This window comes from Phocoena phocoena, chromosome 4 (genome assembly GCF_963924675.1).
Source record: "Phocoena phocoena chromosome 4, mPhoPho1.1, whole genome shotgun sequence".
In the NCBI taxonomy this organism is placed as follows: domain Eukaryota; kingdom Metazoa; phylum Chordata; class Mammalia; order Artiodactyla; family Phocoenidae; genus Phocoena; species Phocoena phocoena.
Genome location: NC_089222.1, coordinates 79,627,299 through 79,890,306, shown reverse-complemented (window position 1 = coordinate 79,890,306; position 263,008 = coordinate 79,627,299). Strand labels below are relative to the sequence as shown.

The following is a 263,008-nucleotide window of genomic DNA, read 5'->3' as shown; positions in this document are numbered from 1 at the left end:
AAACAGAATTTATTCACCTAGTAGCTGAGAGATCCAGGGGTAAGTCTGGCTTCAGGAAAGCCTTCATCCGGACTGCAAATAAGGTCAGCAAGGATCCTGTTTCTTGCCGTCTCTCCTCTTTACCTTCAGTAATCTTTATTCATCCCTGGGTTCCATATGGTGGCTTCTGAGAGTTCCAGTTTATGCTCTCAGGGTGGTAAACTGGTTTCAGTGCCAGCCTCATCACGCCCTTGGACTACCCCATCTGGGTGAGGGAGAGAGCCTCTTTTGGGAGCTGCTACAAAATCTTAGGGTTCACTTTTTAAAAAAGAAAGCATAAATTGAATTTCTTGACATCTCCATACCAGTCACTTTGATTGGAGGCTGGGCTGGGCTAATTTGAGCCAATGAAGACCCACCCAAAAGAAAATAAGGGTAATGTTGACAGGAAAAGCAGGAATGAATGCTGGGACCAAGCCAAGAATGTCCGCTGCAGCAACGAATCACCAACCTACACTGTGAAACCAGTACTCTCCAAAGTTGGGGTGCAGGGTCCCCCGAGGACATGGGAAAAAATATTAGAATGTCTATTTTTACTTATTTCCAATCTAAAAATAGAAATTAACTTTGCAAATATGTAGACAGACTCTGTTGCCCATATTTAGTCCCGATGTCAGACAGTCACGAGTTATGTCCTGTTGCCAAACACCATGAGGAAAGAGTGGGCCTTCTCCCCACAAAGGGATGACGGCATCGTTTCCTTTAACATATTGTGTTATACTGCAGTGTGCCCACTTAAATGGATTTACATATTATATGATCTAGTTTTAACTGAGCTAGATTAAAAACATTTTAGGGGGCTTCCCTGGTGGCACAGTGGTTGAGAGTCTGCCTGCCGATGCAGGGGACACGGGTTCGTGCCCCGGTCCGGGAAGATCCCACATGCCGCAGAGCGGCTGGGCCGGTGAGCCATGGCCGCTGAGCCTGCGCGTACGGGAGAGGCCACAACAGTGAGAGGCCCGCGTACCGCAAAACAAAATAACATTTTAGGAACAGAACCATAAATTGAGGATAAACCTTCTTCCTATTAATAAGAAAAGGTCAGAGCTGACATGTTTCCTACTTCTGAAAAGAGCTCACTGACTGACACATTAACAAGATAAAAACAAACGACTTAATTAGATCTGACAATGAGTCAAACACAAAAGTAACAATAAGACTATGTGAAATATGGATTCACTTTCATTATTATTAGTGATATCCTCATGCCTAGTATGCTTTGAGTTATTTGTTAGGAATGTTGTACTTAGGATTACCAAGAACTTTAGAAACCAGGTATCTGGAACATAAAGACATTGAGACAGATACCTATCATTTTTGGGGGGTGGGGTGGGGTGATGTTCGAAGATATGCAGTACTCAATTCAGTACTTTAGAAAATTTCACTCAATTTGATATTAAATATTTACAGACACTCTTTTGGGTTTCTTACATAATAGCAAAAGACATACCTTGAGGGGGAACAATTACTGATCTAATCAGGAATAGTAGAAATAGTACATGGAAAACAATACAATAACAAGTTAAAATGCATTTTTTGGTCAGCACACACCACTGGAATTGGCAAAAAAAATTCAAAAAGCCACGCACACACACACTCCTGAAGATCAGCAGGAAAAACAATTATTAGAGCAAATTACACCATCCATAGTTGCTATATAGTGATGAAAATATGGATGCCTCAAATGTTTCATTGCTTATTAAAGATTGGCTAGATTCTGTTTCAATAATGAAATCAACAAAGAACTGCTTTTTGTGTGTGAGCAACTACAGAAAGCTATAGTGCTGGAAAAGATACATTCTTAATATTAAATGACTTCTTTAATGAAAGCAACATCTTCTGGAAGAACTGTGTATGTGAAGCCACAGAAGAGCGGCTGCTTTGAACAGAGTGGAAGAAGGATTCAGGGTAAGGTTCCGCGGCTCCCCTCACAGGGGGAGTCTGCAGTGCACAATTCACAGATGAGCTCCTGCAGCAAAGAGACTGAGGCCAGCGCTGCACAGCATATGCTGTAGAAAGTCACGGACGCGGTTTCTTTTATAAATTAACAGAGCAGAATATTTTAATATTTAGTAATGATATGGGAAATGACTATGAAAGCATTTTATACTACATTGAGGCTCACAGATTACCTTGGGGCAGAGGCCATAAATGTTGTCGAACTTGAAAACTCAAACCTTTGTCTGATACAAAGACAGCTGTTCTAGGATAGAAAGCCCAGAGATAAACCCACACACATATGGTCACCTTATCTTTGATAAAGGAGGCAGGAATGTACAGTGGAGAAAGGACAGCCTCTTCAATAAGTGGTGCTGGGAAAACTGGACAGGTACATGTAAAAGTATGAGATTAGATCACTCCCTAACACCATACACAAAAATAAGCTCAAAATGGATTAAAGGCCTAAATGTAAGGCCAGAAACTATCAAACTCTTAGAGGAAAACACAGGCAGAACACTCTATGACATAAATCACAGCAAGATCCTTTTTGACCCACCTCCTAGAGAAATGGAAATAAAAACAAAAATAAACAAATGGGACCTAATGAAACTTCAAAGCTTTTGCACAGCAAAGGAAACCATAAACAAGACCAAAAGACAACCCTCAGAATGGGAGAAAATATTTGCAAATGAAGCAACTGACAAAGGATTCATCTCCAAAATTTACAAGCAGCTCATGCAGCTCAATAACAAAAAAACAAACAACCCAATCCAAAAATGGGCAGAAGACCTAAATAGACATTTCTCCAAAGAAGATATACAGACTGCCAACAAACACATGAAAGAATGCTCAACATCACTAATCATTAGAGAAATGCAAATCAAAATTACAATGAGATATCATCTCACACCAGTCAGAATGGCCATGATCAAAAAATCTAGAAACAATAAATGCTGGAGAGGGTGTGGAGAAAAGGGAACACTCTTGCACTGCTGGTGGGAATGTGAATTGGTTCAGCCACTATGGAGAACAGTATGGAGGTTCCTTAAAAAACTACAAATAGAACTACCATATGACCCAGCAATCCCACTACTGGGCATATACCCTGAGAAAACCATAATTCAAAAAGAGTCATGTACCAAACTGTTCATTGCAGCTCTATTTACAATAGCCCGGAGATGGAAACAACCTAAGTGTCCATCATCAGATGAATGGATAAAGAAAATGTGGCACATATGTACAATGGAATATTACTCAGCCATAAAAAGAAACGAAATTGAGCTATTTGTAATGAGGTGGATAGACCTAGAGTCTGTCATACAGAGTGAAGTAAGTCAGAAAGAGAAAGACAAATACCGTATGCTAACACATATATATGGAATTTAAGAAAAAAAAAATGCCATGAAGAACCTAGGGGTAAGAGAGGAATAAAGACACAGACCTACTAGAGAACGAACTTGAGGATACGGGGAGGGGGAAGGGTGAGCTGTGACAAAGCGAGAGAGAGGCATGGACATATATACACTACCAAACGTAAGGTAGATAGCTAGTGGGAAGCAGCCGCATAGCACAGGGAGATCAGCTCGGTGCTTTGTGACTGCCTGGAGGGGTGGGATAAGGAGGGTGGGAGGGAGGGAGACGCAAGAGGGAAGAGATATGGGAACATATGTATATGTATAACTGATTCACTTTGTTATAAAGCAGAAACTAACACACCATTGTAAAGCAATTATACCCCAATAAAGATGTTAAAAAAAAGACAGCTGTTCTAAATTTGTTGTCTTATTATGTGATAACAAGGTTACCTATCATGTTAATCATGTTAAAAAAAAGAATCCACACACAATCTACCATTTCGTGGAAAATTTGTGATGCTAATAATGAGTGAGAAAGTAATTGCTCTTAAAAACAAACTTGTGGGCTTCCCTGGTGGCGCAGTGGTTGAGAGTCCGCCTGCCGATGCAGTGGACACTGGTTCGTGCCCCGGTCCGGGAAGATCCCACATGCCGCAGGGCAGCTGGGCCCGTTAGCCATGGCCGCTGAGCCTGCGCGTCCGGAGCCTGTGCTCCGCAACGGGAGAGGCCACCACAGTGAGAGGCCCGCGTACCACAAAAAAACAAAAACAAAAACAAACTTGTGCTATGGAGAAAATACTTTGAAATCGGATATTTGGAAATGTTTCATTGTTAGGTGATTTTGTTGTCCCAAACAAAAAAGGTGTGGCACCATAAAAAACTCTCATGTATGCACATTTAAAAAACTTTAAGCATTGACATACATACACCACCAAATGTAAAACAGATAGATAGTGGGAAGCAGCTACATAGCACAGGGAGATCAGCTCAGTGCTTTGTGACCACCTAGAAGGGTGGGTTAGGGAGGGTGGGAGGGAGACGCAAAAGGGAAAGGATATGGGAATATATGTATACATATAGCTGATTCACTTTGTTATACAGCAGAAACTAACACAACATTGTAAAGCAATTATACTCCAATAAAGATGTTTAAAAATAAATAAATAAATTCAACAAAATTTTCTAACCTGTTTAAAAAATCTCCCAGCAAAGAGTTTTGATAGTTTATCTACTCACTTGTGAAAAGTTTAAATATGTAACAACTTTCAATTAATTTGAAGAACAACTGATTTCTGGAGCAGATGGAAATTTACTAGCCAAATTTAGACAAAACTTTTGCATGACTGATTTATAACACTGTCATAATTTTGCCAGTGGGCCACTGATGCACATCTCCCATTTGATCTATGAACATTTGGAGTGCATGAGTCTGCTAGGGCTGCTGTAACAGAATACCACAAAGTGGGTGGCTTACCGAACAAAAATTTATTTTCTCACAGTTCTGGAGGCTAGAAGTGCAAGATCAAGGCACTGACAGGATTGGTTTCCGGTGAGGTGTCTCTCCTTGGCTTGCAGATGGGCACCTCCTTGATGTGTCCTCACATGACACATCTTATTGGGACACCAGTCCTATTGGATTTGGACTCCACCCTTCTTACTTCTTTTAACCTTAATTACCTCCTTAAAGGCTCTATTTCCAAATACAGCCACATTGGGGGTTCAACATATAAATTCTGGGTAAACACAATTTTGTCTATAAAAATGAGTTATCTTTTTCATCTTTCACGGTCATCAAACCAAGTATCAAAATAAACTGGACTTAGGATTAGACCTTCAATTGTCTCTGTCACAAAACGTTAAGCAAATATTTTCTAAATAAAATAAAAACACCACTCTCACTAAATTTATTATTATTATTTTTCCAATGAGAGCATAAAAGTTTTTCAACCATTAATAAGTAAAATGATGTGTTTTTTAAATGTTGATTATTTTGTCTTTAACTCATCTCCTTATTTTATATTTTGTGTATGTTTTATAATGTATATATTTAGTCCATTGTTATTGCTGGAGGTATGTCACCATAAAGTTTGAAGACCACTGCTACAGAAAACTAAATCTCACACTCAAGCCAAAAGAACATTTCTAGAATTGAATGCAATATTTATTATTGTTAATCACGTTCATTGTGACATTAATCAAATCATTGTGACATTTTGTTTAATCATTGAGAGCACCCGTGACAAGACGCTTTCATCACCAACTTAGGGAAATATTACATATTTATGTGTTTATTTACATACACAGAACAATGTGTAATTTATATGTATGCCTATTCTACCCTGTCTAGAGGTGCTAGATTCACACAATCTTCTCCAAGTTAATTTCTGAAAATTCTGTGAATTGGTAGTATAAATTATCATATTGTTTTCACAAAACTATGATTTATGATATTTATCATGAGCTTGACAGGCCTATTCATTTGAAAAAATAAAGGAATTTATATCATAAAATCTCTGATATTAAGTACACATCTATTCCTTTTGCAGCCAGCATGCTTTCACCCCACTTCAGGTAACCATATTGCATATCCCTCTAGAATACCATTCCTCTTCCACTCTTCATCCTTGTGTTCTAGTCCACTCTAGAGCTAAAGCAATGATCTCTAGGGTAAGGTAATGCCTTTCATTCCCTTGGCCACAGTTCAGCAGTAGACATCTGACAGAAGTCAAACCAATAGGGCCAATGAGATCCAATTTCAAGATTTCTGTTCTACCCATCAGGGAAGGCTACTTTCTCTTCCACTGGCCAGGGTACAAGATGATGTGAGTTTGAAGCTGCAAGGGGCCGCTTCCTGGGACCTGAGATACTGCCAATTGTAAAGGGACAGAGCTAAGAGATGGAGCACAATAATATCATCAGAGCCTCAAACTGAGCTGTACCTGATTAGCCCCAGATTTTTTAGCTTTGTTGTCTGCTTGGTTTTGCTCAAGCCTCTTAGGTTGAGTTTTTTGATCATAATTGAAAAAAGTCCCTGATCATCAAAAAACTGATCATCAGGCCATAAATATAAGTACAGAGTGTTTAAAACAAAATAGTTAGCATATGCAAATGCAACAGTCCTTTAAACCTAATCTTTGTAAGAGGTGTGAAGTATCAAAGTTGGGAAAAGGAAATGGTTTTCGCAAACACTTGCAGAAGAGCAGATGTTCTGTCCACTGCACTAGGCTGCTTCCTCCGTGTTTTTCCCAGCTTGCTGCAGACATGGGGATGTGTATCACTTAAGATACCTTTAACACAAGTGATTAAACTCAACTTATACTAGCCTAAGACAAGAAGGAACTTATTGGCAAGAAATAAGGTCTCAGAGACTTGAATGGGACTTGTGGTAGGCTAAAAAAATGCTCCCCCCCCCCAACTCCCACAAAGATTTATTTACTTCCTAATCTCTGGAACCTGCAAATGTTACCTTTTAGGCAAAAAAGTGAATATTACTTATATGGCAAAGATGTGATTAAGTTGAATATCTCGGGAGGAGGATCTTATCCTTGATTTTCCAGGTGGGCCCTAAATGCAATCGCATGCATTCTTATAAGAGATAGGCAGAGGGATAGTCAACACAGACAAAGGAGAAGAGACACACAGAGAAGGCCATGGGAAGTGGAGATGGGAGATGGTACAGTCACAGGCCAAGGAACACCAGGGAATGCTGGCAGCTACCAGAAGCTGGAAGAGGCAAGGAACAGATTCTCCCCCCAGAGCCTGCAGAGGGAGCACTGCCCTGCCCACACCTTGATTTCAGTCTTCTGGTCTCCAGAACTGGGAGAGAAGAAATTTCTGTTCTTTTGAGCCACCAAGGTTGTGGTAATTTTTTATGGTAGCCCCAGGAAATGAATACAGTATTCAATGCTATAAGTACTTGCTCGCTCTCTCTCTTTCTCTCATCAGACTCTCAGCTTATTCTGCAGTTTTAGTTTCTCCATATGGCTGACAAGATGGCTAGTGCAAGTCCCCAAATTGCATCCTCCTCCCAGCTTTGGTACCACAGCAAGAAGAGAGTGTGTATTTTCCCAAGGTCGTGTGCATCCAACCCAGGGAAGGATTCTCATTGGTCCTGTTTGTGTCATGTTCCCCCCACCGCTACCATGTGCTTGGACAAAGCATATTGTCAAGGGGTTGGTCCTGTGCTAGGCTGTATTTGGGTCATGATACCATCCCTATAGCAGGCAGCACATTCTGATTAACAGCTTCCCAAAACACATGGTATGGGGCAGGGGTTTCTTCCCAAGAAAGGACACTGGGCGGACTAAAACAACAAATATCCACCACAAGGTAGTCGGCCAGATTCCTGGGCTCTTTCCCAGCTTGGGACACCATGAGGACGTGTAGGGTTATGGGCAGAGGAACAACAGACTTGTCTCTGGGACATGGGACATTGGATATTCCCTCCCCTAATCCAGATGAAGGAGTAAACAACTGCCTTTGGAATTTATGTGGAGACTGGAAAAGCTGCGTGTTTGATCAGAATGATGGGCCCACCCTCCTACATGTTCCAGTCAGAGTGGGCCTGGTCTAGGCTGGATGAGAGGGTAGCCTCGGTGGTGCCACGAAGTTAATTGGCAGTCGCCGGTTATGGATAGGTTGGGACTCTCCTGAGAGGACCCCTAGGGACAGGACATTTTCATGGCCAGAGCTCAAGGCTGAAGAGAGCCCTTCCTCATTCTCTGGCAATTTCATTTCCCTCTCTTTTCCCCCTTTTAACCTCCCTCCCTCTACTACCCTCCCTCCCTCTTTTTTCTCTCTTCTTCTCTCCTAACTCCCACCCTTGGGGTAAGAAGCAGGATGCTAACGCACCAGCCATGGGCTTTGTAGAAAGCAGTTTATGATATTTTTTTCCCCACTGAAAAGCAATGCCTTCCCCTGCCTAGTGTTGGTGGAACAGTCTATAATCAGCATAACCACTGACATTTATCATAAAACCTCACAGACTGAGATTCTTCCAGGGTCTGGGCTACTCCCCGGGAGTAAATCAGGTATTTTGAGCAATGACAGGGCTTCTTTCAGATCCTTAGGTATTATTTTTAATGCACCAGCAAAACCTAAAAATGGAAGTGAATAAATGCAGCTGGTTAAAGGAACTGACCTGCACATGAAGGTCATGCAGTAGAAGAACTTGGTTCATTTAGGATGTGTGAACGTGGCAGAAAATGTTCATTTTTACTGGCTTTTCATGGTAAATAGAAATGCTGCCAGTAGCCTCCTGAATACGACTCAGAGTGAACCTACCAGAGATGCTGCCTGGAAGCCCCCTCCAGCTGGGTCTGCCCCCTTGATGTTTCTTCTTTGCCCTCATTAAATTTTTAGGCACTTATGGCTTCTTCCAAAGAAAGCTGACTCTTTCAAGTTACTGACTTAAATAGCTGTAATGGGTGTATGGGGGAGGGGAAGGAGGAGAATGTAATATCTCTTCCTTGCAGATAGACGTACAGTTTATTTTTTAATGTGAGGAAATGGTGCTACTTCAGTATGAATGGAAATCTGTGGACCAGATTGACTGTGCGTTGGGGGATCCCCAAGATTACTCCCAGTTCCATGATTTGCTAGGAGGACTAACAGGACTGGCCACATAGTTGTGTTCACAGCTATGATTTATTATAGTGAAAGGATGCAAAGCAAAATCAGCAAAGGGGGAAAAAGCACATGGGACAAAGACCAGAAGAAACCAGGTGCAGCCTTCTAAGAGTCTATTGCCAGTGGAGTCACTCAGAATGCATGGAATTCTTCCAGCCCCAAATTGGCACAAGTGTGAAATATTGTCTACCAGGGAAGCTTATTAAGACTCGCAACCAGGGCTTTTATTGGGAGCTGGTCATATAGGCACACGCTGCTTGGTCCTACCAGAATTCCAGAGTTTTAAAAGGAAAGCAAGTGTTCAGCATAAGCCATACTGTTTGCACAGATTAGGCACAATGAACCACTCTCATCGTTTCTGGGAATGGTGGGAACCCTCCTGAAATCCAAGTTTCCTGATGCCAGCCATGGACCAAACTTGCAATCAGGACTTTCTAAGGATAGCAGTCTCAGGCCTGCTATGTTAACTCTTTAATCTCCACAATTTGCCAGTGTCTGTAGTTTTTCCTGCTTTAAGGAAAACTTGAGGTTATAAAACAGAACTTATTAAATATAAATTGGGAGATACACCATGAAGCCTCAAATGTCTGTCATGCTCCCACCTTTCTTTCAAATTGGATTTATTTATCATGTGTTTATCCTGCTATCCTGGCCATAAATGATGAAACAAGAGATTTCTCCTTGAGCCAAAAGCTGCGAAGCGCAGTTGGACAGGATCTAGACCAAGAGTCACAGAGTGTGACCAATAAGGGGAGCACTAGGGTGGGGCATGACAAAATGATCCCATCCATGGTCTTTGGAAGAATAAATGCTAGATGGAGAAAGGGAAAGTGGGTGACTAGAGCTCAGACTGAATGTGAGCAATGTTGAGTTGTTGTTCCAGGTCTTTGTGAAGCCTGTGTGCTCCTCAGTTTTGGAAGTCTACGGTCAAGATGGAGAGGATGCCTCCTGGCTCACATTCTCATGTATCCTTGCAATGAATTCCTTTACCAGTAAGGGTGTGTTTTTCCCAAGCAGCCTGAAAGAGCCTAGCAGACAAGGGGGTAAATTTTCCCTTTACAAAGAGATTTGGCAACTAAAATTAAAAGAGTTGTACTAGAGAGCATCCAAGGAAAACCTGAAAGAGTACAATTTAGGTCAATAACAGGAAGTAGTAACTTACACTGCAAAAAGGAAGTTTCAGAACACATTCCACTCCCTCAAAATTAGAAAACATAAGTAGGCTTAAGAAAATTTTAAAACTTATCTGTGTGGTTGAGTCATAAGGACTTATTGGGAAAAGCTCAATATGTTGGGACTATTTCCTCTTCTATGAGATGGATGTCAGGAAAGAGAGTGATGATCTCCTATGGCATAACTGTGGCGTCCCGGGCAGGACCAACCCAGGACGGCCTGAAGCAAGGGTTCCTCTTGATAAGGCTGCCAGCAGGGGCTGTGAAGTTGAGAATGGCCTCTGAGGACATGAGCCCCAGAAGCCCTAAACCAGACCTGAGCAGTGAGCTGAACCATTGTGATGGGCTCAGTGGGAGGCAACATTCAACCCCTGCATTCAAAGCAGGCCCAGAGGCAGGAATATAGTGTAGTTATCAATTTGTCTGTGGACTAAATATATCGAGTCAACATTTTGGGTCTCTGCAAGGATGAGGGTAATTAGAAGTATACTCCATGGACACACTGCCTAGCCCAGAATGTTCTTGTGAAAGGCCCTCACAGCAGATAGTGTGGGAGACACAGTGCCTGCCACCTGGCTAAGCACTTCAGAGACTCCCATTGACATGTGGGCTGAGGCAGGACTGTGATTACAAAGGATGGTTTCATTCCAACACCACGGCGTTCTTAAGAAAAGGATAACCTCTCTTTAACTGGCATGTGACCTTTTAGTTGAACTTGGAGTATTTGGGGCTGTTCAGAGATAGTGCTAAATGGCACAAGAATACTTACTCTGTGATGATTGTTCCCTGGTGAGCTTCCTGCAGTAAAAATGATAAGGGTTGTCTGAGACTACCCAGTTTTAGTATTGGGGCCATTTCCATCCTTTGTTATGAAAAAATGGGCTCAAGTTTTCTTTCTCTATAGGGGGAGGGGAAAATTAATAGTTTCCTTAGGCATTCAGGGCACAGTTATGCTTTTGAATACAGAGCAGTGGTTAAGACTACAGATTCCAGTGTATGAGAGACCTGCAGCTTACTAGCTGATTGGGCCAGTTACCTAAGCTCTTTGCTCTTCAGTTTCATCTGTAAAACGTGACGAATAATAATATCACACAGCGTTTTTATGAGGATGGAACTGGATAATGTATGTAAAACACTTAGTGCCTAGCACAGAGTGAGTTCTTAATTACTACTTAGCTATTTATTTAACTATTTTATTTTTTCATAGGTACTGAACCTGCATACAAGTACTTTATTCCAGAACCTTCCAATATCAGAATTCCATCGCTGGAAATGGTCTAGAGCAGAATGTTTTACAGACATTTAGCAGGGACAGATTTGAGCCATTTGTAAAATGATGTAGACCTTTGTCATTCGTGGATTTCAGTTTTGTGGTTTCAGCTATTCATAGACAATCTCAAGGGTTCGTGACGTGGTATATATATTTTATATATATATATAAAATATATATCACCTTAATCTAAAAGGGATAAGAATTAGTGAGGATGCAGTAGAATCATTTTGAGTACCCACCCAGTCATGCTCTCCTCTGAGAACTTCCCCCCCAACAAAAGAGATGGACCCCCAGAGCTGGCTTGTGACCCCTCACCACAACTGATGGGACACCTGACCCAGGGAGAGCTGATTTGGTGCTTGAGTCAACCTAATTTTCTCTCCCGGATTGTTCTTATTTTCTGGAGATACATGAAGAAGAAATTGGGAATCACATCTCATGATAGACATAATTTATTTTCAAATGGTTCAGGAAAAAAGTGTATATATGTGTATATATTATACAGAGAGAGAAAGCAAACATCACAGAGTTATAGCAATTAATAAATCTAACTGAAGGGTATACAAATGTTCATTGTACTATTATTTCAGTTTTTCTTTGGTTTAAAATTTTAAACACTGGAAAAGATTGTAGTGGAAAATGAAAAGCCCCTTTAAAAAGATTAAAACAAAACTCCTTGAGTTACAATGAGCTCCTGAGCCTCCAGGCATCTCTCCTAGGCTCTGAGATGAGAAACTGCACGTTAATCTTGGGTGGAGGGGCCAAGCATACACAGAAGAGAAAGCTGTACTTCAGAGAGAGATAAGAGAAGCAAAGGTACAGAAACATGCAGAGGGGAGAGAGTCTGAGATCCCTGGGAAATGGGGAGCATGGGGTGCGTTCCTGATCTCTTGGTTCTGGGTCCAGAGGCCTGGTTCTAGTGTAAGGTCTACCTCTTCTTTCTGTCTCTGAGGTTCATGGAATACCCTGGTAGCCTTCCAATAAATTCTTCTTCTTCTTATTATTATTTTGCTTAAGCTATCTTGAGTTGTTCTGGCCCTTTTGAAAAAATGGGCTCCAATGAAGCCCCCTGGCCAGTCTGTGGTAACCGGTGCAGTGGGGGCATGTACGAGCCTCCTCCTATGAGCTGAGATCGGGAAGAGTGGCTTAACTGGAGAACGTGCCTTGCAGACTGCTAGCTTCTGCATCTCAATGGAGTCGAGGCGGAATAAAAGTATTAACTGGAAGCATAATTTTCAATTTTACTTTACAGCTTTTGGAAGGGTAAACCACATGTGCAGTGGGAACATATTCTTCAGGCCACAAACTCAGGTGTGGGCTAGGGCCTAGGGGAGTAACATTTGTGCTTTTTCGATGCTGAATTTAATTCCTATCTTCAGCCTTCCTCTTACCTGGTAGCAGAGTCTGAGTTTGCTCCCCGGGTTCAGTGTTTTTCCTCTTCCCCGCTGGGGGAATGCACTGGATGGGCTATAACCCTGGGTCATCACCACTGATGCATGCCTGGCATCTCCAATAATCTCCCTCACCCTCTGGTCCTCCTAGCCCTCCTGCTCTTGGGGTCCAGACCTGCTGCCTCCGTGCATAGGGACTCTCTGAGGTAGATTCTGGCCTCTCAGCCCACACCTTCTCTAGGGCCAGACCCTGCAATTGCTCCACTGCCCACAGGGGTAGAGTCTTGCCCCTCCCTGGGCTCAGATTTCCCCAGCAGGATTCTGAGTGGTCTGTTCATTTTCCTTCCTGGCTTAGCTTGTGGAAGGGCACAAGGGCCTTTCTCAAGTTACTAGCTGACATTCTTTCTCTTTCCTCTTGTGCAACCCTGGGATGGTGGACTGGATCATAGACCCTCCCCTGGAAGTCTTCTTAGCCTCTTGTTTATGGCACATTTTCTTTTAAAACATAGTGTTTTATTCTTACTAGAGTACCTATACAGAAATAGCTTATTTGGTTGTTTTCTTTAATTACAAAATAACCAGAACTAACAAAGAGAGTCTTTCTATATTGCTCTCCTAGAAACATGGGATTCACAATTTAATAATATATAATTTGATATGATTTTATGCCCTGAATTTTTTTTGTTATTAGCTTTTGATATCTAAAGGCCAAGCTTTGGGATCTCAAACCCCTTTTTTCTTGCAAAGCCTATTTGAAACCCCAAAGCTAAGAACTGACTTGTTATTTGCATTTTGTTGTAACAAATCTACCCTGAGACAATGACAACTTCAGGTCTAGGTCAAATGCAGATTGGACAAAGGATAGCAGAAAGTGTGTGGGTGGGTAGGAGGAGAAGACATTGGGTCACAGTATCCACTCTGTATGCCAGTGAAGTATTCATGAATTGGGGGGTTTAAATAGAGCCCTGTGTTCCCCTTGCCAAGCTCAAGGTTTTCCTCTGTGGAAAGAGGAAAAGATTTTCCCTTGCAAAGGTTCTACTATATGGTGACATCTCTTCTACCTGAAACTTGGATTGGACTTAATCAAAACACAGCTAGGGATAGGAAGTAGCAAAGTCTCAGAGTCACGAAAACAGGTTTCACAGAAGACATACACCAAAGAGTCCGTTCATAGGCAAGCCCCTTAAAGCCTTCAATAAAGCTTATCTGTTCTTGTTACATATCCAAACACACCCAAGTTATCAAGTTTCTAGGCTAGATTGGGGTTGGTAAGTGACAGGAGGATCTAGCTGTATATTGCAAACAGTAAGAAAAAGTGCTGTTAGCATGATAGCAACAGAAGAGTCAGAAATACAACAAAAATCAGATATAAACATTTAAAACATCAGTGCTGTCTAGGGACATCAGTGTAAAGACAGCATGTCTTAAATTTCTCTTTTGTTTCTGTAACCAGAGCTGTAATTGATCAGTGTCTTAGAGCTCAGTGGAAATTCAGAGGAATCTAATCCAAGTATGAAATATGGGATTCATAATTTAATAATATGACATAATAATAACAGTGTGACATGATTTTATGCCCTAAATCTTTTGGTGCATTAGCATTTGATAACTAAAAGGCAAGATTTTAGATCTCAAAACTTTTTTTTTCTTTTTTGCAAAGATTATTATGGGCTGAATTGTGTCTCCCCCAAACTCATATGTTGAAGTCTCAACCTCCAGTACCTTAGAATGTAACTGTCTTCTGAGAAAGGGCCTTTAAAGAGGTGATTAAGCTAAAATTAGGCTATTAGGGTGCGCCCTAGTCCAATCTGACTGGTGTCCTTATAAGGGGAGATGAGGACACACAGAGACACCCAGTGATGCACACACACAGAGAAAAGGTCACATGAGGCCATGGAGAGAAGGCAGCTATCTGCAAGCAAAGGAGAGAGACCTCAGATGAAACCAAACCTGCCAACACTTTGATCTTGGATTTCCAGGCTCCAAAACGGTGAGAAAATAACTTTCTGTTGTTTAAGCCACCCAGTCTGTAGTATTCTGCTATGGCAGCCCTAGCAAAATAATATGAAGACTATTTTGAAACACAGAAGCCAAGAACTGACTTCTCTGTTATCTGCTTTCTACTGAAAAAAGTCTACCTAAGGTTTTGTAGTTTAGTCACAGAGCAGACCACGGGCTTTTCCAAATCTCCAGGAAGGTACAGAATTGAACCCAGCGCTCCCCAACCCAACCTCCTGCCCACCAGGCAGCAGCTTGGTGTAGCAGAAAGAACCTAAGGCTTTAGGTTCAAATACAGGGCCCTGCCACTTAGAAGGTGGGCTGCAGTTTACAATCTCCTTCACTTCTCTGAGCCTCAGTTTGCCCATTTACAAAACACAGATGAGGTGTGCAAATTATATGAGATTACATTCAGGTTATATGGGCAAAACACCTAGCACAGACCTGGCACATAATAGGCAGAAAACAAATATAGTTCTATTATTATTTCTACTCACCATATGATGACCTTAAGTCATCAATAAAAGATTAAACTCTGTATGTTATTTTCTGTTGAAGAAGGGGGGGTATGTTATTTTTAAAACAGATTTTTAGCCTTATGTGATAAGATTCAAATGTCTTGATGGTTAAAGGGATGAGCATTAGGTATTCAGAATGCTGGATTATCCAGAACTATTCTCCAAAGATGTCAATAGTTGAGACTTCAGTGTAAATATTTTGTGACCTCTGAACAGTTTTTAATTCCTATTCTCCTTTTTAATTTTTTACTCCAAGAATCCCAGTTGTCTCATAAATGCCCCATGGCTTCTCAGAACCCCCTCAGAACTTTTTTTTTATTACTATATTTTATTCTTTTCTGTATTCCCCCAAATGTCTATAATGACTGTGTATTAATTTTAAACCAAGACAAAAAACCATCATAAAACCTTCCAAGAGATCAGGTAAGAGAGTACAAAATAAATTTGATTATTTGGTCATTGCTGACCTTAGTGGAAGGTGTTAGGTGAGTGACAGTGACAGATGCCAGTATGCACAGGTGGAGGAGTGACTGAAAAGTGATGAAGTGAAGATATGTGTGGATGAGAGCATGAAAAGGGAGCTGGATTTGGGGAACCCTTTTTTCAGATGGGAGAAGACTTGGATATATTTTTGGTGGATAGGAAGTAGCTCTTGGAGAGGGTGAGATTATAAAAATATAGACAAAAGAGCAAGGCCTGGGGAGAGGCAGGAGGGATTGGGTTGAGGCTCAGGGAGGTGAGGACCTTAGCCTGAGATAGGAGGACTGAAATCTCTTCCTCTGGGCCAGGCAGGAAGGAGGAAAGTTGTGGCCACGATAGGTGAGTTTAGAGGAAGAGGAAAGAGAAATCGAGGGGTTCCGATCTGATGGCCCATTTTCTTTGTGACAAATTATCTCAACTGCTGAGATTGAGGGGGATAGGCTGGAGAAAGAGCTGTGGAAGGTGTGTGGAGTCGCCAACACAGAGAATGAGAAAGGGCATTTAGTAAAGACAAGTGAAATCACTGCTGGTCAGGGCTGAGGGCCTGGTCAAAGTTGAGAGAAAATAGGGTTATAGAGACAACAGTGAGTTACTAAAAGTTTTTGAGGAGAGGAGCAATGTGATGACAAATGTGTTTCAGGGATTTTATAAAGTGCTGGTATACCAGATGGTGCAGGTAAGCTTTGTCAAGTTCTAGGCTGACTAGTAATGGGACTGAAGGAGGGACGGTGAGCAGGGTCCTCTTGAAGGAAAACCATCTAGACCTTTATAATAAGACAGATGTCTTCAAGCCACACTTCTCCTTGACTGGCTGGCTCCCTGTGACCCTGACAGTAGGGGATACTAAAGGGAGACTGGAAGGCTGGAGGAGATTCTTGGAACTGTTCTGCTTTCTGTTCCTGTCAGTGTCACCCCAGGAAGTGGTGTTCACCATGTCGATGACAATGGGTTCTGGTTTCCATATTTTTCACACTTTTGAACCATCCCCCTGGAGATGCCAGCCCCAGCCACTGGCCCCATCTCCTCAGAGATGAGTTCCAGCTTGGCGGGTCCTTCCTCTGAGCTCCAGAGGCACCAGCACTAACAGGCAGCCCCCATGTCTGAACCCCAGCTCAGCAGGGCCACTCTTCTAAGCTTCTAGATTCTGATAACCCATTTCCCCTTGCCCTAGGATGGTAGCTGCTTCCTGAATTCTCTTTTACCTTTCAGTCTGCAATACCTGCTTAATCAGTTTCTTCAGTTAAATTCTTTCTGTAAAAATAACTGATGTGGATTTTGTTTTCTTGATTAAATCCTTACTATAGATTCACCATATTAGTTTGCTAGGGTTGCTGTTATAAACTACCAAAACCTGGGTGGCTTCAGCAACAGACATTTATTATCTTGCAGATCTGGAAGCTGGAAGTCTGCAAGCAAGGTGTTGGCAGGGTTGGTTCCTTCTGAGGGTCATGAGGGAAGGATCTGTTCCGTGCCTCTATCCTTACTTCAAATGGCCATCTTCTCCCTATGTCTCTTCACACCATCTTCCCTCTATGTGCATCTGTTTCCAAATTTCCCCTTTTTAGAAGAACATCAGTCATACTGGATTAGAACTCATCCTAATGACCTCACTTTAACTTGATTACCTCTATAAAGACCCTATCTCCAAATAAGGTTACATTCTGAGGTACCAGGGGTTAGGACTTCAACATATGGAGGGCCACAGAATTCAACCCATAACTGTTGCCTTCAGCATAATGAACAGCAATTAGAGAAAACTGTGTGTTTAAGCTTTGCTTAGCCCACTTTCAGCTCTATATCCTTGCACAGGTAGCTTAATCTCTCAAAGCCTCAATTTTTGTCTTCTATAAAATGGATATAGTAATTCCTACTTCAAAGATTCAATTAGATAATATAAAGATATCCCAATTCTCCTTTCCTTTTTACATTTTGTAGAAGATAAATGTGTTTCCCCCACCCCTACCCCGCTCACTCCATTATTCTCATCCTGTTTAGATGGAAAGATGAATTTTTTTAAAAAATTAATTAATTAAGTTTTGGCTGCATTGGGTCTTTGATACTGTGTGCGGGCTTTCTCTAGTTGGCGACGAGCAGGGGCTACTCTTTGTTGTGGTGCGTGGGCTTCTTATTACGGTGGCTTCTCTTGTTGTGGAGCACAGGCTCTAGTTGTGCGGGCTTCAGTAGTTGTCGCATGCTGGCTCAGTAGTTGTGGCTTGTGGGCTCTACAGAGCAGGCTCAGTAGTTGTGGTGCACAGGCTTAGTTGCTCTGTGGCATGTGGGATCTTCCCAGACCAGGGCTCGAACCTGTGTCCCCTGCATTGGCAGGTAAATTCTTAACCACTGCGCCACCAAGGAAGTCCAAAAAGATAAAGTTTTGCTGCTCACAACCGACTTTGAGACTTGACTGACAGACTATACTGACCACTGGAAATTCAGACCTCCACCAACAGCTCTCTGAAGTCCTTCATTCTAATTCAAGTAGAGTCGCCAGGGCTGCCTCCCAGCCTTTCTTTGCTCTGTAACTCATTTCTCTGCTCCCTTTGGCACCATCTGGGTGTGTCTCTGTTACAGACCCCACTTTCCCAAACAAGTTTTGGCCAAGTTTCTGGCAGCTAACCACACCCCTGCCTCTCAGGGGAAAGTGCTTTTCCACACACTACTTTGTTTAGAAATCCTTGTCCTTGGAAGCTAACAAGCTGTGAGTTGCTTAAAATGAAATGGTTACCTATGAGCAGCACAGCTAAATATAGTCACAAAAAATGCAGTATTTTGAAAAAGAAGAGCATTGTTTAAACAGGATTTTTGAATAGTTTCTTCCATGTAGGGATACAGTTAGAGGGCTTAGTGAAGCCTGAATTATATACTTTGAAAGCAAATGGAATTTTTTTTTTTTTTTTTGCGGTACGCGGGCCTCTCATTGCTGTGGCCTCTCCCGTTGCGGAGCACAGGCTCCGGACGTGCAGGCCCAGCGGCCATGGCTCACGGGCCTAGCCGCTCTGCGGCATGTGGGATCTTCCTGGACTGGGGCATGAACCCGTGTCCCCTGCATCGGCAGGTGGACTCCCAACCACTGCACCACCAGGGAAGCCCTGGAATTTTTAATGTGGTATGAAAGTTAATTCTGTCTATCAACTTGACTGGGCCAGGGGTGCCCAAACATTTGGTCAAGCATTATTCTGGGTGTTTCTGTGAGGGTGTTTTTGGATGCGATTAGCATTTGAATCTGTAGATAGAGTAAAGAAGAGCGCTCTCCCTAACGTGGGCTGGCCTCATCCAAATCAGTTGAAGGCTTGAATAGACCAAAAATGCTGACTTTCTCCTGAGTGCGAGAATTCCTCCTGCCTGACAGGCTTTGAACTGGGACATCAGCTTTTTCCTGCTTTTGGACTAGAACTAAAACATCGGTTCTTCCTGGGTCTTGGGCCTGCTAGCCTGCAGACTGGAACTACACCATCGGCTCTGCAGGTCTCCAGCTTGTGGACTCACCCCACAGATCTTGGGACTTGTCAGCCTCCATAATCATGTGAACCAATTCCTTATAATAAATCTCTTTCTATAAATACATTGTACTTCCTATTGGTTCTGTTTTTCTGGAGAACATTGACAAATTCAGGCTGGAAGGAATTTTAGCAGTGCATCTTAAACTTTAATATGAATACGAATCACCTCGGATCTTGTTTAAATGCAGATTCTGATTCGAGAGGTCTGGGATGGGGCCTAAGATTCTGCAGTTCTGAGAAGTTCATCCGTGATGCTAATACTGTTTGTCTACCAGCCACACTTTGAATAACAAAGCTTTAGTGATCATAAAACAGAGGTTCTCAATCGTGGTTGCACATTACAATTATTTGGAGTGCTTTTAACAAACACTAGTTCCTGGTTCACCACCGCCCCCGCCCCGCCCCCACCCAGAGTTTCTGATTTAACTGGTATGTGTTTGGACTCAGGCATCAGTGTCTTTTTTCAAAACATCCCAGGTGACGCTAATGTGCAGCCAGGGTTGGGAATCACTGCTCTAGTCAGGGCTGCTCAAAATAGGTACAGGAATCACCTGGGAATCTTGTTAAGATGCATTTTCTCAGCCTGGTGCCTGAGATTCTGCATTTCTAAAGAGCTTCTAGGTCACATCAAGGTTGCTGGTCCACTGAATACACTCTGAGTAGGGATGGTCTAGTTCAGTGTTCCTCAACTTTGGCACTACTGACATTTTGGGCAAAGATAATTCTTTGTTTTAGGAGACTATGCTGGGCATTGTAAGATGTTTAGCAGCATTCTCGGCCTCTGCCTACTAGATGCCAGTAGCACTCCCATACATACTTGTGACTACTAAAAATGTCTTCAGACATTGTCAAGTATCCCCTGGGGGGCAAAACCACCACTGCTACCACCACTGCCCACCATGTTAGCGTAATCCAACCTTCTCATTTTATTGCAAACTGAAGTCCTGTTACAATGCCCACATCTTCTAGGCTCTCAGAACCTCTAGATAATTGAAAGCTGACAGATTACAAAAAGATGACTGCCTCAAACATAGAATGGTAGGTAAATAATGGCCTTGCGGAGATGTTCAAGTTCTCATTCTTGAAATCTGTGAATGTGTTACTTTACATGGTAGGAGAGGCTTTGCAGTTATGATTAAGGACCTTGAGATAAAGGATTATTCTGGGTTATCCAAGTTGGCTCAATGTAATCACTAGGGAATAGGAGATGTGATGATGAAAGCAAGGTCAGATAGAGAGAGAGATTAGAAGATGCTATGCTGTTGGCTTTTAAGATGAAGGAAGAGGCCACAAGCTAAGGAATGTGGGTAGCTTCTTGAAGCTGGAAAAGGCCAGGGAATGAATTCTCCCCTAGAGCCTCCAGAAGGCATGCACCCTTGCCTACACCTTGATGATAGCCCAGTGAAACCCATTTCAGATTCTGAACTTCAGAACTGTAAGAGAATAAATGTGTGTTGTTTTAGGCCAGTAAGTTTGTGGTAAATTGCTACAGCAGTCATGAACTAATACACAGGGGAACACAATAAGCAGATAAACAGTCCTTTGCTGTGGGGGAAGCAGAAGTAAGTTTGCACTTGGGTAGAATGGTTGCGGAGGAAACTGAAGAGACTCTGTTTTGGGGGGGAAATCAATAACACTGTTCCAAGTCGAGCATTATGAATGGACAATTCTGTGTTAGCCCAGGCAGGACTACTGGAAACAGATGGAAAAGGCACACACCTGGCAGATTTGGGCAGCGTGCAGGTGTGGGGTCATAGAAATCAGATCACTGCTTCTGTGCTGTGGGCCCAGCAGGTGTGGATTGGCTTTGTGGTCCTCAGAATTTGCTGCATATTAGAATCACCTGGAAAGATTTAACAACTCCTGCTGCTCAGGCTGTATCCTATACTAATTAAGTAAGAATCTCTGGGGACATTAGTAGTTTTTTAAAACTTCATGTTATTCAAATATGAAGGCACACTTGAGAACTACTTTAGAAGGGGAAACAGGTGAGAGACAGACCAATAAATGCAATGAACTCTATCAACTTGTTTCTGGAACAATAGACCTTTGGTAATTTGAGGTGCTACATTCTTGAGGGGAATGATGCAGGTGAGAAACCTGGTACCACCTGATGTCCCACAGCTGGTAAGTTGGGGAGTAAAGATGTGGTCTCAGGACTTCCCTTGTGGCTCAGTGGCTAAGAATCCACCTGCCAATGCAGAGGACCTGGGTTTCAGCCCTGGTCTGGGAAGATCCCACATGCCGCGGAGCAACTAAGCCCGTGCACCACAACTACTGAGCCTGTGCTCTAGAGCTCGTGAGCCACAATTACTGAGCCTGCGTCTCACAACTACTGAAGCCTGCGTGCCTAGAGTCCATGCTCCGCAACAAGAGAAGCCACTGCATTGAGAAGCCTGTGTACTGCAATAAAAGATAGGCCCTGCTCACTGCAACTAGAGAAAGCCTGCACGCAGCAACAGACTCAATGCAGCCAAAAAAAATAAAAAAGAATATAGAGCCCAGAAATAAACCCACACACTTAAAAAACAAAAATGTGGTTTCAACCAGGTTGTATGTAGGCAGGTCCAACTGTAAGGCAGTGGGGACCTCAGCAGCAGGGCAGGGCGTTGGGGAAGAGAAGAAAGCTGGGACTACAGAGGGCCAGGGCCGAGAGTGAGGGTAGGTATCTAAATCATGGCATCCACAGAAATTGGGGGAATCCACACACTCACCTACACTGAGAAAAGTGAAAGTCTCCAGGAACACACAAACCACCATAACCTTCATCTGTATAACTTTTCCTGGTATTTCAGGTCATATCTTAGAGATACTTCTCCCAGGAGTCCTTCCCTAACCTCCAAGCATGAGTTAGATTCTCCCTTTTAAAGCACCATTTAATAGTCTGCCACATTGAATCCTTCTAAGCCTATGTTATAGTAGTTAAATGATCCTCCATGTCCTCAAGCTAAATGTGATTTATGTAAAAACAGTGCCATGTCCCATGTGTAGAGTCTATTTATTATTATATAGCCTCTGGATAAGGCAAAAACATGGCACTTGTGGCAGAGTAAGAAATTATATCTTGAACCTTGACGTGCAGAGGAAAAAATAAAACAGAAATTATAACCAATGCAGGTTATTAAGCACATTCAGGGTAACGTGCCCTGAGTTCATAGCTTTCTATTCCCTGACAGGACTCCATCTCCCAACACCCATCCCACATTGGCCACTGTTGGTCACCAACAGAAAGTGTGTGTCAGGAGGGTCCAGAGGAGATCCAAGAATTTATACTTATCAAGCATCTCTAGTTGATATCTCTTATCCTTTTGCTGACAGCTGTATCCTTTAAACCTACAACAGTAGAGTTGAATTTGCATACCATCTATATATTTGAGTGTTAGTTCCCACCAATTCTAAAGCCTAGTCTTCTGTTGAATTAATGATCACTTTTCACTCACTATTATAATTGCCTATTTGACTGCTTAGACATTCCACCAAACCAGAATTTTGAAGGTGGCAGAGAGCCTATCTTCTTTACTGCTATATTTCCACCATGAGTATAGTGCCTATCATGTAGCAAGTGCTTCTTTATGTTTGTTGAACGAGAATAAAGATGAGTTTTCGGTCTGTTGTGTTTGAGGAGCCTTTGAGACCTCCAGGTAAAGATACCCGCCAAGCAGTCAGTTGTGTAAGGCAGAAGCTCGGGAGGCTGTTCTGGGCTGGAGTTCGGAAAAATGGTTGCTGCCGTGGACAGGAATAAGATCACTAAGTCAAAGTGCCTAGAGCAGGGCATTATCGACATTTGGGGCTGGATAATTCTTTGTTGTAGGGGGCTGTCCTGTGCACTATAGGATTTTAGCAGCATCCCTAAACTCTACTCACTAGACTCCAGTAACACCTCCCAAGTTGTGACAAACAAAAATGTCCACTGACTTTGTCAGATGTTGCCTGGAGAGCAAAGTTGCTCCCAGTTGAGAACCACTGGTCTAGAGTGACAAGAAGCATTGGAAGGGCAGCATGTCAACGTGTGCACATCGGCAAAGGCCTGGCTCTGTAGAGTCGAGCGAGGGGTTCTTCCTCATTGCCTCACGACCTCGCCTACGCTTCCATCCTCTTCCTCCAACCCAGACACTCATTTTGGTATTGGAAGTAGCAGTGCAGCCTTGACAGAAGCAGTAGTTATGTCTATGCTGCTTAGTATTTAAAAAAAAAGGAAGTCATACTCCCAGTTGTGTAAAACGGAGTCTCTTTCCTTCGCCTAGTTTCACGGGAAAAGAATGCCTTCTTCCTGAGTGGGAGCCCCTCCCTGGGGTGCTTCATGGCTCCTTTAAACTCCTGAGGCTCTGGATAGGAACTGAGACCTCTGAGAGAAGGTAGGTTGCCTGGGGGTGGAGTGGTCCTGAGGAAGTAGTTGGAGCAGGTGCCAAGTAAGATACTTCTTCTGAGGCTCCACACATCAACCCTTTCCTTTCATGCTCAGAAAATATGTGCTAACCACACAACAATAACCTCAGTCGGGCAACGAGCGATGTTTCTCTAGATGGATTTAATCATTAGAATGTTGCACATTAAGCTGAAGTCTCAAAATGAATGCACTCTGCTTTCCAATCTATAGGAACGTGAGACAGAAAGCCACAAGGGGAACTCGGAGTGGGTCAGTGCATGTCATCCTGTAACAATACTGGGAGGATGCTTAGAAGGCTTCCCTTCAGGGTCTAAGTTGAGAGCAGGAAGGGCTGGTTTTCCTCCCTATATCCCTTCCTATGTTTCCCTGAACACTTGCCATGTTAAAAAAAAAAAAAAAAAACTTCATTTAGATATTTGTGGACAAAAAATCAGGCTAATCTAAGAAAACATCGACTTCTCCCTGTTTAGGGTAGTAAGCATCTCATTTTTCACTATATCTCATGATTAAATGTTCATTATAATATAAAAGGGGTCACAATTTGAAAGCAGGAAACATGGAAGGGGCCAGTGGTTTCTATCAGAAGACCAACATAATTAAGGTGGGTAAATGGACACCTGACCTTCTCATCATTCAACATTTGTGGGGTCTCTACCATGTTCCGTGCTCTGTGCTAGGCACAGGAGATGTACGTGGAAAAGGCACAGTTTGGAACCACAGGGTGGTAAAGTAAATAGCTGACTGCCAGCCAGGGTGATAAGCTTAATAACAAGTAAGGGGGGCTCTGGGTACATATAAGGGGTGCTCCTAATAAGACAGAGTCAGTGAAAGGGTCCCAGAGGAGGTGTCACGTGAGCAGGTGTGATTATCTAGGTGAAGGGCATGGGCAAAGACGTGTCTAGTTGTCACACTGTGGTTCCAAGGCCAGACTGAACTTTCCTCCAAAGCCATAGGAAGTGCTCTGAGGGAAAACACATATAGACTGGGGCAGTATGACCCATTTCTATTAAAAAATGAAAGTGTCCTCCTATAAAATGAGGGGAAGGAATTCATAAATAATCGATGCTAATTAGAGGTAAGCAACGACCTAGCTAGAGTTTCTGTCATCCATTAGGTATGAGTGGATAGTGCCTGCTTAAAACTATGGTGTCAGAGTGAACACCCTCCTCAAGCCGCCTGTCAGAATCTCTCCTCCAGTTGCCCAAGCCCGTGAGCTCATGGGGCCCTAAGAGATTCCAACTCCGTACTCTAAGCCTCACCCTGTAGCTACCTTCTCTGTGGCACTTCTGCTTCCTCACACCCACCGTCGTTGACTTTCCATTCCTTCCATCACTTACCACACAGGACTCAATAGAATTCCATCAAATTTTAGAGCCAGAGGGAGCTTGCAGAGCATATTATCTGACTTTTTCATTTATGGTGCAAGAGAGACAGCGAAGCAGAGAGATGCTCAGAAAGGAGCGGAGAGGAGAGGCTGTGAAAGAACTCCCAGGTTGCCTAGTTCTATCTGTTCTTGAGGTCCAGCTGCACTCTCGCCTCCAGGCTTCAGGAGACTCCCCCAGACCCTTATTACAAATTGCCTTTTCTGCTTATGGTCACTAAGGTCAGTTTCTTTTACTTCACACACATAATGAATCAGAATTCAGTCATGTAAAGTCATCTGTAAGAGAAAGGCTGCCTCTCAAGCTGAAACCATTAATTATTGGTGTATTAGATTCTTGTGGCTACTGTAAAAAATTACCACAAACTTGGTGGCTTAAAAAGATAAGAAATTTACTTTCTTACAGTCCTAGAGACCAGAAGTCCAAAATCAGTATCACTGGGATAAAATCAAGGTGTCAGCAGGGCCATGCTGGGCCGTGCTCCTTCCAGAAACTCTAGGAGAGAATCCAGCTCCTAGTGGCTGTCACAGTTTCTTGACTTGTGCCCACATCAGTCACTTCCATCTCTGCCTCTGGGGTCATGTTGCCTTCCCATCTTCTGTCTGTGCATCAAATCTCCCTACTCTTAAAAGGACACTGTGATTGCATTTAGGCCCACCTAGATAATCCAGATATTTCATGTAATCACATCTGCAAAGACCTCTTTTGCCATATAAGGTAATATTCACAGATTCGAGGGATTAGGATGTGGATATCTTTTCGGGAACTATTATATAGCCTCCCACATTTGGCATATTTAAAAAACAAAATGCCAATTTAAAATGGTGTTAGCTGGCAATGGTATGACAAAGTATTTTCAGCATGGGGTGGAATAAAAGGCCCCCAGATACAAAGAACACAGGATGTGACCCCCCCCCCCCGCCCCCGCCAAGGTTGCATATCCCCCTGGAGGAGATGGGATGGATGCATCATGTTATTGTGGTCCAGACACCAGCCACTATGCTCACTGAGTTAGCATCCCTTGTTCTGATTTCAAAGAACTTTCCAATAACTTGGCTACTTATGTAGATTAAGCAGTGACAGGATATGCTGATCTGTATGCCAAAGTATCTAGTTTGTTGGATCATTATATTTCTCATTATAAATGTAAAAATCAGAGTTCTGGTTTTTTTCACTCATTAGTTTTCACAAGTTTGGGTAACACATATCATCAGGCTCTGAGATGAGGGCTGTCCATTTCACAAGTTCAGAAATACAATTTGCCAGCACACTAATGGTTAATCCATTCCTGCAGGATAGTTAAACTGAGTTGTAATCTGTTGGTCCTAATTCCAAATTCCTAAGGAAGGAGTATAATTAGCCAAACTCCAGTCAATTTCCTGCCCTGGAACAATCAACTGTGGCTAAGGACTGAGGTCCCTTTGAATGTACTGCTTTTATTTTATATGCATTTGGGAGGGACAGAGCAGTTTCCTCAAAAGTCAGAGAATATGGCAAACAAAGGACATAATCGTACCCTGCAGCCCGTGTTATACCTTAACTCTCAGAAGGCATTCTATACCCAAATGTTCCCTGTGCTATCTATTGTCTTCTTCATGATTGTGTATTTGTATTTTGGGGACTTATGGGATTTATGGGAAAAAATCCCATTTTCTCCTTCCTCCAATGTATTCTTCTCACTTCTACTGAATTAATCTCTATAAAATACCTTAGATTTATAATCTATGATGACTATTACTGATATACTGTCTCTGTGTTTTAGCCTTATCTATATTACCTCCTGTATTTTATCACTTAATAGTTAAAAATATCAACTCACGCTATAAATACATTAATTTAAAAAATAAACCCTATCATAAATGAAAACTGGTATCACTTTCCTTAAATAGAAAGTAATCATACAAATAAATATAGGAGGATGTTAGAATGTGGTTTCCAACCATGGTTTTTGACTGAGGCTCCAATGTAACATGCAGCATATATTGCCAAAGTTAGTGTAAGATGGACTCCTCATATGCAAGTTTACATAGGAAATTGTGGAGAACTGGTTCCATGATTTTTGTACCCCTTAGCCAGATCAATGATATTTAAAATGAGTCAAAGTGTGGAGGGAGAGGAGGATTTGCGGAGGATCTTTCAGGGCGGGTCTGGTGCTATAGCAGAGACCCAAGAAAGGGGGTACTGCCTCTTCTTCAGACTTAGAGTGACAAGTTTCCTTGGGACCACACAGAGAGCTACGGATTATGTTCCCCGCTGTTAGGGGAGATGGAGTAATTGCAACCAACTCCTGCCTAAGGAAGGGTAGAAGTGGCTGTGTTAGGAGTGGGCTGCATTCCCAGTGTTTTGGGGACAAGGAAGGTGTTACTGTTTCCCATGGACCAGAGGTGGGCCACTTGGGATAAAGAGAAGTTGCGTCAGATCATCTAGGGTCCTGGAGGAACTCCAGCAAAAAGAAGCTAGAGGGGAATGCTGTCATTTTAGGGGCTGTGAAAGGACTAGCAATACTTAAGTGCCCCGCCATGGGGAGAGATAGAAATCTACATGAAAGTGCCCAGGCAAGAAGAACTCAGGTGTGACCTACTTGGCCAAGAGAGCCCTCAGCCACCAGCCAGAAAATACTGTCCTAGAGCCTCTACCTCTCTTCTCTCTGACCTCCCCTTTTCTAACCTGGGAAGAAGTAGAATAGCAGCTAACAAATGTAGGAGGAAGCGAGTGGAAAGAGCAGAAACCAACCACACTGCCTTCCTGGAAGGCAGGCAGCTGTCGAGTAGAGGCCTTGCCCAGGGGACGGGGAGGAGGTTGAAGAGTTGGCTAATATCTAGGACTTGACATTCAAGTCAGCAGATTAAAACTGAGTTAGAACAGAAAAGACTGTAAGACTGCCTTTTACCTAAGAGCGAGCTAGTGGAAAAAAAGACAGTGGGCCTGCTGGGATATTATCCAGTGGTAGTTAAAAAAAAAAAAAAAGCTTTCCCACTGGATCAAGTTTAAAGGAGACCTGGGAAACAAAACGTTAAGTTGAATTTTGATCGTGTCTCAGTCATACTTGTTCAATATACTGCTGAGACACACACTGCAAAAACAAAAGTTATATTTTAAAAAATTAAAATAAAAAAATGACAATCAAGTAGTAAATATAATTTTGTTTTCAAATGCATACAAGAAAAGAGTTTATTTTAAACATGTGAAAAACTCCTTGGTCTAGGTTCAAGTTTGGCCAGTTGGTGACTGATGTTACCACTAAGCTTAGATGCTTCCTTGGTTAAGAGCGGGTGGTGCCCCTGCTTGGTGGTATGACACAGTTGGGACACCTTGACAGCCCATGCCAATTTGGATGCAATCTCAATGTGGGAATGATAACCTACCAAGACCACTATGGGAAAGACGATAGGAGCAGTTATTCTTACTATCCCTACTTCCAAAAAGTCATGGTGAAATGTTTAGTACATGAAGGTCTGAAAAATTCATGGCAAAGTGTTAATCTAGGTGGCCTGTGTAAACATGTTTCTACCTTCTGTGCCCAGGTATTTTTTTCCCTAATAACATTAAAATACTTAGGTATAAAGTAAAAAAAAAAACCTTCAGTGATATGCCTCCTGAAATCATCATGCATACCACACTCTACCAGAATCCTCAGGTGCCATCCTATGTAGCTGACTCTGTCTCTCACGGGGCCCAGCCTAGCCCATCTGTACAAAGTCCATCTTTACTGATATCTGGTCCTGTCATGTTTTCTGGTTTCTAAATCTCTAGTGATTCAAATCTGCTCTTCCTTCAGAATTCCTCTATTTCTCCTTTCAGTTCTATTGGTTTTTGCAGCACTGTTGCTTGGTGCAAACATATTTAAAATTACTCTATCTTCCTGATGGATTGACTCATTATACAGTGTCCCATTCTGTCTCTAGTAAGTTTCTTTGCTTGATGTCTACTTTATTTGTTACTTTCTTCTTTCCTTTAATTAATGTTTGCATAGTATATCTTTTTCCATACTTTTACTTTCAACCTGCCAATATCATCATAATTGAAGTGAGTCTTTTACAGACAGCATATAAGCTGGGTCATGTTTTTAAATCTGGTCTGCCAATCTCTGTCTTCTAATTGGTGTATTTAGACCATTTGTGTTTAGTAATTATTAATATGTTAGGGGCCTTAATCTTCCATTTAATTTTATTTATTTTAATTTTTTGTTAATGAAAATAAGTTTTTTATGTCAAATAATAAATACACACGAAGATGAAAGCAGTTTTAGTCTTTTTTTCCAGATGTTTTGATCAGCTTACAGTAAAGACAGTACTGAAATCTACAGACAGTCTTGGTACAAAAATTGCTGTTGGGTTGATTGCTCTTTTTTCTGTATTTATAAATTGTGACTTTTTAAACTGACTTCAAAGCATTGATAGCCATGCAAGTGCTTAAGCAAAAAAGTTCTATTATGTAGAATCTATACTGTACAGCTGTCAGTAAAATAAAAATTAAAAAAAATAAAGTGAGCTGTCAGTATTCATTAAAAACAAAATCCTTAGAGTGGTATTGGCTTATGAAAAGGAACAAGGAAGAATTTGGGCTACATAAATGAATTCAACAGAGAAGATTAAAGTGACATACTGCCATCTTGGAGGCAAGCTACAGTTTGCCAGAAGAGTAGATAACAACTTTTATGTGCATCTTTTTAATCGATGCTTTAAAAAAACCCGAATAGTTCCAAACTACTTAAAATGCAAATTCTAATTAACTGCAAAATCTCTTCTATGGGTTCAGAGCCTAATGAACCATGAGAGGGAAAAGGGGAGAAAAATTCAAACTGTTACTATTTTGAAAACATGTTTCTTCTGGACAGAAGAGACAACTGTAACCTCCCATCTTGTAAAAAAAAAAAAAAAATGGAAAACCTTTCAAAACTAACACGGTGACTAGGGTCTGGCATTGTATTCTGTTTCAACCAAGCACTCCCTAACCAGTCCTCGAGGGTGGATGATGCCTCAGTGTAGGTGGGTCTGATCACTTTACCCAACCCTTTGATGGTCAGCTGCTCTGCATATTTGCTCTGAGGTACTTGGCTGTTCCCAGTTCCCTGGGTGTAGCCTAGGGGTGGTGGCCTGTAGTCACTCAGCAGCTGATAGTACTGTAAGGATATTACCATGAAGGTAAAAGGTGAGTGGACGTTTCCAACCTTGATGAGTGAGACCATGGGCCTGTGCAGTCAACTTTAGTTTGGAAAACATGCCTCCCCTCCCCACATCAGTGGCGGATGGCACTTGGTTGCAGCCAGGCGCAGGCCTGTGAGTGTGGTAGTGGTGAAGCTGGGCCTACTGGCAGGTAGTAGTGGTGGCTTAGCAAGCCCAGCATTTTGTGTGCTGGTTTGTATACCTGTGTGCCCACTGAGCTCCTGAACACTTTTTATTATTTCTATTTTATTTTTGTTTTCTCTCTGTTTTTGTTTCTCTGGTTTGTTTCTTGCCTTCCTGTAGGTTACTTAAACATTTCTTAGAATTCCATTTTGATTTATCTGTGGTGTTTTTGAGTGTCTCTCTTTGCATAGCTTTTTAAATAGTTGCTCTAAGTATTGTATCTACCTAACTTACTGGTCTTTTGGTGTCATTGTTTTACCAGTTTGAGTAATGTTAGAGAAGTGTTACCTCCCTCTGTGTACTTTACCCTCCCCCATTTATAATTGTCTTAAATATCTTACATTTAGAACCAAATCAGACAGTGTTATAATTTTTTTGCTTTGATTGTCAAAGATAATTTTGAAAACTCAAGAGAAGAAGAAAATTCCATTGTATTTACCATAATTTCGCTTATTATGTTCTTCTTTGCTGATATTTCAAGTTTCCTTCTTTGTTTCCTTTCTGTTTAGGGAACCTCAGTTAGCCACTCTTTTAACATGGGTCTGGTGACAAATTCTCTTAGTTTTCCTTCACTTGAGATGTCTTGACTTCCCCTTCACTCCTGAAGGATATTTTCACTGGGTGCAGGATTCTGGGTTGAAGGTTCTTTTCTTTCAGCACCTGAAAAACATTATGCCACTTCCCCTTGGCCTTCATGATTTCTAACGAGAAATCTGCTGTTATACAAGTCATTTTTCTACAATAGATAAGGTGTCATTTTTCTCTGGCTTCTTTCAAGTTTTCCTTGTCTTTAGTTTTCAGAAGGTTAATTATAATGTGTTTTTGGCATGGGTTTCTTAGGTTTATCCTGTTTGGAGTTTGCTCAGCTTCTTGAACCTGGAAATATATGTCTCTTGTCAAATTTGGGAAGTTTTCAGTTATTATTTCTCTCAATAATTGTTCAGCCCCATCCTCTTTCTCCTCTTCTGTGACGCTGATGACACAAATGTTAGATCTTTTGTTATGATCCCACAGTCTGAGATGCTGTTCACTTTTTTTTCAAAGGAAAGAAACAGAGAAATAAAAGAACCATAAAAATTATCCAATCTGAACAATAGAGAAAAAAATAGACTTAAAAAAAAAAAAGAACAGAACCTCAGACCGTGGGATCATAACAGTCTGTGCGAGGCAAAGAGAAAACCCAGGGAATTTGCCACCATGCCATTCCTTGGGTCCAGAAGTCTTGTCCTCTCTCCACCTTTTTGAGGTTTCTTATATTTGTTTTATATTTTATGTCCAGGGTTTTCAGTTGTGCTTAGTGGGAGCAATAGGGAAAATTACATTTCTTCCATCTTCTTGGAAGCAGAAGTCACTGGGTCTCTTTGAAGTCTTAATAAACACTTGGTGATCTGACTCAGGCACACCATTTCCCCCCTGCTCACTCCTACCCTTTACACAAATACAAAAGAGTAAAAGCACTAAGTTGGTAAAATATTTTAGATTAATAATATAAATATAATTAATTAATCAAGAGGTGAGTTTATTTAAATAAAAAGTTAAGTAAATAAAATAAAGATATAATTTGATACATATGTTTATCTACCCATGTAGATATTTTTATAGACATAGGATCATGAAAGTTAACATATTCAAAAATATATATGTTTAGACTGATGCTGTGAATTGGAAAATGTTGGGTATCTTCTAGAGGCGCTGAATTTCAGACCTTGGGGATAGAAGATGATAGTTACCCTGGACACAGAACCCTGTGCAAAGTCGAGGATGATATGTTCCCAGTTCTGCACACAAGCAGTGGATCAGGACCCTTTGGCTTGTGGCTTCCTAATACACATATTCTCATCTAGCTGTCCCCAGGACAGATAGAGCAGGATAGTCAACAGACAGACAGACAGACAGATACACATACACACTGTGAGACACTGAACTAGGCTGATAGAAAAGTGACTGAAATGACTTGAATATAGGAAAGAGAGTTTATGAATAATTAATTAGAAGACCTGTTGCTCATCCTCTATGTATCAGATACTCTAGAAACATTACTCATTTAATTTCTAAAAGTTGGTATTACTACTCAATTTTAACCAATAAGTAAATAACTGAGGCCAGGAGAGGTTAAATAACTTGCCTTACCTCACATCTATTAATTGCAGAGCCAAAATTCAAACCCCAGTTTGTCATATTTGGACATCGTCTGCTTTGCTGCCTATTTCTCATAGAGGAAGGTGGGGTCTGGGGAAAGCAGCATCAGGAGATAAGGTATTAGAGACCTCAGTAAACTCCGTGAGGTGGTCACAGAGGATTGATAGATGTGGTTGGACTTCACTGCCTTCCTCAATCCCTTCTATTCTCACAGTCGTGATGTGCATTGTCCCAGAGTCTGCAGACTTCTTTTCCCAAGATGAACTTTCATTTCAAGGGAAAGTCTGTGCTGGGTTCTACTCTCCTCCCAGTACTGAAGGGAGTTGGCCAGGTCTCCTCTTCTGAGTGTACATGACTAAGAGAGATGGGAGGGGGCCCACAGCACAGAGACCCATTGCCAAGAACATCTCGGGGTGGAGAGACCTCTGGAACATTTTTTCCATCCTGCATCAGACAGGGTAAAATTGATTAGCATTTAATTGGTTTCAGCTGTTCTTAACATGTTGCGTAGAAAACTTCGATGTATTTTGCTAAATTCAATATTCCTTATGGTTAACAGATTGAAAGCCAAAAACACCCTTGAAGAAACACCAGAAATCAGTGCTTTGGATCACACTGAGTTCTTTGCTATGGTTCACCCATTAGGAATGCTCTGGGAATGCTAAATACTTGGGATTGGGTATAAAAAAAGAAACAAATCTGTGTCTGGTAAGACTCTTGGGTAGATAGCTTCCTAGAAGTCAAGATATCTACATTGCAGTTCCAGCTTTCCGTGCGCAGCCAGGTGATTCTGGTGAACCTCTTCACCTCTCTGGACTGCATTCAGGCTCCTAATCTAGAAAGTGAGGAGACTGAGCACAATGATCTCAAGAGTTGCTTCTGTCTCTCAGATTCTGTCATTTATTTTCATTATTCTGATGCTTTGGTACAATTCTGGAAAAACAATGCTACAATCCTCTCTAATTAAGAAGTGCACAGAACAGCTATGGCAGATTATGTCTTGGAACCCACTGAAGGGAGAGGTTTCACAGGACATAAAGTGGTTAAGGGTAATCAATAGGCATTTTAGTCTCCAGAGGCCAGCGGACAAACGAGGAGCTGGGAAAATCTCTTGACACTGTGTGTTCTTGAGGAAGGACACTCCAGTCCTCACCCTTCCTGTCTCCATCTATGAAACACAAATAAGGACACCTACCTGTTAATGCAAAAATCTTTGTTAAGAGGTTTGGTCAAAATGTGGGATGTAGGGGCTTCCCTGGTGGCGTGGTGGTTGAGAGTCCGCCTGCCGATGCAGGGAACATAGGTTCGTGCCCCGGTCCAGGACGATCCCACATGCCGCGGAACGGCTGGGCCCATGAGCCATGGCTGCTGGGCCTGCGCGTCCGGAGCCTGTGCTCCGCAACTGGAGAGGCCACAACAGTGAGAGGCCCACGTACCGCAAAATAAATAAATTAATTAAAAATGTGGGATGTAAATAGTACCGGATGCTGAGGGCCACAGAGGGGGTACAGCTACGGTAACTACTCTTTCTCAGTCCTCCCTCCATTCTTTCCTGCATCCCCTTAAACTGCTCATTCTCCAACTTTCTCTTTGCCTTTTTTTCCTCTCTGTCATTGCTTCTCTCTTGCTGAAGCACCCTCACTGGGTCTTCTTTTTGCGAATGCTCACGGAAGACTGAGGTGGCAGCTAGAACAGTGAAAGGCCCAGAGAAATTCCATCCTGTAACCCAAGCTGCTCAGGAGGACCTCAGAGGGAGCCTTCCGAGCGCTGCTTGCCACCCATTTGGCTTCATAGGGTCCCCAAGGGTTGTTGCTCCCTTACCACCAAACCTCAGGTTAGCATTCTACTGACTCACAGGCCTAACCCCAAGGCCTGGAGAACTCCAGAGCCATCTCCAGCAGTCCCAGGGGCTTCACCACTTACCTCCAGGGCTTTAGGGCTGAATGAGCTTGAGCAGGGAGAGATACAAGATACCTCCACTGAATGCTTCCCTCATTCTCTAAAACTAAGAACTCCTCTCCATGAATGAGTTAATGCTTGAAAGAGCTCAGACTGCTGGACCCACACTTGGTGCTGCTGCATGCCTGGTCCAGGGCCCTTTAGGGTCATAGGCTTTCACAATGGGGCAAGGCCAAACCTGGCTGTAAAATTCTAGAGCCTTGTCATGAATATAACGTTGAAGAGCTGTTGGCTTCGGCTCAGATGGTTCTCCAGGATTTAATGTCCCCTATAGATGGTGTGGATTTGTGTTAGTAAAACACAGAGCTATGATATTGAAGGCAAAACTAGATATTGCTTGTAACCCTACTTCATGAGGGTTATTGTATCAATGCAGGACCCTCTTTCCCAGGGCTAAACCATGCACTGGGAATCTGAAGTATGGGAGAGAGTTCAGTCTTGGTCACTGACTTACCCACTTGATTGGAAAGTGGATGAATAGTGGAAATAGTGTCAGATGGAAATATCTGATATATTTCCTCTGGAAATATCATGTGGTCACCTAGGAGGAGAGTGAAGGCTTGTAGGCAGCAAGGTCTTCCCAGCCCCGTCTGGTATCTCTTTACCACAGTCTGGGTAGGACTGGCCCGTACGGGTTCTTCTTCACAAACAGTGGAACATTCTCTCTCTCTGAATACCCTGGGAGAGCAGAACAAAACTGAGCCTGTTAAGTGAGCTCAAGAGTGCAGCAAGTCCAGAGTGCTACACTCTGTTGTGTGCTAACTACTCCCTCAGAACCTGGCTCTCTCATGAGTTTATTTGGAACCCTTTACTGAATCTTTCTCTGGTAACGTGGGAATTACACACTATTTCCGGTATCATTTCTCTTAAGAGTTTACCATTGTTGGAAATGTGAGGAGTCCATGGAGTAGATATGAGAAAAAGAAGTTGAAAGTGCTCTGTAAACTCTAGAGTGCTGGTGTTGTTTATTCTTATTGGTATATAACACCCCTTGAAACCTTCCCCAGTGGTTCCTATTTTCTACATACTGAGTCAGGGAATGGGGCCCTGTCATCTGGTGACTTGTATGCTCATATTCCTCAGGGAGAAGTCCAATCCCATCCTTGTAGCCTGGCCAGCTTGGCAATAAGCCCAGACTCATCTTATTACATCCTGATTCTGCTCTTTCTCCCAAGAGTCGTAGCACATTGACCCTAGGCATTTTTGTTAATTTCCCAACTCTAATTCACCTTGAGTTACAAATGGATGATGGAAGATCACATGGTTTCCTTCATTTCCATTATAAAAAGGGAACATGAAGGAGCTTTTATTCTTGCGCTCACTCTGTGCTCCCCACAGGTTCCTCTGGCCCAGTTGTGTGGGTGGAGGGTATGGTTGAAATCATGCCCCACATGCCCCCAGGCTCTCAGCATAGGCTCTGTTTCTTCTCTGGGTTCCTCTCCCAACCCTTCTGAAGGCTTGTCTTTCTTTCTCTGGCATCCTTTTAGTCTGAACGCACATAAACTATTAATGAGCCAGGCAGCGTTATCCGATTTTTACAACTTGAAGGATAGAGGTTTATAAGAAAACAAGCCATGATTATGGAAGGTGCCATGAACATCACGTTCTACACTGATGCTATTGAACTGGCCTTTATTAAAAACCAATTATAATTCTTCTGGGGTCAGGACTGCTAAAAATATTAGGAATTAACTTGGAAATTCTATGCTTTCATTATCCCCACTTTCCCTAGTTATTTGTTTTCAGTGAGAAAATCTGACATATCTTAAGATACGTTGCTTTTGCCAAAGGCCATAAACTTAATTTTCAGCTGCTGTACCTTGGAAACCCAAGATATTCAGAATATTATTTATATTCAGAAAAAAAGATTTTATTTTAATCTATCAAGGTTACTTTATAGTAATTAGGTCAGCTTGAATAAACCTACATTTTCTTCCTCTTTTTTTTATTGATGATGAAATTATGAGAACTATAGTATTCCATGATTATGTATTTAGATATTGTACTATCAAAAAGCACCAATAAAGGAGAAATAATCAAATGAAACAGATAAATAGAAAATTCTATCCCCCTTCCTCCCTCCCCTACTTTTTTTGCTATTTGTAATAGTCCTCCTAACTAGAAGTAGAATTTAAACTCCCTGGACATTAGTGAAACTGTTTATGTTCAAACTCCTCCCTAGATGAAGATTTTGTGTTCTGAGTCATTGTGTTCTTAGGCTTTGGTCCAAAGTGACTTCATTTTCTGCCTGCTGGGATTTGAGTGACTGCTAATGTAAGGGCGGCAGATTCGTGAGCCAAAGATGCCTTTTTTCTGACTCATGTTAAATAGGACTGAACTATGTGTTAAGATGCTCATCAAGCGTCTCCAAAATTTCAATCACATTTTGCAGATTTCTATTTGGCTCAACCACGGAGTTAATTAAAATGTACATTACAGATCTGGTACACTTAACAATGAATTGGCATTGGGAAGGCATAGGAACAGCTACAAAAACCCTAAAAACAACAATTCTCAGAGAACAGTTCCCAACCTCATATTAAACACATCAAAATTAATTTCAGCTGCTTCAAAAATCTGGCCTGTGAGTTAGTTCAGGACTTGTTTTTGATTTTTTAAATTGGTTTGAATAGAATGGCAAAAACAAATCTAGGGTTTCAAGATGGAAATGAAGAGTTTACTAACCATGAGCCTGTCCATTAAGAATGATGCACCATCTTACTACTAACATCAAGCCTTCCGGTAATTGATACCACTGTGACCCAGAAGGTCAACATTCCTGGGAGAGCCTGAGCTTGAAGAAAATTGGCACTTGAAAGTTCTCTCTCAAGTCATTTACTCCAGCCTTCAGGAAGGAAAAAAGATAATCCAAGATGTGCAAAATAAAAAAAACTTTGTAGAAGGTTATTTGTTGCAACAGTATTTATCATTGTGAGAAACTGGAAACAGTCAAATAGCCAAAAAGAGAATCCTCCTTTAAACAAATTAAGATATGGTCACACAGTGGAATATTATACAATTATAAAATAATGTTATGTTGTAGTAATATTGAATTTCATAAGAAAATTTTATGATATATTAAACTAATTATTATATGTATTGAGAAAAAAAGCAGGTTAAAAAATAAGACTCCAAAAGTTAATCATGGCCATCTCTAAGGCAATGCCAGAAAAACCTGAATTTTTTTCCCTCTGCCTCTCTATAATCAAAGAAAAGAGAAATAAATGCCTCAAAAAGACATTTCATTTGCAAAATCTGCTGCAAAATGGTGCACATGTTAATCTCTTATTTTTAAATTAGAACTCTCAAATTACTTGGCTTTTTAGAGTGAATCTACTTCTTATATTTCTCATCAATAAAAAATAATACCTGTCAGTTCCTGTCATATTTGGAAGTTTTCTGCTCTTTACTTATACGATGCTTTGGGGAAATTAAATTTCAGTGTGCCAAAGTCAACAGAAATGGTCTTAATTTTATTTCTGTGAAGCCTCTTTAAAAGTTGTTAGGTGGCTTTAATAGGCCATTAAATTGGTCAAGAGGCCTGAAATAAAACAGTCCTTTATTACTGCAAAAACCTCCATAGACAAACACCACCCTCAAAACAATATGCAAACCCTAGAAACTGAAAAGAAGGCATACATGCTAAGCCAGGGTGCTCCTGCATGCAGAGCACGGATCAAGCTGCCTGACTGTAGATGGAGAATTGAGGCCTTGACCAGTAAGACTGTGCACTGGGGAAAGATCAGGCCTTAGGTCAATGCACTCTTTTGTGGAAGGATCCCTGTCTGTGGCAATTTCACAGCACAAATGAGAATGACTCATGTTTAGATGGGAAATTCCATTAAACCCTATCCAAGATGGTCAGGAAACTAAAGTGTTATTGTATTAGCTACTCCCGAATTGAGACACATGTATTTAAAAACTGCAAAATCTCAATCTCATTTCTCTTTCTATCTGTCTCTCTCTCTCACACACACATATACATCCCCCAGTGGAAAGAGAGAGAGATTTTAGGAGCATGACTTATAGCAATAGTTGGAATTCTCAGTGTTCCTTCCTGTTATATCTTTCTTCTTATGACCTGGCCCTCTTCCTTTTCTCCCTGGCACTCTTATTTCTACATATTTCATCTACCTCCTGCACTAACCCAATTGCATAAAGGATAACGGGGAAGCCTTTCTTATGCTTCCAGGCTTAGGTTGCCTGGGTTGCATGCTCTAGGGAAGAAGATAGCAGAAAATCCAGCAACAGATATGTGGCTGGTTGGCTTAGAGGGTGAGATGCAGGAGACGGCAGTTGCTTGGTACCATGGAGATAATGAGAACCAGGTCAAAGGAGGGGGACAGTAAAGTGAGGAAGAGTAGAGAGAGACCAGAGGGAAAGGGTTAATGGTGTGTACACTATCAGGGCACCAAGCATGGCAAAAGCAGGGAGGAAAGTGAGGTAGGAGTGGTCTGGGGTGGAGAACTGCTGAAGAAGAGATGGGCAGGAAGCCTGGTTGGCAAAGCAAAAGTTCTTTCAATGGAGGTCTGTGGATTATAAATAGTTTTAGTTTTGTGTGTCTGAAAATATCTTTATTTTTCTTCATCACTCAAATTGTGGTTTGGCTGAATATAATAGTCTACGTTGAAAGTTTTGTTCATTCAGCATTTTGAAGACTGCTTTCTCTATTGTTTTGTAGTATTTAATGTTGCTGCTGAGAAGTTTGATAATCTGTGGGTTTTTTTTTTTTTATAATAATCTGTGGCGTTTTGGGGCACATTTAAGATTTCCTTTTATTCTTTATGTTCTAAGTCTCGTGACAACATTCCTAGGTGGGGATTTATTTTTATTTATCCTTTCCTTACTAAGAGTGAACTTTCAATCTGAAGATTTATGTCTTTCTTTTGCTCTGGAGAATTCTCAGCCATTACTTTTATGTGAAGCAACTTACGCTGTCGTTCTTTTCATTCTCTTTTTCTGAGACTCATAGTATATGCCTGTAACCACTCTTTTGTATATTTAAACTCTTTGTCTCTCCGTGTTAAATTTAGGGTGAATTCCTCAATGTGAGCTTTCCAGTAACCAGTACTTTCTTCACTGAGTCTAGAGTTCATTCTGTCTATTAAGTAATTTAAAAATTTCGAGGGGCTACTTGAAGAGTAGTTCTATTTGGTCATTTTGCATATCCAACTGTTTTTGATTCATTTATGCCTGTTTTTGTTCCATAATAGCTGCTTCTTTTTATAACTGTTATTCTCTTATTTATCTCTTTGAGCTTCCTTGTTTTAACCATTTTGTTATACTCATTATATATTCATTACAATTAATTTCCTTCTGGAGTGAATTCATGTTCTGATTTCATATTTTATTGACTTTATTTTTTTAGGATTAGATTTCATGGCTATTGGAATTTTGATTTGCAAGCTAATTTTGGGTTGAAATGTTTTTATTATTGTTTGTTTTCAGTCTCTTTTTTTTTCTCTCCTCCTTTCCTGTGTCTACTTCTCCAAATTCATTGGTTTTGTGATTGTCTCTTCACTTGGCCCCCTGGAATTCTGTTTCAGAACCAGATTCTATAAAGGCCGTTCAGGGCTCTTGGCCATGGTGATGTCAGAGATACCTCAGGTCCAGTCACCAGGCCAACATGTGGCTTGGTTCTTTTCCTGCTTTCAAGGTTGGATCTGTGTCCTCTCACCTTCCTAGCTACCTAGACTCTCCTAACTCATAGCTCAGGCAGTTTCTGGCTAAGGTGATGATCCTAATTGAGGTCCCTTGTCCCAAGTGGAGTAGACTTCCAGTCACACAGCCTTCACCACCTAATTCTGGACTTGGAGACTGGAAGGTCCATGGCTTTAGCCTTACTCACTCTTCGGTATTGTTGTTTTTTTTCTCATCCTTGGAGACAGCAATCTTTTTTTTCCCCCCTTGAACTCTGCAATGTTATTTTTATTTTCTTTTTCATAGTTTATCTTTACCATGTATTTGAGGGAAGAATAGCAATGCCAAAGTGTGAACTCCCTGTCCCATCTTATTAGAAGTCCAGCAATTGTTTTTAAAAATCTCCCATGCTAAGCTTTCAATTTTCTGTGACAAAGTGACCATTAATTAAAACATAGGCCATGGGTTGTAATGTTTAAGGTATGAATGGGAATTTTTGTAATTAGCAAAGTTAGAATGACTTGCTGATTCTAAAAATAGAGTAAGATTTTCTTTGTCAAGGGTTAAACTATTCTTACAGAATCTAGAGCTCAGTACCTGAATTGATTTGAAAATTCTGTGGTCCCTCAGGACCTAAAATCCAGAAAAAGCTAAGCATATTCTCTTAAGATCTTGAGGAAGATATATAATCATGGGATTTTAGAGTTCAAAGGAACATCAAAGATCACATATCGTGGACCTCTCACTTCTGGACCTGGAAAAGGAGACGCATAGAGAAAGCTTTTGCTCGAGGTTACACGGTATTCTGGTAGCAAATCTAGAGCCTGAGTAATTGGGTTCTCCGAGGTTTGTATTTCTCCAACAAAGTTGTCTGTAGCATATATCAGAAGTGATAGAACTAGGATACTTGATAAATGAGTTCTACTGCGATGCTTAATTATTTACAAAGTAGAAGCATTTCACAGAACAAATCACATCCAGGTTATAAGGTCTCAATTTCAATCTACTGTGCTTTTTTCAAATACAAATATGTGCATACCAGCATTTCTTGCTTCAGACAGAAAGCAGTTAGCCAGGATGCTCCTTATTCTATCGCTCACATGGTCATATTGTATCCAATTTAGATAAATACAGGAGAATAAAAACTAAGAATAGAAATGAAAATAGAAGTATTGTGGGGACTTCCCTGGTGGCGCAGTGGTTAAGAATCTGCCTGCCAATGCAGGGGACACGGGTTCGAGCCCTGGTCCAGGAAGATCCCACATGCCACGGAGCGACTAAGCCTGTGCGCCACAACTACTGAGCCTATTCTCTACAGCCTGCGAGCCACAACTACTGAGACCGTGTGCCACAACTACTGAAGCCCGTGCGCCTAGAGCCCGTGCTCCACAACAACTGAAGCCACCGCAGTGAGAAGCCCGCGTACTGCAAGGAAGAGTAGCCCCCGCTCACCGCAACTAGAGAAAGCCCGCGCACAGCAACAAAGACCCAACACAAAAATAAATAATAAAATAAATTTATATAAAAAAAAGAAGTAGCGTGTATTTCAAGGTCCACAGTTACAAGCATCAGAACGTGACTCTAGCTGATTAAACAGAAAAATAACTTATTACTAGGGTTTTGTGTAGCTCACAAAATCGTTGGGAAGGCTAGAATCAGGCCTGAGAATAAGCTTCCAGAAACAGGGCCCCAAACTTTAGAAGTAGCCTGCTGAGAAAACCACTACTGTTTCAAGCACTGAGCAATGGATGCTACAGTGAACTAGTTGCTTAGAGGAACTTGGCTTTACTGAAACTACAACTGCCACTAGCATCAGTGCTATTTCTGTGTAGAATACACCATGCTTTAAATGACACCTGCTGGAATTGTGCAGTGTGTTGGTACTCCTCCAGTCATGGGAGATCAGTTGTAACCCTACCAATTCTGAAAGCCAGTCACCTCTCCTGCCATCCTGAGTAGCAAAATATGCAAAGCTTCTTTCTTCAAGCAGGAATCTGCTGTGCTTTGTTATGTCTAATTGATGTACTACAGCTCACACCTCAAGCTAGCTGCAAATGAGGGGCTGGGGAAGCTAGTTTTCTGTTTTCTATCTTGTAGAGCCAGGGATCTGAACATGGAAGCTTCCCCAAATATCTCAACAATGATCAGGTACCAAGCAACTAGAAAGTTTGCCAATGTTTTCTACATTTAATAAATTAAAATTGGTAAACAAACAAAGAAGCGGAAGTGTTCATCGGGGTGCATGGGGACAATCCATTGTGCTAGATATTCTCCATTTACTCCTCTAAATCCATTTTCCATCCTTCTCCACCCTGCACTGTGCCACGAGAGGCTGACTTATGTGTACTTCATCAACCAGCTTCCTTGCCTTCTGCCTCCAGTTAGGTTTGGCCAGTGGGAGGGGCTGGCAGAAGATGGGAAGGTAGCAGAAGGGCAAGGTTTGGGCGTTTATTACCCCAGTTCCCTTCTGGCTGAGTTGCAGGTTGTTTCTATCCTGAAGGCCCCTGTTGGGTGATCTTCTCCTACAGCTGGAGTTCTGGCCATCACTCCTTTCTCCTGCCCCTCCAGGTTCAGTGGTTCCCACCATTGCTAGCTGGGGCACTTACCCACCCCTTGTGACTTCCCTATCCTCTCCACACCTTGTAAATAGCTTCTTTAAACTCTCCCCAATTATCCTATTTGCATGTTTTATCAGTTCCCTGCCATGATCCCAAATAACAAATATATCCATCCCCACTGTGGCACATGCCTGACCTTATTTTCTCATCTCACCAGTAAAATTCCAGAATATATTTCCTTTTGTTTTCTTCTCAAACCCAAATCACTGATTAATTGAATTAGATGAAGACAATATTTAAAACAGGACAGTAGGAGAAACATATCATTAAGGTTTCAAAATTTATTTTCTATAGCGATAGCCAAGTTCTTTTCATTCCTGGCCATGCATCATAAAAACACGTAAAAATTCATGAACTTGGGGCTCCATTTCAGACCAGAAGGAGGGAGACCAAGTCATATATATCTTTTTAAGAAGTATATCAGCTGATTCTGAGACAAATCACAGATAGATGCTAGGAAAGAAGGATTCACTGAAACAACACAAAGTGATAAAAACTGCTCCCACCTTTCTACATATCCCAATGGACATATTTCCTCCTTTGAGAGTATCACAACTCTGAGAAAGCTAAAATTAGTACCCTGAGTGGATTTTTTTAACAGAGAGAAAAATTGTACCTGTCTGAATTCTCATAAAACTCTATAAAGGGCTTCCTTGCTTAAATAGCTGTTTCCCCAGTTGTTTCTGATTGATGGATAACTTATTCTCACATTCTTACAGGTGGCTTAGCTATTTCTGTCACCTGTAACATAAAATCCTCTGCACATAAAACCTTTAGTAATATGATACAGTAATGAATCCACTGAAATTTCCACTGTACTCTGCTTAAAAAAAAAGAACACCCCAAGAAATCAAGGTCATATAAAAGTAACAAGAGAGTCAACTAGCAGTAGAGGTACAACCACTGCCTTACATCTACTCTTAGAATCATGTATGGGATCACTGATCTCGGAATGACAGATGCAGGGCCTGCATTCTCTTCAGTCTTTAAAATCTGTTTTATTATGTTCAATATTTACTAAATGTCTTTTATATGCTCAGTTCTCCTCCAAGTTTTACAAGGAATGAAAAAGTATGATCTGTGGTGTGTGCCCTTAAGGAGCTTAGAATATAATGGGAACAACAGTGAAAATTATTGAAATATTAAATGCTAAATTGTATGGCATTCAATGAAGAGAAGTTCAGAGAAACCTGTTATGGTCCCGTATGATACATACTTCAGTGTTTCAAACTGGTCAACAAGCTTAGACCAGTCAATCTCAGTGGATGACCCAAGTGGCAACTGTGGCCACATCTCTCTTCCCAAGGCTTCTCCTAATATGGCTTGAAATTATGTTATATTTTTAGCATCTACACCGTAGAACTGCTTCTACAATGATGATTCTAACACTAGGTTTCTTATATCCTGCACTTATGCAATTCATGTTCTGAACCTTTAAATAAAAGTTTATACTCTTCCCTAGTCCATTATTCTGGTTGTGTGAGGCCAATTGTTCCAATTCATTAAGATAATTTCAACCCTATTTCGATCAATTTATTTGCTTCCCCTCCTAACCCTGGTCCACTGAAACTTCAACTTGGATATACCTTAATTATAAGAAACTTCATTGCACTGTGAAGTTTGTGAAACCTTGTTGTTTTTATCTCGTTTTATCATCAATGTCTCAGGGAAGTGCTCATTCTCTTTCTCACAGGGGCCCTGAAGCTCAGAGCAGCAAGGTGACTTACTAGCAAGCGCAGAGGATACATGTCTTCAGAGTAGTGCCTTGGTGCCTTTTTTCTTTAAAATATTATATATTTTTAAAATTATCTAATTTTTTAATTTAAAATTTTAAATGTATTTTTAATTTTACGGTACCATGCTAAATCACATTAACGTTGCACAAAACCAAACACCATAGATTAAGTGAACATCCCCTTTGGCCTGTCTTCCTCTAACCCCATGTTCCTCTCCAGAGGCATTCACCCAATGTGGCTTGGAATGTATTCTTCAAGACTTTTCCCATGCACTTCTTTACTCCTAGAAATAGTTCATTTTGTGGGATATCATACTGTACTTGTTTTTCTGAAATTTGCCATTTCATTTCATAATATATTTTAGAGTCCTCTCCATTTCAGCATTTACATATACTAGTCATTTTTTTATCTGATGCAGTGTTCCATTGTCGGGATGTGTATTACTTATTTAACTTTCCTCTTGTTGATAGACATTAAACTTGCCTTTCCGTTTTGCTATTAAAAAAATACTGTAACAAATACCTTGTACCTGATTCTTTGGGTACACTTGTGGGAATTTCTCTAGGCTATGTACCTGGAAATGGAATTGAAAAGGTATATGCTTTTCAAATGTTGATAACAAATGCGAAAATTGTCCTGCAAGAAGGCCTTCCAATGTATCTTCCTGCCAATGTGTACAAGGGGAGCATTCTCCCACACTTTCAGTAACATTGATTAGTACAAATTCCTTTAATTTTTACTAACCTGAATTGCTCCAATTCCTAATGCAGCTGAGGAGCTATTTCCTTTTCTATGAATTTCTTATTCTTTTCACAATATTCTCTTTACTCTGTTTTATAGTGTCCTCATATTCACCCTCCCAAAAAAGTGTTGAATAGGAAAAGAACATGTACAGAGCTACACATTACAGCCTTAGAGGCCTTCCTCTATGATGGACATGGATCAATTAACAGACATTTGAATGCAATTGTCTGGTCAGCAGTGGATCCCTCTAACCAGTGTACAAACTGGGCAACATCCCTCCATCTTGTTCAAATGAATTATTATGAGCATCTTTGCAAAATATCATGCTGAAAAAAGATTAATTATGCCTGGTATTCTTACATTCTATCTATCTTTTAGCTCTATCGGAAAATAACATGAAGTTAATTCAGTACTTAGTTCACAAATGTTTATGTAATATGCATTCTAGAATACTGCAGAAAGTAATGCTAAGCTCACTCTATAGATTCCATAATCCATTTTTTCTTTTAGAAAATCTGTGTTTTTGCCTGGCTTAGATTTCTGGCACCTGTCCTATTTTCTATTTCCCTGAGACCTGCAAAGCCTGCATACCAGTTCTCTCTGACTCTCTCCTCATTGAGATTGGGCTTCAATTTATTCTCTGTGATATCTATTATACCCTTCTCAGTTTGAAGATCATGTTCCTTATTGGAGAAGAAAGAAGCAATTGAGTAGTTTTGCCTTTTCTCCGTTATCGTTTAACAGAATCTTCTCTAAGCAGTCAACTTATCCGTTCCTTCATCTTGCTTCAAACTGTGTGTGTGTTTTTAAAGCCCTTTCTGTGGTCCTTACCATTTAGCACTCCTCACCTCATTCTGGATTTTTACCTTCTGTCACTTTCTTACAATGTTTTTATAACTTTTTTATTCATCTTGGTTTGTGACCTTTCTTTCATATTTTGTATGTGTCATTTCAAAACATAGACTCATTGGAGAACTCCATGTTGGATCATATTAGCTTCTGCAGGTAATCAGTATAGTACAATGTTTAATTTTTCTCAGTTTCACAATTAAGAAAAACCAACGTCCTTTTTACTGCCTCTGGCCTTGGGGTTATATTTATATTTCTATGAACTTGTTGAAGTTTGTTTTCCTAAAGCCTCAATTACATGTCTATTATGATGAAAGGTTCTTTTTTTTTTTTTTTTTTCTATTACAGATTCTAGAATGACATGATTCCTTTCTTTCTTCTTCAGGAAGGCAAGGACTGCATTTTATTTCATGTTTGTTAAAAGATTTCTATCATATAAACATCACCAACAAATACTTCCTTGCTGGTCAGATGGAGTCTAGCATAGCCGTTCCCTTCATTCCTTCTTGTACTTTTTGAAAGATGAAATTATTAGGAAGGCAAGTCAAGGATGTATTAAATTCTAAGACTGTTGTAGAGATTTTGAACAGCCATCCAAGTAGTTGAAGTAAATAACAATATTACTCCCTGCCTCTGTGACATTTTTATCATTTGATTTCGGGAAGCATCCCCCTGTTGAGCCTGGCATTCTTAGCGTGTTCCCACAAACGACAGTACTCTATCACTCTCATTTAATCCTCTCCATGTGCTGTACACTGTACCTGCGGATTCCATACCTTTGCAGTTTTGACACTATATATATATGGTGGTACTATACATCCATTTTTATCAGATATGTTTACATTGAAAAACATACCATTTCATTGCTTAAACCAGTTTCATTTCCCCAAGTCTCAGTAAGATCTACGAAATTATACTTATCTGTGAGGTGGATGCTATGATATGCCACCCATTCCCCTTCAGGAATAAAGGAATTATTACTCAAGCTACTGGGAATGACACTGAAGCTGGTCTTCACCTGTTAGTCTCTTCGGGGACTGTCTCAGCTAGGGAGAGCTGCCTCATCTCCCAAGGCCATGCCCCTTCCAGGGTGGCCTGCATCCCATGACTGACTGATGTGGGGATAAAGGCCAGGCCTTCTTGCCTCAGTTCAGGATAGCTCTGAGGGTCATCCTCAACAAGGTTGGCTGAGACATTCCATTGAGACGGCACAGAAACTCCACTTCTCCCTCTGATCAGTTCTGCTTCTTTCCTTTCAGTTCACAGGTATTAATCCCAAGAGCACTCCTTAATAAACTTCCTGCAAGCTAATCTCTGTCTCAGTGCTTGCTTCCTGAGAAATCCAACCTGGGACAATTTGCTTATCTTAAACTGTCAGTTATACTGTATTTCCTTATACATTGAAACATGAATAATTGAGCCTTAAATATTATTCCCAGTCTGGTTCTCTGTTATTTTCTTAGAATAACTGGGCTTCTCTTTCTCCCACTATGAATCTTTTTTCTATGTCATTCATAATAACTTCTATTCATGTGATTTAGAAGTTTCTTTTGAGCCTTTTTCTCCCTTCCCTTCAAACTTCATGTGGAGCCCTTTGGCTAGTAAGCTTTGTCCCTAAAACATTTTTTTTTTAAATCTTCCTAACCTGCGTCCCTTGCTTCACCAGGAATCTGTCATTTTGGTATTATAAATCAGAGTTGAGAAGAGAAATATTGACACCATCTTCTGAGATACCTATTCACTTCCAGTAGTCTTCTTAATCCTCCAAAGGCACAACTTCCAAGTGGAAGAGCTAAGATAGTGCTGGTACATTCAGTCCTCTGCCTGTAACCCTCCCCATCCAGCAGCTCAGTGTCCACTATCTGAGGGTTCATTGCTGAGGATTCAGTGTGAGATACTGCCTCTCACGAGAGGGCCCAGGGGGCTCTGTCCTCGGAGGTGTTCTTGGGGGCCAATGAGCCCAGTGTGTCAGTTTGGGTCCTCCGGGAAGCATAATGGGACAGAGTCAAGAGTTCAAGAGTCAAGATAAAGGGGGTGGAAGCAGTCTAGGGCAGGGAAAGGTTTCAGACTGGGAGGTAGGTCTGACACCTGTGAAAGGAGAGTAGGGAAGAAGCATAACTGGGCAGGGAAAGCTGCAGCTATGCTGCAGACCTGACCACCTTGTTTATATACAACAAATATATGGTAGCAATTCAGGCAAAAAGAGGAACAGCACCCATACTCCAAGTCCTACAACATCTGCCTCAGAATGTATGCTTTCTTGGTCTTAAATCCTTCCTCATAAATAAAGAATGTTATTATTAGTAGTGGCTAACATGTAAGTACTGATTACTATCCACGGACTATTCTGCATATCTTATAATTATACATGAACCCATTTGCTAATTACAATAAAAAACTCTATGAGGTAGGTACTATTGTTTCATCCATTGTGCAGATAGTAAAACTGAGGGAAAGAGAAGTGCAACGACTTTTCCAAGGTCATATAACCAACAAAAGGTGAAGCCAGGGTGTAGATGTAGGCATCCTGGTCCAAGCCCACATAGGAACCCCTAGACTACACTGCCCGGTGAAAGATTCATCAAGCCTCCCTATGGTGCCTCAAGAAGACTTAAAGGAAGAGTCAAGAATAGGTGGTTACTTGATAAAATTAAGACCAAGAAGTGTCCTGTGCTGGGTGGTGGGATCTCCTGTTTGCTTCTCCCAATGGGAACCAATATTGCCATATGCCAGACCTTTTCACAAGGGCTACTGATTCTGGGGCTTCTGAGAAGGCTCTTTTAAGACTGAAGGTTGGTTTTCCTCTAAATTGTTACTTTCCCCTCCCCCTTTCTAAGCAGCTTTGGCCTATTAGCAAAGCAATTAATACCTGGAAAGGAGTTCACTTCCCCAGTGGCATTCTACAATAATGTATTTCTTCCCACCTGTTTGCCAGGACTATTCAGTGAGTCTCTCGGTCTAGGGACCTGTGAGAAGCCTCTTAAATTCACTTTGGTTTTTGTAAATTGTTATTTCCTACCCTTAGGAAATAAGCAAAGCAGTGAATGCTTAGTAATAAATTAACATGGAAAGTACACTACTTCATTTTAGAAAGATTTTTCTACTGGAAGGTTTTTTCAGTTAACCTTCCATCTCCCATTACCCAGAAAATTAAATTAACAAGAATGTCCAATTCCCTGGGCAAGTTGGTCTATTCGTATTTCAATGTACAACAAAGGTAACATTTACGGTCATTAATCTAATTTTTCTCTAGAGAATCTATTCATTTGATTAATGCTTCTCCTTGCAACTCTCTCACTTACCTTGTGAATCCCTCCAATCCAGTTTTTCCTTGTCTGAGAATGGTTTAAGAATTCTGCCCTGAGTATAAGAAAATGTTCATGGAAGTGGTCCATGGAATACCTACCACAGAGGAGCTACTCACAGGATAAGGAAATCCACATCATTTTTCTCATCATCTAAAGCAGGGTAGTTAGACATCTGCGAGGTTCTGGTTTGTGTTCCAGCACTGGTTGGACAATACTGACTGGCCACAATATTGTATAACGTATAGTAACAGCTGTTAGGTTTACCTGTGAACCCAATGCTGTGTCCTTTCACCAAGTTTGTGGATTATTTATAAGATTCCTCAAAGCTTGTGGAGCATTTCCTAGGTTCCAGGGAAGCTAGGACATAATCATAGTCCATGACCACCTACATTAGCTCACCTTAGGGACAGTGTTAAAAAAGGCAGAACTAAAAAAAAAAAAAAAAAAAAAAAAAAAGGCAGAACTACTGAATGAGAATATTCAGAGTTGGGCCCAGGCATGTGCGTTTTATAATTACTAAGCACACTGGAGTTTGAGAACCATAGGCTAGCCACTGTAAATGGTATAAGTTAAGAATCAACTGAGGGTAGAATTTTTTGCGTATATTCACAACCTGATTCTAAAATTTATATGGAAAGGCAAAGAAATTAAAATAGTAAAAAGGTCACCAGCAAAGCCTGTTAACAATTCCTGGGAAATAAAAATAAAATCTGGGTAATAAAATAAAGTCTAACCTTTTCCTTTTCCTTTGTGGTTAGTCTAGTTTCACTTGCTCAGGGGGTGCCGCGTGCAGAGGCCTCGCACCTGGCACTCCAGACCAGAGTTCCTAGTGCGAAATGGTTGCGCCAACACCTCAGTTGTGGGTGTGCGTGTGCAAAGATGCTGAACCCGCACTGCAGTCTGGAGCATGGGCAACACAGCTGTGCCTGGACCCTCGAGAACTCCACCCCTATCCCTGCTGATGAGATCCCTATAAAGCAGCCCCTCCCACGGCCTTTCAGGGAGAGCAAGTGCTCTAGAGCATAAGCTCGTTACCTCTCCATTCTCTGATGAAAGAATAAAGCTTCCCTTTGCTTCTGGCCCGAACTCAGTCTCCTTCTATTGGCTCAAATGACACCATCCAGGAGGACCCTTGTTGGGAACCGACTCAAAAGGATCAGGAAAAAATTTTGACACCACAGGTGGGATGGACTGTGGCCTTTTTGCCTGCACCTATCCACTAGGCTCCAGGCTTACCCTGGCTCCAGCGGGAGGATGGTGAAGGCTTTGGGAGGTTCGCAAAGGTGAGACTGGGAAGAGGCCCAGGTAATAAGGACCGCCTGACAAAATGGAATGAGTTGTTCAGGGAAAGCCACGAGGGATGCCTGAGTGAGAAAGGGTCCCAGTGTAGGTGTACGACTGGTGACTTGACCAATTCCAGCACGAGTTTCTCTGAAATGGGCTGGGGAGCCTGGGCTGGGGAGCCCTGTGAGCCACTCATAAGACCAGGAACTCCTTTATCGGGAAGCCCTGTGAGCTGCTGACAAGAACAGGAAACACCCACCACCTGACCTCTGCCCTCTTCTGCCTATGAGGCGAACCTTGGGTGATTCTTTATTGACCGAGGTTCCAGGGGCTCCCCTCCCCAGTGATCCAGTGAGTACCCTGTGGGAACCCCTCATGTTTTTAGCTCTCACCTGATGAGAAGTCAGAAAACTTTTTGGCCAAAAGGAGGAAAGAGAAGACCGCTGCCTCAGATAGCTGTGCCACTCCCTAACGGACCAGGTGGGTCAGGAACTAATGTGGCTAAGCTGCTCTGGCCCAGAGGTGGTCCTGTCTAACTTCCTCTGGGATGTGCTGACTGAGGGGGGACTAACTATCTCAAGCACAGGCCGTTACAAATTCAAGGGAGACCCCCAGTTATATTGAGGCCATGCCATTTGGACATCTCGTATTTTGGTCTTTCGAGGAATCCATTAACAGTTTGGTGCTGGTTCCAAATTTCCTGAACTGGAAATCTTATTCGGGTCAAATCATGTGCCAAATGTGTGCCAGTAAATCACTCCAACCGCCCCCTCAGTAGTGGGAGACAAATCCAAAACAGAGCTTCTAAGGTATGGGGAACCAAACGTCCACTATACCGAAGGACAGCCTGTTAGGGTGCATCGTGCAGAAACATTCAGTCTTCTATGTAATACAGCCTGGCCCCAATACCAGCTGGGAGATGGGGAAAGTTGGCCCATCAATAGGTCACAAACTAGTGTGACCCACCTAGGCTTCATTCTCACAGAAGGTCAGAGAAGCCTACCCCAGGAAAGAAAATAAGCCATTTTCAGTTCTGCCTCTCCTAAAACTAGAAGACAGCTTAGAGGTTTCCTGGGGATGGTCAGTTTTTGCCCTATCTGGGCCCCTAACTATGGTCTAATGGCTAGACCTCTATATGAAATGTTCAAAGGAAAAGATGATGATCCTTTTGAATGTAATTCAGAATGCCAAGGGGCCTTTCAAGAATTAAAAAAGCAATTATTTCAGGCCTCTGCCCTGGTCCTCCCAGATTTAGCTAAACCCTTTGACCTTTTCATTCCCGAGAGAAGAGGAATCACCCTTGGGATATTAGCTCAAAAACTGGGACCCCTTACTGGGGTGGTTGCTTATTTCTCTAAACAACTGGATCAGATTGCTAAGGGATGGCCTCCTTGCCTCTGGGCAGTAGCAGCTACTACGACCCTGCTAAAGGAGGCTGAAAGTTAACGTTTGGTCAGCCAATCATTATATGGACTCCACACCAGGTTCACACTTTAGTAACTTCTAAGGGAACAGAACGGTTATTCCCCAGAAGGTCGATTCAAGTCCAGGCTATGCTTTTAGACAACCCACTTGTTACCACGAAAACCTGACACATGCTAAATCCTGCTACCCTCGAGGGTGACTGTACAGAAATGGGGCCCCTGGAGCATGACTGTGTAGAAACCATACACATTATCTATTTGCCCTGACCTAGGAAGTGATCCTTTCCCAAATTGCGAAGAGGAATGGTTCACAGAGCAGTTTTATGGGAGAGGGTAAAAGACTAGCAGGATACGCATTAACCTCCCAGACCAAAGTCATAGAGGCACTACCCCCAGGGACTTCAGCCCAAAAGGCTGAGCTGACAGCCCTCACTTGAGCGTTGGAGCTCAGGTCAGGGAAGATCTTAAATGTTTACACAGATTCTCAGTATGCATAGACCATCCTACAAACACCCACACACAGGGCTATTTGGAAGGAAAGAGGTATGCTTACTGTGGAGAATAAACAGGTGAAACATGGCATAAGCATACTGACAATCTTAGAAGCAGTACAGCTTCCAAAAAGTGGCAGTGATTCATTGCAGGGGGTCACCAAAAGGCGGATGCAGAGGTTATAAAGGGAAACAAGGAAGACGCAACTGCCAAAAGGGTGGCCCTAGAAACAGTAACTTGGCAACTACCCCATATACCTTGAAGGCCAGATCCATCCAATTATTCCCCAATCTACACAAAGGAAGAATTAGAGCCTGAAAATGGAGCTTCAATAGAGATCCAGGAGGCCATGTGTGCCTACCTGATGAACATGGGCAATACTTCTTTCCCTAAACTGCAGCTTGTCAAGCCGTCAGGGAGGCTCATCAAGGAACTCACTATGGGAGAGAAGCCCTATATAATTGGTCATTTGAGGTCATGGTAACTCCTGGCGTGAAAAGTATAATCAGTCGGATAGTTGAGACCTGCCCCATCTGCACAGTGAACAACCCCACCACCAGAGCCCCTAGAGGTCCCCACATAGGTCCATCAGACCAGAGAAACATATCCTGGACAAGATGCAGGTTAATTTCACTGTCATGCTGAGAGCATCAGGCAACTTCAGGTATCTCTTGGTGCTAGCGCATAGTTTTCAGGGTGGGTAGAAGTGTTCTCTGCTGGCAGCCAAAGTGGCTAAATTATTATTAAAAGAGATAATCCCCAGGTTTGGGCTCCCAGGATCCCTACAAAGTGATAATGGTCCAGCATTTGTCTCTCAAGTGACAAAGGGGATAACGAGTGCCCTGGGCATAAAATGGACCTTGCACTCAGCCTGGAGACCCCAATCACCAGGGGTAGTAGAGAGATCCAATCAGACCTTGAAACAGGCCTTAGCCAAGCTATGTCAGGAAACTCAAGAAAATTGGATTAAGTTGCTTCTAATTGCCCTGCTCGGTATTCGGTTAACTCCAAGAGATAGGTTAAAGTTTAGTGTATTTGAACTCATGTATGGTAGACCCATTCCCAAGCCTGAGACAAGGGACACTTTAACCCCCTTGAAATGGAACAACTCAAGTATACCCTCCAGATAGGAGAAACCATGAAAGCCCTCATGAAATATGGTAAAACCAGGTGCTGCCTCCACCCACTGACCTTGCCCTGCACCCCTTCTGGCCAGGAGCCTGGGTGAACCTAAAAACCTAGAAAGCTGGAAGTCTGCAAGACCAACTCACTCCTAAGGAGAACAGACTCCACTTGGTAATCTTAACCACCCTTTCCAACCTGAAGTTGCCGGGATCACTCCATGGGTACATCACACTCTAGCAAAGAGGCCCCTGAGCCCCAACCTCTGGAGAAACAACCTGGGGCAATGAATCCCCTTGACTACTCATGTGAACCTCTCTCTGACCCAAAGCTTCTCTTCCAAAAAACAACAAAAGTGTGACCAGGGATATTCAGGCCATGGCAGTGACCCTCAACATCAGGGCACACTTTTGCCTACAGGCAAAAGACCTAGATACCTGCATTTTTAGGAAAGAAAATTGACATGTGACCATTATTCTCTTGCTAGTATTTGGGCCATGTATTATTTATTTATTTATTTTTATTGAAGTATAGTTGATATCCAGTATTATATGTCACAGGTGTACAATATAGTGATTCACAATTTTTAAAGGTTATACTCCATTTACAGTTATTATAAAATATTGGCTATATTCCCCGTATTGTACAATATATCCTTGTACCTTATTTTATACCTAATAGTTCGTACCTCTTACTCCTGTACCCCTATATTGCCCCTCCCCCTTCCCTCTCCCCACTGGTAACCACTACTTTTTCAAACTGTCTGGTGCCCTTTGTCTCCAAAAGGTTAGACAAAAGGTGGTCACTCAGGGATACCAACAGCCAGGGCTGACGTCTGGTGACCATCAAATGTATCTAAAAGCAGCTGAGGAGAAGTTCCGCTCCTTGCCCTCAGCAGAAAGCAGTTACAGAAGATGGACCTGCACCCCTCAGTGCCCCTAAAGAATGAGGAGCAGGACAAAAGACAGAGGAGAGATTTGCCACTGGCAAAGCCCATTAACAATTCCCAGGCAATAAAAATAGAATCTGGGTAGTAAGATAAAGTCTTACCTTTTCCTTTTCCTTTGTGCTTTGTCTAGTTTCACTTGCTCATGGGGGGTGGGGGGGGGCAGCGTGCAGAGGCTTTGCACCCAGCACTTAAGACCAGAGTTCCTAGTGTGAAATGGCTGCGCCAATACCTCAGCTCAGCAGGCCGAGTGCAGGGAAGCTGCACCTGACTCAATTCAAGATGGCGGCGGCGGCGGCGCGGCGGCGGCGGCGCGGCAGCGGCCCTGGCAGCGGCAGCGCCGGTGGACCGTGTGCAGAGACGCTGTGCCCGTACTGTGGTCTGGGGTGATCTGGCGCGTGAGCTGCACAGCAGCACCTGCCAAGTAAGAGCTCCGCCCCCTTCCCCCACGGAGGCGATCCATATAAAGCAGCCCCGCCCACTGCTGGCCTTTTTTGGGGAGAGCATGTGCTCTAGAGCGTGAGCTCACATCTCCTATCTTTGATCGAAGAATAAAGATTTCCTTTGCTTCTGAACCGAACTGGGTCTCATTCTATTGGCATGAGTGACACCAGGCAGAAAGACCCTTGTTGGGGACCGACTAGGGAGGGTTGGTAATAAAAACAATTTTGGAAAAAATCAAGGTTGAAGGATTCTTAGTACCTGGTTACAAGACTTCCTAAAAAGTCTTTTTATGTTTTTTTTTTCTTTTTGTTTTTTTGCGGTACGCTGGCCTCTCGCTGTTGTGGCCTCTCCTGTTGCAGAGCACAGGCTCCGGACGCGCAGGCTCAGCGACCATGGCTCACGGGCCCAGGCGATTTGCGGCATGTGGGATCTTCCCCGACCGGGGCATGAACCCGTGTCCCCTGCATCGGCAGGCAGACTCTCAACCACTGCGCCACCAGGGAAGCCCTAAAAAGTCTTTTTAAATAAAAACTGTGTGGTATTGGTAAAAAGATACGTATACAGATCAGTAAAACAGAATAGAGAACCCAGAAATAGACCCACACAAATATGGTCTATTGGGTTTTGACAAAAGGGCAAATGCAATTCAATGCAAGGACAGTTGTTTCAACAAAAGGTGCAGGAACAATTGGATGCCCAAATACATAAAGGTGAACCTCAAACCATGCTCCAAACTTATACAAAAATTAACTCAAAATGGATCATGAGCCTAAATAAGAAGGTACAACTATAAAACTTTGAGAAGAAAACATAGGAGAAAATCTTTGTGAGTTTAAGTTAGCCACAGAGTTCTTAGAGTAGCAAAAGCATGATTCCCAAAAGAAAAAAATTAATAAATGGAACTTGATCAAAATTTAATGCTTTGTAAAGTTATAGACTGGGGAAAATAGTTCCATATCACATATCTGACAAAGGATTTTTATCCAAAATATATAAGGAACTCTCAAAACTCAACAGTAAGAAAGCAAACAACTCAATTAAAAAGTAGGCAGAAGATTTGAACAGATATTTCATTAAAGAAGATAATTCATGGATGGCAAATAAGCACATGAAAAGGTGCTCAGTATCATTACTTGTTAGGGAAATGCAGATTAGTACCACAATGACAAAATACCGCACATCTATTAGAATGTCTAAAGCAAAACAAACTGACAAAGTTACAGGAACTCATATATTGCTGATAAGTGGTACAGCTACCTTATAAGAAACTCTGGCAGTTTCTTAAAAAGTTAAACATAGATTTATCATATTACCCCACAATCCCACTCTTAGTTATTTATCCAAGAGAAATGAAAACTTATGTTCGCCCAAAACCTGTATGCAAATATTTACAACTGGAAACAACCCAAAGGTCCTTCAGCTAGTGAATGGATGAACAAACTGTGGAGCATCCATACAGTGGAACACTACTCAGCAACAAAGAATTAACTACTGATACAGTCACTGAATGGAGGACTCTCAAAAACACTTTTCTAAGTGAACTAAGCCATATCCAAAGTCTACACACTGCACCATTCCCTTTATATAACAATCAGGAAGGGCAAAACTACAGGGACAAAGAACGGACCAGTGGGCTCCAGGGACTAAGGGAAAGCGGGGTTTTTGACTACAAAGAGGCAGCATGTATGATGGAGGTTTTTAGGGTTATGGAACTGTTCTGTATTTTAATTGTGGTGGTGGTTACAGGGCTTTTTTTTTTTTTTTTTTTTTTTTTTTTGCAGTATGTGGGCCTCTCACTGTTGTGGCCTCTCCCGTTGCAGAGCACCGGCTCGGACGCGCAGGCTCAGTGGCCATGGCTCACGGGCACAGCCGCTCCGCGGCACGTGGGATCCTCCTGGACCGGGTCAAGAACCCGTGTCCCCTGCATCGGCAGGCGGACTCTCAACCACTGCGCCACCAGGGAAGCCCCTACAGGGCTTTTTATGTTTGTCATGACACAGAACTGTATGCCCAAAAGTGTGAATTTTACTTATATGAATTAAAAAAGAAGAATCAGCTAAGGCATATTCTCATTAAGACCTGCCAACAAATTGAAACCAGTATTTATTAAGCACCTATTATGAGTAGGGCCTGGACTAGTGGTATGAGGAAAACAAAGCCTTCTAATAAGCTCCTTCTCTCCGTAGACACCAGTCCACTGGAAGACACAAACAGGTACACAAATAACTACTATTTACTTAGGATATGTGCCTAACAAAGGAACAGTGAAGGTGTAAATGGAGAACACTGGATTCTTACAAGGAGAATTGTAAGCTTGGAGAAGTGTAAAGCTGAATCACAGCAGAAATAAATCAGATTGTACACTCATCAAAAATCAGATGGGAAAAGGTTATGAGGATGGAAAAATGTGACTACTGATCAGGGAGGGTAAGGTAATAAAAGCAAACTAAATGTAATGAGATTGAATCAATGCATGTAATGCTATTTTTTAAAAAGGCAAGTCAAATAATTCACTACTGATTCCCCACCAGGAAGGGAAATGAATAGATAAAGTTTGTGGTATGAAGGTGTGTTGAATTTAGATTTTTTTTTTTTTTTTTTTTTTAACATCTTTATTGGGGTATAATTGCTTTACAATGGTGTGTTAGTTTCTGATTTATAACAAAGTGAATCAGCTATACATATACATGTGCTCCCATGTGTCTTCCGAATTTAGATTTTATGAGCAATTTCTTTATCCCCTCCTCCCCCATAAAAATAGTTCCTCTGAAAACTATGGATGGAAGAAAAGGCAGGTCTTCTGTAAGTTGAACATGAAGGTTATTATCAGAAGAGACCTCCGTCCCTCCTGGGTGCAAAGGAGTCATCTGGTAGTTAGATCCCAAAGAGGACGTTGATATCAAAGAGGTATAAAATGAAAACTCCCCCTTTATAGCATCATGTGTCTGGGATAGTAGTTCTCAAATCATGGACCCTGGACAGCCACAAAACTTCATTTGGGAACCTGTTAGAAATACAGGCTTTATGCCAAACCTACTGAATCAGAAACTCTGGGGTTAGCCCCAGCAATCTGTTTCAGCAAGCCCTCTGAGTAATTCCGATAAATATTTGAGAATTTTGAGAGTTTGAGAAGGTGTCAAAACTGAATGCCGTCTTTAACTATTGTAACCAGCTGAAGCTGAAAAAGGAACATCAACTTCTAGTGAGCCCTCAACCAGACCCTCACTGGGCCTAACTAAAGATTCTCCATATCAATGGACAGTGGGGCTTGTTTTAATGGATCATGTTAAGACCTAGGGTCTGGCTCCATTCTATCCAAAGAATTAGTTTTCAACACTTACTTAGCATAACCACCTTGAATCCCCTCTACCTTTCTAAAGCACTTACAAATTCTGACTTTTTCCCCTCAGCAAACTAGTCGCTGATTTTTTTTTTTTTTTTAACTGATGAGTGTTTTCTTGTCAGGCAAAGAAATAAACTTTACTCTGCTTTCTTTTTTTACTGTTAAAGCTCTTGTGGCCTTTGTTTCATTCTTTTACAGAGACCAGGCAGTTAGCAAGTGACTCTGGGATGTACGTTTAGCTTTTTCATCCCTAGACAAGTTCTTTAGACCTATATTCTAATCCTTGTGTCAACCCAAATTGTTGGAAGGCCTTGGGCAAGCTACTTAACCTCCCTGAAAGTCAGTTTTCTCATCTGAAAAGAGCAAGCAGGTAATTATCCTACCCACCTCAACTGGCATAATGGCTGTGAAATTGCTAAGTGGGAAGTGGATACACATGTAAGCATTATTATCATTTTGTGGGTCTTTCTCAACACTGCACTCAGTACCCTCAGTTTCCCGACCCACCTCATCAGAGCACCCCACAGGGAAAGCCTGTAGTCTGGGCATGCTCCAGACTCCTCTGGAGGCAACCATCATTGTTTTAGAATTACTCTGGGTGAATGGAATAGCAGAAAACATTCCAGCCTGCGGGATCATGGATAAAGACATTAGATGACTATAAGAATACATTATAGACTTTCCATCAGAACTTGGAAATGACCTGGCAAATCTGTGTGTAGTTTACAATAAGAAATGTTCTTCTAATCCTTGGAATGAGCAATTGGCTTATAGAAAATCTTCTGAGCTTCCCCCAAAGGCTATCCAATGAAGTATTCTGCATGCAGAGTATCACATTACCTGACACAAACAAATAGGGTACAGCTGATGTCAGTGTCTAGCGGTCTTAGGAAATAAACTGCTGCTTCTGGTAAATAGGTGGTAATTTATGTTGAATTATTTGCTAAGGGCCAAATTAGTCCCTTGTAGTATGCACAGCATTTCTGAGGAATTAAAAATAAATGTTTTTCTGCTTAAATAATACCATGATCCAAAGCAATTATAACCGTAATGTATCTGACATAGGAATGATCCTAACTCTTCCCCAGGGCCTTTACGAATAAGAGGATCTTTCTAAAGCATGCTAATGTTAAAAAGAAAGTAGATCTCTAGGCTTGGCTTAAAAGAGTCAAGCAGAGTATAAGTTCAACGAAGAAGGGAAAGTAACTTATTTATCTAGCACTTACTGTGTGCCAGGCACTGCACTAAATGACACACGTTAACCTTATCCTCACAATAATCTGTGAGGTAAGGATATTCCTCTCATTTTAACAGAATAGGACACTGCGGCTCAGAGCAGTTAAGCATCTTCCACAAATTCAAACAGCACAGTTTATGGCAGAGCTGAGATTCAAATTCAGTAAGTGGTCTCATCTAGACAGTTGCGACAGCCCCCGTGCCAGATAGTTTCCCTGTGCTCCTCCTCTATACACTTCTCTATCTTACTCTGTTCCCACAAAGGCTGCACCAACTTGCTTGCTGGTTTCCCATTGTGTTTGGCCAGTAGAGATTATTGGCAGGAGGTGTGAAAAAGGAAGGAGAGTAAGGCAAAGGTTTTTCTGCTCCCCTCCCCAGCTCTCTCCTGCTCCACCAACCAAAAGTCTTAGCTCCTCTCTAAACAGGATGCTTCCTCTGCGTTTTGATAACCACTCCCTCCTCTGAGGGCCCTACACCGTGGCCACACCTTCTCAGATCTCCCGGTTTCAGTGTGCCTACAGTTACAGTAAATTTTAGCTCCACCAGCTTAGAAGACATCAAAGCTTGGAAATGACGGCCCCTCCATTTTGTTGTTGTTTTGTTACTGGTTCTGATTCAAATGAAGTTGTTGAACGATGGACACATTCTGTGTGTCCTCTACAGTGTTCTACCTGAACAGCTCCTGGTTCAATATTTAGAGAATGTCTCTTCCTCTGGCTACAGCTCCCTGAGAGAAACTAAATGGTTTTTATGAGCAAAAGCACCTCACTGAATCATATGTGGTTTCTGAATGATGGCGTTCTGAGTTTGGTGAAAAATAATCACAGAACCTGACATTTATACAAAGTTCTATAGCTTTACATTTATTACCTTCTGTTTAAGGGTATATTAGAAGCTAGATGCATGTCCAGAAAAAAATAGCTGAACGCGAAGCTACAGCAGTTATTTTTTTTAAAGACAGGTAATGTCCGAACTGTCATCAAGACACATAATAGCTGATGAGTGCTAACTCACTCCTGTTTTCTGAGTGAATTCATTACCCGTGACTTCAGAAGAATAAAGAGGGAAGGGAAGCAGACTATTAAACAGGACAGATGCAATAAGTAGTTTTGCACATTAATGCTATATAGGAACAAATAAAATCTATGGTGATCAGCAAATGTAATAGTCCTAACATTTTCAAAGGTGTCACTCTTAAAAGTCTAATGGCATGCATAGATGGGCAATAATTTTTTAAAAATTAGTTTCATCATATTTTTGTGCTTGAAATGACACAGCATTTGGGAGTCATCATCTTACCTGAATATAGTTATTCTATTATTAGAAAATTATAGCACTTAACAAAAGAAAGGAAGATAGAAACGGGTAATATTTTAAAATATGTTTAATTATGAAATGTCCCCTTTAACCTCTAGCAATACTGCTTACCTCAACATCTACTTTGTCTGATATTAATTTCACAACATCAGATTTACTTTGATTAGTATTTGGGTAGGACATCTTTTCTCATCCTTTTATTTTTCAATCTTTCTCATCTTTCTCTCTAATGTGTGGCTCTGGTTAATAGCATTCAGCTGGTTTCTGTGTTTTTATTTGCTCTGACAAACTTTGTCTTTTAATTGGATCATAGACCATTGACAGTTAAAATAATTAATAGTTAATGATACAGTTTAAGTCTAACACTTGCTATTTCTCTCCTATCTGTCCTCTTGTGCTTTGTTCTTTTATTTCTCATTTCTTGCCTTTTTTTTTTAACATCTTTATTGGAGTATAATTGCTTTATAGTTTTGTGTTAGTTTCTGCTGTATAACAAAGTGAATCAGCTATATGCATATGTATACCCCATATCCCCTCCCTCTTGCATCTCCCTCCCACCCTCCTTATCCCACCCTTCTAGGTGGTTGCAAAGCACCGAGCTAATCTCCCTGTGCCATGCATCTGCTTCCCACTAGCTATCTATTTTACTTGGTAGTGTATGTATGTCAGTGCTACTCTCTCACTTCGTCCCAGCTGACCCTTCTCCCTTCCCGTGTCCTCAAGCCTATTCTCTACATTTGTGTCTTTATTCCTGTCCTGCCCATAGGTTCTTCAGAACCAGTTTTTTTTAGGTTCCATATATATGTATTAGCATATGGTATTTGTTTTGCTCTTTCTGACTTACTTCGCTCTGTACGAGAGACTCTAGGTCCATCCACCTCACTGCAAATAACTCAATTTCATTTCCTTTTATGGCCGAGTAATATTCCATTGTATATACGTGCCACATCTTCTTTATCCATTCATCTGTTGATGGACACTTAGGTTGCTTCCCTGTCTGGCTATTGTAAATAGTGCTGCAATGAATATTATGGTGCATGTCTTTTTTTAAAGTAAATTTATTATTTATTTATTTAATTTATTTTTGGCTGCATTGGGTCTTCATTGCTGCCCGCGGGCTTTCTCTAGTTGCTGCAAGCGGGGGTTACTCTTCATTGTGGATGGGCTTCTCATTGCGGTGGCTTCTCTTGTTGCGGAGCATGGGCTCTAGGCACGCGGGCTTCAGTAGTTGTGGCTCATGGGCTCAGTAGTTGTGACGCACGGGCTTAGTTGCTCCGCGGCATGTGGGATCTTCCCGGGCCAGGGCTGGAACCCGTGTCCCTTTGTATCTGTCTTTAAGGTGGAAGCCGATAGCACTCTGAGTAAACAGATGGGGCAAAGGTCGAGGGGACGCTGGTCACCTTCTTCCAAGTGGTTGGAGCCTTGCGTCAGGCATGCGAGCCACTGGCAGTGCCGAAGTCCATAGATATGTCCAATCTCATGGGTTAAAGTCTTACAGGACCAAAGCAGCAAAACACTAGTCACTTCAGGATTGTAATAATTATCAAAAACTGAGTAGTCACTTGAAGATTTCTTCTGCAGCTTCTTCAGTTTGCCTTTGTAGTGTGAGCTGTAAAAATCACTGCTGCACCTGGCAAAGCTGAATATCTCCACACCATCTGTCAAAGAGGCCTGTCCGAAGACAAAATTCCAGGAGTCTCTTGGGTAAAGATCGATCATTGTTATTCCCACAACACAAAAAGCATCTTCAGGTTTCTTCTTTTTTAAGAACTTCAGGATCTGCCCTGCATGAATCCGTAGGTTCTGCGTGTTATCATTGATTCTAAAGGAACATCTGGTTGCAGAGACAGGAACTGGTTCTAGGAGTTTTACCGTCAAGCCATAGAAAAATGCTTCACAGTAGCCCTTGAGCCATTTCACATATTCTTCACTGATACTTCTGGTGTTTCCTAGCAATCCAATGCACTGTATATAAATACTGTGCTTCTGTGGAGAAGGTGTCTTTCTGTAAGGATCACTGAAAAACTCTTCAAAGTCTTGGGGAGCCTCAGGATGGAAGGTTATCCAGTCTGACTGCGAATGCAAAGTAATGGGTCCAAAGAAATCACTGTTTGGCCGGAAGGCTTCGTCCATCAGACGCTTTTCCCCAACATCTAACTTCTCATACTGTGACACAAGCGCTGGGTTCTTTGAGATGAGAGCTGTCTTTAGTCTGTGTTCAGAGTGCCGTACTGTTCGCATAGTGACAGGCCTCTTCCATTCACATCGTGTGCCTGTGAAGAGATTTCATCCTTCCCTTTCAACGGGTCAGACAGCTGTTCCACCACGAGGCTTCAGGGAGAGGACGGCTCCTCTCAAGTTTCTGCCTCACCAGAACCGGCATGTCTGGGTCCGGGCAGGAGCGCGTGGTGCGGGTGCCTTCACCCCCGTCACTCTCACGCCATCACCGTCTTCCCGCCGGGCGTCGACGTCACCCGCCCTGCGCCTTGCCCTGCGCTGTGCCCTGTGCCCGACGCCGTGCCCCGCCCCTTCGCGCTGCATGTCTCTTTTTGAATTATGGTTTTTTCAGGGTATATGCCCAGTAGTGGGATTGCTGGGTCGTATGGTAGTTCTATTTTTAGTTAAGGAACCTCCATACTGTTCTCCATAGTGGCTGTATCAATTTAATTTAAATTAAAATTTAAATTAAAATTTAAATTCCCACCAACAGTGCAGGAGGTTTCCCTTTTCACTAAACCCTCTCCAGCATTTAATGTTTGTAGATTTTTTGATGATGGCCTTTCTGACCAGTGTGCGGGTGATACCTTATTGTGGTTTTGATTTGCATTTCTCTAATGATTAATGATGTTGAGCATCCTTTCATGTATTTGTTGGCAATGTGTATATCTTCTTTGGAGAAATGTCTGTTTACGTCTTCTGCCTCTATTTAGATTGGATTGTTTGTTTTTTTGATATTGAGCTTCAGAAGCTGCTTGTATATTTTGGAGATTAATCCTTTGTCAGTTGCTTCATTTGCAAATATTCTCTCTCATTCTGAAGGTTGTCTTATCGTCTTCTTTATGGTTTCCTTTGCTGTGCAAAAGCTTTGAAGTTTCATTAGGTCCCATTTGTTTATTTTTGTTTTTATTTCCATTTCTCTAGGAGGTGGGTCAAAAAGGATCTTGCTGTGATTTATGTCATAGAGTGTTCTGCCTATGTTTCTCTCTAAGAGTTTTATAGTGTCTGGCCTTATATTTAGGTCTTTAATCCATTTTGAGTTTATTTTTGTGTATGGTGTTAGGAAGTGTTCTAATTTCATTCTTTTACATGTAGCTGTCCAGTTTTCCCAGCACCACTTATTGAAAAGGCTGTCTTTTCTCCACTGTATACTCTTGCCTCCCTTATCAAAGATAAGGTGACCATACATGTGTGGGTTTATTGCTGGGCTTTCTATCCTATTCCATTGAGCTATATTTGTGTTTTTGTGCCAGTACCATACTGTCTTGATTACTGTAGCTTTGTAGTATAGTCTGAAGTCCAGGACTGATTCCTCCAGCTCCGTTTTTCTTTCTCAAGATTGTTTTGGCTATTTGGGGTCTTTTGTGTTTCCATACAAATTGTGAAATTTTTTGTTCTAGTTCTGTGGAAAATGCCATTGGTAGTTTGATAGGGATTGCGTTGAACCTGTAGATTGCTTAGGGTAGTATAGTCACTTTCACAATGTTGATTCTTCCAATCCAAGAGCATAGTATATCTCTCCATCTGTTTGTGTCATCTTTAATTTCTTTCATCAGTGTCTTATAGTTTTCTGCATACAGGTCTTTTGTCTCCTTAGGTAGATTTATTCCTAGGTATTTTATTCTTTTTGTTGCAGTGGTAAATGGGAGTGTTTCCTTAATTTCTCTTTCAGATTTTTCATCATTAGTGTATAGGAATGCCAGAGATTTCTGTGCATTAATTTTGTATCCTACAACTTTACCAAATTCATTGATTAGCTCTAGTCATTTTCTGGTAGCATCTTTAGGATTCTCTCTATATAGCATCATGTCATCTGCAAACAGTGACAGCTTTACTTCTTCTTTCCGATTTGGATTCCTTTTATTTCTTTTTCTTCTCTGATTGCTGTGGCTAAAACTTGCAAAACTATGTTGAATAATAGTGGTGAGAGTGGGCAACCTTGTCTTGTTCCTGATCTTAGAGGAAATGGTTTCAGTTTTTCACCACTGAGAATGATGTTGGCTGTGGGTCTGTCATATATGGTGTTTATTATGTTGAGGTAGGTTCCCTCTATGACTACTTTCTGGAGAGTTTTTATATAAATCGGTGTTGAATTTTTTCAAAAGATTTTTCTGCATCTATGGAGATTATCATATGGTGTTTATCCTTCAGTTTGTTAATATAGTGTATCACATTGATTGATTTGCATATATTGAAGAATCCTTGCATTCCTGGGATAAACCCCACTTGATCATGGTGTATGATCCTTTTAATGTGATGTTGGATTCTGTTTGCTAGTATTTTGTTGAGGATTTTTGCATCTATGTTCATCAGAGATATTGGCCTGTAGGCTTATTTTTTGTGACATCTTTGTCTTGTTTTGGAATCAGGATGATGGTGGCCTCGTAGAATGAGTTTGGGAGTGTTCCTCCCTCTGCTATATTTTGGGAGAGTTTGAGAAGGATAGGTGTTAGCTCTTCTCTATATGTTTCATAGAATTTGCCTGTGAATCCATCTGGTCCTGGGCTTTTGTTTGTTGAAGATTTTAAATCACAGTTTCAATTTCAGTGCTTGTGATTGGTTTGTTTATATTTTCTATTTCTTCCTGGTTCAGTCTTGGAAGGTTGTGCTTTTCTAAGAATTTGTCCATTTTTTCCAGGTTGTCCATTTTATTGGCATATAGGTGCTTGTAGCAATCTCTCATGAAACTTTGTATTTCTGCAGGGTCAGTTGTTACTTCTTTTTCATTTCTAATTCTGTTGATCTGAGTCTTCTCCCCTTTTTTCTTGATGAGTCTGGCTAATGGTTTATCAATTTTGGTTATCTTCTCAAAGAACCAGCTTTTAGTTTTACTGATATTTGCCATTGTTTCCTTCATTTCTTTTTCATTTATTTCTGATCTGATACTTATGATTTCTTTCCTTCTGATAACTTTGGGGTTTTTATTTGTTTGTTTTTCTTTCTCTAATTGCTTTAGGTGTAGGGTTAGGTTGGTTGAGATTTTTCTTGTTTCTTGAGGTAGGACTGTATTGCTATTAACTTCCATCTTATAACTGCTTTGCTGCATCCCATAGGTTTTGGGTCATCGTGTTTTCCTTGTCATTTGTTTCTAGGTATTTTTTGATTTCTTCAGTGATGTCTTGGTTATTTAGTAGTGTATTGTTTAGCCTCCATGTGTTTGTACTTTTTTTATAGATTTTTTCCCTGTAATTTATATCTAGTCTCATAGTGTTGTGGTCAGAAAAGATACTTGATATGATTTCAATTTTCTTAAATTTATCAAGGCTTGATTTGTGACCCAATATATGATCTATCCCGGAGAATGTTCCATGAGCACTTGAGAAGAAAGTGTATTCTGTTGTTTTTAGAGGGAATGTCCTATAAATATCAATTAAGTCCATCTTGTTTAATGTGTCATTTAAACTTGTGTTCCCGTATTTATTTTCATTTTGGATGATCTGTCCATTGGTGAAAGTGGGGTGTTAAAGTCCCCTATATTATTGTGTTACTGTCGATTTCCCCTTTTATGGCTGTTAGCATTTGCCTTACGTATTAAGGTGCTCCTATGTTGGGTGCATAAATATTTACAACTGTTATATCTTCTTAGATTGATCTCTTGATCATTATGTAATGTCCTTCCTTGTCTCTTGTAATAGGCTTTATTTTAAAGTCTGTTTTGTCTGATATGAGAATTGCTACACCAGCTTTCTTTTGATTTCCATTTGTATGGACTATCTTTTTCCATCCCTTCACTTTCAGGCTGTATGTGTCCCTATGTCTGAAGTGGGTCTCTTGTAGATAGCATATGTACGGGTCTTGTTTTTGTATCCATTCAGCCAGTCTATGTCTTTTGGTGGGAGCATTTATTCCATTTACATTTAAGGTAATTATTGATATGTATGTTCCTATTACCATTTTCTTAATTGTTTTGGGTTTGTTTTTGTAGGTTTTTTCCTTCTCTTGTGTTTCCTGCCTAGAGAAGGTCCTGAGCTTTTCTTGTAAAGCTGGTTTGGTGGTGCTAAGTTCTCTTAACTTTTGCTTATCTGTAAAGGTTTTAATTTCTCCATCGAATCTGAATGAGATCCTTGCTGGGTAGAGTAATCTTGGTTGTAGGTTTTTCCCTTTCATCACTTTAAATATGTCCTGCACTCCCTTCTGGCTTGCAGAGTTTCTGCTGAAAAATCAGCTGTCAACCTTATGGGGATTCCCTTGTATGTTATTTATTGCTTTTTCCTTGCTGTTTTTAATATTTTTTCTTTGTATTTAATATTTGATAGTTTGATTAATATGTGTCTTGGTGTGTTTCTCTTTGGGTTTTTCCTGTATGGTACTCTCTGTGCTCCCTGGACTTGATTGACTATTACCTTTCCCATGTTAGGGAAGTTTTCGACTATAATCTCTTCAAATATTTTGTCAGACCCTTTCTTTTGTCTTCTTCTTCTGGGACCACTATAATTCGAATGGTGGTGTGTTTAATGTTGTCCCAGAGGTCTCTGAGACTGTCCTCAATTCTTTTCATTCTTTTTTCTTTATTCTGCTCCCTGGCACCAGTTTATCTTCCAGCTCACTTATCTGTGCTTCTGCCTCAGTTATTCTGTTATTGAATCCTTCTAGAGTATTTTTAATTTCAGTAATTGTGTTGTTCATCACTGTTTGTTTGCTCTTTAGTTCTTCTAGATCCTTGTTAAATGTTTCTTGAATTTTCTCCATTCTGTTTCCAAGATTTTGGATCATCTTTACTATCATTACTCTGAATTCTTTTTCAGGTAGTTTGCCTATTTTGTCTTCATTTACTTGGTCTTGTAGGTTTTTACCTTGCTCCTTCATCTGTAACATATTTTTTTGTCATTTCATTTTTGTTTTGTTTTTTTTGATGGGTGATGCTGTATTCCTGTCTTACTGGTTGTTTGGCCTGAGGTGTCCAGCACTGGAGTTTGCAGGCAGTTAGATAGAGCTGGGTCCTGGTGCTGATATGAGGACCTCAGGGAGGCCTCACTCCAACTGATATTCTGTGGGGTCTGAAGTTCTCTGTTAGTCCAGCAGTTTGGACTTGGAGCTCCCACCACAGAAGCATGGGCCTGACCTCCGGCCTGGGAACCAAGATCCTGCAAGCTTCATGGCATGGTTAAAAAAAAAGGACGAAAGAAAGAAAAAAAGGAGCAGTACAATATCAAAGAATAAAAAATACAATAAAATTAGAAAGATAAAGAATATATTAGGAAAAATAAAACTATAATTGAAACAACTGCAACCAGGTAAAATAAAACCACAGCAGAAAAAAGGAAAAAAAAAAAGTATGTGGGGGGCAACACACCAAAAGGAGAGCTCACTAACAAAGTATAAAGAATAAAATAAAATTAGAAAAGTAAAAGATTTATTAGGAAAAATAAAAATATAAAAGAATCAACAAGGTAAAACAGAATCCCAATCTAAAAGAGGAAAAAAAAGCCTTGGGTGTGGAGGTGGAGTTTAGGTGGGGGGTGGAACTTAGGCAGAGGCGGGGTTTAGGGTGTGGTGGGACCTAGGCAGGTGGCGGGTTAAGTTTGAGCATGGCACGGGGCCTCTGCTTCGGACCTGCATGGAAGGGGAGAGGCAGCACATGGAAAGAAGGGCCTCTGGAGTGTGGGGTTCCAGAGTTTGGATGTAGGGCCCTGAGTGAGGGTGTGTGGGTAGGGCTTAAGCCCAGCTTGTGGGAGGGGGTCTCTGAGTGTAGAGGTGGGGCCCTGGGTGGGGGTGTAGGGGTGGGGCTTGTGCTCTGCGCAGCAGGAAGGAGGCTTCAAGGGCAGAGGATTAGGCCTGGGATCCCAACAGCCTTCCTGGTGCCTAAGTGGACAGGTGAAGCACTCACCTCGTTCCCTTCTGTTCCTTCATGCTCCCCCCCACCGTCTCCTCCAGGGTGTACCCCATCCCCGCTGGACCCGGAACCGTGGGTAGGTCCCACTGGGTGTAGGAACTCCTTCCCTTCCCCAGCCACCACTCAGGGGTGCCGTCCCGGAGGTCCGGCCTTTACTTTTGCTCCCCTTTCCCTCCCTCCCACTCCCCCAGGACCCGTGTAGCTGGCAGGGGCCTAGGTGGGCCGAGGATCAGGCCCGGGATCGCAACAGGTTCCTGGGGGTCCAACTGTCTTGCCTTCTTTTGGATTATGAAAACATTTTTAATTATTCCATTTTTCTTCTTTATTCATGTTTTAGTTACACATTCTTACAATAGTTCTTTTAGTGGTTACCCTAGAGATTACAATATGCCTTCTTGATGTATTACAGTCTACCTTAAGTAAGTACTTTTGATTTTACCACTTCCTAAATAAGGCAAGAAACTTTGCAACAGTTAAACTGCATTTATCACCCTCCCACAGTTTGAGCTATTGTTACCATTGTATTGTATTTTAGTTCTACAAATGGGGTTATTATTGTTTTGATGTAAACAGTCAACATTCTTGTACATTTAACCACACATTTACCCTTTCCAGTGCTCTTCCACGCTAACATCTGATATCATTTTCCTTTAGCCTGAAGAACTTCATGGTGTTTCTTTTGGTTTACAGCTGCTGGCATTGAATTCTCTCATGTTTTGTTTGTCTGGAAACATCTTTACTTAACCTTCATTTTAATTTTTACATCTGTATTGTGGCATAATTTACATGTAATAAAATTCACCTACATTTTAGATGTACAGTTTGATGCATTTTGGTAAATTGCATGCATACATGTACAGTCATGCAGCCAGCCCCCCACAATCCAGTTTCAGTACACTTCTTTCACTCACCGAAAGCTCCCTTCTGCCCTTTTGCAGTACATCCTTTCCCCCAGGGAACCACTGATGTGCTTCAGGTTATTATAGTTTTGCCTTTTCTAGAATTTCATACAAATGGAATCATATAGTATGTTATGACTTTTGTGACTAGGTTCTTTCATTTAGCATGATGCTTTTGAGATTCATCCATGCTGTTATGTGTATCAGTAGTTCATTCCTCTTAGTTGCTGAGTAATATTCTATTGCATAGATATACTATAGTTTGATTACCCGTTCACTAGATGATGAACATTTGTATTATTACCATTTGTGGTTATTATGAATGCTTATGCTATATTCAAATACAAGTCTTGTGAGGACATATTTTTATTTTTCTTAGGTAAATATCTAGGAATGAAATCGCTGGACCACATGGTACGTATATGTTTAACTTTAAAAAAAAACTGCCAAACTGATTTTCCAAGTGGCTGTACCACTTTGCATTCCTGCTTATAACGTATGAGGATTCCAGTTTCTCCATATTCACCAAGGCTTCACATTATCAGTCTTTTTAATTTCAGCTATCCTACTGGGTAAACTGTAGTTTTAATCTGCATTTTTCTAATGACTACAATTTGGGGCATCTTTTCTTGGGCTTGTGGGCCAACAATATAGCTTCTTTGGTAAAATGTTTGCTCAAATCTTTTGTCCAATTTGTTTTTGTTGAGTCTTGAGAGTTATTTATATATTCTGAATACAAGTCCTTTATCAGATATTTTGTTTTGCAAATATTTTCTTTCTACCTGTGGTTCACCTATTCATTTTATTAATGCTGTGTTTTGATATTAGTATGGTGGATTATACTGAATAATTTTGAAATATTGAACTAACATTGCATTGCCAGGATAAACTTCCTTGATTGTGGTGTATTATTCTTTTTATATATTACTGGATTCAATTTGCTAATATCTTGTTGGAATATTTGTGTTTCTGTTTATATGGTATATTAGTCTCAGTTTTCTTTCCTAGTACTATCTTTGTCTGGTTTTGGTATCGGGGTAAAGCTGCCTTTATAGAGTAAGTTGGGAACTGTTCCCTCATCTTATATTTTCTGGAAGAAACTGTAGAAATAATGTTAGTTATTCTTTAAACATTTGGCAAATTCACCAGTGGAACCATGTGGGTTTAGAGCTTTCTTTTTTGAAAGATTTTAAACCATGAATTCAATCTCTTTAATATCTATTTAATCTTTAGTACATCTCATAGTTTGTAATTTTCAAGAAATCAGCCAATTTAATTGAAGTTGTTGAATTTTTGCGTGTAGAGTTGTTCTTCATAGTACTCCCTTAATATTCTTTTGATGTCTATAGGGTCTGTAGTCATATTCCTCTTTCATTCCTGATATTGGCAATCCCTGCCTACTGCCACCCTCCCACATTCCCCTCATGCTCTCTCTCTCTCTTTCTCTCTGTCTGGCTAAAGATTTATCAAGTTTTATTGAGTTTTTTGTTTCACTGATATTTATCTATTGGTTTTCTGTTTTCAATTTCATTGATTTTTGCCCTTACCTTTATTTTTTCCATTCTTCTGCTGTTTGGGGCTGATTTAGCTCATCTTTTAAAAAGCTTCTCAAGGTGGAAGTTTAGATTGTTGATTTGAGAACTTTCTTCTTTGCCAATATAAGCATTTAATGCTATAAATCTCTCTCTAAGCAATGCTTTAATTGCATCCACAAATTTTGATGTGTTGTATTTTCATTTTTGTTCAGTTCTAGATATTTTCTAATTTTTGCTTTAGAAAAGTATTTTAAATAATTCAAGAGGAGAAGAATACTCTCATATTTACCTATGTATTTGTTATTTTTGTTGCTCTCTCTTCATTTCTGATATCCCAAGTTTCCTTCCTCTGGTATAATTTTTCTTCAGTCTGAAGGACTTCCTTTAGCAATTATTTTTGGGCAGGTCTGCTGGCTCTTAGTTTTCCTTCATTGAGAATGTCTTTATTTCACCTTCCTTCCAGAAAGTATTTTTGCTGGATATAGAATTCTGGCTTGACAGTGTTTTTTCTTTCTTCACTTTAGGAATGTTGTTTCACTTCCTTCTGTCCTCCATAGTATCTAATAAGAATTCCAAGTTCTTATTAGAACAAGTTTAAGTTCAGTTCTTAAACTTGTATGCTGTTTGGAGTCAGCATGGGCATGGGCATATGCACTTGGAAGTGGGCCCAAGAATTCATAAGCAACTTTATGGGGTTGCTTTCCCAATCTCCTCCCTGTGGCAATCTCTTCAGTACTTTCTGGTTACCTGGAATTCTCCAACCAGAAAGTTGGAGCTTTTTATTGACTCTGTTGCACAGTTTTTGCAATTACACTGATGTCCAGGATCAACCAGCAGGAGGGCAGAGAGAAAACAAAAAGCAACAGGGGTCTGTCCCACACAGATGATCACAGCTCCTCTGATCAGAGACAAAGGTTCCCCTCCCTCAGCATTTTAGAATCCTGCAGGTCCAACCGTCACTACAGATGCTGCCACTGCCACTGCCACCATGGGATTTCTTAGGGGCTGGCGTGTGAGAGAATGGAGAGAAGAAAAAAGGCGGGTTTCCCCCACCCTCTCAGAGCATGAGGAGATTCTTCTCTGTTCTTTGAGCCAGAGCTAGAGGGTTTCTCCTGGAGCTCCCTCTGTGCAGATGCCCACATTCAGGTTTTATGCTGCTTATTGAAGCAAAAAGATGACAAACTCACTACCATTTTGATGGTACTTCAAATTCTAGTCCTCTTCCCCAATCACCAACTACTATTTAATTTTCAGAGTCCTCAAAAATCTGCTCTATATATTATGTCCAGGTTTTTGTTTTGTTTTATTTTTAGCTGCATCCACTGTGGAATACTCCATTGTACCTGGAATTGGAAAATTCTATCTTGTTTGAACCACTGAATTACCGTTGGGTCCCTGGTTACAGCAGCTAGGCCTATCCTAACTTACTGAGCCAATTCCACCATTCCTTTGTTCTTGCAATGCATCTACTCTGCAATCCTTTAACCTTGGATCAATCCTAAAATCCATCTATCTGCCCCCTACACCCAGAATGATGAGCTGGGCTGGAGAAAATTCATCCAACCATGTGGGCTGGTGGCCTTTCACTTGTTAAATATCTCTGCCCAGCTCTCTCCTGTTCTTCACAGAAATTACTATTAATGTTTGTCTTGGACCTTTATTGCTATCCTTTCACTCTCTCAGCAGATGTCTTTACCTCCTCTGTCTTAGAGAAAACTAGGTGGCTTCTTACTGCTCACCTATAGATGTGTCTTCCCTTCTGTTTTAAATAGGCATCCCTCTTTCCTGCCTCCTGTTGAAGGAGCTAATGCTTCTTATGCTCTGGATCCTATCTCCTCCTGCCTTCTCAATATTATCCATAAATTATTATCCCTCTTTCTTCCATCTTCCACTTGTCTTCTCCAAGGGCTCCTATACTTCAGCATATAATATGGAAAGTCTTTATCTTATCTCAAATATTGCAAACATCTCCTAATACTCCTTTTGCATTAGTCAGATTAGTTAGATTGAGGTAATCTAACAGTGTTAACAATAGTTGGATCTCTGACGCTTAACACACACACAAATTATTTTTTTACTCATGCAAAGTTCAGTGTAGGTGTTCTTGGTTGGGTGGCTCTCCTGGGCACCTCTTCTCTGACTCAGGGATCCAGGTTCCTCCCATCTTGTGACACAACCATCTTCACAATGAGGCCTCCAGGGCTGCTGTGGAAGGGAAGACAGTATGAGGTAGATTCACTTAACCACCTTGGCTCAGAATGCCCTATACACTTTTACTCACATTCCTTTAGCCAGAGCTAGCCACAGGGTTCCACCTGGAAAGATCTAGGAAATGTTGACACTGGTGGAGCAAATGCTTCCCTGCATCATGAATATTCAGTAGTCAGCCAACTATTTCAGCTACATTCTTTACCTCTGATCTTACCACTTATCCATCCACACAGAATCGTGGTCTTCTTACCACAGATCTGATCATGTCACTTCCACATTTAGCACCCAATTACTGCCGACTGCCAACTGAATGAAATCCAAACCTTTTATCAAGGTATTCAATACCATTTAGGATCTAGCCCTTCCAGCCCTGTCTCCTATAAGGTCTTGTCTTAGGCATTAGTGCCATCAAACTGCTTCTAATTCCCAGTTATTGGGAACAAAGTACAATTACTGTTACTTGCCTCTTTACATTAGCACACATTCTTCCATCTTTCTGAAATGTCCTTCTTTGCTGTATCTAGCAGGAAAATTTCTACCTCTCCTTCAAAACTTGTTATAAGTATCTTCCTCTGTGGACCTTTTGTAGCCTTCTTTTTTTTTTTTTTTAATCTTAGTTTGGCCTCGCCGCGGGGCATGTGAGGTCTTAGCTCCCCCCACTCCCATCCCTGACCAGGGATCAGGCCTGCGCCCCTGCAGTGGAAGCGCAGGGTCTTAACCACTGGACCACCAGGGAAGTCCCTGTAGCCCTCTGTTTTAAGTAGAGTTGATCATTTAGTTCCTTTGTGCCACAACTGAGCATCAGCAAACCTCCATGTAGTACCCATTTCACTGAGTTGAACTTGTATTTTTATTTACCTGTCTTGCTTCTTTTAAACTATGAGTTCCTTGAGAACTGGGACCATGACTTACTATCTTAGTATCTCCAGTGCCTAATACAGTGTCTGCCACATGATGGATGTTTAACAAATGTTTCATGTAATGTATAATTAAATGAATGAATAAATGATGTACAATTTAAAATACTTCTTACACTTAAATTTCAGTTTAGTGTTCATTCAATATTTAAAAGTTCTTGGAGAAAACTATGAACTTGTGCTATATTTACTGTATCTTCTTTTAATGAAGAAGAATGGCTGGCATTAAATTAAAGCCTTACAGATATACACTAACATAAATTCTTGATTTGGTGAGGGAAGCTTCTTCACACTCAATCAAAAAAGTTAATGAAAGTAATGCAAAAATGAGCTGAAGCTACAAGGAGGTTACAGTGACTGATTCTTACTGTTGCAGAAATAATACTGAACATTTCAATTCTGGGAAGTCAAAGAGCACGGAGAACACTGATAAGACTGAGAGGATTTGGGTGATTGAGATGAAAAGTGTGAGGAAACAATTATTTCAGCCTGTAATATAATCATGAGAGGTAGGTGGGGCGCAAGCATACTTTCCTGAACTTTTCCCTTCTGAACCATGAAAAAACAACTCAATTATAGTTAATATACATTTTGAATTAACTGTATTTCATTAATAATTCTTCAAAAACCATTGTTCAGGGGCTTCCCTGGTGGCGCAGTGGTTGAGAGTCCGCCTGCCGATGCAGGGGACACGGGTTCGTGCCCCGGTCCGGGAAGATCCCACATGCTGCGGAGCAGCTAGGCCCGTGAGCCATGGCCGCTGAGCCTGCGCGTCCGGAGCCTGCGCGTCCGGGGCCTGTGCTCCACAACGGGAGAGGCCACAACAGTGAGAGGCCCGCATACCGCAAAAATACCCAAAAAACAAAAAAAAACATTGTTCATCTATGTTATATATACTATCTCTTAATTACCTAGACTGTTCAGTTAATTAGCTCATCATTCCATCTCTGACCAGTCTATATGAGTGGAGTCACTGTACCTTCGAAAACAATAAATAACAAACAAAACCCCCCAAAACCAAATATCCTGATGCCCATGTTATCTATTCTGAACCGTAATCAGTTATCGCCATAATTCAGGTGATCTCCAGTTTGATCTGTGCTGAAACTTTGCCACCCGGGGGGGTGGAGGGGAGTCAGTGGGGAGCTGGAGTGAGGCAGGAATATTCTCTATCAAATTGAGTTGAGAATCAGGAGAACTGTCCTAGCTATAGGACTGGTGCAGAGCAGGAAAGGAGGCTGAGACAGTCTCCGTCCTCATTTCTGACATCAGTTTTGGCAGAATATGGAAGCAACAGTGGGAGGTCTCCCTCTCCATGAATTTGGAGATCAGGGACATAAGGTCACCTCCTGAGTTGAACTAGTAGAATTCACAATGGATGTGGTTAGTCACCTGTGGGAGTAAAGCAAGAGACTATCTGAAATGTGTGGCTCTCAGGAAACTCCAATCAAGAGAGGCAATCCAGATGTAATCAGAGGAAGGCAGGTCCAGAATGTGAATGTCATTTCGTAGAAGATATTTAATCAATTGAATTGTACCATGCCCGGGGGAAGACTGTGTGAAGGTGGGTGAGGGTGTGGGCAGAGGGGAAGTGGTCACCTTGGACTACAGGAAATAAAAACCCAAGGCATCCTAACTCGGCAGTGCACACCCAAGCCCTATGCCAAGGAGAGACCCTGCCTTTTGTGGTTGCTATGGGACAGGAGCGCCTCTTCTTATCTCTCTTCAGTATCCTGTGTTCATTCTGATCCTGGGACTGGCTGCCCTGGGCAGTGGACATAAGCTTTTCAGTCCCTGGGAAGAAATGTCTCCCACTGTAAACTTGTACTATGGCTATGAGTAACCTCATGGATTTGAGTGATTCATGTGACCCTGCATTCTGAAAACTTCTGAAAACCTGATAAGAATAAACACTGGAGTTTGGAAGGTGGTTAGTTCCTCAAGGGAATGCTACCCATGAGACCTCCTGGTAGGCAGCTACAGCCTTCTTCCAGGAATGCACCGACCTCCTCTTCAGTCCTTTTCTGCCTTCCATGGACAGTACCACAGTATACACTTAGGTCAAGGATTCTCAACCCCATCAGATCCAATGACCTATTTTTAAGTGAATGTTTTGTTAGGTCCCATTTATCATTCTGAAAGGAAATTACAAGTTGTAAACCTTCTATACACATTTCTAAAAGTCAATACAATGTCCTAACTATAAAGATAAAGGAAAATTACTGGTAGAAGAGGAATAAGTTATAATTAAATAATATGTACTGGAGTATATTAATATTTAGGGATGACTAGCAGGTAGAATGAAGCAGTTGCTTTGAGATCTGAGTGAACGTGACAGAGACAAATGGAGACAGAGACACGTGTGCGGACAACTCAAATTACAAGAGCAAATTGCTGGTAGCGAAGCGCTTTTCTGAAATCGTGACTACTGTTGGTGAAGTCCTGAACAAATACAGTGCAATCTTCTCTTCCTTTAAAAATGCCTAGGAGGTGTTTGCAGAAAAGTCAGTGTATATTAAAATATGCAGAAGTAACTTGTATTTCCAAGTAAAATGGGATTGAGTTTCACAGCCAGATAATTATAAACAGGTTTTTCCACACAAATGTCCAGTGTGACTTTTGAAGGTTGCACAGGACACACCACACTTGTTGGTGTAGTGCCCGTGCTGCACATGATCAAATAGCCAGCATCCTTGGTTCTTCTCCATAAACGTCACTAGTGCCTCTCCTAATAATTGTGACAATCAAAAATGCCCCCTGGAGTTTCCAATATATCTTCTAGGGGGTCGTAACACTCTTATTGAGAGACACTGACTTAAGTGAACAGGAATCAATATGAGGGTCCAATAAGGCAAATGTGCCTTCCTATGGCACAGTCATTCCATGAGCTGGCATCACAGATCACCCCATGGTGGAAAGAAGGGACAAGGGTGGATGAAAGTTGGGTAGAGTACCTAGTGCTAGAGGAAGAAGCAGAAATCCAGGCAGAACAATAAGTCAGAATTTACGAGGGGAAACCGGGATAACAGTTCACTTCTGGGACTTGGGCCAACATACAGAGAAAGGCCAACACAGAGAGAACTGTGGCTCTGGGGCCACAGGGGCACCCAGGCTTATTCTTGGTGCCAGATATCGCAGATCTGGCTGAAAGGGAAGAATTTAGGTCAACGTAGGAGCCCAAAAGTAGTGACTTGGTTCCTAAAATGTGGGTCTGGGAATGTGACATTTCCAAACTCCCTATGCATAGCCTCAGCCAGAAATGACTCAACATCAGGCATGGGCTTAAGTCTTCTCAGATAGTAGCAGCTGAGAAGAAAGCAAAGGCAGGAGAGACCAACAGCCACAGTTTCTCAATGCCACGTGATTGAAGAGGGTATGTCTACACAACTTTTGATTTTTCTTATATTAGAGTATTTTTTGGTCCTCTCTTAAACACATATGAATCAACCCATTCTTCAAACAAAAATATATGTTCAAGAGAACAAGATTTGGGCATTCACAAACCATTTCTCATGCCGCCCCTACGTCATCTATCTGTTGCTTTGCTGTGGGTGGACATGAAACAGCTGCCTGGAACTCAGATTTGGAGTCATTTCCAAAAGTGGGGCCATAAAGGCGTGGACATAAATCGCAGCAACGCTCATACCGAATACCACAGTTTACAAGGGTAAGTACATAACTTTGCCTGGAGCCCAGACCAAGGCCAGCCCTACAACCCATGCTTTGTGACTCAGGAGCAAAACAACATTCACACAAACCAGATATTCCCCCAAAGACCATCTCAACAGATGATGCCTCATCTCCCATGACTGTTCCCAAGGTCCCATCCAAGACCATTACCTAATCTCTGCTCAGGACTCAAATTACCTAATGTTTTTACTTCATTGGATTGAGCAGGCTCCTTTGTGCATATAGTTCCTGGAAAAAAAAAAAAAAAGATGTTCTCATTTCAGTTACCTCCCTTTCAGAGGTCTTATTACTTCATCTGTCCCACGTTCATTATAGTGGATGGTCATGAGAACAAGTTCAGCTGTATTGGAAGGTATTAGCAAAATTGAGTCTTAAAAAGAAAGAGAGAGAGAAATAAAAGCATTCTGTGCATGAAAGGAATTTTCCAGTTCAGCCTGTAAATCGAGGGAAGAGACTAAATAAATTATCTGCTATTACAAAATATTCAATTATCTGCTATTATAAAATATTCAGCAATATATTATTTTCTTCCAGAAGCTTCAATCCAATCATGGTTAAGGTATTGCTGAATTACATTGCTGTAGTTTGCTGAATTGAGGTCCCAATTCATTGTGCTGACCTCTCACTTGTTCTCTGATACCTTCCATCCCTCCACTCTTTCCCACTCTCTCCTGATGCCTCCTATTTCCGTATATACACCACCCTCCAAGCCTATCTCTGTCCCTAGCTTTTGAGTACGTGCCTGGGTAGATTTGAGGGCCGATTACCTTCTGGTTGTTCCCTCGGTGCCACTGACCAAGGATTTGATTATCTGGTAGTTTAAGATCTGAGATGCCACCAGAAGTAACTCTGGACAAGGCACTCTATGAAAAGGAAGAACATCTGCATGTATGTGCTAATATATTTCTCTGTGCTTTTTCCTATATGAATGTGTCCTTAGGATTTTCTTCCTGTATGTATTTCAATTTAAAAACCTAAATCCAGCATGTATATGTATTGCGGATTCACTTTGCTGTACAGTAGAAACTAACACAATATTGTAAAGCAACTATATTCCAATAAAAATTAAAAAAAATAAAAACCTAAATCCAGATCCACTTCCCTATTCAGAAAGCTTTAACGGTTCCCTACTGCCCACAAAAATCAAGATCCTCTGTGATTTTCCCCCAACACACCTTTTCAACAAATCAATTCCTTTAGCCACAAAGAAAGAAGCTGTATAAAGCAGTGGCTGGATGTATAGCCTTTGGGCTCAAATCCCAGCTCAGTCACTTACAGTTTGTATCCTCAGGTGAGTTACTTAAACCTCTCTACACTTCAGTTTCCTCAACTGTAAAAGTGGCTTAATAATAGAAATAGTTTGAATCGCATGAGAATCAAGAGAATTAATAAATGTTAGTTGCTGAGAACAATGTCTGATACATGATAAGCATCATCTACTATTACGATTATTATTACTCACTACCCTCAATACATTTGTATTTTTCTATTTTTGTACCTTTTCTTACAGTTGCTAATTTCTGAAGTGCTCATCCCTTCTCTCCACTTCCCATCCTTTAAAGTCCTGATCAGATTTTTCCTTTTCCACAGACTTCCCTGGCCTGTGCAGTTCATGGTGTTCTTTTGTGCACCAATACACAAATGATCTATTCCAATAGTGTCGCAAATGGTCATTTGTTGCTTCATGGCACTTCTTGTATTGCTGCCTTATAATATAATCCAAATATAATTTCACCTGGTCTCCCCGAGTTGGCCTGCGAGTCCTTTGAAGGCAAGGACTCAGACCAGTTTTTGTATAGAGCTCAGCACCTGGTAGATTGCCTTCCCAATTATAGCTGAATAAATATCTGTTTGTTTGACTTGATTGATCCGAAGATTGAATCCAAGTTTTCTGGATGCTTTCAGAAGTGGTGGGCTAAAGGGAGTGCAGAAGAGTTGGAACCTTAGTTATTCACTTGCAGAACATTTATGAAGTGTCTGTGCAAGGCTCTCCACTTCCACCTTGCACCTGACAGGGTTTCACATCTACCGCTAGGCGGCACCAGGACTGATTAATGGATGAGATCAGGTGCTGTGTTTGGCCAGAGGGTGCAGGCTTGGTAACCAGAAAGGCTTTTAGAATAGCAATTTGGGGGGATGCAGGGAGACAGAGACAGAGTTCAGAGTCCTGGGTGTAACATCAAGTCTCCTGAAGAGCAGCTGCTTCCGCAAAGAAGTTTTGCACATTCATATCTTCCTTGCTTGGTTGTTCAGAGTTGCCCCTGGCTGGAGACTTCTGGCATCTAAAAGGGCCAGGGTCAGGTAAGCTAGGAGAAGAACTAGCAAGGCATGGTACTCGGTCAAGACTTCCGGGTTCTATTCCAGGTTGTTTCACTAACTTCCTGGGTGGCCTTGGACACTTATATCATCACCATACTCTTAAGTTCCCTCATCCGTCAATGAGGGTGTCGGATGAACATGTAATCTCTAATATTCTATCACCTTAGGAGTCTTCTCATAGTGGAGTCATTGGTAGCTATCAGGGGAGAGACAGAGACCTCCTTCAGCTGGAATTAAGATTCTTCTGGCCAGTGGAGCTCAACTCTGTGAACCCCTAGGGTATGGGATGGTCTTATTTATTGGGAGTGGCCCTGTTTGCAACAGTCTTGGAATCCTTCTCCTTCTCCACCAAATCTGGGAAAGTAAGGACTTGGGATATAGGATAATGAAGAGATGTCAGGGTAATAATGGGGCAAAGGTCTTAAGTTGGGGCCATCCCTGTTTATCACGTCGATTGTCTTCACCTCTAGATTATCACTGAGTGTTCCCTCCTTGTGGTCCTGACAAAAGGACTGAAGTCACAGTCACTGATGAGGGTAGGGGTCTAGGGACATGAAGCAAGACTGCACTGAGGTTAGGTGCCAAGTGTGCACAGGTGGTCGGAGAACCCACACAGGCCCTGGGCTCAGCCCTATTGGTTCATTCCCCAGACCCGCCCATCCCTCCTGCTGGCAGAAGGCACTCTCTCCTTCCAGTCACCCAGATGCCAGTGGCAGCTTTCCTCAGATGCTCTGGCTGCTCCTGCCTCAGCACTCCTTTTCCTCTCAGCTTTAGCTCAGAGCAGACCCTCCCAAAGTAATTCACCTCTACTCCTCAGCTAAGGCAGCCAGTAGGCCTTCTTTACTTACATCAGGCTCCTGAGGCATGAGATCACTGAGGCCATGTCTCTTTGTACCTATGAGCCCATCTTGTGCCTGGAAAATCATGCTGAGGGGAAGGATATTGCTGTTGCCATCAGGGGAAATTGTGCTGTATTCTAGGACTTGGGGAATAGTCTGGCAATCAGATTACTGTCTAGGGCAGAACTAGTACAAGGATAATAGTTCTTTTGGGACAAGTGGTCAAATGTGGAAACATACATCTGTCCCATTTATGTATTTCACATTCTTACTTTGTTTTTCCTCTCCTGGCAATGCAACAGCCCCTGCTAGGTGTTTGGCTCTGTGACACTTGCTGGAGGGGTATAGGAGGGAAGAGAAAACACATGGCCTGAACCTCCAAGGAGTTTGCAATCTAGTCAGAGAAACAAGGTGTTCACACATTTGCAAGAGTTCACAGGGTGGTTGAGAGTAAGGGGATTTTACCTGGGGTCCATGTTGAGCTTAAGCATCTAAGAATCCCAAGTTCATTTTTCTAGATAGATGATCCATAATTATCCAATTTCAAAAGCACACTAGACCCTCCCCTACAAAAGATGAAGAACTGAGCTCAGGTTAGCAGACCAGGGCTGGAGTCCTGGCTTTCCACTTTTTGTCTGTGTAATAACACATTATCTAAACTCCTTGATCCTCAGTTTCTTAATCTCTAAAATAGGGAGAATAATTTCTGTCCTACCTATCTCGTAGCATGGTTGTGAGGATCAAATGAGGCAAGCATGTGAAAGTGCTTTATAAATCATAAAGCACCATACAGGTAAAAGGTATCGTTAATATTTAAAACCAAAACACAAGGCCATACAGAATGAGAGAACATAGAGTTTATGGGAACCTAAGAGATGTTTGCACAAATATTTTCCTCTTGCAGATAATGAAATCAGACCCAGAGTGGATACGTGGCCCAGGGACAAAGAGCTAATCTGGGACACAGCCAAGACCAGAGGACAGCCTCCTCAGGTCTCTGCCCTGGAACCGCAGGGGGAGCCAGGCAGCCAGCGTTCAGCAGCGCTCTCTGCGTCTGTGCTCCTGGGGGCCCCGTTTGCTGCAGGCTGGGCTTCTGGCTCCCTCAGCCACGTGGACAACACTATGGGGCAAATCGTGGATTTATTTACCTCCTCACTCTACTCTGCTCTAACCCCTGTTTCCACCCCTTACCATGCAGCCAACCCCTATAAAAATGGTTTCCAAGAGGAATCTGTGTTTCCTCTTACATCACCACCAAATAACTTCTGCCTCTCTGGAAGAGACCCAGAGATAAGGTGAGGTCAGCCTATGTGCAAAAGTGAGAGGCCTGGTAGCCAATCCAAATATTGCAGACAGAAGTTTTGTGAGCAAGGACTCTCTGAACAACCATTTGCCAAGATGGCTCACATCTTTGCAGGCAAAGATTTAGGCACAAGTTTTGAAACACAGGGGTGGCTTGATAGAAGGGGCCCTGGCACGTTGGTGAAAGGTGGGCCAGTGGGAACCGTGGGCCTCGTATCTGTCTGTTTCTTTCCAGATGCTGCTAAAAGCCTCTAATGTTACATGAGTTCTTTTCTCTCCCAATCTAGAAGAGAATCTGGGGAGCCAAGTTCTCTAGGTCATGCCCGTGTCTATGCCCGGTGTCACCTGCAGCCCTGCAGAACACAAGGCTGCTTCTTTCAACAAAGGCCTCTGGAGGAGGGTGCCCAGCCAAATTCTGTGACCCATTCTAGTGTTTAACTATTGTCACATCTTCAAAAGTGGGCCTTACAACGACCTTAAGATACCACCTTGGCAGTTTATTTCCTCTGGTTCATACTGATTAGAGGTGGAGAACAGCCACTCACCAAGTTTTCCACTTAAAAGCATGCTTTTATGTCATAGATCTAAGAGTTTGATAGTTTCTGGCCTTACATTTAGGTCTTTAATCCATTTTGAGTTTATTTTTGTGTATGGTGTTAGGGAGTGCTCAGAATGGGAGAAAATATTTGCAAATGAAGCAACTGACAAAGGATTCATCTCCAAAATTTATAAGCAGCTCATGCAGCTCAATAACAAAAAAACAAATAGCCCAATCCAAAAATGGGCAGAAGACCTAAATAGACATTTCTCCAAAGAAGATATACAGACTGCCAACAAACACATGAAAGAATGCTCAACATCATTAATCATTAGAGAAATGCAAATCAAAACTACAATGAGATATCATCTCACACCAGTCAGAATGGCCATCATCAAAAAATCTAGAAACAATAAATGCTGAAGAGGGTGTGGAGAAAAGGGAACCCTCTTGCACTGTTGGCGGGAATGTATATTGATACAGCCACTGTGGAGAACAGTATGGAGGTTCCTTAAAAAAGTACAAATAGAACTACCATATGACCCAGCAATCCCACTACTGGGCATATACCCTGAGAAAACCATAATTCAAAGAGTCATGTACCAAAATGTTCATTGCAGCTCTATTTACAATAGCCTGGAGATGGAAACAACCTAAGTGTCCATCATCAGATGAACAGATAAAGAAAATGTGGCACATATATACAATGGAATATTACTCAACCATAAAAAGAAATGAAATTGAGCTATTTGTAATGAGGTGGATAGACCTAGAGTCTGTCATACAGAGTGAAGTAAGTCAGAAAGAGAAAGACAAATACCGCATGCTAATACATATATATGGAATTTAAGAAAAAAAATGTCATGAAGAACCTAGGGTAAGACAGGAATAAAGACACAGACCTACTAGAGAATGGACTTGAGGATATGGGGAGGGGGAAGGGTAAGCTGTGACAAAGCGAGAGAGAGGCATGGACACATATACACTACCAAACGTAAGGTAGATAGCTAGTGGGAAGCAGCCGCATAGCACAGGGAGATCAGCTCGGTGCTTTGTGACTGCCTGGAGGGGTGGGATAGGGAGAGTGGGAGGGAGGGAAGAGATATGGGAACATATGTATATGTATAACTGATTCACTTTGTTATACAGCAGAAACTAACACACCATTGTAAAGCAATTATACTCCAATAAAGATGTAAAAAAAAAAAGCATGCTTTTAAATACTTGATCACAATGCGCCCCCCTTAACCTACACTTGTCTAGACCTAATAATCTAAAAAACATTTTATGTGCTAACTTGATTATAATCTTCTTCGGCTGTTCTATAATCCCTGATATCTGACCCCCAGCTCTTCAATTCCACCCCCTGCAAAAACAAACAAAAAAATCTCCCCCGCAGGGCTCTCCTCTCCTTTCTAGGCACCCACCTCTCTTCCCTTCCTAAGAACCTTTCCATCTTCAGTTCACTAACATTTGAACAGCTGCACAAGCACAAAGTGTTTAATTTGGGAACAGTGTCTGTGGGAAGGAATGCTTTGTAAGTTTCCAAAGTACTGCAAAAGCTTAATTTAGAAAGTCATATAACAACTCTTTTGGCTCTGGAAGTCACAGAGATTATGGATTGCACTGCAGAGGCAACCTGCCTGATGATGTTAGCACTTTGCAGCACTGGGTTTTTCTGCAGCAGTTTCATTTTTATTCCTATTCAGAGACATAGTGTGTCAGTCCAATTGAAGCATTCACTTTCTAAGGACAGGGCCTATGTCTTGTTCAGCCTCTCTGTGTGGTCAGGGCCCAGCAAGGGCAAGCAAGTCGTCAGTGCCTTTAAATGTTGGATTGTATTGCCTGTCTGCCCCCCTACTCCCTACTTTGGTCTTCAACTTGGTCCAAACAGGTTCTGGAACTAGGAAATGATAATGGTTACCAAGTATTGAGCAGGGCAGGAAGAGGGGTGATCAGATCATACCACCACTACCTTCCTTGGCTACAGGAGGCTGAAAGAAAGTTAAAGTGCTAAGATTAAAGAGTCTCATGTCCTACCTGATCTCATGTTAGAATCTGCCTCTCAGGGATACACATAATTAGGGTCTGAAAAATAATGAGAACCTGGATAGGACAGGATAAATCTGGACATAGGATGGGTCCTGGGAGACTCATCCTAATGAGGGTGTAAGCACGAAATGTAGAAATGAGGAGGATACTTCACCACCACCACCACAGTAGTCACAGTACCTGGGGCTGGAACTGAGACAGTGCCTGCTGAGTGGCATTGCCCAGAGCCATCTGTATACAGTCCATGCTCAGGACCCTCATTTGGCCTCTGTGGGGTCCAGGCAAAGCATCCTTTTGTAAGATGCTAGGGGTGCTTCTTGACTGTCATGGGATATTCTGGAAACTTAAAACACACTCAGTTGCATTTCTTGAGTCCTCAGTGCCCAAAATGCCAGAAAAAGAATTTAAACTTTGTCCCCCAAAGGGGTCAGATATATACAGACTGTGTGATAAGCTAGAGGTCCCCTGGTGTCAGTCTGGAGAAAAAGAAAGACAATGAGTAAGATCCCCGAGAGAAAGTCACCATGAGCGAAGATACTCTGGCAGAGTAGACCAGGTCCAGCTGGAGCACCTGATATTGGAGGACAAGAGGTTTCAGGTAGAGCGCAAGGCTGAGCTCCTCACCAGTTTCTCACCTGGAGCCCCTCGACCCCAAATCCCAGGAGTTCCAGTGTGTTCTGGGCTGGGTCTTACTTAAGAAGCAAAAAATTGTGTCACTAGAGGTACAACTATTCTGGACCTGAAACACCTTGTTGGACTGGTCAGGGAGGGAGATGACCCCTGGAGGTCAATGGTTTGGGGGAGGTGGGCAGCAGCTTGGCAACAGCAAATGGACAACAGAGAATTATAGGATGGCAAGGGCAGCAGGCCTAGAGACAGACACAGGAGAATATACACAGAAGACATGACTGAACTGTAAGTGCTGGCAGGATTAGCCACTTTTGCTGTATAGCATATTTTAAATTTTATTCAAAGTGTTAGTTTTTGCCAGATCTTAAAATCTTTCAGAGCTCAGTCTGCAGTAGTTTCATCTCCATTTATTTTTCATTAACATTTACTAGTGGGCCTAGAATGATAGAGAAAAAACAAGAAAGAAGCATAGGCAGAAACACATATTCAGAGGAAATGGGAATTACAGAAGGAGATACACACAAAGAGATACTGAGAGAGTTTGAGACAAGGGATTAGAAATAGAGGAGGACAGAGAGAAAGCAATTTGGGAGGGAGAAAAAAGAGGGAGAGATCTATTAAGATTCCAGGACCCAGCTAGTGTTCTGTGAGAAGCTAGCTGGGTCCCCTAGGATGAAAATCACGCCGTCTTGGATTGAGCGTCCCAGGATTAAGAACCCAAGAGAAACCACAAAGGTTCACTGTTTTGTTTATCGGGAGGTTTTGGCTCCTGGCAACCTGGACGCTGGCATTCTGACACACTGCCCGAGCTCCCCCTGCTGGCGGCTCTGCAAAATCTCACCATCCGGCTCCAAAGTGGAATAGCATTACGTAAGTCTTTTCGAGGTTTGCCCGCCATTTTGTCTTTTTTTTTTTTTTTTTTACCTTTTTAACACTTTTTTTTTTTTTAATTTAAAAAATTTCTCAAGTTCTTGGTTCTCCAAAGTCTGCTGTCTAATGCTGGGGTTTGAATTCCCTAACTGACTGCTACCGTCCTAACACCCAGTGAGGGCGGTCCTGGGAGACCCTTACTAACAAGTGTGCAAGCGGGAGGCTGGCTGAGCAAACATTTATCGAACCCGTGCTACATACAAAGTGCTGTGGAAAGGCCTGAAGGGAGTTCATTTGGCCGTTAGCCTTCTCGCCTCAAAAGTGACTGCTAGAATTAAACTGGCCTTCTGGGCTTGGGGGTGAGGGCACTCCCCTGCTTTCCAACAGAACCAACGGGATCAGCCTTCCAAAGTCCTGAGAAGAGCCTACTAGGGCAACAGTGACGGCCTCCCTCTCTCTATTTTTTCTTCTCTTTCTCCCCGTTTGTCATCCCTGCATGAAAAAGAGGAATTGCTATGTGCAAAGCCCTTGGGACAGGAAGGAGAGAAACACAACACTCCCCAATACCAAACCTATTTACTGCTAAGAATAACCTTTATCTCTGGGAGGAAAGGCAGAAGATCTGGTTCTCTCTCCTCTCTCTCCCAGGTGGATTTTAAAGGGGCATCAGCACCCACTCATAGGAGTACACTGAGCCCTGTCTTTCCTCAAGCGCTTAAGTTCTGAGTCACAAAGTCTGGAGAGGGGCAATGTGGGAGGAGAGAACTTGAGTCCAAAGGACCAGGGAAGGTGGTGAGGGAGGAGGCAAGAGGGAAACGGAGGGGAAGAGAAAGAACAGGACACGGAGATCTCTGTTACACCCCGAGCCCGGGGCTCTGCAGCCCCAAGCAGACTGACAGGGGTAATCAGACCCTTGGGGTGAGGGTGACCGTGGGGTGGGCAGTGGAGCCCCCACTCTGGCTGAACTTGAGGATCAAGTACTTGGGGAATGGGACAGATCTGCAGGCCTCTGGCTATGGTGTATGCTCATAATAAGGAGCCCTCATTCCTCCCCCTCCACCTACTCAGAGGTTAGAAACCCAAACCATCTCTCTAAAAATTAAGTTTTCTTTCATAAAAGTGCTGCGTTTCTCTCAAGGCAGAAAGTATAAATGTTCCTAAAACATTAGGTCAGAGGCATAGGGTTGTTTTCAAGGACTCTGGAATATCAGACAGGATTCCCTTCCTTTGTTAACTGAAAACTAAACGGATTTTTACAGTTAACTGCATTGCAGAAAGCAGATAATAGCCCTCAGAAAAATGGAGTCACTTCTTTAGTCCCCTGTTCTGTCCTTATCCACTGTTTCTTTCTCTTATCCACCTTCCCTCCCCTAGCTTCTTCCTTTCCTCTTATCACTGGTTCAGACTTTTGCTCACACTGTCTCATGGTCTCCCTGGGCTCTGCCTTCCTTCCCCACTCACCTTTCCCATCCTCCTGCACCTGCTTTCCTGGCCACAGTGCCCATGTGGAACGAATAGGAAGAAAGGATTGCCAGGTCTGCTTGGGATCCCCAAATGCCTGATGCCCTGCAGCCTTCTAACAGGGCAAATGGATACCCTACAGAATGTGAGGAGAATCAGTCTCTGGGTCTTTCTTTACTCACCACTCAGTCTACAAACCACCTCTGGAAAACTACTGGCCAGTTAACGGCCCATAAATTGCACCATCTCCTATCTCGAACAGCCCTTTTCCGCTTCTACCACAGGAAAGCATTTTAGTGATTCATGAGTCAATATAAGCAGATGGGCCTGGGCAGGCACTGCATAAATACAAATAATGGTTATTTATCACAAATGAAAGTGGCTCATAAATATAACCAAAACTGGTCCAATTCTGCTACTGTTGAATAAAAGGAAAAAACCTACAAACATCAAAAAATAAAAAATAAAAGAGGAATGCTCTGCAGAAGAGGTCATTTCGTCGTATTTCTATAGCTAAATAAATTGTAGCAATTTCCAAAATGCTCCTGGAGAAGAGATGATTTTAGAAGAAACCTCAGCGGCTCTGTGGTGTTAGTCTGGGCTGCCCTCAACCAGCAGAGGGCAGACTTCAGTTATAAACAGGAGCCTTCAGAGTGGATGGTGGGGAAAGGGCAATTTAGGATTCCAAGGTTGTAAACTGCTTATTCCATGATACGCATACCATCAGAGATCATAGTCCAAGACTCTTGACAGGATATGAGGGACTAGATTTCAAGGAATCGGTCATAAGCACAGAATGACATAACTGTAAATGTTCCTTTGTTTATAAGAAAAGGCTGGTTCTGCATACCTCCTCTGGGTGCTGCAAGCTGCTATTAATGGTGAGCCACTGCAGTGACTTGTCCCCATTCTGGTCTGCCACAGTCCTTCAAAGCTGCATACTGTTTAGAGTGGAAATGTTTGGGCTTTGTATCTGACTTGGAAAAGCAGGTGCTGTGTCCAGGACTTGGTGAAGAAGTTCCTGCTATTAGTCATTCCCTTTTGTTTAATGAACATAGAGAAACCTGTTCCCTGGGAAACAGATAAGAATGACGACCATTAGAAATGTTTCTTTAAGATTTGAGCTAGCCTAGCAACCCCACTTCTAGATATATATCCAAGAGAATTGAGAACGTATGTCCACACAAAAACTTGGGCAGGAATGTTCATAGCAGCATTATTCATCATAGCCAAAAAGTAGAAACAAGCCAAGTGTCCACTGACTGATGAATGAATAAGCAAAATGTAGTTTATCTGTACAAGTGATTATTCACTCAAAAAGGGGGGAAGGACTGATACATGTTACAACATGGATAAACCTGGAAAACTTCATGCTAATTGGTAGAAGCCAATCACAAAGCACCACATATTGTGTGAGTCCATTTGTATGAAATGTCCAAAATAGGCAAATTCATGGAAACAGAAAATAGATTAGTGGTTGCCAGGGGCTGGGGAAAGGGAGGACTGGAGAACGACTGTTAATGTGTATGTGATTTCTTTTGGGGGGGGTGATAAAAATGTTCCGAAAATAGACAGTGGTGATGTACAACTCTGCAAATAAACTAAAAACCACTGAACTGTACACTTTAAAAGGGTGAATTATATCTCAATAAAACTGTTATTTAAAAAAAGATTTTGAGCAGGGTAGATGTTATAGAGGGAAACTCAGAGCAGGAAATAAGGAGAATATAAAGAGAATATTTGACTCTAGGAGAGCCAGTCCTAACCCCAAGCTAAAAGATATTTTGAATGAAAACAGTAGATTTAGTGCAGACTGGAAATAGAGGTAGCCCAACTCACTATAGGAAGCAAGGAGAATTATCCACAAAGCGGAACTGATCCTGCATCTTCTCCAACTGCCTAACTTGTAAAGGGTGGAACCTCTTTGATCATGCAGTCATGGTAACATGGGTGCTATTTCACTCAAGGCAAGAGGGCCACCTTTGTGTTGATGTCAGGGTGACACCCTGTGTAGAGGGAAATAAGGGAGAATCACACACCTCAGGGCACAGTAACAGGAAAGACTTCCCAAGTTCTCAGGAGCTGGCGGGGAAGGAAGGTGATAATACTTAAGTCACCAGCTCAGTTGCTGGGGGCCTCACAGTCACACCTGAATTCCAGGTGTATAATCAATAATGCCCACAGAGTCTAGAGGCTCGTACATCGTTCCTCCTGTAGCCGCCACACAACATCTTGCAGAGCCTGAGCCTATGGGAACTCTTAGTCAGTACTTGAAAAAAGTGGAGGAATGAAGAAATAGATGAGCACACAAGTGAAAAGGCCCAGTGACGTGCCCTGGGATGCCTGGGGCCATGGCCAGGTACGGCCTTGGTCAACACATGAGTAAGAAAGACAAGAAGAAATGACTTTATTCACCCACTCTTTATCAGAAGATAAAGATGATTCACAGATCACTGGGCCTGCCTTGTTGAGTCCTGAAGCATTACGCAGGGCGAGGTCCCAGGCACATCTGAACACGCCCTTCTAGAACAGCATGCTTGACATGTCTTTCATTTCTCACCTTTATCCAATTCCTGGAGAGAAACTGTAATATGTTAATATCATTGTGTGCTAACGAGTCAAAATTTGTTTCACTTCTAAGATGCACTGTGAAGAAACTCTATGAAAGTGTATGCCTTTTAAAATTTGTGTTTACTGATTTAAAACAAAAAAAGCACCTTCCAGTTCTGTAATTTCTTATGGTGACCAGGGAGAGCAATGATACTGGAGTATAGTAAATATTTTCCAGCCCTGTGTTTTTCTCCAAGTCTGGCCCTCTGGGTGAATGTTAACGTATTTTAGGGAACCAGGGACTATGTCTAAGTATGTCTTATGAAACCTGCTTAATTACAGATTCCACCAAGAGATGGGAACTCAGTAACTAATTATGTACCTAGAGCTTCAAATGGGCATTGGGACCAGAGCTCAAAACACTTCCAATTATGCAGTAAGTAAGAGGTTAAAAGCCACGGGCCAAACACCAATTGTTTTTAGTAAATTATGAGTTCAGAAGTAGAAAGAATTAGATTTGGGAGTTGGGAAGATCTGGATTTAACACTTGGCTACCTCCTTCTGTTATTCCTTTAGGAAATGTGTATTGATCTCCTACTATGTACCAGGTACTGTTAAGCATTGAAAACAGAAGCATGAATGAGAGAGTCAAGTCTCTATCCTCGGAGAGCTTACAGTCCGATAGCTACATAAAATACTTATCTTTAAAAAGTTGCTAAACCTCTCTGCATCCAAATCCATAAGATGGAAAAAACAGATGATTCCTAAATTTGAAAGTTGTAGGAAGGATTGAGGTGAATAACAAACAAAATGCCTAGGATATTGCATTTTAAAAAACGTTGCTTCTTTTTCCCTTATATACACCCACTGGTAACACTTCATCATTTGCTACCACACTCTACTAGCTGTCTTTAATTGAACATTCACCAAATGGGTCAGGGCTTTGAATAGAAACCCCAAACCAAGTCCATGAGGAAACAGTAAGCATTGTAGTTGGGAATATGGGGGTTGGCGTCAGAGAGGTCTTCATTAGAAACCAACTCTGCCACTTGCTGATTTGGGGCAAGTTATTTAACCTCTCTAAGCTTCACTTTCCTCCTGTGTAAAGTGGGGCTAAGAACCCTATCCTCATGGAGTTGTTGGGAGGTTAAATGAGAAAGACCAGAGTACATCACAAGTAGTAATAATAAAGTGTTATTTGGTGAAATCTTTGTTACATGTCATATATGTGTGTTGATTTATGTATTGTGATGTTACAATTTAAAACACACTTTTAACTGTGGGCCATGGTCCAAAAGAATTTAAAGCCACTGCTACTGCTTTAAGACATGATCTGTGTTGCCTGCAATTTAAAAATTCACACTAATTTTCTTTTCTAATTGAGATAAAATTGGTATATAATATTATATAAATCTTAGGTGTACAACATTATAAATCAATATTTGTATACAGTATAAGGTGATCACTACCATAGGTCTAGTTACCATCCATTGCCATACAACTGATTCCCTCTACCCATTTCACCCTCCCCCTACAAACCCCTTCCCCTCTGTTAACCACCAGTCTATTTTCTGTACCTGTGAGTTTGTTTTGTTTTGCTTGTTTTGTTTTTTAGATTCCACATATAAGTGAAATCATATGGTATTTGTCTTTCTTTGTCTGACTTACTTCACTTAGCATAATACCCTCTAGGTCCATCCATGTTGCTGCAAATGGCAAAATTTCCTTCTTTTTATGGCTGGATAGTATTCCATGGTGTGTGTATATGTGTGTGTGTATGTGTGTGTGTGTGTGTATACATACACACAATGATGAAGTTGGCTATGATTATACTCAAGGTTCTAAGACACAATGTCTTTCTGAAGAGAAGCTGTATGTATACACACACACATCACATATTCCTTATCCTTTCATGCATTGATAGACACAGGTTGTTTCCATATCTTGGCTACTGTAAATAATGCTGCAATAAACATAGGGGTGCATATATCTTTTCAAATTTGTGTTTTCATAGTCTTAAGATAAATACCCAGAAGTAGAAGCATAGCTGGATCATACGGTAGTTCTATTTTTAATTTGTTGAGGACTCTCCATACTGTTTTGGTGCAGCAGTGGCTGCACCAATTTACATTCCCACCAACAGTGTTCAAGGGTTCCCTTTTCTCCACATCCTCTCTAACACTTATTATTTCTTGTCTTTTTAATAATAGCCATTCTAACAGTTGTAATATCTCATTGTGGTTTCGATTTACATTTCCCTGATGATTAGTGATGTTGAGCATCTTTTCATGTGTCTGGCGGCTATCTGTGTGTCTTCTGTGGCAAAATACCTATTCAGATCTTCTGCCCCTTTTTAAATTGGGTTAAATTTTTAATTGGGTTTAAATTTTAAATTGGGTTCTTTGTTTCTTGTTATTGAGTTATGTGAGTTCTTTACACATTTTGGATATTAATTCCTTATCAGATATATGATTTAATTTGCAAACATCTCCCATTCAGTAGGGTGCCTTTTCGTTTTGTTGATGCTTTCCTTGGCCATGCAGAAGCTTTTTAGTTTGATGTAGTACCGTTTGTTTATTTTTGCTTTTGTTTCCCTTGCCTTTTAAGTCAGATCTTAAAAGAAAACATTGCTAAGATCAATGTCAAGGAAATTACAACCTATTTTTTCTCCTAGGAATTTTATGGTTTCAGGTCTTACATTTAAGTCTTTAATCCATTTTGAGTTGATTTATGTGTATGGTATAAGATAGTTGTCTAGTTTCATTCTTTTGCTTGTGGCTGTCCAGTTTTTCTAACACCATTTATTGGAGATATTGTCCTTTCCCCATTGTATATTCTTGGCTCCTTTGTTGTAAATTAATTGTTCATATATGCATGTGTTTACTTCTCAGATCTCTATTTTGTTCCAATGATCTGTGTGTCTGTTTTTATATCATTTTTGATTACATACTCATTAATTCACTCAATAAATAGTTATTGAGCACCTACAAAATGCTAGGCACTGTTCCAGGCACTGGAAATACAGCAGTGAACAAAATAGACAAAAATTCCTGCACTTATCTGGCTTACCTTCTGGTGGGGGAACACTAGTAATATATAGTTGAGGTACAAAATTTAGGAAACACATACAAGGAGAAAGGAAGAAAGGAAAAAAGAAAATGCAGGGCATTCATAATCATACAACCCAGAAAAAAACAGTATTTCAGCTTATGGTCTTACAGACTTTTCTTTGTCTACATATGCCATTTATCTTGCCATTTAGAGAACTTCAGGGTAATAGGTGTCACAAAAATGTACAGGATGGATACTGACCAACATCCAGTCCTCTGAAGCATATAAGGAGAGCCTTTGCTTTTCTCTCCATCCGCTTCCCTCCTCCCTCTTTCCTTTTATCCCACAGTGATCTCCACGTTGCTTCGTTTCTCTCTTCTATAGTAATTATACTGCCAGGTCCTCAGCCTTGAAGACAGGGACCTCTATTGTACATGAAATAGGCACAGTGCTGGCTGACCCACAGCACTGGGAAGTTCTGTGTCAGGGTTCTGTCGAATATTAACTTTTAGTGACTTTAATGATTTAATCATTTTATAGATTAAAAAAAATTGAGGTCCAGAGAGGTTGTGACTTATCCAAGGTCTCACAACAGGAAGTAGATCAGAAGTCTGATGTGCCTTGTGCTCCCCTGTGTGACAGCCTTGGTTTGGCCATCTCCATCTGCCATGCATTTCAGATTCCTTTCTTATTGTGCCTATATATATATTTTTTTTAATTTAAAAATACTAAGCTGTTGTAGTTAAGTTGTTGTTTTCTAGAAGGCACAAACTGGTTAGACTTATCCTGGCTTAAGAGCCCATTAATTTAGCAATTCTCCTTGGATTTTGTGACTGCCATACTAAAAGTCGTAAATGTGATAAGAAATTGCACTTGGGTACAGCGATAAGAAGATAGAATGGGATCACTTCCAAAGGCAGTATTTATACTTGGATGCCTCTGGCCTTCTCATTTATTTTAACAAGGTATTTCATGAGGAACTTTACCTTTAAAGACACTTTTTTTTTTTTTTTAAAGGGGAGATGGTTTTTAGGAGAGCAAGGAACTTAAAATCAGGAGGTTTGGGCTCTAGTCCCAATTCTGCTAGGCCATCTTAGATTAACTTGAGCCTAAATTCCCCATTTGTACAATGTGAGGAGTAGACTAGACTAGAGATTTTCACACAGGGGTCAGTGGGGCCTCAGGATTTCCAAGACATCTTTCTGGGCCACACTGGGAGACCTATAGTGAGGGCTCATTCACAGGCTGGGGCTCCAGAACCACACTGCCCTCTGTCCTCCTCCCCTGCCCTGCTGAGCAGTATCCCTTTTATTTGCCTTATATGGGGAGAGTCTGAATAAGATTTTATTTGAAGGAAAGGTTCTGTTATTTTTTTAGTATTTAAATATCACCAGAACAGCTCGATGATCTGAATCTTTCTTGTTCTAATGTTCTAGCGTTTCGACGTTCAAAGATTGGCTCCTGATTTTTCTTTTCGGAGGTTTCTTTGCTTTTATGGATACAGTACACTCATCAATCACCCTTCATTATGAATACTTTCTCTGCTTACCCTAGCTGACTGCTAACTATGGATTATGCTGGCTATAAAGATCCTGGAAATGAGCTTGTCTGGTAATCCTGCCCTAAGAGCACTGTGACCAGCAGGGAAGAGCGTTTGCGGCAGTGCTCATTTGCTGACCAGGGATTTTATTTATTTATTTATTTTAACTTGTAGGCATTTGTTCCAGCCACTTTGGAAAAACAGTTCCAGAATCGTCCCCAGCCCTGGCCAGCACAGCAGCACCCACATTCGTTCGCTGCCACTTCTAGCAAAAGTCATCCTGCTAGGCTATTCCTAACTGCTCCCCGCCGCGGTGAGCAGCTATGCAGATGGGATGTCACGTCCTCTCCTGCACATTTTGTTTTTCTGGCTGTCTGTCTGACCGTGTACTCACAAAGTCGCCTCTGAACGCCAGCAATCTTTGGCTGCCACTGCAGTCGGGACCGAGCCAGGCTGTGCCAGCCCAGTTCTTCCTAGAGCACCCCAGCCCTTTCTGGAATGGATTTATTTCACACACAATGTGGCTGCTTTGCCCACAGTGGAGCAAGCAATTTCCTTTACAAAGAACTGATTTGGACTTTCATCTAAAATCCACTGGTGCTAAAAGCAGACCAAGATAAATCAGCATTTTTCACTCACTGCAGGCTGGTAACGGTCAAGAACTTGCTGCCAGATGTGTAAAATCAGGATGTAGGATGGGGAAGTTCAACACTGATTCAGGGCCTGTTATGTATCACACTGAGTGCTCTCTACCTCATTTAATCCTTATAATAACCCTCTTAGGTAGGTACTCTGATCCCTATTTGTTAGAGGAAGAAACTGAGGCTTAGAGAGGTAGAAGAGCTTGTCTGACATACAGTTAGGAAGTGGCAGATGCAGGAACTGAACTTGTTCTGTCTGTTACCAAATGCTGTGTTTTTTCCATTTCACCATGCTGCCTTCTTGAGGAGCACGCTGACTCATTTGGGAAGTTATGTAAGCTTGTAAATCACACTGAGATTCCAGATAATGTGACTGCATAAAGAAGAACAAATTATTGCCACGATAGCTTTGGTGCAGCGGCAGTGGAGGGAGGCACTCACTGCCTGGGAAGGATTATGCAAAACTGTTGAGGTGTAAAGGGCTGCACTAGCAGAATCCAAACCAGAAGCAATCACTTGTCCCTCCCCCTCCCAACCTGTTCTGTAAGTAAACAAGGTTTTAATGATACACATATGAATAAAGCTCTCTCTCCATTGAATTCACAATTGGACTCAATTAAGTCCAATCCAAACTTTGTTCATATGCAAAAGGTATGCCAAAGGTGCCCAGGATCATAAGGTCAAGTACCACTCAAGACAGTCACCTCCATCAGGGTAAATAAGCAAGGTTGTTCTTTAGCATCATCCATATACCCTTTTTATTAAATAGAGAAGTGCCAGAACCAGATTTGCACTTTGGAAAGTTATCTGTGGGCTTTGTGTGGGGAGAGAGCAAGAACGGAGGCGATGTAGTGAGTGCTGTTCGTGCCCTGCCATGTACCCTCCTTATTCACCACTATACACCGAAGGCCTGTGACCCTCTGCCTTCTGACTGGCAGCATGCTCAGCCTGTGCACAGTGCAGGACTTCTTGCCCCTGAGAGCAGCCATCAAGCGATGATGGGTGGAGAGGTGGTGGATAAATACCCCAGCTCCCTTGCCCATCAGTTGGGATGACTCTGAGGTATGTTCTATAATGTACCCCAGAGTTTTCCAGTAGAATGGAGCTCCAATGTCCTGCTGTGCTTCATAACACACCTTGTATTGGCTTCTTTCACTTCCCCTACTCAGTTCCCAGGTCTCCTGGGATCACCTGTAGAATAAATGATCTATACACAAATCCTTGTCTCAGGCCTCTGTTTCTAGGGGAACCCAAACGAAGACGTTCCCATACCTCAGTGTAGAGACAGATAATGGGGGTCCAAAAGAAGCTGAAGTGGGAATGGAGAGGAGGGGATGGATATGAGCGATATTCACCTTGAGATTTAGGACTTTAGAACTGGTCAAATGGAGTACCAGCAAGAGGGGAGGGAAAAAAGACTCTACAAGGACTCTGGGTCTTGACCTTGAGTTCCTGGATGGTGGCTAATGCCTTGAACTGAACAAGGGAATACATTTTGGGGTAAGAAAGTAAATCCAATTTCAAATATGTAGGAGAAAGTGGCATCTGGCTCTGTGATGTCATTTACAAGAGCAAAAGTACCAACTTTGCCAAAAGCATCTTTCCAACCTGCTTACCCTAGTGCTTGAAATTCTATATTACTCATTTCTTTGGCTTGCTTTTTCCAGAATCCAATTTTAAAATGCTCCTGAGATTATTGATATTTTTGTTATGTGTGATAATAGCATTGTGGTTATGTAGGAAAAAAACCTTCTTAACGGTTAGAAATATATGCTGAAGTATTTATGGGTAAAACAAAATACTGTCAGAGATTGCTTTAAAATAATCCAGCAAAAACAAAAGTGAAATGTATGTGTCGGGGGATAGATAAAATGACATTGACAAAATATTTAAAATTGTAAAAGCTGAGGGATGAGTACATGGGGTTGGTTCATTATACGATTTCCTGTCCTTTTGTGTATATTTGAAGATTTCAATAATTAAAAAAAAAATAGAATTCACCCTGATATTTTAATGATGGTCCTGGGAGGATATCATATCCAACTGCCTTTACCACTTGTGAAAAAATTACCACAAAAGTGTATTTTAAAACTTTGGCCGGGGACTTCTATGGTGGTCCACTAGGTAAGACTCAGCACTCCCAATGCAGGGGGCCCAGGTTCAATCCCTGGTTGGGGAAGTAGATCCTGCATGCATGCTGCAACTAAGAGTCTGCATGCTGCAACTAAAGATCCCACATGCCACAACTAAGACCCAGTGCAGCCAAAATGAAAATAAATAAATAATAAAAAGTAAATATATTTTAAAAACACTTTGGTTGGATTTTATATTTTTTGAACATTTAGAAGAAAAGGGAGGCTGGTCTATTTAAGAAATAGACTTTTGATGGATGGAGAACCAAGATGGCGGAGTAGAAGGATGTACTCTCACTCCCTCTTGCAAGAACACCAGAATCACAACTAACTGCTGAACAATCATCAACCGGAGGACACTGGAACTCACCAAAGAAAGATACCCCACAACCAAAGACAAAGGAGAAGCCACAATGAGACGGTAGGAGGGGGGCAATCACAAGAAAATCAAATCCCATAACTGCTGCGTGGGTGACTCACAAACTGGAGAACACTTGTACCACAGAAGTCCACCAACAGGAGTGAAGGTTCTGAGCCCCACGTCAGGCTTCCCAACCTGGGGGTCCAGCAACGGGAGGAGGAATTCCTAAAGAATCAGACTTTGAAGGCTAGCAGGATTTGATTGCAGGACTGACAGGACTGGGGGAAACAGAGACTCCACTCTTGGAGGGCACACACACAAAGTAGTGTGCGCATCAGGACCCAGGGGAAGAAGCAGTGACCCCAGGGGAGACTGAACCAGACCTACCGGCTAGTGTTGGAGGGCCTCCTGCAGAGGCAGGGGATGGCTGTGGCTCACCGTGAGGACAAGGACACCAGCAACAGAAGTTCTGGGAAGTACTCCTTGGCGTGAGCCCTCCAAGAGTCTGCCATTAGCCCCATCAAAGAGCCAGGTAGCCTCCAGTGTTGAGCTGCCTCAGGCCAAACAACCAACAGGGAGGGAAACCAGCCCCACCCATCAGCAGACGAGCAGATTAAAGTTTTACTGAGCTCTGTCTACCAGAGCAACACCCAGCTCTACCCACCATCAGTCCCTCCCATCAGGAAGCTTGCTCAAGCCTCTTAGCCTCATCCACCAGAGGGCAGCCAGCAGAAGCAAGAAAAACTACAATCCTGCAGCCTGTGGAACAAAAACCACCTTCACAGAAAGATAGACAAGATGAAAAGGCAGAGGACTTTGTACCAGATGAAGGAACAAGATAAAACCCCAGAAAAACAACTAAATGATGTGGAGATAGGCAACCTTCCAGAAAAAGAATTCAGAACAATGATAGTGAAGAAGATCCAGGACCTTGGAAAAAGAATGGAAGCAAAGATCAAGAAGATGCAAGAAATGTTTAACAAAGACCTAGAAGAATTAAAGAACAAACAAACAGAGATGAACAATACAATAACTGAAATGAAAACTACACTAGAGGGCTTCCCTGGTGGTGCAGTGGTTGAGACTCCGCCTGCTGATGCAGGGGACACAGGTTCGTGCCCTGGTCCGGGAAGATCCCACATGCTGCGGAGCAGCTGGGCCCGTGAGCCATGGCCGCTGAGCCTGCGCGTCTGGAGCCTGGGCTCCACAACAGGAGAGGCCAAAACAGTGAGAGGGCTGCGTATGGCAAAAAAAACAAAAAAAAAAAAACAAAAAAAAAACTACACTAGAAGGAATCAATAGCAGAATAACTGAGGCAGAAGAATGGATAAGTGACCTGGAAGACAGAATGGTGGAATTCACTGCTGCGGAACAGAATAAAGAAGAAAGAATGAAAAGAAATGAAGACAGCCTAAGAGACCTCTGGGACAACATTAAACACAACAACATTCACATTAAAGGGGTCCCAGAAGAAAAAGAGAGACAGAAAGGACCAGAGAAAATATTTGAAGAGATTATAGTCGAAAACTGCCCTAACATGGGAAAGGAAATAGCCAACCAAGTCCAGGAAGCACAGAGAGTCCCATACAGGATAAATCCAAGGAGAAACACACTGAGACACACAGTAATCAAATTGGTAAAAATTAAAGATAAAGAAAAATTATTGAAGGCAGCAAGGGAAAAACAACAAATAACATGCAAGGGAATTCCTCTAAGGTTAACAGCTGATTTCCCAGCAGAAACTCTACAAACCAGAAGGGAGTGGCATGATATATTTAAAGTGATGAAAGGGAAGAACCTACAACCAAGATTACTCTACCCAGCAAGGATCTCATTCATATTCGATGGAGAAATCAAAAGCTTTACAAACAAGCAAAAGCTAAGAGAATTCAGCACCACCAAACCAGCTCTACAACAAATGCTAAAGGAAATTCTCTAAGTGGGAAACACAAGAGAAGAAAAGGACCTACAAAAACAAACCCATAACAATTAATAAAATTGTCATAGGAACATACATATCGATAATTACCTTAAACGTGAATGGATTAAATGCTCCAACCAAAAGACATAGGCTTGCTGAATGGATACAAAAACAAGACCCATATATATGCTGTCTACAAGAGACCCACTTCAGACCTAGAGACACATACAGACTGAAAGTGAGAGGATCAAAAAAGATATTCCGTGCAAATGGAAATCAAAAGAAAGCTGGAGTAGCAATGCTCATATCAGATAAAATAGACTCCAAAGAATGCTACAAGAGACAAGGAAGGACACTACATAATGATCAAGGGATCAATCCAAGAAGAAGATATAACAATTATAAATATATATGCACCCAACATAGGAGCACCTCAATACATAAGGCAACTGCTAACAGCTATAAAAGAGGAAATCGACAGTAACATAGTAATAGTGGGGGACTTTAACACCTCACTTACGCCAATGGACAAATCATCCAAAATGAAAATAAATAAGGAAGCAGGAGCTTTAAATGACACATTTAATTGATATTTATAGGACATTCCATCCCAAAACAGCAGATTACACTTTCTTCTCAAGTGCACACAGAACATTCTCCAGGATAGATCACATATTGGGTCACAAATCAAGCCTCAGTAAATTTAAGAAAATTGAAATCATATCAAGCATCTTTTCTGACCACAACACTATGAGATTAGAAATGAATTACAGGGAAAAAAACGTAAAAAATACAAACACATGAAGGCTAAACAGTACGTTACTAAATAACCAAGAGATCACTGAAGAAATCAAAGAGGAAATCAAAAAATACCTGGAGACAAATGACAATGAAAACACGACGATCCAAAACCTATGGGATGCAGCAAAAGCAGTTCTAAAGGGAAGTTTATAGCTATATAAGCCTACCTCAAGAAACAAGAAAAATCTCAAATGAACAATCTAACCTTACCTAAAGGAACTAGAGAAAGAACAAACAAAACCCAAAGTTAGCAGAAGGAAAGAAATCATAAAGATCAGAGCAGAAATAAATGAAAGAGAAACAATAGCAAAGATCAATAAAACTAAAAGCTGGTTCTTTGAGAAGATAAACAAAATTGATAAACCATTAGCCAGACTCATCAAGAAAAAGAGGGAGAGGACTCAAATCAGTAAAATTAGAAATGAAAAAGGAGAAGTTACAACAGACACCACAGAAATACAAAACATCCTAAGACATTTCTCCAAAGAAGACATACAAATGGCCAAGACGCACATGAAAAGCTGCTCAACATCACTAATTATTAGAGAAATGAAAATCAAAACTACAATGAGGTATCACCTCACACCAGTTAGAATGGGCATCATCAGAAAATCTACAAACAACAAATGCTGGAGAGAGTGTGGAGAATAGGGAACCCTCTTGCATTGCTGGTGGGAATGTAAATTGATACAGCCACTATGGAGAACAGTATGGAGGGTCCTTAAAGAACTAAAAATAGAATTACCATATGACCCAGCAATCCCACTACTGGGCATATACCCAGAGAAAACCATAATTCAAAAAGACACATGCACCCCAATGTTCATTGCAGCACTGTTTACAATAGCCAGGTCATGGAAGCAACCTAAATGCCCATCGACAGATGAATGGATAAAGAAGATGTGGTACATATATACAATGAAATATTACTCAGCCATAAAAAGGAATGAAATTGGGTCATTTGTTGAGACGTGGATGGATCAAGAGACTGTCATACAGAGTTAAGTAAGCCAGAAAGAGAAAAACAAATATTGTATATTAACGCATATATGTGGAACCTAGAAAAACAGTACAGATGAACCGGTTTGCAGGGCAGAAATTGAGACATAGATGTAGAGAACAAATGTATGGATACCAATGGGGGAAAGAGGCTGGGGGGTGGGGATGGTGGTGTGCTGAATTTGGAGATTGGGATTGACATGTATACACTGATGTGTATAAAACTGATGACTGATAAGAATCTGCTGTTTAAAAATATAAATAAAACAAAATTCCAAAAAAAGCAAATAACTCCATGAATAAATGTAAAATGTTTAGAAAATTAGAGTTTATTTAAGTACTTATTTATAGTTTCTTTTTTTTTTTAAACCAACTTTAAGTTGGAATACAGGAGATAAGTAAATTATAATTACTTCCTCTTGTTGGAATTTTATGTATCCATAATATTATGGATATTATTATCCATAATAAAGACTAAAGAAAAATGCTTACATAAAATCTTAAGTGAAAAAACAGCATACAGTATATCTATAGCATGATTACAATGTTTTAAAAACATCCCCTGCATGGAACAAAGTTTGAAAAAAATGACAAAAAATCTTGTGATTGTCCTGAAGTTGTAGAAATATAGATTCTTAAAAATATTTTGGGGCTTCCCTGGTGGTGCAGTGGTTGAGAGTCCACCTGCCGATGCAGGGGACATGGGTTCGTGCCCCGGTCCGGGAAGATCCCGCATGCCGGGTTGCAGTTGGGCCTGTGAGCCATGGCTGCTGAGCCTGCGCGTCCGGAGCCTGTGCTCTGCAACGGGAGAGGCCACAACAGTGAGAGGCCCGCAAAAAAAAAATAATTTTTTTTGATTTTTCTTTCTATCTTAAAATTTTCCTATAATGAAATGTATTTGGAATGGAAAAAATGTTAAAAAATAAACAAAGAACTATATAAAGAACTATATATAAAACTATCCATGTTTAATCCAGGGTAATGAAGATGCTAATAGGAATAAAAGAAGCTAAAGATATTTAGTTTCGTGTTGAGAACATAAATATAATTTGGCAGGAAATCTGAGCAAGTGATGGTAAGTTATATCTTAGCTGCCCTCAGCCATTTACAAGTGAAGTAACCTCATCACTGGGCCTCCATACATTTTGCTTGATCAAGGTGACTATAAAACATTGAGAAGATCTGTTCACCTGAAGATCACACTAATGGTAACAGAATATATTGCTAGCAATAGGTCTCTCTCTAGACCTCAGGAGCTTAAATTTGTATGCCAACATTTTTCGTTAGCCATCTCGCTGGCATTTTTTTTTTTTTTGAAAATGATGGGGGTAGGAGTTTATTAATTAATTATTGCTGTGTTGGGTCTTCGTTTCTGTGCGAGGGCTTTCTCTAGTTGTGGCAAGTGGGGGCCACTCTTCATCGCGGTGCACGGGCCTCTCACTATTGCGGCCTCTCTTGTTGCGGAGCACAGGGCTCCAGACGTGCAAGCTCAGTAGTTGTGGCTCACGGGCCTAGTTGCTCCGTGGCATGTGGGATCTTCCCAGACCAGGGCTCAAACCCGTGTCCGCCCCTGCATTATCAGGCAGATTCTCAACCACTGTGCCACCAGGGAAGCCCTTGCTGGAACTTTTAAGAAGTCATAAGAGTTAGACTCTGTTTCAGGGGCCCTGACAGTCTTTCAAGGGCCAGACTGATGCTGCATTTTAGAAAGCTAGAGTCTACCTGGGCAAAAATGTGAACTATATCTTTTAGCTGGAGAGAGAACTTCTCTCCAAGACTATTAAACCAAAGCTGTACTGCACCCACCCACAATATCTACAGAGCTCTTTCCCAGCGAGGAGTAGTTCCTGCTAGGTGACTCCAAAACTGAAACATTGGCTGTCATTTGGAAACATGAAATTTAGTCGCTTTCTTGAAGAGGCTTTTACTAAAGCCTAAGAAAAGATACATGAACAATTTCATTATAATCTAATCAGGACTAGAGCGGGCTGTGCACAGGTTCTGAGCCAGGCTCTTCAGGGGACGTGTAGAACAGGAAACCAAACTTGTTCTTAAAGAGAGGGAGAGAAAAACAACCATAACGTTGCCTGTAATAACAAGTAGAATAAAAAAAGTAGTAAACATACTTAAGGAAGAGAAAAATCACTTCTACTTGGATGTTTTATGGAAAGGTTTCCAGAAAATTGGACATTTGAAGTGGACTTTGATGGACATATTTCAGTCGGCCACAGACAGCAGGGAGGGCACAGAGTGGCATCGATGGAGGGAATAATATCATCAAGCAAAGGAAAAAGTGAAAAAGGGGCAACGTTTTCTGTTCCAAATTTTTTAAAAATGCAAGCGGCTCTATAAACCAAGGCCCCTAGGAGTTGTGGCTCAGTCTATGGCTGTGCTTTGTTTTGCTGAGCATAGACTCAGAGGCAGGTAGAGGATGAGGTAGCTTGGCTAGAGGGGCTCCCAGAGCAGACTTTGCAGGGGGAAAAAGAAGAGGGATGAGACACCTCCAAGCTGTTGTAGAAATAAGAACTAGGGGGGAAAGCAGAGATGTTAAAAGGGCATTGTTAGGGCATTTTGCTTTGTGATGTACCCCCTCCTCTGTAACTACACAAAATCTTCAGTAAAAGTCTACATTACTGGACAATGGTTTTTTACTTGAATTTTTAATTTGGGGTTGGGGGCACAAGGGGGAGAGGTGATGAGTATGGCATATGGGGTGGAAGTGAGGATGGGATGAAAGCAGAGGCAGCAAGAAGGGTGTAGGCATGTTTGGTTAATATATTCTCTTTGAAGTGAAGAAAGACAACTGGTCATTGATTCATTCATCACTGCTATGATGTACCAGGCACTGTGCTAGTGTTGGAATGGAGGCTGAGACAAGCCTGATGTAGTCCTGGTCTTCAAAGAGCCTACATTCTTATGTGGGGGGTGAGGAGAGACAGGGATTAACTAAATAATACAAAATGCGAAGTTAGGATTGTAGTTAGTGCTGTAAAGGAGAGGTCTATAGTGCTATGAAAGCTCATAGGAGAATCTGACCTTGTTGGTTACTTACAGGAATATAGAATTGAGTGAGTTCTGAAGGATGAATAGGAGTGTAGAGTATAATGTTTAAGGCAGAGTGAAAAGTAGGTGCAAAGGCCCTGTGGAAGGAAAGAACTGAAGAGAGGCCAGTGTGGCTGGAGCGCAGACAGTGATGGGGGAGCATGGAGCCAAGTGTAGCTGAAGAGGTAGGGAGCAGACCTCACTGGATCTTGAAGTTATGCAAGACTTTAATTAGGAGAGATAGGACAACAGATATTTTAAAAGGTCACTCTGGCTGCTGTGTGGGGAAAAAAAAAAGGAAGTGTGGCAAGTGTGCACATATGTAAGAAAACCAACTAGGAGGCTATTGCCTTTCCCAAGCAAAAGATGATGGTAGGGCAGAACTTTATCCCAAGAAGAAAGCATGACATAGCCTCAGCTAAGAGTATTTACCCTCTTTTATGTTAAATTGACAACTTGCAAGAAAATGTCACCTTACACTTTGTAGGAAACTTATTGTTCCTTTCAAGTACAAATATGTCCTTATGTAAGTGACTTTAGTAGTAAGAACAGATATATGACTAGGATGAAAAGACTGTCTCTGAAGAAGCAGAATGCAAAATGTAATATTCATAACCTTTTGTTTAGGTCTACATGACAGATGTGTTTCTAAGTGTACTGTATATTTTAAGCAGAAATCTTTCTTTTTTCCTGTTGGTTTGTATACGCCTCAATAGGTGGATGGAGTGAGCGAACCATTATGTGTGAACTGCTTTGTCTTTATGGTAAAAACAATTCACAGATGCATGCACATCAAAATGTTTTCATACCACCTTCAATTCACCCTGTGTATTCTAATTTCGCTCAAGGAGAAATGAACAAACCACAATGGCATTGGAAGATTATAACACAACTCTATGTTAGAAATAGACCAAGTAGACAAAGATGAATAAAGATATGAGAGCTCCAAAGCACACAATTAACAAGCTTGATCTAACCTTGCACTCAATGAATACAGAATATACATTCTTTTAAAGCTCACATGGAACTATTATAAAAATGACTATGTATACACAGGAAATATAGCCAATATTTTATAATAACCTTTATAAATGGAATATAACCTTTAAAATAAATGGAATATAACCTTTAAAAATTGTGAATCACTATACTCTACACCTGTAACTTATACAATATTGTACAGCAACTATACTTCAATTAAAAAATGACTATGTGTGGGACTTCCCTGGTGGTGCAGTGGTTAGGAATCCGCCTGCCAATGCAGGGGACACAGGTTTGATCCCTAGTCCAGGAAGATCCCACATGCCGTGGAGCAACTAAGCCTGTGTGCCACAACTACTGAGCCTGTGCTCTAGAGCCCGCGAGCCACAACTACTGAAGCCCGCACGCCTAGAGCCTGTGTGCTGCAACGAGAGATGCCACTGCAATGAGAAGCCCACGCACTGCTTCAAAGAGTAGCCCCCACTCGCTGCAACTAGAGAAAGCTCGTGTGCAGCAATGAAGACCCAACCCAGCCAGAAATAAAAAAATAATAAAAATAATAAATTTTTAAAAATCACTTAAAAAAATGACTGTGTGATTACAAGGGTGTGTTCACTTTGTAATAACTCATTGAACAGCATATGTACGATTAATGCATTTTTCTATATGTAGGTTACATTTTTAAAAAAATGGTGTGTTAAAAACAAAACTGAGCAAAAAACTCATCACATATGAAGTCCCAAAGGGCTAATATTATACGAAGTTCTCTGACAATAATGCTGTTAAACTAGAAATTAACATGAAAAAGATAGACAAAACAAAACATCTTTTGCATTTCTAAATAACTAATGGGTTGAGGAAAAAAACATAATGGAAATTATGAAATACTCAGAGCTACATGACAATGAAAATACTAATAAAAGCTTGTGGAGATGTAGCTAAAATGAAAATGTACAGAATTACATGCATAAAAATTATAAAACACATATAAACAAAAATAAATGAGATAAGCATTCTGCTTAAGAAGCTGGAAGAAGAACATTGGAGTACTCTCAAGAAAAATAGAAGAAAAAAGTATAAGAGGAAAAATTACTGATTAGAGATAATTTTAAAAATTAAAAATAGGTTCTTGAAAAGATAAGGTAGACAGAACTCTAGCAGCATTGAGGAAGAAAAATAAGGAGCAATAAATAAACAGTAATAGAAGCAAAAAGAGGATTATAAAAGACAATGAAGACTGAAAAGATCATAAGATGAGAAACTCTATGGCAATAAGTTTAAAGAAAGATATTTGAGAAAATGTAAATTACAATAAATGATTCCAGAAGAAAACCTGAACAAACCAACAATCATTACAGAAATTGAATTGATAGCCAAAAGTCTCTCTTGAAAAAATATAGAAGACTCAGACAGTTTTATTAGATAATTTACTAAGCTTTCAAGAATTATAGTTCCTGTCTTGTACAAACCGTTTTGGAGAGTTAAAAGAAAAAAAAAGAAGGAAATCTACTCATTTCGTTTAAATATATTACCAAAAGTACATAAGAACAAAATAAGAGCCAATTCATTTGTAAACATAAATAGTAAAATTCTATAAAAAATGCTCATAAATTTAATTCATCAATATATTGAAAAGCACATGACCGTGAAGTAGAGTTACTTCCAGAATGCAAAATGACAACACATCAGAAAAACCTATCGAGGTTCTCTGTCTCTTTAAACAAATTAACAGAAAAAACATATTGATCAAGAAATGTGGGCTTCCCTGGTGGCGCGGTGGTTGAGAGTCCGCCTGCCGATGCAGGGGACATGGGTTTGTGCCCCGGTCCGGGGGGATCCCACATGCCGCGGAGCGGCTGGGCCTGTGTGCCATGGCCGCTGAGCCTGCGTGTCCGGAGCCTGTGCTCCACAGCGGGAGAGGCCACAGCAGTGAGAGGCCCGCGTACCGCAAAAAAAAAAAAAAAAAAAAAAGAAATGTGGAAATAGCATTTGATCAATTAAACAATCATTCATTATTTTAAAAAACTTTTGGCAAGAAATGAAAGGGGACTTTATTAACCTGATAGAGTGCTTCTACCAACCCCACGGCAAACATATTTAATGGTGAACTAACAGAAGATTTCCTATTAGAACTGGGAACAAGATAGGATTTTACTATTATATTGTCCTGGAGGTCCTAGCTAATGCAATAAGAGAGAAAAAAAGAAGTATAAAACTTGGAACAGAAAAGGCAAGACTGCTATTTTCACAAGATATGACTGACTACACAGAACAATTGAAAAGAATATATAGAAAAGCTAATAGGACTGGTAAAAAGTTCAATAAGGGTACTGGTTCCAAGATGAGCATACCAACATCACATCAATAATATTACCATATACCAGCAATAACCATTTAGAAAATATAATAGGAAAAATAAACAATTAACAATAGCAATGAAATCTATAATGTAGCAGGAGTTAATCTAAAAGAAGAGGGCAGAATTCTTTATAGAGAAAGTTACAAAACATGATTGAAGGAAATAAAAGACCTAACTAATGAATGGGAAGATACAATATTATAAGGATGTTTGTTCTCAGGTCAAGCTATAACTATAGTGCAATTCCAATAAAAATCCCAATGGATTATTTTTTTTCATGGAACTTGATAGCTTAATACTAAAATTCTTCTGAAAGAGAAAAGGAAAAAAAAGTTGCTAAGACAATTGTGAACTATAATAAAATGGAGAGATTTGCCCCATGAAATATCAAGACTTATTAAAAAGCTATGGTAGAAACAAGTAGAAAGTGATGTATGTTTGTAAGAGGCTGTGTAGTCTCAGAGTGTCTTCTGGATACAATCTGCTTCTGAAGATAGTAGTTCTATGTGAGTCTTTTCCAAATACCATAAGCTTCTTTGACCTAGGTGTATCTGTTAGGGATACAGAAAAACAGTTGTGTAATCTTGAATACATGACTAATTTGGACAGTGCCCAAGTCAAAGAGCCACAGATGAGTTGGATACAATGAAAGCCAACCTCCCATGTAGTGCTTTGGGGCAATCTAAATTGAATAGTGTCAAACTGACTCAATAATATCCTTTTTTAAAGGAAGAGTTAACACTAGGTAATAAACAAAGGGAAAGTGGGATCCGTGAGCTTAGGTGAGACTCTGAAAACTCTGGAGTATTTTTCTTATTCTCCCTTGGAACTGCTGTTCGTTTCAGTTTTGGAAGACAAGTTCCCAGGGTAGCTATGCGAAACAAGAGATGACTTTCCTTGCTACCCCCATGTTCCTGGATCTCCTTGCAAATAAATTAATTCATGAGGCACTCTGAGTCTCTTCCTTGCAGCCTTAACAAGACTGACAAACAGGAAGATCCAGGTTTGATGGGATTTGAAGTTTATATAATTTGGGGGAGAAGGAGGGGAGAAAAAAAATCTTTGAGAAAAAAAGATTCAATGATGACTAGAAGAACATTCTACAAATTAGCTTCTAGTTCTGTTTATTTCAAACCTTGTTCTCTTCCTCTACCCTCATTATTTCCAGGGCCAGGCTTCACAGGACAAGTTTATATCACAATACAAACTCTGATCCTGAACCTTCATGGCACACTAGGTGATGGCAGTATCCCTGGAAGCCATCCTGTACCTGGATGGCTAGCAATAACTTAACTCCACCTGGCATAGATGTGAATCAAATAAATATATCTTACTAAACCCCAACTTTTGTTGGTAAGATCCCCAAATATCTAAGGCCGCCGCAATACCACCCAACAGGAGAAAAATGTGATAGAAGGGGGAAGTCGGAGAGGAGAGACACAGCAGTCTTAGGCAGTTGTGATTCAAATAGCTTACATTTTCTAATTTTACAAATACAGAATGACCATGCGAACACATTTTTAGGGTCCTTACCAGGGTAGTGGAGAGGGCTCCTGTAAAGAGGGGACCTTTCATTAGCTTGAGAGTATATCCTTTGCTAACATTCAATGTTAGGACAAGATTTTAAAAAATAATAGTAATAGAGAATACTCACTAAATGTCAAATGCTGTTAATCACTGATTAATTAAATCTCTGGGCATTGGGTTTATTTTCAACCCAAAGTGAAGAGTTTATTCCCAAATATACATATGATCCTACTCAATTAAGAGAAGGAATGTTCTTCATATTGTTGCAAGCTGGAACTTATCTGCTTCTTACAGTTTCTGTATTCACCTGTCTGTCTTCTGTTCCCTGAAACCCTGCCCCATTTATATAGCTTAACCACGCCTGCATATATGCACTTCTCTCCTTCTACACTTCACCACTTCATCCCCCCTCTTCCGACCAAGTACAGATACATGTATTTAGTCCCTGTAATCCAATAAATTTTCATAAATTCTATTAGGAGATTTCTTAGAGAAGTAAAAATCTTCAAAACATGAAATATACATTGATGATATGACCACCTGTGAAACTGCTGCTCACTGAAATTATTCCATCTGCTAACCCTAGTGCCTACATTCACCCCATCAAAGTCTTGGTCATCCATTTGGAAATATCCAGTTCTCGAATGCAATAGAAATCTATTGCAAATCTTGCAAAAGATGTGGAATTTCATGAAATTGATGAAAGTGATGTTGGTGAACTGCTAGATCCACATGCAAAGTTACTAATACAGGAGGATCTTACAGCTGGACCAGGTAACAAATGAAAAAGAGAAAAATGAATAAGAATGATGATAACATCAGTGCTTCAGAAGGAAATAATCTGGTTTCAAAGGACAAAGCCCTCCAGCACTTTTGCAAATATAACCTTGCTGCAAAAAATCAAATGCAGTGAAGCATAATGAGCTACATAAAAATAATGTCCCCACAGATTAACACCTGATTTATCAGAATTAGCACACAGTTGTAATTGTGACCTAAAATGTATTAAATACAAGATAAATTCATTTTCATAATTTATTGGTTGCACCGTTTCAAGCTAAAGTCCCAATCAAGTCTTTTTCTTTCACTGTAGAATCTAGGTCTCCATCTTAAATAGATTCATTCTAAGATGGCCTTTTCTGGGAAAAGGAAGACCTCTTATATTCATCTCTATGTTCCTCAAACATGCAATATTGTAAGAATCCCTTCAAGAACTTGTAAAAATTACTGACTCCTGGGTTTCCCTGAAGACCAGTTCTGAATCTACAAGAGCAGAACAAAACCTAGGACTTCATATTTTTAACAGTTATCTGAAGGGATCCTTATGATAATTAAGCAAATGTGCAGGAACTTCCCTGGTGGCACAGTGGTTAAGAGTCCACATGCCAACGCAGGGGACACGGGTTCAAGCCGTGGTCAGGGAAGATCCCATGTGCTGTGGAGCAACTAAGCCCACGAGCCACAACTACTGAGCCTGTGCTCTAGAGCCCATGAGCCACAACTACTGAGCCCACGTGCCACAACTACTGAGGCCCGCGTGCCTAGAGCCCACGCTCTGCAACAAGTGAAGCCACCACAGTGAGAAGCCAACGCACCGCAACAAAGAGTAGACCCCACTCACCGCGAAACCAGACAAAAACCTTCGTGCACAGCAACAAAGACTCAACGCGGCCAAAAATAAATAAATGACCTCATTAAAAAAAAAAAGCAAATGTGGAGATAATCCCCTTAACTCATCCAAAACGAAATGATGAAGTTTCTTCTCTCTGTCTCTCTCTCTCCCTCTCTTAAACTTAAAAAGTCTTTTTTTTTTAAACTTTGTTGGTTGGCTTGTACTCAATGTACTTCTTTCTTTTTTCTTTTCTTTTCTTTTTTAACATGCCCTTCTTCCTTGATCAGTGTCTAATCTATTAACAAAAGGTTTTTGAAACTATCAAAGTAGTCTTTAGAATTTTCAACTTGCTCCTGCTTTTCATTTTATTTTCTTAATATGTTTAAACACCTCAGAAGAAAACTGAACGTTTCCCCCCCCACTCCTTTAAAATGGAGTCTGAGTGATTTGTCTCAAGTTTCTTTTTTCTATATTCCCTCAGCCTCAGCCTGCATTCTCCTGAGCCCACTTTGCTACTATATTTATTTGATCATTAAACTGCTTTGCAAATATTATCATATTCTGTCTGTTCTTTCTGTACTGCCTGATTGTCAGCTTCTCAGAGACAAACATCTTATCCTTCATTTCTTCTGTTGTTTCCCCCACTGAGCCTGGAAGATTGACTGACTAGTGTGCAGTGTGCTTCATGCGGCAAGTGCTTAATAAATATTTTAAAACAGTATTAAAATGTTGGGTAAATTTGACAGTAGTTAGTGCTGCTCCTCATCACTTCAAGCGCCAAACTTTCTAGGTCCCTTCTCTGCCTAGTAACCATTTCCCAACATACCTACATGTCCCCAGACGCTTCACCCAAGCTGATCCAGCATTCCCTGTCTGAGTTATGGAAATACTGTTTACATGTTTTCCCCTAAGGAGCGTCTGACTGGTACCCAAAGACCCTGCCATACAATTTGAAGTTGCCCTTTTTCTGTGATGATAGTGGGGAAAGGAGAAGGACAGTAGGGGTGGAGAAGGTTTCCTTTTAGGTTACATTCCTTGTTTCCCAAAATTATCTTTCACAGCAAGACACAGTGCCCTTATGCTTATTTTCATATCTCTAAGGATGTTTTTTATTCTTAGTACCTGAAGAGTGCTAGGGATTTTACATAAGAGGTTTTAGTATTTTAACTAAGATATTGTTTCTTTGCGAGGTTTATACAATTTTTTTCTGACCTATAGTCAGGCAGGGAACACTTCTAACATCATTCTCCTATTAAACATTATTTCATGCCAATGAAAAATACTCTTCTGCTTATGTTGTATGGATCTAATATGGTAACGCATAGAAAAGCTAATTTTCTTTTTCTTGGAAGAGAAATTGTGCCTTGCAAAGTATATTGGCATCTATTAATTATTTATTTTAATCCTCAGAACAGTTTTGCTACGTGGATAGAATAGGGGTCATTATCTCCGGGATAAGGAAGAGGAAACTCCGAGAAGTTAAGTGACATGTCGCAAGTCGCAGAGATGAACCCACACTGAATCAGAATTCCACAGTCAATCCCATTTTCAGTCTCTGCCAGCTCAACTTCACATAATAAGCTCTGTATTTCAGTAGGGATAAGGCTGCTAGGAAGGAGCAACAAGCGTTAGATTTGGAGCGGGGTAGGGGAAGGAGGGGGGTGGGGGAAGGCGAGGAAAGTACCTTGAGCCTGCGCAGGTCGCCACTAGGGGGCCAGGACCGTGAGGAAGGTTGAGGAAAGAGGCTGAACTTCTTACTAAACTCCATCTTCAACCTCTGGCTAACGCGCAGGCGCACTGCCTCAGGACGAAGGTCAGACTGAAGAGGGCGGGCCTCGGACCGCGCAGGCGCAGTTGTGCGCCGGGTCGCCAAGATGTCGTTCCCCAAGCACAAGACGTCGCGCCTGGCGACCCTGCCCACTACTCTCAACCCAGCTGAATACGACATATCTCCGGAAACTCGGAAGGCACAAGCCGAGCGTTTGGCCATAAGATCCCGGCTTAAACGGGAGTACCTGCTTCAGTACAACGACCCCAGCCGTCATGGGGTTATCGTGAGTGAGGGGCCAGCGGGTGGGAATCGAGGGGCCAGAGTCGGGACGGTCCCGTCGGGCTGGGCAGCTCAGACCTGACAAGGGGAATCACGCCGCGGAGCGGTCACCGTTCCCGAAGAGTATTTTAGACACGGATCCTTTTCCAGGCCCAGAGAGCAGGCCAGTTCATTAGCCCTTTGACCTTGGGTAGAGAGCTCGGTGGTCAAGAGGACGGGTTCTGGATTCACACCATGCTGGGTTTGAGTCTTGGCTTGATCACTTCCCGCCTGAGTGATTTTGAAAAAGTTGTTCAACTCTGTTGCTTAGCCTCGGTTTTTCCTGTCTGAAAAATGGGGATAATATAGTACTTGCTATCTTATGAGGCTGTTAGGAGGATTAAATGAGATAAGGCACGTGACCGGCCAGCACAGTGCCTGGCTTGTGATGAGTGTTCAGGAAGTATGGGGGGTGTGTGTGTATTTTTTTTAAAGATGTTTTCCACTTTTCAGTTCACATTTATAGCAATACTGCTCTCTTCTGAAGGGAATATAGTGATTTTTCGGTTTATATCTTTTAAAGACCCAAACACCCTACAGCTTGCTGAAGCTTTGGGCTTTGGAGTCAAACGCCAAGGCGCTATGTACTAGCAAAGTATATGACTTTGTGCAATATCCCTAAGCCTTCTGAACCTTAGTTTTCTAATTTTCATATATGGAAATGGTAGTACATTCTTTATGGAATCGTTGTGAGGTTAAATGAGATAGTCTGTGTAACATTCCCGGCACATAATACATGCACAGTAAACTGATAGCTATTATTATTTAAGAAGTGTGCTTTTAGATTAAAAAAGAAAAAAGACTTTCTCAACAGTTGCATTGGTGTTCTGTAGGAATGTTAGGAAGTTGTGAGAATTGAAAGAAACTTACAGTGTGCCAGGCACTATAGAAACTCTTTCTGAATGATATTCAAATATCACAGCTATTCAAAGAGTTAAGCTCTATTACTATCCCCATTTTACAGATGAGAAAGACTACATGGGAAGGACAAGTATGTCATCGAGAGATATACGTTAGCAAGTGATAGAGCAGAATTTGAACCGTAGTCTGTATAACCCAAAGCATCTCTTAACCATTTGGCTATATTGTCTTCAGCCAGAACCTCATTTACTTGGGAGAAGGTGAGGACAGAGACATTGATTGTATACATACTCACACGATTGGGTTTGATGTGCTAGATAGTAAGATGTAGTAAAAAAAAAAAAAAAAAAGAGAGAGAGACTTTGAGTCAGACAGAGCTGAGGTTTAAACTCCAGGTTTTCTTTTTTCCAGTTCTGTGACCCAGGGCAGTTATAGTTTTGCTGTGTAAAACAGGTTTTACACCAGCCTCACTGGTTGTTCTGTTAAGTAAATGAGGGCCTGACAATTATATATTGAGCAATACATGGAAATTCTTTGCCTAATGTCTAAGAATGATTGAGCTAGTGAATAAATACTTGCTCAGCGTCCTCTTTTAGATACTGCAGTAACAGTGGAGAACAAAACAGGCAAAGACTCCTGTCCTCATAAAGCTTTCTTTCCAGAGGGAAGACAAGTAATAAGTTAAAAAATTAAATCATTTAGTATGTTAAGTAATGGGAAGTGATAAGAAGAAAAATAAAGCAAGGAAGGGGATTAGGAATGTGTGTATGTAGTAGAGAGGGAAAGCAGCTGCAGTTTTAGAAAGGCACAGGGAAAGGCCTCACTTGGAAGGTGACATTGAAGATCTCAGAGAAGTGAGGGGAGGGAGCTAGCCATTCAGCTCTCTGGGAAAGTAGCATTTTAGTCAGAGGGGACAGCAAATACGAGGGTCCTTCGACAGGAGTGTGCCTGGCTAATCCCCAAAATACTGAAAAGACCATTATGACTAACATGGAGAAAGATGAGGGCAGAGTAGGAAGAGATGAGTTGGGAAAGTTACCTGGGACTAGATCACACCAAGCCTCATAGGCCATTGAAAGAACTTTTCTGAGTCGGGTGTCCCATAATCAGGACTTACATTTTTTTTTTTTTGCGATACGCGGGCCTCTCACTGTTGTGGCCTCTCCCGTTGTGGAGCACAGGCTCCGGACGCACAGGCTCAGCGGCCATGGCTCACGGGCCCAGCCGCTCCGCAGCATGTGGGATCTTCCCAGACCGGGGCACGAACCCGTGTCCCCTGCATCGGCAGGCAGACTCTCAACCACTGTGCCACCAGGGAAGCCCAGGACTTACATTTTAACAACAACTCTGGCTGCTTAGTAGAAAAGAGACTATGGGGGAGTAAAAGCAGGAGCAGGGAGACTAGTTAGGAGCCTTTTGCAGTAATCTAATTTCTTAGTTGATGGTGGCTACAAGGTTGGTGACAGTGGAGTTGGTAAGAAGTGGTCCATTCTGGTTATGTATTGAAAGTAGAGCCAATCAGGTTAGCTGGCAGATTGGATATGTGGTGTAAGAGAAAGAGAGGACTCAAGGATAACTCCAAGGTTTTTGACTGAAGTGAAGAATGAAGTTGCCTTTTACCAAGATAGGGAAGAGTGTGAAAGGATCAGGGATGAAGGTGGAATGGCATATTGGCAAATCAGTTTGGGATACATCATGTTTGGCATCACGCTTGCCAATTAGACAATATGTCAGCATTGAGCAGGGAGTGGGATATTATGTCTGCAGTTCAGGGTACAGGTCTAGGGCTGGAGGCATAGTTTTGGGGAGTCATCAGCCTATAGGTGGATATTTAAAACCATGTGACTAGAGATTATCAAGGGAGTGAATGTAGATAGGAAAGACCCACAAGGTCTGAGGTCCTATATTAAGAGACTGGGGAGATAAGGAGGAAGAGAGCGAAAGAGACTAAGAGGGAATGGCCAGAGAGTTAGGAGGAAAGCCAAGCTGGTGTGTGCCCTTGAAGCCAAGTGAAGAAATGATTTCAAGAAGTGGTGTTCATAAGCTTCGCTGGTGGCGCAGTGGTTGAGAACCTGCCTGCCAACGCAGGGGACACAGGTTCGAGCCCTGGTCTGGGAAGATCCCACATGCCGCGGGGCAACTAAGCCCGTGCACCACAACTACTGAGCCCATGCGCCGTAACTACTGAGGCCCATGTGCCTAGAGCCCATGCTCTGCAACAAGAGAAACCACCACAATGAGAAGCCCACACACTGCAACCAAGAGTGGCCCCCGCTCGCCGCAACTAGAGAAAGCCCGTGCCGCGCGCAGCAACAAAGACCCAGCGCAGCCAAAAATAAAAAAATAAAATAAATAAATTAAAAAAAAAAAGTGGTGTTCACCATATCACATGCTGCTGATAGTCCTTTGGATGTGGAGTGGTGTCAAGGAAGGAGAACTGTCTCCCACGGCAGGTGTTTTGGAACCTCTTTCAACAACAGTACCTAGTTCAATGAACTATGGTCATGGAGCTGTTGGTATTTTTATGAAATGAAATGTCTGTTTCTGGAAGACAGGTCTGGCAGATATTAGGTGTAGAGAGGTGACTGGTAGAGAATTCTGGCATGAGAGAGTCATTCAAATGCATTAATAGCAGGAAGGGATAGATACAAGAATAGATAGATGTATTTATCTGTTCAGGTATAGAGCTCAAATGTCCCCTTGAACCTGTATCTTGTGTCTTCACCTTCTTTACTGTCTCTGCAAAGAGTTTGACAAACAGTTTGATTTAAAATGTTACTGTGAGAGATCCAGTTTATTTATGTCCTACCAATCATGACTTCTTGGCGTTGGTTAAAACCTTGAATGTTCTCCTCACAGCTTAGTATTAAAGTTTTAAAGCTGATTTCATTTGCTTATTTTTATCTATCAGTTAACTGGAGCAAATAATTTTGTAAAATCATTAGGGTATTTAGCTAATTAAATTTAATTACGTATTTGGGGTAGATTTGCTATTTTTACATAGTTATTCTAGTATAAATATATTAAAATTGACAGTTACTTTTATCTTAACCAAGACAATCTGATTATTTTTCTTTAACAACTTTGTCCTTTCAAAAAACGATTTTAATAATGTGAAATGTAATAATTTTGCTCTTAAAATACCAGCCAAGTCAGCTTAAAAAATGTAAAGTTCAGAGTTAGCCTACTTCTGTCTTCCTCTTCCTGCAGTTTATTTGTAGCCTGGAAAGACCAGTGTGGGCATAGCATTAGAAAAGGTCCTGGAAACAAAGTTCGCATATGATAGAACATATGAAATCTGTTTGTCCTCATTGGAAATACTGTGTGGTTCTGTTTGTCATACTTCAAGAAAGACAGTGACGCCAAAAACAATCCAGAAACGAATAGAAAAAAATGATTAAAAAAAAAGTGCCTCTTCTCTGACCGCTTAAAATGATTAGGATTCTTAAATCTTAAATAAATAGGAAGCTGAAGGATGATATGAGTCTTTTAAATTCTGAACAGGATCGTCAGAGAATTATTCAACAAATACTGGAAATGAAAGATCTTCTTTGAAGCTATTTAGGAATATTCGGGGTATACCCTTAACTGTAGAAGAGAACAAAGGGCATCTCTTGTGCTTCTCCACAAAAGTCCTGATGAGATTGTTTCTTAGTGTAGAACTTAATTTCCTGTGTCTTTTGTTTTCATTCATTTTAGGAAGATCCTGCCTTGATTCGTTGGACCTATGCAAGATCAGCAAATATCTATCCCAATTTCAGACCCACTCCCAAGACCTCACTTTTAGGAGCTCTGTTTGGAATTGGGCCCCTCCTCTTCTGGTATTATGTTTTCAAAACCGACAGAGTAAGTATTAGGACCTTGTGTTTGGTATCTGTGTGATAGGTTCCCTCTGTGCTGGCTGCAACTCTCTCTCTTGATAATTCCCATCTTGTCTTTCTACTCTTCCTTCAGTTCCTCTTTTATCTTTATTCCTTTCCAACTGAGTTAAAACAGGAAGTTTCAATTATATGTTTAGTTTTATTGCTTTATTGTTTCAACTCATATAGAAATATACTTTCTTATAAACTACGATTGTCTCTGGGTCTTTCAAATTTAATTTAATGGCTACTCTAGAATTTAAAATAATGAATTGGTCACTTTAAATATCTAAGACTTGAACTTAGCTCATGAAAGAGTTTTCCTGATGTGTTTTATTTATTTATTTATTTATTTTTGTTTTCCTGGTGTGTTTTAGATTAAGTAAGGAAATTATATTGTGTATATTAAGCAAGAGAATGTAGAAATAACTTAAAAAGTTAATTTCTTGGGCTTCCCTGGTGACGCAGTGGTTGAGAGTCCGCCTGCCGATGCAGGGGACATGGGTTCGTGCCCCGGTCCGGGAGGATCCCACATGCCACGGAGCGGCTGGGCCCGTGAGCCATGGCCTCTGGGCCTGCGCGACCGGAGCCTGTGCTCCGCAATGGGAGAGGCCACAACAGTGAGAGGCCCACATACCGCAAAAAAAAAAAAAAAAAAGTTAATTTCTTTTTTCTCATTGGATGTACAGAAGTTAAACTTTTCTATTCTGATTAATCTTTAGATGTTATCTTTGCAAATTTTTATATTTATTTTCTTTGCTTTTAAAAGAGATGTTTATTGGGTTAAGTATTAGCAGAATACATATATCACTTAGTATGCTCCCTGTCTGCATGAATTCCAGTTATGTTGGTCACATTTTGTGAATTAATGTTAAAATATGTTAATACTCCAACAACAGAAAAGCCAAAGCAGCCTGTGGTGGGGCTCACTGCCATCAGAGGCCTGGGTATGTGACTGCACAGAAAGCCAAGCTAATCTTTGACACTAGACCACTCTGATACTAGGTCCCCAACCCCAGCCCCCAGGCCTCATGTTCCCATCTACACTGGAGCCCACCCATGTAGCTCTGCTTTAAACTGGCCAGTCCACTCTCCTGGAGTGTACATATTTTGATTATCTGATAAATTATTGCTTAACAGAAAGGTGGGCCACACTTACCTAGAAGGTATTTACATTTTGCTTTCAGTGTATGCTATTTAGTGGGGTAATATAATTCTACTTACTAAAATATAGGTGTTTTTCAATAGGAGTGTTTTCTTATTGTCCCTTTATTTCTTCAGATTATTACTTCCTCACTCATACTCTGTAGGCTTTAGACAATAGGGGATTGTAATTAGGCTGGGAGTGTTTCATTTCTGTTTTTCAGAGCTATACCTTGAATTGCGCCAGAATGCATTGTTTTTAATGTACTTTTTTCTTTTCTGTCTATACAGGATAGGAAAGAAAAACTTATCCGGGAAGGAAAATTGGATCGAACATTTAACATCTCATATTAAGTCTGGCAATGATGACTATATGTACTGTTGTTTAAATGAATCTATTAATCATTAAAAAGATTCAACAAGCATTTGCTGGACATTGTAGAATCCCTACTTTGTAAGACTTCACAGGTTAATGAAGAAACAGATTCATGTTCATTCATTCAGTCATTCAGCAAATGAGTGTCTACTATGAGCCAGGCATTGTGCTATTGTGCTGAGAATATAGCAATCAACAGGACAACTTAGGCCCTGTGCTTAATGAGTACACACTCTGACAACTGTTCATTCAACACTTATTATTTAAGTGCTTATTATGTATCTGGTACTACTTAAAACCTAAGCTGTCATCTGGCTCCAGCCCCAGTGGTAAATTCAGCAGAACAGTTACAACCTTGTGGTTTAAAAAAAAAAGATAGCGATTCAGGAAAGTGATGTTGGCAAGCTGATGAAGAAGCAGTTCTGTCTAGGGAGATGGCATTTGATTTAGGCTCTGAAGATCACAGGGGCTGACAGAGCAAAATAGGAGCCCAGAAGGGCAAGGTGTGTTGGCTATGGCTAGATTGGGGGCCGCTGTTGGGTCAGAAGACAGGGAGTGGGGAGGCCATGCTGAAGAACAGGTAAAATGGTACAGAGCATGGGCTTTGCAGGTCAGATCTGGGCTAGAATCTTAGCTTGAGTTTAGCAGTTGGAATACCAGGCCCCCCTCTCATCATCTATGGCCTGGAGATAGTAATGCCTACTACCTCATAAGGTCATAAAGATGAAAATGAAGTAACAGAGTATTGCTCAATAAAAGCTACCCCATGCTTTGTAGTTTAGTCTTGAAATAGTAGGGTGACAATTTCGTCTATGAAGACAAAGTAAAATCGAGTGCTATAGGAAGAACAGCATGCTCTGTGGGGCTGGCTTGCATGAGTATATTGCTTTTAAGTTTCAGAGCATATTCACAACTATTGTCTCATTTGATCCTTGTATGAGCCTGGAGTACCCCAAAATGCAGAGCCTGAGAGAAAAGCTTGTATGTAGATAGTTTATGTTAGGAAGTGATCTGAAAGAACAGGTGGGAGACTGCTCAGAGTGAAACAGGTTGAGGGAAAACCCAATGCTCTATACCATTTTACCTGTGTTCTTCAGCATGGCCTCCCCACTCCCTGTCTTCTCACCCAACAGCGGCCCCCAATCTAGCCATAGCCAACACACCTTGCCCTTTTGGGCTCCTATTTTGCTCTGTCAGCTCCTGTGATCTTCAGAGCCCAAACGGTGCTCTTGGCCCGTTGCCTCTGGGGGTAATGGGCTTAATTCTTATAGGGGCCTTCTGAGGAGCTCTGTGGAATGGACACAGAATTTTACCCCCAGACACGGAAAAAGTGAATATTTACGTACTAGCTTTTCTCCCTTTTGGTCCAGAGTTATCTCATGCAGTTAATTCCCTTGTACTCCCAGGTATGGGCGTGGCTCAGACTGGCTGACTGGGTTCTTGCTGGCATCTCATGGAGGAGGAAGCATAGGGCAGAAAGCGGGTGGTGTGCTGTGCAGCTGAGGTGAAGTATCGTCAGGCCACACCTGCAGGCAAATGAGAGCTGCAGCAGCAACTGGAGTAAAAAGATGGGCCAAGGGGAAGTGAGGCACGCGCAAGAGGTAGGCTGTTTCCTCATGGACTCCATGTACTGCTTGGATCTGTGCGCACATTGAATCTAATCTGCAGTGTATCATTCAGGGTGGTAGTCAGGTACAGTCTTAACCGGAGGGTTAGTGGAACAAGCTACAGTCTACACAGTTGTGACTGGTCTGAGGCCCTAGCTGATAATCTTCATCTACCCCCACCATGCTGTAGATTTCCCTTCTCTTGGCCATAACTTTTGCAGATCTAGGTTGCTTGCCTGAGTCACCAGGACCTTCATTTCCAAAGGCCAGAACCTTAGTTACTCTAACATCATCAGGCCTTTGTTGCAGCAACCGCCTGTTTACAGTTATCACTGGACATGAAAGCTCCAAGATAAGCCAGTGAATCCCCTCGGTGCCAGGCATATCCCTTTCTGCCCCTGTTGTGTAGCAGCAACCCTAGCTCCTTGTAATCAAGGTCACTTAGTGCTGCCAGTGTGAAAACCTTTTTTTTTTTTCTTTTTCTTATTGCTGTTTCCCAGGTACAAATGGCCAGGAGATAGTTATAGCTTCAAATTAAAGTGAAATCCTGTTATACTATGATTTATAATAAATATATATTCAGTCTTTGTTTCTGGCACAAAGCTTCTAAAACCCTTGGGATTTCCTAAGTGATGAAACAGATAAAGGTATCTTTTGTTATATTAATGAGGTGAGTTTTGGGCCACACCTAAGGATGGGGGCTGGCTGCCTGGAGAACCAACCATGTGATTAGAAAGTTGGAACTTTCAGTCCCACCCCTCCTTACCTTTATATCCCTGCTCTGCTACTTACTGGTGAAGTGACCTGGAATGTATTTAAATTCTGTTTCCTTATCTTTAAAATGGATAAACTAGTAAAACTTACATTGTTATTAAACTCATTGTTTAATGAGTTATTACTTATAAAATATTTAGTGGCATACATTCAGGCCTCAGTGAGTGTTTACTATTATTATTTTTTTGGCTGCATCAGGTCTTCATTGCTGCACGTGGGCTTTAGGTGCGGTGAGTGGGGGCTACTCTTCGTTGCAGTGCACGGGCTTCTCATTGCATGGCTTCTGTTGTTGCAGAGATGGGCTCTAGGCGTGCAGGTTTCAGTAGTTGTGGCTCACGGGCTCTAGAGCGCAGCCTCAGTAGTTGTGGCGCACGGGCTTAGTTGCTCCACGGCATGTGGGATTTTCCTGGACCAGGGCTGGAACCCGCATCCCCTGCATTGTCAGGCAGATTCTTAACCACTGTGCCACCAGAGAAGCCCCTATTATTATTTTTAAACCTAATTAATGAAAATGTTTTAATTTGCATTTCATTTATTATTGAAGGATAACTTTTTTCATATATTTTTGTCCATTTATTTTGTTATTTAGTTGCTCAAATCCACTGCCCAATTTTTCTGATGTAAAACGTCTTTTTTTCTTAATGATTTTAAGACTTAAGGTAAATTAAAGATATTAATCCTTGGGCTTCCCTGGTGGTGCAGTGGTTAATCTGCCTGCAATGCAGGGGACATGGGTTTAAGCCCTGGTCCGGGAAGATCCCACATGCCGCGGAGCAACTAAGCCCGTGTGCCACAACAACTGAGCCCGCATGCTGCAAGTACTGCAGCCCACGTGCATAGAGCCCACACTCTGCAACAAGAGAAGCCACCGCAATGAGAAGCCCGCGCACCGCAACGAAGAGTAGCCCCCGCTTGCTGCAACTGGAGAAAGCCCACGCAGCAACGGAGACCCAACACAGCCAAAAATAAAATAAATTAAAAAAAAAAAAAAAGAGGGCTTCCCTGGTGGCGCAGTGGTTGAGAGTCCGCCTGCCGATGCAGGGGACGCGGGTTCGTGCCCCGGTCCGGGGAGATCCCACATGCCGCGGAGCGGCTAGACCCGTGAGCCATGGCCGCTGAGCCTGCGCGTCCGGAGTCTGTGCTCCGCAACGGGAGAGGCCACAACAGTGAGAGGACCGCGTACCGCAAAAAAAAAAAAAAAAAAAAGATATTAATCCTTGATTATACCAATCTTCTTTCCTCAAGAGTTGTTTTAGTACACCTCAGTAACAGGAAAAACATTTACAATATATCTTTTGTGTCTAAACTTTGAAAGAAGGCAATACCCAGAGAGGCATAGGCAGAATTTTTTAAACACACACTTTTTTAACATAGAGAATTATTGAGCAATGTGTCCTTAAGAGTTTAATCAATTTCAAAAGATTTTTCATCACCATGAACAGTGCCCCAAATCACACTCAGAAGTGATCTGGTGAGAACACCAATTACACCTCATCTGAGCACTCAGTGCTGCCATTTGTCTGACTGATTCTGCTAGGGGCACTGGGCACAGAAGCCCACAGTAATCTGCTTCTGTTGGCCCAAGAACTCAAGTTTGTTACAAGTACAGCCGCTGGAAAGAGTTCCTCAAGGCCACTGTATCTTCCCATCACTTGCTCCTAAGTCCAGGGCATCTGATTGGCTGAACCCAGGGATTGGCTGAGCCCAGGTTATGTGCCTGAGTTCTGGCTGCAAGGGAGACTGAAAAAGCAAACATGTAGTATGTTCAGCTTTAAAGCAGGTAAGGAATTCCCAAACATAAAGTGGTTCAAATGTTGAGCATCCAAAAAATGATAGTTATATACTGAGGGAGGTAACCAGGAACCAGATCATAAAGCCTTTATCACAGGTAAGGAATTTAGACTTCAACCTGATGACAGTGGGAGCTTTGAAGGTGTTAAGCAGGAGTAACCTTATTGAATTTGCACTCCTGGAATATCCTTCTGGATCCTGGAGGAACATGTTGGGGTAGGAGAGGCTGGAGGATGACTAGTGACCAGGCTGTTGTAAGACTTCAGGCCAGAAATTATTTTCAATTTTTGAGACAGCTCTCAGTGCAGGACAAAGCAGCCCCTGCCGATCCCAGGATGACTCATTTAGATGTGAACTTGTCGAAAACTTTATCAAAGTCTAAATATATTATCTCTATTATTTCCCCTTTAGGCACATGCATGAGGAGGCAGTCTTCTTAATAATTCCTTTTCCTTGTATGACATCCCTTCCTCTCTCTGGAACAATATTCCTTCTCTAACAGGCTGGTTTGTTTAAGTACTATGTCTTTTTATCCTTTATTATGGATCCTGCCTGGAGAGAAAGATTATTCATGCTCTGATCAAAATCCCCTGGGTCCAGTCCCTGATTTATTTTTCTTTCTCACTCCTGGCACAGTCTTCTCATAACTTTGGGGAAGATACAGGGTATTGATTATCTCTACAGTCTTCAGGATCGTTAATGGGGTATTTGAAGAGATTAGAGATCTGAACAAGAAACTGTCTTGATCAAATATGTGTGATTTAAAAATACAAACAGCACTTTAAAATTAGTAAAAACATAATCCTATGAAAACATTCAAAGATTCTGAATTTTCAAAGCTTCCAGTGCCACTTTCTACCTTTGTGTGAACAAACAGAATTTTATCATGTTTCTATTATAGGACCTATTTGTACCTATAACTATGACTGTAATACATCCGATAGTTCCCTCTCTGGCTGCCTTGTTTACTGCCATTTCTCTAGCTGAGCTAGAGATGACTCCTTCTGCTGATAACCACTGTGGCCTGAACAGTGTCATCTACCTGGAGACTCTTTATCATCCCAAGAAGGTGCAGTGAGCATCAATCTTATGGCCAAGTTTCAGGATTTATAGGATTAAAGTCAAGCTGAAAGTCTGACATCTGATCTCTCAATGTCCCTGGAGATGGGTGGCTGGTGAAACATCTGAGAATTCTGGAGCAAACCTGCACTAAAGTTCAAATTCATTTCCCCCATAATCACAAGGAGTATCATCTTATCAGATTAAAGTCAGTTCTTGTCACCAATTGCATTTAAATCATTCATCTCATTTAATAATTAGGCTCTGGAAAAATCTTGGGGGTGGGGGAGAGAGGCAAGTTGGCTGAGGCTGCTCCAGAAATCATTACAGGAGGGATTCAAGGACTGCAGTCTGATATAAAATTGTTGTGGGTAGGAGGAAAATGTGAGAGGGGACTTTTCTTGAAACTACATTTGCACAGTTAAGCACTTTTTTCTACTTACATTATATGTTTCACATCAATTAAAAACAAAGTTTTCTAAAGAGGGTTTTATTCTTTATGTGAGATAGAGACGGCATCAAGGAGTATTATTATTATTTTATATGGAGTGGCTTGGGTGAGGGTAGATGGAGGTGGAGGGTTTCAATAACACCGGTGCCATATACTAGAAGCTGGATGGGCAGCTTCTCCTCCAAAATCATGCTCTGCAGGAGTGGCACAGAAGCAATTTTTTTCCCATCAGGGGGTTTGGGAGGAGAGACAAGTGCAGGCCACAAGGAAAATGAGCTGCTGTTGGTCTGCAGGTACTGGGGATGGTTCGTTTCCTGGAGCCACTGGGACAAAGGAGCCTGTGTCCTACTGAATTCTAGTAGGACACTGGCCATCAGGTGTCTTCTGTGTGTGTGGAGGGGGGGTTTTTGAGAAAGAGCTGCTTTATTGGGAAGACAGCACTGCACGTGACCAACGTACAAAGAGAGCCAGATGGGAATTCTACACATCATGCTCAAAAGATACTCAGGATGCTGTGCTAATGAAGACCAACCGGAACGTGGACTCCTAGGCAACTTCCCCAACCTCACACCTCCAAGGGGTCGGGACACTTCCAACCTTTTCCTGGAAGCCAACTGTGGTCCACTAGAGATAGAGCCCCTAAGGAGTGCCTTCTTGTTTTTCATAAAGAACATTTTCTTTAGACTTTTTGAAGTCTTCATTCGTTACTTTCATTCTACGTTCTCTCAAGGCCATGAGGCCAGCTTCTGTACAGATTGCCTTGATGTCGGCACCAGAGAGGTCATCTTTCGCCGTGATCAAGTCGTCCAGGGTTACATCATCGGCTAGTGTCATCCTGCTGGTTTTCTGTGTTGATCAAATACTTAACTGAGCCCCGGTCATTTACTAAGCACTAAGGATACTAATCTGAAGATATAGCTTCTTCTTGGAGGAACTCACAATGGAGAAAAACAATTACAGCAGTCAACGCTTATTATCGTACTCCAGGCACTAAGCTAAAGTAAGGGCTTTACACACCTCTCAACGTATCTTAAAAATCATCATTAAAATCATCTTATATCTCATCATCATAAAAGTTTGAGAGGTTAAATAATTTGCTCGAGTCCTCTAGCTAATAAGGGCTGAGATAGAAGTTAAATCTGGGCAGGCTGACTCCAGAGGGCATATCTTTGAAAGCGATAAAGACTGATGTTGTGTGGAGCCCAATACTGAGAAAGGACACCTAATCCAGCTTGGAGGGATTAAGAGATGTTGCCTTCAAGAACAGGGACCCCCATGTGCACATTTCTAGCACATTCACAGGTATATATTTAGAGCTGGAAGGATCTTTAAAGATCTGCTAGTCTCACAGCCTAACTCTATAGGAAAGGTTTGGATAGGAGAAACAACTTGTCCCTGATAAAGAACTCTCATTCATTTCTGGTGGGAATGTAAAATGGTACAGTCACTTCGGCAGTTTGTCAGTATCAGTTTCCTGCAAAACTAAACATACTTTTACCACATGATACAGCAATCATACTCCTTGGTAGTTACCAAAAGGAGTTGAAAACTTATGCCTACACAGAAACCTGCATATGGATGTTTATAGCAGCTTAATTCATAATGGCCACAACCTGGAAGCAACCAAGGGAGGGATGAATAGACAGAGGACAGAGGATTTTTAGGACAGTGAAACTACTCTGTAGGACACTGTTAGGACACTGTTAGTGTTATTATATTTGTTACATGTTATTATATTTGCCCAAACCCACAGAATGTACAATGCCAAGAGTGAACCCTAATGTAAACTATGGGTTTTTGGTGACACTCGTGTGTCAATGTAGGTTCCTCTGTTGTAAAAAATATACCACTCTGGTGGGGGATATTGATAATGGGGGAGGCCATGCATGACTGAAGGCAGAGGGTATTTGGGAAATCTCTGTACCTTGCCCTCAATTTTGCCATGAACCTAAAACTGCTCTAAAAAAATAAGGTCTATTTAAAAATAAAGAAAGAAAAGAAAGGGACTTCTCTGGTGATGCAGTGGTTAAGAATCCACCTCCCAATGCAGGGAACTAGATCCCACAGGCATGGTACAGCTAAGAATTCACGTGCCACAACTAAGGATCCCGTGAGCCACATCTGAGGAGCCTGCCGGCTGCAACTAAGGAGCCTGCCTGCCGCAACTAAGACCTGGCACAACCAAAATAAATAAATAAAATTTTAAAAAGCTAAAATTAAAAGAAAAAAAGAAAGAAACCCTGCTAATTTGAGGATCAGTATTCTAGGTTTTGATTAAGTCCTACTGCCCTGATTGTCCGTGTCACCTGTTTGTGATTAGAAATGAGACTGTCAGGACAATTGAGACAACTGCCAGCCAACCTCCTTACCCTGTATAAAAAGAAGACTTGAAAAGCCATTTTGTCACCAGCAAAGACCACTGGGATCCTGGGAAAAATAAGATGGAATCTAGGTGATAATTTAAGGTCTAAACCTCTTCTCTTATGCTTAGTCTAGTTTCACTTGCCCATAGGGGCCTGTGTGCAGAGGCCTTGCACCTAACACATCGGATTAGAGTTCCTGGGGCAAAACAGCTGTGCCTGACACCTCAATTCAAGATGGCCACGTGCTGTGTGAAGAGATGCTGTGGTTGCCTGTCCCAGAGAGAGCATGTGCTCTAGGGCTCGAGCTCACATCTCCATTCTTTGATCAAAGAATAAAGCTTTCCTTTGCTTCTGAACTGAACTTGGTCTTGTTCTATTAGCTCCAACGACACTAGCAGAAGGACCTTTGTTGGGGACCAACACGGGAAGGTCGGTAACAATTTTAATAAGGATGTATTTGGAGAGAACCTAGGCAGACATTTGGAGCATTTTCTGTGTAAAGCAAGTATTAGTAGATTTATCTCTTCTTGGGGCTGTGAGAGTGAAAATATTTGATTCAAAACCAACATTTCCCATGTTATTCTTGCCGAATTTCCAAGGATTTCCATGGATACAAGAATGTATCCATGGCAGGCAGTAGTTGTTGCCCACCAATACTCACTCTCCTTTTTCTTCTAATAGAACACTGATTTGTTCAGGAGGGTGGTGGAAGTCCCTTTATCTCAGGGAGGGTGGGCATGACCCCACACCTAGGGAATGAACTTGGGATTGGTCTAAGGGTGGACATGTGATCCAGTTCTGCACATGAGACGTAAGAGAAATCTACTGGGGAGGGCTTCCTTCCCTCAATAAAAGACATTTCCCAAGGAGAAATCTTTCTGTTCCTTCACCCTTTTGCTTTCCTCCCTTCCCCTGACCTAGAACATGGAAGTGAGATGAAGGTAAGACAATATCCAAGAATAGCAGAGCAGAAAACCAGAATGAACTTGGTTCCAGGATAACTTGGTGTTATCATTGTCCTTGTCCTGACCTGCCAACCTCAGACTTCTTTTTTGAAATAAAGTCCTAGTTGTTAAGCTAATGTTAGATTTTCAGTTACAGTTGACTGCACTCAATTGATACCATGTCCTTTTATTAAGAGAAGCGGTATTGTAAAATATACCTGTCCTTTAGATTTTAATTTTATTTATAAAATAAGGGCAGTAAATGCTCATTAATGAGTGAAACTGCCCCGTTTGTTAAATTTCTATTCCAGGAACTGTATAGAATTGCATACACTTGTTTTTTTATGAGGTATCACTGTTAGTAGTACTGTAGTGAGTTGTGTCAAAGCTTGTGATATAATTTTAGATTTAAAAAACCTGGAGTAGGCTAATTAGAGTCCAAAGGCCCACTTGATTAGGCAAGATTCCTCAGAAAAGCTCTGTAGTTAGTCATAGGTGAACTACTTATATCAAAGCCATTTTAGATTCTGTCTTAACTCTCACTTTAATTGAGTTATTAATATGCACTGTTGAAATCTTCAATTGAACTTCAATATGGTTTTCTTGTTTTAAGACCTAAAAGATGACGAAAAGAAGGCAGTATGTACTTTAAATTTTCCACACTTTGGGCTTCTGTTACTTATTGCATTAGAAGAACACATGCCTTCCTCCTCAGCTAAAGGCTAGTTATTTAGGGAAAAGGACCTTGGCTTACTCAGTCCAGTGTATCCTACAGTAGGTCACACAATAGCTTCTCTGAGGCAGGAACTAATAAGTATTCACTGAGTCACCATAGCAACAATAAACTATAACAATAGTAGCTAAGTTTGCCTATGCTCACTATGTGCCAAAAGCAGTGTGGGTGCTTTCAACGCAGGCTCTCATTTAACCCCCACCAAATCCTTGTGAAATAAATCATTTCCTTCTTACAAATGAGGAAGGTGAGGTTCAGAGAGCTTAAGTCACTTGCTCAAACTCATTCAGCTATAAGCACAGTCTGGATTCCAGAGTCTGAATTCCTTATGAAGTAGGTACTATCATTATCCACATTTTACAGCTGAGGAAATAGAGGCTCAGAAAAATTAATAACTCACTCAGGGTCACACAGCTAATAAGTGGTAGAGCCTGGATTGGAACCCAGGCAGTCTGGCTTTAGCATCTGTCCTCTTAATTATGTACAACACTGACTCACAAAAGGATACATTTTGGACATACTTCAGATTTGTCATGCAATTATATAAAGTTGATTATATTAAATTGAAGGCTAGCTAATTACTAAATGTAACAAAGAAGTTTAAATGTCAGCTCTCAAGCCCCCCCACCTTTTTTTCATTTTAGTAGTAAAATATCTTTCCAGAAGGATAGAACTTCCTTCAAACCCAGAAGTGATAACTCTTTCATCACTCTGGGAAACTACAACACAGAAACTGCACATTAACTATTAACTTATAGTTTACATCCAGGCATTAGGTTTCTTACCTTCCCTCTCGTCCTCCCTGCACTCTCTCTGTGCCCCATCTGGGCAATAAAGCTTGTGCTTTCTGAAGGAAGAGAGTGGCCCACCTCACCACTGCCTTCTAGCCTGCTTCTCCTCCTGGGTAATTGCTCACTACACACCCCATCCCATCCCATCCCATCTCATTCCATGAAACATTGGGATCCTTTTCCACCTCATTTCTGTAGACCCCAGGAAGCCCAGATTTGGACCAGGATCTAAGGTTGGAAACAGAGAATGTTTTGGATACTGATTTTAAGGTAGTTTCCAAAACAGTGGTCCTCACCCTTGCCTGTGCATTGGAATTACCAGAGGAGTTTCAAAAAAATTCTCACTTGGGGGCTTCCCTGGTGGCGCAGTGGTTGAGAGTCCGCCTGCCGATGCAGGGGACACGGGTTCATGCCCCGGTCCGGGAAGATCCCACATGCCGCGGAGCGGCTAGGCCCGTGAGCCATGGCCGCTGAGCCTGCGCGTCCGGAGCCTGTGCTCTGCAACGGGAGAGGCCACAACAGTGAGAGGCCCGCGTACCAAAAAAAAAAAAAAAAAAAAAAAAAAAATTCTCACTTGGATTCCATTCCCAGTATTTCTACTTCAGTTGAGCTGAGATACACCCTGGGCACTTGGAGTTTCAGAAGCTGCCAGGAGCTCCAATGTATGGCTGAAGTTGAAAACCACTGCAGGGTTTTCAACCTCAGCACTATTGACATTCAGTACTGGATAATTCTTTGTCCTGTGCATTGTAGAATGTTTGCCAACTTCCCTAACCTTTACCTAATAGATGCCAGTAGCACCCTCCCCAGTTGTGACAACCAAAAAATGTCTCTAGACTTTGCCAGATGTCTTGGGGGAGGGGTACAGAATCACCCTTACTGAGAACCATTGGTCTAGAGCGATTGCCAGTAGCCCAGGCTGTGAGAGAAGTCTCCCAAAAAGAAAAAAGGCAAGGGTGTCTTCTATGGCATTCTCTCGAAAATATATAAAGATGCCAAGGGTACCTGGCAGAAAACCCTCCTGTCATTGGAGGAACCTTAATCGGGGTGGCTTTTTTTTAAAAAAAAGAGTTTTTAATTTCTAAGCCAAGAGATGGTGTATTCTTGGGAAGCATAGTAGAGGAAGGTATCTTCGAGAATAGGGAATTAAGGAAATGATACAGATCTTTCTAGCTGATCTGAAGCACAACAGAAGGAAACTAAATCTTTTTTAAATTAGTGTGAAGAGCCTGGTCTGGGTGAAATATTTTCTCCTGCTGATGAGCTGCTGCCAGCACTGGGGAGATAAAGTACACAGGCTTGGATGCTAAATGGATGTAAACCCAGAACGTTTCCTTAGCTCTAGGGAGGCTTTGTCACCACACTGATAGAGTGAACCAAAATGGGTGAGAGTCTAGGTTTGTGTATAAGAGGAGGGTTAGAATGAGCTCATTACGGATGTGCTGGAGTTTGGGAATATTCAGTGGTTGTCTTAGTTTGGGGTTATTTGAGATAAGAACCCAGGAAGCACCGTAGGAGAGTGGGGAGGTGAGAGGGAAGGAAGCTACTAATGGATACATTTCTAGAAGTTGCCACCATGAGCAGTGGAGCTTAATCCTTCTGGAAGTTGAGGGGAATCACAGCTGAACACAAGCCTCAGAAGTATGGAGCAAGAGAGCTGGCGTATTTATCCACTAATTTCTGTTCCGTTGGTTGAGGGCTGTGTCCAGGGCCATCCAATCCTCAGCACTAGCTGATTCACTTTTTTATACAGCAGAATCTAACACAACATTGTAAAGCAATTATACTCCAATAAAGATGTTAAAAAAGAAATCCTCAGCACTTTGTTCTGGTTTGGGCCTCAGTCAATGTTGTGAGTGCCCTGCTGGCATCTGGAAGGAGCTGGTCAACACAGGATGGTGATTATTAATGGGATATAGGTGAGCCACTGGCAACCTGCTATGGGGTCAATTTAAAAATTTTAAAGGATTAACTGCTTTACTAGTTTACCCTGGTTTATTTTTAATAAAGATTTCTTAATATATTAAGGAACATTGGGAAGGCACACCAACACTGTCACCCTCAAAGATACCTTATTGTTTGAGATCATGAAATGCCACTGCCAGAAACCCAGCAGTTGTCCCAGCCCTGTCTGCAACTCCTCTTTCCCACAGACCTTACATCCAGTCCACTAACAAGTTCTTTCAGGTCTACCCCAAAGCTTTCAGGGATTTATCCACTCTCTCCCTGCTGCCACCTCATTAGTCCAGGACAATGGTGTCTTTTGCCTGGACTATTGCAATGGCCTGCTCCTGGGCTCCCCACATCCACTCTTCTTTGAGTTCCTTGAACCCACGAGGCTTTTTCTTAGAATGCTCCTTTTCCCCAGCCCAGCCCAGCCCTACTCTTCCAATGACTTGCTCCTTCCTATCCTTTAGGTCTGGCTAAATGTCACTTTTTCAATGAAGACCTTCCTCTCTAAAGAAAGATCTCCCCATCCCACCTGTCATTCCCATCTCAGTTCCTATTTGTTTTCTTCTTTGCCTGTTTCACAATTTGTAATTATACTGTTTGTGTATTTTGTCTCCCTGTCTAGAATGTAAACTCTGTAAGGGCCAGGACCATGTCTATCTCCTTGACGACCTTGTAGGACTGACAGATTTAGCAAATAAAAATACAGGCATATCAGTTAAATTTGAATTTCAGATAAACTATGAATAATTTTTTAGTATAAGTATATCCAAATAATGCACAGGACATACTTATACTAAAAATTATTTGTGATTTATCTGAAATTCAAATGTAACTGGGCATATTGTATTTTATCTGGCAACCCTAGTTCCTAGGCCCTGACACATAGCTGACTCTCATTACACATTGTTAAATAAAAATTTGGTAGCAGCAAAATTTGGCAACAAACTGGGGGAAATGTGTTAAAACTACAGAACTAAAGTAGTGAGAAAGGGCTTCCCTGGTGGCGCAGTGGTTGAGAGTCCACCTGCCAATGCAGGGGACACGGGTTCGTGCCCTGGTCCGGGGAGATCCCACATGCCGCGGAGCGGCTGGGCCCGTGAGCCATGGCCGCTGAGCCTGCGCGTCCGGAGCCTGTGCTCCGCAACGGGAGAGGCCACAACAGTGAGAGGCCCACGTACCGCAAAATAAATAAATAAAATAAGTAGTGAGAAATACTGCTTCCCATTCCTTTCTGTTCTGTTGCCTGTCTTCTTACTCCAGGAGAACCTAATCTCCTGGTCCAATCTAATGGACTTCCATTCCTGGGCACCACAGGTCTGCCTCATCAAGGCCTGATTATGACCAACTGCCACTTTCACAGAACAGCAGCAAGTATTTATTGAGTAATTAAGCTGACAGCACTTTCCAAATACATCTCTATAAATGTTTGAGTTCCTTGACTGTGAAAAAGTTCTCATTTTAACCAACCTCCTCCCCCAGTACTGCCAAAGAGCATAAGATTCTAAAGGAAATCACACAAATCCATCCTCCATTATGGTAGTAATGCTCCAGTCTCAATTAGTTCCTGCAGGGTTTCTGGAATTGGGGGTGAAGTGGTTCTTGAGAGGTTCCCAGCACTTGTAGTAGTTCTCATCCAAACAATTAGAGGTCTTCAGGCCCCACTTGGTGACGGCCATACTTAGAGAAGACTCAAACATAAATGCCTGTAGGGAATGAGGATGGGGACAAGAAAGAAGAAAGGTGGATAATAAAACACGTTTGATTAGATGTCAAGAGAGATGATATGAGTAGGTAGAATCTTTGAATAATAAATCATGTGTGCTAGCACGGTGAGGAGAAAAACTCAAGTCTTGGGTTCTGGCTCTGGCCCTACTACTTATAAGTGGGTAGTAGCTTGTGCAAGATCCTTAACTTCTCTGACACTCAAGTTTCATTCTGTCAAATGGAACTGGACACGTAAGCATCACATTGTCCTTGTAGCATCATGGAGCTAAATTTGCTAGATCCAAGGGCAGAGGTGGGAGAGTCCTAGAAATTTTCTTCTCAGGGGCCTTTACTGTGGCTATGTCCATGTGAGGGAGAACATACTTCCCATTTTGCAGAGGAGGAAACTAAGGTTCAGAGCTGGGAAATGACTGTCTAAGGTGATAGTAGTAAGAAATCATAGAGCTGGGATTTGAGCCTTTCTTTTGCAGGACTCTGACCAAGAGATAGGCTGAGAAAAGGAAAAGAAGGAAAAGAGAGAGTGAGGAGGAGGAGATGGGAAGAAGGGAGCAGGAACGTCTGTAGCACTTTTAAAAGCCCTGTCCCAGAAGGTTCTGAATGGTGGATGTCCTGTTATGTTCAGACAGGTTTCATCTGCAACAGAAAGAATATGCAAGTGCCCTGTGCATCCTAAACATTCCAGCTTCACCTGTTGCTGATTTTCTGACTCACTACGGCTTAAAAAAAAAAAGAAAACCCTACAATTCTTATGTGCTCATGTCACTGGAAATTTAAAAAATATACATGGACAAAAGGAAGATAAAAATTCTCTTTGTGCCACAACTCAGAGAACCCATGTTAATGTCTGGTGTCTAATATACATTAACTTCTTTTTGCCTAAAACAATGGAGAGGGACTTCCCTGGTGGTCCAGTGGGTAAGACTCTGCGCTCCCAATGCAGGGGGCCTGGGTTTGATCCCTGGTCGGGGAACTAGATCCCGCATGTGTGCCACAGCTAAGAGTCTGCATGCTGCTACTAAAGAAGTGCACATGCCGCAACTAACATGCCGCAACTAAAGATCCCACATGCTGCTACAAAGATCCCATGTGCCGCAATTAAGAACAGGAGCGGCCAAAATAAATAACTAAATAAATAAACAAACAAATACATAAAATAATAAATAAATACATATTAAAAAAATAAAACAATGGAGTTGATTGTCTCTGGCTGACTTCCCGTGACAAGCTTGATATGAGGACCAAATAAGATCATATGGAGGTGGTGTGCACGTTATAAAGCACTATTCAGATATAAAAGTCATTATTAAGGCCATAATTATTGTTGTCTCTTTGCTGACTACTTCTTAGGAGCCTTGCTGTCTGACTGGAGTAACAAAACTCCATCCCAGCTGAGCTTTGGATATAGTATTATAAAGTTAATTTATTGCAAAGTGGTATAAGGATAAGGCATATGGATGAGCCTGGATCCAAATTATGTAATGGGAAATGGTGAGGGAGACCCAGTTAGGTCTAGTAAAGTGTTGGACCCTCCTTTGCCAGGTAGTCTGGGCTCCCCTCCATAGGAGAGCTCCTTCTCACTAGAGCTCCAAGCCCTAGACATTCCCCAAAGTCTTGCTCCTCATAGAAACAGCCCTGTCCTGTGCCTCACTGTTGCAAAAGCACTGCTCCCTGGTAACACTATCCAAAGCCAAGTTGGGTACTGAAGGTTACTAAGTGGTAACTCTGGGGTAACCTGTGAACTTCCAGGAATTTTCAGAGGTAATAGCTTAAGATTATCAATATTTCATAGAGCTCTCGCACAGAGATGAAGGGGTTCTACAGAAACTCTGCAGAGGCCCTTGCAAGGGGAAATGGAGCCGAGGTCCAGCAGATGGGACTTTCACCCTGCCCCTGCAGATCAGCTCCATCAACTATGGTCCTCAAGTTGGAACTGCAAGTAAACTGCGTTGGGCAGAGGGACAGATAAGCTCTCTGATTAGGTAGTTTGCAAGCTGGGTATGGAGTCAGGCAGGTCTGTGCTATCAATTTTAAAGTCAGGTGGCACTGAAGGCATTTGTTTAAAACTTTAAAGCAAATTTACATATGATTTAGCATAAAATTACTCCTTGTGGTACATAAACTAGAATGCAAAATAAAATGAAATCAAGTACCGCAGCTAACTGCAATTGTGTTCAGCCTCAGTGTTTACAGCATGACACAGGAGGAATACAAAACAGGTTTTAAATCCCATCAGCTTCATCCCATGCCAAAGGAGAGCAAAAGAAAATGAGAAAACAGCTGAGAACTGCTGCTCACAATCTCTGACTGTAGTCAGGCAAAGGTTTCCTTGACCCTCCTGGGCTTGAGAAACTAGCTAAAGGTGTATCCCCTGTTCCTGTGGCCCTAGAAGATTACTTCAAAATGCAGGAGATGACTCTGAGACAGAGCATATATACAGAGGGCTGCATACAAATAAGGGAAGACTCCTCACATAGTATTAAAAATATCTCCCCTTATATTTGAACAGTGCTGTACAGTCAGCAGGGTTAAATCACAGCCACTGGCTGGATTGGATGCCCTACCTATTCTACAGATGGAGAAAATGAAGCACAGAGAGGTTAAGTGACTTACTCAAGGTCACACAGGAACCAAGAGCTAGAATTTGAACCCAGGTCTGACTCCAAGTACAATACAAACTCTTTTTACCCTATCACATCAGGAGTCTAGTGTATACACTGGGGTGTGTGCATACACACATGGGAACATACACATAGACACACACTCTCCTCTCCTGACTCCTTCTTTGTGACTTTGGAAAAATAAAAAATAGCCTCTCAGCAAGGTTGGGGACCCCAGAAGCCACCAGAGCCTCACATCTAACTTGCTTACCATGGTGCCATCAGCAATCCTCTCAGGTGCCAGCTTGGCTTTACTGGCCTTCTCAAAGCAGTCGGCATCAGGCCCATGGGGCGTCATTGGGCTGTGCAGGCTGCCTCCCCCTGGCAGGAACCCACCTTGCTTTGCCTCATAGTGACCTTTGATGAGTCCCATGAATTCACTCATGCAGTTCCCTGGGAAGGTTGAAACAGTATTATTTTTATTATCTCAGGCAAGGCCCGAAAACACCAAGACCTCTCAAACATTATTTCCACAGAATGTCAAGAAGATAGGAGAATCTGATAAATTTCATAGAAATAATAAAGAATATAGATAGACAGGACAACAACTGCAAAACATTCATCAGGGTGGAATTCTTGGTAGGCAAAGCTCTACTCCATGGCCCTGTGGATTATCAGAGGTCTTAAGTTCCACTGCCTGGATGAAATTATGCTAGATCTAAAGAAAATCAGGGCCCAGACAAGAATTTTAATAATAATTAACATGCAAATCATAATAAAGAAGGGATGTACTCCATCATCTAGGCTTACAAGCCCCATATAAAAATTATCCTCTTTCTCAGATCTGAATCCCTTCCCAAATAGCCTCACAGTCATACAGGGTATCACCATATTTCTGGTTACCAAATTAGAAAATTGAAGTGGTGTGTGTGTGTGTGTGTGTGTGTGTGTGTGTGTGTGTGTTGTTGGAAATGTGATGTAATGGAAAGAACCCTGGACTTGGAGGCCGTTAACAAATAATAATCTGTGTGAAAAAATCTTATTATCTATAAAAACTAATCCATAAATACTATATATTCTAACAAATACCTTCTATATCTGAATCTAATATCATCTTATTCTTTCATTCTCTAAAATGTTTCTTAGATTCATTCTTTTTCCATTGACATTCTCTTCATAGAATCTGAAAATCTTAATATTGGAAGGTACCCCTACTTATACTCAAAACAGAAATATTCTGTACATCATTCCTGACAGATTACCTTCTGGGCTCTGCCTGCATGCCTCCTGTGAATGGAAGCACTCTACTCAGCAAAGGAACCTATCATATTACTGAAGACTCTGGGTGTTAGAAAGTTCTCCCAAGTTAAATGGAAATTTGCTTTCATATAAGTTAAGTATACTGGTCCCAGCTGTGCCTCCAGAATCAACAAAATTTGACAAAAATCACCATGTTTCCACTTTTTCTATCTTATGTTTCTGTTGAAACAAAGCTCTTTAACTAGAGCAAGAATTAAAGAAATATAACACCTGGGTGAAAATCTACCCATCTAACTATCCATCCATTCATCTGTCCATTTCCTACCCTATCCATCTGCCTCTCCATCCATCCAGCATATATGGACACTGTGCTAAGTACTGTGATAGAAATGAGTAAGAAACAGCCTCTTTAAAGTTCTTCATAGTCATAGTCATAGTCATAGTCTGTCCCATGAGAGTGCTGAGAGTGCAAATCTTAGAGAAGAGAGATGTGGCATTGGCAACCCTTGCAAAGCCAAACATTTGACATGATAAATGCTCCACCCCCTTCCTTACTTGTGAATATAGCCAAGTGCCAAAATACTTGTGGAACTGACTGAGCAGCCATAGCCATTTTGCCCAGAAAACAAAATGCTGCTGCAGGCCCCTGCAGAAAAGGTAAGACCCAGGTCATAGCTCTACTTGTTTCTCCATGAAGCAGAAACAGAGGAAAAGAAGCAACTGTAAGCATAAAGTGTCTATATTTTAAAAGCAGTTCTGTTCATGACTTAAATATGCTGTCACACTCCTTGATCTAGTATGTATCCTCAGGGTCACCTTCATGGCTTAATTTTGGGAAGAGAGCAAGACAGAATTCAGCTTTGATCTGAATATGAATTTAGGTAGCAATGATTTGGTGATGACATTTCTACATCATTTTCTGTATTTCAAAGGACACTGGGAAGGTAGACCTTGCCTTTTTGATTAATGCTGAATCCAGTTGACTAAGGTGCATTAAGATGACTGGAGGCGGGCTTCCCTGGTGGCACAGTGGTTAAGAATCCACCTGCCAACACAGAGCACACTGGTTCGAGACCTGGTCCAGGAAGATCTCACATGCCATGGAGCAACTAGCCCGTATGCCACAACTATTGAGCCTGCTCTCTAGAGCCCGCGAGCCACAACTGCTGAGGCTGCATGCCGCAATTACTGAAGCCTGTGCACCTAGAGCCCGTGGTCCGCAACAAGAGAAGCCACCACAATGAGAAGCCCACGCACCACAAGGAAAAGTAGCCCCCGCTCACCACAACTAGAGAAAGCCTGCATGCAGCAACGAAGACCCAATGCAGCCAAAAATAAATAAATTTATTAAAAAAAACAAGATGACTGGAGGCAATATTTCTACAGAAATCATTCTCCACTTCTGTAAAGTCACATCAAAGTGGCAGAGATTTTGATTACTGCTAAAGCATTATTTTTATTTTTTTTTTGCGGTACGCGGGCCTCTCACTATTGTGGCCTCTCCTGTTGCGGAGCACAGGCTCTGGACACACAGGCTCAGTGGCCATGGCTCACGGGTCTAGCCGCTCCGCGGCATGTGGGATCTTCCTGGACTGGGGCATGAACCCGTGTCCCCTGCATCATCAGGCGGACTCTCAACCACTGCGCCACCGGGGAAGCCCTAAAGCATTATTTTTAATATCTCTGGTAAAAATAATTTCTAACTCAGGGTTCTGGGGTTTTTCCAATTAACTCAGGGCAACCATACCTCTCTGAGATTTATCTATCCTGGGCCAAATTTATTTGAGTCTTTAAAAAAAAAAATTAGAAGAGGCATTTCACGAGGCCATTTGTTTCAGGCAGTCTGAATTACAAACTAAAATCAAGCAGTGGATTGACAACTGTAGCACAAGAGCGAACCTGGGTGGGGAGACAAGCCCCAGGCCAGCATTTCTCAACATGTGGTCTGTAGACCTCCTGCATCAGAATCCCCTGACTTGCTAGTTCAAAACGCAGATTCTGAGGTTCCACCTCAATACCAACTAATTAAACTCTCTGAGAGTGGACCCAGGGAAAAATTTTTTTAAAAAAAAGTCATTCTAAGTGGTTTTCATATCCCCTAATGCTCTTAAAGTGTGGTTCCTGGAACAGTTGCATCAGCATCATGAGGGAACTTGGTACAAATGCAAATTCTCAGGTCCTACCCTGGACGTTCTGAAGCAGAAATTCTGAAGGTGGGACCCAGGAATCTGCGTTTTAACAAGCTCTCCAGGTGACACTGACACATGCTAAAATTTGAAAACCACTACCTCAGGCACGAAGAGCAGCCTCCATATAAGAACTATGTGAAATAGTGAAGTATCAAGGATTAGTATGTGACGTACAGGCTATAATCCAGAGCAGTTCTCTTGCCTTGACAACAGGCTCTCTAGGGGACTAATTTCCAGGAGGAGAACAGCTGGGACCTGTGATGGGCTTGATATTCTTCAGAAAGGACATAGTTTGTTACATCTCTATTCACAAAGTATCTGGTGTCCTTGAAGTGTTAACCAGTTGTGTCCTTTTCAGGTGATTTCACCTGAGAAAGGTGATGCTGACATTTGACCATGAAGTGACCTTCTTCCATTCTGAGGGCCTTTGTTCTCCACCCTCTACAAATGCCTAAATTGCTCATTTAGTCACTGTTGTATCCTGTTAAAGTACTGGCACCTGGGTACATATCGAGAGGTGCCTCAGAGACAGAAAGCCCTGAGGTTAACTAAAGAAAGGGGTTTGTTTTTTAGAATGTTCCAGCTGACATGCACCTCAGAGTCTTTCCAGAACTCTATGTACAAAAATGCACTCTCCAGGAAGTAGAATTGTGCGTTGACATTTAGGTTGGGTTTATAGCTAGCTACTGCACAATTAAAAATGCCAGCTTCATTAAGTACAGCCATGAGGTACCTTATTCATTCTTGGCAATGCATTCACCTGTTAAATAAATATTTATTAGATGCATATCATGCACTGGGCACTGTGCTAGGCATATCCGTTAGTGCCCATGACTGGTCAGGCATCGGACTGCCTTCATTGAATCCTGACTCCACCACTTAACTAGCTGTGAGGCCTTGAGCAAGTTACTTAATCCTTCACAGCTCAGTTTCATCTCTGAAAAAAAAAAAAAAAAAGTGGTGGGGGTGGAGGCAGATAATGATACTACCTACCTTTCACAGCTGTTATGAGGATTGAATGGGTTAATACTTTTAAAGAACCTTACAGCCATAGGAAATTGTCAGTAAGTGTTCGCAGTAAGTAAAAACAGTATTAATAAAATGAAAAAAATCATAGATTTGGTAAGTTCTGTTCTAGACAACAACTGCTTTGCGGAAACTGCTTCCAGAATAGGATCCATCCCCTAGTGTGGACTGCAATCTGCTTTACCCCTCCAATTATTATTGGAGAAGGCACATTTTATTGGCTCTTGAACCAGACTTAGATAATGAACTTTCCAAAAACAGCAAACTAACCAACAACATCCCGTGGTTCCTCCTCCCTTGATACCTAAAATGTAGAGAAACATCTTGCTTCATCCTTTACCGGCCTTTGTGCCATTCTTCAGGGCCAGAGGAACTGAGCTCTAGGCATGACACAGTTGTTTCCTTCTCAGAGTCAACACGCCACTGCCATCCCCACACAAGTTGTGGTGTTTAAGTAGCTAAAATTCTGGGGGGAGCGGCACTGGGCCTGGGGAGGCAGGCTTTGAACTCCAGCCAGGACAGGGCGTCCAAAAACACCTCTGGCAGCGTTCCCTGTGGGTAATGCTGACCACTCTGCCATCTCCTTGGTTTTCAAATGTAACTTGGCAAAAGACTTACTGTGGTAATAAGGAGGCCTGAAGGTCTTATCAGCAACTCCCCATCGCGGTGGGAAGATGACAAAATCAGCGATGGCCACTCCGGGGCGGACAGACTTGGCAGTCAATACCGTGAAAATGGATGGGTCCTGTGAAAGAAAGGATAAGGAAAGCCTGAAGACACGAGGAAAGGGAGGTGACTGAACAATGACACACGTTACCCATGCATGAAGGGTTTTTGAGTGAAACTGTAATGTCTGATCAAACCACAGGCCAGGCTAAGAAGTCTGGGCTTGTCATCGAGGTGTAGTAATCACTCATCTGACTTTCCCCTCTTGCTGTGCTTGAAGCAAAATGAATTAACACCAGCTAAGGAGATTCTAAGCAGCTTTTTCACCCTGCTGAGCCCTCATTTCATGTAAGTACTATCCTGTGGGTCTGACAACAAGCAGTGCATGCCTCGCAACCTCAGGTCAGAGTGACCAGAGCTGGGATGTGCTGCAGGGAGCTCTTGGCAGAAGGGGTGCTCAGAGTAAGGTGGAAATAGAAATAAAATAATATCCAAGGGTTGGTATAGATGTAGGATGTGCATCTCTTTGGAGGAATCACGGAGATTCCAGATGGTATCCTCATTGCTTTCTTACCCTTGTTTGACTCTCAGGTCTAAAATGCATCACTCGTCTGGGTGGTGGTAGTGTAGGGGAAAAGGGAATAGGTGGGGGGACAATATTATGATTTATCAAGAACTTTAGACTCCTTCGGTAGAAAGACTGAGATTCAACTTAATGGCAATCAATGATCATGTTTGCTTTCAGATGCCACATGAGGGTCTGGGATTCAAAGATGATTGAGCACTACTCCTTGCCCTCTAGCATCATTAGTGGTAGTGGTGGGTGTGTGTGAGGGGGACTGAAGGAGTAATGAAACAAGTGCATGAATAGTGAATCACAGCAAGGTGCCAAGGGAAATCTAGCTTTACAAATAGAGAGCCAAGGGGGTACAGAGTGCCTGTCTCTACTGAGAGGATCAGGGAAGGCTTCAAAGAGGAGGTGACATTTGAGGTAGGACCTGAAGAATGAAAGGAGAAAGAAAGAAAAAGAGAGGGAAGAAGGGAGGGAAGGAGGAAGGAAGGAAGGGAAGGAAAGGAAGGAAAAGGCAGAAAGGCATTTTAAGCACAGAAAACAGGAAAGATCAAAATGCACAGAGATTTTGTTGAGGCAAGAGAGCTAAAGCCCAGAGTGCACTGGCAAAAGGGAGAGGGGCAAGAGGTGGTACTGGGAAATGAGCCCAGGGCCAGATGGTGAAGACCATCAGATACCATGCTTCAGAGCTCAGACTTAATCCTAAACCACAGGGAACCTGCAAAGGTTTTCTAATGCTGTGATAGAATGATCAGGTCTGAATTTTGGGAAAACAGCTATAGCAGCAGTACAGAGGAGATTGGGCATGTGTAAATGCAAGTCAAAAAACGCTTTATGCTGTGAAAATGAACACTTCTTCATCTGTCATGAGAAATGATCTGAAACTGTTAAAGAAAAGGTAGCGAAGCTCAAATAAAAGCTCTATCAGTGTCTCAGCATCCTTTTTCTTGCTGCTTTGGGCATGATGCCTCATTTTCTTTTCCCTTTTGATTTTATTAAGTGTTGCTGCTCTTCAGAAGGGTAGTTTTGGGCCCCTAGAGGTAAGCTGAACTGGCTCAGAGTAATCTTTCTGTCTCTGGTTTCTTGCTTCTGCTCTAATTACCCCTCCAGCTTGTGGGTTAAGTTAATCTATTATGCAAAGTGAACTTTCCCCCAGGATCTCAGAAGTAGCACTTTATCAAGAATGTGGGGCCTTGGGGGCCTGCACTGTAGGCTGGGGACCTATTTGTAGTCCCCTGATTGACTGAAAAATATGATCGAGTTCGTAATCTAGAATTTCTTTGGTTTAAATTCAAGCACTGAACATTATGAGTAACTTTAGAAGAGGGCTGTCTGTTCCATCATGGCTAAAAAGAGCCGGGAGTGGAGGCACTGGAGTGGGCAGCCAGAGCTAGCAGACTCTTGGTATTTATGAGCAGGACAGAGAACTTTCCAAATCCAGAAATGTTCCTTCCTCACCACTCCATCACTAACATTAGCACTGGTTTTCTTTTGGGGATATATTTTCCAGGAAGAAACCAAGCTTTTAGCCATGTAGGAGAGTTCCTGTGAATACTTTGTAGAGAACTGAGCTGTACTGCAGGGTGAGTGCTGAGCGGTTAGCCTGGATCGCCCTCTAGCTATGTTATTTACTCCTTCACTGAAGCCTTGCAGCAGATGATTCAAATTCCTGTCAGCACAGCGACAAATGACTCGGGCTTCCAAGGGTGACGCTGGTAGTGTTAAATCTGTGAATGTCAGGGGTCTACTGTGGACCCCTCCCACCTATGGGTGTCCTCTCCCCAGGGCCCCTCCGTGGGCCAGACTTACTGCGTGGTCAAAAGCCACTGAGTTGATGACCATGAAGTTCTCCAAGTTGTACTTGTAGGGCGTATAATTCCCATGCCAGGCCACAACATTGAACGGGGAGACATCCTGATTAACAACAAAAAGGCAGGAAAGGGTGATTTTAGCATGTAATGCTTTTGTAGCTCTGATTCCTCGGTTTATACTTGGCATTATTGTCTCTTTTTTGATGTGATTCTGTTCTCATCATTTAATACCATCTTTGGGAAAAACATCACCCTGAATCACCTTGTGGTTGCTTCACATTCTCTCAAACTGTCCTCACTATGCCGCTAACCCTAGTCTTCCAGTTCATAAGCTGCAGCTGCTTCTGATCACATGTGCAGCACAAGCACAGCGCATGCTCCAAGCAGTGCCTTTTCAACAATTTTAACACAATTGTGAGAATCTGTGGATGCCAGCAATTCTTTGACAATCTGGGCCACCGTCTGGGTTTCCCAGTGCTGAGGGTAGGCACTTGGCTGTGACTGCTCCCCAGCTAACTGCTGCCCAGAGGAGATTCTAGTATATTCAGTGCCTGGGTTGGTGAGTGCAGAAAGGCTAGAAGGTCTCTAAGAGTTCCAGCCCCAGGGACTTGAGATTTCAGAGCAATCCTAAGGTGATGCTTCTTAGGTCTGCCTTGGGGTAAGAGAGGATCAGTGTTCTGTTATAGGAAGGTAGTTAGGCTAGGGAGTCCAGGTGATACAGTCCATGTAGGTCAGCCTCCCAGGTCACAGATCATGGCAGAGATGGGAGGATGGATCAGTGGGGGCTCACACAGAGAATAACCCATACAGAGTCCATTTGGAAAGTGGAAACCCATGGAGCTGCTGGCTACCTCTAGAATGGTGATCTGCTATCAAATATATGTCAAATATAATACAGGGAATAGTCATTTAAAAATGAACGTGAATGGCACAATTTTGCTCCTTTTTATGGCTGAGTAGTATTCCATTGTATATATGTACCACATCTTCTTTATCGCCATTTGCAGAGATGTGGATGGACCTAGAGACTATCATACAGAGTGAAGTAAGTCGGAAAGAGGAAAAAAAGTCATATATTAACACACATATGTGGAATTTAGAACAATGGTACAGATGAACCTATTTGCAAAGCAGAAATAGAGACACAGAGGTAGAGAACAAACATATGGACACCAAGGGGTGGGGGGGTGGGACGGACTGGGAGATTGGGATTGACGTATGTATACTACTATGTACGAAGTAGATGGCTGGTGAGTGCCTACTGTATAGCACAGGAAAAAATAAATGAATGTGATTTCCACACTGCATCCCCACAGGTCATCATTTTTGCCAGGCTGGAGTAGTAGCTCAGCACCTGCATTTTAAACAAGCTTTCCTGAGAATTTCTGATGCAAGTGGTCTCTGAACCACATTTTAGGAAATCCTGATCTAGAGAATATGAGGGTGACTATGTGTCAATGAGTGTGACAATGAACCCTCAAGAGTTAATTTTAAATGCCAAACTAGTTGGTCTCTGCTGGTTAGCATACCTTCTAGATGCTGTCCAAAGAAAATAACGTGCCTTAGTAAAATATAAGCAATAAGTTAAATGGGCAAAAATAAAGCAAATGAATAATGGTAAACAGAAGAGATCTTTGGATTATTTTTACTGTATGGTTACTTTATTCTACTATATTATATATCCAGTATATGAAGTAATAATGTATTATATTATAGATTATATATTGTTATTATTATCTATGCCTTTGCTTATCTCCTGAGTTTACCAGGCTGGTGCTATAAACGAAGTCAAACTAACTGAGTTCTGCTTGTTTTCTATCAATTGTTGCTTGTATTTGAAAATATGGTGACCATTGTTGAATATAAGTCTTAGATGAACTGCTATTAACTCATTTCCCTTTTCAGAACATATTGCCCTGCCTGTATATTATGCTTCCTCCACCATTTATAGAGACCTAGATATTGCGGGGGTTTTATTGCTTGATAAATAGAAATAGCATGCCCTTTGGAGTCAGAAAGATATGGGTTTGAATGCTGATTCTGTCATTTACTGTGACATTTGGTAAGTTATCACCACCTGGCCTGTTTTCATGACTATCAGTAAGGCAAGTAGCACCTTATTTGTAGTATCTTAGTGATGTGGTAAAGATGAAATAATATATGTAAATACTTAATACTAGCCTTGGCAATCAGAAGGTGCTTAATAACTATTCATTCCTTCCCCTGCCTACAAACCCGCTTACTTTACCTGTTTGGCAGCAAACATCTTGCCCTGGTATTTATTAATCACAGTGTAACCACCTGGCACTTGGTGATCTTCGTACCAGGCAACAGGTATCAAGAAATCACGAGGATTGGCCAAGCCATTGGCTCCTAGAACATAATGACCCAAAAGTCTTTTAGACACTTCTGAAATCACATAGGAAAGATGCCCACTGTTGCACAAAGAGAAAGGGCTTTCTTCCACGTCAAAAGCTACTCCACAATTTGCTTTCATTGTTCAAAGGCTCATTGGAATCCCAGTCTGGTGCCTTTTAAGGAGGACCTAAGGAATTTGGTCAGAAAAAAATCATGAAAATATCATCATCATCATCACCAGCATTGTGTTCTAAAGTTGTAGAGTGAATATGGTTTATAAACATTTTACATGCATTATCTCATCACTACAGGGGGGGGAAGGGGAGGAGAGGGAGAGACTAGAAAAGAGGAAAGGTAAGATATGATAGAATACTAGATTTTTTTTCCCAAGAAAGCTCTGATGACTCTAGAAGTCATCTACAGTCCTTGAGAAAGGTTACATAGTGTAGCCCCAGGCGTGCCTCTGCTCCTCAGACAGAACTCAGAATCAACCCAAGCCTGAAAAACTGCTCTGTAGCCTGACAGTCTGTCTGCCACTGAGGGAGACAGTATTTGGGACTTGCCTGCTTACCTTTGCTTTATGAGTGTTCCCTCCAGAGAGAAAAAAATAAATCAAAAGACCAAAAATGAAAAACGTAAGTGCAAAAACATAATTTAACTCTGAGTGGAGAGACCTGGGGAGTGTTTTATCATTTCCAGCTCCTGGGGTTTAAAAGAAAAAATGTCCCCAGCTGGTTAGTAAATTATATATATTTTCCAGAGGGTACGTGTTCCATGGAACCTGGAGGCTCTGCTGGCTCTGGAGCAGCAGGAAGCCAGAGCAAAGTGGGAAGAGCGGGTGGAGAGCAGGATAACAGATGGCCCACCATGGCTCCACTGCCTCTCACCTTCCTCTGACTATTTGGATCCCCCAGGGGAGTGACCAGAAGGCACATGCTGGCCTGTCCCTGGTTTGCTCTAAAAAAAATCTGTTGACAAGGAAAGGGAAGAGCTGGGGGCTGTGGCCACCACCTTCAGCAAACATGCCAAAGATGGAACCAAGGGCCAATTTTCCCAACCACTCCTTTCACTCCCAGGGACGTTTTGCGAACAACCCCTCCTACCGCCTTCACTTCTCTCGCTCTCCCGTCTCCAGCTTGCCAGAAGAATTGGGGGTGGGGGACCTTGTTTCACTTTTGAAAGTTTTAATCTGCCTCGTGGAGGCTGTGGTTTCTAGCTCCTTCACAGTACTGAGGGAGGTACGCTTTTTGACGCTCAGGTGTGTAGATGTTTTGGAGGATGCTCAGTAGGAATGTGAAGTTCATAGACTGTATGTCTTTCAGTCCGTTTCCCCTATCCATAGCCACATAGCCCCTACCATTGTTATGGCTTTTCCCATTTTATTGTCTACATACAAGCCACTCATTTAAGAACATGATCTTCCTTCTATCCACAAAACCCATTCCCACTTGTACACTTTTTCTTAAGCTCATCTCTTTCCTCTTTATTTTCCCTCAACTTTCCATCAAGGATTAGTCAAATCTTATCTTTTCTATGAAGCTGTTACTGGAGACTTGGCCTACAGTAACCCAGACTTCTACATCCTCTACGGTATACTCTGTATAACCTGAAATCTATTACATATTGTTTTGCTCTCCAATGGTCTGTATACTATTCTAGAGAGAGATTTACCATGGGTTGGCTTGGATCGTTTTCTGTTATGCGTGTATGTGATGGGAAGAAGCTTGTTCTATCCTTAATGTGGTTCCTGTCATTACGCTCAGCACAACATGGGAGCCAAGACAAGCTGATGGACTGGTGCACTGACCAGCTAATTAATGAAGCTGTCATCTCATCAGATGGGTCAGCTATGCCACCTGGAGCCCCTGAACTTAGAAGTCTGAAATAAGAAGTCTACGATTGCTCAGGGAGCTCTAGTATGTTCTGAAATTCCCAACTACACTTGGTCTAGGGAAGAAGTTGTCTAGAGAGGAAAGTTGAAGTTTGAGTGAGATAAAGAGGGGAGGTGGATGTTTAACTTTCATCCAATTATCTGTGTCCTATATTTCAAGTCAGGCTTAGAAGCTTGCATTGAAGATTTACCAATCGGTCCCAGGTCAGGCAACTCAAAGTGGACGCCGTAGACCTCCAGGATGTAGCCCCTGGTCTCCTCGAAGACATCTATGCTGAACCGCATTCCTCTCTGGAACAGAAGTAAACATTGGTGTGCTCTCCCAAATTATACCTGTAGTTATTAAGAAGCTGCCCAAGAGCCATAGCCAGCCTCACTTGCACAAGTAATTCTGTAGCCTGTTGAACTATGTTGGAGAGGTGACCAGCTCAAAAAGGAGGTAGAAAGAAAAATTTAACTTCTAATCACATCTGTGACTCAAACCAATTCTAGTCTACTCTCTCACTGGGTCCATAGATAACAGTGCCCTGATTTAGCCAACTTTTAAAGAAATCCATCTTTACTGCTTTCCACCCGTACCAGGGCCTTATCCAGAATGTGTATAAATATTTAGGAAAGTGAATTGACAATGTTCTTTGCTTTGTGATTGTGTACTATTTTAAAACAAAGTAGGGGGCTTCCCTAGTGGCGCAGTGGTTAAGAATCCGCCTGCCAATGCAGGAGACACGGGTTCGAGCCCTGGTCTGGGAAGATCCCACAGGCTGCAGAGCAACTAAGCCTATGCGCCACAACTACTGAGCCTACGTTCCAGGGCCTGTGAGCCACAACTACTGAGCCCGCATGCCACAGCTACTGAAGCCCATGTGCCTAGAGCCTGTCCTCCACAACAAGAGAAGCCACTGCAATGAGAAGCCCACGCACCGCAACGAAGAGTAGCTCCCGCTCGCCACAACTAGAGAAAGCCTGCGCGCAGTAATGAAGACCCAACACAGCCAAACTAACTAACTAACTAACTAACTAACTAAACTAACTAACTAAATAAATAAAATAAATTTGAAAAATAATAAAACAAAGTAGGCACACAAGTCTAGTTACCCTTCTGCACAGGGAGCCCTCTGTATAACTCAAACTTCCTCCCCATTGCCCAGACATGACAGAGAAATTTTAGAGTTGGAAATAGCAGCCGTTGCAACATCAGATTGCTCCCAAATTAGGGAGAAGCAGGGAGAGGGGGACACATCACCAACCTGAATGACGCATATCTCGTTGGGCTGAACAAGCATCTTGCCAAACTCGGTGTAAATGAGAAGTTTCCCTTTCTGGGGAACTAACAAAAAAGACAGGGTGGCAGTGGGTAGCTCTTTTCAGGCGAGAATGACTTCATGAAGAGTAAAAGGCTGAGGGCTGCATTTGCTTTTTCATTCCAAATGAAAAGTACTTTATTGAGTTTTATGGGGGAATATGACAGAATTGACAACTTATGTTAGCTATTTTACTATCTAGAAAAACATGAATGGAAAAATTGACTCTGCTTTTTTCTTCTTTTCTTTGGTTGCCAGGTAAGGAGCTTGTATTTGCACAATTCTGTGGCTTGACCAGAAAGAGCAGAAGAAATAGGATGGAAAAAGACCCATTTCTGATAGTTCCAGCAGAATGCTGACATTTGCATATCTACTGTCTACATCAAAATGTTCACTCCATAATATCGTACTAAAACCATCGAAATAGAATGGGTAGACCAGAGAAATCCCTACTAGACTTTCCATCCTTCCTGATGGTCTCATGAAAATTTGTATTTATATTGCAGATATCAATGACAGATGGTCTTTTCTTGGGTGAGTGTGAAGGCAAATAGAGTTATCTTAACAAGTTAATCACATGTTGGTATTACTCTTCATTTCTTTTCAGCTGCCCAGATCTCCCAGATCAGAAAGGCCCAGAAGAAACGAGCAAAGACAGGGAGACCAGGAAATAGAGTAGGGCCTTGGGGGTACACAAAGAATCTTTTCCAGACCTCCAATCGCCTTTACACCTCAGTCTGTAGACTGCACTAAATAAGACAGATTGAAAGGAAAGTCATATGTATACAATTAAAAAGTAGCTTATGACTAGGGATCAATTACCAATGAAAGGGTCTGAAATCTTCAAAACTTACCAATCAAGAAGTCCCCATCTGAATTGTAAAAGCATCTGAAACATATAGAATAATTCCTATGATTTTCAGTTTTAACACTGTCCAGGCAAATTAATTCACTGCACAAATTATTGCACAATACCTGGTATGTGCCAGGCTTAGTGCTGGGTGTAAAATGATGAGCAAGATGACCCCATCTCTGCCCTCATGGAGCCTTAGAGTCTAGTAGGAAGTCAGACAGCAATCCAACAATTACAGAACCATATCATCATAAACTGTAATGGCACTGTGAATGTCACGTTCAGGGGACTGAAAGAATAATGAACCTGATCTAGTCTGAGGAGGCAGCCAAGGCTTTCCTGAAGGGGGAATGTCTGACCTGAGATCTGAAGAAATCATCTAGGCAAGGGCTTGGAGATGGGATGGGGGTGGGGTGGGGAGAACATTCCAGGCAGAAGGAACAGCACAGGCACCTGCTCTGAGGCAGGAAGGCACATGGCAGGTAGAAAGAACTGAATGAAGGCTAATGTAGCTCAGGTAGACAGACAGAAGGAGCCTGATATGACACTGGACCCCGAGGGACATCTCCAGTGCCTTGTCATAGGGCCGTGATTTTGGCCCTGATTCATGGCTCAGAGAAGTTAAATGACTTGTCCTAGGTTGCTCAGCCAGGAAGAATGGATTGGGCTTTGGACACAGCAGTCTGGTTCCAAAGGTAGTGTGCAAAACTGCTATGATATTCTGCTTCCCAAAGAAAAGGCAAAAATGACTTTTATGTAAGTGTTTCTGATTGAAAAAAAAATCTAATATGTAAGTTCTTTTATTTAGGATCTTTAAGCTTACGCAAAAGTTATTAGCTGAAGCCAAAGTCTGCCACCAACAGGTAGCCCTAATGGCTGCTCATATAGTATGACTTTGGACTCAAGAACAGCCCTGGGGAACCTTAGAAGTTAAGGATATTCTGACTCAAACCTGATTAAAGTCAAGGTTTGAGTCAGAATACTTAGACTACTCCTGCTTTCAGTGCTCCATTGTCCCTTTTGTATTTGCATTGTTATGTGACATTCTTATTTATGCCACAGAAGTCAGTCAAGATATAAATGCTCATTTATTGTCATTATTTTAAAATGTATATCAAGATTGCTCTGGGGTTAAAAAAAAAAAATAGTAACAAAAACAACAAACCAGCCTTCACCCTCTTGCCAGTAGCTCTTGGGGAAGGGGGCTCTCGTGCCATAGCTCTGAGCCACTTACCTGTTCCCCATGGAGGTGTTGCAGAGGAAAATGTGGACAGCAAGCCCATTGTTAGACCTGATGTCTCCAGCTCCACATAAGGTGTGCAGGCCCTGGGAGAGACCCGCACGAGAGGGAAAGGTGAATGAGGCCAGCCCTCCCCCTGGTCCCTAAGAGTCATGAGGCAAATTCTACTAGGGTCTTCCCTTTGGGACCAGGGAACCCGGAATTTACTGACTTATGTTTTGTAGATGTGGCTCACCCTCATTGCCAGGCATGGCCCTAGGTCTGGATTGTCTTAATGGCTCCATCAGAGTTGACCTTACAGAGCATCAATTCATTACTTGGCATTTTATCAGTTTGGTGCTTAAGATCAACCTGAAGGAGAGTTTCCTTTGGAGGTAAAATTAGGCATCTAGGAGGCTTGGGGAGGAAAGTTGCAGCATTAAGGACCAATTAATGCCCCTCAGATATACATTACCATGTGGGTAGCCCTCTGCTTATGAATAGGGTCAGCCCTAACCTTTCCAGAACAGGGTAGAGGAAAGTATTCTGACCAACTGTAATCCTCTCTGCTAATAACCCACAGTCCCAAAGACTTTTAACACATGGGCCTTCCCGAAAGGAGGGAGCTCTGTTCCTCCAGATATCTATAATTCACCCAGAGTGAGGGATTTCTTTTTATATTTTAACTCAATTTGCAAGTTTGGGGCCTATTTAGATGAGCCCACACAGGGCTTGGAGCACTTAATATGATAAAGAATTCAACATGGAACAAACAATTTGGCCTAAGGCTGGGCACCTGGACTCTCCTTAAGTAAGCTATGAGCTGAGCTTGGTGTACAGAACCCTCCCCTGGCTTCTTTGAGCCCCACCTCCTTGTAGCTCCCAGCCTCTCTGCTATATATGCTTTGTTCTGAGCACAGTTGTTCCAATACTCCCAGCACCTATAACTACCAAGCAGAACTTCTAATCAGCATTGTGCTAACTAGAGTTGCCACCCTGAGTCGATGCTATTCTAGCCCAGGGATCCATTTTGGGGAGTTCATGAAATTGGATGGGGAAAAAAATTATATATGTATTTCACTAATCTCTGACTGAAATTTATCAGTTCCTTCAATTAACGTGAATGTAAGCAACAAACCACAGCAGTTTTAGAAGTGCCTGTAACCTTGTACTGATAGAAACCATAGATGCTTTTATATCACATTATAGTTGTTACAGATATCCCAAAATATCATTTATGCTCATACTTTTAATAATCACAGTTGTTAGATCTTTTCATAGATCTTGTGATTTAGTACATTAAGAAGGTAGCATATATATTACTATAAACCAAACCAAATTTGCTATTTTAATATTTTTATCACTGTATTTCAATATAATTGGCTTCTTTGTAATTTTATGTAATTTATTTTATGCATTTAAAAACAACCACAGGCTTAAAATAAATAAATAAATAAAATAAAAACACAGGCTTCCAGACTTTCAAAGGAGTCCGTGGAACAAAAAGGCTCAGAACCCGTGTTCTAGCCAGGAACAAAGAAACGTGAAGTAGGTAAATACCCATTTTCCATTCGCTGTTTGGAGATGTTGTAAATAGCTCACAAGTGCCCTTTGGTGTCAGTGGCCATATAGTGCCTGTACGTAAGACATCCCTCTGCCAGCCCCAAAAGCAGAGGCAGGTGGTGCTATGTCTGCTACTTGCCTCCAAGGCTGCTTCTGCTTGGCATCCAGCCTGCAAATGGCTGGATCACTCACCGCAGAAGAGAGTGGTGGGCAGGTGTGGATAGTATTGACTTACTTACACTCACGAAGTCCACTTTCTTCTGAGAGGCTTTTGGAATCTCAAATGGTTTCCATCTCAGCTGGAAAAGAAATACGCATACAGAAAAATTCTTTCACAAGGGGAAACCACAGACTTTCTCAATAAATAGCATGAAAAAGGACAGCTGCTCACTCTGTGAGGCTCTGACTACTTGTGATTTTGTTATTTTCAATTTAATAATTATCCATCATTTCCTTAAAGGGGCTCAGTTGGGTCCTGTGTGTGTATGCAGGGTGTATGTTTGTGTTGTGTGTGAATGTTTAACCTATATGTATATATATTGTCTTCATTCCTTAGCATTTTAAATTACAAAAATAAAAAATCATTGCTTCCTATTTCTTTTAACATTTTGCTCTGGCACATCAGTGAGTTTTGACTGATGCTGCTTTTTATGCTATTTATAATCAGCTCCCTTTCCTGGTGTGCCAGCCTCTCTGTGTGGGCTCCTGACACTGCAGGGGAAGGCTCTACTTCTTACTTCCAGCCCTTGGAGTTTTGAATTATTTCTCTAAGAGAAAGAAAAAGCACCCAGCTGAGATTGGATTTGGTAGATGCAGTACCAGGTTCAGTTTCCTTCACCAAACCCCGTGTTTGTCCCCAGGCTGCCTGCCGGTTCAGTTTAAATCACAACAATCTTTAATTTAATAATGAAATGATCTAAGCAAGTAGGAAGTAAAATCAGCAGGTCTGAGCCCTACTAGAAGTGTCAGCCCAGCACTTATTAATCAACTTGGCCGCGGGCCTGACCCAGGCAGTCTGGCAGCTGATAAACCCAGCAGCCTCAGGACATCTCATGGAGTGACCTGCACCCCGAGGGCTGGCTCCACTGATCAGTGCCTGATCAAGGCAGGCCCTCCAGTGGGTCATGGGGCTCAGCTCATTCTGTAGCCCAGAGAGGCAGCTGGGTGGGAAAGGAAGCAGCACGTGGAAAAGGCAGCGCTGGGATGGTCCTGCTTCTCTGATGTACCCAGTCAGGCAGCAGCCTTTATTTCTTAAAAGCAAGGCAGGATTATCACATTCTGGGACTACTTTAAAAGAATGTAAGATGTTGACTTGAAAAACATTGTTGAAATCATGCTTCAGAGAGAAGGAAAAGGTTTAGGACTAATTCCACTGGGGATGATATTTCCTGGGGGAGTGGGGGGAACCTGAGACCAAGGATCTAGGAAAGCGTTTCTCAACTCTGGCACTATTGACGTTTTGTGTCACACAATTCTTTGTTGCAGGGGCTGTCCTGTGCATTGCAGGATGTTTAGCAGCGTCCCTGACCTCTACTCACTGGATGCTGATAGCACTCCCCCAAGTTATAACAGCCAAAAATGTCTCCAGACATTGTCAGATGTCACCTGGGGGACAAATATTCCCTGGTCGAGCACCATTGACCTAGGAGGATATTTCCCTGACATCAGCCAGGGCCACAGCTAAGCACTGCTGGCTTTTTTTTTTTTTTTTTTTAACCATGATCCATTACCTGCTGCTTCCCTGTTTAGTAGAAGCACAGAGTTTGTACACCCAGGAAGATTGTCTGGAAGATAATATTACTTAGAATCTTGGTTCTAAGAGGAGTCATCATTCTAAATTTCCCAATGGAAGGGATTTAAGTATCCGATCAATGGTTACCTGGGCAACCTTTTAGATCTATCCAGAGATTCTAAACCCTGGCAAGCCATGAGAATCACCCAGAGAGTCTTTGAGACCCCAAAACAAATTAAATCAGAATCTTAATTCTGATTGAGAAGGTAGGGCCCAGGCATCAGTATTTTATAAAAGCTCTGTCTTATAAAAAAACTTAAATGTGCAGCTATGGTTTAAGAATCAGCACACCCAGCCCAGAGAGCCTGTGATTTTTGTATTGCTATTCATGTTCATGTTCAGAAAAGTCCACTTAGTCAACCAACCAGTCAATCAACTAAATTGTTGTATCTAGGGCCAGTTACCAAATAGCAAGGATGTTTAAATAATACAAGTCTAAGGCTTTCCAAACCTAAGGGAAAAAGAAGAGCAAGAAAAGAGAGAGAAGAAAGAAAAAAAGAAATAAACAAAAGGGAGCAAGAAAGCAAGAGAGAATCCCAGTAATAGGAAAGCACTACCTGGTTTGTTGCACTGACACTGAAACTGAGCAGGACCCTGCAGGGCCCTCCCAGGTGTCCCCTGTTTCTTGTTTGTAGAAAAAAAAAAAGGCTTTAATTTGCTAGGCCTTCTCTGAGTTCCAAAGAGCAGGCTCAAGCATTTAATAGGAAGAGAGAGTCACAGGACTCCTGGATCCTCCTCAAGGGATATACATATCTGTATCTGATGCATATCTTTGAGTTGTTCTGCAGAAATTAAGACCCCTACCCAGTAGAAGATGGTGACTATATGCTGACAACAAGCACTTAGACCCCAGACTGGTTGGAACCAGAAGGCTGAGATTCCAGAGACATCACTGTGTTACCTCACCACCAACCAATCAGAAGAAAGTCACACACCCTGCAGTCCTCACCCCAAATTTTGCCTTTAAAAACTCTTCCCCAGAAATCATCATGGAGTTTGGCCCTTTTGAGCATGAGCCACCTTTTCTCCTTGTTTGGCCCTTGCAATAAATCTTTCTCTGCTCCAAGCTCTGACATCTCATTTTGTTTAGCCTCACTGTGCATCAGGTACATGAACTTGGGTTTGACAGCATGACAGCACCTTTGTAGATCTTCCTGAAATTAAAAATACCTGTTGTGGGTAGAAATAAAGTCCTGGCCCCTAGAGAAGAGGTTGGTACATTTTGAGTAGGAAAGACTGAACCAGAGAGGCCAATGGGTTGGTTTGGTTAGGTTTTTGCTGGTCAGTTTTTCAAAGTCTTCTGTAGCACATCAGTCATGAGGAGAGAGAGCCTGGAGTGGAAGGTGGAAGGGCACCTACATGATGATGTAGGTAACATGCCTTCAATAGGGCCCACATCCTGGATGAGGCGGTGGTCTTGAAGAACCTTCTCTAATGCAAAAGGTGATGCCCTTCAGATGATGGAGATGTTATAGGGAAAGGAGTAATTTATCTGCTGAGTCTGATGGCAGAGGATTGTGCAGGACTTATACTCAGCATATCATGAACAATAATAAAGACCCCAAGGTGGTTCTGATAAACCCAGTACCCACAAGAAGAAGCCAGCTTTGAGTCTTCAGGTAAGAGATTTGGGTCAAGAGTTTTGGTGCAATATCATGTTGAATGTAGGGAGGGAAATTTGAGGAGAGGATAAACAGGAAGAGGCTATGGAGTGGACAGTGGAAACATCTCCTGCTAAAGCCAGATATTCAGACTAACTGCATGCTATGGAGCAGTAACCCTCTGATCCAAGGCCAGCCCAAGGGGACTGTGCACTGGGCTGAGCCAGGAGACCTGGGTTCTGCAGCTGCCTCTGTTCCTATTTATTCTGTGACTTCTGGCAAGTCACTGGATGCTTATTAACTGACTTAATTCTATAACTTTTTAACAGTTAATTTTGTTTATATTATATATTATTGCTAAAGAAACCCCCACACAGAATTCAATTATTAACATTTCAAAAACAATGAAATCAGTTGAAGTACCCAATACAATGTCTTGACTATAGTGGATATTAATATATTTGTACTGAATGACTGAATGAATGAACAAATATAAGACACTGAGAACATTGCTAATATCTCAAAAAACAAGACTAAAGCAAATTTGTGAGACTTTTGGAAGTCAAAATGACATTCAGGCAATAGCTAGTAAATTGACAAATGTTTCTAAAAGTCCTGAGATTGTTTCTAAAATATAAGTCAGTTCTTTACACATGTGAAAACCCCTCAGTTCTTCCATATCCTTTCTGATTTTCTGTCCAGTTGTTCTATCAGCTGTTGAGAGAGAGGTGTTGATGTTTCCAACTATAATTGTGGATTAACTCTGTTTCTCCTTTCAGTTCTATCATTGCTTCACATATTTTGCAGCTGTGGTCTGCAAATTCTATTGGAAAATAAACTCTTACTTACTAGAAGTGAGATGGTCAAAAATAATTTGGAAAGCATCTTCAACAGAGACTAAAGTTAGAATTAAAAATTCTTTAAGGTTACCAAAGGAATATGAGAATCATAGCAATATTTAATGATCAGGATTTGAAATTCATGCTCAGGGATGTAAATGAAACCAAAGAATTGGACTCAGTATTTCCAAAGTCAGAAGATTGCGAGGTATACTGGATGATCTGAGTATCACCTTCAACACTACATAAGATTCCCTCCAAAGCTGCCTTGGACTCAACTAGATTGGATGAGTTGGATACTCTCAACAACACTGGTGGGCTAGAGGTAGACATATCATTAGAAATTGATAACATCTATCCCAGATTTTGGAAGTAACTTGTAGATGCTTTTGTGATCATAATATGCAAACAGTTGTTAGCAGCAGCTATGGCTAGGAGAGGTCCAGGGTAATGTACTACAGTGAGTTTCAGCCCAGACTAGGGAAGATGGGACAGGGGGATAAAATAAAACAGTGGCTCATTAAATTCTTCAGCAAATCTAGAACTTGAGGAAAAAGGCAACATAATTTATGTGGAGAGAAATCAGGCTTTGGGTGACTCTTTGGCGGTATTAGAGGTAATAGGTAAGAGCACAGTTAAGGAAGATTCAAATCATTGTACTTTGTTTAGACTTTTAAAAGTCTTTCATGAGAAGACAAAAAAAGATGAGCCAGCATAGTATTTAGATGACATTTTTTCATGGATAGAAACCTGGATTCCTATTTGACCTTGCCTTTGAGGGTAAAGCTAAGGGCTTTATATCCATTATTCAGCACCCAGAGCATGAAACATAGTAGTCACTCAATAAATATTTGTTGGATGACATTTAATTCTCACAACAACCCTCTAAGGCTCCCATAATTATTATCTCTATTTTAAAGTGACAAGACTAATGGTTTAGAGCAGATAAGTTTTCTTTACTAAGAACTGATACCAACAATTTCTCAGCCTCCCTTAGCAACCTAAACCCTGAGCCCTTTAATCTCAGCCTGTCTTGATCTGCTTTCCAAACCATTCATGATCTCCATGGCTCCCAGGCTTTGCCTCCTTTTAATGGTCTTGTACTTGGTCCTCTAATCTGGGCCCTTATCTACTGCTCCACAGGTGCTGAGTTGCCTTGGCCCAGTCTGACTCCTGGGACCCAAATCCTGCTAAGGTCCTTCAAAGTCAGCATTCTTGTCCAATCCCTATATATTAACTCGTTCAAATGATTTATTGTACCACTCCTTGTGCCAGGTTTTGTGCTAGGTACCAGAGGTGAACATGACAGTCTCTGCCCTCAGGGAACAAGAAGACCCTGCAAGTATGGGCAATTCATGATTGAAAAACAAGGAAATGGATAACTGGAAGTGACTTTGGAAGAGAACTATAAGCAAGAATGTTCCCTCAGGAATAATTCCTGGTACAGGGCATATTTAACATTCTTACACATGAGCAATAAGAGACACACACAATAAAATAATCTGGTTTGCATACAGCTTCAACATCTTTCCAAGCAGTGAAGTGCAAGTTGATGGAGATGTACTTAAAAAGAGCCAGCAAACTGTCCAAAAGGGCTGAACAGGGCAATGTGCACTGCGGTGTTGGCAAGTGCCAGTGAATGCATTTAGAGAAATGTAATCTAGTCTATTTATAGGATGATGGGATCTGAGCTATCAGGGAGTTACTTCAACCAATACTTGTGATTCTACCGTCTGGAAGAAGGCATGTGCTGGACACTGCAGGTTATATGAAAATGATGGAGACAAATACTCAAATACTCTGAGAAATATTGAAAGAGTTCAGTGAGGAAGGTGGTATTTAAGATGAGTCTTAAATTATGGGTGGCATTTGGGTGGGTGGATACTTGTGAGGGAAGAAGAGAAAATTCTAAGTAGATGAAAGAGCATAAAGCACCCAGGCAAGAAAATTTAGAGTATTGTCCTGGAATGGTGAAAGTTCCAGTGTGGCTGATGGGTAGAGGACATGGAAGAGAGGGAAGGGCTTGAAAGATACAATAAGAGTCACCTGTCGTGGGAGCCTGCACTTGATTGGCTGGGCAGTGGGAGGGAGAGTTAATGGCAGGATTTAAATATTTTTGAATGATAATTTAGTAAGTTGAGTCTGGCAGCAATGTGTGGGATAGGGTGGGAAGACACACAGATCAGTTAGGAGGCCATTTTAACAGTTCTGGTAAGAGGAAAAGAGGTCCAAACCAGGGGTGTGAAGAAAAGGAAGGAGAATACAGATACCAGAGACATCTTGGGAGCAAATGCTACAGCAGTGTTTCTTAAAGTGTGGTCCAGAGCCAATCTGAATGGAAATCATCTAGAGAGACTCCTGTGCATCATCCTAGACCTACTGAATTAGAATCTCTGCGGGGGGAGTCTGCGGAATCTACATTTTCAACAAGTCACCCCGGTAACTTTTATGTAGGTGGGAATCACCATTCTATAGACATGGCACCTAATTCAATGTAAAGAGAGAAAGAAGTTCTCAAAGATGACTCTAAGGATTGGCTGGGCAGTGGAGGGGAGGGGTAATAGCAGGTTGAGTGTGAAAGAATGGTTGTGTCATTAACAGACCTAGAGAAGCCAGAGAGAGAGGAAAGTTTGGATGGGACTATGATGTCTTCAGTATGGATCCTGTTGAGTTGGGACATGCACATGGCAATGTCCCCTGTGGGGTCTGAAGTTGGTGGGGAGATTTGTAAAACATATTGCAGAGAGGTAATAGTTAATGTCATGGGAACGAATGATGTTCGTTAGATTTTAAAAAGTAAAACATGTGGAAGATGGCAAGAGGGAGAAGAAGTGGTTGCTAGACTATAAATGAGGTTCTGCAATGAAGGCAGCCCCAGAATAGCTTCCAAACCCGAGTGGTGGGACTGACTTCCTGCAACATGGCCTACCAGGTTATACCAAGCTTTGGGCTGAAATTATGTTGGGTGAAGTTAGATATCTATAATTCTACCTGCAGAGACGTATACATGTGGGGATAGGTGGGAAGTGAAGTGGGCTAGAAGCCCCCCCTGCTGCTCAAGGAATTCCTCCTCTTAGTTCACCAAAGCTGGGTATTTCTTACAAGCAGCAATTAACCCTTCATCTCTAAAACAGAGTCCAATGAAAGTGGGACTCACTAACTGATAATTGGAAAGAAAGGGGAGGAAGCAAAGGGAGAATTGGGCTGAACTGTCTTCTCCCCAAAATTCGTATGTTGGAGTCCAAACCCCTAGTACCTCAGAATATAACTGTATTTGGAGATAGGGTCTTTACAGAAGTGATTAAGTTAAAATGAGGTCATTTGGGTGGGCTCTGATCAGCATGATGTGTCCTTATAAGATGAGGAAATTTGAACATAGAGACGTAGAGAGGGAAGACTATGTGAAGACACAGGGGAAGACAGCCAACTGCAAGCCAGTCGAGAGGCCTCAGAAGAAACCCAGCTGCTGAAACCTTGATCTCAGACATCTTGCCTCAACAGCTGTGAGAAAATAAATCTTTATTGTTTAAGCCACCCAGGCTGTGGTACTTTGTAAAGGCAGCCCTAGCAAACTAATACAGAGGGTAAGGGCCAATGGGGGTGAAAAGAAAGAGAAGAAAAAAAGAAGGTAAGAAAGACAAGAAGGAAGAGGAAGTGAGCAGCAGGAGAGAGTAAGTACTTCCCTCTCTCCCAGGAGGATGATGGAGACAGGGCAGGGCCAAGAGAGTCTAGTTCAGGACCTTGGAGATGGCCTGTTTTGCAGGTTTACACAATGTCACAGAACACAGGAAACGACAGAGATCCAGGAAGAAAACAGGGTAATCTAAAAAAAAAAAAAAGTTCTGATGAACCTAAGGGCAGGACAGGAATAAAGACACAGACATAGAGAATGGACTTGAGGACATGGGGAGGGGGAAGGGTAAGCTGGGACGAAGTGAGAGAGTGGCATGGACATATATATACTACCAAATGTAAAATAGATAGCATGGACATATATACACTACCAAATGTAAAATAGCTAGTGGGAAGTAGTTGCATAGCACAAGGGGATCAGCTCGGTGCTTTGTGTCCACCTAGAGGGGTGGGATAGGGAGGGTGGGAGGGAGATGCAAGAGGGAAGAGATATGGGATGTATGTATATGTATAGCTGATTCACTTTGTTACACTGCGGAAACTAACACACCATTGTAAAGCAATTATATTCCAATAAAAATGTTAAAAAAATAAAAGAAAAGAGGGAAGTCAACTGTTCCAGGCTTTGGGACGTTGAGGAGAAAAGGATTGTATTTATCCATGGATGATTTATAATAGTAAAAATGGAAACAATCTAAATATCTGACAACAGAGGAATTATAAACATGTATTGGATAATTATGCCACATGAAAAATCATCTACACTCAAAGAGTTTAAAAAGACATGGAGGGCTTCCCTGGTGGCGCAGTGGTTGAGAGTCTGCCTGCCAATGCAGGGGACACGGGTTCGTGCCCCGGTCTGGGAGGATCCCACATGCCTCGGAGCGGCTAGGCCCGTGAGCCATGGCCACTGAGCCTGCGCGTCTGGAGCCTGTGCTCCGCAACGGGAGAGGCCACAACAGTGAGAGGCCCGCGAACCGCAAAAAAACAAAAAACCCCACAAAGACCTGGAAAAAGGCACAAAATATGATGTTTAAATAAATTTTAAAAAGCAGAATGTAAAACTGTATTAGAGAATGACTGTACTTACAGTAAATATATATGTAACTACCTTTTTAAAAATTAAAGTATAGTTGATTTACAATGTTGTGTTAGTTTCTGGTGTACAGCAAAGTGATTCAGTTATACACATATATGTATATATATTCTTTTTCATATTCTTTTCCATTATGGTTTATTATAGGATATTAAGTATAGTTCCCTGTGCTATACAGTAAGACCTTATTGATTATGTATTTTATATATAGTAGTTTGTATCTGCTAATCCCAAACTCCCAATTTATCCCTCCTCCCCCTTTCTCCTTTGGTAACCATAAATTCGTTTTCTGTCTGTGAGTTTGTTTCTGTTTTGTAAATAAATTCATTTTTATCATATATTAGATTCCACATATAAGTAGTATGATAATCTCTACTTAGTGAAGTCAGATAGAGAAAGACAGACATAAACAGCATTAATATAAGAGTATGCACAGCCTCTTCCCCTTCCCTTCCCTGCTCCCTATGGAAAATTCTGCTTTGCTCATTTCCACTCCCTCAGTCCTTTGAACTCCAGTCCTTTGAACCATGTAGATCAATGTTGTGTGTGTGTGTGTGTGTGTGTGTGTGTGTGTGTGTGTGTGTCTCCTGGGAAAATGGGATGAGGACCTACACTGTGTCATTTTCTAGAAGCAGAAGGTAGGGACAGGCAGAGGCAAGCCATGAACAAGTGGTCCAGGCCTGAGGAGCTTGGGGAAGACTAGGTGTGAGAGGGTTGGAGTCTAGGAAAAATTGGGGGATGGGGATTTTGAAAAGTGTTGCTGTGGGTCATAGCCTGGATGCTCCTTAATGTTTTCAGGAGAAGCAAATGAAGATTGGGTTTATTTTCAATTACTTTTGGTCTCTGGCTACATGAGACCCCAGACCTTATTTATTTACATATATGTGCAAAGAAAAGGACTGGAAAGAAAGAAACAAAAACACTAGAAGTGGTTAACTCTGCATTGGTGGGATTATTAGGCATTGACACTTTTATGTAAGTTTTGAATAAAAACATGTATTAATGGTAAGGGGTGCATTATTGTTGTTTAAAGTAGGTATACATACTTTCAGTAGAGTGATCTGGGCAGGTTGAATTGCAAAGGGTTAGGAGTGAATAGGGGTGATAAAGTGGGCTTAGGTTACTTTCTCAAGAAGTTGCTATAAATAGGAGAGACTTGGGCAAAAGCTTAAAGAGGTGGGAAATCCAAACCATTTTTGGAGGGAGGGGGCTTTTAGGATAGTGAGATCTAAAGAGTTTGACAAATAAGGCATCAAACACCCACTAAGGATGTATTGTTTTGAAACATTTTTGATAATTTGTATGTCCTGGAGGCAGAGGGAATTTTATGATATAATCTTTAATTAGCTTTGAGGTGTTTCTCACTTGGTCCAAATGATATTGATTGAGAACTAAAAGGTAATTTCCTCAGCTGAGGCTTAACTGAGTCAAGAGTATGACTTTCCAACAATTAAGACATTAGGGCTGTAGGATAACAAAGATAAACTTTAAAGGACTCTGACGTTTAAAAGAGGAATGCTGATTCAGGAATGCTAATTGAAATCTGTAAACTCACAGTTAAATTAGATGCAGATTTGTTTGCTAAATTTTGGGATTCCAGAAGTTAGAGGAAGGTACATGATGAACAAAATTAGGTATATTTCTTATGTGAGATATTAATGGATTGAACTTGTTATGTCCACAGCTGAATATAAATACACTCAAAAACAGTTTGCATTAATTCTTAGATGATTAATTAAATATACCCTAAAAGAAAATGAAGGTTTGGGGGCATAGTTTCCCCTGGGAGGGTATCAAAGAACACGGTGATGGTAGCATATCCCATAATGCTCCCTTGGAGGTAATATTAAGTAATTCTCATGTTCTCAAATTCCCAGAGATGACTAATGTGGGAGTTGGTGAAGCTGATGAAGCATTGGATTTGGTCTGTGATAGGTGAAAACATACCTACTATACAGGTTTCAACTGAGAAGAACTGTCAGATATGTATCTAAATATAATTTTCTCAGACTTTTTCTTTGAGTATGGAGTACATATTTGGAAGCGGTTACAAGGAGATGGGGGGGAAGTAATGAATGCAGATTGCTATGGTTAATTAATGAAGCATAAAGTTGGAAAGAGATATTAACTTGTCAAGAAAGTGCAAATGAAAAGACAAAAGGATAGATTTTGCAAGAACAGCCAGGGTGTGTATCAGGACAAGGGAAGCAGGATGGCAGGTGTAGGTTACAGAGTGGGAGGAGGATAAACCTCTACCTTGATGGAGCTGGTGTCCAAAGAGGCATGATCGAGTTCTGGGGCACATCTGTCCCAACATGTGTGAGCACAACATTGAAAATGAGCAGGGGAAATACTGGAGAAGAAATATATTTGGTGGCCACTATGTAGAAAGCATCTGAAAGATTCAAAACAGGAGGAAGGTAACAAGTTCAAGGGAAAATGCAAAGCAAGGAAATGGGGAAGGGGAGAAGGAAACAAATGTGTATCAAGGTTCTGCTAGAAAGCAAGCAGAAACTTCTGATGCAGCTATTTTGTTGCCTCTATATTAACTCAGGCTTTTAAATGCAGTTTCCTCAAACTTCTCTCTCAAAATGTATGTTAACTACTTATGAAATAATGAATTAACATGCACAACTGATGTACTTGACTCTCACATATGGGTGAGATTTCCATTTTCTACTTTGTTAATTTCTATAACATTTAAGTTTTTATAAGTATACATTACTTTTAGAATAAGACAAAACCAGAAAAATTCTATCAGAATGAGGTTAGCTTCCATGGATAAGCCACTTGTACCCCCAAATAATCATTGTGAAGTGTTGTATTCATGTTTTAAAAAATGTATTGATAGTAGTCATAGCAATAATAATATTATATAATAAAAGGATATTACTGAGCATATTACATATTACACATCACACTCACATTTTCCTTAAAGGTTAGGTTTAAAACCTCACCTCCCCACCCCAAACAAAATGATATAGGCGTGGCTCCACTGTTGCCACCACAACCACGCACAAATCTATGACGATGTATAAAGAGACTTAGATAACTGTGTGGGTGATATGAGCAGGCAGAGGCATTGGAACTCCCCTCTCCACCCTATACACCACTGGTCGATAGCTACCTTAAGGGCTCCACGACTTGAATTCCCAAACATCTGCCTACAGATTTTGCCTATAATCTCTCTTTTAGTCAATGCTCAATTGTTCTCAAATTTAGTTCAATGGTTCTCAAATTTAGTGTGCATAAGAATTACCATACAAAGTAGCACACACAAAGCCATGTATCCTATACTTTATGGGTGATTTAAGGAATTTTCCAGAGATAATTTTGTTTGTACTTAATTTTTGTCTTACTTGCTGACTTTACAGCCACGCCGTTCCTTTGTATAATATGAGATTTGGCTCTACTTGAGAGAACTGTCAGAAACTTAATTGGGGATTCTCTTTGCCTCCTGAAGAAAAGAATTAGAAAACTTACTGTGGTTCAAATACCTTCTCAACCTTCCAAAGCTAGTATATAATAAATGTTTAATTTTTAGCCTGACCAAGAATCCTATAGAGGTATAGGCAACCATCCTTTATTTTTTCTAATGAAAGATGGAGTCCTATTATTAAGCAGTCAGGTCTATTTATTAATCTAAAACAAACAAGTATGACCATTGTAACTCTAAGAGAGAAATTGGAGAATTTGAGATGTAACCCATTGAGGAGTCAAGCAGATTCTCAAAGAATGAACAGTGACTTTGGATAGAATGATTTATGGCTCTTTGTGAGATGAGTGGGGAAGTAAATGGTTAAATGAGTGTGTCTGCCAGATGGGTTCCTACCCCAGAGTGTGGGACAGAAGGATGTATGGGATTGGATTAGGATCCCAGGTGAGACTCAGACAGGTAAAGATGGGGTCCACAGGTTGGCTGTGCAGACTGTGTCCAGCACAGGACCCTGATCTGCTGAAGGGGAAGGAGGCAGTGTCTCAGCAGGGGACTGTGCCTGCAGGGTTGGGGGTTGGGCTGCCTTTTCCCATAGGCTCAAAGGCAATATATAGGCCAGTGGTAGACCAGGGAGGATGTCTGCTTCATGCACTAAACTTCACACAAGTTTAAGGGTCAGTTATTTAAACAGGATGTCTTGGCTTCAAAATGACTGTGAGATGGGTGATACTGTATGTTGCTAACTCACATATTTTTCCACTCTTAAGGCTTCTCCTCCTGTCCCTGTTGGAGAGGGGTGAGTAGCACTCAAGCAGATACTTGGTTCTCTGAGATTTCCATAATTAGCGAAAAGATGGAGCAGGGCAGGAAAACAAAAGTGACTCTAAATTATTCTGTCTTGTTCTACAAAAAGTCTAAGCATTTGAGGGAAGGGGATTAGCAGGTATATAGACCAAACATCTTGGCAAACCAAGAGGAAACAGAAGACTTCCTTGGGCTGTGGGAAGGAGTTGTGCAAGGGGAGGAGAGTGGAGGGAAGGGGAGGGAGAGAGACTGATCAATTTGTGTGAACTCTGAATACAGAGGGGACCCTTGAGCCAATGTCTTAGCAACTCCCAGAAGGAAGAAACGGTTGTGTGGCATGTCTGGGACAACAGAACTAGAAATATCTTGTAGATGATTCCATGCCCAGGCCTGACACGATAGCAGCAGAACAATGGGCATCTCAACACTACCAAGTGAAAGAGGACCAACCAGCATGGCCCAACCCCCAGTCCTACTTTGGCATTGTTTAAAACAAGATATTCTCAGGGAAGACTGAGACGAAGTTGTTTTCTGCCAATTTGGCAGATGGAGACCTCAGAATTTAAAAAAATATAAAATGAAAAAAAAATTACCTGAATATAAATTCTGAGATTTACACGTACTATCACTGCCCTTAAGTGAATATATCAAAATGGCTGCATCAGAGTCATGGTTCTTGCCTACTGTGTTCCAGGCACTGGGCGAAGCATGGTCACCACCTGTTCTGTCAAGTAAACTTCACAAAACAGCACTGCATGGCAGATGTCATGATTATCCCAGTTTACAGGTGAAACACTGTAGCTCAAAGACACAGTGACAAGTAGAGGGCCAGGGATGAAAATCCAGGTCTGTTTTCCTTCCTGCATTATGCTCTAGTTATCAGTGACATGTACCTAAACTCAGGGACAAAGGGAATACACTGGGGTGCTCAAAAGGTAAAGAAAAAAAAAAAGGAGCTCAGTCCATTATAGCAATGGGTCTGTCTTGTTACTGAAAGTAGAGTACATAAATAATACTGATATGCAGAGGGAAAGCCTGTCACTAGATCAAAAGAAGGAAACTCTTAGGCAAGGAATGGAAGTTCCTAGGTGACACTAGACTTACAGAAACCAGGTCAGACAACAAGCCTCTCTTCTCCATATCAGAGGCGTCTTTTCAGAGGCATAAGTATTGAATGTGTTTTCAATATGCTGTGGTGAGTTTAGATTAAAACAAACCAACCAACCTACGGATGTGTAGATGTATTTTCACCAGCCTATATAATTTCCATTCATTCAACTCACTGGAGCACTCCTAAAGCCATTAGGCTAGAAAAACGGAAGCTTATACACACACACACACACACACACACACACACACACACACGTGCACAGGCACGGTCAATCAATTCCAAAATTCCTACCCAAGTTTAAGCAAAAGAACAGATATACTTTAGCATTTATTTTAAAAATCTGTCTAATTCCTCAAAGACCCAGGTTAGACTTAAATGTTTATATTTAAGGCTTTGGATACATGCTATTCTCCAATTCACAGGACCAGGTTACCTGGTTAGGGTCAGGATCAACTTCATCCCAGTTGTGAGTGACATGGCCTTGGTCAATGGATTCAAAAGGCTTGTGAGAAACCGAAGGTAGAATCCTATATAGCCAGCTGGGGGGAAACAAGGACACATAAGCCTTAGGGTGATGTTATGAGTGATGCACAGACTGGCTCAGGAAATACCATTAGGAAGACGCTCAAGTCAACAATGATCTGTGGGCTTTAATGTGAGAAGCAATGACACAGCATCATTTCTTAATAGCCACTGCTGCCCATAGCCCTGGCCTCTTCTCACCTTTCCACACGATCCATCACTCTTCAAACTGAGCCTCTAGCCCTTGGTTATTTCCGTACTGACAAAGAATTGCCTTTCCCAATGACAACTATAAAGGAAGGGAAAGTACCTTGAGGGATATCTGTGCAGGCAAATCCACAGAAAAACATTAGCTTATGTACATATTGGATAGTAATCCTTGCTCTGGCTCTGGAAAGTGAGGACAAGGAGTCCTACACAGATTGAGACAATATGGGTGGTTTCTTTGTCATTTTTGAAATATAAATCCATTTTCTTCTTTAAAGTTATAGAAGTAATTCATGCCAGTGACAAAAATAATTCAAGTAATTTAAAAAGTCTCAAAAGGTAGACTTAGATGGCTTTCTCCTCCAGTTTCTTCAGAGCCAATCCTCAGAGGCATCAGAACTTAACAATTTTCTTGTACATTCTCTAAGATATTTCCAATGCATAATAAGAAAAATTGCCAAATTGTACCACTTTATTCTCACAACACTAATGTGTGAGAGTGCCTGATCACCCACATCTTTACAAATAGGGGGTATTATTACTAAGTTTGGCCTTGTAGGTAAAAAATACTATCTCATTTTTATTTTGTATTACCATTATTATGAGTAAGGTTGAGAATCTGTATGTTTATAGGCCCCTTGGAATTTTTCTATAAATTACTTGCCCAAGTCCTTTACCATTTTTCTATTGGGTTGTCTTTTTTTTTTTTTTTTTTTTTTTTTTTTTTTTGCAGTACGCGGGCCTCTCACTGTTGCGGTCTCCCCCGTTGCGGAGCACAGGCTCCGGACGCGCAGGCTCAGCGGCCATGGCTCACGGGCCCAGCTGCTCTGCGGCATGTGGGATCTTCCCGGACCGAGGCACGAACCCGTGTCCCCTGCATTGGCAGGCAGACTCTCAACCACTGCGCCACCAGGGAAGCCCTGGGTTGTCTTTTTGATGCAATTTGTAAGATGTTTAGGAAATTAACATATCTAAAATTATAAGAACATCCATCTTTACTTTCTTATAGTACATTTCTGGCTTTGTTTCAGGAAGAGAAGACTCTGATGAAGGAACCCTGAAGGACACCAGGAGGAGAACCATCCAGAAGTTGAGAGGGACACTGAACATCACTAAGAGGGACCCAAGTCCTTTCAGAGGCTGTTACCTTGACAGGGTACAGCAGGAGGAGGAACACCACTTGGGGCAATGGAAAACCAGACCTGCTTGAACAAGCTCTGGCCCTTTAAGCCCCAGGACAGTCTACTTCAGGGGGTGGAATTGACCTGGCCCTACACTGAGCCATTTGGGAGATTAAAGGGCTAGCTAGATTTGTTCAGTTTTCTTTTGATTCCTCTAGCCCTAGGTGAAGTAATCTCAGACATTGGACTTCAGGCCATGAATTAACTAGGCCTTTCTAAGTTCTATACGGAATTGAGAACATGTGTGTGTATATTTTAGAACTGGCTGTGTAATCCTGGGCAAGTTACAAGACTTTCTTGTTTTTTTTTTTTTTTTGGTCACCCTGCCTGGCTTGTGAGATCTTAGTTCCCTGACCAGGGACCAAACCCAGGCTCTCAGTAGTGAAAGCTCAGAGTCCTAACCACTGGACCGCCAGGGAATTCCCAAAACTTTCTTGATCTTATGTTCCTCATCCTTATCTCCTAGGATTGTTGTGAGGATTCAGAGTTTATGTACCTAGAATGCCTGGCACACAGTAGGTGCTCAATTACTAGATGTGTGTTGAATTGTCTATCTGTCTACCCCTAATCATCTAGGTTTTTATGATGGTCCAGATTTCCTACATTCTCTGTGCTGGCTCTCACCTTCTCAGGACCTAAGGGATCAGCTAACTAATCAGATAAAAATCAACCCCTGATAGATATACTCTCTGATAGTTTGTGGGTGGGGGGCAGGGAGTTCCTGAACTCTGTGGCTTAAATGAGTAGTGACTAAATGTAGGAATTTCAGGCTTTCTCATCTATGGATGGGGCTGGTTCCATCTTCCCACTGGGGATTTTGAGCATTTTCACAAAATTCTTGTGGATACCTTTGAAGAGTTCTAAACAGATGGGTGAACCATGCCTAGTGTCCCTTGTTTTTTGGCTGAGTTTATAAAACTCCCCAGGCAGCACTACACTGCCCTGGACAGAGATTTAATTCTGATTCAGGGAATGGTGCCAGCATCTTAATGAAATGCCAACAGCTCCTTTTCAGCCTCCTGGAACAGAGCTCTGCTCCTGCTGGCTGAAGATATTGTTGAATAATGGGGGCAGGCAGCAGAATCCGGAGTCCAGGTGTCCAGTTAGTGAACGGGTCATAAAGTCAAGAACATAGTCATGGAGGCCAGGCTGTCATAAATTAGAATTGACAGGAATTGTCTGTGTGCTTACCTTACCTTGGCTATCTGGGCTTGCAGAGAGAGAGAGATGATTAAATAGTGATAGAATTAATCTTGATTTGACAAGTATGGGAAACTATCTTTTCCCCTTCCATGTACAGATCTATCGAGAGGGAAGCAATATTGATATTGACATGGTAGCATAGCACCTGCCACTCAGTTTTCCGACAGCCTTCTAGGGATACACTGTATTGGAGGGAGACACTCTGCTACTGTGGTACCATGTACCCGGCAATGTGCTAGGCACCTTACATATGTTCTTTCCCTTAATCCTCATCACAACTATGAGATAAGTACTATTAGTATCTCTTTTACAAATGAGAAACCAGAAGGCTCTTGGAGGGTACATGACCTGCCCAAGGTCACACAGCTGGAAAGAGAAGGAACCAGGATTTAAACTCAGGAGGCCTGCCTCCAGAGTGGGCACGATTAACCCCTAAGGGAAACAACCTATCGTTTGTGTGGTCCATGGTGCTTTTGTTCTCACTATCTCATTTACTTCTCAGGAGGACTCACTGGAGACAAACCCAATCACCTTCCACTAAGCAGTACAAGACTGCCTGCCCTCCTCCCCCTAACTCCAATATAAGCAGCAGCCCTCTACACAGGTGTCCTATTCTGAAATTCCCATAATTAGACACTGCTTGTTTAAGTCACAACACTCAACTGCTTCCCTAAACCACAACAGGTACTGCAACCAACCTGCCCCATAGGAGTTAACCAAGAGACTGAGTTCATTGACCTGGCTTGTAGGATTAGAGCAAACATGGATCATGACATGTTGTGCTAATGAATGTGCTGGTTTCCAGCAAAGACAAATTCCGAGGAGAAAAATCCTTATTAATTCAAACCACCAGGGGCCATAATACATGACCTTTCATCTAACCCAAGCGTGGATTATCCAACGTTTTCATCCAAAGAACATAATACTTCTAGTCAGCTGAGGAAGATATTGCACTGAATCTTCTATAATTTTGAGTTAATCATTATAAAAAAAACTCCCAAGTAAATCAAAATTCGGAACTCAACCGCACAATCCCAGGGGAAGCCCAGACTATGAGGAAGACTTTCTTCTGAGTACAAGCAACAAATTGTAAATGGAACTAGACATGTCTGTTTTCTAGGCTCTGTGCAGCTGCTCTCTCCCCTTCTTCTATCAGTCACTTGATTCTAGCTGGAGATGAGGTTCATCCTCCCCTCACTATGACCCAGAGCACAGCCTGTAAGAAGCAGGATCTTGGGCAACACTGGGAGGCTGTGGCCCAGGTATAGGAGGCAGCACTAAATACTAGTCATAGCTCCCATAGACCGCAGGTCAGAATTAACCTAATCCTTTTACCTTCTTTTATTGCTGCTCCGTGGACAAGTGAAAGCTGATCCTGAGAGCTGCTCAGCATACAGATTGTAAGGGCAAACTTGAGGATTATTCTAAAACAAAGGAGGCAATAAATGACATCACTCCATCAGAAAAGCATTCCACCTTCCCATCAAACAACTCAGTGGGGGAATTCTGTCTTGGATGGCGATGCTCTGAGCCACTCACTGCACATGACTATCTCCAACCCATACGTCCTTCTTGTAATAATGTTTTAGGTGACTTTCCTCCTTGATTAGAAAAGTAGTACATGCTTATTGTAGAAAATTTATAAACTATAACCCATTATCTCACCATCCAGAAATAATCCAATGTTGACATATGAGTATATTTCCTTCCATTCTTATCCTCCAAAATGGGAACGCTATGATATGTGTAGTCCTGTTAATAATTAGCACTTAAAAAAAAGAGGAAACACTATATCATGAGCATTTTTTCATGCCATGAAATATTCTTAAAAATTTTTGACAAAATTTTTGTTTGCCATATTTTTGCTATTTTAACCAACACTAGTATGAACATCTTTGTGCACACAATTTTTTTTTTTTTAACAAGGACTGATTATTTTCTCATCATTGCCATATCTTAGGCTGTTCAAGGGAACTTTAAGGAAGTCCCTTAACCCCGGACCTAGGGGATCTTCTTGAAAGCCTTAAATTTAGTGTTACTTTTTTGGGACTAAGTGCTTTGCCACAGGTAACCATTATCCAACTTTAACTTTGTATTGTCATTGTTCTGCATCCCAATTGTCCTAATGATTTGTGAAACTCCTAGACAGTTCACAGGCTAATTTTCAAGATGGTGGGTAGAAGCACTTGGCCTGAAAGCTGGTCATTCATTCCTATAATTCAGAGTTCTCCAAAATGATATTCTATTCACTCATACCTGTCCTTCTGGCAGGGCACCCGGGCAGCGAGGATCCTCTGAGGCACACTCATTACCGAATCCAGAAATGTACTGCATGTGACAAAGACACAAAGGCCACCATTAATGGGATTTAAAGAGTATTTTGCTATTTTGACTGTCTATGAAGGTAAGAATTTCTTTATGACGTATGTTTGTGTATCACATTCTATACATAACATCTTTGCTATGTCTTGGCATGTGAACCATTTAGGAAAGATAATTTCTCTGTGTGAATTTTAAAGACCACCAATTAATTGGGAGAAGAGTGCTGGATATTACATGGACTTTCCATCCTTAGCTGTACTTAGTTGATTTATGGGCTTATTCTTAATTATCCCACTCCAAGGACAGGTTCTTTAATTCTGGACCCATCAGGGAGTTCCTGAGAGGGGAGATGGCTCAGGCATCACTTCAACTCCAGGTTAGTAAGATCTGGCTGGCCTGGCTTGCAACCTCCCTGAGGTTGGAGCTCCACTTCCCCTTCATATGATGAAACAAGTAGCTGTAAAGAGTGTGTGGATCCAATCTGACAGCAAAACCCTTGAGAAAAAGCCCTCCAACCAGCCTCGCTGCAGGCAAAAACCTATATCATCTGGTTCATCTATGGAGCACTTGTAAATATATTTGCATCTATGTGGATATAGGAAAACAAGTTTTGAAGATATGCGTGGCTTTCAGGAGAATAGCCAGATCTGTCCTCAGTGGCACAATGGAGTTCATTCTGATTGTCATCAATTTACTTTTCATCCAGAGGAAAAAAAGGGAGTTTCTCAATAAAGTAAAGTGTGCGGAGCCCCTAAAACTTATGTTGACAACACTTAAACACACCTGTGAGTTCTTGTTCACTGTCTGGCTTCTCTGCTAGTTTATAAGCTCCATGAAGGCTGGAACTATGGCATCTTGTTTACCTCTATATGCCTTGTGCCTGGTTTATAGAAGGTACTCAGTAGATATCTACTGTTTGATTTAGTTTTTCCCTTACAGCCTGTTCTATTCTATTCTATTTATTTATTTATTTTTGGCTGGGTTGGGTCTTCATTGCTGTGCATGGGCTTTCTCTAGTTGTGGAGAGTTGGGGCTACCCTTAGTTGTGGTGCGCGGGCTTCTCCTTGCAGTGGCCTCTCGTTGTGAAGCACGGGCTCTAGAGCTCAAGCTCAGTAGCTGTGGCGCACGGGCTTAGTTGCTCCGCGGCATGTGGGATCTTCCCTGACCATGCTGTCCCATGCATTGGTAGGCAGATTCTTAACCACTGCGCCACCAGGGAAGTCCCCCTTAGAGCCTATTCTAACACGAGTGTATGTATCCTGTTCTAAGTAGGGTTAGAACCCCCTTTTCTCTAACTTAAACATCAAAAAAAAGGCCATTTTCTTCCCATAGTTGTTCCTCATAAATGTATCAATACTTAATTTTAGCCCACGATAATGAAAGTGCAGCGTCACTCAGTGAGTGAAATGCCACCATCTGAGTACATGTCTTTAAGAGATATAAGAAGGAAGTAAGTGGGTGGAGGATAAACCCTCCAGAATTCTCAGCAGCTTGGAGCAGGATGAGATTGATGTAACACACCTGGATGTGTGAGCAATGATCAGGGCTACAGCTGCCCATATTTGGAAGGAATATCAAATGTGAAATGTTATGACCTAGAAAGCAATGGAAGTGAAATTATTCTTTTTTGCCTCCAGACACAATATTTTTTTATATTTGAAAATCTATCAGCACTAAAAACAGTGTGTTATATTACACAGAGATTGGTTAACAGCAGCATGCAATTTGGAATGATTTCCTTGGGGAAAGGGCAGAGACCATCCAGCATTCTGACTCTCCACTGAATACAATTTTCTTCTCTCTAATGAACCTCATGCTCACCATCAAGAGGATTGAATCTGAGCTGCTGAGAAATGGTATTGACCCGAAATTATCTTCAGTTCTGTGGAATGGAATTGCAGACCAATCTTGCCTGAAGCCACTGAGTATCTCAGTGGCTTCACTTTGTTCAACTGCAGCATTGTTTCCCTCTGCAAAGGGAGGCAAGAAGGTCTGAGGCTGAGCTTTCTGGCAGGAGTGGGTGGGTTCACTCATTAACCTTCTCCATTCTTTGCAACTGCTGGCCTCAGAACAGAGTCCAGGGTTATTTGTACGTTGGGAACAAAGGAAAAGAGACTTACTATATGTAATTTTAAAGCATATGCTTCAGACTGCTTTAAAAAGTAGAAAAGAAAGTAGAAAGAACAGCTGGTGCTTTGGAAGGGAGCCATCCAGCTCAGAGAGAGGTGTGAGTTCTGAATCAGTTTCTCAATCTTAGCTGAGGTGCATTGGCTGAAGAGGGGGATGAAAACTGCTGAGTCATTCTCAAACCAGTTGGTTTTTCTAATCCCCTGAGAGAAAAATTACAGATGAGTTTGTTAGAGTTTTAAAATATCATGTGCCTTACTGCTGAAGGTATCAGAATCAAGGAAGCAGTATTCTGCAGCTGCTTTCCCAAGGCTTTGAGATCAAGGACAGAATCTGAACTCTGCTTATATCAGCTGTGAAAATCCAAGCTTTCAACTCCAGCTGGTTCAGTGACTATACAAATATACCTTATGCCGAAAAATTAAAAATAAAAACGTCTGACATTAAGCAAGTGTGTTTGTATGCTTTCTTCAATCCAGATTTCTGAATAATTTGTTCCCACATAGAAACAATTTTGTTTCCTTCCAAGAGAATTATACACATCCTTTCTAAATGAAAGAACAAATTACTGAGGTCCATGTAACTTCAGTACCATCAGTTCTTTGGCAGCTCCCTAGTGTACAGCTTTCTAATTTTCACCTGGTCCCCAGGATATGATTTATTTGTCAGAGTAGTTTTATGAGGTGCTTTCTCCTGACTCTGATTCTGGGTAACACCCTGATGGGACGAGCAGATACTATACCTCACTTCCTTTTCCTGGGCATGAGGGAAAGAGAGAGAAGTCAGGGTAGAGATGGAACTATAGCTACCTTTTTCTCCTGCGCAGAGTCCAGTATTTCTAGTTAACCTTGATGGGAACATAGGATATAGATTGTTAGGGGAACTTGAAGATTATTGCAAGTAGGCTAAACTGCGGTAGGCTGAATAATAATGCCCCAAAGATATCTATGTCTTAATCCCTGGAATTTGTGAGTGTTCCCTTATATAGCAAAAGAGACTTTGCAGATGTGATTAAGTTAAGGATCTTGAGATGGGGAGATGTCCTGGATTCTTTGGGTGCGCCCTAAATGTAATCATAAGTATTCGTAAGAGAGGGAGGTAGAGGAAGATTTGATTATAGAAGAGGAAAAGGTGATGTGATGATGGAAGCAGAGATGAGTGATGCACTTTGAAGATGGTGAAAGGGACCATAAGTCAAGAAATGCAGGCAACTTCTAGAAGCTGGAAATGCAGGGAAATGGATTCTCCCCTTGAGTCTTCAAAAGAAACCAGCCAACACCTTGACTTTAAGCCCAGTGAAACTGATTTCAGACTTCTGACCTCCAGAACTGTAAGAAAATAAATTTGGTCATTTTAAGCCACTAAATTTGTGGTAATTTGTTACAACAGAAACAGGAAATGAATACAATAATTATGTAGACCAGGGGCTCCCATCTCTGGCTAATTAGAATCACCCCCAAAGCTTGTTAAAAACAGACCCATACCTAGTGAATCAAAATATTTGGTGCTGGGGCCCGAAGTCTGCATGTTAAACAGCTCTGTTTTTTAGAAATGAAGAAATCAAGACTTGCAGAAGTGGACTTGTAGAAGACTTAAGAACATTGGGTGGTTCATTTAAAATTTTATTTTACCTTTTGAACTTTCTTCCCCCAGTTGTGCTGCTTTTATGTAAATGTGATTTCATTTGAGGCTTTGTGTTGACATATCCATTAAAAGGAAGAAATAAAAGCAGAGAAATATTTTTTTTAACTTATAATGTGTATTGATTAGAGTGATGCAATCTGGCTTTCTGTGTTTGGATTTGTGATCTGTAGAGCTAACCTTTCCTTGCAGAGATTAGACAGCAGGCTGGGGAAAATGCCTTTGAAATTGAGAACAAAGAGCAGCATGCAATTTATGTTGGTGTGCTGGTGCTGTGCATAATAAGTTGCTCAAAAATTTCAGCAGGATAGGATTTTAGATATAATTTATTTATAAATGGTAAGGATGTTTCCACCCCTGCTGAACTTCCCCACAGCCTTTTCATCAGGAAATGAAGTTTTTATGCACTCCCCCTCTTCTAAGACTTCAACTACCACCATTGATATGATATTCTCCTAGCTCTACCTCCTCCCCTGAGATCCAGATCCATACATCTGACCACATCCTGGGTATCTCGTCTTGGCTGTCCCTGCAGCAACCCAAATTTAACTCTTGGATCCCAGAACGTGCAGGGCTTTCTGTGTGTGCTGTGCCTTTGCACTTGTTTCCTCTAGCCCCTTTTCAGTTAAGTCAATTTCTACATCTCTCCTAAGACTCAGCTTAGGAACTGCCTCCTTCAAGGAGTTTCTCTTGGCTCCACCTAGTCCAGATTCAGTTCCTTTCCTATGTTAATTCATGGCATCATGTATTAACATATAATATTTGCCGAATGAAAGAATGAGAATTCTTTCTCAGTCTTTCTAACGCTTGATCAGGCATAAAGAAGCAAACTCTTTTACTTCGGTGTTGAGCGGTTTTAGGACTCCTATTAATTAGGGAGATGTTTGATTTTCAAACTCAGCATCAGTTGAAGGGCATTCAGAAAGTGCTCAAACCCTGGAAAGAAGCCTGGAGTCTGGCACACTTGGCTTGAGTCAAGATTCTGGGCAGTTCTACTCAGGTCCACATGCATGTGTTGGGCACTGATGCCAGCCTGGGGTGGACACTAGGCATAGTTTTAGACATTGGCCTTAAGGCACTCAGTCTAGCAGATGCTACTAAGGCTCCTTTTGGAGCCTGGGCATGGATTCAGACAAACCCAATTTCTAATCCAGTCTCTATCACCTATCAGCAGTGACCTTGGGCAAGTCACTTAATCTCTCTAAACTTTATTTTCCTTAATGGTAAAGTGGCTACCTCCAGATTTACTTTGAAGATTATGAGTTAATTCATTAGTACCACATAACCCACACATATTTTTCAATTGAAGATTAAATAATAAAAAGGAATTATTTCCTAGAGGAAGTGCTAGGGTTTCTACTGGCCAAGCCCTGATTGTGAGCCTCAAAATAACTGAATAGATTAAACATGCCTAATTGGTTGGCTGGAGGCTGTCCAGGAAGCTGCAGCATCAGGAAGGTGTGGGAGAGTAGGGGCTGGCAAACAGACACAGTGAGAAACATGTCTGTCCATGGTGGAGGAGAGCCCTTATGACGTCTACAGATTCCCAAGACAATATATGAAAAAAGCTAGGCAAGAGATAGACAGTTAGGCCATCATCTCTTTTCTTTATCATCCCCCAGCCCCAGCCATGCTTACGGACACCACGGCGAAGCCTCTGAACACAATAGCTTGGACGAGGGCCTCTCTAAGTTCTTTCTGACTCTGAAGCTCTGGAATTCTCAGACACTTCCATGAGTTGTGGCTGAAGAAGCCACAGCGAAGTGGCCAGATAGTTTCTTACCTTCAACTCTGCCATTTTCCTTCTGCTGCAGGTGTGGCGATTTCAGGAAACCCAGGCTCAGAGAGGGTATGAAGTCAAAATGCTTCTGTTTCTCCTTCAAATCACTTCTGGATGTTGTTATTCTACTGCTTCACTGTGCTCGCTGGTCAGCTGGTCGCTCAAACTAGCCACAAGCGTTTCCTAACTGCTACACTAGGGAGAAAGTCCAGCATGCTTGTTTCCAAACTGCTTACACAACTGTCTTTGGTTTTGAAACCCGGGCTGTTTCTGAAGAGTTTGCAGAGGCCTGTCTCCTCTTCACCCGAGGTAAATGTTGACCAATGATTTGTTCCAGTTAAAAGAAAGAGGCTTATGACTAAAGGCAGAGAATTTAAAGCTCTCTGCGGAAGGAACTGTGGCAGTTAGGGCCTGCTGTGTGAGGTAGAGGCTTCTCCACTCAGTCCCGACTGAGGCTGGGAAGGAACAGGGTGGAGTGTTCACTCTCTGGAGAGCAGTGAGAAAATGACCCGTGCTGTGACACAGGCGTTTTCACGCAGCTACCTGAAGCAGGGACACGGTCTAGACAGCTCTCCATACCTGCTCCCAGGGATGAGCTGGGTGAACAGTTCAGAGCCTGAAGCACTTCGCTTAAAGCAAACTGAGATATTTACTATTGCTCCTCTTAAATGTATTTAGTGTTCTTATAAATTCTTTAAGAATCTTATTTCCTAATGCCTGTACCTCTCTAGAAAGAGACCAAGGGATTACTTTCCAGCCACCTTTTCCATGACTCCCTTGTCCTTCATCTTGGCTACTCTCCTTAGCCATGGTCAGGTATCAGCTTCATGGCTAATGGCATTCAGGAAGGAAGAAACCATATATCGAGAGCTTGCTCATGCCAGATTTTCCCACAGACATTACCTCATTTAATTTCACAAAAACAATCTTTTAAACTAGGCTTTATTATCATAAACTCAGATGCAGCAGAACAGGCAGGAAGTGTAAATGGGTAAAGTAGGCTAGGTGATTTTTTAAGATATGACTTTTATACACGAAGCTCCAATTTTTAAACATCGGCAACTTAAACAAGTGAATGGATGAATGAATGAATGAATGAATGAAGCCATTGTAATAGATTGCAAAAAATGCCCACAGATTCCTTTCATCCTTGTATGTATGCCCCTTTGCAATGTGACTTTGCTGCTCCTCCCAAAATGAGATGGAGTCTTTTACTTACCTCCTTGAATCTTACTTTGGCTAATAGCAAACACAACACAAGCGGAGGTTTGAAAAATGCTGTGCCTTACGATTTGCCCATTTCTTGCTACTTGAGACCACCATTCAGAGAAGTCAGGCTAGCCTCCTTGAGAATGAGACCAAGAGGTCCAGGCACTCAACAGCCCAGCACTAGCTGCCAGATGTGTGAATGAGGCAATGCGGCTGCCAGATGACTGCAGACACGTACATGATCCCAGGTAAGATCAGCAGGAGAACCACCAGCTAAACCTAGCCCAAACTGCTGACCCACAAAATTGTGAGCAAATAGAATGACATATTTTATGCCATTAAATATTGGGGTGTTTTATTAAGCGGTGATAGATAACTGATACAATTATGTCAAGAAACATGCATGTAGGCGTGAATGACTATGGGCTGCCAGTTTGACACATTCTGCTTTAGATAAAGGGGTCTAAGCAACCTCCAGAGGTCCCCAGGCTCCAGCGTACTGCAGTAGCAGCAGAATGATTTGCCTGTGTCTGAGGTGTTAGCACAGAAAGGACCAGGCCAAAGGAGCCATGTTGATATAAACAAGTGACAGGTTGGTAGCAAACTGTGTGGACTGATGCCTGCAGACCAGGGAGTTTATAGCACATCTCAGCATATGTCAGCATAGACAACTGACACTGTGGTATTATAAAAGCTTCCCTGGAATTTATATGCAAACCTGGGAGAAAGGGGGGTGTAAACCCTAGCTTTACTGAGGCTGTTTTTATTATTCCTGCAGTATGCAGACTCAAAATCAAAAGTGAATTCAAGAAAAATATTTCTTGCATATCTGACTTTATGAGTACATTGGGTCTTGAATCTCTATTGATCATAGAAGTTAGGCTTTGGTGATTAGGGGGAAAAATGGATGGGAACCAATAAACGACAAAGGAAAAGCTTTACTGCTTTGTTTTTCCATAAACTTTATATGTTCTTTCCAAATCAGCTCTGAAGGCAGATTTAAGAGGTGTTTCAGTTCCTTCCTAAAGTGTGAGAGATTTCTGAAAGAGTAAGAAAGTGGTAACAGATCCTTGACTGGATGAAAATTATTTTGAGGGGCCTGAAAATATTTAAAATTGAATAAACCTATCAATTCCCTATTTAGAGATTTCTCCCAAGTGGGTTCACTTTATTTCCTGTCTTTTTCCGTTTTTGTAACAATAATTCAAGAAAACGAGTATTTGCTTTGTAACCACTATGTGCCAGGTACTGTGCCATACACACACAGGAGAAATGAGAATAAATAAAATACAGAACACATAGCTCTGAGTCTATGTCTGATGACTTTCTATTTTAATCTAATCACACACTTATTTATTTATCTTACAATTATTGGGGACCTGCTATGTGCCAGGCCCTGTGAGGTGTGGGGGGATACAGAAATGATTGAGAGTCTGGTCCTGTAGGAGGGCGCATGCTGGAGAAGATTGACCAATAAACAGGCCATTACAACGGAGTGCCATGTGTGCTGTGACAAGAAAGAGTCAGGGTGCTATGGGAGGGACTAGGGACCACAGAGCTCTGACTAGCTCCCTGAGGAGATGATAGCTGAGCTATGTCACACAGAGTAAGAGTTGGATAGGGCACTGAGGAGAGGGAGGATTGTACACAAAGACAGAGAAGTGCAGTGCATTCAAAGACCTGTTTTTAGGGCACTGATGGAAATAGAGTGGAGGAGTCTAGTGAGGGAAGGCTTCCAGAAAGGGGAGTTTTGGCAGACATTTAAAGCAGGGGAAAGAGAGGAACTTCTAGGCAGGGTGATTAGCATTCAAAAAGACACCTAGGGCTTCCCTGGTGGCGCAGTGGTTGAGAGTCCGCCTGCCGATGCAGGGGACACGGGTTTGTGCCCCGGTCCGGGAAGATCCCACATGCTGCGGAGCGGCTGGGCCTGTGAGCCATGGCTGCTGAGCCTGCGTGTCCGGAGAGGCCACAACAGCGAGAGGCCCATGTACGGCAAAAAAAAAAAAAAAAAAGACACCCAGTGGAAGAAGCAGGTTGTGTGCAGGGACAAGGCAAACATATACTGGACCAGAGCAGAGTCACAGTATCAAAGTGGCGAGCAATAAGAACAAAGATGCCAAAAGCCAGGCAGAGGGAGAGGGATTCAGTGAATGATATGGGGAACAGGTGAAGAGAACTTGAAAAGGACCAGAAATTGGAGACACCAGATACCTGCCACCTCTGGATTCTAGCACAAGATAGGTTTACTCTCTGCAGAAGCTCTGGACTCACAAACATCAGGGAGTGGGGAGTAGGACCAAAACCAAGTGTAGTGATGATGAAATCTCCAGCTTCCTTCTCCAATTGCATTTCCAGAATGCTATCAGCAAGTGTTTTACCCTCCAGACAGGACACTGGAGGATTCTTCTCTAGGACAGTGTCCCATAAATACTATACATTTTGATAAATAATTATTAAATATAAAAGGCAAAGTCTTTCTGGAAATGCTTCTTTTAATGAGGTAGATGGCTCCCTCCCACATTAATTCAAATATCCATGAATAATTCTTATTTCTAGAATGACACAGGATCCAGCATCATTTAATCCTATTTTTTGCTTTTATAGACATAAATGTTGAGAAAATTTGTTCACATAAATAAGCAGTTATGAATGGAAGGGATTTTGTTATGGTAGCACTCAAATTCCTTCTGAATTAAATACCCAAAATCACATACTGACCTATCATTAAACATTATTTTAATGACCTATCAGTCAATAACTCAGGTTGGTTCTTCTTCAATTTTGTTGCAAGCAAATAATTGGAAACCTGATTGGAAAAGGCTTTGTTACCCAGCTATTGGAATCAGTGACTTTAACTGTTACCCTTTCACTTAGAGGTGCTTTGTCTAACTCATTTACTCAGAAAGGGTTAGGAAAATAAAAATGTTAATTTTATATACCTTTGCCTGTATAATTATTTTTGATGTAAATGTTATTTTGATAGACCAGGCAAGAAGACTTGACATGAAAGAATGTGCCACAGCCTTTGATGTTTCCTACCAAAGCTCTTTGCTTGGTTCTCAGGAGCTCTTCCTTAAGAGCTCTGCATTTTTTTTTTTTTTTTTTTTGTAATTGTGAGGAGTGGAACAGACAAAATCCTTAAATAAAACTAATATTTAGAATTGTCCCTTTGTTGGCATCCAGAAGACATTTACACCCCTGGGCAATATGCCGTATTTCTATTGCACTAGTAGCGAGATGCTCTTTTTCTGTAGTGGGAAACGGGCAATTGGGAAAGTAGAGGTGGTAAATAAGAGCCAGCATGAGCTGCTTCACAAGCAGATCAATCTTAACAAAGATACATTCATATAAGAATTAGTGATCTGGAAAATGATTCCCTTAAAACTATCCGTGCCCATGTACCTCTTGGAAGAGATTCTTCCACACATCCCAGTTGGAAGACCACTGATCCACACCAAGAAAATGGAAAATATTACATCTAGGAAACTGGGGATTATTACAGAGTAATGTGAAGGACAAGTGGCAAGGCCTAGAGAGCAATCACTCCAGAGTGCAGTTAGAGGACGGAGGACTTCAGGACTGATATCTCCAAGAAAAAAATGAAACTGATAGATTACCTGATATATTTGATGGTACTGAGCAAGATTTTACATCTTTGTTGAAGTTTAGGGGTTTCATTCTTCACCTTTACTTATTGATGATCTTGGTAAAGCTTAGTGGTTGGCCAGCTGAGAAAACAAATGTGGTATAAGAGAGGGGCTATGTATAAGATGGCAAGGCATTTCATTAGAAATAGATATACCCAGAGGGTAGAAAGTGCTAGTATTAAAAATGGGTAGCAGTACATCGAAGACAAATATTTCCTGTTTTGCCAATAGAGGATGTGACAATCACGCCACGATTGCTGTGGCATGTGTAGCCTTGGGAGGGAGGAGTGGCTTACTTAGTTCATTAAGGGGCGATCATGAACTCTGATGAACTCTGCTATAATGGTGCCATAAGGTAGAGTCTACAATCCATGTGTTCCCTACGTTTTTGATATATGTTTATTTTTTTCAAAGGGTGGATCCTGAGCTACCTGCATCAAAATCACCTGGTTTGCCTGTTAAAAATACAAAATCCTGGCTCTATCCCATATACATAGAATTGGGCGGGGGGGGGGGCAGAAGAAATCCTGGAATCTGCATTTTAAACAAGCACTTCAGAGGACTTTCATACACTTTTGAGTTTGAAAGCCATTGCTTTGAGTCCTTAAATGTAGGTGCTTATTAATTGTTACTCAAAGTTGGATCCTTTTCCTACTCTATGGAGTAGTGCTGGCAGGCTCCAACTCCAATTCTGCATTAGGCAAACATACTGGGGAATATGTGAGGCTCAGCGTTCTCCCAGTGCTAGATCTCCCGAAACCCTTCCTCTTCTACCACAGTAATTTAACTCAGTTTTGGGACTATGGAGAAATGAATTTTTTAACTTCCTACTCCTCCTTCCCCCAGAGTATCCTCCTTTGAATTTTAACAGATGTTAAATCAATGCAGACATCCTGTTAGACTTCAAACTTCTTAAAATAGATGCTACCTGTGCTTTAAAAATTTCAATTAAACCAACATTTAGATACCCATATAAGGCCCTACCTAGGTTGGGTGCTAAAGCATACCCTGTTGAAATGAAGACTCAGAAGCTCTGATTATGGCAGTGGTTAGGAGCTCTTCACCTCAGTCGGATGGCCCAGCACATCAGTTCTATGCAGTCCAGAATGGAGAAAAACAGCAGTGTCACGGCACCTGGATTATATCATAGATGTCCCAAGTTCAGGAACTTTTGAGAACCTGAGTAAAGCTGATATGGATCAACCCCTTTGGGAGTGGCTCTCTCTCTAGAGCACTAAGGTAGAGAGACCAACCCAAATCCTTAGTTGGATTCCAACTAAGCCGCCTGGGGGACAGATGAGTGGTTACAGATCTTCATATCTGGTTGCCTCCACAGTGAGTAAGAACGTTGGTTAGACATCTGAATCACAACAGGGGAAAAAAAAAAGTTCTCTTATAGGTAGCAATTTGTTCCATCAAGAAAGTAAGAAAATTAAAGCTTTAATTAACACTTTTTAGGAAGTATTTGGTATTTAAACTTGTTATTACCTAAAAGCAATTTTTATGAGCAGGTCTCAGGAAGTCTTAGCAAAAATTATGCTTCAAAAGATTCTTTTTGAAGAACTCTGGCTAATAACATTCACTTTGGCCAACAACCTTATTTTGCTGCTACTAATGCTGCAACAAACTTACCTTAGATGATTAAAATCATTTTTTCTTAGAAAACTGTAATTCAGGAGTCAAGCCTGACAGCAAGAACAAATGAAGTTGAGTATTGTTAATTTTTCAAGGTTGACCCTGAAGCCATCAGTGATAGGTTATTTTCACTTATTTTTTAATAAGGGAGAAAATAGAGAAATTGGAATAGATCTTCTTTCTAATTAAGGGCTATTGATTTAGTTTTTAAAAGAGGAATACAAAGAGCTTCAGTTGGTTTAGGTCTTCTGCATATGCATTTAGTTTCTACTTCTTAACTGCACAGCCACTGTCACAAAATACTTGTGCCAAATTCCACATACAGATCCTGATTTGCATAGCTCTCCTTTATGTCAAAAAAGAAATCAGGGCTAACTCTTGTGGGGGAGGATGTGAAGAAAGACTGGAGAAAATTCTAGCTGATGAAAAGTGCTTTAAAATCCCTTGCCAAATTCCCAAGACAGACTTTCTCAAAGCACTCTCTAACATCGTCATTTTAATATCCTCTTTCAGCACACCTTGATTTCCAAAGTATGGAATAGAAAGAGATTTTAGTGTTTTTTTTCCCCTAGTTTTAAAATGAGAAGCTGAAACTGTGTATTTATTATTATTATACTTTAATATGGAGCAAAATCAGGAGTGCAGAGACCTCCTAGAGAGAAGAATACATGTGAAAAGGAGTTGTTGAATAAGGCAGCAAATTACAGTTTTCGTAAAACAGGTTTATATATTAACAAAGACTGGGGCAAAGGCAAATACACAAGCAAAAAAGATGGGTAAAAAAAGTAGTGATGAACAATTATGCATATACAACCCCCCCAAATGTTGGATTATGAAATCCAAGAATCCTAGTCCATAATTCATGTAAATGTGTTGCTGTGGAAGTTATTTTTACTTCTCTCCATAAATACATTGTTGACACAAAGAATAATATTCTTAGTTTACGGACTATAGTTAAGGGACATTTTAGGAGTTGATCTTTCCTTCAAAAATAAAAATAAAAACTGAGGAGGCTGTAAATCTCTCTTACTGCCCTTGTGCAGGTCTTAGATTTCACCCTACCTATTTCCAAACAGAAAACAGTAAGAGGGTGCAGACAGCTGTAACCTAAAGAGTGAAGGATTTAGTGAGCTGTCAATTTCTCGCATAATTCTTCTTTTCTGGTACTGCTGTTCTCTATGTATTATTAATCTATTTATATTTAACTCCAGCTATTAGTCCGTCTCTTCCAGCCACTGAGCCATTTGCAAAGGAGAGGAGAGAGAGACAAGGGTTGCTATTATTAGGCATCCTTTCGTGTGATGAAGGTGGAAGCAGTTAAATAACACCATTTTGCTTCTTTGAAAATGACAGAGTGTTTGGGGTGGACAACTCAGGGCTGGTTAACATAACCTTTCCCCTCAGAAGGTAAAACAATAGAGATACATTTTTGAAGGAGATACATTTTTGAAGTACTTAATTAAGCCTTCAGCAAGGAATGTGGGAAAATTACAGACTCATAAAAACCCTCCAGTTCTGGGCAAGAGTAAATTTTCTCTGCAGCATTCTGTCGCTGCTCATTTACTGCATCATTTTGACATCTCGTATTTCCACAAGGCTTTTATATAATCTATAAACAGGGACAGAAAGGTGAGGAACAGAGAGAATGGGGACAAAGTTTGGACTTCCCACGCTGTTACTTCCTTTCAGTTTTCCATTAAAGGGTGAGGCTGAAGGGTGGCATTTTAAGATGATTTCGTTAAAAGCCTGAGACATTAATAACTAACACAGCAAGAAGAAAGCTGTGAAAAACTGCCACTGCTTGCTTACTCTTCAAAGGATGAGTGTAATTCAGTCATAATGTAAGCTCTTTAATGTTCCTCCCCCAAACCTTTTTCGATCAGGAAAGCCTGGAATCTGTAGGCAAGAAAGATAATCATATTAGGACTCAAGCAGGCAGAGTTCAAATGCTAATAGCCTTTAAAATGTTCTCCTTATTTTCTGTTTCTGTATGTTGGGCTGTCATTCTTTAAAGAACTATCTTTCTGCGGTTTTACTCAGAAAACCACAGCAGATTAAATAATAAAAATAAATTCTACCAAAATGAAAAACATTTGCCAAGCAATTGGTGATAGTGCCATTAAATCAGACAGGATGGTGGTGAATCTCATAATATTCACCTATTGGACTTTTATATGAATTATTTGCATTGTGATAGACTCTGGATATATGCCTTTGGAGTCTCAAGCAATTCTATTATTTTATAATGTAAACTTATCTCTGGATTCTTTTTGTTTCTTAGACCTTTATTTTCCCTTGATCTGATTTTTTCTTTTGTATTTAACAGGACAGAAGAAAGTCAGTTGCTTGGGCCTGCAAAGGACTCCCACTGACCCCACTTTGTAAAAAAAATTTCAAAAGTAAATTTGGAAATTAATTTCAAATAAGTCAAACCTCTCTCCAATTTCAAGAAATCATTTTATCAAGAAAAGATAGACACAGACCTGATTACCATCTCTTAAAAAGTATCTCTTCTCTATGACCTGTGAAAAACAAAGATTTTAAGGGCTTAGCACATATACCTTGAAAAGGTGGTAACTGCAATGGCCACTAACGGCACTAAAAGGTATATACCCAAATTAAGAGTCTTTTCAACAGCACAGACATCTAGTACAATGAGTTAAATCTGGTGCTAATGAGATCAGGATTGTGGAAGTATTTTTATAAAAGCCTGCTTCTTGTTCCAAAAAGCATTAATGATAGGTCAAAAAATACATGAACAACAAAAAAAGACTAAATAACCAGAGAGTGACATGACATCCCATGCAATTCCTAGTGTACGGCTGCAAATTTGGCTCAAAGTTTCCTAGCAGTCAGCCCCAAAAGGTACCAAACAGAATCCATAAGATAAAAGCAAAGCACTTTTGCTACTACAATAGCATACCTATTCTTTAAAGAGGAGTCTGTCTGTATAATGTAGTAAACTGCCACATCCCTCTAGTAAACACAGTTGTAAATTCTGTCGGTCCTTAATGGAGACAGATGACACAACATCAAAAGCAGTCAATTAACTTCTTTTCCGACTTAATCTGCACCCTTAATTCAGCAGTTTCGAAATTGTCTGTATTTAGTCAGTAAGAGAAATAAGGTAAAGCAGTGGATGTATCTGTACAAATCCATCACTACTACTGAAAAGAAGCCTTTAAAATATATGCCCTAACATAATGAGTTTAAGAGCACCATATTTTCACATGATGAGAAACGTTTTTTTTGAATTTTATTTTATTTTTTATACAGCAGGTTATTAGCTATCTATTTTATACATATTAGTGTATACATGTCAATCAAAATCTCCCAATTCATCCCCCCACCCCCCGCCACTTTCCCCCCTTGGTGTCCATACGTTTGCTCTCTACAGTCACATGATGAAAAACATTAAAAAAAAAAAAAGAACTCTGTCCTAACACTTGAGAAACTGCAATGGTGACAGAGACAGTATTATTTTCTTTACACAGATCTTTACATGTGATTAAGAAAAGTTCAGCAGATTAGAATACAGATTAGCTGGAGATTAACTCTAAGACATTAGAATCTAGAGTTATGAAGCTAGGAACTTCCTCAGAATAAAGCAGAGCATCTTCTTCCAGGCCTGCAGCAGCTTGCTCTCATTGGCCTGACAGCCATATCATCTGGATTGTTTTTATCTTCAAGACTATGGATGGGTTACTTTTAGCCACAAGAGACTCAGGGTAAAGTTGCACTCACTGGCCTCAAAGGTAGAAAAGCTGGTTCATGATTAGTACCCATCTAAAATACCTGACACCACAAAAACTATGACAGGACTGACTTTCCTTCCTCTCTCCAGGGTAGGACAGGAAAATTCTATTACTCTAGAGTGGTTAGGAATTACTATTAGCGAAGGGAGTGTGGAAGAGGATTAGATTCCCCTTTGGAAAAGAAATCTTTTATTTATTTAATTTTTGAGTCTTTGTTGCTGCACGCGGGCTTTCTCTAGTTGCAGCGAGCAGGGTCTATTCTTCGTTGCACTGTATGGACTTCTCATTGTAGTGGCTTCTCTTGTTGCAGAGCATGGGCTCTAGGAACACAGGCTTCAGTAGTTGCAGCACGTGGGCTCAGTAGTTGTGGCTGGTGGGCTTAGTTGTTCTGCAGCCTGTGGGATCTTCCCAGACCAGGGCTCAAACCTGTGTCCCCTACATTGGCAGGTGGATTCTTAACCACTGCGCCATCAGGGAAGTCCCTTGGAAAAGAAATCTTTACACTAAATTCTGGAAGATATGATGTAAAGTCATATCTTAGCTGCCAAGTCCCTTGCTTTCAGGCAACCACCTCAGGATGGAGGTCGGGCCCACCTTTTTTTTTTTTTAATTAATTAATTAATTATTTTTTGGCTGCATTGGGCCTTCGTTGCTGCGTGCAGGCTTTCTCTAGTTGCGGCGAGCGGGGGTTACTCTTCGTTGCGGTGCGCGGTCTTCTCATTGCGGTGGCTTCTCTTGTTGCAGAGCACAGGCTCTAGGCGTGCTGGCTACAATAGCTGTGGCACGTGGGCTCAGGAGTTGTGGCTTGGGGCACTAGAGTGCAGGCTCAGTATTTGTGGCGCACAGGCTTAGTTGCTCCGTGGCATGTGGGATCCTCCAGGAACAGGGAACCCATGTCCCCTGCCTTGGCAGGTAGATTCTTAACCACTGTGCCACCAGGGAAGTCCTGGCCAACCTCTTAATCCACCTGACTTTGTTTGTGATTTAGGAAACCAAGAGAGAAGCTGCTTTTCAATTTTGCTCATAATTCCCTGCCCTCAACTTGCGATGTCCTTCTCTTATCAAACCATTTTTTAAAAAATTATTTATTTATTTATTTGGCTGTGCCGGCTCTTAGTTGCTGGCATGAGGGATCTTTGCTGTGGCATGTGGGATCTAGTTCCCTGACCAGGGATTGAACCCGGGCCCCCTGCATTGGGAGCACGGAGTCTTAACCACTGGACCACCAGGGAAGTCTCCTCTTATCAAAACTTGCTCTCTTCTTAAAACCAACCAAGTTCCCTCTAATTTTTTTTTTTTAAGTAGTCTTGCCTGACAACTTGGGTCACACTGATCTATAACCCACTGTTTCTGTAGGATATAACTTATTACATTACATTAAATTAATTAATTTATTTATTTATTTTTTGCGGTACGCGGGCCTCTCACTGTTGTGGCCTCTCCCGTTGTGGATTACAGGCTCCGGATGCGCAGGCTCAGCGGCCATGGCTCATGGGCCTAGCCGCTCCACGGCATGTGGGATCTTCCCAGACCAGAGCACGAACTCGTGTCCCCTGCATCGGCAGGCGGACTCTCAACCACTGCGCCACCACGGAAGCCCACATTTTACTTTTTTAATTTTAAAATTAATAAATTATTTAAAATTTAAATAATATATTGTGGGATCTTTCCATGTCAGACACAGATCTATATGATGCTGCTCCTAGGGGACATAGATAGCGGCCACGGATCTAAACAAATGGAAGTTCTTACGTTTTAAGTTTGAAAACAATGTGGAGAGAAAATTTGGTTCCTTGCAGTGCTTCCAACCATTTTTTCATGTCATGACACATTTAGAAAATGCTAATATTTATACATTAGCAAATGTACAAATGGAGTAAATGGAAGAGCCAGGCCAGGGGCTCTGGCTGCTCTGAGGACTGAGGGGATCACTATCTCAGTGCACCTGTACCCTTTTGGCCACACATCAGTTGGGAAGTTCTGCAATAAAGCAAAAATTTCCCAGTGGCCTAATATTAAACAGGGACGAAGTGTGGGGCTCATCTTATGCTGACCTATTGGACAAAAGAGCCAAATATTAGATTTCTAAATAGTTAAAAGAAAAATGATTCATAAAGAAGAGCTATGAGGAGGGAAATTTTTTTCTTGGGAGATTACTTGTAAAAGGAAATATAAGACAGAAATTAATCTTTTTCAATAATAATACAGAAATACATCCTATTTTACTTTACTACACAACGTCAACATTGGGTAAACAATTTAACTTGGTCAATATTGTATGCAATGCAGCTGTATGGCCTTGTGAAGGAAAGACAAACAGTGCTCTAATTTACCAGTATGTTGAAAATGCTGCATTTTCATTCCAGTTCTGGACAATAAGATGATGCTGGTAACAGTGAATAATTGGAATGCAAAGGTTTCTGATAGGGAAAATTAGGGAATCAAGAAGATGACCTAGCCTTAAAAGTAGCAGTAACATTTATATGGAGAATATTAGTAGCTGGGAGAGCAAAAATAACTCAGGGCTTTAAGCAGAATGTCCTCAGTTTAAGTGCCTTTTGTGGGGACTTGGGGGTGGTGAATAAGCACAAAAATGCTAGAAAATATGGAAACATAAATTGTTTTAAGGAGGGAATTAGGTATCTTAAAAAACCCCATTTGAATACAGTAGCTTTCATCCTTTGCTTAGAGAACACTGGTGATAGAATAAACATGTCAGCAGGCCTTGAGCAATTACATCAACAGATAAGAGATCAAAACAAGTAGTATTCAGGCTGTGAAGTTTAGGATGAAGGAATAAAAGGACAAAGCATTCTACAAAGAATTGAAACTCTCATAATACATAAATTAAGTTTAAAAATAACTTAATTGAAGCCATTACCTTATCAAAAAACCTACTGAGCTTGACAGCATTGGAAGAACCTGCAGCTAAGTACCGTGGATTTGTGCAATCCTAGAAGATAAAACATAAGATCCACAATTAAACGTTAGGAAACATAAGCTCTTTGTGAGTCATTACTGTTTCTCTTGCACATTTCTATAGTAAAATATTAGGCATAACACTCTCATAAAATATTCAAGTAATTTTCAAATTATCATGCACACAGCAAAGAGGAAAGTGCTAAAGGAAGGTGAGGCCACTTACTCTTTGTTATTTAGGCAATTTTAGAGGACACTGAACCACTGTATTCACCATCAAATAATTCATAAAGGAAGACAGGATTTTTAATGTCTTACTAACAACAAAACCAACATACTAATTAGGTGACCTGCCTACATTTACCTTCAAAAGCAGAAATAGAGCTATTAAAAACACTTTTTTAAAAACATCTTTATTGTAGTATAATTGCTTTACAATGGTGTGTTAGTTTCTGCTATATAACAAAGTGAATCAGCTATATGTATACATATATCCCCATATCCCCTCCCTCATGCACCTCCCTCCCACCCTCCCTGTCCCACCCCTCTCGGTGGTCACAAAGCACCTAGCTGATCTCCCGGTGCTATGCAGCTGCTTCCCACTAGCCATCTATTTTACATTTGGTAGTGTATACATGTCAATGCTCTCACTTCGTCCCAGCTTACCCTTCCCCCTCCCCGTGTCCTCAAGTCCATTCTCTACATCTGCTTCTTTATTCCTGTCCTGCCCCTAGGTTCATCAGAACTATTTTTAATTTTTTTTTTAGATTCCATATATGTGTGTTAGCATATGGTATTTATTTTCTCTTTCTGACTTACTTCACTCTGTATGACAGATTCTAGGTCCACCCACCTCACTACAAATAACTCAATTTCGTTTCTTTTTATGGCTAAGTAATATTCCATCGTATATATGTGCCACATCTTCTTTATCCATTCGTCTGTCGAGGGACACTTAGGTTGCTTCCATGTCCTGGCTATTTTAAATAGTCCTGCAATGAACATTGTAGTACATGTCTGTTTCTGAATTATGGTTTTCTCGGGGTATATGCCCAGTAGTGGGATTGCTGGGTCATATGGTAGTTCTCTTTTTAGTTTTTTAAGGAACCTCCATGCTGTTCTCCATAGTGGCTGTATCAATTTACATTCCCACCAACTGTGCAAGAGGGTTCCCTTTTCTCCACACCCTCTCCAGCATTTATTGTTTCTAGATTTTTTGAGGATGGCCATTCTCACCGTTGTGAGGTGATACCTCATTGTGGTCTTGATTTGCATTTCCCTAATGATCAGTGATGTTGTAGCATCCTTTCATGTGTTTGTTGGCAATCTGTATATCTTCTTTGGAGAAATGTCTATTTAGGTCTTCTGCCCATTTTTGGACTGGGTTGTTTGTTTTTCTGATATTGAGCTGCATGAGCTGCTTGTATATTTTGGAGATTAATCCTTTGTCAGTTGTTTCATTTGCAAATATTTTCTCCCATTCTGAGGACAACACTTCACTTTTTAGTACTAGTTACTCACCAGTGCTCAACTAACTTAAGTACTATGAAGTTCTTAGGAATAGTAGGAAGCATGAAAACAAAGAGCAGGAGGAGCAAAAAACAAACAGAACGGTGGCCAGGGATTTCTCACTCACTGAATGCAAGGCACTACATCTCTTGGTAGGCCATAAAGATAATAATAAACAATAGATATATTTTTTGGTTAAAATAAACAATAGAAAAGTTTATTTTAAAATATCATTAAATATTATTTTTAATAATAAACAACAGATATTTACTATTAGGATACAAATAGGAAAAAATGGGGCTCTGAAGAGACAAAAGAATCTGAAACATTATAATGAAGTGACTAGTACATTGCAATGATTAGTAAAGACCTTAAAAGGTTTACTATCCCTTTCCTGGAATTCCAGTGTTGAATTGCCTTAGCTTGTCATCATTGACTTGCCAACTTAAGCGACTGAGTACTTTGATTTGTACCTCAAATGCCACCTAAGACCCAACCATGGGGATATCATATAGGCTCCTTTGCAAGGTTAGTATTTATTTTTTCGGTTATAGATCACCTGTGTCCCTTGGGAAATCACTGAAGTTATTATTGTTGCATTTATTCTGATTGTAATCTCTAAGCCCACATGATTCCTTTCCAATGCATTTTGTAACAATCCCTATTTTACCAATATACAACATTCAAGGCTCACATTTTAAATTCTGACCAGAAGCTATACATTTTCCAAAACCACAAAAGAAAAGAGAGACTACAACTTTTCAAAGATCATAGAGTAAAAGAAAAATCAGAGGTCTTTGAAGACAGCAGGCTCTGAAGCTGAGTATCTATCCCAACATCTCTAGATTGTGTGACATTGGTTAGGTTACTAAACCTTTAAAGTTGAGCTTATTCATTTGTGAAATGGAGATAGCGATACTTGACCCATAGGATTTTTGTGAAAATTAAATGAGATAATGCATGTCTGACACATAGTAGGTACTGAAATGTTAGTTTCCTTCTTTCTTCATCCCAAGAAAATGCCATCAGATTGAATTTTCAGACACAAAAGCACCTAACATAATAAAAGATAATTCTATATGTGGATTAAGCAGACTGAAATGTCATCGTGTAAACTGTTGTATTTGAAATCATGTTTGAACACATTTATACAGCAATTGAGGCATATAAAAGACAAACCTTAGCTAGATCTGTATTAGATATGTTTTACAAAACAGATATTGATCACATAATCATCAGATTGTCAAAAGACTTCAGAGATGACTCCAAATAGAGCTAAAGTACTAAATACAAAAATTAAATCAAACATCAAACAGACAAAACCTCCCCAAAACTTATTTCTAAGCCTCCACAATTTCAGGTTGACCAGGCTAGAGAAACCCTATGATTTTAGGAAGAAAATTTTAGATCTGAAAGAACTATAACTATCTGCTATTGATCATGGTGTAGGGCAAAGCCTGAAAATTGATAGCTCTAAATGCTTGCCTAAGCTTGAGAAAGACACATTAACTAGGGAAGATGCTTCAGAATGATCACTTTGAAGTAAACACATAACAGAGGAAAATTTGTGCTAGACACAAAAAAACCTAATAGGATTTAAAAAAATAAGTAACCTCCTCCCTGTTTATAATTTAAACAACTTGTCTTCTTTTTTTCCAGGTACAAGAAAGCTTTGATTCTATCTTTGATGTATACAGTTATGTTAATTCTTACTTTTTAATAATTTTAAGTAAATTCATACAGTAACCAAAGATGCTAGCACTAACAGTGTTAAATTAGTTTTTACTTGAGACTTTATATTTACTTGCTGAGTCTTTTTGACTGTTACCTCTTTTTGAAACTCTTATCCAATTTTCCTCCTCATTTTTTCTTCCCTGCATCCTCAAGACCCTCTTGTTTCTGCTGTGTTCTTGAAGGTGTACACTGATAAAAGGCCATAAGTATGTTGTATGTGAATTCTGTGAAGACCATGTTTGCCACTTGAGTACCTTTACATTTTGTTAACAATTAAAGATCGCCCTGACTTTGCAAGTAAAATAGGAAAAGCACATATCTAGACGATTGTCACAGAAACCCACAGGCACTGGAAACAGATACATTCTAAAATACATTAAAAGTAAAATAGTATGTGTCTAGCATGTGTAAGCACTTAATAAATGCCAGCTACTTTTATTATTAAAAAAAAAGTAATTGCTGGAACAAATTAAGCTATTCAGTGGTAAATTTCCCTTTGGAAACAATGTTCAAACAAAGTAACCTCAGTACTTCTTTGACAAGGATATTATATATTCTATGTAACAGGAATTCTCTGCAATATGATGGTCCAGTGTTGACTACCTGGGCATTTATGCTGAATATTCCATGGTGGCAGCTGAGAAAAATAAAGCATCTGCACTGCAAAGCAGAATGTAAAAAACAATGGAATGGCAGGCAGAAGCTGACTCAATTATGGGGGTACAGGTGGAGTTGAACCAAGCCGCGTTCACCAATGTTGATTCACAGAGAAAGGGCATCAGAATCAGCTGAGTTATTAGTTAAAATTACTGAGTCCGGGGCTTCCCTAGTGGCGCAGTGGTTGAGAGTCCGCCTGCCAATGCAGGGGACAAGGGTTCGTGCCCCAGTCCGGGAAGATCCCACGTGCTGCAGAGTGGCTGGGCCCGTGAGCCATGGCCGCTGAGCCTGTGCTCCGCAACGGGAGAGGCCACAACAGTGAGAGGCCCGCATACCGCAAAAAAAAAAAAAAAAAAAAGAAAAAATTACTGAGTCCTTCTGTCAAACCTTATAAATAAAAAGCTCCAGCTGTGGGGCATTTATTCAAAAATTTTCACAAATACTATAATATTGAATACACAGTCAGGTTTGAGTAATTGGTGATCTAGATGATTTCTAACAATTCTTTCAGCTCCGAGATTCTAAATGTTAGGTGAAGGATAATTAAGTGGAAAACAGGCTTAGTTGTAGAGCATGGGCTCTGGAGTCAGAGTGCCTGGTTTGACCTGTGTAACCTTAGCCTAATTACCCCTCTTTGCTTCCAGTCTTCATTTTTAAAATGGAGGTATTTATAGTACCTACCTTATAGGATTGATGTGAAGATGATGCATGTGAGATAATGTACATAAAGCACTAGAACAGTGCTTGGCACTAATAAGTCCTTAATGAATGTTAGCCATTAGTGGTATTAAACTACCACCACCACGTCTGGAATGCCAGTGCGTTGATATGTTGCAGAAATCCTACTTGTGAACAATGACATACAAACCATGACTGAAGCTGCTGGCCAGGATCATTCTCTAGGCAACACTAACTAGCTTATATGAGAACTTTTCTAGCCTTCTTAATGTCCAGTTCTAATTGAGCTAAATGTCTCAGGAAGGGACTCAATCCATTGTATAAACTAATGCTTATACATTACTAACTATACATTAGTTTATATAAACTAATGCTTATGAAGCACTCCTAGTTTACAGTTTGTAATTTTCTCATTTACATACTTGTTTACCCTTTAAGGTAAATTCTGTAGTTTAAGAAGCTAAGAGGCTTTTCTAAAGCAAGAATAAAACAAAGTTTGAACATTCCAACAGGTCAGCATATAAGGAGGCTTTGCCCGTCTCATAATCTATGTTGGCTCCAATCTTCATTACCTTTTGGACTAGAACCCAAATGCCTGATTTCAAATATAAAGCTTCCTCTGTGAGAATACAGAACTTTCGAAGTCTTTGGTTTTGCCTTTACCTGATAATAATACAAACATGCATTAGTAAAAAATACACACCAAATTAATCTCTTCTGCATTGAAATCCTCAGCCAGGAAAGCAGTCCTAGTTAAAACTTCATGGCGCTTGGTTTCATGAATCTGATCCAGTTTAGTCCCTATTACCAACAGTGGGATTTGGTTATCAGCAAACTGTTCCCGGTCATAATCCCTGTGATAAATAATAATGAAGAGGTGAATAGAATTTACCTTTCTGATGTAGATGTGTAATATTTAAATGCAACTACTCGCACTATTTTACAGATACTTCACTGACTCTTGCTCACCCATTACCTATAAACTTACTTTTCTCCCACCTAGTTGTTCATTTTTTCAATCAATCCTCGCCATCTTCCAAGTTCCAATTGTTAATTCAACTACTCAAAATTTGTCCCATGAGTCTTTACAGACTACTTGAATAAACTGAGTGCCCACCAGGTATATGAAAGTAGGTTGACTTGACTTCTCCCAAAGCTCTGTCTTCTAAGGCTAACAGCTCAGGAATTTTTCTGGGTAGATGCAGAGAGTGGATTCAAACCTCCGTGGAGAGAAAACCCAGTACCCTACCTACCATGGCAGTCACGCCTTTTGCCAGAGGGGAAAATGTCAAGCTTCTGGGTACCTCCTGGGGTATGCATAAGCTTTACACCTACCATACTCATTTCTGTCTATGAATAGTAAAGAAAAATAGATCATTTTAGGAAAATCAGAAATAGGAATGCTGAAGGCCAGTATAAATCAACCATAGGTGATGCTACAGCCTGGGGAAAGATGGATTCAACAAATGGAAAGGGAAAGAAACAACTGAAATGCAAAATGAATAGTAAAAGGAAAGAATTAAGTACCAAATAGTTGTTTGTCCTGACACGAGAGCTGTGGGAGACACAGAACAGGTAGTAAGAATCACTTAGGGTTAGTGGCCTTGGGTCACTGTCTTTCTATTACTGAAAGGAACATAGAGCCCAATGTTGTTCAATTAATATAAATTCTACTCACATGTGAGAAATGAAACAGATTTGGAGTTCTGACATATTATAAGCTCAGTTTATAACAGTCAGCAAAATCTGGTTGCAACACCTTATGACAGTAAATCAATATTGCATAACCCAATCAATACAAACCAGGTGAGCATAATTTTTTTCCTTCCTTTGACATCACTCTTCTTTCTCTTTGAATAATCTAAATTGTGTTTGTGTGTGCGCCCATGCACAAGAACTTACCAAATCTTTTTGCCCTTCACAATAACCTTACAGAGCCTCAGTTACTGTTCAGACTTGGAACAAAATTGTTTTGAATTATGTTACCTCCTATTTCATAAAAATACTATCATCCTAATTACTGCATCAAAGCCAACAACAGTTTGAGTTCAAGGCCTTTGATTCTTCTTACTAACATCAATGTTGACTTAGGAGACATGGTCCAAAACTGAAATTTGCTTTATTAGAGAATAAAGTTTTGAAAGTGCCCTCCTTTAGGACTTTTTTCCCCTTATACTCTAACTCTGGCTTACATACAACTTTTTGTATATATTTTATCAAACATCATTTTTGATACACATTTGTCACTTGCAGTCTTTCATAATCTCTTGTACATTAACATATATATTTATTGTATATATGTAACATAACATATATGTTGCACATAATATATGTATATTTACAATCTGTTCTCTTATTTCTCTTTTTAACTTTCCTTTTTCTCACTTTCTTTCATTAAATCTTATATCCAATTTGAAATTTGATCTCAAAATCCTTTTTTTCTTTTTAAATCATTAGGTAAAAAGCAAATGGGGAATTTTATCATGAATGGATAAGTCTGATAACACCTTAACATCACAAAGAGACAGATAACCAGGTATTGTATTATATGCTCTGTACCACTTAGGCAAAAACAAAAAACCTTGCATCTTTCAGGCCACTATATTTAACTACCATTATGAAGAAGATTAGGATTCAGAGAAACAAATAATGTTGGAACAATTGGACATTCATATACAAAAATCGACCTCAACCAAACCCTCACACATTATAACTAACTCAAAACAGATCATAGATCTAAAAGTAAACCAAAACCTGTAAAACTTCTAGAAGAAACACAGGAGAAAACCTGCATGATCTGGGATTAGGCAAACAGTTGTTATACATGATTCTAAAAACATAATACATAAAAGAGAAATTAGACTTCATCAAAATGAAAAACTATTGCTTTGTGAAAGATACTGTTAAGAGAATGAAAAGACAATCTACAGAGTGGGAGAAAATATTTGCAAATCAAACATTTTACAGAATGTTATTTTGGAGGGTACATTCCTGGTATTGCTATAGCATTTCAAACCAACTGTGAAGTAATCTGGGCTTACCCATTTGTTACCAAGACTCCAGTCGGCACCAAATCCCTGTTGAGAGCTTCCAATGACCAACGATACAAGTTTTGGGATGACTTCTTATTTGTTAAGTCATGGACTAAAATAATACCTAAAATAACCAAAGAAAATAATGTCAATATTGTAACAACTCCTCTTCATTTCACAATTGGCAAAACATTAGGTTGCTTACTGAATACATTTTGGTACGACTAACAAACTCAGACACAATTATTTTAAAATTTCCTCTGTAAGTTCTTGCAAATAATTATTTAAAAATAATTATCTAAAAGCTTTTCTTTGTCAGTTATATAACTTTTAAAAAATTCTACAAGGGCTGACAGATGTCATTAAACTTTTAGAATGTCTTTTCTTTTTTTCTTCATTCAACACTTAATGAGTGCCTATTCTGCCTGGTCCTAATTACAGAACTACTTCATCAATAAAAAGAATCAAAACTACTTCAAGGATATAGGAGATTATATTCATTCAAAAAGGTTATTTTTTTCCACACTATGCATCTGTCATAGACATCATACATACACGTATTACTTACACTCATTAAAATATTTAATAATAAAAATTTATTAAAATGGTATTGATTTAATTTGATACAATTCCTATTCTTTAGCTGACAAGAGGTTTTCTTGTAGATCACCTGAACCTAATCAACTCAAAAGTCTAATCATTTAGTTCTTCGGATTAACGGCTAGCTATGTAAGCTTGCTCTACCTGTAAGAGATCTAGTTAACAAAGCAAAAGAAATATGCCACTAGAAGGAGGTAGGAAAAGATAGTCAAGAAGTATGAATAGTAGAAAACAGATGGACTTTTAAGAGATTGAAAAATAGCAAAATGTAATAAGGTTTAGAAATACAATTAAACAGAATCAGTTAAGATCCTAGACAGAAAGGTAAAGCAGGTTATTACAATATGATATTGACAAAAAAGGAAAAGCTTTAATGCCTAGTGAAATTTAGGGTACCATCTTGTGATCAAGAGACAATAGGCTTTTAAACCCCCAACCCTTGCCTATATCACCCAGATTCTACTGTGAAGAGAGAATGTGAAACTGATGATTCTTCCATCTTCAAGATGTAAGATATGTAAATTTGAAAAAGAAGGGCATAAGAGTTAGAATTATTTGGCTCCTCTAGTTTTTACAGACATTGTGTAACTAAGGTGCTTGTGCAAATTATAGTTGACTAGTTCCAGTTAGTTCAGATAAATCTGTATCTCTCCTGGGATCTGGAAAAAATAGAGATCTGACACTTGCCCCTGTGTCCAACTGCATTCACTCTACTTTCCTCAATGAGGGGCTCTATTAGGCATTAAGGAAACGTGAACAAGGATAGATTTTAAAAAAGGAATAAATAGCTACCGTTAAAGAATATAGCTAACATTTATTCAGTATTTATGTGGTAAATATTGTGCTTTACGTCTGGCATCTAATTTGATTTTCAGAACAGTCCTATGAGGTAAGAATTATTATCTTCATTTTACACATGTGGAAACTGAGGCTCAGAGAGGTTGAGTAACTTACCCTAGATCACATGGTAAGTGGGGTAGCGGAATTTGAAATCAAGTATTCTGACAGTAAAAGACTAGAGGAAGACAGAATAAAGTCACTTCAGGGCAAAGGGAGTGGAAGATACTTCTCCTCTCCTTATTTCCTAGGTATAAATACCACAAAACTATGGGTGGGTTTGGTTGGGAGAGTGAAAATATTACAAAGGCCTAAATGAGCTATTAGATGCACAGGGAGGAGTTTATTTTTTGAGGATCTCTATTTAAGGCTTTTGAGCTTTTAAGTGCATTGAGCACCTTTTTCCTTATTTTCCTTCTTTCATTTGGGCTGAGAGTTCCTGCTTTGTAGATTATGAGCTAGAAGGGATGGGACACAGTGAGGCCCAAAGGAAAGAAGTCAGGGTGATAGCTGATCAGAATATGTTCTAAATCTTTAAAAATAGAGAGGTAGAGACATTTTACAGGTTTCCTTTGGGGATTACCAGCCTCATTCATCACAGTGGGAAGAGGTAGGGTATTGAGGGAAGGAAGTTATTGCTAAGAATAGACTGTATTTGAATGGAGTGATCCTTATGCTCTGTTTCTTAGAAAACTAAGGATGGTAGATGGAGTAAAGAACCTTGAACACTTCTACCAAGAGAAATGTTCCAGAGGTAGGCTCGAAGAACACAGAAACTGATTTTTCTTTCTTTTTCATTGAAGTATAGTTGATTTACAATATTGTGTTAGTTTCAGGTGTACAGCAAAGTGATTCAGATATATATATATATATATATATATATATATATATATATATATATATATATATATATTCAGATTCTTCTCCATTATAGGTTATTACAAGATATTGAATATAGTTCCCTGTGCTATACAGTAGGACCTTATTGTTTATCTATCTAATATATAGTAGTTTGTATCTGCTAATCCCAAACTCCTAATTTATCCCTCCCTCCCTTTCCCCTTTGGTAACCATAATTTTGTTTTCTATGTCTGTGAGTCCCTATTAAGATTGCTCTTAATAGGGAGTTTTTTTTTTTTAAGAAACAGGAATATCTCTCAGTCTTGTTTGTAAAACTAACATAGGATATATGAAATTACTTCAATAATATTTAAGGAAGACACAAATCACTAATGGAGAGAAGGTATAGAAAAGATAACCAAATAAATATGGATTTAGATGGATTTCTTCAGTACTTACTAAGCTTACAACTCAGAATTCCATAAAGTTTCTAGGATCTGAATGGTCTTTAACTTTATTATTTATTTATAATTTTTATCCTAACTCTTTGTCAAAAAGATCTAAACAGAAAAAGTGTTATTTATCCAAACTTTTCTTTGCCAAATTGGATTGATATCAACTTTGACAAGTCATTTGACTGATATAATCCAAGTTTATCACTTGATCCTAGATCTAAACCAGGCTTCATTTCTTTCTCTCCTGCTCTTTAGCAAGTCACCTAATACTATACCAGTCTTATCTTACTGTTTTTTCAATTATATACATTCTATTAATATATGCCATTAACATGTACTTTATCATGTATCATTATGATGTCATATATTAATGTCACCATCTTAAAACTGTGTTTTGTTTCATTTATGAATATTTTGTTTCTTCAATTAGATTGTGACACTTTCAGATAGAATTCCGAGCTAAATGTGACATAGGTCTGAACTAACATGACTCATCCTGTATTCTACAGTATGCATCCAATGGCAAGAGCCTTCTCTACTTTTTTGAAGTATCTACAACACCTTATGATATGGGATAAGATATTGAAAGAGGAATATAAGTAATGAAGATGGTACTGAATAATTACAATGCTTACTTAATATAGAATGAGATCTAAGCATAGTATAAATGAAGGCCAATTAATAGCTAAGCATCTACCAGAAAGGAAGGGGTAAGATACTAAATCTTTTGGTACATCAATCAAAGAGAAGTTGAAATTATATTTCACAGTAAAAAAAAAAAAGGTAAAAAATGAATTAAAGAGAAGATAAAAAAATTCTATAGGTAAATCACAGGTGTCAGTAGTTTAGTTCCTGGACACAGAGTAGGCACTCTATGAACTGTAATTATGTCCTATTACACACCTCTACCTGGAAGTCTGCTCCAGGTGTTTGTATATCTGTAACTGGATGAAATTTCTGCACCCCTAAAAACATCCTTAGGCAGCTTTTATAATTACACAGGACTCTAAGGAGCAGATGAAAAAAAATCTCAGTATCTCTGGGACATCTGGCTTAGACCATGGGACTCCTAATGGTATATACTCAGTTGACTGAAGAAACAGGACTCCCAGGGGACAGTGTTTTGGAAGGTTCCATGTTTTATGTCGAGTACCCAAACTATCTCTCAATATTTAGTTTATGACAATAATATAAATAGAAACACTTAGACAAAGCAAATATCTAATGTTCTGAAATACATAGTTAGAATCTAAAAAACATGAACTGGAATGTGATATGCAGATTTAAATTAAGAGTTGGGGGTATCTTAGATCTTTCTTAAATTAAGATGAGTCCAGCATTCCTCATCAGATGATCTGAGACCATTAATATATGGTAAAAATAAAAAATGTTTTACCATTTACAGAGTTGTAGAATACTGCTCTTGTGCTTTTCACACTGCTGGCACTGCCCACAGAGCCTCCAACATCCCAAAATTCTATATAGTAGGTCTTCTCTTCTGGGGTTCCTTCTTTGTAGTCATGAACCTAACAAATCAATCCATCAAAATAATTATTATAGCCACTAAGAAAACTCATAAACACCCTCATTCCACTTTAAAGCACTGAACATTCCATATCAGTAGCTTACCCTCTGACTCTCTAATCACCACCTCCTATCTTTGCAGCTTCCTCTCTCTAACACTCCAACTCTAATAATAATCTTTGACCCCAAAGGTCCCTATAGTTCATGGATCCTAACACCTTCCAAAGTCCCCCCTTCCACTTCCAAACCTTCATTTCCTTCCTAACTAAGCATAAATTCTGCTATTTGTCATTTTAATCTCTCCTCTACCCTTCCCTCACATAGTATTCATTAGACAAAACTCCAGCCCTGATTATATCCACCTTTTCCTGTATTCCATGTCTGCAACCCAGCTAGCGAGTGTAATGTTCAGAAAAATATACATTCAAGCTAACTGGATTCATTTTAAATTCAAGTCTACCTTTGGAGCTCTCCTTCAATCAGTTCCATAGTCTATTTCCTCTTTTCCTCCCCTAGGTAACTATTTCACACTTACTCCTATTTTTCAAACTTCCAATCTCTCTTCCTTGTCCTCAAGCACAGCTAATAATCTTGCTTCCAGAGACAGAAGCAATCAGAAGAGAACTCTACAACCTGCTCTTTGCTTATCTATCCACTCCCTGCATCTGTACCCATATAATCTGCTTTCCTTGCAGCTATTATAGATAAACTGTCTGTGTCTCTAAGGTCAAATCTCCTTCTTATGCATAAAATCCCATCCCTTCTTTCTTATCAAAGAGGTAGCTCTATCAATTCTCCCTTTCATCATCAAATTTTCCCTCTCTGTTGGATAATTCCCACCAGCGAACAACCATGCCATAATTTTTCCCATCTTAAAATAACCTTCTCTTGGGCTTCACTAGTGGCACAGTGGTTGAGAGTCCGCCTGCCGATGTAGGGGACACGGGTTCGTGCCCCGGTCCGGGAAGATCCCACATGCCGCGGAGCGGCTGGGCCCGTGAGCCATGGCTGCTGAGCCTGCGCGTCCAGAGCCTGTGCTCCGCAACGGGAGAGGCCACAACAGTGAGAGGCCAGCGTACCGCAAAAAAAAAAATAAAAAAATAACCTTCTCTTGACCTCATGTCTTCCTCTAGCTGCCAAACCACTTCTCTATTCCTTTTTACGGCAAAAGCCCTCCAAAGAGTTGTCTCTTCTCAACTGTCTCTAATTCTTTTCCTTATATTCTCTTTTGAACTCATTCCTGTCACACCTTTTGTCCCAGTCACCCCACTGAAATATTCCTTATCAAGGTCATTAATGGCTTCCACACTGCTAAATCCAACAATCAATGAATAGTTTCCATCTTACTCTATCATCTGATAAAACTAATCACTCCTCTTTCAATACTTTCTTCACTTAACTTACAGGATATCATACTGTTCTGCTTTTCTTCCTACCTCACTGGCTAAGCCTTTTCAGTCTCCATTTGGGTTGTCCTCATCTCTCTACCCTCTTAATTGTTAGAGTGTTCCAAGGTTTAGTTCTTGGATATCTTGCAACACTTGCTCTTTTGACAATTTCATCTACTCTTATGATTTAAAATGTCATAAATACGTTGATGAATTCCAAATTTATATACATCCTGGAGCAGTCCCTTGAACCTCAGACTACCATATCACCTAACTACAATTTGGATGTCTAACAGGCACCTCAAATTTAACATATTTAAAAACAATATCCCAATCTTCCTTCCAAACCCATTCTTCTCCCAGTTTTCTCTGATCCAGTAAAAGGCAATTCTAGCCTTCTAGTTAGTTGAAGGGCCAAAAACTTAAGCGTTAACTTAACTCTTAACTTAAAACTTAACTCCTCTCATACTGCATATCTGATTTGTCAGCAAATTCTGTTGCTTTTGCCTTAAAAAAATATCCAAAACCCGTTCATTTCAAACCATCTCAACTATTACCACCCTCAAAGCCTCTATCTATCTCTTTGCCTGAATTAATGTAATCATCCCCTAACTGATTTCCCCACTAGAGCCTCACTGACTCACTTTCCCACCACCCTCCATTTGTTCTCCATATAGTAGCTAGAGTGATCATTTTAAAATGAAAGTTAGATCATATCCCCCTTCAATTCAAAACTCTCCAATGACTTTCTCACTCAGAGTAAACTCCAAAATCTCTCTCTTTCTCATGGTCTAGACTCTATAAGAATTTACTGCTTATATTTCAGAAACGAAATCTGATATATGGCAACCTTATCTATTAGAATATAGACAAGAGCCAGATTATAATATGGTGGTTCAGGAGTGTATATCAGAATCTTTCAAGGTTTTTTTTTTTAGAAATATACATGCCAACAAAAGCAAAAAATAAACAAGTGGGATTACATCAAATAAAACAGCTTCTACACAGCAAAGGAAACGAGCAACAAAGTGAAAAGGCATCCTATGGAATGGGATAAAATATTTGCAAATCATACATCTGATAAAGGGTTGATATCCAAAATATATAAAGAAATAATACAATTCAATAGCAAAAAACCCAATTTAAAAATTGGGCAGAGGAACTGAATAGACATGTTTTCAAAGAAGACAAATGGTCAACAAATACCTGAAACGGTGCTCAATATCACTAATCAGAAGGGAAATGAATATCAAAAGTGTGAGATAGCACCTCACACCTCTTAATATGGCTGTTATCAAAAAGACAAGAGATAACAAGTGTTGGTAAGCATGTGGAGAAAAGGGAACCCTTGTACACTACTGGTGGGAATGTAAATTGGTTCAGCCACCATGGAAACAGAATGAGGGTTCCTCAAAAAGTTAAAAATAGAACTACCATATGATCCAGCAAGCCCACTTCTGGGTATATATCCAAAGGAAATGAAAACAGGATACTGAAGAGATATCTGCACTCCCATGTTCTGTGCACAACAGCCAAGATATGAAGACAATTCAAGTGTCTGTCAATGGATGAAGGAATAGAGAAGATGTGATATACAGCCATGAGATGGAATATTATCCCATTATTCAGCCACGGGGTGGGGGTGGGGGGGTGGGGGGGTGGGGAAATCCTGCCATTTGAGACAACATGATTGGATCTTGAGGGAATTATGCTAAGTGAAACAAGCCACTCAGAGGAAAAAAAAAAAAACCAACTGCATGCTATCACCTATATGTGGAATCTAAATAAAAAGTTAAACTCATAGAAATAGAAAATAGAAAAGTGGTTGCCAGGGGTTGCAGGGGTGGGGGAAATAGGGAGAAATTGGTATAAAGGTACAAATTTTCAGCTCTAAAATGAATAAGGTCTGAGGACCTAATATATGATATGGTGACTGTAGTTGATAACACTCTATAGTATAACCGAAACATGCTAAGAGAATAGAACTTAAATGTTCTCACCAAATAAATAATAAATAAACATGTGAGGTGATGGATGTGCTAATTAACTGGATGGGAGGAATCCTTTCACAATGTGTAAGAATATAGTAAATCATCACAATATACACTTTAAATATCTTACAACTTCTTTTGTCAATTATATCTCAATAAAGCTGAAAAAAAAAGTCCTTAAAAAAAAAGAAATATACATGTCAGACTTACTGAATCAGTAACTTTGGGGTCCAGTCCTTGGCATGCATAATTTGAACAATTCTCCAAATGATTTTGCTGTAACCTCTAGTTAAGAATTACTCATTTTATACAATGGAACTCTTGGTATCAGGAAGCCTAGACTATATTCATTGATTGCTACTAATTATCCCTGATATCTTTGAGTCTCAGTTTCTTTGCTTATAGAAGTTATATTCTGTATATCAAATGGCTCTGAAATAACAGAAAGCAAGATAGCTGAATAGTTAAAATAGATGTCATAAAATGCATATATCAATATATGTTTAACAGAATGCTTCATACTTTTTACTTATTCACATTTTTTTTTGGTCCAAATCCTTTTGTCCAAGGAAAACTTTAAGTAAATAAGATATTCTACAGATAGCCACATTGACATTAAGATAAGACAATTAGCAGACTGGCAACAAAGAGGATAGGACACAAAAATGACAACAGCAAAATCACAGCAGTTGGGGACCATTGTGGATAATAGAAAGTAATCTTGTATACTGTGATAAAAGGTATCACTATTTTGCTATGAGGCATAAATAATTGATAATATGTGAAAATGTTAAGTCATCAATTAAAAGGTTAAACTACATGAATTCTGTTTATGAAAGCAAGGAAATTTATAATTTATATTATCAAGATTTCTAAGCAAAACAACTGAAACGAACAATACAAGGTATTATAAGGGGTCAGTTACCTGGTATCAAAAAGCTCAACTACTTTAGTGAAGCTTTGTTGATCCTGCCACCCTCCCTGGCTCCAAAACCAATCAGGGCCAGTTAGGTACTCTTCTTATTTGCTCCCATAACATCCTGCACAGTTCTATCATTTCACTAACCACACTGTCTTATTTATCTGCTGATATCTCTTCTATTAGACTCTGAGCTTAAAAGCATGGACCATATTATTCATCTTGGTAGGCCTACAACATAGCATAATACCTGGCACATATTAGATGCTTTGATATGTTTAGTTAAATCAAGGAATAAATTCAGGATATGTCATCCTCTAAGGTTTTACTATACTCAGTTTATTATTTTACTGAATTCCAGTGCTTCTCAAGTACAGTTTTAAGAACAAATTAAATCAGAACCAATAGGAAGGCTTATTTTAAAAAATACAGATTCTTGGACAACTCTTGAAGCTTCTGGGGTGGGGCTCAAGGATCTGTATTTTAAAGAAAGCTCTCTAGGAGATTCTCATACATAATTAAGCTGGGCAAAAATTTAAGTACATCATTTTTTTTCTCTAAAGTTATTTCAAATGTCTAATGTTTACAGACTGTAAACAGACTGTAACTCCTTCCAGAATAGCCACTATGTAATACAACTTCCAGGTAGCATGCCCTCTTAGCCTTGCAATGTACCAAGTCTACTAGCCAGCTCCCTTTTGGCTACACACACTCCCAAGCCAGATTCACCCACTCATCTGTACTCTTCACCACAAAATACCTTCCTTAATTAAATCTTTTCATGTTTCCTTCCAGAATTAGAAGAGAAGGTACCCTTCTTTCTTTCCAAACTGGTGAATTAAACTAAGTTTTACTTAATTCAAATGTAATGAGTCCTAAGAACTTTAACCGTGGCTTGTAGCTCGTAGCTATGACATAATATCTTTTATATGGGTGAGTGATCTCCAAGGGAAAGCTTGACATTTTAACAAGTATTGCTCTTGACACAATAAGTGGTACGTCGGTGCTATACTAAGAGCCCAACATGATGGGGGGTAATGCCAAACTATAAGAAATGTGTTTTATATTTAAATCAGGTCATCAAGGAATGAATATTTAAAGTCATTACAGACTTTACAGCTATATAAAGAAGGATTTTTCTCAACAGGTAGCAAAAGTATGTGCTGATCATCAAATGGGAAAAGGAACTATACTGTAACTTTGGTACTTCTCATTTACTCACCTCTTAACTTTTTATTGGAAATCAAATCAAGACTAAGTATAAAAGGTTTTGTCTCATTTGAAGAGTTTATTCATTGTGTGTAATTTTTAAAAAGGAGAAACAAATTTAGTAAAGAAAATGATACACATCAGGAAAGAGCAGTGGATGTAGATATTCTCTAGTAAGTTTGGTTTAGTATGTGTGCCTGCAGAACTATTATTAAAGAGAGTCAGGAAGGTAGGAGGTCTTAGGAGAGAGTTGGGAGAAAAGACAGAAGGATAGAAAAAAGTCAACAATGAGAGTGTACCAGGGGAGTAGGAATTGAATTTGTCTCATTCATTGCTGTACTTCTAATTCTTTGCAGTGTCTGATACCCAGGAGGTATGCAATATATATAATGAATGAATAAATGAATGAATGAATAATATCATAAAGGTGTCTGCTAATTGCCTCTTCCTTACCAGTAATCTTGTTCTGCCTTCAGCCAAGTTCATTTCCTCTATTAAAAAAAAAAACCCTTGGACTTCCCTGGTGGTGCAGTGGTTAAGAATCCGCCTGCCAGTGCAGGGACCTTGGGTTCGATCCCTGGTCCGGGAAGATCCCACCTGCCCCACATGCCAAAGAGCAACTAAGTCCGTGTGCCACAACTACTGAGCCTGCACTCTACAGCCCACAAGCCACAACTACTGAGGCTGTGCGCCACAACTACTGAGGCTGTGCGCCACAACTACTGAAGCCTGTGCACCTAGAGCCTGTGCTCCACAACAACAGAAGCCACCACAACGAGAAGCACACACACTGCAATGAAGAGTAGCCCCCACTCGCCACAACTAGATAAAACCCTCACACGGCAATCCAACACAGCCAAAAATAAATAAAATAAAATAATTTATAAAAATAATAAAAATAAAAAAATAAATTAAAAAACCCTTCACTTTCCCCTTCTATTCTGTACCCATCTGTTCCTTTATTTAACCTCTAAACGACTGATTTAAACTCCTGTTTCTATTTCCTCTCTGCCTGCTCACATCATTTGGTTTCTGCCACTAACATTCCATTGCATTTTCAAAGGTCAGCACTACCTTCATCGTCACCAAATCCAATTTTTTTTCTCTTAGTCCTTATATCTCTGTATTATTTCATACTAAAAATCAATCCCTCCTTCATGAAATTCTCATCTCTGTTTTGCTCTTGCGGTATTTCATCATCTTGGCTATCCCTCCTATCTCTTTGATCAATCTTTCTCTGACCCCCTTTTCAACATCAACTCTCTAAATATACCCCAAGGTTCTCCCTCAGCTCTTCTCTTTCTAAATTTTCCTTTCTGAAAACCTCATCAGCTCTCATGGTTCAGGATTATCCCTATACAGATAATTCCAATTCAGAATTCTCTCTTGAGCTTCAACACGTCAAATGCCTTCTAGACATTGGATAGCTCACAGATCCCTCCCTTCATCATGTCCAGAGCTAAATTTATCACTTCTTTCTCTTCCACCTGTAATATATATCCCTCTTCTTAAGGAATAGTACATTTGTCCGTTGCCCAGGCTGCCCATTCAATCATTAACACTCAGTATAATTTTCTGTTCTTCACAAGCGACTTACTTTCTCGCTTGAACACTTATATTCTGTATCAGAGCTATCCCACAGAACTTTCTGTGATGATGCAAATGTCAAATATGGTAACCACCAGCAACATGTGACTACTGGGCACTCGAAATGTGGTTAGTTCAACCAAGCAACTAAATTTTTAATTTTAGTTCATTTAAATTAAATTTAAATCTCCATGTGAGTCTAGTCGTTACTGTATTTGACAGCATTAGAATACCTTTTCTTAATACCATTCTGGAACAAAAGGCAGTACAGAGTAGTGATCAAAAGCACAGGTTTCTGAACCAGACTGTCTGGGTTTGAATTCCACCTCCATCACTTATTAGCATTGTGACCGTGAACAAGTCAGTTAATACTTCTGTGCCTCAACTACTTCATGTGTCAGATAGGGAAGCTAATAGTACCTACCTCAAAGGGTTTTGGGCATTAAGGCTTGTGGATTAGTATGCAAAATAGGTGCCTAGCCAAAGTAAGCACTAAAAAATGTTAGCCATCATTTATTATTACCATTATTTTAAAGATCATTTATATAAAGACCTTGTCCCACCTACCAGTTCCCACCTCATATTTTTAGTGGTAGGAAGACTGCCCTTAAAAAATTTTTTTTTCTCCCCAGTGCTTGTATATTGTTATGCTGCCCAAGAGGAATTCAATAGATATTGATTGTGTGCAATGTGTAAATTAGAATTAAAAATCCCATTAAAGTGAACTAGAAATGACAAATCAATTTCCTTATTTATAATTCGTGAAAAGATTAAATTCTGTAAGTTTTGTTTTCATAATTAAGCATAGCCATGCGTTTATATTGGCCCCATTAGACTTGGGGCAACAAAATTAGAACACAGCAATGAATGAAGAATACCACAAAATAAAACTTTTCTCTCTCTTCCCTTCAGTTCAGTTATGAACACCTCTGCACTGCATACTAAATCCAAAATGTTAATAATTACTGAGTACATACTTTAAGCTTATTAGCTTCACCCAGTACTTGAAATTAAACAATTACATTATCATCTTTACCATCTCTATTTTTAGTTGGCTGTTAACGGATGTGAAATGAGCTAAACGGGGCAGCTGTTTTTAAGAGTTCTGAAGAGTGTGTATTTATGGATCTATACTGATTCTGGAGATCCCCTTTCAGGTTTCAGTAACACAGAAGCTGTAATTGCAATATAAAAGCTGCTACAGCAGAAAGTGTTCTTTCAAGTTATTTAGGTAAAGGCTTTATCAGATTTAATCATCCTTGCTAGAGGGAAGAACTGTTCACTTTATTACAACAGTCAATATAATTTACATGTCTATCAGAACTTACCTTAAGATTATCGTTTAAAAATGCCTTTTACTTATGTTGTCACTCAAGAAATGCATTTTTCTCAAAGAAGACAGATCAACCAGCCCAATTCAATGAAGAGTAATAAGAGCAAGATCACTTTCAGCCCCACATGCCCAACTCTTCCACGGTAATGCAATTCAGGCCAGTCTGGCTTTAAAGAAGTCAGTAACACACTCATTCCAGTAAAATCCGTCACATTATTACATGACACTTGTCTTCGACTACTGTAGCCTTTATTCCAGTCTCCCTTTGGGCAGTTTTACGTCCTCCCCACTGTTCCCTGGAACTATGGAGGGAGTTCAAAAGTCAGCAGTCTTTCATAAGATAACTCAAGGGAACTTCAATTTCACTTTCTTCAAAAGCAGGAGTTTCCAAAGGAAATCGCTACTGTTACTTCTAAAACTTGGTCAGGGTTCTTGGGAACTAACTAAACTCATATTGATCTGCAATCTGGGACATACGTAGAAGCACTCCTTACAGATACACCCCGAGTCTCTACCTTCATATACAGGAGGCTGCTAAGACAAAGTTTCTTTTGGAAATTTTGCTACCAGCTACACTCAAGACCTGTTATCCTCAGTTACCATATACTCTGGGTCCTTAATTCGTTTCTCATATTCTGATTCCCAAACTGCTTTCTGCTTCCTCTACCCATTATTCAATCCCAATTGTTTCCTTCTTCCAAATCTTTCCACTTCTCTCCTAGAAACTTACTCCATGATTATATAAAATTCCATTATATTCTTATCCTCAACCTCATTGTATTAACTGATGTCAGCCTCTACCCTGAAGACAAAACTTCTCCTGCTGCCCTCTCAGATGGATGCTGTTCACTCTTCCACATTTGAATTACCCTGGAGTTAAAAAATAGGAAATACCTTGCATGAGGCTTTGGACCATCTAGCTATACTCCCTTCCCTTCCTCTTCCCTTACTCTTAATACCTTTTAACTCCCTGTCAGTATCTGATTCATAGTCTTGCCTCTCTAAGTCCTGTCATTAAGCACTTCCATATCTACTTGGAAAACTGATTCCACATCCTACCCAGTGTTCCTCAAAACACTGTTCACCTGCACCAGAATTGTCTCAGGTGCTTCTTAAAATGTAGATTCCTGGGCATCATGTATAACTCTGAATCAGAATATCTGGGGGCCTTTGTTATAAAGGAGAAACTAACACACCATTGTAAAGCAATTATACACCAATAAAGATGTTAAAAAAAAAAGAATATCTGGGGGCAAGGTCCAAGAATCAAATTAAAAAACTAAGACATCAGGGCTTCCCTGGTGGCGCAGTGGTTGAGAGTCCTCCTGCCGATGCAGGGGACGCGGGTTCGTGCCCCAGTCTGGGAGGATCTCACATGCCGCGGAGCGGCTGGGCCCGTGAGCCATGGCCGCTGAGCCTGTGCGTCCAGAGCCTGTGCATCCAGAGCCTGTGCTCCGCAATGGGAAAGGCCACAACAGTTAGAGGCCCGCGTACCGCAAAATAAACAAACAAACAAACAAACAAAAAAAACCAAAAAAACCTAAGACATCAGACTGCTTATCAAAGCAAAATTTAACTATATCTTATTTACAAGAAATACTGTAAATACAAGAGTACAGGAAACACAAAAGTTAAGAGATGGAAGTAAGATACACCACAAAACATTAACTAAAAATAAGTTGGTTTATACAATATAATACTATTAACTATAGTCACCATGTTGTACATTATATCCCCAGAACTTATTTACCTTATAACTGGAATTTTGTACCTTTGACCATCTTCACCCATATTACCCCTCTCCCCCTTTCACCCCCACTTCTGGCAACCACAAATTTCTTCTCTGTTTCCATGAGTTTGGTTATTTCAGATTCCACATCTAAGTGTGCTAATACAGTAATTGTCTTTCTCTCTCTGACTTATTTCACTTAGCATAATGCCCTCAAGGTCCATCCATGTTGTTTCAAATGGCAGAATTTCCTTCTTTTTTATGGCTGAATAATATTCCACTGTATATATAACACAATTTCTTTATCCATTCATTCATTAGTGAACACAATCTTAAAAATTCTCATGACAAGAAAAAAATTGTAACTATGTGAGGTTATGCATGTTACCTAAACTTATTGTGGTAATCATTTCTCAGTATATACATATATCAAATCATTTTGTTGTACACCTTAAACTAATACAAAGTTATATGTCAATTATATCTCAATAAAACTGGGGGAAAAAGTGGGATTTAGCTGTTTTATTACCAGACAAAATAGACTTCAAAGTACAATGTATTACTGGATATACAGAGGATATATCATGACGATAAAATGTTAAACCCTTCTGGAAGTTTAAACAATCTTAAATTAGAACACACCTAATAAAACAACTTCAAAATATATAAACAAAAATGGGCAGAATTAAAATGAGAAATAGACAAATCCACACTTATAGTTGGAGATTATAATACTCATTCCTTAGCAACTGATGAAACAGGCAACAAAGAAAATCAGTCGAGAGAGAGAGAGAGAGAGAGAAGATTTGAACAAAAAGACTAACAAACTTGACCTAATTGATATATTTAGAACAATGCACTCAACAGTTACAAAATATGCATTCATTTCAAGTGCACAGAAATATTTACCAAAATTGGCATTAAGCAAATCTCATCAAATTTCAAAGAATGAAATCATACAGCACATGTTCTACGCACAATGAAAGTAAGCTAGAAATCAATAATTAAAAGATAATAAACATTCTCAAAGTTTGGAAATTAAGTGGCACATTTCTAAACCACCCATGAGTCAAAGAAGAAATCATAATGGAAATTAGACAGTATCTTGAACTGAATGATAATGAACAAAATTTCAGAGAGGCAGCTAAAGCTGTGCCTAGATAGAAATTTAGAGGCTTAGAGCTTTCTAAAGGGAAGCCTGAAAAAAAACCAATGAAATAACTACCCAGTGCAAGAAGTTAGGAAAAAAAACAGCTAATTAAACCCAAAGAAAGTATAGACATAATAGAGAAAAAACCAGAAATTAATAAAATAGAAAACAGACATGTAATAGATAAAATCAACAAAGCCCCAAACTGGTCCTAGATAGACCTCTAGCAAGACTGACCAAGAAAATAAGAGAAAGGCCACAAATTACCCATATCAGAAATGAAAAAAGGAATACTACTGCAGATCCTACAGATATTGAAAGACAACAGAGGATATAAAAACAAATTTTTTGACAATTTACATGAAACAGACAAATCATTTCAAACACATAAGTTGTCAAAATTGATATAGAAGAAATAGTCATTTTCATATTTTCTTTAATGTTATTTAAAAACTCCCACAAAGAAAACTTTAGGTCCAGAGGTTTTTAACTGTGAATTCTTCCAAATACCTAAGGAAGAAATAAAACCAATCTTACATAAACTCTTCCGGAGAATAGATACAGAGGTAAAACTTCCCAACTCATTTTACGAGGCTAGCATAATCCTGATACTAAAATCCCACAAGGAGATTATAAGAAAGGAAAATGATAGGCCAATATTCCTCATGAATTTAGATACAAATATTTGAAAAAAGAAGTATTAGTAAATTGAATCTAGTGATATATGAAAAGAATACATCAAGACCAAGTTGGATTTACTCCAAGAACGCAAAGTTGGTTTAACATTTAAAAATCAATCAAAATAATTTACCATAGTTACAAAATAAAGCAGGGAAATTATGATTATCATGCAAAAACACCTGATAAAATCCAATACCAGTTCCTGGTTCAAACTCTCATTGAAATAGAAAGAGAAGGTAACTTTAATCTGATAAAGTATATCTACAAAAAGTCCTATAGCAAAACCCATATTTAATGGTATTACATTAAAAATTTCGTGAGATTGGGAATGAGACATGGATGCCTGTTAGCACCACTTCTACTTAACACTGTATTGGGGATTTAGCCAATTCAATAAGAAAAGGGGAAAAAACCCCAAATAAGACAAAAGGTAAATTACATGAGCAGACTGGGCTCTGAGTAGATAAGAGGGGCAGGTGGGTGGGGCAGGAAAATGAATTTAAGTTCAATTTCTACTTCAAATTGTAAAGCACTAGACCTTAACTTCACACCTTTTTTTTTTTTTTTTTTTTTTTTTATGCGTTACGCGGGCCTCTCACTGTCGTGGCCTCTCCCGTTGCGGAGCACAGGCTCCGGACGCGCAGGCTCAGCGGCCATGGCTCACGGGCCCAGCCGCTCCGCGGCATGTGGGATCCTCCCACACCGGGGCACGAACCCGTGTCCCCTGCATCGGCAGGCGGACTCTCAACCACTGCGCCACCAGGGAAGCCCAACTTCACACCTTTTAAGCTTCTCTCATCCTCCCTACAAACCTGTAGGCTAAAGCAGGTATTATTTACCTCTAATTTGCAGATGACATACTAAGGCTCAGAGAAGTAAACTGATTAGTCTAAGTCTCTCTTTAAGAAGCAAAAGCAATATGCGACTGACACAGGAAGTGGGAGTTCAAATCTAAGTTTCTTTTCAATATGTTAAGCTTTCTCACAGAAAGGGAGCTAGAAAAGTCCAAAGGGAAATTTTGTCCAGAGCTTATTATTGGGTCTCCCAAACTTAAATAAAGTTGCCACTGAATTCATTATCTAGTTTCTTTTTCTTCCATAGCTAAGAATTTGGGAACATAGTAGGCTGAAATGATATAGACGGGTCCCCTTTGACTTCAAACTCATAGAAATGTCATAAAAATATTTGTTAAAAATAAAAAGGACACACTTAAAAAAAAAAAAAAAAGGAAATTCCCCAGATGCTAGAAATGAAGGAAAAACTTAGAGTATGAAATGCGAGCTGACCCAGATTCAGATATAACTTCAGGGGTTGGTTCCCAAAGTTTTAGTGCCCAGCCAAGAATAGGGGTCTGTTTTCCAGCTTTTAAGGCAAGAGTATATGTGGGTGAGTGACAAAGAACAGATTCCCTTCTTGAAATGTGGACCCTTGATGAGCAGCCCAGTCAGTGAAAGAGAATAGGAAAAACTCTGTCCACTGGCTCAGGAAAGCAGGAAAAACTTTCTGTCAGGGACCTTGTAGAAAGTAGATGAAAGATCCACAAAAAATGGAAACCACAATCAGATGCTGGGGGAAATTTACATTATCAAGATTGCATGGAAATTCCAAGCTGAGAAATTACAAGGATCACTGAAATCGCTAGGGCTCTGGCAGCAACAGAAATGAAAGGCACTGTACTCTCACAACACAGCATACAAGACTTCAAAAGGGAAGAGGAGAAAAAAAATCCTGTTGAAGATGTGGTCATCTTCAAGAATTACAAACCATACAAGAGGTACATTTCCATGAGGTAGAGTCTGCATATATAGCAAGTAGGACATCTGTCACCCACCCAGAAAAAAAATAGAACAAGCCAAAAGAAACCATAAAATATTATGTTGAATATGATTAAAATAAAAAGTAAAATATAATGAAAGATCAGAATATTTTGAAAAATTTTGACATTTGAAAAAGAACCGAAAGGAACATCTGGAAATTAGAAGTTACAGTTACTGAAATAAAAAACTGAGTGGATTTATTAAAAAACAGATTACACATAGTTGAAGAGATTCTTAGTTAACTGGAAGGCAGATATGAGTACATCATCCAGAATGCACCACGGAGAAACAAACAATAGAAAACATGAAAGTGCAATTAAAAGATATGGAGGACAAAAATCCAATATAAGTTCAAAAGAAGAAGATAGAAGGAAAGAGGTAAGGCAAACAGATAATGGCTAAAAATTTTGAAAAATGAAGATATATACGAGGCGTACAACTTCTGAGTAGGATGACTAAAAACTAATCCACCCCTAGATGTAGGTTAGCAAAACTACAGAACATCAAAGATTATAAAAAAAATTTTTTTTCTAAAGCAACTAGAGAGAGGAAATTACCTTAAAAAGGAATACCACTTAGGCTGACAGAGGATTTCTAATCAGTGGCAATATACATCGCAGACTGTGGAACAACAGGTTCAAGGAACTGAAGGAAAATAACTGTCAATCTAGTTAACTGCTATTTCCTCCTTATTTATTTCTTAACTCAATGGAGAGAGGTATGCTAGTACAAGAGAGGCCTGGACAGGAATAGCTGGAATTAGCAAGACCAAAATATCTGGGAAGACAGTTAATTCAGTGGAAACTGCACTTGGGTTTCCTAAATGTGATGTGGAACAGATGACCTAGATATAAGGCTCCAGAAGCTTTTGCCTTTACACTATATTTCTAGCCAAAAGTTGGCTGTCTTAGTGGGAAAGCCTTGAGCAGAATGATTTATGGAGCATGTTAAGTGAACTCTAGATATACAGTATAGTAATTAAAAGTGAAGTCTCTAGAATCAGACTAATTAGGATCAAATCTTGACTCTGCTTCTTATGAACTGAATGAATTTGATCAAATTACTTTACTTCTCTATGCCTTAATTTTTGTAGCTATATCTTACAGTTTAAAAAAGACTAAGTAAGCAAAGACATGTAAAACATTGGGCATAGTATCTAGCACAAAGTAGGTGTTTAATAAAACCCAGCTATTATTATTACTTAGTCTTGACTACAGGGCTGTAATTGGATCATGAATTTGAAGGAGTTATCTTTAATATGGCATTGAAAAACTAAAATATAAGAAACACATACCCTGACATCTACTGAGCAGCCCACAGTCCATGATGGATTTCCCAGCACTTGATTTTGGCACAGGAGATGAACTAGGGAAGATTTCCCAACACCTGTAAAAGATACAAGAACTCTAGTCATTTAAAAGACATGCTGAAATATATTATGGCAAGAGTAAGACTGAGAATAAGCAGTAATAATGATATATAAAGCATGGTTGTTTAAAGGGTGTTCATACCATACCAATGATTTAATAAGCTTCATTGATAAAGAGAAGATGGTTAAGGACACTGGTTCTCTCAAATTTAGCATCAGAATCCTCTGGAGGGTTTGTTAAAACACAGAATGCTGGGTCCTGTCCCCAGAGTTTCCAATTTGACAGGTCTGCCATGGAACCCAAAGATTTTGCACTTCTAACATATTCCCAGGTGATGTTGATGCTATGGATCCAGGGAACTCACTTTGAGAACTACTGGTCCAGGGCAATTTCAAATAAACTAATCCCTTTCCTTTGGAAGGATTTCATCTATTCAGCCTATTTTAGAATTGTAGAATCTTAACATATCTTAGAGGTAATCTCCTCTATCCTGACCACCAATGCAGAGGCCCCTTCCACAGACCCTGTTAGATCGTCTTTCAGATTATGCTCGAACATTATCAGTGACAGGGATTCACCATTTCACAATTCCATATTTAGATATTCCAGTTCTCCCATACAGTGATTTTTAGAAAGCAGTCAACCACTTGGCCCAGACTTATCTTTTGGAAAAGGAGAACAACTCTTCTTCTTCTTCTACATCATGGCCCTTTAACTTCATAGACAGCGCTTGTCTTTTCTTTTTATTGAAGTATAGTTGACATACAATATTACGTTAGTTTCAGGTGTTCAACCCTTAAATACATTACAAAATGATCGCCACAATAAGTCTGGTAACCATCTGTCCCATGCAAAGCTATTACAGTACCACTGGTGATATTCCCTATGCTGTACAATACATCCCTGTGACTTAAGTATAATTGGAAGTTTGTACCTCAATTCCCTGCACCTATTTCACCCCTCTCCCCACCTCTCCTTTCTAGCAACCACCAGTTTGTTCTCTGTATGAGTCTGTTTCATTTTGTTTGTTCATTTTTTTTTTTAGATTCTACATATAAGTGAGATCATACAGTATTTGTCTTTCTGACTTATTTCATTTAGCATAACACCTTCTAAATCCATTCATGTTGTCGCAAATGGCAAGATTTCATTCTTTCTATGGCTAATAGTCCACCTGTATGTGTATATATACACATATTTTCTTTATCCATTCATCTATTGTGGACACTGAGGTTGCTTTCATATCTTGGCTACTATAAATAATGCTGCAATGAACATAGGGGTGCATACATCTTTTCGAATTAGTCTTTTGTTTTCTTCAGGTAAATACCCAGAAGTGGAACTGCTGGATCATAAAGTAATTCTATTTTTAATTTTTTGAGAAGCTTCCATATTGTTATCCACAGTGGATGCACCAATTTACAATTCCACTGACAGTACATGAGGGTTCCCTTTTCTCCACATCTTCGACGACACTTGTTATTTGTTGTCTTTTTGATGAGTTATTCTGACAGGTGTGAGATGATATCTCATTGTGGTTTTGATGTGCATTTCCCTGATGATTAGAGATGCTGACCATCTTTTCATGTGTATGTCTTCTTTGGAAAAATGTCTATTAAGGTACTCTGCCTATTTTTTAACTGGATTGTTTTTTGATATTGAGTTGTATGAGTTCTTTATATATTCTGGATAGCCCCTTATCAGATATGTTGCTTGCAAATATCTTCTCTCATTCAGTAGGACAGCACTTTCTTTTCTTATAGATCTCCTGGGTTTAGGATAATCTAATTACTAATGCTAGGGCTAGTATTCTGAGATCTGTAGGAAGAGGAAAGGGAATGAGCTATCCCTGTACATTTATGTGTAGAGTTACTCATTCAATTAACATATCTGGGATGCCATTATAACAAGCATTGTTGGTGAATCTTTATGCGTCACTAGTTGTTATCAAAAATTTAGCTGATCTCTTTGTGTGCATTACTGTGCATGGATCTATCACTTTTTATTATAAAGTTTTATTTACAGTCTATCTAGAAAGTACAGAAAAAAAGAAGAAAATAAATCACCCAAAGAGCACTACTGTCAATAATGTAGATTTAAATTCATAAGCAGAGTTTTTCTATAAGCAGGTTGTTATTGTGAATATATTACACAGTGTACTTAAAAACAATGAAACATAGCCTTTGCTTACACAGCTGGTTTTGTCTGAAATATCCTACACATCCTCTCCTTCCATTTTCCCTCTCATTGGCCTGGTGAATTAATCTTTCAAGACTCAGCATCATTCTAGATATAAAGTCTTCTCTTACTCCATACAGGTAGAACTAAGCACATCACCCACCATCCTCTGCATCTCCGCTGTACACTGTACATTTTTCTATACAGCACTTAAAATACACTATTACACTTGCTTGTTTATAGAGTTTACTCACTCTGCTTGATGTTAAGTTCTTTGAGGCCTGGGACTGGGTTTTACTCATTTTTTATTTCCAGTACTCAGAGAGGGCCTTAATTAGTACTTATTTAGTGGCTAAAAATTTCCATGTTATTACAGAATCTTCATAAATATTTTTAATGTCTCCATAGTAGTTCAGAGAGGAGACATAATGATTTATGTAACCATTTTCTCATTATATTAAGGTGCTTTGAACTTTTCATTATGCTAAGAAAAGATTTCTGTTTACACTTTCATTTAAAATTAAAATTACTTTATTAGTATACCTTCCCAGAAGTGAAATTAATATGTAAACCGAAATCAACATTGAAAGTTCTTGATATACATTGACAACGTTTATCTGGTTACTATGCCACCCGCCATACACATAAGCCTGCAGGTCTTGTTGCACCTCAACAGTATGTAGTTGCTTTTTCATCTTTGTTAGCTTATAAGAGAAAAAATAGTGACATCTTGTTTTAGTCTGCATTTCTTTACCTTCTGGTAAAGACACACATTATGTTCATCTTTGCTAACCAGTTGTTTTTCCTCTCTTATGAATTATCTATTCATGTGCTCCGCCCATTTATCTACTAGGTTTTACTGTTGTCAATTTACATGACCTCTTCATATACTAGCTGCTCATGTAATTGAACCAAACATTTCCCCAGATTTCCCTTTCATTCCTTTAATTTTTTTACATACAGGCACGTAAGGTTTTTGACTACTCAAAGTGAGCTTTGTATTTTATTTACTGCATTGCATCTGATATCTATGGCCTTTAGGGCATATTGTTGATTTTTGTGTTTGCATGTAGGTTTGTTTATGTTGGAGGAATATAACTAGGCATTTAGTTATCGGCTTGACACAAGTCTTGAAATTCTAGTTAAGCTTAACTGTGTCAGAGTAAACAGCTCTATGTAATAATATTGTATAGCTCTCCATGAATTAACTGCATTGGGTGATAAGAGTTAGCTAACATGGGATGAACTTTAAACAGTAAGAACAACAGAAGTGCCAAGGATAGTGGTTAACTTTAAGAATTTTGGAAAATTCTGATTCTATGTTTTCATCATTAGAACTAACTTAGATCAAAAGAATGCACTTGATTTGCTGGGGAAAAAAAGTTCAATATAATCAAATAAATGCCAGCTCCAAACAGAGCTGGTAATGTATTAAGCCCATCCCTTACATATGAAGGAACAAAGAGAAAAGAGTATGTGCATGTTAGAGAGACTTTCAGGATTCCTTACTAAATTATCAAATATCTCTATGGGATACAAACAAATTTCTAAATCCCTAGTCATTCCTTTATATATTTGCGAAATCCTCAAAATTTCACAGGGGAAATGAGCCTTTATTCAAAAGTAAACTTTGAAGTTTAAATACAAAGGCAGATGAAATGTAAAAAGTATATTCTAACTTGTAAGACAGCAAATCATTGTTAAAAGGGAACTGATAAAAAGACAATAACTGACTTTGCACATATAGCCTAACATCAGTGAATGTGTGACAAGATCAATCACTTTCCTGGTGGGCATAGCTCTGTCTTCTGTTTTACAACTAAAATATAATAATAATTTTAAAAGGCTTACTAACTGCCTGATCACTTTTTCACATTTAATACAGAAGCCAATTCAATGCTGTTGTGTAATGCATTGATTCCACAGTTATATCCCCAGCACCTAATTCAGCATTTGCTATGTATTATAATAGGGAAATAATTTTTTTGGGAAAAAAATAAATCGATTAGTCTGAACAAGATGTAACATGAAGCGATTGTTAGATGCAATAGAAAGGTAATTATAAATGAGAGAAAGCACCCACTTCACATATCCTGAAGAACTGTGTTAGCTCTGGATTCTTCTAAATCCTACTTGGTGATACTCGTACGAAGCCCATTTAGACCACTGTTGCTTTCTTTATCTGTAAAACTGAGTGCTTTTATTAAATTAACTTCAGCACCACTTCATGCTAAAGTTGACATAAATTGGATTATGTTCATAGAATTTCATAATGCAACTTTCTGAAGGGAATATTAAATAATGCTCTCTGTAAAATACTTTGCAATGCAAATAATCTTCAGGCAATGTGAAAATGTTCTCAACCTCCTCTCCCCACCAATTTTATTCAGTTTGGTAAGGCTAGTTTTCAAGCTCTTTGGGGTATGTCCTCTCCACCTCCAAGCATCTGACACAACGTCTTTGCTCAAGCAGACATCCAAAGGTCAACTCCAGAAAAGCACATCTATGAAATGCAAGGTTAACATTTATTCCAAGTTCTTAAGAAGCTTAGGAGTGGAGGGTATGAGAAACAGGATAGTGAAGGGGAGATAGAAACACAGACTTCAACTCCTGTTCTCAAGCGTCCAAGGTAAGAATTTTAACACTAGGATTAAACTGGGCTCAGCATTAAGTCCTAGCTGCTTCATAAAATGGCCCTTATCTTATTTTTTCTATTTCTTCCAGCCTAGCACATAACAGTTTTTCAATTAAGATTAAAGAGAACAAAGAAAAAAGAAGCGCAGTTGAGACTAAAACAGGTCTACCTGTTTTACTTCACGAAATAATATGGGTTAGTGTTCTAAGTATGTGGACTCCCGGCTCAAACTAGTTCTGTCATTTACATCTCTTTAAAAGAGATTTGTCATTTGTGAAATGGGATAATAGGACTGATCTCAGGATTAAATGAGTTAATATATGCAAAGCACTTGGAACAGTGTCATTCTTCTTAGCGCACATTTGATTTCTTTAATTAACAAAATCTATTAAAGGCAAGGTCCGAACTTCTGTCTCAGCACGGCGCCCAGTACAACACTCAACCTCCGCAGATCTTTTAAAACAAAGGATCACTAGGCTTCGGTCGCCCCGGAAACCGACGTAGAAACCAGCGAAAACAGAGAAAGGCCCCGGCTACGCGCCCCCCACCCGTGCGATGCCGCCACTCCGTTAAATTGAGCAAAGTCCTCTGGGAAGTGTAGTCTTTAGGCCTTGAGAGGGAATTCAGCCACGGGCCGGAGTCAGTTAGTCGGTGTGTGTGTAAAGGGAGAGTGAAAGGGGAGGATTTTCGGATAACTCAAAAGTGTCGGGAGCCCCAGAGGTGGGTTAAGCGGCTCACCTGAGTCTCCCAACACCAGTACCTTCACCCGATCCAGGGACGCCATCTTGCCACTGCCTTCCTGAGGTTAACGCCTATTCCGGGATTATAGGCCAATCAGAGCTGGGATTGGAAGGCGGAATCTTCAATGTCATTGGCCAATAGGAGCGTGACTGTCTTGATTGAAGGCCTCACTGTGCTGATTGGCCCGCCTAGTTAAAAGTAGCAGGTGGTTTCTAAAGCTGGTCGCAGGAATAGGGCGTTCTCCTTGTCGCACAAGTGGCGTGGCTCGTTTAAACCAGTAGTTGAGGCGCTGAGGGAAGCTGTAGTGGGAGTGTTCGAGGATTCGCTTTGGTAAACCTTGTTCCCTGTTCCTTGTTCTCGGTTCCCTGGCCCGGCGCCGCCTTTCAGGGTGTCCTCTCCTTTTCGCTCCTTTCTCCATAGCTAGTCTCCTCCCCCTTAGCTGCTCTCTTGACTCGGTTCTCTTCTTGGTTTCCAAAGAACTATTGACCCGGAGCGGCCCATGTGCGACCTCGGGTAGGACGGGCTTGGCTGCGCCGAGTGTGGCCTCTGGACTCAGCTGGTAGAGTCCGAGCGGATCTAGGGGTGTCACAGTGGGGAGGAGGTAAACATTACCGGGCTCGTGGAGGCCAGCTTGTCCGGAGGTTTCGCGGTGATATGCCACTGTATGTATGAAGGCGTGGAGAATACCGTGAAATATGGTAGCCGAGAAAGCCAGTTGGTTGTGTAGAATCCAAGTTCTTCTGGAACTGGAATAGAAGTATACTGAAATAATCTGACAGGACTCCCCACATCCACTCCTTCCTTCTAATACACGCTGCAGTCAGCATAATCCTTTACAATCACGAATTTGATGCTTTCACCTCCTTAAAACCATTTGAAGTTTAAGAAGAGGGTTTCCAATACCCTATCTTTTTGTACTCTGGAAGCTGCAGTGGAGGAAGTGAATTGGGGGGAAGCTGGCAGGGTGGGCATGTTTGAAGAAAAGGTGCTTTACGAGACCTATTGAAAGTTTTATGGAAGTACTAGACGAGCTGTGCTGCACGTTGGAAAGTCAGTGGTGAACAAGATTAATCTCCTGGTCTCCGAGGTAGACATGGAGAAAGTATAAGTCTATTCACTGCAGCGAAGAAGGGGAAAGAACTATGGGAACATGTGAAGTGGGGGGGCATCATTCTGAGCCACTAAGGGAAGTCTGAGAAGGTGTCTCTGAGGAAATGTCATTTGAGATGTGAAGGATGATTAGGAGAAGGGACTTTGGGCTTAGCTGTGGGAGCAGAGAAAACAGCATGTGCAAAGGCCTGGAAGTAGGGAATGCATGTGTGGCTCACAGAATTGAGAGAATGCCAGTGTGGCCGGAGATGAAGCTGAGGAGGGTAGACCAAGCACAGAGAATGCATTCATTTCAACTTTGTTTCTCCAACTCTGTTGCCCGGTGTTTGTATGATTAGAATACATAGGGTTCAAAAGCAAAACCAACTTGCCTTTGGGGGTCTGGGCTGTAGGGTGGTAGGTGAGGCTGGGAGGTGACTGATAGATTCTGAGGCTAAGAAGAAGCAACAAGGCCTGGCCCCCAGAGGTCACACACTGAAAAGTCTCCAGAGGCCAGCCAAGCTCCTTCCCTGTTTAAAAATGTCAGCTGCTCTTTAGCTAATTGTTTTCATGTGGGAACATGGTCGCTCTTTTTTTTTTCCCCGCAGATATTTGCAGTTCTCAAGAGGGCCTGAAAAAATTGAAATTGATGTGAAAGCTCATGATTTTTAATGTTAACCGCAAATTCAGAAAATTTTCAAAACATTCTTTGAGTCAAACGATGTGGCACAGGCTACCAGTTTGAGACCTCTCATCTCAGTATTATGAAATCCAGAGATTGAGGAGATTCGGCATAATTGGGGGAGTAGAGGCAGTGAAGGAGAGAACACAATGTTCAGGAAGGAGGATTTTAGAGTGTAGAGATTTTGAACAAGGTGGCACAGCATGACTTCTTTGCTGAGTTCCAGTTTCATTTGTTCAGCCACCTGCAGGACATCTTCACAGTAATATTCTGTGTTATTTCCTCAAAGACAAGCAACTAAAACTGAAAGAATGCCTCGTTTCTCCAAACCTGTTCCTCTTCAGGTGTTAACCTGTTTCTCATAGTAGTACTTTTCTAGTTACACTGGTTTAAAACAAATAGCTATATGTTATTGTTTAATAGGTATAATGTTTCAGTTTTACAAGGTGAAAAAAGTTGTGGAAGTGGTTGGTGGTGATAGTTGGTTAGCATTATGAATGTATTTAACATTACCGAACTGTCTGCTTAATAATACTTAATCGGTAAATTTTATGTTATGTATATTTTATCCCAATAAAAATTTGGGAAAAAAACCCCAAATAGCTATTTAAAATTTTCCTACTCTGTAACTCCATTTCCAATGTATTATTGGGTCCTTTTGATTTTGTTCCTCTAATAAGTTTCATTCATCCTGTCTTCTTGTAATTTTTTCTTGTCTTTCGTAGTTTAGGTTTGATTACTATCACTCTTAATGTTTCCACAGTGCCTCCATTTTCACTTACTTCAGCCCATTTCTCAAATTGTTGTAAGAGTCACTTTTCTAAGTAGGGAGTCTTGTTATGTATGCCAGTACTTAATGGAACTCTTACGATGCCAGCCTTGAAAGTCAAACACTTTACATGAATTATCTCATTTAATCTCATACATCAACTCTATGAGGAAGGCACTGTTAATTTGATGAAACTGAAGCTGAGAACTTTCCAGGTTCACAGGCTAAGAAATGGTGGAACTGGGATTCAAAACCTAAAACTATTGGACTGCAGAGTCCTCATGTCACTCCCTTTCTCAAATCTTTAGGGCCCCCTAGGGTGTTTCAGGCAAAGGTAACAGGCTGAATGATGTGGCACAGGGCCCTCCCCATGCAGGATGTGCTTTGGCCAGGTATGTAATAGTCAGGTACCCAATTTGTTGGTAACAGTGGTCAGGGACTTATTCTGTATATTAGAGTCACTTAAGGAGCTTTAAAAATTAGTGTGATGCCTAATCTGACCTGCCCAGACCAGCTGAAACAGAATCTCTGGGAATGGGGCCCAGGGTGGGTATTTTTAAATGCTCCCCAGATGATTCTGCTTTACAGCCAGGGTTGAGAACCTTGGCCTGGAAAATGGAGTATATGGGGTGGAAGGTCAGGGAGGGGAGTACAATAGTAGGAAATAATACTGGAAAAGTAGGTTATTTTGACATTTGTCTACCATCCTTTGGTCTGTTTCCAAAGCCACATATTGTGTTCTGCCAACTGTTGACCTTGTAAAACAAAACAAAACAAAAACCCCAAAACTAGTTTCAAGTTCAGTGTATAGGCCAAATTGGAAAGAATAAAATGCACATGGCAGTGTGTTATACTACTACTTTGGTGTTGAACCCAGGCACTTGCTTGGCATCCTTAAGCCTTGGGATGACAGGAAGGCTCTAGGACCACAGGTTTGGACCTAGGTGCTCCTTTGTTATCTCTTATATATAGTCATGCCTGAGTATTCACAATCCAAAATATAACTGACTTTCCTTTTATTTTTCCTTTATTAAAGGTAGGGTATTATAACCACCCTCCCCCCACCATATGTGTATTCATTGGTTATTTAGGAATATCTTTTTAGAATAGTACTGTGGATATAAAACTGTTTCTTATAAAATAGGGTGATAGGGTTGATAACTACTGATTTTAAATAAAAGATTCAGTAGAAACTAGTATTAATAACACTATGATTCCCTATGGAAATAATTCAGTAGGCTGTTAAAAATTTCCTTATAGTGTAGGGAAAGTTCATTTGATATAGTCTGTATGATATAGTCTGTGTGCCTGGCTGTTTTTAGTTTGAGATGTATTAAATTGATATAGATGGTGTCTTTATTAACAGGTGCTTCCTAAGCACATTACATTCTCATTTATTCATCACAACAACCTCATTGAAGTAGTTGACATTATCCTTATTTCTCAGAGAGTGAAGTGTGGCTTGAAGTTGTTAAGGGATTTGCTCAGGATCACACAGCCACTAAAACAAGGCTATCTGACTCTAATTCCAAATCCCAGGCTTTTTAACAACCACATGAAAGTCTAGCCCATGCCAGTTTGGGCTTCTAGAAGACAGCTTTCTGGGTACAGTTAGCTTCTACTTGTCCTGCAGGGGATCCAGTATTTAAGGATATCTTGGTGTTTGTTGTTACTGATTTTTAGAACCGTATAGCATTTGCTTACTTGGTCATTTATCTTTTCAAGGTTGGTAAAGCTGTCTGGATATAATTGTTAATTTCTTTCAGATTTATAACAGTAATTTTGCCAAACATCCCAGCTGGTGATTACTTAGGCATTTATTGGTTTGTTGTGATTTTATTGTGAGAGCATGACTATGTAAAACATCCTAGAATCTATCTTGGTAGAAAATTTTTACTCAAGAAAAGAAATAAAGGCACTTAAAAAAATAGGCTAACTGCTAAGTTTCTCAGGGTTTTTTTTTTTTTCCCAGCATTCCCAAAGATCTGTAGCATTAAGAATAATGAGGGCTTCCCTGGTGGCGCGGTGGTTGGGGGTCCGCCTGCCGATGCAGGGGACGCGGGTTCGTGCCCCGGTCCGGGAGGATCCCGCGTGCCGCGGAGCGGCTGGGCCCGTGGGCCATGGCCGCTGGGCCTGCGCGTCCGGAGCCTGTGCTCCGCGGCGGGGGAGGCCGCGGCAGTGAGAGGCCCGCGTACCGCAAAAAAAAAAAAAAAAAAAAAAAAAAAAAAGAATAATGAGACTTCGTTTAGATTTTTGAGTTTCTCTTTCTGAAATAAAGTGAGCTTGATATAGTGTATCATTGCTATAAGTAATGTTAATTTTTGGAATTAAACACACAGTAAGTCATTGAAAGTAACCATTTAAGAAATATGTCAAGCTTTTAAGGTGTAATCTTTTGTGTACTCTGGAGGAAAGTCTTGTTCTCTGTTAAATGCTTAGCATCATAAGTCTTTTAAAAACAATGTTGTAAGTACCTTTGTGGCACTCCAAGAATAGCGATTACCAACTACCTAATGGGTTGATTATTCTAGATTTAAAATGATTACTTTGTCCTTATGCCTAGCTAATTTTCTCTTTTTTTTTCCTGAATTCAGTACATTTAAAGTTGAAGTTTGCTGCTAAAGATGGCAGATCCAGATGTCCTCACCGAGGTTCCTGCAGCCTTGAAGCGGTTAGCCAAGTATGTGATCCGGGGGTTTTATGGCATTGAGCATGCTTTGGCCTTGGACATCTTGATCCGAAACCCCTGTGTGAAAGAGGAGGACATGCTGGAGCTGCTCAAATTTGATCGGAAGCAACTTCGATCAGTCTTGAATAATTTAAAGGGAGACAAATTCATCAAGTGCAGAATGAGGGTAGAGACTGCTGCAGATGGGAAAACCACTCGCCACAACTACTACTTTATCAATTATCGTACTCTTGTTAATGTGGTAAAATATAAATTGGACCACATGAGAAGGAGGATTGAAACTGATGAGAGAGATTCCACCAACCGGGCTTCCTTCAAATGTCCCGTCTGTAGTAGTACTTTTACAGATTTAGAAGCTAATCAGCTCTTTGATCCCATGACAGGTGAGATTGTTCCAGTTTATGAATCTTTCAAGTAACTTTTTAAAGTATGTAACCTTTTTCTTAAGTTGATTCATCTAGTTTTTAAACTGATCATATATATCATTATAAAATGGATATATTGGTGTAAGTAAGCATACAGTCATTCTTAGTCTTAATGTCCTGTTTGACTGTCATACTACTTTTAGAAGCTGTTGCAAAGCCTTTCTCCTTTACAAGGGAGTATTCATCCATGGACTGTTCTTTTACCCATAGTCCTCTACCTCTGTTTCTACCCCCATCCCTTATTTACAACTGCAGCCTAATCTAAAGGGTTGACTTTCTCTACCACTTTGAGGCTATTCTGACTTTACTAAGTTTACTTTTGAACTCTTCATTCAACAAATACTTGAGTACCTACTTGTGCCAGTCACTGCCAGACAGTTATAATAAATACGTATTATTAGAACTTAAATGCTTTGTTAGTGGAAGTGCAAAGTGCTATCAGGAGGACATAACTAGGGCATCTAATGTGGATTTGGGGAGGCCTCTCAAAGAAGTTTAAATAGCGGGGACCTAAAAAATAAGTAAAAGCCAGATGAAATAAGAGGGGCACTTTTTCCAAGTTAACAATAGATATTTAGTTTCTTAGCCATTCATTAATGGAAGCGAATCATCAACAGGAGTTATAAATTGCTTCATTTAATTAAATACTTTAGTTTTAAGGATTTTTCTAATCAACACAGAATCTACAAAGCATGTTTTTTCTAAAAATACATGTCTAACATTAACATGGGACACTTTAAAGTGCTAGGTTGTATAGTTATGTTGTTATTTGTAAACTGGAAAAGAGACTATAGTTTTACTAATTACTCAAGTGGGTCAATTTTGTGTTAAAAATTTGTAAAAATCTGTAGAAAGAATCACAGCTGTTAAGTTAGATTGTCCCTTTGTTATGGCTGAATTCAGGAGTATAGGTTACTTTTTAGTTCATAGATCTGACTTTAAAATAACTATCTGAAAAATATAATTTAAGCTTTTACACATGAAATGTTTTATTATAAAAAAATTACAAGTTTGTGTACATGTTTAATTTTGTATATGTTATATATATTGTACATTTTAAAGAATTTTAAAAAATTTTAATGGGAAATAATGCTGATATCAATTAAGATTATTCACAAGAAGAGCAGTGATGGCCTATGACTTTTTTTTTTCCCCTTATTTACTGTGAAGCAGTCATCTTGGATGAAAATTCATTTAAAGAATTCACATTTGTCTTAAATGTTTAATTTGTCTGAACCTAACTATTTACCTTGAAAGGGCTTAACTAGGAGAGGTCTTGGTTATGAGAAAATCTTAGCCATCCTGAGTATAAGAATTGCTTGAGTGTACTATAGAGGAGGGTTGTAGACTATATCTGGAGCTCTTTCAAAATAGACTAGAAAAGTCTCATGATTTTTGCCATTCACTCTAACAGATTTCTTTAAGGAGCTCTGGGTTTTGGTTTTTGATTTTCTGCAGATGTTGGTGTTACAGTGGTCATCCTCGTCACTCTTGACTGCAGTGAAGGTGTTATCCAGTCCCTCAGAGAGGGTAATCTAAAGGAATATGCTTCTACTACATTTACGTATCACTTGATTCTTATTTAATTTCCAGTCCCTCAGAGAGGGTAATCGAAAGGAATATGCTTCTACTACATTTACGCATCTCTTAATTCTTATTTAATTTCATGAAAGTTTCTAAAAGGAAGTTATCCCATTACTTATATATCAGTATTTAGGAGTTTGATTCATGATGCTCTTCAAATTTTACCTAGGGTTTGTGTCTGAATGAAATTAGTTGTAATCAACAGGTGGCTTGTGGAAGAGATGGCCTGACCAAATATAGTCAAGATTATTTGTGTGAAGGAATTGAGATAGGGTAGGGAGCATGAAAACATATTACGAAACAGAGCTAAAACTGAAACAGTTGTTTTGTGGCCAGTCTGAACAGAGACTGTTTTCTTAATATGAGGGTTACGGTCAACATGATGGTGGAAAGAAGGGGTTCAGGAGAGCAAGAATAAGTCACTTTACATTGGTATCGCTCATGGGAGGATGCCTTGATCAGCCAGCACTAATAGTCAACTTAATTGGCAGTTATGTCTCAGTGAAGCCTGAGATACCATGATTGAAAATTCTTAATTATTGGGAACACTCTTTATGAGAATATACTTGCCTTTTGATTATAATTTGGTTTTTCATTTGGACTTTCCTTTACAGAGAGAATATGATAATTGGGTGATATTAGACCCCCCAACCTCCTTGTCAGTCTGGTTTTGTTTTGTTTTTCCACTATTAGTACCTTGACAACCCTCCCTTGTTCTTCTATACATTCCCTTTAGAAATCTTGGTCTTTTTCCCTCTGTTCCCTTCCTATTTTGCTCAGTATTCATTGCTCTCCCCGTCGTTTTGAAGAAGACGAGAAATAAACATTTGGTATATGTATCAGAAGAGGAGGAGGGAAGTTTTTCTGCTGTAATATTTATTCTCTCTATAAATTAATAGTTACAGTTTTCATTCGAAGCCAGTGCTGTACAAAGCTGTTCTATTTCTTGGTTGCTATTGGAGATTGATGGTGTTTCTGACCAGTGATGGAGGTATCTAATGGGCTTCTATCTCCATTCCAATGTCAACAGTTGTTAGGTTTATATTAGCAATTGGGGGTATTTAGGAATTAGATTTGAAGCCTTCTAGGCTTTACTTCTTCCCTGATGAAAAGTTCTTAACTCAAGTATATGGGCAACTCTGCCACTGGACAGAGAGTAGTGACTCCTAGATGAGTATTCAGGAATTCTGGGCTCAGGAAATTGGGTCCAGCAAGAATTGTTTTACCGGCATTAATTCACACATAAACCAGCAATTTTCTTACTTCAGTTTATAGCTTTTCCCTCCCCGCCTCTCTTTTTCCTGAAAATTGTAGATTCTTTCCATACTTTCCATTTAGATTTTGCCTTTGGTGTTCTGGGGTTGAACTCTCCCAATGTTTGATGCTTGATATGTATAGCTAATTTTATTTTATTTTTAACATCTTTATTGTAATTGCTTTACAATTGTGTGTTAGTTTCTGCTTTATAGCAAAGTGAATCAGTTATACATATACATATATCCCCAAATCTCCTCCCTCTTGCGTCTCCCTCCCACCCTCCCTATCCCACCCCTCTAGGTGGACACAAAGCACCGAGCTGATCCCCTGTGCTATACTGATCCCCTGTGCTATGCAGCTGCTTTCCACTAGCTGTTTTACATTTGGTAGTGTATATATGTCCATGCCACTCTTTCACTTCGTCCCAGCTTACCCTTCCCCCTCCCCATGTCCTCAAGTCCATTCTCTACGTCTGTGTCTTTATACCTGTCCTGCCCCTAGGTTCTTCAGAACCTTTTTTTTTTTTTTGATTCCATATATATGTGTTAGCATACGGTATTTGTTTTTCTCTTTCTAACTTACTTCACTCTTTATGACAGTCTCTAGGTCCATCTACCTGCTAATTTTATTAAAATGGAAGAGCCTAGCTTTTGCCCACTAGTCCCTGGTTTCAGAAACTTAATCAGGCAAAATCAGCTGTTTTATTTTCTGAAATATGGGGGTCTTATGTAATCAGAACAAAGGTAGCATGGCATGAAATCCATCAATCAGCAGAATAGCATCTTGTGGTTCATAAATGCATGTTTTAGATTTAGCAAGGCTCTGACCATGTGAAGAGACTTAGCATTTCTACTTTAGCAATCTCAACCACAGTGATTTCATTAATGACACTTCTGAGTTAAATTCAGCAACATGCTTCCCCAAAAGGGAGGGGGAGATTGTATTTCCTTTTTTTTTCTTTTTTTTTTTTTTTTGTGGTACGCAGGCCTCTCACTGCTGCGGGCCCAGCCGCTCCGCGGCATGCGGGATCCTCCCGGACTGGGGCACGAACCCGCGTCCCCTGCATCGGCAGGCGGACTCTCAACCACTGTGCCACCAGGGAAGCCCTGTATTTTCTTTTTAGGTGTTAAAGTTAGATGATATGGAAATAGCTTTATATTTTCTATTTTTAATTTAAAAATTATGTAACCATGGTGCCAGAAAAAATTTTGAATAGAAAAAATTACGACAAAACCACTACCCTTTTATGTGTTATTTATAATTACAGTCATAGTCAAGAATAGTTTGTGATCTCTTGGTCCCTTAATGTACCAACTCTCCTGTTTCTATCTAGTGTTCTAAATGTTTTTAGGTGTGATTTTCTCTCCTGTTTTCCTTTCCACTCCTTTGGGGCACTTTGTTTGTATTTTTTTTTTTTTTTTTGCTGGTATAGATATGACACTTTGAATATTTTTGTATGTGTAGCATTTTATTCTTGTTTTTAAAGTTTTTCCTTAAGGATTCTCAGCAGTGGGAATATTAGGTGAAAAAATATCGTTTTATAGCTTCTGTAAAGGCACATAAGGCAATGTAGTTTTATTGTGGGTTGGGTAAAATTGTTAGGTGTTTGAATTAGAAATAGTTTGGGAGCCCCTATTACTGAATTCACCTAGAGACCAGGGGATCCCATTTTAAATAAACTTTGAAGTAAGTTAAATTTTAAAAAAAGGAATCTTATAAATGTTTGTTTAATACAATCTTATAAATAGGAGCTAAGAGATTATCTAGTTCAACTCATCAAATGTGTGTGGATACACACACACATGTCTGTTATACTCTAGGTTTTGGAGGATCTTACAAAGTAATAAATAAATGTAGGGCCATATAGATTTCCAGAATGTTTTAAATGAGTACTGGGGAAGATAAGATAGCTTTCATGGAGATTCAGCTTTTGTGTGGCTCCAGGGAAAAGACTTTGAGTCAGGTAGATTTTAGGATTAGTGTAAAAGAAGTCTTTAAAAACTGACTCTAAAATGTGTCCAATAAATAACTCTTAAAAATAGCCAACAGGGCTTCCCTGGTGGCGCAGTGGTTGAGAGTCCACCTGCCGATGCAGGGGACACGGGTTCGTGCCCCGGTCCGGGAAGATCCCACATGCCGCGGAGCAGCTAGGCCCGTGAGCCATGGCCGCTGAGCCTGCGTGTTCGGAGCCTGTGCTCCGCAACGGGAGAGGCCCGCGTACCGCAAAAAAAAAAAAAAAAAAAAAGCCAACAATGGAAACAGACCTCTTCCAGAGGTTAGTTCTGGGTCCCTCAATATTCAAGTAAAGTCCTTATCTACTTGGGATATTCATTTCTAAGTTTGGTGTTAAATCACGAGTCCCTCTTTTGCTTGTGACTGCAGGAATGCTTTTTGATTTAGACACATCAGTTTCCTGATCCCCACATCATTGAAATTCCTCTTCAGTTCCTTTAACCTAACATTTTAAAACTGTCAGGGTCCTGTATTCATGAGCCTCTGAAAGACTTGTTTCCTTCATGCTCACCTTCATAGAGCAGGCTTTTTCCTGTTTTCATCTCTCTCTACTTAAGGCAAGAAGATGCCTTATAAGCAGTGTTTCCAATTGCTGAAATGCTAAAAACACAGACAAACAAACATTAAAAGAAATCTTTCTAGGAGTACTTTGCTCAGTTGCTGGTTTGGAATCTTTGCCCAGGATGGGTTCAGTAGAAACTTATACTGGAAAGCTCAGTGGTGTGGATTTTGAGGAGGCTGATGATGGGACAGAAGGAAGGTGATTACTAGAATGAGTTAAAAAAAACCAAAAAACTAGTTATGGAAAAATAGTAAGAAACAGGTGTCTTCTCTCCACTACCCTTCACTTTCCACCAAAAGCTTTAGGGCTGATTTTTTAAAACTTTTGTTGCTCTTGGTTTTAAGGGTTTGAAAACTTAAAAAAAAAATCATCTGTGTTTTATCTTTTTTGTATTTTGAAGCTGATTACATAGGAACAAACTTATTTGTGAAAAGTTGCTTTTTAGTTTTGATGCTGGCATATAACATTCTGTTGATTATTGTCTTTCAAATAGTCATATCAAAACCACATACTTTTTGCCTGCTCACTGCATGTTGAGATGAATTTGATTTGGGCCTAATTCAGAGAATTTATTATTGATATAAGCTTCAGTATTCACCCAAATACCACACTTCAGTTTATTGTTTTCCCTCCCAGGCATAATACTTTTTTTCCCCTTTATAATCAGTTCCAGAATCTAGGAATAATGCATGATTAGACCAAACCTAGATGTGTTCAGTTAAGGAAGGACAGAAGCCAGTTTCATTGATTAAATTGAGTTTTGGGGGTAGAGTTGTATTGGGTACATTATGAATACATTTGAGATCTTCTGAAATTAAAAATACATTAAACGTACTTCTATTTTTTTTCCTTTTGCATGCAAATGAGTATTTTACAGTGTTATATGTTCTGCAGTGAATCGCTAAAGGATGATATTTCAAATTCCATTTTATTATAAGTAAAATAATTATATAAAATATATAACTATGCTCCTCTCATGTCTGTTATTATTTTATAATAGCAATTCCTTTTTTCACACACTTCCCCTTGCCCAATTAAACTGAAGAAATTTGCTTTATAAAATAAGTTGGAACTTAGAATAAAGGGTGACTTTTTGAGACTTCAGTATTTGGCTTAACATTTTAATGTATATACCCCTGAACATTTTGAGTTATAAAAGGTTTAACAGAGGACTTGATAGTGCTTTCAAAGAATATCCTAAGAATGACTGTGTAACTTTTGTGTATTAAAGGGAGTTGAGTGCTTTTGGAGAATTCAAAATAACATTTGTTTTCTTTCTTCTAAAAATACGTAAGTAATATATGAATGTAAACTTGTTGAAGACTCAACTGACAGAAAAATAGACTAAAATGGCAAACCTAGTTTTTCTTCTCTATGGTCTCCCGCGCAATCCAGTCCCTACTCTCTCCACCTTTCTCTGTGTTGACAACTGGTAAGTTTTATGATTATATAACGTTTCACTTTATGTCTGCAACCCCACCTCACCCTCCCTCCTCCATAAGCCTTTTTGAAATCTGAGAAAGCAAGGTGATTTTTTTTTTTTTGGACAGGAAAGTGGGATTTATTGGTGGGCATGAGTAAGGAGGGGACAGTGCCAAAGCTCTCATGAGTGAGAGCCGTTTGTCCAGGAGACCACAACTAGGGATGTATTTGACCCCACAGCCATCTGGGATGAGCCGCTTTTCTGCCGCCATGTTTTCATATTCATCTGCATTAAACTTAGTAAATCCCCAGTTCTTGGAGATGTGGATCTCCTGGTGGCTAGGGAACATGAACTTGGCTGTGAGTTGGGCCTCAGTCACGTGCTCCTTGTTCAGCTTGGTGTGGATGGATTTATGACCTGGCCAATGTGGACCCTAGCCACTGTGCCCTGGGGCTTTCCAAAGGCACTGTACATACTTGTCTGGAGTCCAGATTGGGGACAGCATCCAGACATGAATGTCCACCGGAAAGGGCTGTCTCCAAGGTCCCTTAGGGCAACCTGTATAAGCAACAGGCTGTACACTGCCCAGGAGGCTGTGTTTGTAGCCATTGCACACCAGGCCTCCACAGGGAAGGTGATTCTTTTTTTTTTTTTTTTTTGCAATACGCGGGCCTCTCACTGTTGTGGCCTGTCCCGCTGTGGAGCACAGGCTCCAGATGCGCAGGCTCAGTGGCCATGGCTCACGGGCCTAGCCGCTCCGCGGCATGTGGGATCTTCTCGGACCAGGACACGAACCCGTGTCCCCTGCATCGGCAGGCGGACTCTCAACCACTGCGCCACCAGGGAAGCCCAGGGAAGGTGATTCTTAATTAAATATTTTGTTGTTATAACAGCTCTGGTTATTAATGCTCGACCAACTTATGTTAGTATTGTAAGGGTTTTTCAGAGCACTTATTACATTGGGTCTTTTTGTGTAATCAGTGTTTTCAGTGGGTATGTCATTTTCAGAGGGTTTTTTTTATCTTGTTTCGTTTTTTAAGCAGTGGCTATAAGACAGCAAAGTGACAGTGTATTAGGATTCCAGAGCCATGGCTGTCTTCCAGTCTTGGGCTATGTTAGTAACTATTCCCTGGGCAAATCCTATAATCATTGTAGGCCTTTTTTAAGGATATGTAAAATGATAAGTTCAGTCTATTCTATACCATATATGGTTTCTTTCAACTCTAATTTCAAAGCACCCTTTGATTTGGAGAATAGTTGACATTTTAAAAGTATAGAGAAGCTTGGGGATGTTTTATCACTGCTTTTAGAAGATAATGTTAGTCACTTTGGTTAATTTGAAATCCTAGGTTAGGAACTGAAACACCTTGTTATAGTAGTGTTCGTATAGAAAATATGCTATGTTGAATTAGGCCATATTCAGAAACACATTGTGGCATAATGGGGAATAATATTTAGGATTCTTGGCAGTCTTATTTTCCCAAGCTCTCCAGTTTACTCCCTTTCCTCGTATATACATAATCTATAAAATATTCAGTGAGAGGGGAACCAACGTCCAAATTTGACTCCTAAGATATATACAGTGGTTGGATTTTTACAGAGTGGTAAAATTAATACCATATATTAGTGATGTGTCTTGAAGTTTGTTTCCTCTTTATTTCACTAAAATCCTAGTGATTCTAGTCCCAGTAACTTGGTTTTAACATGGAACTGTGAATTGTCTTCAGTTTTGTTTTGTTTTTCCTGGAAGCTTCTTGAGTGAGGGGAAGTAAAAAACATTTACTCAAATTTTTTTCATAGAATTGTCTAGAAACATTAAGCCATTATCTCTTTTTTTTTAAAACATCTTCATTGGAGTATAATTGCTTTACAATGGTGTGTTAGTTTCTGCTTTACAACAAAGTGAATCAGTTATACATATACAGATATCCCCATATCTCCTCCCTCTTGCGTCTCCCTCCCACTCTCCCTATCCCACCCCCCAGGTGGTCACAAAGCACTGAGCTGATCTCCCTGTGCTATGCGGCTGCTTCCCACTAGCTATTTTACATTTGGTATTATATATAAGTCCATGCCACTCTCTCACTTCATAACAGCTTCCCCTTCCCCTTCCCATGTCCTCAAATCCATTCTCTATGTCTGCGTCTTTATTTCTGTCCTGCCCCTAGGTTCTTCAAAACCGTTTTTTTTTTTTAAGATTCCATATATATATGTGTTAGCATACGGTATTTATTTTTCTCTTCCTGACTTAACTTCACTCTGTATGAAAGACTCTAGGTCCATCCACCTCACTACAAATAACTCAATTTCGTTTCTTTTTATGGCTAGGTAATATTCCATTGTATATATGTGCCACATCTTCTTTATCCATTCATCTGTCGATGAACAGTTAGGTTGCTTCCATGTCCTGGCTATTGTAAATACAGCTGCAATGAATGTTGTGGTACATAACTCTTTTTGAATTATAGTTTTCTCAGGGTATATGTCAAGTAGTGGGATTGCTGGGTCGTATGGTAGTTGTATTTTTAGTTTTTTAAGGAACCTCAATACTGTTCTCCATAGTGGCTGTATCAGTTTACATTCCCATCAACAGTGTATGAGGGTTCCCTTTTCTCCACACCCTCTCCAGCATTTATTGTTTGTAGATTTTTAATGATGGCCATTCTGACCAGTGTGAGATGATACCTCATTGTAGGTTTGCTTTGCATTTCTCTAATGATTAATGATGTTGAGCATTCTTTCAAGTGTTTGTTGGCAATCTGTATATCTTCCTTGGAGAAATGTTTATTTAGGTCTTCTGCCCATTTTTGGATTGGCTTGTTTGTTTTTTTGATATTGAGCTGCATGAGCTGCTTGTAAATTTTGGAGATTAATCCTTTGTCAGTTGCTTCATTTGCAAATATTTTCTCCCATTATGAGGGTTGTCCTTTTGTCTTGTTTATGGTTTCCTTTGCTGTGCAAAAGCTTTTAAGTTTCATTAGGTCCCGTTTGTTTATTTTTGTTTTTATTTCCATTTCTCTAGGAGGTGAGTCAGAAAGGATCTTGCTGTGATTTATGTCATAGAGGGTTCTGCCTGTGTTTTCCTCTAAGAGTTTGATAGTGTATGGCCTTACATTTAGGTCTTTAATCCATTTTGAACTTATTTTTGTGTATGGTGTTAGGGAGTGTTCTAATTTCATTCTTTTACATGTATCCGTCCAGTTTTCCCAGCACCACTTATTGAAGAGGCTGTCTTTTCTCCATTGTATATTCTTCCCTCCTTTATCAAATATAAGGTGACTATATGTTTGTGGGTTAATCTCTGGGCTTTCTATCCTGTTCCATTGATCTATATTTCTATTTTTGTGCCAGTACCATACTGTCTTGATTAATGTAGCTTTGTCCTATAGTGTGAAGTCAGGGAGCCTGATTCCTCCAGATCCGTTTTTCTTTCTCAAGATTGCTTTGGCTGTTTGGGGTCTTTTGGGTTTCCATACAAATTGTGAAAGTTTTTGTTCTAGTTCTGTGAAAAATGCCATTGGTAGTTTGATAGGGATTGCATTGAATCTGTAGATTGCTTTGGGTAGTAGAGTCATTTTCACAATGTTGATTCTTCCAATCCAAGAACATAGTATATCTCTTCATCTGTTTGTATCATCTTTAATTTCTTTCATCAGTGTCTTATAGTTTTCTGCATACAGGTCTTTTGTCTCCTTAGGTAGGTTTATTCCTAGGTATTTTATTCTTTTTGTTACAATGGTAAATGGGAGTGTTTCCTTAATTTCTCTTTTGGATTTTTCATCATTAGTGTATAGGAATGCAAAGGATTTCTGGGCATTAATTTTGTATCCTGCTACTTTACCAAATTCATTGAATAGCTCTAGTAGTTTTCTGGTAACATCTTTAGGATTCTCTAGCAAATAGTGACGACTTTACTTCTTCTTTTCTGACTTGGATTCCTTTTATTTCTTTTTCTTCTCTGATTGCTGTGGCTAAAACTTCCCAAACTATATTGAATAATAGGGGTGAGAGTGGGCAACCTTGACTTGTTCCTGATCTTAGTGGAAATAGTTTCAGTTTTTCACCACTGAGGACGATGTTGGCTGTGGGTTTGTCATATATGGCCTTTATTATGTTGACGTAAGTTCCCTCTATACCTACTTTCTGGAGGGTTTTTATCATAAATGGGTGTTGAATTTTGTCATAAGCTTTCTCTGCATCTATTGAGATGATCATATGGTTTTTCTCCTTCAATTTGTTAACATGGTGTATCACATTGATTGATTTGGGTATATTGAAGAATCCTTGTATTCCTGGGATAAACCCCACTTGATCATGGTGTATGATCCTTTTAATGTGCTGTTGCATTCTGTTTGCTAGTATTTTGTTGAGGATTTTTGCATCTATGTTTATCAGTGATACCAATCTCTAATTTTCTTTTTTTGTGACATCTTTGGTTTTGGTATCAGGGTGATGGTGGCCTCGATAATTACCTTAAATGTAAATGGATTAAATGATCCAAGCAAAAGACATAGACTGGCTGAATGGGTACAAAAACAAGGCCCATATATATGTTGTCTACAAGAACCCCACTTCAGACCTAGGGACACATACAGACTGTAAGTGAGGGGATGGAAAAAGATATTCCATGCAAGTGGAAATCAGAAGAAAGCTGGAGTAGCAATTCTCATATCAGACCAAATAGACTTTAAAGCAAAGACTATTACAAGAGACAAAGAAGGACACTACATAATGATCAAGGGATCAATCCAAGAAGAAAATATAACAACTGTAAATATTTATGCACCCAACATAGGAGCACCTCAATACATAAGGCAAATGCTAACAGCCATAAAAGGAGAAATTGACAGTAACACAATCATAGTAGGGGAATTTAACACCCCACTTTTACCAATGGACACATCTTCCCAAATGAAAATAAATAAGGAAGCACAAGCTTTAAATGATACATTAAACAAGATGGACTTGATATTTATACGACGTTTCACCCCAAAACAACAGAATACACATTCTTCTCAAGTGCTCATGGAACATTCTCCAGGATAGATCACATCTTGGGTCACAAGTCAAGCCTTGGTAAATTTAAGAAAATTGAAATCGTATCACGTATCTTTTCTGACCACAACACTATGAGACTAGATATCAATTACAGGAAAAAATCTGTAAAATATATGGACACATGGAGGCTAAACAATACCCTACTTAATAACCAAGAGATCACTGAAGAAATCAAAGAGGAAATCAAAAAATACCTAGAAACTAATGACAATGAAAACACGACAACCCAAAACCTATGGGATGCAGCAAGAGCAGTTCAAAGAGGGAAGTTTATAGCAGTACAATCCTACCTTAAGAAAAAAGAAACATCTCAAATAAACAACCTAACCTTACACCTAAAGCAATTAGAGAAAAAAGAACAAAAAACCCCCAAAGTTAGCAGAAGGAAAGAAATCATAAAGATCAGATCAGAAATAAATGAAAAAGAAACGAAGGAAACGATAGCAAAGATCAATAAAACTAAAAGCTGGTTCTTTGAGAAGATAAACAAATTGATAAACCATTAGCCAGACTCCTCAAGAAGAAAAGAGAGAAGCCAAATCAATCGAATTAGAAATGAAAAAGGGGAAGTAACAACTGACACTGCAGAAATACAAAGGATCATGAGAGATTACTGCAAGCAACTATATGCCAATAAAATGGACAACCTGGAAGAAGTGGACAAAGTCTTCGAAATGCACAACCTTCTGAGAGTGAAGCAGGAAGAAATAGAAAATATGAACAGACCAATCACAAACACTGAAATTGAAACTGTGATTACAAATCTTGCAACAAAGAAAAGCCCAGGACCAGATGGCTTCACAGGTGAATTCTATCAAACATTTAGAGAAGAGCCAACAGCTATCCTCAAACTCTTCCAAAATATAGCAGGGGGAGGAACACTCCCAAACTCATTCTAGGAGGCGACCTGCTTTGTTTTTCTTTATTATACTTATCAACCCCTGATGTTATTTTTTGTCTTGACTACTCCCCAGTAGAATGTGAGCTCCAAAAAAGCAGCTCAGAAGATGATTAGCAAAATTTAGGGAAGCAGAATGTGGGAAATCCTTGGTACGTTAATTGTGCCACGTTGCATTGAGAACTCTGCAGCAGGGAGGGTTTGATCCTGCCTGTTTCTTTGGCCAGCCTTGAGGACTTGGGCTGCAGCATGACTCCTGCTTCAGCACTGCAGCACCTGTAGCATATCAAAACAATTGGGCTTCTTTTATTTTGATTGATTGATTGATTTTTTTTTTTGGTAGGAAAATGGCTGAGTAATATTCCAGTTGCAATTAATATGTTTGACAAATCTTTGACAGTGAACTCTAGGCATTAGCTGATGACCTATTCACTGTGTATTTTGGAGCGAAGAAGGAAGAACCACAATCCAAGTAATATCTAATTATTTGGGGATTTGACCCATAATGTCCTCTTCCCTTTTCCTCAGTTATGATAAATTTCCAAAGCATTTTCTTCTTGTTAAACTAAGGAGGAGAAACATTTTTTTCCAGTTTGGTTTTACCTGTATTTATTCATTGTTCCCTTGACTGAATACTCACATAATTAAAATGATGAGTAAACAGTTAAGTAGAAGACCTTGGCCAGCATAATAGACACTACCTGAATTTTCTTTTTCTGTGTTTAGCAAAGGAAAGTGTTAAGTTTGAATTTTGTTGAACATTACTGTTTTGTTTTTTTTTCCTTTTGTTCCCAGTCCCTTCTCTCCCCTCCCCCATGTCTCTTGATTCCTTTCTATTTTTACATTTATTTTTATTTTTACATTTCTTATTTTGGGAGAAACTTAAAATTGTATGGCCCTCTTTCCCCTCACTGTCCCTCTTCTTTCCCTCTCATCCCAACAAGTAGGTCTCTATTTCTTTTCTCATTTTGGAGTAATAACTTCACTAAAAGAGTCCTGAGTCATAGAATTGGGACATTCATATACTACTGCATGGACAACCCTAAAATATAGTTTTGAAATATCTATTTTTAAAAGATCTTTTTTCTCCCTATTTTCAATGCCTGGTAATTATCTACATCTGGATATATTTTAATCCTTCTTGCAAACCTGATACATTAAGACTCAGCTGAGTCAATGCCAGGCATGTGATGCACATTTAATGTTAAATAAATTTTTTGTTACAAATCCTCTCCTGCTCCATATTTTTAAAAATTAGAACCTATGTATATACATGGGAAAAGTTTGCTAAATTGTAGCTGGCAGGGATGATAGGAGGTTAGGAAAGGGATGTGTAATTCAGGATGGTGTGGTGAATTTACTCTTGAATCAGAAAGATTTGTATTTGAATCCAGGCTTAATGATTTTTGCTTTTATGCTATGACCTGGTGAACTTAACTTCTCTGAGTCTTTATTCCCTCATATGTTAGATTTGAATAATACTGTTGCACAGACTTGGCTGTGATGAATACGTGGGAATATTTGTAAAGTAGCTTTTTAAGTTTTTTTTTGTGTGTGTGTGGTTTATGGGTGTATATGATCAGACATATATGTTATCATTGAACTCTTCTTTTTCTCCTTATCTCATCATCTGTCAAGCTTTGCCTGAAGAATCTTTGTAGCCTTCATTTTCTCTCTGCTGCCACATTCTTTGATCTAGCTTGCATGTTCTCCCTTATGTGGCTTTTTGGTCTTATGTGTGGCAAGGGAAAAATGGTAAAGAGCTCTGAGTTTCAATTCCAGTTTCTTCTCTTATTGAATAGTATATTCTGTGCAGTATAGTATAGTCCAGTTTCAAGAAGAGTTGGGATATTTATGATATTGATTACTTAACAGCAGCTCTCCACCAGGGGTATGCATTAGATTCCTTGTCTCCACATACCTTTCATCTCTATTAGACTTTAAGCGTCTGGATGACAGATTCTGTGTCTATATGTGTTACACTACTGCCCCCTCAGTAGTGGTACTGGTACTGGTACTTCGTACAGCGTGTACTGAGCCCCATCTCCCTTTCAGATTTTGGGGAAATTGATTTGCATTTTTATAATGTTTAGTAAAATTTATAAAAAATGCTCCTGGTATGTTAAGCTAGTCTTAAGTCATTTTCCATAAAATGTAGAATTTCTTATTTTTCTCGGACTCCAGGTCTGGCTTTTGACAGGCTGCTTTCTTGTCTACAACTTGTGTTTTTATGATAAACATAAGACTCAGCTGTCAGGCTAGCTTTTCTTCTTGTAATGTTTGCCAGACATGGTTGTTGTTGGAAGACAGTTCTCCATGGTTCTCTCACATGTCTTGTATGTTTTACAAGCAGAGATGCTACTGACTGCCTTTTTTCTAGACTGTATTTTTCAAGGAGGTTTATATAGTGAGCAGCCTTGGAAGAGAGTTATTGTTTCTCTCCAGAGCAAAAGGCAGGTTTGCTTACTATTCAGTATAATAAAAAAGTCTCCCTTCAGAGTGTGTTTACTTAGTGTCCAGCATGGTAAAGGTAGTATCACCCTACAGAGCAAAAGATAAGCATGTTTATGCCCATTATAAAAGGTTTGGGTTCCTAAGCTCAGGGTTTCTTTCATGGAACATGATCCACTGCATGTACAGTTGTCACCTGACCATCTTTGTGTTACCCTATGGGAAATGGGACTCAGGGAACTGGCACAAAACCTGATACTAGTACTGCTATTGCCATGAGTAATAAAGTTCTTTTCTCTAACCTGTAAGTCTTGTGTCTGTCTTCAGCATCTATAAAGCCGTGGTAGGATAATTTGTTAGTTTACGAGTAGGGTAAAATTTCAGACCCGTCACAGTTTTTGACAGTAATATGAAAGCCACTCTTTTCAGAACTGCAAAATGGGCCCTCTACAAGTAATTCTTGTTAAGCCTTAATCTACATTAAGCCTGGGTCTCTGGAAAGGTACCTAGATGAGGCTAGAACTCAGGTTCCTTATGACTATACTGTGTTTTCTCTTTTCTCCCTATTTTTTTCAATGAAACTAAATTTATTCAAATTCAAGGACTATCATTCTGAAATCGTCTTTCTATGAAATGATGTTAACAGTGATCTCTTTTTCTCTCTCTTTTCCCAAAATAAAAGCATTGCTATTTTATACAGTTGAGCTACACTGGCAAGTGTGTTGATTTGTTTACTTAACACTGAAGTTTGGAATGTATGTTATCTTCAAGAGAAAAATGGGGTAGTTGGGAGTACATTTCTTTTTAATTGGGTAACATGACAATCTCAATGATAAATAACCTAATAAACTAGGTAATAAAACATAGTATGTTGATGGTGACAAATGTTGAGAAAGAAAGGGAGGACAGGACAGTGTTGAAATTTTAGGTAATGTTGGCTACGGAAGCTCTCACGGAGGTGACTTGAGTAAAGGTCTGAAGTTAAGAGACGAGCCATTTAACTCTCTGGAGGAAAAGCATTCTGGGCAGAGGGAACAGCAAGTACAAAGGCTCTGCAGCAAAGTGTTCCTGGTACAAGACATTGAGGAGGCTGATTTGTAATGCTTTGAAGACATATAATGAGAGGATTATAGCGTTGCCCTTTGCTTAGCTATCTTTTTATTCTTCAACCAGAGCACTTACTTTTATGTTTAGGTACTTTTTCACTTGAGGAATGGAATTTCTTCCTTTAAAAATAATTTGAAAACTACTAAACTAGATAATTTTTCTTCTGCAGTATTCTGTAGTTCTCCTTGATGGTCTCTGTAAGGGCTCATTTTTCAGCAGTCAACATAAGTCCCACATCTGTGTTTTTCAATTCAGCAGGTATTTGAGAGCTGTGTTAGACCTTACTTTACAGGCATACCTCGTTTTATTGTGCTTTGCTTTATTGCATTTCACAGATCATTGCATTTTTTACAAATTGAAATTTGTGGCAACCCTGCATTGAGCAAGTCTGTTGGTGCCATTTTTCCAGTAGCATTTGCTCATTTTATGTTTCTCTGTCACATTTTGGTAATTCTCGCAATCTTTCAAGCTTTTTTGTTATCTTTGTTATGGTGATCTGTGGTTAGTGGTCAGTAACATCTTTGATGTTACTATCACCACTTGCTGAAGGCCCAGATGATGGTTAGCATTTTTTAGCAATAAAGTATTTTCTAATTAAGGTATGTACATTGTTTTCTTAGACCTAATACCATTGCACACTTAATAGACCACAGTATAGTGTAAACATAACTTTTTCATGTACTGAAAACCCAAAAATTTTTGACTCGCTCTCACTTTATTGCGATATTTGCTTTATTGTGGTGATCTGGATCTGGACCTGCAATATATTTGAGGTATGCCTCTGTATGACTTATGTTTTAACTCCCACATGGATTATTTTCTTTATATTTCTGTTGAAGAGAAGAGACTGAGGCAGGCTGGAATAGTTAGAGAATACCCTAAGATAGCATACAAACTAAAACCTCTCTAGCCAAGGTCTCTATTTACCCTTTGTTACTAAATATAAAGGCTGGCTTTCAATTCTTGTTGACCTTGAAAATTAGTGCCATACCATTTCCTCCTTGAAACACCATCCTATCCCTCTGGCTGTACCATTTCTATCTCTCAAGGATTCTTCTTTCCTTGGGTTTATACCTTGACTGTCCATGCTTCTTACTCCTTAGTCTCTGGATACTCTGATCTACTTTATGGCTTCAGTTACTATGTATATGTTGTTGATTCTCATATCAAAATTTCTAGTCTTAAATTCCACTCGAGCTCTAAGCAGTTGTAATAAGTTGGCTTCTGACATATCCATTTTGATGGCCAGTGGGCAACATAGATTCAGATATCTAAAGCAAGGTATCTTTATTTATCTTTCTTCAAGAAAGGTAACTTTCTCCCACAAAGAAAAACAAACTTGTTCTTCCTCTTTCTTTATTTTGGTAAATAGTATTCTTGATCAGTTAAGCTGGAATATTTATGTTGATGCCCATTAGTCAAAGACCATCATGCCCACAGTGTACAAAATTGGGTTTGTTGATGCTTTCTGCAGCAAGGAAACCACACACCATAAGAAACCATGTATCTCAGCAAGGCTATGCTGAACAAACTTAGAGAATATGGGCTTTTTTTAGATAATATTGGGGAGGATTCAGGGAATTGGTGGGGATTTGCTGTGGATTAGGTACTATCAAGAAGTGAGGGTAGGGCTTCCCTGGTGGCACAGTGGTTGAGAGTCCGCCTGCCGATGCAGGGGACACGGGTTCGTGCCCCGGTCCGGGAAGATCCCACATGCCGCGGAGCGGCTAGGCCCGTGAGCCATGGCCGCTGAGCCTGCGCGTCCGGAGCCTGTGCTCCGCAACGGGAGAGGCCACAACAGTGAGAGGCCCGCGTGCCACAAAAAACCAAACCAAAACCAAAAAACAAGTGAGGGTAATTCTATGATTGGATATCTTAATAAATGTTATCCCAGAGGTTGAGAAGACCAGGGTGAGGCTAAAATTGTAATTGGTAAAGAAGTAGCAGTCATTCGTGTTAGCTGGGTGTGTGTGTGTGTGTGTGTGTGTGTGTGTGTGTGTGTGTGTGTGTGTGGTTGTGCAGAGATCTTGCTTTTGTCTATATTCACATTCAGATTGGCTTGGTTTTGCCTCACTTGCATCATGGTCTCAGAGGACCTTTTATCTGATGTTGGTGATCTGTGAGATTCCGTTTGACAGAAAAGCATCACAGCCTAGCTATGAGTGCTAGGTTCCTTCTTAGCTATGAGGGGCTGCTTTTCTCTCTCTCACTTATTTGAAATAGATGTAAAAGATGAGGTAGTATATGGATAGCAGGAAGATGGATTAAGAGTGTTTAGACAGGGTATATGAACAAAGAATTTACTTGTGGTTGGTTGTTTATGTGTGAGAGGCAGTAAAGAAACTTATTCTGTTTGAAATACATCAGTAGAATCTAGTGTTAATGTTGAAGCAGAGATGTCTAGTTTGTTTATTCCTTACTAGGGGAAGAGGGGTTGGGGGTGGGGTTATGTGTCAGTCATATATTGGGCTATTTAAAACTAAATGTTTGCATACTTACTATGTGCTAGACATTAAGTGCTTGTGTGATCTCTTTTAATCTCTTGGGTTAATTGGGTTAGAAAGGAAGGATGCATATCCCTGGCATTGGGAATAAGGACCAAACTGGAGATCCAAGTGGGGCTAGTGGTGTTAAGTAATATTTAAGAGTGTGAGTTTCATCATAATAGATTGGGTTTGAATCCTGCCACCACCTCCCAATTAGTAGTGATAAGATCTTGAACAAGTTACTCAACCCCTTAGAACCTCTGTATTTTACAGATTTAAATGGGCAATAATAATACTGTCTTCAGATGACTGGCGATACTTGGTACTTAGTAAGCACTCGGTATACAATAGCTGCTTTTATTACTTTTCTCTTATTGGCTATGTGCCTTTGGACAAATCACAAAACTCAGATCCTCAGTTCTGACGTCATTTTACAGGATTGGTATAGGGATCAAAAAGTGTAAATTGAAGTGCTTTAGAAAGAAAGCACTTACACAAATAAAATAAATGTTAATGTCTAGTATATTGTTTCTCAAGTGTTTGAATTTACTTGACAAGTAAAGGACTGTGGTAGGGTTATGATGTTTTTGGATCAAGTTATACAGGTTCTTGAATGTTAGGATGAGAAATTTAGATTTGATGCTGTGGACTTTAGAAGTTCAGCCATCAGATAGACTTTAGAGCAGGGGGATGAGATGATTCAAATGGTGGTCTAGGAAACTTGGAATTGGAGAGGGAGAGCCTAAAGGTTCAAAGACCAGATTTAGGAAGCTAAATTTCAGGCTAAGTAATGGTAGCCCAGATTAGTGAAATAATAGTAGAAGTGAAAAATCTGTGATGTTTGTAAGGAATTACTGCAATATAATTATAAGTTGAATGTGAAGGCTGTAGAAATGACAATAAAGGCTTCTTGAACTTTAATTTTGGAAATGGATTGGTTAAAGTTATTTAGATGTAAATAGTTAATAAATTTGAAGAAATAACCTTGTTACAATGTACAGAATGACCAGAGACTTTCGGTTTTAGGTATTTATTTGGCTTTCCCCATGACATAGACTCAAATGTGTACTGTGCAAAAAGAAAACTGTTGGAAAAGGATACAGGTTTCAGTGGTAAGCTGTAAAGAATTTTATTTTAAGTTAAAGTAAGTATATGTATGTTAGAAATGTTGTGATTAAAATCTGTTTGCTGTGCTGCAGTGAGGGGTGAAATTACTTTGAAATGCTTCAAAAAATGATAGATGGATAGATATGTGATAAATCAAATATAGAAAAATGTTAATTGTAGAATCTCAGTGGTGGGCACGTGGATGTTCACTGTAAACTCCTTTAATCTTTTCCATGTTTTTGAAAGTTTTAATAATAAAATGTTGGAGGAAGAGTGGAGATATAAACTGCTAAAGGCTAGTCTTGAGAATTTCTCTTCCCTGACCTGAGACTTTTGTTTTCTCTATAGGAACTTTCCGCTGTACTTTTTGCCATACAGAGGTAGAAGAAGATGAATCAGCAATGCCCAAAAAAGATGCACGCACACTTTTGGCAAGGTTTAATGAACAAATTGAGCCCATTTATGCTTTGCTTCGAGAGACAGAGGATGTGAACTTGGCCTATGAAATACTTGAGCCAGAACCCACAGAAATACCAGCCCTGAAACAGAGGTGAGTGTAGGCCCTGTGCTCTTACCAAGAACACTTTTAAGCTTGCCCTTGTTTTAACTACCTGTACTTTGGAGAGCAGGATTGGGTAAGTAATTTACCAGGAGACTAAAAACTATAAGATTATGTGGATTCTAAGCTCTGCCACACATGTCATATTAACTTGTGCCTGTGATGAAATTTGTTTGTACTGAATGCAGAAGAGTATGAGCCCTAGGCAAAAATCTTTAAATAGTCAGGTTTGACTTTTAAGTACTCAATCTGCTTGGGCCTACTGCAACTCAGCCAATTGTTAGTTAGTCCTAAATTGGTTGTACCTTTTGGGGATATCTGAATTTTCCTAGTCAAGTTCTGAAGCCTGAAGTTCTTTAAGGAATACAGCTTTCACTTTTTTTGTATGTTTGTTTTTGAAGTTTTTAACCACACATTTCTTGCCTTCCTTAGTTTTCAGTGCAACTTTCTTGAAAGCGAAGTAAAGTGGGTGTTACCTATGGGTTAATACTTCTTACTGTGGCTCCCTATTTTTGTCAGTGTACCCTAATTTTTGAATTGCAGAGGCAGCCTTAATTTTGCCATGCCATAAAAAGTGGTTTTTCTTCTTTGAAAAGTATAACTGAGAATTGAGGTCAGGGAGTACTCTCCTATTCTTCCCTTTTTCTTTCTTCTTCCCAGTTTCAAGCTGAGGGCTTTTAGAGTTTATACCCGTCTACTCCCTTCCATAGAACACAATAGTCCAAGTTGTAACTGTATAGATTTTGGGAGCACTCTTAGTATTTTGTGCCCTCTGGTACTGATGCTGCAGAAAAGCCAGTTCTGGGCAGTCCTGAGCAAACTGAGCTGCTTTTTGGTGGTTAAAAACAATCCAGTTATACAGAAGGTTTTGTATCTGTACAAGTTATTGTGAATTTTCTAGCATCTGTGTCAGTTAGGATACCTTTATCTGTGATAACAGAAAACCAACTAGAAGTAGCTTCAACAGTAAGAAAAACTTTCTAGCATGACCAGAAGTCCTTAGGTAGCACAATTCAGAATTAATTCCACAGCTCATTTACATCTTCAAGGATCTAGATTTGTTCCATACTTACTCTGCCGAACTTGGCCTGTTGGTTTTCCTCTTGGCACCACCAGGGGAGCTAGCCTAAGGTGGTCATGTCTTTCTAGGTATCACATTTAGATGAAAATGTTCAAGCACAGAAAATTGGACCATCCCTTCCTTGTGTCCTGTTTTAAGATGGAAAAAAGCTGTAACATAAGACTTTAAAATATAGTAAGACAAATAGATAGATTGGGTACAGAGAGGTGGCCTCGTAGGCCTAGACTCAGAGTGGGCCAGGAAGTAACTGATGAAAAAGCTATAAGAAAGAGTGATTTACAAAGCAGCCCTGGTACAGCTAAAGGCAGTAGTTACAAGGCATGGATTAAGTGACCAGATCAGCATGGTTTGTACAACTAGAGAGGGTGCATTTTTTTGATAGAAAAAGTGGCAGTGGGTCTGTAGATATCCAGAGGCAGAACAGGAGGGAGGGATGGGATGAACCCACGATTACCTCCAGAGGTTGGTCAGAAACACAGTATTCTCAGGGAGAGATGTAATGGGCCAGTCAGATACATGGATACGTCAGAGAAATCTCAACTAAACATGAGACAAAACTCAAGTAGATGTGAGTGGGTCCAGGAAGAAATGAGGAGCAATGGAGTAAGCAGATATGAAGTAGGACCAAAGAGAAGGAAAAACAGTGAATGGCTTCTGAGAGAGAGAACTGATACAGAACTTAAAGATAAATGAAGAAGTATTGCTTAGGCTCAGAATGAGACAGCCCACTACACAGGAGACAATCCAGGATTCATGGAAAAGATTTAGGAAAAATGGCAGAGAAGTAAAGGAGAAACATAGGACCAAGAGAAGCAGACACAGAAAGGAACACAGCAAAAGGTATGGAGAAAGATACAGAACAGGTACTAAATAAGCAGGTAGTTCATGAAATAGGAAGATAGTTTGTGCAATAAAAGAGCTGTCTAAACAGAAAGGGAGGGACAGTCATACCTAGAACTTGATGCAGAAAAGCATCAGTAGCAGGCAAAAAAAGACAAGGTGTGAGCTTAGACACACAGAAAATCAGGTATATTCAAAAGAATGTGGAGCACATTGAAAGTGAAATGCTCAGATAAAACGGGGAGCAGCAGAAAGGCTGAAAACTCATAGAGATGAGGAAACGTTAAGTGACTAGAGAAAGATAAGGAATGATCCAACCTGGAACAGACTAAGAAGATCATGGATAGTAGAAGTAAGAGGCAAAAAAAAATAGACTCAGAAACAGATCATGGTTGCTGTGGGGTAGAAATAATGGTTGGGCCTGGATTTGGAGAGTCAGCATAGGTGCAGAGATGGACAGATACAACTTGAAAAGAAGCTGATCTCTGCATAAAGATTTGCCTTATTTGGTGAGTCGCAGAATATTAATTCTGAGTTTAAGTCTGGCTTTGTAGAATACTATTCTAGCTTCTCAGCACACAAAAGAAAGGAAAAGCCCACAGAACTACTTTGAATTCTTCTGGGTTGAGCTGAGAGCATGCTTTTTAAAATATAACATGTGTTTTGTTTTGTTTGGGGTTTTTGTTTTGTTTTTAAACAAAATACTCATCAAAAATGTTACTGGGAGAGATTTTTACCAGACTAGTGTCTTTAAGTGGATTATGTCACTATTTCATCCTCCCCTCTCTCTAAGTAGACTTATTTAAACATCTTAATCTGTACAACCTCAATCATTTATATACACCTAATGCATTTATATACACCAGAGGATTCAGTGTTTGAGAAACTTAAATATAAATATGATGGGTTGTTCTAACCAATGTAACTTTCACCCTGTGGTATAAGAGCGGATTTTCCAGAATTATGAAAGCATGTGTGCATGATTGCTAGATAGAATTTATATGTAATTCTTCAGTAACGACTTCCCCAGCTGCCCTTCTTTTCTAGCACCAAGACTTCAAGTTTTCTTCTTCCCTTCCTCCTCTAATCTTGTTATATAGCAAGGACCGTGCAGCAACTGCTGCTGCAGCTGCTGGCCTAGCAGGTGGGCACCACCGGGAAGCATGGGCCACCAAGGGTCCCTCTTATGAGGACTTATACACTCAGAATGTTGTCATTAATATGGATGACCAAGAAGATCTTCATCGAGCCTCACTGGAAGGGAAATCTGCCAAAGAGAGACCTATTTGGTTAAGAGAGAGCACTGTCCAAGGAGCATATAGTTCTGAAGAGATGAAGGAAGGTAAGAGTAGAAGAAGTAAGATGAATATGTCTTGGGTATGGTAGAAAATGAACTTGACCTAGGAAATCACCTGGGCAATTCTTAATTTTATTGGAAACCCACTGTGTCTGTTTTGTAAAACAATTGCATTATAGCAGGAAGTAAATTGAGCAATAAGCATTAAAACCAACCAGTATACTTGTATTAAACTTCAACTTAGTTGAAAAAACAGACTGCTTTTTAAATTTCCATTTTAGATTTAAGAAATTGTCATTTTTTTATGTTAATTTCTTGAAAAAGTACTCTTGTGTTCAAAGTGGCCAAATTTATTTCTTCTTTAATCTTCTGTTGCCCTGACTTGCATGCATTTTTGTTTCTTTGAATTAGGAGCCATAACTATATACTAGTTATGTTGTCTCCTCATAAATGCCAAGGAGATGCGCTACTTGAAATATATAAAAAGATACCAAATGAGTAAAGACAAGGATTCTCACCATCCAAGAAGATTGGCAAAACTTTATACTAGAAGATTTTGGAAATCTCTGTGAGCCCTGAAGGGTTAAGAATTATATAATAATCAGAAGCTTGAGAACTGCACGATTTTACTTTTTAAATGTTAGTCTCAAATTACTGGATTCAGAGACTTTGGGTGATGATGGTTTAGGACTAGGTAGAAAATGGGAGACTAAAACTGGATAAGTATTGCTCAGAAACTGGGAAACAGAGGTGAAAGAGGGAGTCTGTCCCTCTGGTTAGATTTCATCAGCATTAGAACCTACCCGTCCCTATTCCTAGGTTATGTATCATTACTAACATATCACTTGAGTCTGTTTCTTTAATACTAAAGAATCATCAGTAATTAAAAACCACTTGTTTTTTGACTTTTTTTTCTAAACTCTTTTCCTTTCCTAATTAGCATTTCTTTACTGTGTATGCTAAGAATTGTAAAAGTAGTGTGGAGTTGGGTAGTCATGGTAAAAGCAGATGTGTGATTCTCTAGTGTGATTCTCTTTGGTGTTTTAATTCCAACCAGAAAAAAGTTTTCCTTGGCAATCATACTTTACTCTCCCTCCTTCCCACTGATTACCTTGGCTATGAGGTTTAGTTATTTTGGTGCATATTGGTTTAGATTACATAGTAGTTAGGCTGTCAACTATTTAATAGGTTCGTTTTCCCCAGCTTGGCTTCTTGCCTGTTCTTGAAGCAACCAAGCCTTTTTTTCTGTGAACTTAGGAACAAAATTGAATGAAATAAAACTATTCTTAGCAAGTATTGTATACAGTTAGGCTCATATATTTAACAGTCAATGTTTATAATTCCTAGAATGGTACAACTTGAATCATAAGGGCTTTCAATAAGTCATCTAGTCTACCCTGTTCCCTTTTGTGAATATTTCCTTCTATGTATAAAATAGGATATGCTTTTATGTCTAAATTTGTCTTCGTTAGGTTTTATATAGTTGAATAGGCTCTATCCAGTGAATGTGTGAAGTGAGTCTTATTTGTCCTACACTTAATTTCCCTCAGAGTTCAAGTTATTTTAGCATCTTTCAGAATTTTGTAGACTTCAATCATGTCCTTATTACTCTACTGAAAGTTCTAATTCCTTTTGATTCTACTTTCCTTACAAAGGATTCTCTTCCCCCAAGCCATCGCCACCTACAGTTTTTGTCTTATTTTAATTATCTTTTTCTGGACCATCTCCAGTTGTAATATACTGTTTACTTGAGACCTAGTGACCAGAGCAATACATGTTATTTATGCATGAATTTATCATTAATTATTTGAGTTTTATCTCAAATATCCTTCTAGTTTTTACATGACAGTTTATTGCTTTGCTTCTGGAAGCATATTAAGACCAATGACTTTAGAATTATGTGCAGAGATTTTTTTCAGACCCTCTCCTGCCCTTTATTTGATAACTTGGATAAGGTTTTTTAGTATATTTTAGATTATTTTTCTATAGGCAGAGTTTCTTAACACTTGCCAATATTGAAATAGATCTATGACTTTTCTGCCCACTTATACAACCTTCAGCTCTTCCTGTATTTTTTTGCTATCAGTTTGGCCCTTAAGAACCCAGAATTGCTTAGCATCATCGGTGAACTTGACAGTTTCCCAGGATACATCTTCGTAATTTGTAACTCTATTAAATAAGACTGCTCCTAGAACTAGTGTTTCTACCTTACCATCTAGAGATTTGTTCATTTATCCTTATTTTTTGTTTTCTGTCTTCATCTGTAACAGAATAATTCCTTTTTTGGCTAAATCTCTCAAGAACCTTGTCAGAAATCTTTCAGATATGACTTCATTTAATTTACAAAACTAAATTGCTTTTCCTCTAATTTTATATTTACTTTAAGCATTATTCAAAATGCTATGTTGGTAATATTAAGGTATTTGGAAAATTCCTTTAGAAGTGTATAAGTCTTAGAGACTTGCATACATTCCTTGTCTTTTTTTCCTTTTGAAATACTGCATTGGTAATAAGCGCTCTAAGGAGGAGGTTCAGCCTTTGGCACTATTTTAAAATGGTTAAGTTTGATTTTAACCCTCACTTTTACATCCATATTATCAAAAGCCTGTTTTCTCTGATCTAAACTTTTAAATTCTCAATTCCTGTTTCCCTTTCTCTCTCTTATGTGCCCAATATCTTATCTCAGGAGTTCTATACTTTCTAAAATGTCCAGGGTTACAACTAATTCATTCTAATATGTTAATGAGAAGATGCTTTCACTTCATCCATGGCCAGAATTGGTCATTTCTGGGTCTTCTCTTGATAATAAGTAACACTAATCTAAGTGCCAGGCCTTCACAAATATTCACTTAATACCCACAATAATCCAGTGAGGTAGATACTGTTTTTCCCCCTTTTTGTACTTGAGAAAATTGAAGCAGAAAAAGATGAAGTAACTTGGCCAAAATCATACAGCTAAAAGTGTTAAGAGTCAGGATTTGAATCAAGGAGTCAGGTTTCAATCAACATTTTAAATTCTTTTATGTATTTAAATGGCAATTATATTTTGTATTATTTTCAGAATATAAATGTTTTTCTTAAATTCTTCATCTGTAATATGTACACAAAATGATAGGAGGTGTGTGGTGGGAGAAGTTTCATTTCTGATACTAGATTCCTAGATAAACAGTTCAAAGTACACTTAATTTGCTTCAGGAAAATAAAACTGCCATTTATTTACTCATTCATCAAATATTTATTCAGTGCCTAACAAGCAATAGGCACTATTCTGGATGCATGGGATATATCACTGAATAAAAAAGGTAAATATCTGTTGTGGAGAACCTACAGCTGTGGAAAGTAGGTGACAAAGACAATAGACATAAATTATTATGTTAGAAAATAAATGCTATGGGGAAGAAAATAGAGCATTGGGAATATAGAGGTAGGGATGAATTGAAAGAAGGTGAAATCTGAGTGAAGACATGAAAGATGCAAGGGGGTATGGATACCTAGAGGAAAAATATCCCAGGCAAAGGAAACTGTCAGTGCAAAGGCCCTGAGGTAGGAGTTTGTGTGTGTGGTGTGTACAGGGAATACCACGGAGGCCACTGTGACAGGAGCAGAATGATGAAGGGATAAGTAGGTGGGCAGGAGGAGTTCAGATGATGTAGGACTTTATATGCCATTGTAAGGCCTTTGGCTTTTACTCTGAGCAAGATGAGCCATATTTTGATGTCCTATTATGCCAGCTACAAAATTGGTCCTTCATAGACATTATTTCATTTTCTTATACAGAGCCCTAGAAGACAAATGCTTTTATTATCCCATCTTACAGAAAAAGGTACCAAAGTTTAGAGACTAAATAACTTGCCTAAAGTGTTACAGCTTGCATGTGGAAGAACCAGGATTCAGATCCAAGCCATATATTTCTTAAAACCCACGTACAGTTGACCCTTCAACAGTGCAGGGATTAATCTGAGTATAACTTAAATTCATGGTTTCTCCACCTCCATGGATTCAACCAACCATGGATCATGTAGTACTGTAGTATTTACTATTGGAAAAAAAAAAAAATCCATGTATACATGGACCTGCACAGTTCAAACCCACGTTGTTCAAGGGTCAACTGTACTTAACCATTATGCTACTTAAGTTCCAGTTTGTGAGAAACATTTTGAATATCTTGTGGACAGTAGCTCAAAAAATGGAACCAGTGAAGTCTGTGTTATTTTATAATATTATCCTATATTTAAATATAATATATTAAAATATTATGTATTTTGTTACTTATAAAGGAATGCCTTTTACGTTTAAGGGTATTGACTTTCTGGTTTTTTTCCTTCCAGGTGGCTTAGATATAGACTCGTTTCAGGAGCGTGAGGAAGGCCGTGCAGGGCCAGATGATAATGAGGAGGTCATGCGAGCACTGCTCATTCATGAGAAGAAGACCCCCTCTGCCACAGCAGGCTCAGTGGGGGCGGCTGCTCCTGTGACCACTGCCAATGGCAGTGACTCTGAGAGTGAGACCAGTGAGTCAGACGATGACTCTCCACCCTGTGCTACAGCTGTGGCTGCACATCATGGGGAAGAGGATGAGGAAGATGATGAATTTGAGGAAGTAGCAGATGACCCCATTGTCATGGTGGCTGGCCGTCCGTTCTCCTACAGCGAAGTGAGCCAGAAGCCAGAGCTGGTGGCCCAAATGACAACAGATGAAAAGGAAGCGTACATAGCAATGGGACAACGCATGTTTGAGGACCTCTTTGAGTGAGCTTTCCCTACCTTTTCCTCCTTTCTCTAATGTGCATTTCAAAAAGAAATTCCCTACCTTTGAAGAAAAGTGTTCAGTGGCCTTCTGCCTCTCTTGATGTAAATCAACGGTTAATCTTGTGCAAAGAGTAATGGGAGAGAGAGAAAGTTTGATTTTTATGCCAGAAACTTCTCCATGTGGTAGGTTGGCTATAAGCATGCCCTTTCCTATTACTACAGTATTAATATTTTGCTGTATTTCCTTATCTCACCTTTTTTCTTTCCCTTTTAAGACACATTTTTCTCCCTTCTGAAATGAGTGAGAGAAGTCTAAAGGTAAATTCTTCATGTCTGCCTGTAGAAGCCCACTTTGATAGGTTACAGTAATTCATTGATCACATCCTTTTTATTTATTCCAACCAAGCATTCCAAAAAACTCCTGATATTGCTGCCAACCAAGCAGCTTGGCAACAGGCAAATCATTGATGAAGGAAACAGAAAAATCTTAAAGCTTCATATTGCTTCACAGTTTAGGATGGAGTCAATATGTAAGGGGAGATGGGAGTGTGTGTGGAAGAAGGATGGTTATGCGTAAATCTCATGATTAATATCTAAACCAAAATTGGTGTCTTTAGAACTGACTTGACTGACAGATATTATTGTGCATAATGCCTTTTGGTTTGTATGTTAGATAATAGAAAACAGAAAGTGTGTTTGGTAAGCCCTTAGGAAGAAATTAGAGAAAAAACACAGACTTAGGATAAGGAGTCCATGTAAGGGGTTGAAGAGTGGAGAGCATTGGGAACAGTACCCTTTAACATCGTCTGAGTTTGTGCTGATTTGGAAATCCTTTATATAAAGCTGAGACTGCTCCCCTTCTTTTCCAGTTCTTCCACAGTGCTATAAATTGTTTAAAGAGGCCATTCCAGCAGAAATCAGCATATAACAATTGATTACTCCTCTCTCTTTTTTTTTTTCTCTCAACATTATTGATGACCTTGTCTCTTTTGATTCTTGTCAGGAATGGTATTTTAGAGTGCATCCAGTATATCATTGAGCATTGTAACCTCAAGGAAAATACTTTATTTTTGGTTCTGATATGTAGTATGGTATTATTCCTTAAGGCAGAACTTTAATACAAAGGTCTACAACAATTGTATTTTTTATAATATTTCCCCTTGCATTGTTATTTTAAGTATTTATCATTTTATAGTACATGTGTAAAGTTGAGATAGGTTTTAAACATCTGAGCCTTGTATAAAGTAATGGTTCATTTACCTGGGTTGTATTATGACTGAATATTGACAATAAATCTATTTTATACTGACTGAAATTTGTTAATCTAGCTCTGTAACATCTTTACATAATTAAAATGAATACTCTTCCCATTTAAAATAAAAGTGTTTCAGAATATGTTCTCTTATTGGTCATGTTTCAAATAATAGATGCAATTTTATGTAGTCTAAACTTTTTCTGGCAATAAGTTGCCTCAAGAATGACTTTATGGGAGGAGCTTCAAGATGGCGGAAGAGTAAGACGTGGAGATCACCTTCCTCCCCACAAATACATCAGAAATACATCTACATGTGGAACAACTCCTACAGAACACCTACTAAATGCTGGCGGAAGACCTCAGACCTCCTGAAAGGCAAGAAACTCCCCATGTACCTGGGAAGGGTAAAAGAAAAAAGAGAAAACAGAGACAAAGAATAGGGACAGAACCTGCACCAGTGGGAGGGAGCTGTGAAGGAGGAAAGGTTTCCACACACTAGGAAACCCCTTCATGGGCGGAGACTACAGGTGGTGGAGGGGGGAGCTTCAGAGCCATGGAGGAGAGCACAGCCACAGGGGTGCAGAGGGCAAAGTGGAGAGATTCCCGCACAGAGGATCGGTGCCGACTAGCAGTCACCAGCCTGAGAGGCTTGTCTGCGCCCCTGCCGGAGCAGGCGGGGGCTGGGAGCTGAGGCTTGGGCTTCAGTCAGATCCCAGGGAGAGGACTGGGGTTGGCGGCGTGAACACAGCCTGAAGGGGGCTAGTGCACCACAGCTAGCTGGGAGGGAGTCTGGGAAAAAGTCTGGACCTGCCGAAGAGATGAGACTTTTTCTTGCCTTTTTGTTTCCTGGTGCATGAGGAGTGGGAATTAAGAGTGCCACTTAAAGGAACTCCAGAGATGGGCGTGAGCCACGGCTATCAGTGCAAACCCCAGAGATGGGCATGGGACGCTAAGGCTGCTGCTGTAGCTACCAAGAAGCCTGTGTGCAAGCACACGTCACTATCTACACCTCCCCTCCTGGGAGCCTGCGCAGCCCGCCACTGCCAGGGTCCCGTGATCCAGGGACAACTTCCCCGGGAGGACACACGGCGCGCCTCAGGCTGGTGCAATGTCACGCTGGCCTCTGCCACTGCAGGCTTGCCCCACATCCGAAACCCTCCCTCCCACCCCCACCCCCCGGCCTGACTGAGCCAGAGCCCCCGAATCAGCTGCTCCTTTAACCCCATCCTGTCTGAGCAAAGAACAGATGCCCTCAGGTGACCTACCTGCAGAGGCGGGTCCAAATCCAAAGCTGAACCCCAGGAGCTGAGCGAACAAAGAAGAGAAAGGGAAATTTCTCCCAGCAGCTCAGGAGCAGTGGATTAAACCTCCACAATCAAATTGATGTACCCTGCATCTGTGGAAAACATGAATAGACAACGAATCATCCCAAGTTGAGGAGGCTTTGGGAGCAACGATATATATATATATATTTTTCCCTTTTTCTCTTTTTGTGAGTGTGTATGTGTATGCTTCTGTGTGTGATTTTGTCTGTATAGCTTTGCTTTTACCATTTGTCCTAGGGTTCTGTCCGTCCATTTTTTTTTAATTAAAAAATGTTTTTCTTAATTTTTTTAAATAACTATTTTATTTTATCTTCTTTTTTCTTTCTTTCATTTTTTTCTCCCTTTTATTTTGAGCTTTGTGGAGGACAGGCTCTTGGTGCTCCAGCCAGGCATCAGGGCTGTGCCACTGAGGTGGGAGAGCCAAGTTCAGGACACTGGTGCACAAGAGACCTCCCAGCTCCACTAATATCAAATGGCAATAATCTCTCAGAGACCTCATCTCAACGCCAAGACCCACCTCCACTCAACGACCAGCAAGCTACAGTGCTGGACACCCTATGTGAAACAACTAGCAAGGAAGGAACACAACCCCATCCATTAGCAGAGAGGTTACCTAAAATCATACTAAGGCCACAGACACCCCAAAATACACCACCAGACGTGGACCTACCCACCAGAAAGACAAAATCCAGCCTCATCCACCAGAACACAGGCACTAGTCCCCTCCACCAGGAAGCCTACACAACCCACTGAACCAAACTTAGCCACTGGGGACAGACACCAGAAACAATGGAAACTACAAACCTGCAAGACTGCGAAAAGGCGACCCCAAACACAGTAAGTTAAGCAAAACGAGGAAACAGAGAAACACACAGCAGATGAAAGAGCAAGGCAAACACCCACCAGACCTAACAAATGAAGAGGTAATAGGCAGTCTACCTGAAAAAGAATTCAGAATAATGATAGTAAAGATGATCCAAAATCTTGGAAATAGAATAGAAAACATACAAGAAATGTTTAACAAGGACCTAGGAGAACTAAAGAGCAAACAGTGATGAACAGCACAATAAATGAAATTTAAAATTCTCTAGAACGAATCAATAGCAGAATAACTGAGGCAGAAGAATGGATAAGTGACGTGGAAGATAAAATAGTGGAAATAACTACTGCACAGCAGAATAAAGAAAAAAGAATGAAAAGAACTGAGGACAGTCTCAGAGACCTCTGGGACAACATTAAATGCATCAACATTCGAATTATAGGGGTCCCAGAAGAAGAAGAGAAAAAGAAAGGGACTGAGAAAATATTTGAAGAGATTATAGTAGAAAACTTCCCTAATATGGGAAAGGAAATAGTTAATCAAGTCCAGGAAGCACAGACAGTCCCATAGAGGATAAGTCCAAGGAAAAACACGCCAAGACACATAGTAATCAAACTATTAAAAATTAAATAAAAAGAACAAATATTAAAAGCATCAAGGGAAAGACAACAAATAACGCATAAGGGAATCCCCATGAGGTTAACAGCTGATCTTTCAGCAGAAACTCTGCAGGCCAGAAGGGAGCGGCAGGACATATTTA

At 40.4% G+C, this 263,008-nt stretch overlaps 5 protein-coding genes, 1 non-coding gene and 1 pseudogene across 8 annotated transcripts; 2 read left to right on the top strand and 5 right to left on the bottom strand.

The window, feature by feature from the left end:
- Nucleotides 1-29,974: 29,974 nt before the first annotated feature.
- LOC136122021 (cyclin-dependent kinase 2-associated protein 1 pseudogene) lies at nucleotides 29,975-30,204 on the bottom strand (annotated as a pseudogene).
- Nucleotides 30,205-54,950: 24,746 nt separating this feature from the next.
- On the bottom strand, nucleotides 54,951-63,254 carry LOC136122020 (archaemetzincin-2-like). The gene is given in 3 exon segments (XM_065875855.1): nucleotides 54,951-55,265; nucleotides 62,314-62,375; nucleotides 62,378-63,254. Coding segments are annotated over 3 exon segments (1,254 nt in total).
- Nucleotides 63,255-113,697: 50,443 nt separating this feature from the next.
- On the top strand, nucleotides 113,698-120,208 carry NDUFB4 (NADH:ubiquinone oxidoreductase subunit B4). Its single transcript, XM_065876783.1, has 3 exons — nucleotides 113,698-113,897; nucleotides 118,493-118,639; nucleotides 120,088-120,208. Exons 1-3 carry the CDS (start codon nucleotides 113,718-113,720, stop codon nucleotides 120,148-120,150), a joined length of 390 nt encoding a protein of 129 aa, XP_065732855.1. The 5' UTR covers nucleotides 113,698-113,717; the 3' UTR covers nucleotides 120,151-120,208.
- Nucleotides 120,209-133,995: 13,787 nt separating this feature from the next.
- HGD (homogentisate 1,2-dioxygenase) lies at nucleotides 133,996-179,153 on the bottom strand. Its single transcript, XM_065876200.1, has 14 exons — nucleotides 178,967-179,153; nucleotides 173,350-173,421; nucleotides 172,429-172,517; nucleotides 168,414-168,519; nucleotides 153,908-153,967; nucleotides 152,121-152,212; nucleotides 150,888-150,922; nucleotides 149,980-150,059; nucleotides 148,924-149,023; nucleotides 146,732-146,856; nucleotides 144,482-144,586; nucleotides 142,054-142,180; nucleotides 137,232-137,413; nucleotides 133,996-134,341 (listed from the first exon to the last, which is right to left on the bottom strand). Exons 1-14 carry the CDS (start codon nucleotides 178,979-178,981, stop codon nucleotides 134,192-134,194), a joined length of 1,338 nt encoding a protein of 445 aa, XP_065732272.1. The 5' UTR covers nucleotides 178,982-179,153; the 3' UTR covers nucleotides 133,996-134,191.
- Nucleotides 179,154-186,159: 7,006 nt separating this feature from the next.
- Nucleotides 186,160-224,769, bottom strand: RABL3 (RAB, member of RAS oncogene family like 3). 3 transcript variants are annotated; one of them, XM_065876451.1, is made up of 9 exons: nucleotides 224,720-224,765; nucleotides 219,093-219,184; nucleotides 203,867-203,996; nucleotides 199,748-199,862; nucleotides 197,410-197,560; nucleotides 192,091-192,162; nucleotides 187,939-187,976; nucleotides 187,533-187,575; nucleotides 187,285-187,350 (listed from the first exon to the last, which is right to left on the bottom strand). In XM_065876451.1, the coding sequence occupies exons 1-9, from the start codon at nucleotides 224,763-224,765 to the stop codon at nucleotides 187,285-187,287; spliced, it is 753 nt and encodes a 250-aa protein (XP_065732523.1). The 3 variants fall into 3 exon arrangements, with proteins under 3 accessions (XP_065732524.1, XP_065732523.1, XP_065732525.1); XM_065876452.1 differs by lacking the exon at nucleotides 187,533-187,575 and having other exon boundaries at nucleotides 186,160-187,350; nucleotides 187,938-187,976; nucleotides 224,720-224,769; XM_065876453.1 differs by lacking the exons at nucleotides 187,533-187,575; nucleotides 192,091-192,162 and having other exon boundaries at nucleotides 187,938-187,976.
- A 247-nt stretch (nucleotides 224,770-225,016) lies between these two features.
- On the top strand, nucleotides 225,017-260,157 carry GTF2E1 (general transcription factor IIE subunit 1). The gene is made up of 5 exons (XM_065876616.1): nucleotides 225,017-225,052; nucleotides 229,857-230,334; nucleotides 250,671-250,872; nucleotides 253,903-254,144; nucleotides 258,428-260,157. The coding sequence occupies exons 2-5, from the start codon at nucleotides 229,887-229,889 to the stop codon at nucleotides 258,850-258,852; spliced, it is 1,317 nt and encodes a 438-aa protein (XP_065732688.1). The 5' UTR covers nucleotides 225,017-225,052; nucleotides 229,857-229,886; the 3' UTR covers nucleotides 258,853-260,157.
- On the bottom strand, nucleotides 237,746-237,878 carry LOC136122965 (small nucleolar RNA SNORA70). Its single transcript, XR_010655855.1, has one exon. It is a non-coding gene; the product is annotated as a small nucleolar RNA SNORA70 (small nucleolar RNA).
- Nucleotides 260,158-263,008: the final 2,851 nt, after the last annotated feature.

Bases quoted from the DNA above. Each gene is read 5' to 3' on its own strand.
- NDUFB4 (XM_065876783.1), top strand. From the start codon at position 113,718: ATGTCGTTCCCCAAGCACAAGACGTCGCGCCTGGCGACCCTGCCCACT. The intron at 113,898-118,492 runs GTGAGTGAGGGG...CATTCATTTTAG, and splicing joins CCAGCCGTCATGGGGTTATC to GAAGATCCTGCCTTGATTCG. The intron at 118,640-120,087 runs GTAAGTATTAGG...CTGTCTATACAG, and splicing joins ATGTTTTCAAAACCGACAGA to GATAGGAAAGAAAAACTTAT.
- HGD (XM_065876200.1), bottom strand. The intron at 149,024-149,979 runs GTTGGTGATGTG...CTTCTGTTCCAG, and splicing joins ACGAGATATGCGTCATTCAG to AGAGGAATGCGGTTCAGCAT. The intron at 144,587-146,731 runs GTAAAGTAAGCG...GTTGTTAATCAG, and splicing joins AGATGTTTGCTGCCAAACAG to GATGTCTCCCCGTTCAATGT.
- RABL3 (XM_065876451.1), bottom strand. From the start codon at position 224,765: ATGGCGTCCCTGGATCGGGTGAAGGTACTGGTGTTGGGAGACTCAG. The intron at 219,185-224,719 runs GTGAGCCGCTTA...TATCTTTTACAG, and splicing joins ACTGGTGTTGGGAGACTCAG to GTGTTGGGAAATCTTCCCTA. The intron at 203,997-219,092 runs GTATGTGTTTCT...TTGATTTGTTAG, and splicing joins GCTGCTCAGTAGATGTCAGG to GTTCATGACTACAAAGAAGG.
- GTF2E1 (XM_065876616.1), top strand. From the start codon at position 229,887: ATGGCAGATCCAGATGTCCTCACCGAGGTTCCTGCAGCCTTGAAGCGG. The intron at 250,873-253,902 runs GTGAGTGTAGGC...CTTGTTATATAG, and splicing joins ATACCAGCCCTGAAACAGAG to CAAGGACCGTGCAGCAACTG. The intron at 254,145-258,427 runs GTAAGAGTAGAA...TTTTCCTTCCAG, and splicing joins TTCTGAAGAGATGAAGGAAG to GTGGCTTAGATATAGACTCG.